General features: G+C 42.9%; 2 protein-coding genes across 7 annotated transcripts; one reads left to right on the forward strand and one right to left on the reverse strand.

The window, feature by feature from the left end:
• Nucleotides 1-41,862: 41,862 nt before the first annotated feature.
• Nucleotides 41,863-211,867, reverse strand: TTC7A (tetratricopeptide repeat domain 7A; the record flags this gene model as incomplete). Of its 4 annotated transcripts, none has more annotated exons than XM_080616900.1 (20): nt 41,863-42,084; nt 75,698-75,900; nt 87,203-87,337; nt 93,599-93,696; nt 98,100-98,216; nt 129,274-129,434; nt 136,065-136,137; nt 139,327-139,384; nt 145,833-145,950; nt 156,968-157,072; nt 168,969-169,052; nt 169,474-169,611; nt 179,627-179,690; nt 180,120-180,280; nt 183,428-183,506; nt 190,554-190,666; nt 192,304-192,434; nt 207,122-207,290; nt 209,013-209,176; nt 211,711-211,867. In XM_080616900.1, 20 exons carry the CDS (start codon nt 211,865-211,867, stop codon nt 41,863-41,865), a joined length of 2,550 nt encoding a protein of 849 aa, XP_080473026.1. The 4 variants fall into 4 exon arrangements, with proteins under 4 accessions (XP_080473026.1, XP_080473025.1, XP_080473027.1 ...); XM_080616899.1 differs by having other exon boundaries at nt 190,554-190,675; XM_080616901.1 differs by lacking the exon at nt 156,968-157,072 and having other exon boundaries at nt 190,554-190,675.
• A 557-nt stretch (nt 211,868-212,424) lies between these two features.
• Nucleotides 212,425-216,603, forward strand: MCFD2 (multiple coagulation factor deficiency 2, ER cargo receptor complex subunit). Of its 3 annotated transcripts, none has more exons than XM_080615844.1 (4): nt 212,425-212,509; nt 213,166-213,314; nt 214,036-214,195; nt 215,364-216,603. In XM_080615844.1, exons 2-4 carry the CDS (start codon nt 213,175-213,177, stop codon nt 215,493-215,495), a joined length of 432 nt encoding a protein of 143 aa, XP_080471970.1. In that variant the 5' UTR covers nt 212,425-212,509; nt 213,166-213,174; the 3' UTR covers nt 215,496-216,603. The 3 variants fall into 3 exon arrangements, with proteins under 3 accessions (XP_080471970.1, XP_080471972.1, XP_080471971.1); XM_080615846.1 differs by having other exon boundaries at nt 213,166-213,300; XM_080615845.1 differs by having other exon boundaries at nt 212,430-212,509; nt 213,140-213,314.
• The last annotated feature ends 71,755 nt before the right edge of the window (nt 216,604-288,358 follow it).

A 288,358-nucleotide genomic window follows, 5' to 3' on the forward strand; every position in this document is an offset into this window, starting at 1 on the left:
AATACTACTTCTCTAATCACCTGTAACTGTGGAATTTTGGTGGGGGAATATATCACTGCATGAGGAGTAGTAGCTGGGTGGCCCTTTTCAGGAACTGTTTGGTAACATCCTGGACAATAAGCAGCAAAATGACTGTGTTCTTATACTTATTTATATGACTTATTATATGACTATACTGTGTTTCTTGGACAGAAACAGTCCAGTTAAGAGAGAAACTGTGTTGAACTGTTTTACTGTTGTGTAGGTAAGGGAAGCTTCCATAGTTCAGGATTGTCATTGCTGGCCATTTCCAGTGGTGGTGGGTGAAAACACTAGGGAGACTTACAAAATTCTCCTTGATCCACTGAATTTAAAACCAGTTTTCCATTGAAGTCTTCATGTTGTAGTGGATACTCAAGAAAGTTTCATTCTAATTCAGAGCCAGTTTGTCAAGATATAGACTTTTCAGTTAAAAATACTTAGTTTAGCGAAGAACTTCTGTAAAAATGCATCTTGAAAAGCAATCTCCCCCTCCAAGTCCAGGTGAGAAAAGTAGGTATTTGAGATGACTGTGTATATAAATACACTGGGGTTTTCTGGTCCAAGTATAAAAATAGGTCATATTCAGCCAAAAGGGACAACACTGAAAAACTTGGCTATTGCATAACCAATCTATGCTTAACACAGCTTTGAAAAGGAGATAGATTCTTCATTCGGACAGAGGGAACTGATTTGGTAGCTTGTTAGAGTAAGTGTATTTTTATATCAGCATTTCCTCAGTCACTTTTTTCCCTACTTGCACCTACCTACACAGGCTTATCTGTTCTCACACTGCATCCACTCCAGTGTCTGGTTTTGCAAAATGTTCTTCCTCTCTAAGAACAGTCACAGTTCGTCAGGTATCTGTTTACTCTGGTTTTAAAGAATTGAGTCTGATATCTGTGTATTCATAGCTAAAAAAAATGGATTTTAGGGACTTGCACTATGTTTACAAAGAAAAGAGTAAATATTGGGGTGGGGATGGGGACCTTAATTTTCTGGTGTCCCTAAGAGCAAGTCTGATGCCAAGTGGCAGTTTTGATTTGAAATTCATGCCTAGCTGCTCCTTAGGAAAATACTTCCAATGGCTTTTTTTAATATGACATATGGAGAAGATGGCATTTATTTCAGTGTCTCTAAACTTGAGTCCTGAGATACTGTTTGAGAAATTGTGGACAGATTTAATCCAACTGGAGTACCTTAAGGTGAGGTTCATCAGAAGATGCAGAAGATATGGTAAAGGTCACTTAATGGGAACAGCCTAAAGATGGGGCATATTCACTGCAAAACTCTGGTTGGATGATACAATGCAGTAAGTCCTATACTTCTTAACACTATGCAAAGTTTCAGTAGGCCATGGAAGAATGGCTCTGCATTTTACTAGACGCTTTGTGTGTCAGAATCAGAGAATGGTTTGGATTGGAACGGACTTTAGGGATCATCCAGTTCCAACCCCCTAGGAAAGAAAAGGAACAGGAGAAAAGAGGATGAAAGAGTACAAAATCATGAGAATAATGTGGGAGGAAAAGATGAGTTTGATGTAAACATCTAATAATTGAAGCAAGACAAAGCCTGACAGTCCCTAGGGCTGGAGACCCTGCCTTGCTCCTGCAGGTTGGTCTCAAATGGTGGCTGAGTTTGCTGATACATTTCTAGTGCCCCTCCACACCTGGGATAGAGTATTTAGATTGTTCCAACTGCATAATTCTAATGTTGCAAACAAGACCTTTGGGCAGGCATGTACATGCTCAGAAGTTAAACTTCCTTATTGATAAACCATTAGTAGTAATGGACACCTTGACCAGCCAACAATAGTGGCTCGCCCTTAGCACCCCTCTTGTAGCCATTGAGACAGCCACCATCTTGTGCTGCTGGCTGGCTCCTTTCATGGCAAGGCAACCTGACACATATTCCTCTTCCTTCTGGGTCTGACAGGCCTCAAGTTCAGATCAGTTGCTGCCTGTATTGTTGCAGCAATATGTCCCTGGTCCTGGGGTATCTGCTTAAAAGGCACAGGCTTTCTGGCAGTCAGAAAAATGCCACTAAGGGTCCTTGAGGGAAGGAATTTCTTCTAGTTTTCTATATTGGCAGGATTGTAGAAAAGCTGTTTGTTCCTGGAGTGAGAGCCTTTGTATTTATTTTTTTCTTAAACTCAACTAAGTGAGTTCTTTCACATAGCTTTGATAACTGATACTGAAATAAAAAGCAAGAAAAGATTTGTATCTCTTGCCCTGCCCCTAATCTGTTATTTATTGTGAAGCATTAAATGATTAGTAACCCCAGACAGGCTTTGGGGTTTCTCAGTTCCCTCTCTTTCTGAAGTGTTCTAAAGCATCTGACTACTATAAGCATATTATTCTTCTAAATATCCACTGTTTTTCTAGTATTACCTAAACTTTGAAAGCCTTCGAAAGACCTCCGATGCTCCCTATGTCTAAAGTATAATTGCTCTTTCATTTCTGCCAAATCATTCACACAGAACAGGAAAATCATAATTCAAGGTCTACTCTAAAGGTCTGTGGTCAGTGTAGTCTTTGCATTGATTCAAAAGGCCTTGAATATGCTTAAAAGTAAAGCTGCTTAATGGATTAGAATGTGCAGAAACTTCCAATAATTTGGAGTTGATTCACAAAGCAGTGTAGTGTTAGATGATTTTTTTTCTTTTTTTTAAGTTGGTGGAATTAAGATGGACTTAATTGTGTTTTCAACTCTGAGAATAGTAGGCATTTTTCCATGCAATTAATATTGGCATTTATTTATACATGTTACATTTGAAAAGGCTGCCAAGACAGTACCAGGGGATTGTCTTCTATTGCCTTTCCCTATGAGGAAGCCATCCCACCAGGTAGGTTGACAGGCAAGTTTGCAAGATCACCTTAAAACAAGAGCAAATGAGCACTTTGAGCAATTCTTCCTGTTTTAATAATCTGTTATTCTACCAGTGGGACAAGATCTCTTCATTTTTTGCAATGGGCTGTGATGCCCAGGTTAAACAGGCAGGAAAGTTAAGCCTCCCTGCCAGTATTTCCATTTTCTTCCACCCTCATGTTGTAGCATCCTATCTGGATTTCAGCAGGCAGTGGCTTCCCTAAAACCTTTTAAAATCCTTGCGTGGTTCTTTACTGGGTTTTAGAAGAAATGCTACTGAAAAATCTCATTTACTTCTGGCAGCTTTTTCTTTCCCTTGAATTTGCCTGTGTTTTACCCTTCCCTAAGGAAGCATTAGCTAGGGAGATATATCTCTTACCCTGAAGAGATCTCCATGTGATCCAAGCTGGAGGGTCCCTTGCAGAATGGCCCAAACTGCTGTGCTATAGATTCATCATTTATCTGGCATAAATTGGATTTGAGGGTGGGTTTTATTGCCAAGGTTCTGATAAATTCTCTTTGGCTACTGAAAAGAGGTATAAAGTACTTGTTTTATTAGACAGAGTGAAGATTATTTCGTAGTCTTCACTACGAAAGCAATGAAATCAGAGGAAATTATATGGGGGCAGAAGGTTTCATATTCACAGTCCTTGCTTTCTTGGCTGCTTCTATCTAAAGTCTGCCTGCCAGGTTAGCAGTTAAAAAGAAAAAAGTCATTTGCTTGTGAAGCAGATTGGAAGCATCTACATCAATCCCAAAACCTTATTCCTCATCTGCATCTGAGAGAAAAGCACCTCCTTGCAATCTGTGAAGTGTAGGCACGCTGCTATTGAGGTAACTTGCTGAATAGTCTTAAGCAAACTGGTGGTTTTCAGAGAACATCTGATGCAATTACATTTTATATCAGAATCATGGGGAAAGTGCATCCAGTATTTAAATGTGTGTACGTGTTTGTTTCTTCAGCCCTCACCCAGCCTTCTCTTCCATACCTAGACAAAGTAGGGTGCTTTCACCAAAATGCTGATAGTTATATCCATTCAATGTTGGCACAGTAGGACGAAAGGAGTTGTATAAATGGTATCTGCCACTTCAGCTGCCCTTTGTTTCCTCAAAGGGGAGAGGCAGAGACCCTACCTTGCCAATCGTGCTGAAGGGCAAAATTTCAGTGCTAGTATACCTCTGGGGAATGCTCTCAAGCCTTTCCAGACAAGAGGCTTCTCTTAGCTTGTAAGCATATCTTTAGCTCTGGATGGTTTAGCTATTTCAGTAATTTTCATCAGAATCCCTTCTCCTATTTCTAGTAATTTCACTGGTGAAATACTGGTTTGTGCTTTCATCAGTCATTGACTTAACTTGTAATTAAAATAAGGACAAATTGAAATGAGAGTTTACATTTCCAATATGCCTGCAGAGAATAAACTGCACTAGGAACTCAACTTAAATGCTTAAGCAGCCAGTGCTAATACTAGGTAGTTAAGAAGTGTGAGATTTTCCTTGAGAAACCTGGCTCAGCTGAGTGAAGCCCACCCACAGTTTTAAAGGGGAAGGGAGAGCATCTATCTGAACCAAGAGTTAGCATCTTGCTACCAAGTGCTTCTATGTACTTTCTTCCTACTTTTATAGTTTTAATAGGAGAAACAACATACTTAAAGCACCATGAAGAAGTACCAGCACCTGATGTTTTAAAGACAGGGTAAGTGTTTCTTGAATACGTAGGAGAGAGAAACAATAGCTGCGACTTGCTTTCAGAATGTAAGTGGGTGAAGGCTCTAGGGATCGCTGTTCTGTAGGTAATACATGACCTGTATTGTCTGCTTCACCTGAGCTTTAAAATATGTTCCTCACAATATTTTGCTTCTGTGTTTTCACACTTTTCACGTACAAGAAGTATCTTTTTTTTATTCCTCTCAGGCAGAATTTGATTTGTGTAGTCAAAGATCCACATTTTTACATACTCGTCCCATTTCCTTAGTTCTTACCACCAGTCTCCCCTTTGCAGATGCAAGCAATCCCTATATAAACCTGCATATTCAACTTCTGAGTTTTTCTGTGAAAAGCATAGCTGCTGCTGCTGCTCCTTCCTCATCTTACTCTTATTTTGCTGTTCAAAACACAGAGGCTGTAGGTTTAATTGAACTCCAGCAATTCTGAACTGTTTGGGTCCACAGTCATCCTTGTGAGATAACTTCATCTTGCTAACAAACAGAGCTGCTCCGATCTGCTCAGAAGTTGTCTTCTCTGTATCCTGTTGGGCAGTACTTTTGTCCTGAATCTCTGGGCTTGAGATAGCATGGGAACAGGAGACTGTGTCTACTATGAAAGGTACCCAGCAACAAAGCTTTGCACCTCTTAAACAGAGTTTTTACCTCTTCAAGGAAGCTTAGAAGGTTGTTCAGGGCACCTGCAGAGAACCTTGCAATACAGCCCATGTAAACCTGTTGCCAGACAGAAAACAGCTCTAGTTTAGATGCTTAATACTGCTCATGGTACATGTGTATTATAATTCACTCACAGAGAGGGCCCACCTTCTCTGCCCCAAAAGCAGATCCTAGCCAGGAAGCCCTGTTCCAGACTTAGTTGCTCTTTGGCACGGGAATCGCAGTGATGTGGGGATGAAAAGTGGCACATGAACTTTTAAACCAGTCAAGCTACCCTGCAGAAATGAATATGACAGTCTCAAGCTCAACTTAAATTACCTTACTGAAGAAGTTTTTGGATTTTGCCACCTCTATCTTTTTTTTTTTTCCTTGAAAAAATGTATTTTTTTAATCCTATTTTTTCCCAACCATCCTCCATTATTCAGAGCATTTCTGTGAGATTATTCAATTACAACTAACACTGCGTAAAATGTCAGAGGCTCAGGTTTATGGGGAGCTGTGCTTAAACAAGATCAGAACCTTGAATGATACCTGTGCAAAACAATGTGCAGTACTTGTGAGTCAGGTTCTACCTTCAGTTCCACCATGTTGTTCTCTGTGGTGTGGGAGTCTGAGAAGAATCAGCAGCTTGAAGGTCCTCTCATCCTCTCGTCTGTACTGACTTTTCCTTCCAGGATATTAACACTACAGCAGAATGCTAAGTCCTCAGCTCTCTTTCGGCTCCCAGGTTTGCATGTAAGTAAATGAGATGAAAATTACATGATACATAAATCAGTTTTTCTATCCCAACATTGAGGCACACCTGTGACTACCATTTATATGCTTCAACCAAAGGCAACTGAAGTCTTCTATTAATTGCAGTGGTATCTGGATCAAGCCCTCTGTTGGTACCTTGACCATCTGTGGGGTAGGTCCCAATACAGCATATTTTTATGGATATGCTTAGTTCCATCCCCATTTAATAAAGCATTTAAGTGTGTGATTAACGTCAGTAAGATGTTGAAGCCTGTGCTGAAAGTCAAGCATGAACATAGCTGCATTTACACTAGGGGCTATCCCCATTCAGTATCTGGGAAGAAAAAAGGCTGTCTGCTGTCTGTCTGCTTATGCAGACACACAGTGCTGGTAGATATCATTGTGGTTATAGATCTTTCAGGCTAGAGCTGCCTAAAATCCAGCCAGTTTGAGGAAAAAATAAGCCACTCTGGCTTGTTTGTGCTCAGTCATGAAAGCAGGTCCTCCATTTTACAGTAAACTCAGTTATGCTGGCTGAGGGCATTCATAATGAAAACCAGCTATTTTTGAAGTAAAAACTGATAGAAACTATTGAAATAAAAACCCCAGCCCAGAAACAGTGCCCACAGTGCCTAAACTCACCATAACTTCTTCTGTCTCAATGTCCAAGCAGTTTGTTTTGTTCTGCTATCGGGAGGTCCTCAAAAATGTACTTCATTCCAGTAAGGACTATGCAAATGAGTATTTCCACTAATAAAATATGCATGGCCATCTGAAATGCAAAACATACATAAATTGCCGTGTGTTTTGAGGCACAGGAGCTGGATGTATGGCCTGAGCACATGTGGAGTACTTCAAATCAGCTTAGCCCTCTGGACACCAGCTCAGCTGGGGTGATGAGGGGCTGCCTTACCTGAGCAGACTCACACTGATAGACTAGCGACACTGAAAAATGGGATCCAGTGAATCCCTGTGCTGCCTTAAGGAGTACTTCCCCCAGCTATTGGCTGCTGGTATTGTCTTGGAGGTTCCTCCCTTTCATGGCAAAACCAGCAGAACAGAATGTGCGCTCGGCTCAGGTGCTTTATTGCTGCAGTCCTTATCTATTGCTTATTGCTCCTTACTTGAAACTGCAGGTGAAGCAAAATCAAAAATAAACCAATAGACTTTGCACTGAAGCTGTTGAGGCACTGACTATTTTATCTTCTTCTGTGAGTATTATAACTCTCTATTGCAGAAAGGTACAATATGCTCATCTATTACCACACTAACAATCAACAGTAACTTCATCTAAACCAGTGCCTGAAATCCTGTTACCCTCATGACCATTTATTCCTGTGCCCGTGGCCTGTGTACTCTGTAGCACACCAGCTTGTAAGCATTTTGTGAAGAACTATATTGCAGGAATTGTCTTTTTAATGGCAACGGGGCTGCTGCTGGAAGAAAGGTGACACATCTGGTCATGGTCACAGCATTTTGGCCAAGATGTCTTCAGAAGGCAACGGAACCACTTCAACTTTCTCTTTGTGGCTAGTCAATCTTGAAGGCCCTTTATGGTATGCATAGTGAAAAGCAATATATATTGCTGCTATTGCCAACCATCCTCTAAAAAATAGACAAGATAAAAAGCATTTATTTTAATTCCCTTGTAAGGGTTTAAAAGAACTAAAAGTATCTGCCAGATCTAGAAGGAGGTGTATTTTGGCTGTGTGGCTAAGACAGATTCAGATTGTAGATGAGCCAAAGTACGAATATTTCGGTAGCTGAAAGCAGGAGTGAATGGATTGGATGCATGCTATGTCTGTGTGGTAGAAAAATGATTTGTAAAATTCCTTTCTTGCTTAAATTACAATTCCGTAAAATTTAAAATGCTTTCAGCCCTTTCAGTATTGAGGCTGATCCCAGTCGCTTCAGTAGTAGCGTGATTTCTGTTAGCTTCTGTAGTACAATTCCTGATTTACTGCAAGAGAGCAAACTCAAGGCCACTGAGGCTCCATTTTACTGTCACTCAAAATATTCTGGATGTTGTTTATGAAAGCACCAGCTATTGCTGCACAGGCAATACCAACCCTTGTAACTCTGAGCGAGCTCTAGTCACACAGCAGAACAACAAAAAAGCCAGTTCAGTGTATTCTCACTGAGGACTGCTCAAGACTCAGCCACTGGACTATTACAGAAGGGGCAATCACTGAGTTGCTGAGATTAAAAAGCTGTTTTACCTGACTGAATTTGATGGAATTGGACATGGGAGTGTTACTGCAGTCTGGTTCTTCCAGCAGAACTAGATGATGGGCCATGCTGAGTAGCTGGGAAACAGTAAAGTCTCCAATCAGTACCTCACTTGACAAACTGAACATCTGTCATGGCCTGAGTATGGCACCTTAAGGGCATCCCTCCATGATCTTCTGTGGGAAAGCTTGGGTTTTCTCTGCCCCCATCCCAAGCAGGTGCAGGCTCCAGGCTGGAGAGAAGCCGAGCAGTCACGTTAGAGTGGCGATAAACATGAGTTAATGCTCCCAGCCTCCCAGCAGGATTACTGGATCAGGTTTGGCACTCTGCTGATGAGGACTACGCTCCTGGCTCCAAGTGGCTCATGTCCGGGAGACGTGGCTCAGCGGAACCAGCGTGCAACAGGTAGGATCTGTGGGACAGACAGCCAAAATATTGCCCGACCCAAGCGTTTCACCTCCCACACCCCAGCGTGCTGTGGACCGTAAATCTGATTCCCAAGTACTTAATTCCCCTCATTCACTTGGTAGGGTTGATAGGCACCTAACTCAGAGTTGTGGATGGCAGCGTTTGGTTTTACTTTGAGGTATGGCATTAGTAAGCGTTACAACATCCAACACGGACAAGGCTCTGAGTATATGTGTGTGTTATTTTGGATCTTCCCTAATGAGCATCATTTGATTTTTAAATCATATTTTATTAGGAAATGTGTTTAGGGGTCTATTAATCTAGCTGGCACCCAAGCCTATCTGTGCAGCAATTTGTTACACCACCAGTAAACCTGGTGCTTTAATTATGGAATGCCAGCTCTTGCTCCTCTCTTGTGAAGCGAACGCAGAGTCATTGCTGGTTTCTATTTTTGCATGAAAATGATTCACAATGTAGAATGTACTGTACTACAAAAGGGATGGAAGAAAATAGTTCCATGATATATGTTGAGAGACAGAAGCAATGGCTTGCTGCTGTGATTCACGCTTGTACTGCCCAGGCATTCCAAAAATGGCTTTCTTCACAATTAGCCACAAAATCTGTAAACCATAAAAGGAAAACCATTGGTCTAACAGCAAGTGATTCTGGCTGGCTGCTTGAAATGAAGGAAGGTGATAATTCACAGGGCAGGTGAAATGTCAAAGCGTACTGGACATCTTCTCCCGATTAACTTCATAACCAAGCAGCCCAAACTGGCAGTCTTTGCTCTTAAACTGAAAAGACTTACTGTGCTTCAAAGATCAATATGGTCTGACAAGAACCAATCACTGATGCTTATTAATAGCTTAATTATGGCATCTGTGCTCTGTGCACAGCCACTTGTTGAGGACAAGGGCACCTAAGGGATGGCTGAACTGCAGCCCTGCTCCTCCGGTGAGTTGAGGGGCTGCTGCCCACATATTCCCTATGGAACAGGCTTGGCAGAAAGAAGGCAGTGAGTAGGCTGAGCCCTGGCAGATTGCTCGTCCCCCAGCACAACTGAAAAGCGAAAACAACACTGCGGAGAGCACTCAGCTGGATGTCAGCTGAAAGAGGAAAATGTGGGTGTTGCTTCCCTCAACACGTCTGCGGTCTTGGGACCCCCTCGAGCTTGGCATAATCAGGTACATCTCAAGGACAACGTGCCCCTTCCAAGGCGTTTTATGAGATCTGAGGATCTGCTGTCTGTGACTGGAAGCTTGGAGGTGGGGTGAACTCCAGCTATAGCAGACAATGACCTTCTTATAATTTATAAGTAGAATATTTATTAACGCATGCCTCCAGAGAGCCTTTGACAGATACTTGGGAATGACTCCAGGAAAATACATATGCACAAATATAAGTACAGAAGCTCCTGCTGGAAAAGGCAATTTATTACAGCTGCTAATGTCCTTTTTTAAAACCAGAACCAGCAGTGATAATGCTTGTATACATTTTGCCCTCTGAGTGCTGGGAATTCACACCTAACTAAGCCATGGTCTTGCCTGTCTTTCTCACTATAGACAGGTCTTTTTCCCTTTTTGGGGCTGAATCTCTTTGCTGTTCTCAACGTACTGGTCATTTATAGACAGCTAATAGAAATGAGCAAAGTTGGGGTTTTTTTTATCCTGCAAAACAAATGATTTATGTTTATCTGCCACATTCAAAATTTCAGAAGGAAAGGGATCTTTAAGAAGTAAAATAAACATCAGTGCAGTTCCTCAGTGTTCATTGGAAAGTACAGCAAAAGACTATATTAATACAAATTGTCACGGGACAGACTTTGTCAGTTAAGTAAATAGTAACCTTTGATTTGAAAATCCTTTAGGATCTCATTAACTGTTCCATGCCAGGTGGCCTATTGTTGCAGAAGAGCCTTTCTAAGTAAACAGCAACTCTTAAATTACCTCCTGTTATTATACAATAGTTTGCAACAAATGATCTGCAACACCCTTTAGAACTGCACTTGCAGCCTTGGAATTTCAGCCTGAATCTGCTGTGCTTTACTGACAGACCAGCTCTGCTTGGCTGCTGGTATGGAGAACAGCTTTACATTTGCTGTTTATCTTGCTATGTAACTGTTCTGTGCCAGAAACGTTCTTGTTTGACCTCAAGCTAACTGCTAGTTGTAAATGGCATCCATGCTCAGGTTTTTGATCATAATGATCATAAGTAATCTCATAAGCAACTGCTCGCCTTCGAAATTTCATCATAATAATAATGATACAATCTGATGCACTCATGCAGCGCCGCTGTCAATGGGGACTACCTTTTCAATTTCATAAATGTGCATTAACATCCTGTGAATGGCTTAAAATAAAGTTACAGTCAGGAAAAGGGCTTTGTAAAACAATGTCTCTGTGCTTTATATTAATTCTAAATTATAAACATAGCAGAATATATACAAGTCCTACTTTTTGTATGTGTTTTTTACCCTGGTATTAACTGTCAGGAGAAAGCTCTATGCTGTTACACTCGTGTCTATTGCTAAGTGTCAGCTTCTCCACATATAAGAATTTCTTTTTGTCACTTTTGTATTTCCAACATTCATTGTGGTTTCAGCATTCAAAGTGGTTTTAATAGTGATGATCCTGGAGATCTGTGATTGTCAGGGTTAAAGGCTCCCGCTTTGTTGGTTTTTTTGGGGTTGTTTTGGTTTTGAGGTTTTCTTCCCTGGAGTCCTGACCATGAAGAAAATGCCTTTCTGATCGATCACCTTTTCTTAACTAATCATCTCTAAGTCAAGTTTGCTAAGCTTACAAATAAGGGCCCCATTTTTGTTAACTGTTGTTCAAGGAAGCCACAGCAGGAGATCAGGGGCCTCCAAAACCAGTCTGGTTGTGCTTTTCCCCTTCCCCACTGTCAATCACTGAAAGCCTAACCAGGTCTCTGAATCTGCCTTGTTTCAGGACAGCCTTGCAGTTGATGATGAGAGTCAGAACCAGCATGATCCCAGAGGTGCAGGCTGACACCATCCAGAAGGCTACTGGCTTCATCTTCTATCTTCAGCACCCTCTTCCCTTCTCCATAGTTATGACAGGTTATAGCTGTCATACTTGTGAGGTTTCTGCCTCAAGCACTTCTGCAAAGCTTTGAAGCTTGTCTTTGTAGTGCTCAGTCACTGCAGTGTTTGTTTCACCCCTTAAGTGGTACATTGGCTTGTCGTGGTTTATGTCTGTGACTGTCTTCCTTCAGTAGCTCTGCTGCTTACTTTCCCCAACACACCAGAAACTTGAGTTCAGCAGGAAACCTTCTTACACATTCCAAAAGCAGAAAGTAATTTGTTTCCCCCGTGGCCTTGCCTGACCAATTGGTCTTTTCTTTGCTGAAGGAGAAAACACAAATAATTTCAGAACCATTCCCACATGGCATAACAACATCCAGACAAATGGATTTGTTTATATTTCCCTCTGACCAGAATATTTGACTCTGCCAAATATATCTAGAAATGTCTCTTGCAGCATAGGAGCGCCGTAGCAAACCTTGCCACTTCTCTGGGCGGCTGCTGCAAACCTGTTTCCATCAGTGGCTATTGGGAGTGGTATTAAAGTGCTTGCACCTTCTTTCTTATATCTCTTTTACAGCATACTTCATAGTTATTATGAACTATCAGCAATTGAATCCTTGTCCTAGAATAATAACCCATCAATGGAGTGGTTGTAGAATGGGAACAGCAGTATTTGGAATGACAGGGTGCGGCATGTGCTGGCTAGCTTGTAGGCTGGCACATGCTTTACCTACTACCACCAGCCAGCTGAGGTCAAAATGCTTCAAGAGCCAAAAGAGATCTATTAATATCATTCCAAGCACTGTGGCTAACATCCAGGTAAGGAAAGCCTCAAGAAGGTATCTTTAAAAAAGCAAAATGGTTTATTTCCCATCTGTATTATGAAATCTAATAATCTGCTTTTATGGGTAGTCCTTTGAATGGTCACTGAGTCAGTATCAATGTGGTTTGTCTGCTGCACAAGTAATGGTAACTGTGCATGAGAGATCTGCCAAAGCTCTCGTCTGTTTTGGAGAGCTGACTTTTCAGAATGCTTTTCATTCATAAGCCTTCTTTTCTTTGTCATCTGCCACCTGCATCATGCTTTTCCCATATTGCTTTGTCTTTTATCCTCTTCTCTGTCTTGTCCATAGTGTTGTTCTTAGCTTGCTACTCATTTTTATTTCAAACATGCCAAATTTGGTCTATCTGATCTCTTATTCTAAATAATGGACATGAGAAAAATTATGACAAAAAGCTAGGGAAAATGCTGCTGAAGTTTAGGAAAGCAATCCAGTAAGCTTGCTTCTTGTAATTATTTATTATATTTTATATTTACTATTTGTCATAAAGTTGTTCTTTAGGATACGGGAGTCTGAGCTCTCCATCCTAAATGATAGTAGTATCTGATATCACGTTCAGATATTCAGACTAATGAAGGCCATCTCTTTGTTAGACTGCAAAGGAAAGACATCATGTAATTTTTTTACTGTGCAGCTCGTGGTGTACCAGATTTAAATGGATATTACATGGTTCATGAATTGGTCTTAAATCATCTACATGCTGTCAATGAGCATTTTCTTAACAGCTGATCTTTCCTTTAGTTAATTACTTATCAAATGCTAAAATGTGATGGCTGAGCGAAATGACCTGTTACCTGCATGAGCCCGAACTTCACAATCGTTGTCTGTAGACAAACAAAAAGAAGCACTACATGAAAAAACATGAGATGTTCTGACTGCACAAAAGCTTCGTTTTTATGCCTGACTAAACCTGACAGTCAAAAATAAGGGAGGGGAGCAGGGAGAATTAATCAAAATACATTACCCTACCTCATGGTTATGAACAGGCTTAGGCTGGACCATAGCTGTTAAAGACCAAGTTGTGGTGGGTTTTGTTTTGTTAGTCTTTCTTTTTCTGGAGACAAATTCGAAAGCCTTTTATGGAAGATTATAACTCAAAATTGGCTGGTGGAGGTTTCTGAGGGTTTTTTTTAGTTGGGTGTTCCAAAATCCACTTGGTTTGTACAGCAAAATGTATGTTTTCGTTCAAGATGGGAGTCATAACCTAAAACTTTCGGAGAAGCAGGCACAGCTGTTATAATTGATCCCTATAACCTACATCTGCTATGGCTATAAAGTCATTATTTGGTTTTGGTTTGGAACAGGATTGAGGATTGAATAATCTATTAAAAAATGTAGGCTCCAGCTCTCTTCCCAGTAAAAAAAAAAAAATTACATGGCTATTAGAAAGAAATATCTAAATACAAAGAAAATGCATTACAGAATATGCTAGGACTATTTTCAGTGTTATTTCTCCCCACAGAGTTGTGATATATTTTCTTAATGGCTGAGATCAACTTCCAAATATAACTAGGAATGCCTTTTCTGGACTGCTTTTGATTGCTTTTATTGCAGAAATGTCAAGTTTGGCCTTAAGTATTAGATGGGAATGGGTAGACAGAAGTTTGAGTTACGGAGTAGTTTACTGTCTGTGTCTACAAACAAGTGATAAGGATTGGACTTCAGTTTCGTGTCAGGAGGAACTCTCCTAAATACCACTCCTAGTTAGCTCTCCACCAACCCTGAAATGAGTTGCTCAGGGAAGCTGTGAATGCTCCATCCCTGGCAGTGCTCAAGGCCAGGTTGGACAGAGCCTTGGGTGACATGGTTCAGTGTGAGGTGTCCCTGTCCATGGCAGGGGGGTTGAAACTGGATGATCTTAAGGTCCTTTCCAACCCAAACTATTCTATGATTCTATATAACAGGAGATGCTGAAATTATGGGAGAGTTTTATACCAGCATCTACCAAGTCTAATCAGAAATAAATGTTTTAATGTGACCAAAAGAAAAAGTGAGACCTGAATCTGTTGTATATGCAAAAGTACTTTAGCTCAACAGGATGAGCCTACCTTTATTTTATACCTTGCATTTATTTCTGTGAATGAAGAGCAGGGATCAGAGTATCTCAAGAATGAAATACCTGTTTGTAGCTCTACTCTGGAAAACATAGATTTCATTTGTGCATTAAAACCCCACAGGTTAAACAATTCTATGGAAATGAGCAGAAGAACCTCGTTGAGCCCCGCGGCAGCTATGGCTGTTCAATGAACAAAGGCAGGAGGGCTGTGGTAAAGATGACAGGCAGCATTTTGCTCTGCGGATGGGAAGAGAATGTGCCAGCATTTCCTTGTTCTGGGACTGTGCTGACTCACAAAATGTGAGTATAACTCCCTGGAGGAGAGGGAGAAGCAAGAATGGTCTTTAAAGACCATAATAATGGTCTTTACCCCCACCAGTCATTCACAACACCAAGGCAAGGAAACTGAGGTAAAGGTTTATTGTCCGCAGTGCTGTGAGCAGTCATGTTTTCCTTTGATTCTATATAAAAACAAGAGTTTATTTATCAGTCTTTTAGGCCTTTTCCCTCAATCTAACTTCTTTACTTGCTGGAGGGAAGTATGGCCTGTCTTGGGAGTCCAGGGAAGATATTTTCTTTTCCAATGCCCCAAGCGAGTGTTTCAACTGGTAACAAAGGAAATATTCCTCCTTTTTGTTGCTAATTATACCTAAGAAAACAGTTACATTTACTGTTTATAAGTAGCAAGTTATTCTGTGCAATCTGAATGCAGTCTAAACAATGATGAAATATTTAGAAATTACTTGGTGGTGATGCACCAGCAGATAATGGAGTTCTTAGCTTCTTGTTTACATTACAGCATCCATATGTAATGCCTGATAATGTATTTGCTGTGACGTTGGCATGATTATCTGCATCAGTTAAAATGAGTGTTAATTTATAATCAACTGAGATTGGAATACTGTTCCACGGCATGGAATTATTTACAACAAGAAATGTTCCATTAATCAATCTAAGAGACTAAAGGACAGGTTTTAGGGGGGAAAAAAAAAAAAGAGTATTTAGGTACCTAGAGATGCTAATGATGTTCTTGGGCTCTTTTTTTTAAATCCTGGCATACAGTGAGCTACTCACTGCTGAAGTTTCTTCTAAATACCCTCTTATTCTGAAACCAGTACTCATAAGAAGTTTCTTCCTTGGGCATTGGTTTCTTTTAAAGTGCTTGCATCAGTAAAAAGCCATAAGTAGTATGGAGGGCTCAACAATTAAGATATTCTTTTAAAGAGCTAGTTGGGAATTAGAGACTTCTGAACTAAGAAATAACTACCTCCTTTTACTTCTGGAAATGATAATTTGGCATATACGCTGCAGAATCCTTTTCCTCACTTACATGCTCATTCTATGAGCTGCACTGAGGACGTGCTGGATGTGCGGCAGCACTCTGTAAAGCCAGGAAACTGAATGCATGAAGCAAAAACTCTACCAGCATCTGCGCTCATTCTTTACTGCTTGATTGGGGCCATCTTGTAGTTTCTCAGAGCTATTAGGCGCGCTCTTTATTTAAAAGGATGAGATGGCAACAAACAAACTTTCAGTGTGTTGAGATGATTCACATCACAGCTACTAGTGCTCAAAATAGTGAGCTACATATGTTAAAGAATACAATTGAAGGGCATTTACCTAACTCCAAATGGCTTTTGCTGTTGATGGGCAAGGTAAGGTCCGTGATTCACCCACCACACTTACTCACTGTGGCTAATTACTGGAGAAGAGGAGCTTCCCATGGAAACAGATGTGTAATGTTGACTTTAATAGATCCTTGCCCAAGCCTACCCTTTTCCATGACGTGAGGGCTATCTTGTAGTATCTCTGCCTCATGATAACCCCGATGGCTTCATTGTGAATGAAACATGGGATATTATGAAAGCCTGACTCCACCAAAGATAGTGGTGAAACACACATTGTGTGAGGTGAGGATATCACCTGCAAGCTCTCATTCTGCTCAGCTCCGGCAACTAAGAGATAAGGATCATGGCACCAGTGTCCTCTTCTGTCCTCACTCAGTGAACAGGACGAAATGCTTGCTAGCCAAGCTGATACCAGTCTTGAATGCAGAGGGTACTTCTTTATGTCTTTGAGTCTCAGGTGCTTTCTGTTGGCTTACACAACCTGTCTCTTCTATACCTCAGGCTGAATCCTGCTTTCAACCAGGTGTTTCCACCAAGTCAGTGGGAGCTCCAGTCCCTGCTTCCAATCCGGCAGGACAGGGTTATGAAAGCAAATCTTGCAACAACTGCAGTGAGACATGCAGAAGAAGTGCCAAGTTCTGCCTAGCTGACTTTCCACTGTATAGTAAGGGAGGCTGTGTATGCCCTTTGGGAGGGCTTACATTAATTTGGCAGAGCAAAACACCCGGTGCAGGATTCCTGCTGCAGCTCACTTGTAAGATGGGCTTTGCAGTACTGTGACTCAGCTGGTTTTATTTGTGGCAGAACTGTAAATATCTGGGCTACCAGGCAGGAGCTACATGAGAAGCTTTGAGCTCAGCAAGCTTAGGAACCTGAAGCTGCCACTGTGTTCAGGCACATAAGCCCCTGTGTAAATTTGACTCAGATTTTACTCCTAGCTGGGGTTGTTCATCCCCTCTGTGAATGAATCCACCTTATTTGGGTAGCCAGTATGGGTTTAGAGGACTAATAATAGACCCCCTATGTTAGGAAACTTTGACCTCAAGTTTTATTTAGGATGTAGGACTTTTATGCAAATTGCAGCAGAGTGTGTGTGTGTGGGAAATGCAACATCTGGTCTGTTTTTATAGCTTCTATTCTAATGCATGGTGGCAAATCCGTTTAACTAAGCTGCACAGAAACATCATCACTTCTGCTTAATTATAAATCTGTTGCATATCATTTTGGTTTTTGAAAATGGATATGGATAAACAGACTTATCTCTAATCTATATTGATCTCTATCAAGTGATGAACAGATGATGAACTTAAACCATCCAGTTCTGTGCTGTTCCCCATGCATTTCCCATCTGTACAGACATGGAAAGATGTTTACTGTAACTATGACCAAACACTTCAAGTAAGTGATTATTGTAGTAACTTTAAAGAATAATAAAGACAAAAAAAAAAAAGGTAAAGATCAAAATCACACGTGAGAAAATGTTGTTCCTACTGCCAAGGCAATTTGATGTCAGAATACAGAGGAAATATGCTTGTCACTTTGAATAATGAGTTGTGCTCTTCCTTTCAGCAAAATGCATGAAGGTGAGTGTACTGCTTAACATCTATGTGCTTGTTTCCTCACAAATGGGGACAATAGCTCTCTAAAATGGATCTGAGAACACTTTAGAGGCAACTGGTTTGGTTTTGTCCTGGTACTGTGTTAGTCAGAAGAAACAATCACTAATCTTCCCGGTCCAGCACTAAATTGGGAAAGACACAACCAGAGTGCTGGAGAAGTGATAAAATTGAAACATGCTGTTACAAGAGACAAAAAGGCAAATGACACCCATCATAAACTGCAAAGGCTAAACCTTAATTCCTCAGGGGAAGATCCTTGCTGGCTTAGGTTTAGGAATATCTTGAAATGGTACCTTGAAATTCCTGTCTCCAGGAAAGCGTTTAGGGGATGAAGAACCCCTCATTAGCATAGTGGAATTTCATTTCCAGAGCAGTATGTGACCCTCTTGGCACTTGTGATTCCTGTAATCCATAACTCACATCTGCCTAGATTCGGGGAAAAAAAAGATCTTTATTTCATCTTTCTACTCATCATCACTTTTCTGATGTAACTTCGACATAAAGTTATCAGAACAGCAAGCAACTTGATTAACACAATGACCATAGGGATATACATCCAGAGACGATAAAACTCAGTGACAATGGGCTTAGGACTACTTAGCCAGTTGTGAGAAGGAAATATGAACAAGGGCAAGACTGTTTTCAGTTTACCTAAGTGGAGGAACAATGAAGACTTCCTTATCAGCTATGCCTTAAATTCTCACAGGTGTCATGACATTCAGGCTAGCCCTGTGGCCAATTAGCATGTGCGGTACCCTGAACCTCTGAATGGCCCTTTGTTTGATGAATGTTATTTAGAAAACTACAAAATGCAACACAAAGATTCTCTCTCCAGGGACAAGAATCATCGCAGTACACTTATTTCTTCCTTGGAGAAGGAAATATATACACAGCTTTGCTTTCTTCTTGATTTCTGAAGCTGCAGGAGATCATTATCTTATTTCAATGTCCTATTCCAATTACATTCTGTTTTATAATCCTATAAAATTCAAGCTAACATGAAAAATCCTTATATACCTATATAGACCTAGGAGTGTTATATGTATAAGGCTTTGCACATTTAAAGCCAAACAGTTTAAAAAGAAATCCAATGTCGTTTATTTGTGCTTGCTTACTTGCATTACTTTTCAGCTTGGATAATAACAATTAGATGGTTTATGATTATTTCACATTGGATTTCGCTCCAGGCTCTCTGTGCACAGCTCTTCAGTGGATCAGTGGTTGCAAATCCTGCGGGGAGAAAGTTTATTTCTCTGTTGGAAGATAGAGTTTCTTTTGGAATTCTTTTAAATTCTTGCTGCCTGCTGATCAGTCCTGGGTTTTGTCACAGACTCATTAACATGTTGGCCCTGGCACTGTAATAGATGCCTTGACAAACCCTGGATCTAGCTTGGAAATCCTTGTGATGCCAAAGAATTAAATCCCGCACCCACTGAGTTCCAGGAGTGAGAAATGAGTAAAAGAACATAAGTTTAAAAATATAAGTAATTGAAGTAAGAGTTTGTGCTTCCTGAGTTATCCAAGAGCCCAGGAATCCCAAACTGATGCATTGTTCACATACAGAGTGACTTGCTGTGATCCCTTGGCACATAACGTGCCACAGTTCCGTCCCTAGTTCTGCCAAGGAGGTGCCAAACGGGTGCTCGCTTCTTAAAATTAGTACACTCTTATCCTGGATCTCAAACTTAGCCCTTGGTTTTGCTGAGATTGATGACTGCACTTGGGCAACACATGTCTTCCTTTGGTGTTTTGGTTTCCCTACCCATCTGGAGGGATAACAACACAAGTTCTCACCTGGGATAACCAAGGAGGTGGTTGGGAGTAACTGCAAACAAAGAGGGAGTTACAGGCCATGAGTTTCAGGACAAGAAAAAATATTCAGGTAACAGGAGAGGTGACTGAAAAATTCCTTTATAAAAACCGAGCATCCCTCCAGCAGGACAAGTAGAGATAAACCTCATGAGAAGAAACTGTGAAAGTTAACCAGAAAAGAAGGCTCCAAAGGTAAGGGGATGTTGTTGTTGATAGAAGAAGGTGCAAACACTAGAAGTTTTATTTTCTAGCCCGATTATAGGATTATTTTAGGTCAAAGTATAATTCAAAGTATTGACTTCAGTGGGAATACTTGTGCTCAGAGAGATGTGTGTGTTACATATCTGTTGAGGAAGGGGCTCTGGCAGGACTAGTGCACTCTGTGCTGGGCAACGTTGCTAAAGTGCTCCTTCTCCAGTGCTTACAACTGTTTACAGCTTCCTGAATCTTCATATTCCGAGCTGAACTCTTCCAGATGGTTTCCTTTTGAAACTGATTTCATGCATGTGGGCTCGAGGGGAAACCAGTTCAGCCATTTAAAATCAGGACTGGCCTTTCTTTCCGTGTGCTGGCTCTAGCTATTTCAGGAATGCTTTCTAAGCCAAGTTGTTTTCAGTTAGAGGTCAGCCTTGCAAGGTGTAAGGACCCTCTTTCCCAACACTTGTACGACTGAACACATCATAGCGATATAAAGTTCTCCTTTTTTAGTTACCTTTTGTTTTTTACATGTTTTCTTGAAGTAGCCCTGAAAATTTATAATGCATTTTTCATAAGATGATGCAGTGTGCTGCGTTCCCACTTAGGTGAAGTAATTAACTGGGCAAGTGAAATTAAGTGGGCCAAGCTTCCTAAACCAGGATATATAAGCTCCCAATGTATTTAAATCACCACTGTTGCTTTTGCTGAAATTTAAAAATGCTAAATCTATGGATTTCTTCTCTACGTGAGCCTGAGCAAAGCCTTGGAAAGCCTTGCATTAACAGAGGGATTGGAAGGACAGGATATGTCTTTGCTGATGGCAAGCAAAAGCAAGCAAGACCTTCCCAGAGGTGTTTTATTTATGTGGTTCCTGGTAATCATAGAATCATAGAATAGTTAGGGTTGGAAAAGGACCTTAAGATCATCTAGTTCCAACCCCCCTGCCATGGGCAGGGTCACCCCACACTAAACCATGTCACCCAAGGCTCTGTCCAACCTGGCCTTGAACACCGTCAGGGATGGAGCTTTCACAACTTCCTTGGGCAACCCATTCCAGTGCCTCACCACCCTCACAGTAAAGAATTTCTTCCTTATACCAAATCTAAACTTCCCCTGTTTAAGTTTTAACCCATTACCCCTTGTCCTGTCACTACAGTCCCTGATGAAGAGTCCATCCCCAGCATCCTTATCGGCCCCTTTCAGATACTGGAAGGCTGCTATGAGGTCTCCATGCAGCCTTCTCTGATCCTCAGGCAGGAAAAGCTTTTCACAAAGTGCTGTGGCTGAGGCTCACTGAGGAGATGCTGAACTGCTTTTGAGAGGCTGTGAAAAGTTCTGCTCTTCATTTGGTGGTCAAATCTATCTGGTGGCTCTGGTGTCCTGTGTATGACCGCCTCATCTGCTGACTGGTGCTAGTGGTGCCTGTGCCTGTACTGGTGTGCTGTGCCAGGAAATTGTCTGGCTGCTGAGGTAATATCCCTTCTTGCCTCAGCTGATGCTTTGCATCCTTCTCTTCTCTTAGCAGTGGTGAAAATGACCCGTATCAGGCTGGTACTCCAGTGAAATGGCAAGAAAAGAAACTTGGATGCTGCAGTGTGGCGTGTCCTTGGGCCGCCATCTGAAGGGTGGTGAGATGCCCTTGGGAGCAGAAAGGTGAGCGTGGCCAGGGGTTGCGCTGTGAGCAGCCGTGGCATCACAGAAACGCCTCTCCCTTATTCCACGTCTCTATCACAGCTTTCCTAAATCTTCTTACCCCTGAAGTTCCACTTGGCTGGTGTGGTGCTTTCCATCTATCCAGGAGTGGAGGTGGGTCCCCCGATACACCCAAGGGGAAAAGAATGTTGTTGTGTGTTGCTTCATTTCCTTATGGAAAGACATGGCAGGAGGAGGGTGGAGCAGATGGGTGTACCTGCCTCAAAGGAGAGTAAGGACAAATGGAGAAACATAGGGGTGGGAGAGTTTATGAACCCTTATCAGGCTTCATAAACCTCTCTTATTGAGATACATCAAAGCAGAAAGCTTTAATATCATCTGGTTTTTCTTGCTACAGGAAGACTTCAGAAGGGTTGGGGAATCCCTGAGCAGACTTGTCCCCAGTATCAGGTGGGACTGGTAAATGCTCCTGTCCCTGGGATGAACGATGTCTTTACAGCCTGTGGAATATCTGTAGTGGTGTTATTGGTCCTGGTAGTCAGTAACTAAGGATATGAGATAAAATAGCGTGGTTTACTGCACTCAAGCCCATGGGAGCCTTTTTAGACACTGAAAATAATGTGGTCTAGAGTATATCAACCAGTTCTGCCTTGTGTCCTGCTGGCCAGGTCTGCAGCACAAAGTGAGAGGGCAAGGGGAGACGCTTGCTGCTGGGTTCTGCACGCTTCTTGGCAGTTCTGTGTCAGTATTAAGGGAACACAACTTGTATTTCAGCCCCCATTCTCTGTTGGCAAGCTCAGGCATTATCTGCTTAGGTTGTAAACACTGGGAGAAAGGCTCCTGTGGCTTTACAGCTCCTAGCTCAGAGGGAGTCCGATCTTGGATCAGACTTTGGACTTTCTTGAAATCTGAATAGTTCTAAAGGTTGTCGCTGCTCCTGTGGAGGTTGGGAGCAACATGCACCCAGAGGAAGGGGAGAGCTTAGGCAGCCATCTGCTTCTGTGTTGTGAGCACTTGTAGCATGCAGATTGCCTGACACCACAGTTTATGTTAATCCCTGTAAGTAACAGAGTGCTCTGTGCTCCATCTGAATGCTTGGGACAATGTATATGTAGCACAGTCTGATTACACCCACATGGCCTTCTAGGCAGATAAATTATATGCCTTTCCTTAGCATCAGGAAGTGCAAAGGTTTCTTGATGTGCTTTTACTGCACCATGTCAGATCTGCCAACCAAGCTGCTGATAGGACAGGTCTGTCCAGGGAAACTTGCTCTCCTCGTGCTAGTCCAGGAAAGGGATGGAGTCCGAATGGTGCAGCCAACCTGATCCTTTCCTTGCTTGCAGCGGCGTTAGCTAGGTGAGGCCTCACTGTGGTCAGCACTGTGTTACCACTGCCAAGAGGGGAGAGGAGACCCAAGCATACACTCCCTGCTTGCTGCTTAGTGCAGCATCCAGCAGCCCACTGCTGTCCTTCTCCCAAATGTCCTTGTGCTTGACTTAGTTTTCTAGGAAAGGTCCTAAGTGAGATCCCAGTTCTCAAGCCCTCCAACCACCCTGCTTGCCCCAGTGTGGAGAAGTCAGTAGCTTAGATGCTCATGCCCTACCACTGACACTTCAGCTATTGTCCACCAAGGACAGCTCTTGACTTGTGTCAGGTTCAGGGCTAGCCTTTGCTCTCAGGTTACTGTGAAAGGGTCTGATTTAATGGGTCTCTGAGAAGCGGTTACGCTGTCCTCTCCTTTCTGAATGGAAGGAAAAGACTGATGAATAACTCAACCCTGCAACCTGATCTGGTTTTAGCCACCCATTGTGTTTCTACTGGTGTAACCCTGGGGTTCCCCTTTGAGTGGGTGACATGGTTCTGCTGTTTCCTTATCTCCCCTTTGAAAACAAGCCTTGTGGTCTGTGATACTGGAATTTCCACTGTGTAGTGGAAAAAACATCCTCTAATGGGTTTAAAATAAACAGGTATTTATATGAAACAGTAGTGCTCAGTAGAAATGGTGCCTGTGAACATGGTGCATTCAACCTCCTTGTGTTGCTGTTTGTCTGAACATGACTCCCATTGTACTGGCGCAGCTGCGTGGTAGGTAGCAGGGGACGCATGGCTGAGTTTTCTTTATAGATGCTTTCAAATATTTATCTGCAGGAGATAATGGCAGAGCTGTTTCCTCTTCTCATCAGAATTTCAGAAAGGGTTTTAATCCCTCTTGCTCCTTCTGCTTACACAGCCCTGAGAAAAATGGGTTGGTCCAGCTGGCACAGGACCCTTTCTTCCCCTCTGCCCCCAGCAGGGATGTACTCTGTTTTAGACTAGCAGCATACCAGAGAAGTATCTATGTTTTGGAAACTCAGTTGAATCTGCTTTTCTGGGCTACAGAGTACAATCAATGAGATCTAATAAGGGCTCCTGCTCTTTCTCCTCTTCTTTACTGTGTTCCTCTGTTCTCCCTTTTAACTGGTGAGAAAGTGAATGAAGCTGGAGGATGTGCAATTCTGACTCCAATGTGAGATGTAGGTGCCCAGCACGCATCAGAACTGAGCACTGATTTCACTCTTGCCAGCATTGCCATTGATGTGAGCACGTCTTAAGATAATAAGGACCAAACTGCAGCTTCTAAGTGCTTACAACTTAAAAAAGGTCTCAAAAGAATCATTTAAAACCTGGATTAAAACCTTAAAAGCTGCTGCAAGTCTGACATATTGCTCAGTTTTAAGTCAGTGCTGAGATGGCACTTAAAATAGGGATGTCCACAGGGACTGCCTTAACATGCTGCCTGCTTGTTGCTGTTTACTGCTTCATATTTCCTCCAGTCTGAAGGTCTTCCGTTCCTTTGCTGTAGCTCTGACCATGCATTAAGTGTTTTATTGTGTCTTAGGAAGTACCCAGCACTGCAGCAGCCAGAGCACCAGTGTGCCTGGCCTTTGAGATAATGATGGTGTGACAGGCTATGCGCTAACGAAGATAAGGATCGGGTAGGGTTGCCTTCTGCCTCCCCAAGCCCTCGGGGTGATGATGTAAGCTCTTATAACAGTGTAAGATATAGTTCAGCAATCATTGTGAAACTGGGAGAAAACCTCATGCTGAACAACCTGCCGCCCCGCTTCTCACTCTGCCCTTCTTGCAAGGTGCTGTGATGCTGGTACACAGGGGACAGGGTGTGCGCAGTGAAACACAGCAATGTGAGTACTGATGTGTTGTGATATGCCACACACGCACCCCTGTTTTCATAGAGCATTTGAGAGGAGGGGCTGCAGCTTCCTTACCTGCATGCCTGCACACCAAAGCTGGGTGTTTCACAGCTGCTGCCCACCTGTATTCAATGCACTTCACCCCTGCTCTAGGCAGCCTCACAGACTCATAGAGCAGTTTAGGTTGTAAGGCGCCTTCAAAGCCCATCCAGTCCAACTGCCTGCAATGGGCAGAGACACCTTCGACTAGACCAGGTTGCCCAGAACCATGTCCACCCTGGCCTTGAATATCTCCAGGGGTGGCTCATCCACCACCTCTCTGGGCAACCTGTGCCAGTGTTTTACCACCCTCACTGTAAAGAATTTCCTCCTCACATCCAGCCTGAATCTCCCCTCTTTCAGTTTAAAACCATCACCTCTCATACTATTGCAACAGGCTCTGCTGAAAAGTCTTTCCCTACCGTTAGGAAACTGATTTTTCTCCCCTGAGCCCAGACATGAAGTAAAATGAATCTCTTCCTCTTTTGTAACAGAAACTCTGCAAAGGAAAGGATCCTTTATCTGTAGAGAGCCACTGTGATCTCTCCACAGGACACAATAGCCATACAGATGAGTGTTACATTTGCATGGTGGCTTATAGTGGTAAAGTACTGACGACTGGAAGGGAAACAAGTCCTCTGTAATGTAACTGAGAGTGTAGCCTTGGACTGCCAGCTGCAATCCAGTTTGAGGTACAATGCTGCTGTTAAGCTTTGCCTTATTAACTGCTTGATAGAATAGGCGGGTTGGTAGATGTCAAGATGGTATCTAAAGTCATGTTTAAGATGGTGTGGGTTTTTTTTTTCCACAACTGGGCTCTTCATTAGTATGTGCACACATAGCAGTGTGTCAGGAGAACACCTAATGCTTGCTGGATCAACATGTACATTGCTCCTCTCCATGTGGGAGGAGCAGCCACAGAGCTGCATCACACTGAGTCCTGCTGGGTGCTCATCCCTCTGCAACCTACTTGGTATGCAAAGATACCTTTCTGCAGTGAAAAGGCTTTGATTCACCCAGGTCGAGATCACTTAATTAGCACTGCAAAAACGCTAACAGCCCATACAGCTGATTGATAACCTCCTGCTCAGTTTGATCATCTGCCACATATGTGATCCTGGCAGAGATAACGTGGAAAGGTGTGTTTATTGCTTTGCGCTTAGCAGATATGGATATGCCTGTCAGTTTCACAAACATGTCCTTGGTTAAAGGCTGTTGCTAAGCAATAGTTTAAGATAAGGAACACATACAAAGCCTCACATGCTCAGTTTTGGGTCTAGAGGCACTTGTAGGAGAGGGGTTTAGCAACATCCTGCTCTTGTCCAAAGCACCCAAAAGAAATGTTAATCTTTGTTAGACTGAGAACAGTATTAAATTGCAAGGCTCTGCAGTATGTTCCCCCTCCTGCAGCCAGAATAAGCAGGTCAGAGGAGTAACCAGCTGTATTCCCTGTCTGAGGTGACCAGGTACGGAGAAAGGACAACTTCTCCTACTTGTGCCTTTATTTATGGCACACTTTTGCACAGAGAGAGAGACAGAGCCTTTCACTTTTTATCCCTCTTTCTGCTTCTGTGCATGCCATTTCTGTGGTCCTGGTAGCTAGAAGACACCTCGGTAGCACATCTGTCACCCACATTGCCTTGTGCCCATCAGCCAGTGAGTCACATCACAAGCAGAGGGGAGCTCTCCAGTGGTGGTTCTCTGCTGCTCGTGTCTCGTGGGTCACATTGCAGGCTTGGCCTGATTTTTACCTAAAAGTGGACCTACTGCATTCTCCACCTGCCCTATAGCTTTAAGTCATGTGGTTTCCACTTGAGCCCCCTGGGCTGTTTTCTCTGCTTTCCAGCCTGCCTTTGGTGGATCCATGCAACGCTGCAAGGGCAGGAGGCGAGCCCCATCCCTGCATCTCAGCAGAAGCCTCATGGAAAGCCTTCTTGTTTTCTGCCCTCCCCGTTTTCCCGGTGCATGTGAGGGAGAAGCTAGTAGCTGCAGGAGCTTGGCAGCAGCGGTGGGCTCGAGCTGAACTGACACGCTGGGTGCAAATGGAGTCATGAAGTATATGTGGCAGTGTGATGCATATTAAAGTGATTTGCAGGGTAATGTTTCCCTGACTATATTCTTAGTAACAGAAAGCAGCGATCTTCCCACCTTAGCTGCAGGCACGTTGCAACACCCACCGAAGAGGCTGTCAGAAGCTGGATGCAGTGCTGGCTCCAGAAGACCTCAAAGCCTGGGTTTACAAAGGCTTTACATGGCCAGCCTGTGCCCTGCAACTTCGCTCTGTGCTGTAAACCCACAAGCAAGCACATGCTGTTTCCTGCTCCTGGCTTTCAGTGTCATGTATAAAAACATGCCCAAGAAATGACTGCGTTCCCTCAGGAATAAGGAAGGACCAGCCCAGCTAAAATGAGAGGAGAAAGTTTTATATCCATGTAGTTACTAACTCTTTATTTGGGAAAGCAGACTGCTTGCCTGGTGCTTCTTGGACCTTTGGCATAACGCTAAAATGACCTTCGCACAAACCTCCTCCAGCTTCTTCCCAGAGGAGAAGACAGAAGTTTTAGTTTAGAGTCATCGGCTCTTGCTTCAGAGCAGGGGCTTAAAAACTGGGCTGCAGCTGCCCTCTCTAGTGAGGCCACAAGTGAAGCAACTGCATATTGGCTGGGGACATGTTAACCCCTTAGTCTGCAGGGAGGGTCACTAAAACACCAGCTGGCAAGAGCTCTAGGAGCTTCCCAAATGTATGTCCTAAAGCAAGCAAGGGGTCTTCCTTCTCTCCTGTTCTTTCCAGTCCTGAGAGCTCTGAAGCTCTGACTGTGGGATTGCCTTCTCCTCTGTCCCAGGGTGCTAGCACAGGTGTGTGTTGGGGTGGGAGGAGCTGGGAAGAAGGAAAAGCAGCTCTTTTCTTTAGGTATATCTGCATGGTTTCCCCAAAGCGTGCTGCCAAACACTAGCAACATAACCTTCTGCCTGTGGCCTTGCTTTGTGAGCTTCCCTTTCACGGAATCACAGCGTGGTTGAGGTTTGAATGTGCATCTGGAAACCGCCCAGTCTAACCCTGCTCACCAGGCAGGGGGCAATCAGAGCAGGTTGCTCTCTGATGGGATTTTGTGTATTTCCATGGGTGACCATTCCTCAGCCTCTGTGGGGAATCCACTCCTGTGCTTGACCACCCTCACCAAAATAGGTTAGGTTTCATGGAATTTCAATGGAATTTCATGGAATTTTAATGGAATTTCTGGTCTTTCACTACTGCCATCAAATCCTCATCTGAGCCAGGCCAGGAGCTCCTGCTGTCAGGTATCTGCTCAGAGAAGGAAGCATTGTCTTCCTTCATGCGCTGTTTCTGGGATGCTGCATTTGTTCCCATGTCAACCAGCTACTCTCATCTCTTCCAAGCCTAAGGAAGTGGCAATATCTCCTCTTGGTTTCCGACAGATTTGAAAGTCTGCTGAGATGTTTCTTACAGGTGTATGAAGTCATAAGTGCAAAACCTAATTTGAAACACAAGCTCATTTGCTTAGTATGTACTTTACAGTCTCCAGTGATGGCATTCTGGACCACCTTTGTGCTTTGCTGCTGATGTGAATGAAAGCATCATGAGGCTGTGTCCTACCTTTTTTGTAAGTAACTTTTTAACCTGATAAGAATGCTGTTATCATACAGCCTCTGAAGCCCAAAACCACAAATACCTGGGCTGCTGTAGCAAACATAGCAAGAGCTTTCCTGTGTATTGTCCTCGGAGGGTTTGATCATGGAGGTTACTTTTGTTATACTAAATTTGACTAAATATATCTCCAATTTTCCTGTCTCTACATCAAATATTATACGTTCAGGAGCCTAGAATGACATCTGCTGCCAGTCATGTTAACTGAGAGGAGCACAAGACACTGGAGCGTCTAGTTTCTCATCACTTACGGGATGGATAAAAGTATCTGTTGTACTGACTAGTCCATCAAATATGAATGATGCGGATAGGGTGGCTGTTTACACGCAGCCATCTATTTTAGTTAAATTGAGGAACACGCACAGGGGAGTGTTTCAGCTTTGTGGATAGAAAACACTGGGGATGTTTTTTGTTGCGCCTTTTCTTTTCACCAGTGACAATAAGTGCTCAGGGCTGCCCAGGTTGTGGCTGGGAGAGGATGAGCTCTGCCTCTAGGATGAAGATCAGGATATTGTTAGTTAGCCAACCAAACCTCATGAAACCAAAGATGAGGTGCTTGTCTCCCTTTATCATTCTAGTTTTACCCGAATACCCATCTCTTTTGTACAGTGTTAACATAAGCATTTACAAAGCCTGTCCCTCTGGAGGATGACAGCAATTGTTTTGCTTAATGGTTAATGGCTTCCTCTCCCTCCAGACTCTGTGCCAGTGCATATTGTAATGAACAAGCTCTGGAAGAATATTATAGCCTCACTTCATCTATTAGGACACTTTACATAGAAATCTATTTTGCACTACCATGAATTATATAAACACACAAATTAAAGATACATACGCAATAACTGCTTGCAGAGAGCATTGTCTGCAGCAAACTCATTAGGCGAATGAATTACTCTGTAGAAAATCACTTAACCTTTGTGGATTTCCTGGTACTGTGTTTATTAATGCCCTTGCTTTGTTTTGAAGTAATTTCTCTGTGTTATCTGAAAACATGCTCCAGGTTTGAAAATTAATGTACGACAGTAAGGGTTCCTCTGGACATACTAATTATAGAGAAAGCAGAATGAGAGGTCTCATTCTGCTTTCCTGCATCCGTGTATACAAGAGTCCAGATGCGTCTCCCTGTGCAAAGACCTTGGAATCAGAACCAAATGATACAGGGCTAAACTCCTTCAGAGAAGGAAAAGAAAAAAGGGCTTTGGTTTCCATGGGCAAATGTTGATTACAATCAGAAAGCTTCTCTGAATAGCCTTTCTCAGGGGTTGTCCACAGGGCTCAGTGGCTAATGTTTTGCTTTGGAAAATATTTCTCCAACAGCAAATGGAGATGAGGGGAAAACAGCAGACTTTCTGGCAAAGGTCTACTTTGGTTGGAAAAACAACGCTCCACATGCACATGCTTCTGTCGGGAAGGCTGCTAGCAGGAATACGGCAACTCTAGTAATTCTGCAAGTAGTAAAAACAGGATGCATCAGGAATAGCACGCTTGGGACAGAGTAACCCGCACAGAAATACTGCCGCAGGAAGCAGCGTGTGTGCAGAGACCTGCACCGGTTAGATATTTTCAGTGGCGAAACATCGCTGAAGCTGTATATAGTATTTTTGCAATAACAAAAGATAGTGATTAGTCGCTGAAAACATGAAGTGACCTCAGTAACCCACGTTCTGACTCGCCCTGTGCCAAGACGGCCTGTTCTGTTTGTTGGAGAGCTGTGACTGGGGAACTCGGGAGAAGCTGTTGCAGATGCATGTCAGGGTGACTTACTCACCATCCTGCTGCCGACTGCATGGATGTGTGGGACTATGCAATGAAGGCAATGGAAAAACCTGGTTCAGTAGGTTTCAAGTCCTTAGCCTTATTTCAGGGACATAGTAATGGAAATGAAAGCAGGTGGCGACTCTGATGAGTACTGGAGCAGACAGACATTACTTAAATCTGTTGTATTTGGGATTTGTGGGGTTTGATTTCGCTGATGTGGCACAGAGTTGCGTCTACGTTTGCTGGAAAAGTACATATTGCTGTATGCATGCTATGTTATGCTTGTGTCTTCTATAGCTGTAATTATAGCCCTGCAGAGCAAGTCAGTAGAGAGCAAAGGTTATTGACTTCCACTGGTATGTTCCAGGTGACACTAATACAAATAGAATAAAACCTCGGCCTTGAGGGGAAAGCTTCAGTGAAAGGCTGCATGGAATAATTAAACCTATCATACAAGCCGTGTCATGCTGAAATGAATTGACAAGCAATATTAACCTGACTGAAACTACTTACAGATCTGAAGCCCTGGCACTGACTGAAAAGGCTGGCATGGGGTGGGATGGGGGAGAGTGGTTCTGAGGACAAACATGCTCTAGCTGGCAGCATACCCAAGTCTTGCAATTGCTTAACTATAGAGTAAGAAAAACAAAATCCAATTTTTGCTTTTTCTGCAGATCAGCATCATCTACTGCTTTCTCCCTTGCATGTTGTGAATTTGGTGTGGAACAGTTGTGGCAGGGAAAGGAGGGCTGGATATTGGGGGGTTTGCAGGTACTCCCTGTAAAGTAAGTAGAAGACCTAGAAGGGAGCAGGAGGAGGAATCACGGTGGTGGAGAGAGAAAGATCTGAATTCCTGCAGTCTTTGTGCTCTGGTATTTTACTTCCACCTTAGAAAAGGAACAGCTTGTAAGAAACTGCTAATTTAGATAGGTTATGGATCAACAGACTTCAGTCTCTTATGAAATAAGTGAACAGTCCTATTTATTGCTGGAGGTTATAAGTTAACCCTGCATCTTGGGATTGTAAGATTTCTCAAGAGCAAATCAAAGCATTTGACACATGGGCTGAGCAACTGAAGTGTCTGGTCTGTAAAAGCTCCTGATCCAAACACTGTAATTTGCAAAGACAGGTGAAGCAAGGTTACTTATTTCTGGTGGAGACTTACAAGAACATGACTTGTATTTGGATTTTCCTCCTAGGAGAGGCAAGGAAAAGATGATTCTAAAGTAGATTAGTGGTGTATTGTACTGTTTTGTAAGAACAGCCAATGAATTTTGGAACCGTTCTTTCTAGTGAAACCAAAACAGATCTGATTTCGAAACCAACTTCATTGCCCTGGAGCTATATTACAATGGCTTGTAAGTTGAAACTAGAAAATAACTTTGTATATCTGATCAGCATTATCTGATCACAAATGACTGTTTCCTAACTACAACTGTGGAATTCAACTCTTAAACAGAAAATGCTTCCTGAACACCTAACGTCTCTTTGTATTTTAGGTTTTGCGTCATGAGGTTACAGGACCCACTGTCTGTTCATGAACGTTTCTATTTTCATAGTAGATTGGTAACAATATCTTTCTCCCATGTGGGATGATTGGAAGCACAGCTGCTTAGTTAGCATTTTAGCTTTCCTGGTAATAGTTATCAGCATCAGTGAAAATGTACATACATGGATTCGAGTGAGTGGACAGACTCAAATCCATTGATCAAATGTTCAGAGATAAAAGCTGAAGATGTTTTTCAACACTGTAAGAAAGACAGCCATTAGTCTCTAACTTAATAGTGAATGGTGAGCCCACAGTGATGAATCCTCTAACTGCTCTTTTGCAAAACATGGATGCTCCTTGTTTTAACAGATGTTTCGGGGGGTTTTGTTTTCTCTGAAAGCTCTTCAACATGCACACATTCTCATCTCCCACTTCGCTCTTCTAAATGCAATCATCTCTGTGCATGATTGACCTAAGTGATCACTATGGTTTCCAATTCAATTCAGGTCCCCAAAGAGGTCTTTTAATTAAGAAGCTCTAATAGAATCTCAGAGAAAACTTCTAAGTCCCCAGTCTTCAGGCTGTGAGCTACAGATCCCAGGAGTGTCTATGGCCAACTAGCACGGGACCCTTTTCCTTTTGGAAAGGTCATATCCTATGCAGAAGTTCAGGTTAGTAAATCTTACAGATGTAGACATCCCATGGAAAATTCCTATGGATCACATAAGGCTGCAAAGTGCTGTAGTAGGCTCCTGTTGAGCAGCAAGTAGTCACTGAGGGAGGGTGAGTTGCAAGCAGGAGCATACAGACATGTCTCGGTGTGAAGCTCTATCTACAGTTTGTGTAAGGTACTTGCCTGGCTCCCACCACCGCAGCACAGGAGAGCTCTGCCCGTGCTGTAGTGCTGCGACTGCAGGGCTTTGCCGGTGCTTTGCTATTTGGTAGCAAGACCCAAAATGTTTAAGAACTAATTTTTACCTAGAGTGTGTCTGAGCCAGCCACAGACTTTAACCACCATCACCTGAACTACAGATGTGTACATGGGTGGGATTTCAGAAGTACTTGGGGTTCGTTTGTAATCATAGAATCATGGAATGGTTTCGGTTGAGACCTTAAAGCTCATCCAGTTCCAACCCCCTGCCATGGGCAGGGACACCTTCCAATAGACCAGGTTGCTCCAAGCCCCTGTGTCCAACCTGGCCTTGAACACTGCCAGGGATGGGGCAGCCACAGCTTCTCTGGGCACCCTGTGCCAGCGCCTCAGCATCCTCACAGTAAAGAATTCTTTCCCAATATCTAGTCTAAATCTACCTTCTTTCAGCCTAAACTCATTCCCCCTTGTCCTATCGCTACAAGCCCTTGTAAAAAGTCCCTCTCCAGATTTCCTGTAAGCCACTTTTAGGCGCTGGCAGCTGCTCTAAGGTCTCCCCTTAAGAAGCCTGCTCTTCTTCAGACTGAACCAGCCCAGCTCTCCCAGTGGGACAACCCCATCTGTGTGTGTACACGTGTGTGCAGAGCAGCGTGTGCTGGTGTTCACCCAACTCCAGGAAACATCCTGTTCATCTCCAGGAAACAACCTGCACTTGCTGGACTGCAGATGCAGTATTTGGTAGGTGTTGTGCAGAAGCACTTGAGAATGCTTTCACACTGGGAACTCCAGCATTAGCCGTGTGTGAGAATAAAAAGTGGGACTGGAAAACATTGCTAAACCTTTTCGAGTACGGTATTTGCTGGAAAGCAAGGTTCCAGAAAACTGGAGCTGCTTATAAACTTGAGATAACTTTGGTGAATAGTTCTTGGCTGGAAGACAAAAAGGAAAATTTAAGTGTTCTGTGTAGATTGTTTCAGGATTAAACATCTTGAATTTCTGTTTCAAAACGCTCTCCCTTCTGGCAATTCCCTCGGAACTTCTGGTCATATAAATCTGAGTTATTGAAGACACAACTTGAGGACTCCTGTCAGAACAATGTTTTGTTTAATTGGAAGTTTTTAAGCTCTTTATTTAGTAGAAAATTTCTGAAGTTTCCCTTTGGAACGTAGCTTAAAACAAATTTGGTTTTTTTTTTTTTTTTTCCAGGTTATTGTATAGCTGGCTGAACAGAAAGCACTTTGCAAGTAACCATGAGGAGAGGATGGGAAAACAGAGGAAATAAATAACTCAAAGATTTGGTTGTGGTAAGCCACCCCCTTGACACAGCAGCCCTCCGAGACCAGACCCGGACCACATGTGCAGAAGCACCTGTACCTTTCCGTACCTTGTAGTTGCACCAAGGCATGTCTAATGTGAGCCACTGTGGATTTATAGAAGTCATATGTACTGCATTAATTCATGAGTGGAAACTTCCCTTAGCTCCATGGAAGAAACCTGAAAAGGAGGGTTGAAGGAGGATCGCACCATGCTGTGACTACAGTGTGGTGGTCACTGGAGGGAGGCAGACGGTAGATAGGAGCAAAACCCAAGCCACAGTAATTTAACCAGTTCTGCACAGAAACCACTCCTCTCCTGGCTCCACTGCAGACTTGGTTTTCCGTCTGGTGAAAAATGGGGATGAGCTACCTCCCTTGCTACCCTCTGAGAAACACTTCAATACCCTCCAAGGAGAGGTAAGAGCAGCATCATTGTAAGTGGGAAATGAATTGCTCTCCTGCTGGATTTAACAGCTTCCTGTTTTGGGAATCTGAGATACCATCTCACATTTCTGTTTGTTGTCAGGCTAGAAGAAGAGACTCCAAGGCTGCAAAGCCTCTGGTGAGGCAGTGGTTCATTTGCTAATTGTCTCTGCCAGACAATGCCATTTACACTGAGCACAAAATCACCTCTAACCTCCACTGACCAGAAAATCATTATATCCTTGAACTCGCATCCTTCGGAAACAGGACCCTGCACTGCAAACAGGGGCTGCGTGTGTCAGCTCCTCTGACAGGTCAACAAAACACAGGAATGCTTATTGCTGATTAATGTACAACCACCCCCATTTCCAAACCTAATTACGGTATCGTAAGCAACTCCATTACGAAAAAGCTGTCTGATTTGTCATACATAATGTAATGAATCTTTTGCTGTCCTTTGGGAGGCGATGGGAGCTGGGTGCAGGATTGGCATCAGTGTAAGCACACTGCAGAAAGGTCTGGCCCCCCTGCTCTCAGGCTGGGTTGGGAGCTCTGATTGTGGCACAGGGCAGAGGCAGCATTAAGGTCCAGAGAGGGCTTTGCAGTCGGGAGGCTGGAGAGGGGCTGTTCTACGTTTGCTCTTACTGTCACAGATTGGGGTTTTTTATATGTTTCTGTCAAAAGCTGGGTTTTGCCTCTCTGAGAGCTTTTCAGTAGAGAAAATGTCTCCTATTTTAGAGCTTTCATTGCTCATTTGCTTTTTTAGGACATGTTACAATGCTTGCCATTATTGCTGTATAAATTTGAGATGCTCTGTCTGCCTGTATCTCTTCCTCCATCAGCCAGAGAATTACATCAGTTCTAAATGGGATCAGATGTGAAAATGGCATTCAGTTGGAATGACCTGTAAGGCTTCTGTCCTCCATAATTTAATACCTGCTTAACTTGGAGCACGGAGGAAACCTTTGGATCCTGCTCTTCAATTTGGGATGTTTTTGGCTGTGGTATGCTGCTCTTTGTTTTGGAGACAACGCAGCAGAGGACACTGGCTTGACAGCCACAGCTCAATTAAATGCCACAGTGACTGCTAATGGTACCAGAATAAGCCGGTGATACCTAGGTCTAATTTCCTAACACCAGTCTTTAAAGGCTACATGTGTATTCTTTCTTTGTTCCAAAGACCGGTTCAGGCACATCTGACTGGGATGTGACACCTCTGGAGGGATGCGGTTAAAGACAGACAACGTCAGCAATGCTGCTTTGGTGACTCCACAAAAGCCTGACAGCCAGAGCCTGTGATGGAAGTGAGCACCTGGGCAGAACCAATGCTTCTCAGCTCTTCCCTCACTGTTTATGGGGTCACTAAGTATCTGGGAACCACATGAGGCAGGAATATACTGTATCTATCTGAGTTAGTTTTACCCATTTTGCAGCACAAAGACAGAAGTGGAGGTATGAGTAAATTATTAAAAATTATATAAATATATATTATTAAAAATAATTAAATTATTCTTAATGGCCTTTCAAGAATATCATGATAGGATTACCACTGAAATATTACTTGGTTCTCTGCAAGGCAAGAAGTGATTCTGAATTGAGTGGAGTACCCTAATGATCTGGAGCTCCTCCCAGCAAAAAAGAGGGATAAAAGGGCTTATTTTCTTCCCGTTTAAATGGAAAGGGAATATTAAACCCCTGTGTGATGCAGAGAGGACAGCAGGCAGTGTACCATCAGGATGGAAGCAAAGATGAGTGGTCTCCCTCAGCGGGGACTCAGCAATGAAGTTCTCCAGTTTTCACTGGGATTCAGTGGTATTCCTCCACTTGGGCTCCTGCACAGAAGGGGCAGTGGCAGCCTTCTTCCTCCCTCCCTCCTCCCCTCCACCCACCCCACAGAAACCCCACACCACTGTTTCACTTCTCTGTATCATGGGAAAGGGGGGGAAAGCCAGAGCTAGTGTTTTGTTTGCTTTAATTTCCAGTTTTTAAGGCTTTGTCCTAACAGCCAAAGGACTTAATTCTGCTACTGCTGCAGTAGAACCTCGTTCTGCTTGAGTTATACCGAACACACTCGTACACTAGCCACAGTTAGGAAGACATTCTCTTCACAAGTCCTCTCCTTAATCTCATTTGAGTACAAAACTTAAGAGGCCGGCTTTTTAAGAAGGCCCTCTTGAAGCTTGCCCTAATGTGCAAGTGCAAAGAATGCTCTGGAAGCTCTTCCATGGAGACATTTTATTTCCAAATAACCACAGGAATACTGTTTGCAGCAAAAATGATGATTACTGGTGTTGTGGCCAAAAGAAGGTCAGTCCCTAAAGGTGATGGCATAGTATTTGCATATTACCTCAATGTTAGAGTTTCTCACACTACCTTTGTTTATTTTTACTGGAAGAAGCACAAGAAAAGCATGATGCTCGCTTCAATCTCCACAAATCCAAACATTTGAAGTTACATTACTCCTCTTTCCTGGCTCTGTTCCTCTCTGAAAGCACGCTGCTTGCATGCTCACTCTCCTTTTTCCCATGAACTACAGGGTGTAGGCCAAAATACCCTTTGCAACTGGTAACTTGCTAGGCACACTAGGTTCCAGTTAATACAACAAATGGTCATTTCATAATGCTTGAAGCATCTGCGGCATGAATGTATTAAAAGTCCTGAAATTGGCAGGAAATATGAACAGCATTTTTTGTTTTCCACAGGGTCAATTTTATTCGTCTGCTGGAAACTTCTTACAATGACAAAAAAAAAGTGAAGTTACACGGAAAACTGATTCCAACTGGATTAACAGTATTCAAGTGGCAGGTAGGAAACACTTGGATGTGCAACGCTGAGCACTTCTCTGTGTACCAGCTTGGGGAGGTTCGGGCTTGTATCATCACAGGCTGCATCACCATGGTGTCGTGTGATACTATCAGTGCCCTATCAGTGGTTTTAGCTCCAGACTGGCGTGCATTTCTGTAGGGAAATGAGCTGGACCTTTTGGCATCCAGTTCCTTGGGAACCTGCCTTGGTTTGCCGGAGCTGAAGGCGTGAGCCAGGTGATGAAAGGCAAAGTTGGAGGAACCATCATTGTGGCAGCTGCTGGGTCAGTTGTTCTTCCTCCTGCCAACATCACCAAACCAATGGGTGTTTCAGCTTCTCATTTCTAACAGAACAACTCTCTAGCTGACCGTGCACTGATACCCTGCAGCACTGAACCACAGCTTCCCAGCAGGGAGACCATCACCCGGAGCCAGGCCTAGGAACAGGCAGGTGCTGGTTAAGCCAGCTCGAGGGAGCCTTTGGGCATAAAGCAGCTCTCCTTAGCCACATATGGCAGAGGCGTCTCAGCTACACATGCTCCTTGCACAACTGTCACAGATGCCTGTAATACAATTCGGTCAGAGGCAGTTACCGCTGCAGTGCAATGGCTCTGGCAAGCCTTGCTCTCTCCTAGGCTGAACTGTAGCTATCAAATCTCTGTTGGTTTGGCTGAAAAAAGATCAAGGCAGTGATGTCTTTTCACGAAAAAGGGCCGTTTCCCACTCTAGTGTCATTAAAGTGAAATATAAACTAGCCAAAGTCTGTCTTCACCAAGACTCTCTGAAAATGGAACATTTTTTGGGATGAAATAACTGTAATTCTAACTGCAGCAGTCAGGGCTGTGCCTACTTTGGTACCCAGCCAGTGAATTTTAAAGTAAACACCCTCCAGGACTGTTCTCCATTTGGATTTATTAGTCATTACCAAGAAAAGATAATTAGCACTTCTGAAGCATTGTGATATTCAGTAGCATGAACTGTTTCCCATAGAAACGGACCGGGGTACTTGTGCAGTGCAGGAATATGGCAGCTCCATTGGACTCCCTGTACAGAGCGAGTACACTGGTGGGCAGATCCTCAGCTGGAGGAAATGCTCATACTACCAACAGCTCCAGTGGAGCTAATGACAGTTTATATGGGGTAACGCAGGGAGGGGAGTTGCTCCCTGGCCCCATAGGCTTCTCTTTCTGTACCTTGGAGGCAGAGCCATTTTGGGTACAATAGACAAACCTTCTTGATGGTCAAAGGCAACAGCAAACACTACTCCTCTACTGCACAACAGGAGAATAGAAAGTAATTACTTTTCTTTTGTGTGCACAAAAAAGAAAATAGCCTTGTGGTGGAACAAGAGGAACCTGGGTGTAAACCAGCATCCTTAAGGCAACGATGCCTTTTTTCTCTTCCTCTTTCTAAACTGAGAAAACTGTAGTCAGTGCTAAAACTTGCAGAACTGGTTTTTCACTTATGGTTCCCCTCACTTCCATTACTTACAATCATCTGGAATAATCGTATGAGGGCTAGGATGTCAGTCTTACATTCTTAGTCTCAAACCCTGAGCATTAAGCATGCCAGGCTCCCTGCTATACAAAGAAGTATTACCCACTGAGTTCAAGGAAGTAGGTCTTTAGATTTATTAGTGTTGCTGTTTAAACAAATACTGCAATGCATAGGCTTGTCCAAAGTAGTTGTCCTTGTTTTTCTCTAACTGGAAGTATGACCGAAATCCGTGCTGAATAACAGAGGTAGCAAGTAAGCTTGGGAAGGCCTCTGTTTTGGGGAGCACTAATAACAAACGTAGCTGGAGGATTTACCCTGAAATACTTGCAAGTCTGCAACAACCACTCTCTTGCACTGTACAGAGCGGTTTAGGCCAATGTAACACCTCTCCAGTCAACAGGTACTTTGTATCCTCTGGGAAGCACGCAGCAAATCTTGGGGTTGAGTACAGTATGGATCCAGAATATTTTGTCTGCAATTGATGCAGGGGCTGTGATGTGCTGTGCCGGTAAAAAGGTACCTTACCCATGTTATTCCTATTGATGCTGATGGCATTTACTCATGTGAGTCTTCTTGTCACACCTGAGGCAGAGGCTCTTAGGACTGCAATTCCAAAGCCAGTAACACTTGTTAATATGCACAAAAACCATGGGACCACCCTGCCAACATCCAACCAGCTGATGCACTCAAAGTACTTGTGCACGTCTGCACCTTTCCTAGCAGTATGACTGCTGTGGCAAGTCTGATTATTGCCAAGGTGAAGCTTGCCCGATGGCAACAAATGTGATGGGCTGCTGGTTGTTTACCAGGTACACTTGCAGAAGTAAATGGGTCTGTGAGTGTTTGCTTTTCAGCTGCTGCTGGGAAACAGGCACCCTCCTGCCAGGTCACAGGCCAGCTACGTTACAGACCTCACAACGCGGTTCCTTGGTTGCAGAGGTGGATGCATAGCTGGTACTCAAATAGCTCTCCGGATGCATAGCTTGTACTCAAATAGCTGTCCAGTACACAGAAGTTGCTATGGCAGTGCTTTACAGACATACGCTGCACAAGAAAGCGGTGATGTCAGACCACACTGACTCTCCCACCCTGGGAACCACAACAAATATCGGAATATAATATCTATATATTTATATATATCTATTTAAGTAATTGTCAGACTGCATCTCACTGTGAGCTGGGTTTAAAACACCTGGGTAACAATCTTCAATCTATGTCAACAACAACATCTCTTCTTCCCCCTTTCTCACCTGCAGTGCAGAGCAAGCTGACCTCACAGCATCCTTCACAGTAAAATGAGTCGCTGCTGCGTCCTTCTGTCTTCATGAAACTCATTTAATTCTGATACTTTAACACCTACTTCTTTCTCTGCTGCTGGTGCTACTGCAAAGGAGAAATGTGGCCAGTAACACTGTCTCCTTGGAAACCTGCCTCTGGCCTAAAAAGCCCGATTTGGTGCCTATGTGACACTGGAAAACCAGAGCCCCTGAAAGGGCTGAGCACCTTTCACAGCAGTGGTGCTTTCACTCCAGACCCCTCAGCAGACAGACAAATAAGCTGGGCTATTGCAATGCTAAAACTTGCAGAGGAAGTTTAGTTGGGAAAATTCAATGGGAAAAATGCAAGATATTGGCCAGGGAGTGCAAGAGGCTGCTGAGAGCAGCCTGAGGGCAGTGTGCTTCCCTTGGCTGGGGGCAGGAGCTCTGCCATGGTGTGGGCTGGGAGCAGCACACAGCACCCACCTCTCCATTAGCCCGTAGATTTCATGTAACTGTAAACAACGCTGACTTCAAGTCTGCTGCCAGAGCCTCGGGCTCTTTAAGAAATAACCCCATCTCATTTATTGCCTGAGGATATTCTTATCTCCGGAATGAACTAGTTGTGGATCACAATACTGGGCAGAACTGTAGTACAAAGTGTGTTCTAGTGCAAAGCTACTTATGAAGTGGTCACAAATCTTCTTTGGACAGAAATGGGCACAGAGCCCCAACCTTTTGTGTAGAAAAGTGCCTGCAGCTCCTTTTCTGCACCATCTTCATCTTGGGACTGGTCTGGCTCTCGTGTGCCATGGCACATAGAGCTCTACCTCAGTGCCAAGGCCCCGAGGAGGTGGGGCACAGCTAAGAAGCAGCTTAGCAGGGGGTATGCCAGCTGCGGCCCCAGCCATGCCAGCATGGGGAGGCTGCGTAGGTTAGGGTTACCCACTCCTACATCTGATACAACAGGCAAAGTAATGCTGCCCCGCTGCAGGCTCAACTCCTTACCTCCAATGTGAGATTTCTACAGACAATCCAAAGATTTGGTTTTAAGAAACAAGTAATTCATACGTACACACACTGCCTTCAGCATAATTTCCCTTAAAAGACTGCTGCCGTCTTTTGTATCATGAAAAGATGGATATGAAAATGTTTTGTGCCGGGAATGGTAATGCAGTAGAGCACAGAGTTCAGTAACAATATACTGGTAATCACTATATTCCTCACTCAAAGTGATGCAATAGGTGATTAATCAGCACAAAGCTCAGAATTCATAACTAGCTATTTCATGTAAGGCCTTTCAATAAATATGCAAGTGGAGATACATATAGGTTTTTAATATAGTTCAAGCATGAACTGATATGGTCTTTGGTCTTTCTGCTTTTGTGAATCATACTGCAATAGCAGCTTTTGAGAAAAAGAAGTATTTTTAATTTAAATTGGTCTAGGCAAGAGCCACACTAAATATAGTGAGCATATGCAGCATATAAAAGCAAGGCAGGAGAAAGGATTATCAAAATAACTGGAATAGTTTTGTAAGTGGCATATACTGTAAGTCTGTATGGTTTAATTGTCATTCCTATCCTTGTCAGAGCTGTGTGGAGGCAGCCACATGTTTAAGCACATCTTGGTCAAGTTAGTTGGTGCAGTTACTCCTGTTTAGATCTGGTCTGGGCTTTAATTAAAGCCTGGGGGGCATGGGGGGGCTTGGTATTTATAATGAAAATTGAAAGGTGCAAGTGCTTGAACAGCTGTACTCCAGCACGAGCTTTCTACAGTCACCTTGAACCAACACTCTGAAATAAGCCTCGCTATTAACTTGAACAGGAGATTAGCCAGGCACCTGTGAAGAACAAGGCAGTCTCTATTTCTTCCTGTTGCAAATTCTTCTGCAGTTAGGCTTGTCTCAGCTAAGCCAGAAGACCTGAGCCCCATCCTGGAATTGTTTTGCCCGGTTACAGGTTACAATGGCACTTTTCTGTTGGGCTTTTTCTTTGTTTGTTTGTTTGGTTTTGGTGTCTGTCCACGAATGAAGGTGCTCAGTTGCTGAGCAAAGCTTCAGAGCTCCCTGGGTATGACAGTGAAGGGGATAACAGGACTGCTGGATTCGAGGTCCAGAGCGGTGAGGAAGCATTCGATGGCTGCTTCGTTTTTCCCCTGAGCTTGCAAGACCTCTCCAAGGCTGTTCCAGGCCCTGTGACTGGTGGTCTGGATCCGGATGGCATCTCTGAGGACTTTCTGGGCCAGGTCCCTCCGCTCAAGTCTGCTCAGCACCAGGCCCTGTCAACAAACAAGTAATGAGCAATTAATGACACAAAACGGGAAAATGGAGCGCCCCAAGCCCCACCAAGCTGGGCTATGTATGAGTGCAGGCACAGAAGTCCTACGATGAGGGATCTCCACCTATTTCTGTAGAAGACGAGCAACCAGCTGTTAAGTTCTGAGTTTTTTTTTTTTTATTGCAATGTGTTATTTAAAAAGCAATTATGAATTAGTTCTTTTTTTTAAACACAGAGACTGATCCAGCTCAGAACTGCTCCTGCTGTGTGTTACTGTGACAGCATATACTGGTGCTATACAGAGAAAAGGCTACAGGCCCTTGAAGCATCCCTCTCTCCTTGAGTGACTTACACTGGATTCTAATCCCCAAGGAAAATATACACAGGTTCAGTTACACCCAGTATCTAAATTAACTCTTGCACATCTGGAACATCCAGCTGAGGTCAAGTCTCTCAGGTCCTACATCCTGACCATACAGACAGATCTTTCTCCTTAACAAATGGGGCTAGAGGGATGCAGCTCCCTTCCACGCTTCTAGGGGCAGGCTGTATGAAACAGCATGGGGCCCTCTGTCCTCCTGCACTCCAATGTAGATCCTAAAGCAGTGTGGGGGAGCAGAAGGATGGAGAAACCTTGTTTGAAAAGCTGTCCTTAGGGTAAGAAAAGACACGAGTGGGTGTAACCATCTGGAAGGAACAGGAGGAGGAGGATGAAAGAAGTGGTAGGAAGAACATGTTTTCCTATAGGGCTCGCATGGATGTGTCTGAATCCACAATGCATCTAATGAGCCAGGCTCCCTTTTAATTATACAGCAGTCAACCACACCGAGCCCAGATGGTCATGTGGGCTTCGCAGGCCACAATGCATCAGTGGCATTTTTCTGCTTCCTCCTGAAGGTGCGCGCACCGGGATGAACCTCCCACCGCTTCCATCCAGTGGGGCCTGTGGAAGAAGCAGCCAACGCGTTCATGCCGCCTGCCAAGAGCTGCATGGCCTCTGCCTGCACTCACCCATGGAAATGGTGGAAAGCGAGATGATTGCCTGGCTTCGTGCTTTTCCTGGCACTACGTGGTATGTGGATGCATATATATATATATAAAGAAAAGCTTCATCTTTAATGTGTCTACTTGCCCATAGTTGATATGAAAAGCCATAAGAAACTTGAAATCTCTCACAATGAGAACTCAAGTGAATTTCCGACCAAAGAACGGTGATGCTTTTGGAAGTGGTGAAGGTTTTTCCTTTGCTTTGTTTTGTTTGTTTTTCCAAAAGTGCCATTAGATGCAGGGTGCATCAGCATGACTAAGACCCTATCATGACATGACTAGCCAGTTATAGTACTCACACCTACAGAAACACATTACTTTGCCTGAGAGAAACAATGAGAAATGTCAATTTAATGAAGTATCAGCAGTACTGTGAAAAGTTTCGTTGCCTTTCGCTTGCCTGTAACCTTGACCTGAATAATCAACTCGGTATGAAATCTGATCATTTAGAGGTGCAGTGGGGATGTATTTCCTTTAGGTTTCTCTTTCCCGCTGGAGAATGGTGAGGCAATGGGGCCTGATCTTACTGTCCCCCTGTGAGCGGGCAGAGGTGGCACAGAGGCACTCCGATGGGACAGGCTGGTTCCTGTGGAGGTAGCTGCAGGCACATCACAACAAACTGTAAGGAATTTGCAATTACAACCTGAGTCACCCTCCTGACAGGGATAATGAGGCCCAGAAAGGGCAAGCAGTGTGGCCATAGCAGATCTGCTGCTGAGCCAAGAACAGACAGGAGCTATCTCAGCTCAAGTTAGTCCTCAACCACAAAACCACTCTTCCTGTTGCGCTGACCGGGCAGAGCCGATCGTGCTCTCTGGTGGCCGAGGACACACCGCTGTCCCCATCCTGACACTAAGCAGCATCAAGCCTCTTGATGCTCTGGAGGGCTGCTGGCTGGAGAGGCATAGGGCCCATGGAGCCTATGCAGCTGCTGCCTGTCATCCTGCTCCAGCAAGGACAGGAATTCCCTCCTCGGCTGACATCTCGCGCCTTCCAACAATGCTGCAGCGAAATCCACCTCATCGTAAACCGCTCGTGCAGCACAGCTCCCTTGTGTGCCCCAGCACCCTTGCTGGGCAAGTACCAGAGCCTGGCGTGGCTTCCCCACCATGGAACCACTCCATTTATTGTGCCTGTGCTTGAGGTCCTTTGCAGCCCTGTGAGGAGGCTGTATACAAACCCAGGTACTGTGTTCACCTGGGGAGATGCTGAAGCTTATGCCCACCAGGAAGGGCAGCACAAGTGAACACTCACTCCTTGGTATTCAGTGCTTCCAAGCATCCTGGTTTAGCTACAAAAAAAAAATCTCAGAAAGGGCGATCTGAGGATTCCCACAGCTTCCTGTTGATGCTGCAATATTCTGTACGAGTGAAAAACTACGTTTATGGAGAGAAGTACAGGAGGAGGTATTTGCTAAAGGAGGCAAAGGTTTCCTGCCTTCTCCTTGCTTACATGCACCACTGCTAGTGCCAAAGGCTGCCTGGGTCCATAGCCCTTCCCAGGGGTGCTCACCATTCTGCTTCCCTCTTCTGACCAGAAACAGCCCTGTGTCTCCTTGCCCACACACCTGGATTTCCATGTGCTGTGGGCAGAAGACCCTGGTCCTCAGGCCTCAGCCCAAGTGGAGGCTGGGGTATTGCCAATCTGCTCTCCAACCCAGACCCTGCCAACGCTCCCAAACCCCAGCACGGAGATCTACTCCTTTGCCCAGAGCGAGCGGTGACAGATGGTGTCAGCCTTCCCAGTGAGGCTTAACTGAACCGGCAGAAATACGCTGCTGTGTGTTTAAGGGACAGGTTGAACATCATTAGTTCTGCGTGCACGAAAGCTTCTTGCTTTGGGTTTCCTCTCCCCGCTCCTCCCCACCCTGCTCCTTGCAAACCACAAGCGTTTTCTGAGAGCTGGAGGCTGCACGGCCCCCAAGCCTCGCCAAGACGCAGCACTGAGCACTTCAGCTTTTTGCTTCCCTGAGGTATTTGCACTTGAGAGCTTCTCCTTGCTACTGAATTTCATATTTCCCCATGGAGTCTGGCTTGCTATAAACAATGCCTGCATGTTGTTGCTATGTAGGTCCAGCTGGAATCTGCCTACAGTGCAAAGGAAAAACATTATATATAAATTCAGAAAGCCACCCACTGACAGGCAATTTGCATTTTTATCTGGAAGACTTTTATTTTATCGTAAAGATTTTTTCTAATGAAAGTTCAGTTCCTGAGTTTCTATGGAAACTCATCTGCTTGGTGTGCATGCACCATTTCACGAAGTCAGATCTCAGGAAGATAAGCAATTAGTATAAATACAAGCAGGAATGTGATTAAGGGTTTCATCCTCTTATTCCTGAAGATGGAGGGTGGGGCTGGGTTTTGCTGCCTTTCCTTGGTTCCTATTTGTGTTTTTGCCAAACTAATGCAGAGACCCGTATACAAGGTAGCCTGGCTCCTCTGCCACCTCCTGGCTAGCACTGGCACTTCTGGTTTTGCCTGCTTATTTTCCTCCCAGAGATGATGAGTACCCCTCAGTAAGGTGTTTGTCAGTGTCGGTACTGACCCAGGCAAAGAGCAATGAAGGCAGGCTTCTTTTTAAACTCAAGCATATTATTAATAGTACAAACCCCAAACCAAACGAAAAGGTGTGTGGGAATCATTCTGCTTTTGAGCTCCTGTGGGCAGCACGCTGCTGGGGCTCACACTGGTGCTAGCCACACACAGGCACTTCATGTGCTGCATGTTATACTAGCATGCAAGTTATGGCAGCATTAAGTATAACTGCACTGTGCTTGGATGCTAACTCAACCACTCACTCACTGAAGTCCACGGGTAACTTGATTCATTTTCCTCTTTAGGTCTGAAGACATCAGATGTTGCAAACAGAGGCACAGAAGCGAAGCCAGGCTACGAACCAGACTGCAAAAGGCGGAGCTGAAACCACTGGACGAAACTCGTTTGAGGTGAGGGGCTGCTGCACAGTGAACTGGTACTGTCCAGTGGTGAATGAAGGCAGAGAGCAAATTTGGTTTGCTGGTTTAGGGTGCCTTATGCTGGCAGCTGGATTCCTGAATATGTTGGTTTTGATTTCAGGGACAGGGGAAGCTTTTCCAAAGGTATTTTTGACCTTGTCCATATGCAAAAGAAACAAAACCTAAACCACTTCTATAGTGACACTGGGTTGGACTCCCTTGCCTTAAGTGAAGTGGTACTTACTTAGTAATCGATACTTGAGTGAGGCCAGCTTTGGTTTAGGAGAGACATATTTCAATTACAGTTAGATGGGAAAAAAAGTGACTTGTTTTCCATTTCCACTAATAAAGAAAGTGGACATAAGCCCCACTTAAAGTCCCATTTCAGAAGGTCATGAAATTTCTGATCTGTGCCTTTACTTCCTTAGAGTTTGACAAAACCTCCTTAAAGGTTGTTAGCAAAAACAAAATTCCCAGCAAATAGTTCAGAAAAGTTATTATGGAAGCCTCAAGTACAAGCTGCAGTTTATTTTTAGTAATGGAAGTCAAAACTTCCTTTGCAAATGTTTAGTTGAAGCACCTGATGAGCTTCAGGGAGTTATCCTGAGTCTTGACACCCCAGTCTCCTTCCACTAAGGTGGCACAGATTTACTCTTCTTTCTTCTAGGGCTTGTATTGGAAAGAGATTTCCAGAAAAACATTCTATGTCATTCCTGGGAGACTGCTGTTTGTTTTGTTTGCACAGTCATCTCATTCTTTGAGAGTATGTATAGATAGAATAGACTCTGTCCTTCACAAATTGATTTTAAGAATTACTTTAAATGAGGTTTCTTTCTTTCTTTGCACTCTGATGTCTCTGATGTTTTTCTCAACTGCGCACAGCATTTTTGCCCATTATTGTCCAAATACCCTAAGAAATTTCCAGAAGAAATTAGACTTTGCAGACTTACTGTTGGGCTTCTGCTAGTGCATTATTTAATTCATTTCAAAGTAAATGGGGTACCCTTACTGCTACTCCAAGATGTAGTACGGACATGTCACTAGTGGTTAGTAGGAGGGCAGTCAGCAGCTGGCAATATCAGGGCATGCTGCAGAAGAGTACTCGTTCAGAACTGTGCTAATTCAGCAGAATGCTACAAAAAAGCCTTTCAAGATGCATTTGGCACTTGGTGATAACAGTCTCACATAACAGAAAAATCCGCACTGCTACAGGGCGACATACGCTTCTGTAACTATTTAGCAATCAGAGTAAGTTGTAAGCAAAATCTGCTGCATAAACCATGGAATGTATCAGAGTCTTTTTGGACAATGGCAAAGATTAACCCTGGAAATCCTAGGTCTCCTAGGATAAAGACAGACATGTAACCAGCTGATTTCTTTGTGTTTCTTCCCCCCTACATTCATGACCTTCGCATTTCTGAGGAGCCAGTACTTTTTTAAGCTGTTGTTGAGCAGTGCAGTGAGTTTTGGTTGCGCTGCCACTCAGCTAGCTAATCATCCATTTTGCTGATTCAGTCCAGGTTGTGGCGAACCTGAGCTATACATCTGAGCTCTGTCCTCTGAGAATGCACTGTAGGAATACGTGGAGCAGCCAGGGTCTGCGCGCCAAACACTCCGCATTAGAGACCCTATCCCAATTTCCTGCCCTAACAAAGGGTGTCTGGATCCATTTCTGGAGGAAAGCTTGCCTTTCAGTGTTTCTGCCGCCTCTTTTGTCGAGAGTAGCTTTTCCTTTTCTTCCTTCCCCCTTTCCATCTCCTCCACCGAAGCTGCTGCATCCCCTGTCAGTCAGTGACGCCTGAGTGCTGCATTTGATAGAGCAGAGGAGGGGAAGGAGAAGGGAGGAGAGGGAAGGCAGGCAGGGCCACTGCAAAACAGAGCATAAGGAAAAATGAAGGAACAGCACTGGGAGGGGGGGAATAGGCAAGTGCTGGGGAAAACAAAAACCTGAGTTTGCATCAGGATTTGTAGTGCTTGTGCACTGTCTGTGGGTTTCAACTCATAGATTCAACGCGGAGATTTCAGCTGTGGTACTGCAGGCTTCAAAGGCAGCCTAGCAGCAGAGTGCTGCTTAAACCTCACTGCAGCATCGTCGTGTGCTACAGATGAGTGTGAGGTAAGAGAAGAAATGAGACTGTAAGGAGGTATCAGGAGAGGCAGAGTAGCCAAGCATGAAGACAGAGGCGTCTTAAACCCTCCACAGAGCTAGGCATGCAGATATGCTTTACTAACCATAACCAAGGTAGTTTTGGCAAGGAGAAAAGAAAAAGCAAAAGAAAGCAAAGATTAGAAGGTGAAGTTCTGAACAGAAGGACATTCCCTTCCCTGGCTTGTCAATGTGTTTTCCAAGGCAGTGTGTAATTGTAAAGGCACCCTCATGCCCAGGCCCCATTGTGGGGCCAAGGCAAGCCCCCCTGCAGAAGGGAAGCACTGTGCCATATTGCACACTGCCCTCTGCCCATGCTTGCTGTCTCCTTTTGAGTTCATCAAATGTTAGCAGGGATGTTCGTACTGTGTTTGAACCTTAAGTGTGATAAAACATTTATTGACATAAAAAGCAAACCCTAAGGCAGCATTTCCAACCTGGAGGCTCTGATGTCTTCACAGGGAGGCTCACACAAGCCTGGAGAGAATGCCTTGTTGGAGTGTCGACACTTAAGCTTTATTCTAAGCAGACTTGTTTGCTGCATGCTCAATATTCTCTAGATAGATCTTTCTTTGCTGAGACCTACATGGAGGTGAAGCAGCAAGCAAGGAAATCGAACAGGATGCCTCAAACACGTTTGAGACTAAGTAAATGCAGTATTTGTTTCGCACTCTCTTTTCCTAGGGAAGGAAAGATTTCTCCCAGCCCTGATCTCAGCAGTTGTCATAGTAATGTTGCAGTAGAGCGCACAGTAGCTTCAACTAGGACTCAGGCTTGCAGTGTCATCTGTAAAAAACAGACACCAAGAGAAGGTCCCAAACGAACAATAAACAGTAAATTAGAATACATAATTTATAAGTTAAGGCCTCAATTCTGTTGTGCACTGTACCTGCTATCCTGACAGAAAGCCTGGTCGAAATTAGTGAGATTCAGCCTAGATATATGCAAGTATTTTACAGTACTCGCAGAACTGAGACTGATCAGCATCAGCAATGAGAGAAAAGACATACAAGATGCTGAAAACCAGCAGGTTTTCTGGCTAAAGCACGTGACCAGAAAGTGGTTACTGTGCTTCACTGGCTGCTAACGCTTTTCACATTGAATAATCTGCCACTGCTCAGGAACAATTTGGAGAGCAAGAACAGAGTCAAGGGACAAACTCCGGGAGTCAGAAGTCCTGGGTTTAAGTGTTCTCAGGCTAAAGAGGGTTGAGAACTTGCCTCTCATGTGCCCAGGGGGTGCATGCTTCTAATATGCTTCTAGTAACTTCTAGTTAATATTTGTAAGAAGTTAGGGCAGCAGTTAAGCATCTCCATCACCCCTGGGGCAGAAAACGCTCTTTCTTTGCCTCTACTTTGATAGTAAGCAGGTGCCTGTGTTCTGTTGCACATAACAAGATGATGCTGCATATAGCAGGGGAATGTCTAGGCTTAAGACTTGGACACCCAATTAATCTGAGTGCCCAGAGTGTGCTGTGGCTGATGAGCAAGGGATTTCTGACTGCTAGGTTTCCCACAGTGCCAATGCTGGATCTTTCCCCAGTTTTCAATGCACTGCTTTGCAGCAAAGGAGGGGCTGATGTGCACACTTCCCGTGTGTGTTATCTCCCCCCCTCTCTGAATGTGCAAGCCACGAACAGGTTCTCTGAGACAGCAGCTTGAGGATCTCCGTGAACTGCAGTCCTACAGAACTAATGGCCAGAGCAGGCACCGCATTTAGCACATCTCGGAGGAGGGGTGCAGTGAAGCCACGGCTGACAGAAGCACACAGAATGCCAATGGAGATTACAGCAGATGTCTTCTGAAAGGAGAGCCGAGATATGTAAAAAATCTTAATTTGCTTACTTTTCCACTCCTGGCAGCCTCTGGGATAGCATGTGATTAATGACATCCTCCGCACAGCTACAGCCGCAGCCTCCCAGTGCAGGATCACAGCTGGGGGCTACGCTAGCCGAGCTGCTGGGAAACACAGCACGAGCTGGGCAGGAATGCGCTGCTGCGGGTCCAGCCAGTGCCTCTGCTTCTGTTTCGGTGCCTCCCACCCTGCAAGGAGCATGTTTCCTTACTGCCTCTTAATGCAAAGTCTGCCATAAATCATGAACCTCTGCACACAAAGAGGTTTTGCTGGGTTACAGATAGCATTTTCTGTTACATGCTCAAAAGAGCGAATGAGGAAACTCATTGAGAAGATAAATAATTAAAGACTTTTGATAAATACTGCACATAACATTAGTGTAAATGGAAGCTCCACCAACACTGGAGAGCTGTGATGTTTACATGTTTCCCATTTATTTGGCAAGAAGGAACTTGTCCTTCCTTCTCTTGACTGTGGGCAGCTCACTGTATTGGGATAGCTTGTTGAAAACCTGGAAGTCTTGCTAGTTCCCACCCCTCTGTTAGTGCAGCTGTGTCTTATGTACCAGAAGGCAATGTATTCTGCTACTGTGCTGCACGCTATTTTTTATTACTATAGTCTATCACTCTGTCCTGTCTCTGGTACAATAACAGACAGCTTAAATAGCGCAGAATTTAAACTCATTATAACTGGTTTCCTTGTTTGTGAAAGCCTGTTTGAAGGTTGAAGTATAGAGAGGACAGTGATTCTACCCCTTCTTCCTTCTGCCAGGTCCCTGAGCGCTTTCTGAAGTGCCATTTGTGAGTTCAGCTGTAGACCAAACTGGCAACTACAATTTCTAGGCTTTAACTTATCTCAGAGCAAAGCACAGCATAGGGACAATACTGATTAGTAGAGCTGCTGTGGTATCTTGAATGTTGTGGATGGAAACCACAACTAAAGCTAGCCATCTTCTGGAAGATCAGGCTGGAGCTCAGTAGAGGGGCACCTGCTACAGGGAGAGATCAGGCCAAGGGCAATGTCTTGAGGCCTGGATGCAAGTTTTATTCTGCAGAGATGACTGAACCATCCCAGGAACTCGAGGGGTTTAAGAAATGTGTCAGGTTCTTCTCTTGGAAGGTGTTACACACACTCTAGAGCAGAGATCAGAGACGAGCTGGGGAGTTTTGTCTTTCAGGAATTTATTCTGGTTTCTAAAGTTACATAAACAGAGCCTGAATAATGTGGTAATGAGCACCTCAGGGACATGGAGAATAACTTACCACAACAGAGGAGCGCAAATGACTGGCACATACAAACAGGATATACAGATTCCCTGGAAACCGGGATAATCCACCTCTGAGAAGCAGAGCACCAGTCCTGCCGCTAATGGACTGAAATCTCTGCGCTTCACAGTGGATGAGATTTGCCTCTTCGAGTGACCCCAAACACCACAGCGGGTCCGGTCTCCTGCTTGTGAGGGAAATGGGCAGTTCCCCCAGGAGAGGAAACGGCCACTCACAGTGTCTAAGTGATGGCTTCAGTGTCGGAGAACCACTTACTACCTTGTCTGCGAGGGCTCCCCTGTCTCATCTGGATGGAGGAAGGAAGCCTGGCAACCGCAGAGGAAGACTGCAGGCAACAAACCTGCAGAACAGCCCTGTGGGCTCCTAACTGGTGCTCAGGAGCGGTGATCTGGATGCACAGTCAGGGATTTGCTCCATTGCTGGGCTACTCAAGCCACCAGCTAACTAGTGGATTTGCAGGGAAGATGGTTCTGCAGCAAACAGAAATGAGGAGAACAAAGTGCTTGCAATTCTTTGAACAGTGAATGAGCTGATACGCTAACTTATTAATGTGAGCATCCAAAATGCTCATTCCTCCTATGGGAGCCAGTGACTAGAGGCAAAGACAAGTTCTCTCCCTCAAGCTCAGCTGCTTCAACACAAAAAAATTGAGCCCAGAGGCTGCTCTAAGGATTGCTTTTCCCCAAGGAGAGCTTGGAGCAGTTATTTTGGGATATCTGAAGCGCAGGAACATTCTTGGGATTCTGCAGTGAGCCTCAGAGTTGGGAAAACAGAATCTGCTAACCAGCCATGGTTTGGAAAAAGGCCCCCAGTCATCTCCAAAAGCTAAACGTTGCTTTACCACTGTCATTTACCACTGTTACCTATCACTGGTGAAGCTGCAAGAGGTACACGCCAGAGAGGCGTAATAGCCTTTATAATAGAACTTCTCTTAGGGTCAGATAGAATTCGTTTTGATCACTCTCTCCTCCCAGCCCATAACCAATCAGGGACTTGCAGAGTACCACTGCCGTCCTGATGGGCAGAAAGCAGCTGCCCTGATTACAGTCAGCGCGACCGGGGATGCTTCCTGCAACTGCAGCCTCGTGCATGAGGAGTGTGTGATCACTTGACGGGGAATTCCAGTTTCGAGCACCGTCCCACAGAAGGCTGTGCCGATGGTCCACCAGCAAGTGCTGCGCTGCTGACGTGCCATTTCGGGGAGGAGGTGTAACTCGCTATGTCACCCTGCAGAGCAGGCTGAAAATAGGACTGCACTCACTGTGCCATGTGGCTCAGTGGTATGTCAGGACATGTATTTTTAGGAAATTCCTCCTTTGGGCAGAAAGGGTGAAGTGCTTGGCCTGGTTTGCAGTCTGCTGGCTTTGCCCACATCTTTCGTGCTAGAGTGTGGGAGCATGTTAGCCACCAGTCTGCAGACGCCCTTAGTGCCTGCGTACAGTGCAAATCCTAGTTACCTGTTCACTGGGGTGGTTGTGGAAGGGTAAAATACAGCTGGTCTGCTGCTGTGCTCTTCTTTCAGTGCATGCTTGCTGGTGCTTTTTAGAGAGGGAACTGACCTCCTACAGAGGAGGGATGGAGAAAATAAGTCAGGAAGATCAATGTCTTGGGAAGAATATGGTCTCTGGGGAGCAGCAATAAAAACGTACCTTGCAGAATGAATGTGAGGAGAATAGGGAACTCAGAGAAGATAGCTCATGCAGAGAAGAAAGAAAGAAGGAAAACCAGACAGTAAGTAGGGAATTTAAATAAGCTTCTGAAGAGGCAAAAAGGGGTCTGACTAGGTGAGGTACTTTTGTGGGTGCACCATAATGAAAAAATGCCATGCATCTCCAAGCCCGGCCAGTTACTGATGCATAGACAGTGCTGTGACTGGTCTGACCCCAGGAGAAGGACGAGGTGAGGCAGTGCTGGACTCAGAATCAAATTCTTCTCTGGCAGACACTTGCTGGCTTCCTCTTTCCCCCAGAACATCATTCCGATCAGGCAGCATGTGTTCAGCTCCAGCATCTGGGTTTTGATTTTCTGGCAGCTGCACAAAATCTCTGCTATTAAGTCCCACCTGCCAGTCTCATGTCTGCTCCCACAGACCTCTGCCTGTTAGCAAATGCTTCAAAATCCCGCTGCCAGGCACAGCACATCATTCTGCCATCCTGCCTCGGGCAAAACCCCTTGTGCAAGGACTCCTTTTAACTTCAGTGGGCTGCAGGAGGGAAGGCTAAAGGAGAGGCCTCTGGATAACAGGCAGAAATGTTAATTTAGGTCATGGCTTGCACTGCATTCTTTTCAGCACTAATGTAAACCAGCTATTTTTCCCCTGAATTATTTGAATAATACTATTTTGTCTGTGACATTTTAAGAAGCTTTCTTTTGAAACATGTTCCATGCTGTAGCTGTGCAGCAAAAGAGTTTGTGAACTTTGTTCATCAATTTGTGCTTATGTGAAGTCATTTTCCCCTTCTTTACAAATTCTTCCTTTCCCTTCTATTGCTTCTTAGAAGTCCCAGCTAAGCAATGCCACCAATATGACATGTGCACAGTGCATCTCGCTTTATTGTTGGAACAGCATTAGTAAACCAAATGCTGAAATACAGCTTGCTCATCTATCCTGGGTAAGAGATCTATCCATAGAAATAACTGCAATGTTTAATTATGCATGGGGAGAAAGGACTCAAACTTCCACATTAACCTAGGCAATAAGGCTGCCCTTTTGGTGCAAGGACAGTATCTCTTGGAGATGGTCTAAGCTACTTGATTATGGTGTCTCTAAAACTGCAAACAAAAGAGGCAATCAGTGCTTTTTTTGCTGTGGACATCTGTCAGCAGAGAAGCAACTGCTAATTGTCATGTAATAACTACAGCAGACGCTTCCATAGCAGTCATCTTTCTGGAAGTCAAGCATGACAAAAACTGTTACTTGTCCAAGCACCAAGATCTGGCTGAATTTCTGAAACTGTTTAAAAAGTGATATGATGCTCTTCTATAGATGGATACTTGAGATCAAAATGTTTTGCCAAAATATAGCAGTCACTGATCGTTTCTGTTGGCATGTGATTAAGGTATTTAGCTTTATACTCTAATACTTGGCATTTTAATTTTAGAACTGTATGTTTACACTGAGGAAAGGTGCTGATACTCTCATATAAATACAAGCACATGGGATTTGTAGAGAACTGGTCTGGTAGCAGGAATACCTTGTTGCATTTCACCATTCAGAGATGTCCTTGCTCCTACAGCAGCACCGTAGGAGCTGTCAGGTTGACAGGTACATGGCTCTACCTGAGCTCTGACCAATGTTAAAGCAGTACAGTGCTGCCTAAAGCCATGTGCGAGGAGGAACAGCTAATTCTCTTTTTATGAAAGGATTGAGGCTAGGCAAGCCGCCATCTACTGAAACCATACATGTGATTTCTTAAGGCATCTGCATACCTCCTTTGCAGTCACAGGCTAATCAGCCCATCACTTAATTGAAGGGAATGGAAAAATAGTTGCAACCTCTCCAGAGACAACACATAAAGAGATGACTTCTACTGACTAGGAACCCGACTCAGCTTTGAACCAACCAAAACCTTCTGTACTCTCTTGTTTAGATGGCACCAGAGCTGCCTGCACTACAGACCAGTTATTCTGCTGATTACATTGTTTGGCAGTAGTCTAATGATGGATACTGTATTTGGAGGAGGGAAAAACAAATTTTCTTGAGAACTGCCAGAGGAAAAATACCGGATCATCAGGAAAGAGGATAAAAACAGTCTCTGATGATTTCCAGTAAACAGTGAAAAACCCTCAACTGCCTCAATGTAATGAACTGGGTAACTGCTGCAGTCTCACAGAGACATACACATAAGACACAGTTCAGTGCTGCCCACAGACCTAGGCAAAAAAAACCAAGTTAAAATTAAGTCACAAACATTATGTCTTTTTAATCCATATGGAGTGAAGAGGATATTTACAGAGCAGTACAACCCCTAGCATTGCACCCATTGCCAAGTCTAGCAAAGCCCTTTCACATCAGTGAGGTTGGGCTGCCTTCGTGCTAGGAGGAACAGCCATGGGTATGGTTAAATGAACCAGCCTGCATATGTGAGATGCCAAGGAGGGCAGCAACGTGGAGAAGACCGACCGTGTAGCAGTAGGACATGAATCCTGTGTTCCTGTGTCTGGGGAGCAGTGGAGACAGCCAGGCAAGGAGATGCTCACCTCCAGCTGTACTTGTATGAAAGCCTCACCAAAACACAGGCTCCAGCAGCATTCCCTGATGGGGGTGATCTCCTTGTAAAACATTTACCCTTCCAGCAGGATGTTTCTAATTAAACTCAATTGGTTTGCACACCTGCTGGGAGTGACTGCCGTGCACCTCGTCTCCCCCTCCTCCTGGAGCACAAAGAAGATGTGACAGCCTATGCTACCACATAGCACTGTGTTCCTTTTGTGCACTGACACTAATGGAGGAAATGGATGGCAACAGCGTGCTCTGTGTTTGCTGCTGTTCTAGGAAGCGCTTCCTTTTCTTTTCTTTTTTGTTCCTTTCCCCGGAGCATGAGAGTGCTCAGGTTTTACAGCCCTTTTTTCAAGACTGGGGGACTGACAGGGCTTTGTGTAGCTTCCAGACTGTAGGGCATCACAATCGATGCTGATAATGAACCCTTCAGGACGGAGGAAAGTACCCGTACAGATCCTGAGTATGATGGATGGGGAAAGGATGGGAGTGAAGCATGTTATGGTTAGTAGTGCAAGGCAGAACAGCCAGCTGTCCCCTACTAAACGCTGCTTAGCCTGTCTTACAAGCATAGCCTGACTTGAATGTTTTAAGAAGGGGTTTTACTGATACTGTGTTATCTTGTCTGAGGTATTTATAGGTTTGCCCAGAAAGGTCTCAGACAACCAAACCTTCAGAGAAAGCTGCTGAATTGTGTGGATGGCCAGCATGACTTCTGGTTTGGGACTGCTGTCCTAGGCTCCCTTTCTGCATCTTTAGGGAGCCAGCACTTGTCAATGAGATGTAAGTCATGCCTTAAAAGAATGCTTGAATGTATTTGCCTTGTTGTAGCGTGGCATAGCCCTGCTGTGCAATGAGAAAAATGCATTCTCTGTGCTGTGGCAGCAGGTCAGCATCCCAAATGTTCTCCCCTCCAACGAGCTCACTGGGTCAGAATAATTCTGTTTTGGATTGTACAGGACAGTCTCCCGGGTAACACGCTTCACAGCAAATGCTCGGGGGGAACACGCCCTTGAATGCAAGGCAGTCAATGAGATTTATAATTACTGTGTTTTATAACCCTGCTCATTCAGGCAGGGGAGGATACTGCTGAGGAGATCTCAGACAAGAGGAACGATACATTTGCAGCTACATAAATAGTAGTCGTTAATATGATTTGAAACCTGGGCGGCAGAAAACACTCTTTTGTCCACTGTGCTGTCCAGTGTAACACAAACAATGCACGGACTGGGTTTAAACCAAGCAGGGCATAAAACCATGACTTCAGCTCCACTCTCCCGGAGAAGGGGATGTGAAATCCACTCTGTATCACCAAAATCTTCTGATTGCATTAAGCAATGTCCTGGCTGAAGGCCAGATCCCAGCTGTCCTTGTAGTGATAATGACTGCGCTCCCTCGGGGTGCTGAGCATGGGCAGAATCCAGCTGCATTCGCGCACGTGTAAATTGAGAGGACACGGCGGTGTTAATGCTTGTGGGATGACAACCCGAACCTATGGATGTCTCATCAACAGCCAGCTCCAAGCAGAGTGTGTTTGATTTGCAAAAGAGCCTGGAGGTAAAAAAAAAACCCCAACATCTCCCGGTACAGTTTATCTGATGCTTTGTTTTTGAGTGTCCTTGATGCATCACAGCATGCTATCATCTCTAAAGATTAAAAACAATCCCTTCCTATTGCTCTGCTGGGTATTTTCAAAGAAATTCATGCACGGATGAAAACAAATAAATACAGTGCCCAATGGCTCTGCAGAGATTCTTGGCCTCTAGTTTCAGGTAGTCTAGAGACAATTTTAAACAAACATGGACCTCTTAAATCCTTGGCTACAGCTCCAGTGAGGACATGTTGGAAAGACTTCAGTAGCTTTAATGGGGTGAGGCTGGTAGAGGATTTTCATCATCATCTCCATTCTGTGATTTTTAGGGTACAGATTAACTGAGATCTGGAGTTTACCACATGCAATACTGGATTTTTACTATTTTTTAAACTGGAGCTTCAAGTTAAATAACACCACCTTTGTTCAGGCTTGGTTTAAACAAAAATTCAAAGTACCTAGGTTGGTCTTCATGCTGTTAAGGTCTGGGGTGTTTGATGGACTAAAGCACAAGTGGAAAAAGCCACCCTCCAACCATCAGTGCAGGACTGGGGCCCAAAATGGCAGAATTAAATGCAGCATAATCTGAGAGAGCCTCAGGCACCCACGAAGGAACAGTTCAGCTCGCTTCACTTAACATGTCTTTTGCTTTTACCCACTTGGCTTCATTGTTCAGAGGATCTGGCCCAGTACAAGAATGAAATCCCTCCCCCAGCCCTAGTTCTGCTTCCAGCCTTTGCTGCTGGCTAGCTCTGATGGACAGCTGCAGGAGTTCCTTACAAAGACATCTATATGACACTGCTGCACTTAGAAGAAGTCTGAAAACAGGCTTTTTTCTTCACTCCTGCTTAGGCACTGGCTTTTGCTCAGGCTGAAAAACACTCTGCAAAGGTACTCCTAAGGGTCTGGTTTTTAAGGGCTGGGCAAACTCATTCACAACATCACTTGCGAGGGAAAATAACTCCAGAGAGAGCTAGCACAAGATGCAAATATTCATTTAGGGGTGCTGGTGGTATGGAGGATAACAGAGATAATGTCGAATACAAAACCATGCTCTGTGGCTGATAAACAGCCCCACAATGCAATGTATCGCAACCCATAGGAAGGGAAGGAAGCCACAGCAGGTCACGTTCAGACTGTACCTGCTGCACAGCTTCATCCTAGTTTTAAAAGATCTCTCTTTCATTTTAAAGTTAACTTTATACCTGCTATGCACTGCCCACTTGCTTTATTGTAGTGGAAGTTTGTTTGCTCTTCAGTCTGTATGCTGGCAGGATGTTGAAACTGCCCTCAAGGTTTTAGACAGCAATAGCCAAAAAAGTCCTCCCTCACCCTCTTTAAGGAATTAAACTTATTTTGGCTGCTTATTAAATACTTTGTCCTTGTTAACCTTGGCCTTCCCCTATCCTTTGTTGTGGGGCCAGCGCTGCTGACCACAACTACTATTAGTTAGTTACCTCTAGTATAAGAGCACTAGCAGCAGCCCTACAGTAGTGCAAGATATGCTGTCGTAGATACGTAGGCCATCATAATTCCTTTTAATTTGAAAGGTTTCACCTTTCACCATCAGCTCTGTGGTATCTGAGCAAGGAAAGTCTTTGCTAAAGGCACCTCTCTTCTAATAGGAGATGCAGAGAAGCAGTCCCTCTGGTTCTTCTCAAACTGTGACAACTGACCACTGAGATGGAAAAAGTTTGCAAGTCGTCTAGTTCAAAGTATGCAAAAATAGCAGGGCTGCACTTCCAACAGGGCTGCTTTTCTGCCCCTGTTTGATGCCAGCTTGCGAGGGTGGAATTGAGTAGTGCAAGAGTATCAAGATTTAATCCATTTACAGAACTTCAGTTGTATGAAGTTGATTTGAAAGGATTTGTGCTACATGGATATACCATGACTTGTCATAGCTGCCTGCATTGACTCTACATTAAGTGAGCATTCTTATTGCAGAGACTAGCTACATTGATAAAATCACTTAGTACAGCTGACCAAGGTAAAAATAGATTTACAAAAAGCAGGCTGCCTTTTGGCTCAAGGATCTCACATATAAGCCATTTTTAATTTGTGATGCTGCTATTTTCGATGCTGCTATGTTATATTTGCTGGTTTGGGAGAGCTGATATTAAACAATGTGTTACTTCCAAACCATTTCCTTTGATTGTTCTTCATCCACTATTCAAAGTAAGAGATTAGTTAAAAATGGTGTGTGCTTCCAGTCTGATCTGCTGTTGTCAGCCACCAAATAATAGAGAACTTCTCAGAGAACACAAAATCGATGAGCTGAGAAAGTCTTCTGCAGAAATGTGAAATGAACACTTACCTCAAATACTTGCACAATCATTTATCGTAAGTGAAAAGCAGTTCTGAGCTTTCAAGATTGCTTGTTTGACCTATTTGTGGTATTCTAGGAACAACAGCAAGGAATCCTAAAGTGAGGGTTTCTGCTCCTGAAGCTTGCAAATCTCAAGGGCCTGTAGGTTTTATTTACTTTTCTTGCTCTCAAGGCAAGACACTTTTCAGGCAAACAGGATAGCAAACGGTCCATGGACCTGGTGCTGAAGATACTGCAGGCAATTTTGCTCTTAATATGCATGAAATACGTGCAGAATCTCTTACTCTCAGTGCAGTCACAGGGAGAACTGTTATCTGCTGTACTGCAGAAGCCTGTCCTGAACTATCCTCACGTATATAATCTCAGTTCGGAAAAGACTTAAATGCTGTGGGGTCTGGCTGTATGCTAACAAGTCTATAAGCTCACCTACACCATCAAGCTTTGAGCCCACAAGGGGATCATACAGGACGTTAGAAATGCTTTATTGTGGTATTTGTTTAATTTTTCCTAGCTTCATTTGTCTGTATTAGTCACTCCTGTGCTCTGCTGAGCAAGTGACAGCCTCAGAGAGAAAACACCACTGCTTGCCAACCTGGCACAAAATTCACTACAAGTAGAAGTTCAGAAACTCTATAGACTTTTAGATGTGAGGGAATAATACTGCTCTCTTACTAAAACCCATACAATCCCATAAAAGTGCCAAACCTGCTTGCCATTAGCTGCTTTGGGAAACACTGCCCATGGGAATATTTACATAAGGATGAAGCTAAACTTTCTCCTTGTTTAAAAAAAAAAATAATCACAAGCTCAGAGCTGCTTAAGAATTTATTTTAAATGCAATTAATAGTTCATCCTTCACTACCAATTAGGTTGGCGGGGCTGGTATGTTATGTGTAAATGTGCTGAACAAGCGATGTAAGGAAGGAGAGGCAGTGGGGTAGCCCGGTATGTTAGGAAGTGTTTTGATTGCATAGAGCTTAATGATGGTGACAATAGGGTTGAGTGTTTATGGATAAGAATCAGGGGGAAGGCCAACAAGTCAGGTATCATGGTGTTAGACTGTTACAGACCACCCAGCCAGGGTGAAAAGGAAGATGAAATATTCTATAAGCAACTGAGAGAAGTCTGACAGTCATAGAATCATAGAATATGGGGTTGAAAGGGACCTCAAGGATCATCTGGTCCAACCTTTCTTGGCAAAACATGACCTAGAACAGATGTCCCAGCAGCCTGTCCATCAGAATCTTAAAAGTGTCCAGTGTTGGGGAGTCCATCTAGATTATCCCGATTGTTCTCATTGTGAAAAATCTTCCTCCAGTGTCCAACTAGAATCAACCCAGGAGTAACTTGCACTCATTACCCCTTGTCTTCTCCACTGCTAGCCCATGTTCTTGTGGGTGACTTCAGCTTACAGACACACAAGAGCCAAAGCATGGATGATGGATTCCCTATGAGTCTCTGCATTGTGTTTGCATGGTAAGGTTTTGGTAGCAGACGGGCTACACGGGCAGCCAACGTCAACCTACCACACTCTCCATTTTGAGTATCCAGCATCCTTCCCTACTCACTTCAGGATCACTAATTGCTTACAAACAAGGCCTCACTCTTTCAACAAATTAGACTCCTCCTGCCCCAGCCTGGTTAGTTCAGCAAGCAAAGTCCTCTCTAGAATATGGGTCTTTTATTTTCTTACTTCACCCTACCCTGGGGCACAGCTCACTTACCAGACAGTGCTGGGGACCTGTCCCATTTCCAAAGCACCAGACCCCAACCAGAAGAGATTGCTCAGCACGCACAGGGGATGCTCCTTCCATCTGGGGCTTCATAACTGAACTTGAGCCTGCTAAAACCAGCTGACACGATGCTTCTTGTAAATCTGAGTTACACAAATGCATGTGTACACACAGACACACACATTTACTTTCCTGCTGTAGGCCACAGAGAATGCCAGAGCCATTCCAGCAGCTTGGCTGTTTACAAACAAACACTGAAAGCATAAAATCACAGGTCACATCATGGTGCCTCCTACCAGGATGTCTTACTTCAACAGCTTCCCAATGACTACTGATGTCCCAACAGGCCTAACTTACTCACATTTCTCTGCTTTTGTTCGTGTTGTCTTGGACAATATCATTCCTTACTGTCTACAGTGTGGAAAAATAGCCCAGAACACTGGCTTTCTGCACAAAGGGCACTGTGGGTTACTGAAAAACTCGGGGTTGATACCAAAACGTCAGCATAACTCAGAGATGGCAGCGCTGTATTTAAGCACTGACCACACGATTTTTTACTTACTCTTGAGTGTAAAAGTCTTACTTGCTGTAACTGATCATTATGTGTGATTTACCTCTAGCCCTTAATGACTCAGGTCTTTCTTGCCATGTCAGTCTCCCCAGTCTCCCTGAAGCTTTAAGAGGAACTTCCTTTGCTAAACAGTGACATCCTTTACCTGGGATGGAATGACCCCACTCAACTGTACAGGCTGGATGCCAACTGGGAAGAAGCAGCTCAGCAGGGATCCTGTGCAGCACTGAAGATAAGCCTTCACGCTGCACTGCATTAGGTAATGCATCTCAACAGACTGAAAGTAATTATTTCCTGCTATTTGGCATAGAACTGGAGTGCTGCCACCAGTTTTGAGTTCTCCAGTGCCAGAAAGATGATGACAAACTGGAGAAAGGCATGTGGAGGGCCACTGACATGGCTGGAGGGACCACAATATGAGGAGCCTGAGATGAGCATTTATTCAGCCTTTCCCTTTCCAGGCTGAGAAGGTATCCAATTGCCACCTTCACCTACCTAACAGATAACTGGAAAAGATGGTATCGAACTTTTCTCAGAGGTGCTTGGTTGCAACAGATGAAGGCATAGTAAGGAAAATTCTGGTTGTTAGCTATCAAGAAAAAGGTCTTCACAAGGAGAGGTGAAGCATCAGAACTGAGGCACAGAGAGATGCTGGAATATTCATCCTTGGAAACGAATGTCCAGCTATGTCAAAGCTCAGCTGGACATAGTCCTGAGCAACCTGCTCTATATTTGAAACTGGCCCCTCTGTGAGCAGGAGGTGGGACCAGATGACCTCCAGAAGAAAGGTCGTTTCTCACCTACATTCTTCTGTGATTCTAATGTGCCTCATGACATGTGCGCTAAGATATTAAGCTCACTTAATATATCATCACTGGTGTCAGGTGTCATCAACACTCTCATCAGTGGGAACACTGCCGAGCTGACTCAAATACTGTACATCTTGTCTAAATGCAATTAAAAAGGCACATGGCAGTTTCTGTGTATCTCAATTAGCCTGGTACCATGCATGCTGACATTCAAAATTAGCTGACTTGGAGGCCTGTTCCCCACTCGGTTCAGGGATTATATTGAGCTTGCCTGGTCTGTTGTAAAACTTACTCAGGCTCACAAAGTAACACCCTCCTTCAGAGTCACATTAACTGCAATTTGTATTTTAGAGGAATCAAAGCAAAGCTCACACAGTACCAATCTAATGAATCAACCCCTAAAAGATCCTGAGTAAAGCGGCAAACCTCACATAGAGCTGCACAGGCCTGCCTCCCCTTTTATTGCTCTGCTTTTAGGATGTAAGAGGAGCAGTGACGTCTCTCCCGCACTGGCATCTATCATTGTAATGTTAAGTGCTAGCTCCTATCACCCCCGTAATCCTGTTTGGGAAGCTCTGCTACAGCATTTACGTTCTTATCTTTGTTTAGACAATGCTGGCAAATAAAAGCATAAGCAAATAATCTCCACTGTACAGCTTGGCACTGCTGAGATGCTGCCATTTGCGTTCCAGGTGATTTTTATTTGCAGTCTCTTATGCTAGTGACAATCTTGGAAAGCAGATGCAGCCCAGTAAGTGACACAACTGTAACACTGATGCCTTTATGAGCCTACTCTTTGTATTAAAATGAATGCTGAACAGGTGAACACAAGCAATAAGAGAATGTGGCTAAATATGAAAACATCAGAGCAGTAATTTCTCTGGAACAAGTCAGTGTAATTTCATCTCATCTCATTTCCTGCCTTAGGCCATGTACTAGGAGACACTCAGCTGCCTCATGTGATTAATTTAAAGAGGTATGAGACCTATACAAACATACGCACCCACTTTAATTGCACAGTCTCCCTATACCCCCAGGGGAAGAACAGAGGTAGACTCTCCACAGAGAGAGAAGAGCAGGAGCCTAAGAGAAGGAGCTCTGCACCAACCTTGGAGAAGCCCCTTCTCTGGGCAACACATGAAGACAGTGACCACCTCATCTACCTAAGCTAAAGGCCGAGAACTAGGCAACGTGAGTCTTCACCTATGACTTACAAGTACCTAAAATGGAATTGCCACCTCAGACTCTCAAAAGCAAATAGGAAGTCTAAAAGCCCATTGCTTTGTTCACTTCTTACAAAGCCGATGGCTATTAAGTAAGGCATGACAGAAAAATTGCTATCCACCCAACTTCCAAAAATACTAGTAACCAGGACAGATTTAGGCAAACAATTATATCCGACAAAGCCAGTGAACTGCATGACTCCAGAGAGCAAATGCAAGACAGAGATGCTCGAGCCTGTTTCTGATTAAGCAGCTCCCAGTTGGCATGCTGTGCCCAACGACTGTCTTCAGTCTGTGCCCTTCATGATGGAAGGAAGGCTCAGCTCACTACACTGGTCATAAATCTCCCCACTGAAAGGTGATTAGCTTGAAAATCCCCTGTTGTTCTGTCAGGGAGCCATACAGAAGAGGTGCAAATCCATTAAATTACAACTTGCAGATATGTATCTAAGGAGAATACATGGCATTTGGTGATATATGGAAACTACCGCATTATACCTTCAGACAGCTTAAACGAGTATCTGTCCCAAATTAACATTCTTGCCATCTGATTCTCATTAGACTCATTCAGCTGTTCCGTTAATCTTATATTTTTCCTCCCAAGGGATTAACAGTGATTTTTTTGTCTTGTGCACGCACAGGATGCTCATACTGTTTCCTACAGGGTGGATTCATTCAATAAGGAACTATGCTATTAAACCTGACTTGACATTATTGTCAGTAGAGCTGAGCTGTCACAATGCTGCTTATTTTTAAGAGAACTTCAATGCAACTCTCCTGTGAGTCCAGCTACATCCATCATTCCACTCCATGATACACACAAGTCACTTGACAACTCACTAAAAATATATATAGAAAGCTGGAGGTCAGGGCTGTGTTCCAGGGAAGCTTTAACAACATTCAAACTCCACCTCTAATTTAAAGAATAATAAAGCTAAAAATAATTACAGAATGCTCTGGGAATAGAAGTTTTTCAACAGAAAAAGCAAATAGGAAGGCAGGACAGCAGGTGGGCCTGTGAGACATTATTAGGGGGACACTCTGGTTTCAGGTCACAAGTAAGGACAGTATGAATTCAGTTACTGGTAGTCTGGGGAAGGCAGACCGAATGCCTGCACAGGCAGTCACTCTTGGGTTTGCTTAAACCCTACTTACAGGGACCTTTGGGGCTGCCCCCTTCCTCCCCAGTAAAGCTCCGGTATCATAGGGGTCAGATTGTTTCTCCCACATCTCATCCTGGAAGGCTGTTCCAGAACCTCTCTGCACCAATGGCCAGGAACCCTCTTCAATCTCCAGCACCAATTTACAGCAGATAAAGCTGCATCCTTTAGCTGATGCAGCTTTTCTCTCCCCATAGCATTCACTATTAGTTTCCAGACATACCTGCAGAGACCAAATGTATCCCTTCCCAGTCTTTGTTTCGCTGCCCTGACAAGTCAGGCTCTTTCCTGCCCGCCCCTGATCCAAACATAGGCAGTTTGGGTTTATTTCCTCTGCTCTGCTTCCACCTGGGAATTCTCTTTTGAGCACTTTTGGCAGCATTAGCAGTATTAAACAGCAGCTCATTGATAAGAGCGGAGCTTTACAGAAGCATGAGAAAGGACAAGAGGAAAGGAGCAAGAGGAGTGTTTTCAACATGTAAAAAATGCACAAGTTTAGATGTCACAAAGAACAAACAGGAAACCTATATTATGTTCTTGCCTCAGGAGTCGAATTTTCCAAAGGGCTGAGGAGTTCCTCCCGATTTCTTGGTCCTGGATTGATTGTTCTGTTGTTTTCAGACACTCCTTCAACACCACTGGAACAAGCTTCTGACCTAAGTGCACTTTCATATTCTTTGTAGTGAATTTTACCTTTCTTGGATAAAATAGCAAATAAATAGCATCGAAAGAGCCTTCTGGGGCAAATCAAGCTTAGGTTCATCTCCTGCAAAAATCTCTGCCAAAACGGCAGAGACGGATGGAAAAGGAAGAAACAACCTGCTGAACAGCTAATGGTAGAGAAAAGAAGTGATTTTAACTGTCACTGAGTCATCAGTGCTTTACCTTGATATTCTAAAGCAAGCAGCAGTCTTTGCTGTCTCTTGTATGTCCCTTCCAATTCTTTCCCCTTCCCTTCTCACTCATACTCTATATACCCATAGATCACCATTTGCCTGCACCGGGGAAATGCAGAGCACTGAATAGAAAAAAACCTGAGAAACATTGTGAGCAGTCTATAGGGATTTCCCCACATCAAGGTAAAACTTATGGGGTGGGCTGAGCCGTTTAAACATTCTGTAGTATCAGAGTAGTCCAAAAATATCCTGCTGGAGACTAGGGCTTAGCAAATCCATCCTTCCAGTGTTTTCTTGTACACTCCATATTAGGTAGACCTAAGAGAGCCCCAGAGTCTGTTGCTCTCCCGGCTGCATCACAGAAGACGTCACTGCTCTTCCTTTGGGTTGCTAGAATCTCCTGTTGACTGTCACTATTACTTAATTAAGAAAGAAGGGGGAAAAAAAAAGGCACTTTGTTCAAGGTTGCTCCATTTTTGGAAAGGCTTGCAATGACTGTCTACTCCAGTGCTTTTCCTACCTCGAGGTCTGTCATGTCTCTCTTAAAAATCCAACCCCCTCCTCACCAGGGGAAGCTGCAGAACTGCACTGGTACAAAGACGTTCTGCTCGCGCTGAATTTGCAGAGCAGAAGGATATGTTCACTGTCAGAGAAAGGAAGCTCCCCCCTTCCCTTCTTCCCCCCCCCCGCAAAAAGCTATTTTTTGCAGGCGTTGTCATATCTTATTCCCAGGAAGAGAAGAGGGCTGTGCTAGAAAGTCATCGGATTCACATTTGCTTCTGTTTTACTGTCCTTCACAGCACTGCTCTAACAATTTATCAATACAATGGACGGCAAGGCACAACACGCAGGCAAGGCAGACTCCTCTAATGAAAACAAATCTTTGCTAGAGAAGAAACAGTTCACAGATTTGCCTCCTAAATCCCACTCCCACTGCAATAATGTTTTCATCACTACCTACATTTAGGGACATAAGGGTACTCAGAGCTATAAAGCACATCATTTGTGCTGAACAGTCGCAGTACTTTGCCCAAAATAATTTGTGGTCCAAACGCCCAAATGAATAAAGCACCACAGGAATCAAGACATATAATTACAATAAATAAGATCTTGCGCTTACAGAGCGCCTGTCATCTCAAAGTACGTGCAGATATTAATTAAGCTCCACAAACCCCAGATGAAGTAGATTAGTAGCTCCATCCCTGTTTCACAGAGGTTTAGTGTAAAGTGTGACACATAATCACAGCTGAAAGTGCAGCGGAGCTGGCAGCGCTGGGGATGGCGGGAGCCAGGGCTCCACCTCCTCTCCAGCCCTCTTCAGTGAATTGCCTTCAATGGAAAATGACTGAGTTGCGGTTCTGTGCTCTCTGGAAGAGGAAGGACCCACCCTGTTGCACAACAGCAGCAAAGCCCTCGCCTGAAGTGTTCTGATAAATGCCATGAAACGGCGCTGGGTTTGGGAAGGGAAATCAGGAACTCGCTTGCTCCCTCCCGCATCTTGCCTTTGGGTGCTCAATCTCGCTCCTTCTAAAATGCCAAGAGATCACCTCTGTGTCAGCACCCCTTATAAACAGTCCCAATAACATGGCTCGTGGCTTCACAGGTTTGGAGGACATGGCATACATTACATCTTCAGTACTGTGATCTGTGATGTTGGCTTTTACCTTTCTATTTCTGTGCATCTTACTATGTTATAACTCAGAAGCCACACAGACCTAGGATCACGCAGACACAATGTAATTAAAAGCTATAGTAACTCTAAACCTTACAAATAACCCTCTCTTGAAGCAGGTTTCACATACGGAAATTCTGGATGATAAACAGAAATAATAAACAAATCTGTTACCATCCAAAAAGATTTAATATAACGAATGTAATGCGTATACGTACTTAAGAAAAACCTTAAAAATGGTGTTACTAGTAAAGCTTCAGTTGTTTTGTACGTTAAAGAACAGTTAAAAATTCATTTTGCTATCATTATCTACTGAAATTCAAGTTCTTATGACAGCAATTTCTCAGATTCCCTTTAAATGATAGCTGTGATTATGTAAAATATTTTCAGTATCACAACAGTAACTGTCCACTTCATCAAAATTACCCAGTCCCTAATTCTGCTTATCACCTTTGCCAAAACTAGAGCAAAGGGAGCATCAAATGCAGCTAGGAAGAAACATCTCCAACACACGTCGCTCATTGTGACTCTAGATACAATTATCCACCTAATTACACTCAGGACAAATACACAGTTGTCCTAAACTACTTAGGGATGCATTTTAATTGTGATGTTCAATTCTCTGTATACAAATACAAAAAACCTGAGCAAGAAATGTCACTAGAAAATGGAAACAGAGCACAACGTACTTATTTACAAAATAGCTAACAAATTGGGTAAACTATGGACATAAAGCAGCTCCTCAGATGATAAATAACTCTTAATGTGAAAACTACGCTCTTTTGTTCCCACATTTAAGCACAGAATGCATTCTAACTTCAGCTTTCAATGTAAAAATGCTTTTAATTAGGGTCCTAGCCACCTTACAAGACATACAGACGATGGAGTTATAATAATTTACCCATGCTGAGAATGTGCCCCATGATTTATATGATTGCTTCATGGCAGCGTGAAACAAATCCCCAAGGAAGTAATGCATGCCATCCTTGAAAATATTAAGCAATCAAGCTATGTTTTTATTATGTGAATGGATGCCTTCGAAAATAAGGATGCATGCACCATACTGTGAGGTAAAATGAGATAAATGAACAGAAATAATTCATTTCCATGTTCTATTCAGGGGAAACTGTAGTCTTCAAATTATCCTGATGCTACCAAATGAGAGTCTGGAGACAATAGGTTGACTCTTCTTCTAAAATGAACATGAAATTGCATCCTAAGTACACAATGAAGGCCAAATTAAGCAGTCCAGGACTCTTTGTAAAGGCCCTTTCTTTTTATTCAGCCCTTGCATCCAACTAAACAATTAAGAGCAGTAGATTTAAACAAATCATCATATAGTTTTTAAACACTCAAATCTAATCAAAAGGACAAAAGGAAGATCATAAAAACCCCTTCTCTCAATCAAGCTCTTCAGCTTCTAGCATTACCAGCAGAGAGAAATTTGTGTTCCTTAGCAAAAAGGATGTCTCTAGCAAGCAGAATGAAGAATATATATCAAAGACTAGAGCTGCAGGCTTCTTGTCTGTGTTGTATTCAGACTGGGACACTGACCTCTCTGCAAGGACCCAAGACAACACCGTTACACTGCTCCTTGATATTATGAATCACAATGCATTCAATCAGAGGTGCTGACCATTCAGAAAATAATATAGACCCTGCAGGCAAGAGAAGATGGAAACAGCTGTGATAATGAGATCAGGTTAACACAAAAGATTTCAAATAGAATGTTGTATTTGTATGAAAATGTATATAGGTAATAATTATATGAGTAGAAGACCATGGGACAGTGCGAGTTTTTTTAATAGTGAGACTACAACACTACCTTTGAAGCTAAGCTAGTTTATTCTAGGAGCATTATTTGCTCTGGTCTCCTTATCATAATAAGAACTGTTAGAAATTCAGAGAGAGGCAACAGCAATAATGAAGGGAATGGGACTGGTCTGGTGATAAATATCTATAAAACCCGTAATGGAAGGGGGATGATTAAGAATCAGTGATGTGTTACGTCTTCCAGAATAAGACCTAGGTGCACCAGTTTGGCTGAAGAAAAGCTGCATCCAGAGCATATAAAGTTTGGCAGCTCTTTGTACAACAGAAAGCAGACCTGTGGGTCTCCTTGCCGAAGGGTACTGTCAATGCTGAAAGACAACAGACTCAAGACAAGTTCATGAAGGAGAAATCCACTGTGAATTATTAAGCAAGTAGAACCTGCATCTACTTCAGGATGTCCCTGACCTAAGTCATAACCTCAGAAGTACCACATATGCCTGCCCTCACTTTGCGGGTATGATTGGATGGAAAGCAGCTTTGCAGAGAAGGCTCTGATGGACAACAAGCTGGCCATGAGCCAGCAATGTGCCCTTGCTGCAAAGGCAGCTAATGGCATCCTGGGCTGCACGAGGAGGAGTGTTGTCACAAGTCTGAGAGAGGCGATCCTTCCTCTTTACTCTGTACCGGTGAGGCCACACCTGGAGTGCTGTGTCTGGTTCTGGGCTCCTCAGTAGAAGAAGGAGAACATGGACTTACTGGAGAGAGTCCAGCAAAGGGCCACCAGGATCATTAAGGGGCTAGAGCATCTGTCATACAAGGAGAAGCTGAGATAGCTGGGACTGTTAATGTTGTAGAATAGAAGTCTCAGGTGGGATCTTACCAATATGGTTAAATATCTGATGGTAAGGTGTAAAGGAGATGGAACCAGACTGTCTTGTGACTGGATGTGCACAAACTGAAACAGAAAAAATTCCATTTAAACTTGAGGTTCAGCTTTGTTTATTGTAAGGGTGGTCAAACACTGGAGGAAGTTGCCCAGAGAGGCTGTGGAGTCTCCATCCTTGGAGACAGTGAAACTCCAACTGGGGACAGTCCTGTTACCCTGCTTTAGCTGAACCTGCTTGAGCAGTGGGCTGGATTACATGATCTCCCAAGATCCTTTACAACCTCCACATTCCATGACTCTGCTATGTGGCTGATACCTCCCAAACTGCATTTACCACAGGAGCTTTTTCAAAAAATAACCAGGCTTCCCAGGGAAAGGCCAAAATCTACAAATCTCAGAAAACAAGGGTCACAAAACAGCCTGCAGTCAATTTGCTGGCCCAGCTGAAATGACTTAAAGCCAGATGTGTAGGAAGCTGAGTTTTTCCTACTGTGGTTAGAGGTAGGACTGCACAGTACATGACTGTAAAGCCCTTCTGCATGGCTGCCAATCATGTTTTGTAGTACAGATGACTGTCTCACTAAGAAAAAACAACTCTCATGATTAGCACAACCGGTGTTACCTGTATATTCTATTCAACTCGATTACAGAACAAATCAAACTCATTTTCACTAGATTATATTTGCCACACATTTCTGTGGTCACAACGGAACACAGAATCACTTTATAAAGAATGCATTCCAATTTAACCTCCAGAAAAACCCACCAAACAAAGCCCAATATACATTTCATTTTGTTTTGCTATCAAGCATAGGGATGAGGCAGTGCAGACAGCTACACAGCACTTTGATAACAACCTTATCATCTTTGCCCCAGCCTTTGACAGAAGTGAAGAACCATTACAGTCTTCTTCTGCAATCAGTAAGACTTAAGAATGATTCAAGCAATCTGGTTTGATGATATTTTTTGTTTCCATTAAATCTGGCACACTGAAGGAGATCAGACTGCCCATTTTTTCCCTTTAAATACATGATTCTCTTTCTTCTTCCCTGAACTAAAACATGTTGAGAATTGTTCTAACTCGGCAAAGTCCTATGTGAGATGCATGCTGGGCAGGAGTCTTCTGAATATCTCAGCATGCTTCTAGTTTTTCTTGCAATATTATGTATGGAGCATTAGAACTCAAATCCAACATGCTGGCTTTGATTTTCTCCTCCTCTGAATCAAAGAGAGAATGATACTGAATGCACTGTGGCTGGGAACTAGCAAATCTCAATTTCTCTAGCGACATACAGGTAGGTGGATTTGTTTCTTGCTTTACAAGGAGGTGTCATCTGCTCTGGCTTATGTTGTATTTTCTGACTTGGTTGGGCACATGTCAGTTTTGTTACCACCATCCCAAAGCTGTGCATATCGTGATGTTATATAATCAAATTTGGAACCTACTGGAAGAAGTAAGCTGTAGTGATTTTGTTTAGAAATGTGCTGTCAGAGATCAGCATCTGGCATGGCTGACTAGTCACAGTGTAAGACAAGGGGATACAGGCTACGCTCTTGTTCCTGGACCAGTGAATATACCCACTCAGTGGAATCTCCATCAGCCCCCTTGGGAGAGAGAAGGGCTCTATAATCCTTGTGAGCAGGTCCCAGAAAGGGAAAGAAGAAAAGAACAGAACAGGGCTGTTCTAATAAAAGGAGCTAAGACAGAAACAGGTTAGACAGAATGAGGAGAAATGTGGAAAATAAACCTCTAGCAAGTTGTATTTCTTAAAGAGAGCTGTGGTCTTACAGCATGCACAGTTTCTAAGGGCTGAGACAAGCTAATTGTTTCTGACAGCAGAGTTGTTCAACCAAAGGAGTAGCTCCACACCTAAGAATGTTCCCAAGAGCCCACTAAACTGATTCTATTTTCCAAACGAAAACAGAACTCCTCAACAAATGTGCTTTCTTAGATTAGGTATTAGCCAGTAGTATTTACTTTGTAAAGGCCATTGGTGGATTCTTAATACAGGCTTAAGGATCCTGTGGCAACGCTTAAAAAGTGTAAGTGCTATGAAGAGGCAGCACAACTATGTGGTATTTTCTGTGTGCCTGTGGTTTCCTAACTACAGGATCGGACACCAAGTGCCAACAGCCCTTGCAATGAAGCAGTGTGTGGTACCCACCCCATCAGATGCATTCAGTACTGCAGTCCTGCTGTAGTGTTGCTCTTCCATGCAGCAGCATCCTTTATATGGAAAGCACACTGATTTGACAGCTATTGTAAACACCCGATAGTCACAGTAAAACACAGCATTTTCACCTACAGAGGGAAAGAGCTTGTGTTTATTATGGTAGTGACTCTACCCTGTGTAAAAGTGAAGCCATTGACACCCGATGGACTCGTTCATTGCTAAATTCATGTCCCTCATTTAAAGCCAGCAGTGCTCTTCAGGTTGGAATTTTCCAATTATAGCTTTGACAACCCAGTTCTGAGAGCCCAAGGGAAGAGACATGACTACTTTGCTAATTGAATGCTGATACACCAGAGAGAATCGGCACTGTCTACAGCAGAGTTTTCCCTTAAAGTGGACTAGGTCAGCTCTATGGCAGCTGCACTAAATCAAACAGCAATTCTCATAACCAGACCCTCTTTCCCTAAATTATTACACATCCATAACAGTATTGCTACAGTAGGAAAACTACGTACTCAAATGTTTGGGGAGACCAGCACTGAAACAGCATATTCATAGAATCATATTCTATGATTCTATGATTCTATGTGAACTGAATTTCAGGTGCCTGTGTGTCTTCCATAGTTTCAAGCCACTTAGAACTAGCTGATAATCCTATCTGGCCTTTTGCATAATCCAAGACATAGATGTCCCTCCGGAAGGAAACTGAACATACAGTGCTCAAAGAACTTGTATTTTTAATAACAGTACAGCTAGTACTTGCCTATTACATACATTTCAGAAAGGTATCAATTCTTCTGATGGCCTTGAGGAGATGCAGAATTTAACACTTGTTATATTATAACCTCAACTGCGTAAACCCAGTCTTAAGGTCTTCATGGGGACACTGTCTCATTCAGTGCACAGGACAAAATCACTTAGCCACTCAGTATTTTATTTTTGCCCTTTTTGTTTGCTGCATAGCCCTAAAAGCCTTGTTTACTGCACAGTATTCCAAGCTCTGTTCTGAAGGCAGAATGATTAATTTCTTTACACGCTTTTCTATAGTGCTCATCAGATGCTTATAACTTGTTATGTGCAATTTCCTAGCTTTTGGAAAAATATACAAAGGAATGCCATTATGTGGCATTCTAGAAGTACTGCCATGATTCACATCAGCAGGGATAGACCAAACCTTCGCTATCTTAGCTAACAGGTGTAAAACACAGGCTGCCAGCATGGCCGAGCTACAGGAGATGAGGCACATGCTTAAGCAAGTGATTTTCACTGGTATTTACTGGCACCAGGATGGGAAGATTCAGAATTCTAAGGAGACTGAAGGCTATGGAGTGACTAACTTACAGGTTCATGCTCCTTTGAATGTCTCATAAGATCGACCTCTTTAACTCATCCTTTCCAGCATGCCCGCCCCTCAGCTCATGTGTCTTGGCCTGTTTCCTTACTCCAATCCCATTCTTCTTATCTATCCAGTCTTATGCAGTATTACCTATCTGAATTCCTACTTATCCTTATTTCTCTTGTTTTGTTACCAAGTTTATCTTTCCTCTTCCTGACTTGCTCACAAACTGAGTCTCTGCCCCCAACCTCTGTCTTTAACCTCTCTTCAATTTTACTTCTACTCCTTGACTAAGAGATGATGTAGCTTACTGGGGTTTGAGGGGAATGAGCATTCACAGAGTCCTTAGAGATTTCAGAAATACCTATCTACTAAGCACATATAAGATGTGGTTTTTTAAAGGTTATACTTGGATAACCTAGGAAGGATTTTGTTAGGGATGGTAAAAAGCACATTAATACATGACAAAGATTACCTATTCCTGACAAAACCCAGAGGCACTAAAGCACAGTAAATAAGATGTCACAGAAGCATTTAAGGTCTCTTCTTCAGCTTCATTTTCAGAAACAGTTAAGCCATGTTGGGTGACATTTTCCAAAGTAAACTGGGCCAGAGCAGATGTGCATCTCAGAAATTTTCATTCCAAATGACTACAGGTTCAGAAAATTGAAATGAGAAGACACAGTACGTGGTTCTGCCCATAAAATGAGACAAAAACGAAAGCTATTAGTATCATGTTGGCATCTGACTTGATGGCTGCTCTGACACCAGCGACTTGTCTGAAATCATGACACTAACTGAACAAAGAATGCGTTCTATCTCGCCAAGTTTTTACTGCCTGATTTTCTAAAGGTTAGATTACAGCAACAAAGTAATATTATTGCCCCATATAAGCCTGATATATACATAACTATTTCATAACCTTCTCCTGACATATGCACCAGCTATTCATTTGCTAGTTTTGCACTGAACACTCAGGATTAAAAATATCTCATTCCTTGCCTGTAGCTTCTACTCTTTTCTCTCAATTATAACTTCTCTTTACATTTGTTCTGTTGTGCGCTGACACCCCTTCAGTTCTGGAGCTGCCTGCAAACCCCATCAGAACCAAATTTATGCCAGGAAATACAAACCTGCTAGCAAAGACACAAAGCAGTCACACGGGTTATAGAATGCCTGTGAAAATTACATTAGTCAAGAAAGACTTCTAAAACCCCAGAGAGGCGTAGTAAGGCTTGCAGTTAAGATGAGACATCATGATGAAGCATGATTAACTGTTCTGATTTTGTAAGATAAGTGGGTTTTAGTCTTCCCCAGAGCTCCCTGTATTATTATTATTATTAAGCTCTGTAAGTAAGTTTGTTTTGGGGATGGTGCAACAGCAACATACTTGCTGGGTAGGAGTGTTTCCAAAAAGACCCACAAATGTGGAGTCACAGTCCCTACACAAGGCTGGAGCTAAGCCACAGCTTAAGACAATAACAGATTAGTTTTACTGTAAACTCACAGTTTAGCTTGATTTGAGTAGACACAAGACTCAGACCCCATATATACACGGAGTAACATATATACATGGTATACATTTGTACCCGTGGGGTACAAACCCCGTATATATCTACATTCTATAGTTACTTAATCGAGACCTTTCAAACATCAGTGTACTGCTTATTTAAAATGTATAACAGTTAGTAGAAAAAGCAGCAAAGACAAACAGTGAGTTGACTTCCAAAACTATCAGTAAAATATTTACTTTTGACACAAGTCCTAATTAGTTAAAAGCATTTAATCCAGTCTTAAAATAGAGGTTCAAGCTACCCGGTTTATTCTTGGAACAGTCACTTGCTCTCAGGATTAGGAAGACAATGAAACACAGAGCAAGCATGAGCCCTCTTTCCTCTTATTACAGTTAATCAGGAACATAAATACTATAATGGAGCTGAGCCCCTGCAAACTCACCAGGCTGTGCATAATTTCCACTCCAGCTGGATTCACTGTGAGTGCTTCATCATACAATTGCCTCGCCTCCTCCAAATTGCCTTTCATCTCTGCAAGCTTCCCACGCATGTACAGTACAGCATGAGATGTGGGGAAAAGACTAGCTGCCTCCTGGATACAAAAGCCTGCTTCTTTGAGATGCTGCTGTTCCATGAAGAGTTCAGCTATAAAAAACCACAAACACAAAAACCAAAAAACACCCTACCATTAGTTGAAATAAGTCAGAGACCTTTCTTCACATTAACTACATATCATCTCCCTTAAGCATATTAAGACGTGAGGCCATGATGCTTCACAATGCTTACTACTACAGTTAGTGCTTACTATCACAAGCAGATTTACTGAATGGTTCTCTTTTTAACGCTAAGGGCTCTATACAGACATCCATGGAAACCTTCGGGTGGTGTCCTGGCCTTAAGGATTAGTCAATCAGGAATGTAAACAGTGCTGAACTGAGCCCTAAGGAAGCAGGGCTGGTAGCCACTTGGAGCCATCATATGTATTTCCAAATAATCTGAAGGAAAAAGAACAGAATAAGCCATCACTGTCTGCTGAGAACTTTAAACATGTCAAAGTAATGGGATACATCTGATGGAGCTGGACATCAGATAACTTATTTAAAAGCGTATTTCCACATTTTAAAAGATTATTAGACGTGTTTCTGCTTATTTGTCTAGTTTATGAGATAGCTGTCCCTTAAGTTTTCAGAGTCTATTAAAATCAAAAGGTTTTTATCACAGAGAATTACTTATATTGTGTATTCACATATTTACTTCCTCATACGTATGCTACCGAAAAAACGAGAACTCTTGGAAGAAACTGCTTAGTCATTTACTTTCTTCAACTATCAGCAACTATCTTAGTGGTTTTCTTAGGAAAAAAATAAGTAACAGGCATGCTGATGTGCTTGATTGCTTATTTTTACACAAAATAATTTCTCATGTTAAACAGATTTCATAACATATATCGTGGTTAAACATTAACACTTTTCAGAATTTGGAGTAGATCATCACTGGACGAGATGATTGCTCTAGGACCCTTCTAACTGAAATAGCGAATTCTAATTCTAGATTTATTATGCATCCTATTCTTGCAAAAAGCTTTAAAAGTGATACTCAATTTTCACTGCCACACATAACTAAATCGGGAAACTGTTTTCAGAAACACATATATGCATGTATAGAATCACGGAACGGTTTGGGTTGGAGGGAACCTTACAGCTCATCCAGGTCCAACCTCCTGCCATGGGCAGAGACGCCTTCCACTAGACCAGGTTGCTCCAAGCCCCTGTGTCCAACCTGGCCTTGAACACTGCCAGGGATGGGGCAGCCACAGCTTCTCTGGGCACCCTGTGCCAGTGCCTCATCACCCTCACAGGGAAGAATTTCTTCTAATAACTTCTTCCTATTGTATACATGTATATATAGATATACACAAACAATAATTTTCTCAATATAGCAGCCATTGCTCCTTGGTCTATAACCTGTTTGTGTTCTACATGGTACGACTGGAAAAGCTTAAAGTCTTTTTTCTTTTTTAGCTGATGTGGTAATGCAGTAAGTATTGACAGTTCAAGAGTCCAATTCGAAATGACTAATTCATGCTCCAGATTTAGATAAATAATTCTGAAATTAGACATAACCTTAAATGCCCCGACTTTTAAGGGCAGTGAATATTCTCAGGAAGTCCCTGTGAGGGGGGAAATCAGCCTGAAAATTCTTCTTAACAAGCTTTGAAACTCTGCCAGTTTCAAACTGCTGTGAGACCCAGATGACTGTGGGGACTTGGCTTGCTGACACGGAGCTTGCTGGGTAGAGGTGAGCAGGAGAGCATCTCGAAGGCAGTCCTGCCTGAACATGGAAAGGCTCCTCCTTGGCCTGTGTGACACGAGACTCGGACAGAAAACAGCACTTTTACTGGTGCGCTGAAAATGATCACGGACTGAAATGACAGCATGGCTGAACACCCTTCCTCTTCTGAAGTGGTCCTTCTAGAAGAAGAGTGAGACATCGTCCAGAAAACAATTGAATATTTTCTAGCCATCCCTAGGTTGTGCTACAGATAAATGTCATTCTCCAAGGCTGCCAACATAAGCAAAACATTAGTTCCTTGGTGAGAGCTATACTCTTTGAGTGACTCATCGACATTTCTTTCTGGTTAATCATTATGAAATCTCAGCATGCACTCCTTCCCTTGGCTCCAAGAGGCTGCAGCTATCTGTAATAACAGAAAGCAAGGCCATGTACCTTGCCAAGCTGAGTATGTGTGCAGCTTATTCAAAAGTTTGTGGGAGGACAGTATTTTACTTGCACTTCCCAAGGAACACAGCATTTTCCTGCCAAGTGCTGCGTAACAGCTGATGCTGTGCATGTGACAATAATGAGGATGGGGATGTGCAAAATAACGATTCACAGCCTGAAGATGGACACTTCATTTGCAAAGTTAGCACAAACTTAACAGTGAAGGGGTGAAATCCTGGTACTGTGCAAAGTCAGAGCAAGTTCTGGATACTGCCATGTTAGAAGCCCTATTAGCAACTAACAGCATATTGTGACTTGTTTCATTTCAGAAAAGAATCAGGAGCGGGAGGGTTTAGATGCGGAATCACGCAGAGCCAGTGTTTCAGTGCATGCAAAATGGAGAGTACTTATTTCAATGGTGCCTGTAAATCTTCTTCAATAATAACAATTATTTAGAGGAAGTGCAGCAACACAGAATCTAAATAAGATCTACAAATTGCATTTTATGATATGGTAATGTAGCATATTAAAGTTCAGTCCACTTCTTCGCAGGCTCAGGGTCAATAAAACACGATTTAATGGTGTGGGAGGCGTAATTTGCATGAAAACAGAACGAGAGAGGTGCCTTTGGGTTACCAAATGAAAGGACTGCACCCACCCGGCTAAAAATAGCCATTAAAGGAAATCATTTAGGCATGCATTAAAATGTGTTTTCTGTAAGCTCATTTTTCACTTCTATTACATACTTACTTTATTTACAGATTAACAAAATAACTCTTATGCAACACAGAATAAAAACACAGCTAGAGACACAAATCAAACCCCAAAACCAAGGACTCATTCAATTTATCATGGTAATACTACAGCCGCCTCAATGCTACTGAAAGTACTGAAACACCTGCCTTTGTGTTACCTGGGTTAGCAGCTTCCTGTCCACTGCATTATTCAGCACATCTCCTTATGTCGCCTAATTATGCTGTAAATAGACATCTAACCAAATTAGCAGCCCTCATGAGGAAGTTCTCTTATAGAGACATGGCATCCAATTCCACTCCAAAGCACAGGGTATCTCCTCAGGCTGACACAGATACAGAATATGTGTAATTCTTATCCCGTGGAAGATTCAATGCTTCAAGGAAAACACTTATAAACCTCCAGCTGCTGGACTACATCATTCTTGGTACTGACATACTTTGTATCTTAGAATCTCAAGGTCATGTTTGCAAGCTTCCTGCTCTTTCTCACTTATCACCATGTTCATAAAAACAAACAAATTTACATCTTTTTGAACTAAGTACCACCAAATGCTCTCCAAATGCTACTGAGCAAAGAGAGGTGATCATCCTAGATGTACCACCTCCTCTATCTGCTGACTCCAAAGTCTAGCCTAGCATGCTCCATTCCTTTCTCATATCCACCTTATGCTTCCCATCTGTGCTCTCTTGCAGAACTTTCCAGCCTACTCTGTTGTTCTTCCAACAGCTGTCAACTCCTCTTTTGGGTATAGCCTCCTTTGTCTTGACTTGCAACTAGACTTCCACTGATACACTGGTCTTAATGCTGGACCCAGTCTGTGAGAGCAACACACATCTCCACTCAGGGTATCATTAGCTCCTAATACGAGCTCCCAGTTCTTCCAGCTGCTTCTGCTAGCATTTAAGCTCATCTACTGTGAGGATCCTTAATCAAGTGAGATTTGCCAGATGCCTATCATCTACTTGCTCTCCAAAGACCAGAAACAAACCCACAGATTGAGAGCACTCCCCAGAACATTGACAAAATTGTGTCTCCTACAGTCAGGCTCCTTTTATTGTCTCCAAGATTGATTATCTGACATAGCTCTGTTAAGGAGTCCACCAGAGGAGTAACAACAGTGTAATCTAGTCACGTCTGCATCAAAGTGCTAGTCTCAGGAACAGGGTTGCTTGCCATCACCTTGAACACTGATTCTGTTCTCTGTTTCCTAGGTGTTTCAAAGCAGTGTCAAGAGTGATTGTGCTTGTCACCACAGAAGCTGCAACAACTGTAATTCTAGCAAAAAACCCAAATAAATCAAACTGATGTGAAATGTATTTCTGCAGTGTGAACAAGCCAAGAGTTAAAACCCCATTCCTCGTGAATCACGTCTGGTGTTACCCAAGACGCAGCACTTAACTCCCACAAGCAGACTGCTCCACATCACTTGGTTGTGTGTGCCCGCCAGATCTAAAGCACTTGTCTACTCTTATCCACCCCAAAAATGCTACTGCACAGTGACATGGCCAGCGCAATGCAGCCGGATGTCCAGCAGGATGGTACAGCGGGGAGCAGCACTTCACACTTTAGGAAGGTGACAGCACCTGTGAGGATGTGTAGGGAGGTGATTTCTGCTCCACATCATCTGCCTTCAGGATCCTAACTTGCTTGTAACTGCAGCAGCCCTTAGCCAGCTGGAAAGACCTGCTCCTCTGAGACAGCTCTGCCTTCAGCAGTGAGTACAGAGCTGTTACTGTCACAAAGGGTTCTCCCCCAACACTTTAGGTTTAGTCACTGTTCCATGTGATGGCACCACCCTGCATGCAGGAGCTTGACAATTTGTGAGTAGATTAGATGGAACATTCCTCAAGCTGTATCCTGACTGCAATAATTTCATTTGATGAAAACCTGTGATACAGAAATGAAGAACAGAAACTGCCACATGTTCCCGTCCACCTGAGCTCAGACACTCTTTTGAACGAGGCAACAGACTTACATCCTCAAAGGCTAACTTTGCAAGCAAACTGGTAGTTAACTGGAGTCCAGAGACCCACTTTGAGTGTCCAAGCTTCAGGTCTCACAGGGGCTGAAATGGCCACTATCTTCTTTATTTACTAATGCAGCATTAGAGTGAAAGTTTCTGGAAGCAACAAAGAACCACCACAAGCCACAGCCAATACTAAATGGCACGGTCAAAACATTATTTGAAATACTAAGAAAAAGCTAGTTCCTTTCTGTGAAGTAAGGCCTGCCCCACTGGTGAGGAAACAGCTGTTTCCCAGCTGGGAGAAGCAATAAGGCGAACACTGATAAGGGTGACATAAAAACGCTTCCATTAGAAGGGCACCTTTTGGGTTTTCCTGTGCCCTCTTTCAAAACATGTATTACTGGCTGTAGTCAAAGAAAGGACTCCTAACTCTTCATATTCCAACCCAGTTAAGTATAAATTCCTATTTTCTGTCTTTGGCATGAATAAATGTCCTGATTCCTTCTTAGTGACTGTCCACACTTTATCACTTGCCCAAAATTTACTGAGAAGCTGAGGAAATACGAGTATTTGGTACCCTCTGTTGTTCTCTGGGTACCACTGGCACTGCAACAGGTTTCTCTCCATCTCTTGGCAAAGGAGCCACAGACCGCTTAACAAAGAGCATTGCTAGCTGCTGCCCGTTTCCTTCTCAAGTGAGTGTTCAACACACACATACATGTTTGCATGTCCCAGATTTTGAGAAATGGCATGTGCTCTTTGAAGACCGCCCATGCCAATGGATTATCAGTCCACAGCATTTCATGGCCTGCTCCAGCAATGAGCAATATCCAGAAGCCTCAGGAATGGGGGAAGCAATCCAAAAATGCCCAATACTGATGTAGGGCCAAGACTCCTTTTGACCTTTTAAATTCACTGCTGATAGAAAATAAAATAAGCCAAGCTGGAGAATGTAGATCAAAACCTAGCATCTCCCCCTAAGGACATCCAGATGAAGAGATATAGGGAATTTGGTGGTCCTTAGCCAGCACCAGAAAAGCCTAGGACAGAGCTTGCTAAACCAGGAGGCTTCTTAACTTCACCAGCAACACTTCAAAGTGGACCAAACCTGCTCATTTTACCATTTCTATCTCTGGTGTTAAGTGTTGCTAATCCCTCCTAGTGAGCAAACACTGCAGGGCAGCCATTGTTGCAGTACAGCTTTATTACACAGCTATTGCTGAGGAGAATAAAGGACCCTCTCCTGCTTGCTCTCGCAGGCTTCAGCTTTTCATACTGCTTTGTGTCACTGTAGAGAGCCACAAAACCCAGCAGCGCTTACGGAGCTCAACAACTTAAAGCAGTGAATGGGGACGTTCTAAATTTGAAATTCTAAAATTTGAAAGCACTTAAAAAAAATCCCCAACCAACCAACCAAAAAAAAAAAACCCAAAAAAAAAACCCGCCAAATAAGAAAAAAGAAAAATATTAGAATTGCTCCAACAACCAATGCTGCATCACGGGACAGCATCTGACCCCAGCTATTCTGGCAATGTCAGTGAAGATGTTTCCCAGCTCTGATGAATGCCTTTAATATCAGCACTAATAACTTGAAGGGGCTTAGGATGGCTGAAAGAGAAGGAGGAGCATGTAAGCACCCACGTGAACACAAGCTAGGCACCTGCTGTGCAGTGCGGGGTTGAGATTGCAGCCCCACTGGCCCTTAGACACGTCCTTGTGCAGCACAGCCCATCTCCTCCAACACGGCTTTTTCCCAGGAACTGGCCCGTATGGAATAAAATAAATAAATCACAGGCATTTCGTGAAGGGAAAAAAGAAAGTTCCTGCTGTCCCTAGCTCAGGGGAGCAGATGTTTTTCCATTAGCTCACTGCTCTCTGCCTCACTGGCTCTCTTTGTGTTTCTCATCCATGGCATGTTCATTACAGTATTTTTTCCCTAGGGTAAACTCGAGACAGCAGGTAGCCCACTCCAGCCCCACTGTGAGCACATGGAATAGTTATCCTAACCATTTTCCTTTAAGCGCTCCTTTAAATTAGCCATAGGTCTACCTGGTGAGTTTTGCAGACTGTGCTTAGCAGGCATTTAGCCAAACTTAGATCAAATTACCAGACCTACTTTGCTGTGAGTGGCCATATTTGGTAAAGTATTGGGTTAGTCAAGAAGCTAAATTGTCAGATATAAAGTACTAGTGAAGACAGAGTGGACATTGTAGTTAAAAGTAAAGCTTACAATAATATAGCAACGGGAGCTGGGATATTAGAACTTTTATTAAAACTGGCTTGCAGCAGTCTAAAATGCTCCGTATAAATAGAGCATACTGTTATTACTGCCTGGAAATATAATCACACGTACTTCAGATAAGAAATCACTCTGGTTACCCAAAGAGCTTAAAACTATTAAAACTATTTCTTTTCAGTACTGACATGCTTTGCTCTCTGGGTCAAAAGTGATCTTATAAAAACGTTGAAAGAAGGTAAATTTTGGCCATAAATTTGAACTATTTCAAGTCCATTTCCCTTCGCCAAACAGCATGACTGTATTCTCTAAACAGAAAGGAAGAGTACTGGCATGATTTTAAAAAGGAAATAAGGGGTAGAAATAGTTCCTAGGTCAGACATTCCTCTTGGTAACACAAGCAGTATTATCACCAGTAATGTCTAGGATTCCCCTTGCAGCTCTTCCTGCAACAAGAGGTAGTAGTTAACAAGCTTTATCAACGCCACAAAGGTCCTTCTCTCAAAGTTGAATTCAAGCTCTCAGACATGAAAAGAAGAACAAAGAGGAGAAATGAGCATAAGGACTGCATAAAGACCACCTCTCCTGTGGAGCTGCACGACCACAGCATGTGCACTGCGGCACCCTTACTGAGTACTCCATGAAATGAGCTGTTTCTCAGATTTGTGGCCAAGAACAACATTTGGGCTTATTAATGTTAAAGCTTAATGAGATGGCTCTCTTTTAAGAAGCCACTGCATTTCAAGAGGACTGGAAGGGGGGTTATTGATAAAAGAGACCACACAAGCTGTGTTAACAATCTTTGCTGAAGAGCACTCGAAAAACAGAACATGCCTATCAGCATTCCAAGCATGCTTGCTGTCAGGAGTGGACAACCTCGCTAGTCTTTGGAGACAGCAGACCTTGTACTCTTCCAAAGTTAATTGTGACTACCTGCAGGGAAAACAGGAAGATACAGAAGCCTACCAAGAAATGTGCCAAGTTCCATGCTGCAGATGACTGTATTTGCAGGTGGTCCTACAAGAGAAGGCTGGACATAAGATTAACAGTGAGAATTTATTCTATTTGGATGTGAGAAAGAGAAGAGTGCTCTTTCTAGTAACCACAGATCCACCAAGTAGCTCTTTGGTCACTTACAGGAAGCTAAAAAAATACTTAACTTACCAAAATTCACCAGGCATTGCTGCAGAGGACAAGGTGCAGCATCCATTATAGTGCAGCACGTCTGGATTTAGCAGCTGAGCTTCCAAAGCTGCTGCTTTATTATCTTCCCTATATAACTGTGCTGGTCATAAACCCAGAAAAGTTACAGATAAAAACACTAAGTCTATGCCCTTGTATGCATAAGACAATCTCTTTTGTGTTGTGATAAAGATACTTAACTATTTGCACAGGGTTCACAGCCTTGTCTTCAGCCACGGTTAAAGAAACGCACATATTCTCAGGCATTAATTGTGAGACCCATTAGGAGCGCAGCGAGGACTCTCCAGCTCCAAGGGACTGAGGATGCTTCTGCAATAGGCAGGAACTCCAATTGCAGCTGCAGGTGGAGAATGACACTGCAAGGATTCCCCTGTGTAAGCACCATCTGAGAGCTACCACCCGCTAACAGGCCCTTTTGCAAGAGTATGTGCTGGCTCTGTGGCCTGGCCTGGCTGCTGAAGGGCTGCAAGAACAGCCTCACACAGCTGTGGGATAGCTGGCTTTGTATACCTCTTTCCAGTTTAACTGCTCCAACTCCATCAGTTGGTTGGTACCATTCATTTTCATGCCTTGGGATATGAAGAGGCACAGAAACTGTAATGGCTATAATGGAACCTAGACACGACTGCAGCCTGTGCTCTAAATTCATACCCACACACAGACACATAGCCAGCTGCGTCCTGTTAGTGTCTGAAAAGGACGGATGCTTTGTTATAAATTTGCTGTTAGTATGAGGTTAGGAAACTGTAATAATTTTATCTAAAGATTTATGATTCATATAAAAAGGATAAACTGTTAATGACAACCAAACCAACAATACACGAGTCATTTCCTAAAGGTAGATTAACATTTTTTCCCCTTTAGAGATAGGACACTGAGGTATGAAAAAGTTAGGCAACTTGCCTAGAGTCACAAGATTACTGATTGACTGAAAAAGAACAAGCCCAAGCTAAACCTGATAGAAATCTACAGTGTACTGCTGCAGCTCTTTCATGAATATGAAGGGACTCCAGATGCAGGTGTCAGACTGTTAAGCTAATCTCCTGTTGCTTTCCACAGCTGTTAATTTTGGGGTGAGCTGTAATGCAAAAGCATGTGACTTCCTCAACTGTTTTTGACCACACATCTCTGTTTAATTTGTTGTTTACAAAATACCTGTGTTTTGGAAGTTATTAACTTCTTATGGGAAAGACTCTAGTACAGAGGGTCAGTGATACCCTTTTGGACTATTCCACTCACTAAGCCTAGTGTTAGATCCAACCTACTTCAAAGAAGTCCTCTCATTATTCAGGTGCTGTGCCCTTGTCTGCAGAGAGTAAAGACTATCTCGAAACACCTGCATCTCTCCTCATCTCTCAGGATGCAGCGACTTCCACACTACTGCGAGAAGACAACGGGCAGTATCTCACCAAGAGCTCATTAAGCTGCATCCATAACAATAACTGACTCCACTAATGACATTACAAAGCAGTCGCAGTATGTATTTTCAGAATATCAATCCTGATTCAAGTACAGCTAGAAGCAAGCATGAAACAAACCAAAGACTTAAAAAATGACAGGACAGAAAAGTTACAGCTTCTAAGAATAAATTCTGTCTAAAAGAATTAATTAACACCTTTGAGAAAGGCACTGGATTTACACTGAAAAATAATCGTAGCAATTCACAGCTAAGGCACAGCAAGCACTAGGTCTTTATTGCTTTTGTCTTTTCACACAGCAGCAAAAATGTCCACTGCCTACAGCTATCTGTAGGATGATGGACAACAGACATCTGACTTATCACAATAAAATCAGGGTTTTTCCTCCACACCAGCCTCCTCTGCAGCCTTAAATCAGGAGCATAAACTGAATAAAGCAAAATATTGTGAGGAATTTCGAAGCCCGAAGCACATCATTGAAATTTACATACATGCAAGCCATGTAAATGCATGTGAACACTTGCGGTTAACTTAAAAGGATGATGCACTTCATAAGGTAGCTTCTTCTGTTCTTTAATAGTTAAGTCAAATTATAACAAAAAAGAAAGTCAGGTATTTTGTACCAGAACTGAAGCCTAATTGGTAAGAAACGGTCCACAAAAACAGCTATAAAAATCTTTGCTGAGAAGTAGGGTGAGACTGCCAGGTTTTATGTGAGAATTGCCAATTGCACAGATTAGTGAAATGAGACTTTGAAAGGTTCTCCTGCATACAGAATAGCAAATTATCAGCAAGGTTCCAGTGGGCTCTGCTTTTTTTTGTTGTTGTAGAGACACCTCAGAAGCAATCACAGCACTCAAATGTAATTTCAGGTGCACAGCTATAGGCCCAGCTCGGGGAGAAAAGCTGCATCTCTTGAGAGCAAAACTGCAGGGTCAGAACATTTCCTATCAGTCCTGAAATGTTGGAATGCAAATGGCAGAATGTGCTGGGCAGCTTTGATCCTCACCAACTGTCCTACATAAAACCCTTTCATGAGTCTGGAGATCGCCTCTGGGTAGAGTTCATTCTCACTGCTCCCTTTATGTGCTCTGCTATAGCATCTCTGCATGAGTGTCTCAAACTGACATGCAACCTACAAGTCCTTGGGAGAATCAAACAGTCTAGGATAAATGAGTGGAGGACTTGCTCTTTCTAAAGCTTCTCACTTAAAACTCTGCAAGGTTGGAAAGTTCCCAGTCTAAATAACATTTAATACGTGCTTTGCGCAGTGTTATTACAGGGAAGCACACAGGAAAAGGAGAACGAAAATGAATGTCCCTACCAACTACCATCCCTTAATGAAGAACTATCTACCCTCTTCTTTGAAAAATGTATTTCACTGATGACTCAAGTTTTCTGTGTATTATGGAAAAATAGATGTGAGCTGAAAAAAAATCACATTACTCCTTGTATTTTTTTTGGGGGGAGGGGTTATTATACTGAATCAAGTAAATGGTATTTCCAAAACCAGCCAGGATAGATAAGCAGATTTTCTGCTGGAATAAGTGAATTTCAACCGCTGTTTCCAACTATTTCATTAATACTTGTATCACCTCATTCATCCCATCACAAGGACAAAGGAACTCCAGGTGGTCCAGGACTTACCAGCTTGTAGCCAGATTTGTTCAAGAGCTGTCCACAGCTGCATAGGTCCTTGCTTCATTGAGCTACTCTGCATAGTTATTTCAGACATGGCCTGTTCCAGTCTTGATGCAGCAAGGGAAGAGGCTCGCTGTGATCCTACGGACCAAACAAACAAGAACAATAATGCATTTTATACTTCTATGGGATACTTTTTTGACTCATTAAGGCTGCAGGTCTGGTTCTCCACTCACTGCATCAGTTTGATGCAGTAAGAATGCCACTGAATTCTGCTGTGACCAACTGGGGAGACATGTTTTATAAAAGGTTAATTTACTGAAAAAACCCCACTAAATTACCCAAGGGCTGCAGCTCAAACAAGCGAATTAAGAGACAGACAGTAATGTTATAAAGGTCTGCTTAGCATTTATCACGGAAGCAACTGTATTTTGCTCATGTGGAAAACAGAACTCTACCATCAAATATTTCCTCTGAATACTTCTTAGTAACCAGTGTTGTTAGCACACTGTCACCATACAATCACAAAGCATGTCCCACTAATGTAAAATCTTAGTACAGCATTACACAGCTGCTTGGCACCATTCACACAGCACACACATTTCAAGTGACATCAATATTGTTCTACTGGTTTAGAGGCAGTGAGGTTTTTCATTTAACCTTGGGGAGCAGAGAGCTCAGTGCTTTGACTGTATTAACCTTTAGTGCGCACTCTAACATTTACGCAAGAATCAAGTACTTGGCGCTTGCACGTCTGGGACAAAACATCACATCAAAGCTACTCCCAGGAAGAATGCATGGGCAGAAACCACCTTCTCCAGTACAGCACGTGGGTTTATACTGGTGAGCCAATCTCTCAGGGGGGTACCAAGAGGATGGTAATAAAACAAGAAGCTACAAAATGAGATTTCAGAGTTGGCTTCATAAAGCTTTGGGAAATAAGTATTTAAATATGCATAGGTTTAATGTGACTTTAAGGTTGATAAGCTCTTTCTCTGGAGAGCTGCTGTGACTGAAGCACTTGTGCTGATTAGCATTGCTCTTCAATCTATCCTTACAGGCTCACCTCACAGACCACAAGATCCCATAGTCAAAATCCCACTTTTATTGCAGTCATACTAAGGGAGCAGCAGAGCCTAGGAAGAGGTACACAGAGCAGCTCAGATGGCTTTGGGCAAGGGAACAACAGAAGGGCAAAAAGCCTGTCATGGGACATATGCACATACATTAACGGATGGCTTCTCTGGATGCTGAGCAGGGACCCAGCCTTCTGCCAGGCACAAGAGGAAGCACGTTTCCAGCCCATGCTCCTTCACAAAGACATCTGTGTGGTGCAGGGCAGGATACAGGCTACAGCTTTTGCCTAACCTGAGGCAGCACTGCCTGCCCCAAGAGGGTCATGGCTAGGGAGAGGCCACAAGCGCAACTGGAAGCCTAAAACTGCTATGGTAAACATGTGTCCCATTATCTCATTGCTAACTAATGCCATTCATTTTAAGCAGAAGAACTTCCGAAGAGCCCTGCAGTGCAGGCACCTCCCACAGCTCCCCTGGAAAACGCAAATGTGCTCTTCCTAGATGCATTTCTTAAATTCCTACGTATTTTCAAAGACATTCCTGATCTCACGTTCCAAGAGATGACAGTGCAGTCATGTAGCAATCACGGCTTTAATGGTACAGCAAAAGCCATTCTGCTCCGTGCAGAGGATTTATCATATTTAACAGATCCATCTCCAGCCTGTTTCACTGCATGGGATTCCTCTTCCTGCCCACTCACACTCCTCTCCCCGATCCCTACCTCTGGGAGAAACCCCACAGAAACTCCCAGGTGTTCAAGTCAGACAATGGATGTTGAATAGAGGGAAAACAGCCACTCAAAACACAGCTTCCCTGCAGTGCAGAGGCAATAATAAAATGGCCATGTGAGCAGGTAGCGATGTTATCAGGAGCACTCTGAAGTTAGGGGCAGACCCCTTGCCTTCTACATGGCAAACTTGGATAAAAATGACATGGGATTTGGGGATTTCGCAGTCAGCCTAACCAGATCCTTACATCAGCACTCCTGATCATGTTAGCAGGCTTTGAAAGCAACTTCCAGCATTGCATTTCTCTGCCAAGACTGCCCTCTTTCAGAGAGTCTTTCTGGAACTGTGTCTTGTAAGCACCCATGTGTAATGCTGGTGTGACTGTATTAGGTGGGCAGAAAGGCTGGTGTTTTATTCACATCCCCACAGAGCTCAGTGAAATCCTCTTTTCCTTGCAAGTCAATCCAAGGACACTTTGACACTGTAAGGCACCTTAGTGCATTTCGGAGAGGTTCATGCACTGCTGTGAGGCTGAACAGCCACTTAGGATCTACTAAAGCATCCTCCCCTTGCAAAGCAGGTTTTATAGGGATACTACTATGAGATAGTTGCACTCTGATGAACATGAGTTAGCCCCTTCTCCTCTCCATTAGCCGGGTAGTTGCCGAGGGAGAGCCTGGCATTTGAGGCTGATCTCACCCAGTGGTGTGGGCTTCAATCTGCACAGCCATAAGAAAGGAGCCCAAGTTACTGAGCAATTTACAGTGGAGGCTCTTTGCGTTTAACAGCCTTTGGCATTCCAGTCCTTTGATGTTTATTTTCTTTTCCATTTCAGCTTACACAAGGAATCAAACCATCCTACTAGGCAGAGACCATCCAATCCCTTCCCATCCCTGCTCGGCCTCAGGACAGATGTGTTCCTTGACACACACATGCCAGCTGAAAAGGCTGTCTCTACCCAGCCCATACCTGCATGCTTGCTGCTGCTGTTCTTATCCATCTCTGCTGGACCGCTCACAGAACACTCCTTAAACCTTGTCTGCTCAAATAAACTCTGGAAGAGAAGGTCTTTCCCAAACTGGTCCTTCTGGACTGAAAGGGGCTCAGCCACAGCTCTGAACCCTGCATGAGCAATATGGGGTGGGCGGTAGGCTGCTGGAGCCAGAAAAGAGTATACCTGTAGCACACTGCCTCCCGAGAGAGGAGGCAGGCACATACTGCACAGGTATCACTGACCTCAGGGTGGAAAACTGCAAGCAACATTAAAAGAAATGTCTCATTATAAAAGATACCCTCCTAAGGAAATGTAGGTCTTTATATGCTAAAAAACCATCACAAAAGCTGTCTCGCAGAGCTTTAATGTCATGCCTCAAAATACATAAAAATGTTGGCATAAGAAGATATCACATCAATTTGTTATTTTAGTGTCGTCTCTTCCTCTTTTTAACAGCTCCACTCGACAGAATATAAACTTCCCTTTTTACAATAAAGCCCTCCAAACATGTTGGAAATACATCATAAATATAACAGAATCGATTCTGTCGCGATGAGCTCTGTGTATAAGCCATACAAAATACATCTGAATAATTTCAAAGCACTGTTCTAGGTTTGTTATAAGCCCAAGAAGGACCAAGTTTAATATTTTGCATCTATGAAAAAACTGCTATCAAAATAGAAATGTACCTCAGTAGATTTACCAGGCTTATAAGAAACAAGGAATTCCCCAGCCTAAATCACTTCAGGCAAGAGCATTATAAGATAAGACTAAATCAGAAAAAGAATGAAATTGCAAGGCAGCTGACCGATATCAGTGAATTTAGTTAGGAACATTGCTTCAGTTAGGAGAAGATGAAGAAAATAAAGAGGAATTAATCTTCCTGGCAGCAAACCTAGAATTCTGGCACAGCAAATAATCTCATTGTGGTCTAAATGAGGGGGAGGCCAGTGTCAAACCCAGCCGCAATAATCCCCCCTCTTCAGTGACAAGTCAAGATCACAGAGTGCCTGTGCACTGCAGTGATACTGCCGCACGCTCCCAGGGGATTTCAGGATGGAAACCGGAGCCTGCTCCAGAATGGTGCAAAAAAATCAGACCTCCCCTCTCTTTCGGAGCAGCCAGCCACAGCCGCAGCTCTGGGGAGGCACAAGGGCAAGGGGCATAGAGAGGTACTCTCCAATCTCACCTCCCACCGCCTTCAAAGGGGCTCCCAACCCGGACAACAGACCCAGCTGCCTCCCTTCTGCAGATGGAGAACAGCAGCACCTACAGCCTGTGGACCAGCGAGCACAGACCCTTGCTGAAATCAGTCCTGCGCTAAGGCGGGTGGTAGAGTTTTAGTACCAGCCCCATCCTTACATGCATTGTGGGTGCAGCCACGTTAGCATGGAAACCTAGATTCTTGAAGTGGAGGAGGAATAAATTTCTTGGCTAAAACCAAGCTGCATTCAGTGCAAATCACTTTATGTGTGTGAAAAGCTGGTTTACAGCTTGCACTTTACATGAATTTGCTTTCTGGCAGGCAGTACCATGGCATACAGTGCTTTCTGCAGAATCACAGCTGCTCCATTGCATGTTGGCTGCTAAAACCAGGCGAAGAGCATGCTGAAGCAGGTACCCAACCCAGGTGCTTTTCGAGGAGGGCACTACACAAAGAGCTTAACCTGAGCTTTGAGGAGTGAGCAGGAGGCAGGAGCGAGCTCTTAGCAGGGTGGCATACCAACACATCAAACTGTTACAGGCTCTGCTAGTGACAGTTTGGTCTCAAGACTTTGTTGTGAAGTGGGTGTAGCCCAAACCTGGTCACCCTCCTTTCTTCAGACAACTACAAAGCAAGGCAAGGGATGTCCAGAAGAGTGAGAATGCTTTTATAATGCATTAAGCACCAGCTAGACATGAAGGGGCAGGGATCAGTCCACGCTCAGCCCCACGTTCTAGGTACCATAAGCTACTTCCCGCTTCAGCAGAAGAGTGGGAATTGGATGGATAACAAAAGTAGTGTGGCAAATAATGTTTTGAGGGTTTTACTGCTTTTCTAGTAATGCCCAATGGCTGATGGATTCTGCAAACTACCTACAGTGTTTTCCAAATCATTTTCATATATTCACTTAAAGTCCATTTCACTGCCCAGCATTAGGGACAATAATACACATTCCACAAATCTTCAGCATTATCTTCAATGAATGACTATCCTAAACGATTTTGTATCACCAGGAATTGTTCATGTCATATCCATTCCCTTTTCCAGATCATTTTTAATATGCCAAGCAGCACATATTTAGTGTATCTTCTTCATCTATTTGTGCTGAACTTGGCCTGTTCTCTTTAATTAAGCTGAAGACTACAGAACACTGTCTTATAAACAATGAGAAAAAGGATCTATACAAAATACACAGTCATCAGCAAAGAGTAATAAAAGGGAAATGGATTAAACAGATTAAAAGTTACACAGATACGTGTCTACAGAATAAGGAAGATTATTATGTCATAAATATAGACCCTAAGGGTTTAACACTACAAACGAAAGAGCAGACACACTGAATAGTGTTTTGATATTTGAACGTTTGCATGCTCAAGACATAACCTTGTAATGCTTTTTAAACATCGGTGGGTGTAAATGGGGGTTAAACACTCATAATTTAATGCAAGTCATGTACTTAACACAGAAGAACTTGTCTTCCATCTTAGTTGTACATGCTGAGCATGTGATCAGTTTTACTAGTTCCTAATGATCATGATTAAAACTCGGACAAACCCTAATTCCCTTACCCCAAAGCATGAGACTTAAGTGTTACGGTTGTTAAAACGAAGCTTTTATCATCTTCTTGCCCAATTTCTGAGTCTGTGAGGATCATTTTTTACCACTGCTCCTTCTACATCCACAAGGATAGAAAGTTGCTTCCCTAAAAAACTCCCCAAGTTACAAGGCAAGTTTCTCACATAATCATCTGATTTTGAGAGGGGGTTTTAAAGGAAGCACCAAATGTCACGAGACTTATGATAAAAATCACAAGTCAGCAGCACTCTCTGAAAGCTTCCTTTCCCCTTCCTGCCAAGATTAGCTTTGATGTCTCAGTTATTTCCATCTGATTATATCTGCTACTGTAAATGTGTATTTACCATACAATAAAGCATCACAAGGTTCATGTACAAGTCCTAAAGCAAATCATCTTCTAATAAGAACTGACACTCATTCAGCTTTCCAAAACCACAAGAATAAAAGGCTTGATCAGGACAACTAAAAAGGATTAAATCCAGGGGGGAGGGAGGTAAAAGGAGGAGGAGGGGAAAAAAGCACTGAATTACACAGTTCTTGCAGAAGTACAGTGAACTCCCATCTAATACCTTTCATGCTCATCTCAGAGAGCTTTGTAAAAGGAAGCAGGAATTAATCACTGTTTTCTGCATGGGAAAGCCAGGTACAGCCAAACCACAGTGTCACATTGTGCAGCAGAGATGGCCCTGGAGACAGATCTGGAACTTCTGACCACCAGCCCAGCAACATGCATGCACACAGCCTCCCACCCCTGCCAAAGAAAACAAAACATTCCTCTCTCACAAAAGCATTTAGGATGGGAAAGAACAAATCTTGTTTCCTCACCAGAATCGGTATCGTGAGCATCCGGGAGCGTGAGATGCAGTCCATTATGCTTTTTGATCACTGGGGTTTCGGTGACACTACTTCCTTTCTCAGAGCCACTGTAAAGAAACAGAACCATGTTACCTGGCCACTCTTCAGCAGAGAGACAACACTGCCCTTGAAGCTGGCAATACTCTCATCTAGCTGCCACTGGACCTGAAAACTGAAGCTCTCCACTTACAGGCAATCAGCCTCCCGAATGTGTTGTTTTAACACCACCAGCTTGCCTATGGAAGGAAGCTCAGAGACATGATGCCCACCAAGGGCTCCAGGGCACATGCCAGTATCACTTTATTTGGCTGTTGGAACTCTTTGCAAACTACTGAATGAGGAACATATTGGCAGCTAGGAGCCAGACCAGAGGAGGCCAACCAGCAGCCCTATGCCCAGGAAGAACCACCATCCATTGGGATTGTCTGCAGAAGGATTTGTTCACAGCCCTGCTGTGCTGATCCGTTTGAAACAGACCAATTACCACCTTCCACCCAGGTGCTAATTCCTTCATTTCAAAGGGATTATTTTCTCCTCTCCCACCTGCATTCTGTTCAAACAGAGGAGGAGGATAAAAGCTACCACATAGCACGCTTTATGAAAGGAGGACTACGCGGTCTGCTCTTCTGTCCTCACTGTAGAGGTCTTACAGAGAGAAACTCACAAAAAACAACCACCAAAAAACCCCTCATGAAAAATCACTTAACACATGTCTCCTGAGCCTTCCTGTCACCACATAGCCTGCCATCCCCCCAGGATCAGATGGTGATGATATCTCCTCTCATCATCCATTAAGGGACAAAATATCAAAAGGAAAAGCGACTGCCCTGGCTACTTTTTCTGGCACACTCCCAAGCCTGCGGCTCAGGCTTTGGACAATATTCCTCCCAAGAAACAAGCTGTCATGATTGCTGTGGATGCCCCATCTTCCAATCTGATCAGTCCTTTGGTAGGGATTGCACAGGATTCCCTTGAATTTAGCAGCCTGGGATGGGTATTTGGTTTTAAACGTGATTAATCTGTTACACAGAAAACAATAGCAAAAGATAAACAATGTCTTGTCCTTCTCAGCTAAAAATCTAATACTGAAAGCCACTCACTGTTGTTCATCATAGTGGTAATTACATTTACAATAGCTAATTAACATTTTACTTGGGCTTTGGGATCAAACATTTTTGTTTGTGCTAATGGACGCCGTATTCTTGAGTATTCGACTGCACAAATGCACTGATACCCCATTTCCAACTATCATGTGGTGACAGATAAAAAGGAAAAGTAAATCCTCTATCCTATACCTAGCCAGGATTAACCCAAGTGTAAGCGCTCTGGCTGGGGGCTACTGGTGGAACCAAAGGGGCATTTCTGTCTTACTGGTGCATTGCACATACAGGAAAACAGCAGCTGCACTTCAAAACATCACTTCCATGAGGCAAGCACTGCTTTGATGCAGCAGCCATCACCACCAAGGCACGTGGCTGAACACTGGTTTTTATGCTATTGTCCTGGTTTCAGCTGGGTTAATTTTCTTCCAGGGGCTGGTACAGTGCTATGGTTTTTAATTTAACCTGACAATAATGCTGACAACACACCAACGGTTTAGTTATTAAGTTGTGGTTTCCCTAATCAAGGACTTTTCAGTCTCATGCTCTGCCAGTGAGGAGGGGCACAAGAAGTTGGGAGGGAGCACAGACAGGACACTTGACCCAAACTACCCAAAGGGGTATTCCATACCACAGCACATCATGCCCAGTATAGAAATGGGCAGGAGTTACCCGGAAGGGGCTGACTGATGCTTGGGGATGTGCTGGGCACTGGTCAGTCGGTGGTGAGCATTGTATTATGCATCACTTGTCTTTTATTTGGAGGCCGGGAGGGAAGAGTGTTCTTTCTCTCTCTCTCTCTCTTTGTTGTCTCCCTTTTCATTATAATTATTAACATATTTTATTCTCATTATTAAACTATTCTTATCTCAGATCACAGACTTTACCTTCTTTTTTGATTCTCCTCCCCATCCCACTGTGGGTAGGTGATGCGCAAGTGGATGTGTGGTGCTTAGTTGCTGGCTGAGGTTAAACCATGGCAGCTACACTTCTACCCAAAGGAGATGGCATAAGTGTGGACACAGTAAAACTGACCACAGGAGAGCAGCATTCAGAGGTGGTTTGATGGGAGGACCTCAGTTAACAGAACGTACCTCAGTACAGTCCACAGCAAGGCCTTTTAACCGGGAAAACAAAGTGAAATCCCAGCCTGAAAACCAAGTGGAGTGCATTGTGCAAAAACCCTGCTCCCAATGGCTTTATTTGCTATTCTGGAGAAGGGCTGGAAATGAACTACTTCTTCAAAGCTGCAGCACGAGGCCTTCAGCCAAGAAAGCTTTTCCAAGCATCACAGAAGGGACAGTAGCCAGATGATTTGCCTTCCGCATACGGCACTGGGAAGGCTGACAGCGGGACACACTGCCACTCCACTGCCCATGTTATTAAAACGTAGCTGAGACGGTGGATAAAATGCTGACAAAAACTGCTGAAGGAAACACTTGGTTGTGAGATAATGCAGAGGCACCAGAGAAGACAAGAGGGGACTTCAGTGTGGCCGATAAATATCTTCCTGGGGAGAAAATACTGGGCCCTGAAAGACTCTTTAGCAGAGCCATAGTAAGATTGCAGAGCTGGGAAACTTAGGCCAGACAAATGCAACCCAATGTAACTAAAGTGCAATTTAATTGTGTAGGCGATTAGCTGCTGATTGAGCTAGTACAGAATACTGGGTCCAACAGATGTCAACTTCATGTTAAGAAATACAGGCTTCTCTTTTCCCAGAAGCCCTAGAAAATGCCTGTGTCCAAGTCTCACTAGACAGAATTCCCCTTAAGCTCCTCTGCAAGGCCAATCCATAATATTTGACATATTTGTTAGCTGATACTGCTGCAATCTGCTTAATACAAGGGGCTTCCTGGGTCACTGAACCCAGCCTAAAACTGCAGGTACCAAGTTCATTCTTGTTACCTTTCAAGCAGTACTTCCCAGGAGAAAATGCTTTATGACCTATTTTTTGAGAAAGCCACAAAGTCCCACTGGGAATAGAAGTAGCATACACATTAGAGTTCCTAAAAGCAAAAGCAAAGCAACTTGTTTTGTTTAGGCTTCTGTGGCCAAAGCTTATCAAAAGCCTCTAAAGCTATCCCATCTTGGTTTTTTAACAGCCAAGCACAGCTTGGGATCCAAATGCGGTCCAAATGACTGAACTATTTGTCTTTTGCAATGTACTCTCTGTAGTCTCAGGCTTGCAGTCCCCCCTTGCAATCTCAGTCATAATTGTTCACTGTGGATTCGATCAGCTTCATGAGGACTACTCATGGATATAAAGATTACTCATGTGAGAGGTACACGATTGAATCCTTAGCTAAAGAGACTAAGGCCTAAGGAAATCAATGATTCCAGCCTGTACGAGACCATTACTCTGCTGCTATGTAAAGATCTTGATTTTTGTGTTTGGCCTGCTGCTCATTAGCTAAACCAACAAGGAATTACTAATAATCCCTCAAGGACAACTTGTATGTAGACATGCATCATTCTTTACATACACTTCTGGTGTTTATAAAGCTTATGGAAATGCATACAGAAGCTGGGAACAATACAGGCTTCATCAGTCTGCTGTCATGACTGTTGCCATCAGGCATGCTGTCCTCAAACACAACCTCTACAGACATCACAGGTAAGTAATAAGACAGTAGTTGCACAGTGGTATCATGACTAGGACAATATTCAAAGAGTGTGGGAAGGAAGAAAACCCAACCTGGTAACTTTCATACTTTCTAAGCTTCTCCTTTTGGAAGGGAAGCAGATGAGAGAAGGACCAAACAGGGAACCCAGCACTATTTAAATGCAGATTTACTAAGACAAGGGAAGGGAGAAAGAATACATCCTTCACTCCTTTCCTTGCCCAGTTAGCATCAGGCTGTGCAACCAGCATGCAACCACAGCCCATGACAGTCTTGGCTATGTGCTTTTCCTTGGCTTACTCAGTTCAGGGCTGTATCACCCCCACACATTCCTGGGTGGTGCCAACTACTGCAGACTGTGAACAATAGTTGATGGATGCTCAGCAAAATCTGCCCTCCATTCTGGACATCTGAATATGGATAGAGTTGTTTAGACATCCGGATTAGAAACTCTTTGTTCAAACTGCTGCTTCAAGCTTAAAATCTTGAGGTTTTCTTTCGTTGCTGGGGTTTCTGTTTGTCTGTTTTGTTGGGTTTTTTGACTTTTGATTACTTTTTAAATCTTGGATATTAAAATCTTTTGGGTTTTTTTTGTTTTGGTTTTAATCACAGCTAGAAATACTGCATGTGTGCCTGTTTAAAATGTACTGTTTTATTATCCCTTCTGCAAAATAGCTATCTAGACAACTAAAGAAGATAGCTGCATCACCATTATGAAATCTCAACTTGCTAGTGGAGAAAGCCTACCTGTGCTGTAAAACATTATATACCATCTGCCACATCTGCAACATACGTCTGCACGTCACCAGAGCCTCTTCGGGTCCTTTATGTATCCATTCCAGTTTTACTTTGGTGAAGAGTAAGCTGCAAGGTAAAAAATAATAACTTGTGTTTTATTGGCACCTCATAAACGTGGAGAATCACCATTGCCCTGGCGAGATCCTGGCAGCCAGCGTTTTTACTTGCTTTGTATGAGCAGCAATAAAAGCAAACGCCGTAGCACAAAACACTGCAATTGGCTCAACCCTGATTCCCCACAAGGAGATGAGAGGATTAACAATATTCCTCAGCTGCAGTCAAATCTGCGTCACAAAGCTGGCAGGACAGTGTTAAAAGCAATGCACTGCCAAGCTAACAAGGTGAAGCATACAGTGATTCTCATTTTAAGTTGTGCAGCGTTAAAAACAGAACGAGGAAAGAATTGCCATAGTACATATGCCAGACTGTTTTCTTAGTCTGGCATCTCCTCATAGCACTGGCTTATATAATAAATATCAGACAAAAGCCCCAACACACTTAACATAGGCAGATAATTATGTAATGCCCCACAGGAAGGAAATGCTTTTTCTTAACCCTCCAGCCGGCGATCATCTTATGCCTCTAGGCAAGACAGCTGATAGCCCTTGGACATTCTTGCTCTAGGCAGAGTAGCTGCTGCTACTATTCTTACACCTAGAGAACACATACTTGCACAGACCACTGGAATTCAGGAGAATTAGGTCAAGCAGAGGTTAGAAGACAGATTTGGCAGCGACACAACCTACTTGCTGCTAGCATGGCTTCTAACACCATCCTTCACAACGCCCATTTTATTGCTTTTTCCAGTTGTCAAGATGATCGAATGCATTTATTTACTATCGTAAATTTAGTTCTTTGCTTTAAATGTTTTAACGAAGTCCAAGATCTACACATTTTGAATTACACATTTATGTGCATAGAATCATAGAATCACAGAATAGTTACGGTTGGAAAGGACCTTAAGATCATCTAGTTCCAACCCCCCTGCCACTAAACCATGTCACCCAAGGCTTTGTTCAACCTGGCCTTGAACAGCGCCAGGGATGGAGCATTCACAACTTCCCTGGGCAACCCATTCCAGTGCCTCACCACCCTCTCAGTAAAGAATTTCTTCCTTATATCCAATCTAAACTTCCCCTGTTTAAGTTTTAACCCGTTACCCCTTGTCCTATCACTACAGTCCCTAATGAAGAGTCCATCCCCAGCATCCTTGTAGGCCCCCTTCAGATACTGGAAGCTGCTATGAGGTCTCCACGCAGCCTTCTCTTCTCCAGGCTGAACAGTCCCAACTTTCTCCGCCTGTCTTCATACAGGAGGTGCTCATGAACAGCTGACTGTTAAAAATCCTAAAACCATTTTTGTCAATGTGACCTGCAGGCTTCTGAGGAATCCAAACAACTTCAGAAAGAGACAACAGAAACTGCACAGATGATGTTAGAAAAGACTCTGCAACTGAGTAAGAGATCCTTTGCTTGCAGTAATTAGAAATCTGCAGTCAATGCTGTGGTATCTACAGTAACGTGCAAACTGGCAGTGCCATTCTGCACTAACCAACATTTTAGTGGGGTTTTTCTGGGGGGTGAAGTTGCCAAAACGTAGCTCAACTGAGTGAACTGCTATAGGGAAGTCTTCTCATGGCTGCTGCTACAGTTTGACCTCACAGGACAAGTATTCAACTAAATTCCCCATGTACAAACTTAGGCTCTTTAGAGATGCTGACCCCCCCTAACTGAAAGGAAGTGCTCTTACTATGATTCAGGTAGCTATTTTGGGGCTAGATCCATGAACTGATACAAAATTTTGCTGGGACAAAGAACAGTGGACACACACTTACTAAAAACAAGTCTGAATTCAGATGAGTGGTTAGCAAAGCAAGCTGGCCAGTGATGCATGCTGCTCTCTATCCTTTAGTTAAATGGGCTCATAAGAGTGATGCTTGTTTTAATACAACACAATCCAGAATCAATCACTTAAGAGCAAGGAATATATATCACACTATAAAGATGGGAGGTTATACCCTGGAGTACAAAGGTATTATAAAAGATTACAAATGTGAAGTTCCTGAACAACAATGCAGTTAAGAGGTCAAGCAACCCTTAGCATCCATATACGGAAGCACAATCAAGAGGGAGCTGGAAGATGTGGTTATTCCTGTTTACAGCATCAGCAAGACATTACAATCCTGTTTCTAGCTCTTGCTCTTTAATTACAAAAGATGACTAAAAATGGGATGAGGTTCAGAAAAAGGTTATGCAAGTGATCAGAGGGTTAGAAAAGCCTATTTTATCAGCAGCTTAAGAAGTTCAGTTTATTTGGTTTAACTGAGAAGCAGCAAAGAAATAATTTTGCTCCAGTCTGCAGGAACCTACATGGAGAATTATCTAATTGTGAGTCTTTGATCTAAAGGAAAAAAAAGGCATCAGAAACTCCAAGTATTTGCTGGAAGCTGAAAGTAGTCAAACAGAGATTAGTAAGTAAATGCAGACACATAACTATCAAAGAAAATAATCTTTGAAGCAACCTCCTTGTATGCACAGTAAATTCTGTAGCCTTTAAATGCCTTTCAGCAAGACAGGATAACATCTGGAAAGCACTGGTAATGCACAAATGGAAGATATGGGTTTAACGCGCAGGCTCTCAAGCAAGCTTCTTTGGACTGCGCTGTGCAGAGTCCTGCATCATCACCATCCTCCTGGCAAGTACTCTGTTAAAAATATTCTACTGGTCCAAGAAACAACCACACTGAACAATTTATCCTGGTTTTAGTATACAGAGTACTACACAAACTTCCAGAATTAAAGACCTTCTAAAGCACTCTAGGACCCTCCTTGCAGCAGAAGAGGTGGTGGTCAAGGAGCCCCAGGCTTAGAGAACAGTCATAGTAACATCCCTCAACAACTCCACACTTTTGAATGCTGTGAGATATCATTCAATATTAATGAAAATAGAAGGACATAGGAAAGAAGAACCTATTAACAGTCAAACTGCTAGCTACAGGAGGGATATATTAAAGGTACTTTCTCCCTTTCACACTACTAGGGATATATATGGCTTAGTTATCAAAGGCAATTACAATCACTACATTGCAGTTAAACATAAAAAAGACAGATATCAAATTCTTCTCTCCATTACTCTGCTGTTTACTGCTTACAGAGAGAGTACGTCAATGTCTTTGGATGAAGGTGCAACGTTCTATTTCAGGACAAAACAACTGTGAAACATAGGGAAAAATTAAATCTCACAAAACCATAACGTATGTCTCAGCACAATATTATTACCAGTCATAAGGCACAGGCACACAAAGGTTAACATAATTAAACCACGCAACTGTAGCAACTGTCTCTGCAGTGCAACTCTACCAGATCTCGAAGATACTACATACTGTTAGCTGTTGTATAATTTACCTCTGGAATAGTGTAATAATAAAAGACATAAATAAAAACAAAATAATGTAATAATAAAATTAACCAAACGAAAAGGAAAATATAAGGGAATATAAGTGGCAAAAGGAATCAAAACCATACTGAGAGCAGAAGTAAACAAAGCAATTAAATATGATAATTAAAAGGTGGAAATACAATCAGGACATCAGGCTGTATGTGCTGTTTGCTCTATGTATCTCTCAGCTTCTAACAGGTTTTCTAACAGAAAACCCAGATAAATAAAAATATAGGGAAAACACTGAAGTAGCTGCACTTATCTTGATCTTACAATTTTATTACTGAGACAGCACTCTTGCTACAAATAAATCTAATGAGTATGGTGTCACTGTCTGCAAGCAACTCTTAGGGGCATACGTAAAAATTACGTATGCTCATATCTCACCTTATTTTATTTTCTTAATATCATTTTACTGTACTTTTTTATGCCTGAGGTATTCAGCACAGCAGACTCTTAAAGTGATTCAACATACAAAAATAGCCCCAAGATCATCAATATAGTCGTTGGTAATTCTGTTACCAACTCTGAAAATGAAAACAGATTTGGGCTAAAGCAAACATATAAATTGCTACTTCATAAGCATAAAAGAGCAAAAAATTTGCAAATCATTCCTGTAACAATGGGCAAGGGACAGTAACAACAGAAAATAACCAGTGCTTACTCTGGATACCAGACTCTAAGCTCCCTCTCAGAAGAGGTTTTCTTTTACCTTGTATGTGGACAGTATGCAAAGCCTTCTATTCCCTAATGTAACATCAGGTTATTGCCACAAACACACACAGTAACGTTAACTCTGGCAAATTAACATCGGTATACAGTTGACTTTGCTGAGATACGAAGCTCTGAAAATTCAAAGTTAGGTTGCCAAGTATCGTGAGGAGTACAAATAACTTAAATACCACCATAATATGCCATGCATTGACAAAAAAGGATGGTCTAGAATACTGGAAAGCCTAGGAAGATTTTTCAGCAGCAAGCAGGCTAATTTGATTGCTTTAAGGAGGAATTCAACATCTGTCTTCATTAAGACCAATTTCAGTTGCTGATACTTGGCATGTCTCAAGGCTGGCCAAACCCATCTACCAAGCCCTCCTGAAAGTCTTCTAATCCTACATGGCTAAATGCTCAGCCTTTCAGTTCTGTAATATTAATAATGAGGAAAAAAGGTAGTTCTTTTCTATCATTGACAATCTACTGAGGTTTAATAGTTAATACTTATTATCAGAAGGCTTCCCATGTGCATATGGTATACCATAAATGTTTATGAACACATCTGTGGAAGAAGTTGTAAGTTGCTATGTTTAATAACTATTAAATAACTATTGACTACTTTATGGATGCTGTACAACTCTATAAAGATTTATTGATCAGTTAATTATTGGGACTTTTTCAAGCTGCTTTAAAAAGCTGCTCTAAAAAGTTTTTAGTATCAAACGTAGCCCTTTAACTACACATTTATACAGCAACACAATGGGATCTCTGTGCCCTGTCATCTGACAAGCAATAAATAATGCTAGTACTATAACAAACAATAACACATTCCACTCATTTCAAGGTTGAGAGACTAAATTAGGAAGAAGGAGCACTATGTAGTCATTTATCTCTATGTTTTGCCATATACTGGCTGCTTATAACCCCTCCGGTTTTTCAGAGCTTGTCAGCAGCTGCTCAGAGATCTTCAAGCTTTACCAAATTGGGGCCATCATGCCCCAGCGTCTTTCATTATTTACCCAGATTTGCCTGTCTACACACATAGCCACTGGATTATTTTGGATTTTGAATACAAAAGGAAACAAAACACCAAAATCAGCAGCAATGTGTCTCAATTCAGAGAGACAATCTGCATGTAGCGTGAAGATACTGAACCTCTAGAACTAATGTGCACTTTGTTTCTTCATTTTATTAAATAAGAGGATGCATGTGTCTCTCTGTGTGTTTTTACAAACATTTGCCTGGAGAGAGAAACCAGAATCCAGTCACAGCTCCAAGGACACCAAATGCACTTTATCCAATGACTGACTGATGGCATGCTGAAGCAGCATGCAAGTGCCACTGGACACAGTGCTCACTCTCCTACCTCTCTGAATCCCAGATAAATATTGTGCAGCAGCTCCAATGAAAAGCAGGGGAATGCCACAGCTTGGATGGGTAGATGGCCAAGGATGGGAGGCATGGATTAAAACCCCCAACATTTTGATCACTGAACTCTTGAATTAGTTCCTGCCTTTTTAAGGTAATAGATGCAAAAGGAGAACATAGCTGGGTACAGGACATAAACTGGTCTAACAGAGCTGGAAAGAAGATGGAGGAGATAAGAATGATAGAAGTTTTGGAACACTCTTGATATATGGAGATAATAAACAAGCTTGTCAGCCTGGAAAAGAGGCTGAGACAAGAGATGACAGATTTATGAAATCATTAATTGCATGAAGAAGATCTGGAAATCAAAGCAGTCTGTGTTGTTTCAATGAAAGAAGAAATATCCAATAAAGCAATCAAGAAATGGATTTAAATGCTTCTTCATACAACACAAGTGCAAGCCCCATTGCTACAGGATGTTCTGAGGAGACATAAATAGGCCCAGAAAGGGATTAAATTCATGGATGGCAGGCCCACCAAGGCATTAAACACAACCTAGTGCAACCTCTGGCTCCAAAAGCCTCCGAACTCCTCAGCTGACAGCAGCAGAGATGACATACAAGGGGTAGGATCATCCTACTGCCATGTTTCTACATGCTTTTCCCTGTGCGTTCACCAGATGCCCTGCTGAAGCCCTTAGTTTGATCAGGAATGGCCACTCTTACATTTTGATGCAGTAGAGACATGACTGCAGCCCATGTTCTTTTTATAACTCAAGACTGTCTAGTCTTGTTTTCTCTGCCAATATGAGAGGACGGTGTATCTGGAACTGTAGTATCTTCACAGCAAATTAGCTGCTCAGTTTATCAGTTGCTGAGTTTAGTTTCAGCCCTGAGTCACCCATACAAGCCAATTAGTTAATGTATAGTCTTTCACCATAACCATTACGGTTTCATTAACCTTCCCAGAGCACCTGCTAAATCCCTGAGTCACGTTATCGATAAGAAACAAAGTTGGCAAAATTGGAGAGCTATTCTTAATCTCCTGCATTTTGATAACATCAACATCAAAGTTGCTGTCTTCTCAAATAACTCAGTGCTTCTTGCAGTCTCCTGACATTTAAGGGCACATTCTCCAGTTAAAGTAATGCCAGCAACGCTGACCGCAACCTCCTTTTATAACTTCATGCTGTGCCATGTTATCTATCACTTTCCCTACAAAAATAAATTGATCATATACTTTTACAGACACAGAGTCCTCTTTTTTTAAGGCTCCCTGCTCATTTACCCCCCAGTATGAACAAAAAATAAACCCAAGAAGCCTGGTATTATGTCCAAAGAACTGTTGGCTTCATCCTCCCAGCCCAGGAAAATTAGCACCTGGTATCTCCCTTAGAAAAATGTCTTGCTTGGAGCCCCAGTCTTGCATGGCACCAGCAATTTAACTAATGTTGCGCCATGATCTATGAATGCAACAGCACAGCACAGGGTGAGAACAGCTTCCAGAGAGGTAGTTTCTAAGCTATGCAAAAGCTCACATGAAAAGGCATTTGCTAGGCTTAGCCTCATGACACAAAGCACCTACAAGGCTCTTGCTCATCCAGTAGGAGGGAAATGGAAAAAGATGTGATCAGAAAAGCTAGGACTGCAGCCCAATCTGTCAGAGGCTACACAGCAAAACTGGCTCACAAACATATTCCAGCATTCAGGTCCATCAGATTCACTTATAATACAGAGATCATCTATGAGTCGATAATGATGTGGCCCATCCAAAAAATGCCGCATACACTGGACGGAGGTCTTGAAACGAACACCCTTTATTTGCTAAACCCAGATAAGTCACTAGAAGGAAAAAAATAACCCCAACTAATAATGTGCTGAATGAAAAAGTGCACTGATTTGCTGGAGGAAAAAACCCCAATGCACTGAAAGGCTGTCTTGTCTTAACCCTTCTTCAGCATCAAGCCATATCTAGTCATACCCAAGAAAAGAAGGCACCAGAAAAGAGTGATCAGAATTACTGCCTTTTTTCAGCTAGATCATTCACTTTGAAACCCAGGCTTGTGGTATTTCGCTTTTTGTTAAGAACGTAGAAATCAAGCAAATTGTTAACAGAGCTAATAAAAACCCTTCTCTCACCCTGTGTTACATATGATCATTTGGGTGATTCACCTGAAAAGAGTTTTTATCTTTCTCCAACCCTGATAACTAGCAACAAAATGATTTTGTGCCATCACAAATCATACATATTTCAGTCTTTATCTGCCCTGAGTAAAGACAAAAATAATCTTCACAATTACAAGTTTTGCTATGCACAATGTTTACATCAACTTTTTATATGCTATTTGCCTCTGTAAGAACAGTGTATGAGACTTTCCTTTGCAACTCACCCAAAGATGTTAAACTGAGGTTTAATTTGCAAGCGTCCCCCCCCCATTGTTTTGTGATTTGTTTTTTCTCTGACAGGCACCAACTACGCTGAGTAGTCCCCATTGCACAGGACACTGCACGAGCACATCTGAAAACCAGGGCCAGGTCTCAAGCATCCAAGGCTAGGAGCTTAGAGATCTACCTCCCATTTAATGTCAATTATGAATTCAGTGGGAGCTCAATGCAAAGCTTCTCCAGCAGATCTGAGCCTTGGCACTGAAACTCAGGTGACTGTGGTGCAGCATCTTGTTTGTGCTTAGGAACAGTCACTTACATTGCAATGCAGAAACATCAGTGCAATCTCAGAGATGGACTGGAAACCATGTCTCACTGTATTTTGACTGTAGCGGCAGTGTGGTCAGTATCTTATAGCTAGGGCTGGGGACATGGAAGAGTCATGCTTCATTTCCTGCTCTCTGATGGCTTCTTGGCCTGTTTTGGTCAAGTCATTTCAGCTCCCTGTGCTTCAATTCTAACTGCAAAGCAGCTAACAGGAATGATCTTTGCAAAGCATTCAGAGAGCTACGTTCTCCAACACTGCCTTCCTACATAGCCTTTACATTTAATCTCTTGATACTGGTGTCAACTTCAGAGTTATCTGTGGACAGGAAGGAAAGCAGGTTGAGTTCCTCTCTAACTAACATCACTTCTAAACCATTTTTTCATCTGTTGGGCCTCATTCTTCAGAATTTCATCAGCTGTGCCCCCAGGTAAATCCAGCCCTGACGAAATAAGAATTCATTTGGAAGGGCAGAGCTGAGAACTATTATGCTGTCACAACCACCGTAATAACTTTTGATTTACAGAAATGGAAAAGGAAACCAGGCCTAGGGTCTCTAATTGCTGAGCTGAGGTCCTGCCAGACTCGAAAAGAGCATTAACAGGACTAAGCTGAAGTACTTAATATGCTGCCAATACTTCCTGTCCCCAAAGACTGCAGAACTGGATGCTTCACTTACCCTTCTAACTGCTGTATTTTTCAGAAAAGCTTCCCGGATGTTCTAGGATTAGGCAACTTTTAGAGGAAAGGATTCCAGAATTCTGGCTAAAAAAGTGCCATTGACAGCAACTTCCAAGAACAAACCTTCTGTCTGGAAATTTATGTCAGAATCCTGATTCACATATTTAAATACCTCCTAATTAACCTAGTGTCAAGGTCATAAAAAGCGATAGCAGCATACTCATAGTGGCATGAATCATGCAACAAAATATGGTAAAGCAGAACCCCCCAACAGGATTAATAAAACACTTCTGCCCAACTTGACATATTTATGAAATCTTGTATGCTGCTGCTCCTTGGAGCCAACAGCCTGAAACTGCATCGCACCTCCACTCTACTAGTAAAGTAAAACCACAAAAATCTGGCTTTGCTATAAAACAATAGGCTCAGGGTAAAGTAAGGTTCTCTCTTTCAAATTGCATTATGCAATGTTGTTAAACAGATCTCACTCTTGCTATCATTTCATTTTGGGGCAATATAATTTCTGCCATTTTGGCACTAATCCAGCAAAGCACCTAGAAAAGGTCTTCACCTTTAAGCATATCAGGAGTCTTGCTGAAGTCAACAAGAAGTCAATTCTTCCTCTCCTTCAAACTAAGCATGTGCTTAGGAACCTTAGTAGGTTCAGCTCTTCATGAGGAGGATTAGGAACCTCTTTTTAACTGCTTAACTTTGCAAAGGACAAAGTACAAACATGAGTAACACACAAAGGGCCAGAGTCTGCTGATACATAGCATCCACTGTCTGCATGTCTCAATGGAGGTGAAAAAGATGGAAATCCATCTGCCAAAACCACTGAATTTCACTACAGGATACTTGTTCCAGGGTGTATGTGGGCATGTTTCAACCTTTGTTCTGGCTAAGACAACCCACCGTATACTTATGACAGTTCAGAGGCACTGCTTTTTATAAGGTGAGCTTGCTCAGTAAGATCCGGAGGACCAAGTTTCTATACCAGCCTAAAAAAGGATGGTGAAAGACATGCTTAAAGGTGAAAGCAGTGACAGAAGTGAAGACAGACAAAAGCTCCTTCATTCCAGAAAGAAAAAAACCCACTTAATCTAGAACAATCCTGTGTTGTGATGAACAGAAAACTGCTGGCTTCACCAAGGAAAATCCTAGAGAAAGAAACAGGTATATTGCTACTAGCAGGAACTGTATTTGTCTAAGTCTGCAAAGCAAAACTATGATGTAATTGCAGTCTGTGTCAGCACCAGCGCCAGCTGAACACAGCACAGTTAGCAGCAGGAAGACACAGGAGCACGACCTTTAATGCAGAGCTAAAAATCAGCATACATACCCAAGGTCTCTGCTTCAAGAGGCAGATGTGCTGAATATTGTGCTACAGTAATTTCACTCAATCCTTCCCTGGCACGATTAAGTTAACCTAACAAAACCTGTGCTTACCATTTGGCTCGACAGAGCACACTGCCTTGCAGAAATCAGACAGACAAAATGATGTTCACGTTTCTGGAGATGCACTGTATTTCCTTATACAGTTCCTTTATAGCTCCATTTCATGCTGTACAAAGCTGATGGCAGGGTTAGGACTTGCAGCCCTTAACCCCTGCCAGGTTTGAGACCATGCAGCCTGGCTGTGGCAATGACAGCACTGTTTGTCATGTTGTTACCCTCACACATGGTATGGGTTCCCCATAGATCTCAAGCTAGCCAGAAGAATTGATACCGTGATAGCTCTCCTTAACCATTACACTGAGACAAAATCAAACTCAGGGTATAACAGTGAACAGCTCTGTATGTTTACAGTCATATTGAAAGGGATCACCGTGATTTCAACACACACTGGAAGCACAGTCCAACTGACTCTATTTTGTAATAAATCCAGCTTCTTCAATATACGTAGAAACACTCTATGTGCATTATCACTTATGTATTTCACTTTAAATTAAATATTGTTTTCTCAGCACAAATATAATTAAACATACATCAATTTTCTGTATTTTCTTCCTAAAATATATAACAACTATACACACCAACTGTCCACTTATAGAACCCAGCTCCACAGCTTGCATCCTTGACTACTACTTCAGGACAAGGTTTTCCTAGCAGAGAGCTGTGCCCAGTTCAGCTGAGCACTGTTGTAGTAGTCCAGGATCTTTCAGGCTGTATTTCAAATGTGAAGCTTCATTTCTTAGCCTTGCTGGAAATTGTAACCTTACTATTGCATGTATGACTCCAGCAAACACACCTTACACTGTACAAAAGAGCTGAGTCACTGCTTATGAGTAACAAAGAAAAAGCAGCAGTCTCTCAACCTGTCAGAAATACCCAGTACATTTCAATTAGAAGTGCCAACAAAAACTAAAAGCCTCAAGAGAAATACATGAATGGTTAAAAAAAATCAAACAGGAATAAAGAGAGAATCCATGGCAGATTGAGCCTAAAATCAGATTAATGGATTATTCTTCCGCAGTTATCTATTACACCCCAATGTGACAGATCTTCCAGATGTGCTGAGAAAAGATGACACAATGCTACAGCTCCCAAGCACTGCACATATGATTAAAGAAAATCCTCTGGGAAAACATGCGATTAGTACATTTTAAATGTTGAAAAAGAGCAGTATTTGGCCTTTCAGTAATAGCCTGAAAACACACCTCAGTGAAAAACTGCGAACACAATTGAGAAGCTGGACAGAATGAAACAGGCCTGACTGTTGAAAACCAGGTCTAATTTATGCAGTACAGTGCAGGTGATGGGATCAGCGTTTCTGGCTTTACTTTTGGGCTCTTCACCCACAGATTACTGGAAAGCTTTTTCTTTTTGAGAAACAGCCCAGCCCTTAGCAACCACCGACCTTTACGTGTTTTTAATGTCACAGTGCTTTTAAAAACTGAAAGCTGCTCCACAACTTCAAGCTAATAGCCGCAATGAAACAGGTAAAAGGAACTAAACATTCAGGGCCAGACAGCGAGCTGAAGGGAACTGGCTCTGTTCAACTGAAATGAATGGACTTCCATCTTTTTAAATGAGCTGGGGATCTGGCACTTAAGATTCGAGTCAGAAAAGCTCAGGCAGGCTGTCTTCAGCTCCCTAAAAATCAGCATGCATCAGATAAACACAGAAATGAAGCACAGGGTCAGTGTCGTTTGATCAGCTTGTACCCGTTGGCTTCCTACTTTATCCCTTCAAATAAACTATTCATTTGCAGAATTCTAGACTGAAAATTAGAAAGAAAAAAAGGAAAAAAAGAGAAAAAAAATGAAAAAAAGAAAAGAAAAAAAGTGGTGTTTTTGACACTCCCAGTGACTCACAAAAAACCCCCAAAACAACCCACAAACCTGTTCAGCTCTTCCACAAGCATCCTGCAACTGAAAAGAAGTGAACAGAAGTGATGATGAATAGCAAGCCCCAGCTTTTCATAGAGAACAGATTTATACTGTCTCTTCTTCTGAGTGAAGGAGAGAAACCCCATGGGGAAGCGCCTGGCCTCTGCAGGGCTGCTGGCACCAACCGGCACAACAGCCCTGCAGCAGAGCTCCAAGGTGCTCCAGGTCAGATCCGCATCTCCACATCTCCTAAGGGGGACAGGAGGAGGCTGGACTGAACCGCGTACCCATCCCTGCTGACAGAACACAATGAAATCCCTGTGTTTATTCTGTTTCACGTACCCTGTTAATTCAGCGCAGAGCTCTCTGCAGAGTAAGAGATCAGAGCACACCAGGATAAATCAGAATTGTATATTTATAATCTCTGCCTTCTCATAAGTTAGCAGCATGTACCAGCTTTTCCTTGAAATAAGTCTGAAGGGGAGGAACAGATGTCAGCCTGAAAGCATGAAAGCGTAACTGTCCTGGGTTTTACCATTAGGCATAAACAACACTTTGCATTCATGTTTGCCTCTACTTTCCCTCTTAAAAGGCCATTGTGCAAGCAAGCTGTAATTCAGAGAGCATGATCTCAGTTTTATTTCCTTTTCTTTCTAAGCCAATATATATGAAACACAGGTAGAGTGTTCCTTTCCATCCCCATCACACTGAAGGAGTTATATCTGCATTACTATGTCCACGCCTTTCCTGAAGTAACTTATTGAAAGGATACCAAAGTCACTGTGCAGAACTTACTCCAAGGCAATTGAAAGCACTCTGGCTCTCTGGTGACCTGATGGGTAGTTTTGCCTCCGGAAGGCTTAACAGAGCCTGTCATTATGTATGTGATATATCCTACCATAATTAATTCCCTCAGGGAACGACATCCAGAGGAAGCACAGTTCAAATACACAGCGTGCGCCTGAAATTTGACATTTTGCATCAGATTCCCAACACCAAGATGCAGCCATGGAAGATCTGATATTTTTATTTTCTTTGACTGTAGATACATGGCATAAACTAAATCCTGTCATAGAGACTGGCTTAAAAACTGTTGAAAGACACAGATAAAAATCACTGCTCTTTGTTCGTGAACAGATTTAATACATTCGAAATCCAAGTGTTTACAATTACCATGTGCCATTTAATATAAGATGAAGTAATGGCCTCCTTCAGCCTTAGTGGGAAAGACTCAGAGCTGTAATCCTTTGTCAAATCATTACCCTGTTCATCAGGCTTCAGTGCAAGATGATTCCAAGCCGCAGCGAAACAGACAGACCAGCTATGAAAGCCTCAGTATATACACATACTAAGCTGTATGGTGATGAGAGTCCTTTGCAGGCATTTGTCACATCACAGGCCTGAATTACACTAAAATTAGAACTGCAAGAGAAGGGCGAGAGCATATGAAAGTATCTAATCCATCTACCATATTAAAGGGTCCTTGGAGGAAAAACCCCAGGGAGGGTGGGTATGGATGCTGACTGGGTGAGACAGCTCCTCAAAGCTAGAGCAGTGAATTCAGGCTTTCACACACACGACCTGTGGTTTTGACTCAGCCATGAGCTGCTCTACGTGGCTCAGGAAATGAGCCCAGGGAAATGAGCTTATAGAAAAGGGAAAGTTTAGTGACTGACATAAAGAGCTGGCCCAGCTTACCATTACCTCGCTTCAGGAGGCACGGATGAGCATTTCATTTGTGCAATTCCAGGACAGTGCGACTGCACCCTCACTCAAGGTAACTACAGTGTTTGCTACCCAGAGCTCAAGGAAATCCTGCATCAGCTTGCATGAATGGTTCTCTCCGACAGAAATGGCAAAACAAAATCCAAGATGCTGACTAAATAGCACTGCAAATTCCATCCTTGAGGTCAATTTCTGCACAGAGTATTCAGGACAACAGTCAGTAAAATTCTTGGGCATCTTTTTCCTGAATGCCTTAGAGAAGTTAGTAAAAGCACAGACACGTGAGCTGCAATGCACTTTTTAGCATGAATGAGACAGAGAATTAATTAATTCGGAGAAACACCAGCTCTGCTGGAAGCTGACAGATTCCTCAATGCATCAGATTTGTGATTGCTTATGGCATGACTGACTTTTCCCCCCCTCGTGTGTTTTTCTTCCACTTTGTTCCTGATTTCAAAAGGTTCTACAGCAGCCAGATCTGGCAGATTTAATATAGATACGGTTCTTTCCATTCAATTTTCCCCAATCCCCTTCTCCTTCCACTCTATGCCAAGATCACAGCTCTGTCAGGTCTCTCCAGGTATAAACTTATTTTTTGGGTAATACCTGCCATCAGTCAGCCTCAATGCAGAATTTTTAGTGTGATTCCAGTTACCCAAACAGCTTCATTTCTCCACTGAAAACTGTAAATAATAATGTACTGTGCTTGATTCACTCGAATCTGGTGAAGCCTGCTTCAGTAAACCCTGCAGATTTATGTATTCCAGATTGCTCAGAAGAGATGACAGCTTGACGTTTCCAATGGATACAAATGCCAGTATTTATATTCAGGATACAACGAATGGACAACTGAAGCCTCAAGTACAAAAATATCACTTTTTCAAAGCCACTACATGATAACAACCATAGCACATAAATTTCCCAAGTCATCATCCCCAAGCTATCATCTAGACGACTACTTAAGTCGTAGAACACATCATCTACTTGGTTTGCTCCGTAACATAGCCCTGTAGGAGTTAATCCAGCAAAGACTACCCCAGAAAACGGATTAAGCCAGTGACACATTTCACCTCTCCGTGTAAGCTGTGTGTTCCCTCTTGTGAAACCAGCTAATCGCACTGACGGGGTAGCCTGGCGTGGCTTGGTACAGCTCTGCACCACTGTGAACCGCTCCATCCCCACTCAAGATACCTCGCTTCGCTGAAGGAGGCACATGCAGCAGCAGACAGGAGAGGCTCTGTTCACATATACCAGCCCTCCCTGCCTAAACTGTGTAGCTGTGAAAATCCCTATGTAACCAAGAAAACACAGCCAGGGTGCTGGACTCATCCGGCCCTCTCCTCTCCCATGGGCTGTGCGTGGGAACACATCCATGTGACACATTTTTCTTCCGCAGCCATAAATAAAAGTTAAACTGCAACTCACCTTGTCAAATGAGTCATTCCATGGTTTATTATTGCTGCTCAGGAAGCAGGCCTAAATTACAAGAGTGAAAGAAATAGTGCAACTGTTGTGGCTCCACTTGGGTCCTCAGCCAGTTTTCCTTTAGTTTTAGAGTGCAGACCAGTCCCCAGAGCATCTGTGACTACTTTTTATGAGCACTGTGGACTAGTGGAAGAAGGAAAGAACAACCTCAGTAGCGATTACACCTGAGTCTCAGGTCCCTTTATCCATGGGACTGAGCTATGCAATCTGCTTTGAACACTGCCACCATCCTGCAGGGAACTGTGATGTACAGTCTTGGGAATTTTGCTCAAGAGAATCCAAAGGATGAACCTGTCTAATCCACGAGCATCAGCTTGCGGACCACAAATCAAGAGCACAGTTATGCAGAAGACACCGTAAAGAAACTGCTGTGCTCTTATTAGAGTTGTTACACAATACCGCAAAGCTAAATGCTCTTGGGAAAACAACACAAACTGACATTATGTGGAATGAAGTCTGAAACTTACTGCATCCATTAACTTATCCTATTCTGTGATTTAATAAAACAGAGAGAAGGACAAAAGTTGAGTTTTTCATTAATAACCCTAACCAGAGCTGTGCAGCAAAGACAGAAAAAACAGCCAGTTCTACTAATTTTAGAACATTTCTATTATGGGATTTAGTGCTGTAGCTGATTTGGGGGAGTAAAAAAATATCTTTCCAACCACCACGTGAAAGAGATGCATTTAGTTATATCTGGCCAGCTTCCCTTAACACTTTGAATTAGCTTTTATTTGAGTCTTTTAGGATTACATTTGCCCCTTAAGATGGATTGTTTTTAATACCCATCCCATAAATGAAGTTTAAATCCCAAGTTTTAATTAACTGAAGATAGGAAGGAGCCTAAGTCACATTTTTACAGGAACACAGGTGTTAGGTCATTATAGTATAGTAAAACCCCAACTCTGGTCTCTATACACCCTGCCTCTCTACAACCATCTCCCCAACTTGAACTGGCAGATTATTCTTCCAGACTTCCCAGCCTAACCTGACACATGCTATTGTTATTGCCTGTTAAAGACCTGTTCTGCTCTTCAATCACAGCTGCAATTCAGCACTGTACAAACTGATTACGACACGTTTGATCCTTCACAGGGCCACTGGGAGGTTCAAACAGAGTTTCACTGCAAGGAGTCTGTGGCTGAAATGGTTTACTACAGTTACTCACCATCTAGGAAACGTGCTTTTGCAAGAGAACAGCTTTTTTGTTTCCTGCCTGCTGGTGGACAGACAAGCATCTGACTATGCAGAAAAGGTAAATCACTAGATTTTCTGATTGGCAGGAACGACCCCATAAAACTGAGTAAGAGCTTGAAACGAATTTTCTACCTTTCCTCAAGTCCAAAGACCAAATTTTGGCTTTCTCTCACTGTTTTCCCTTCTATTTTCCACACCTCCACTTCCTTGCCTGACGTTCCAAATACTCCACCACCAAATGGCTAGAAGCCAGAAGCTGTTGCTTAAAAGAGGAAATACATGGAATGGGAGTGTCCACTCCAGGGCAGCAATGCATTTTAGTTTTACTGGAGGCTCTTAATGTGAATTTATGTGTCATCCATTTGAGTGGAAAGTTACTGAACTTTAGAAAAGACAATTATTCACAGACAGTAGAAGAGAAGGTCAGGGATCTCTCTAAAAACTAGCGCTTTCTTAATTTATGAAGCCAGGATAAGGAAGCTCGCACACACAGTGTCCAAACACCATCACAGGTTTGGGGCCAATAACTGGGTTTTCAGCTTGCTTCAGCAAATGCCATGCTTCCCTTAAAAATGTCTTCCTGCTCCTCATAAAACTTGGGTTTGGCAACAGAAAAGCTCCCCACTGAAGTTTTATGAGACCTTTTTATTAATGGAATAATAATTCTTTTGGCCGTTATTTAACCAGGCTGCCGCCTTTAGGTTAGGATTCCTGTGAAAACCTAACAGAGGTGCGATTCCCTGGTTTCCAAGGGAGGCTGATCCCTGCAGGTCATGCTGAGCCCCCAGCCTTCTACTGCACCTCCAACGTGTGCAAGTTTGGTTTTGGTTAAGCTGTACCGACTACCACTTGCAGCATCCCTTGTTACCTTCCTTACTCATTCTGCGATCACTTGTTACACATGAAAATGAGCATAAGACACAGAAACAGCAGGTATTTATATACTCTTCACTGAAGTGCAACAAGCTGTCCCTTCCCAAGCGGTATGAAACTCCATCCCGCTGGGACTGCCAACCCCAGCACAGCATGGCTCAGCTCTGCCTGCCCCCTCCGGCCTCGACCCAACCAGCTCTTCTTAGGAAACCTGCAGAAACTTCATTATCACACTGCAAAACTTGTGTTAAACCAGCCAATAGTTCCAAAAGTGCTCAGATTATAAAAAGCCCAACTGCAAAACTGTCATTTCTTTAGGAAGTTTTAAAAGCAGGAATATAATTAGACCATTTCCATTTGAAAGCAAAAGGAACAAATCCCTCCACAGGTTTTAGGTATACAAATAAAAAATGAAACAAACAAAAAAAAACCAACCCACCCCAAAAGCAAACAAATGGAAATGTCTAAATAGTTTTGAAAATAGAGTAGCAGCTATTAAAATAGCATTGCACACAAAACTGATAAATAAGCATATTTCAGGGGCTGGGTCAGACACCGATGTCCTGCTCATTGGAAATATTCCTTCGCTAGCTAGAAACTTTGTTTTGTTACTATAGCTACTCTCATTACAAGTGGCCCTGACTAAGGCATGAGGCATTTGTTATATAAAACCTCGACACAACTGCAGCCTTAAACTTCACAAAGCACCGGCTCCGCGCACAGTCCCGCTTGCAAATTCTATTCCAAGCCCAGCTCAGAATGCCTCACGCTGATTAGGGCGCACAGTTTAATGGCACTGTTTAAGTGCTGAACTCATAATCAACATTGTTCATGATATCGGCTAAAACTGTGAAGGAATGTAGATGGACTGAGCAAGACAAGCAGTGACTTCCTCCCTGGACAATTACGCTGTAGCAGCGGCTGTCGTGTACAGGAGAAATTGGCAATTGAGTTTAATAACGTTTGCTGAGAGGCCATTGAATTTGATGGGAGAAAAATGCCTGTAGCCAGCTCGAAAAGCACTGGGTAGAAAACACACATCCTGCAGAACTGCGAGGTTTTGTTTTGTTAAGTTTCATCAAACGAAGCTGATAAAAATGTAACATCAAGTAAGAAAATAAAAGAAATACCCTCCCTTCCTTGGCCTTTTATGTATTCTGATTTCACAGGATTCTTTTCTTGTTCTTCTGGGGGATATTTTCAGCCAGACAAACTGCTATTATGCATAATCTTGGAAAAGTGGTTTATGAGATCCCCAGTGAAAACAGGGAGATGACAGGGCCTCACTTTTTAAGGCAGTCATCTGATGCTGATACTCCAGTACCATGCGCCAGTCCGACTCAGGCCATCTGCACTGTTCTCAGCTCTACTTTTTCCCCTACTTGGGTAGGGTAAAACAGTGTGGCTTTCCTTCCCTTCAGCTTGACATCCAGGCACTAAGCTTTCTCTTAAAAGGCCAGCAGCCCAAACAGAACCTGCTCAGAAGCGATGATAAGCGCTTACAAGTACCGAGGTCAGAAAATCCATGTTTGTACGCTTGTTTTCCTGCAGTAAGCATCACTTAGGTTGGGGCCAAGCCAATGACTAGGGGTTTCTCTGACACAGGGCTATATAGTTCATCTCTGAAATGGAAGATGTAGCCATTTAGGCTACATAGTTTAAGCTTTAAGCAATCTGAATGCTGGAGAAGACTCTTTCCCTTCCTCCCTCGGTGCTGACACCCTGTACTATTCTTAGCGTGCAGAAATCAGTGGTGTTAATTTCGGCGTTCACACATCAGAGGAAGCATTTAGAATTTATTCATTCATTTGTGAGAACCTGTATGTGGCTTTGTCCTTAATGGTAGAGCAACTTTCTTTTTTAGCTGTGACATTATTAGCAACCAGTCTTATAGCTTATTAACAGCCTCATAAATGCTGAAGAGCCAATCTCCCCTATCCTGTAAGAAACATGATTTCCTTAAGGTGCAGTTTGGATATAGAATTGCTTCATTGGTTCTTCCCTGTACTCACAGAGACACCTAAAACCATAATTTCTCTCTCTCCCACGACTTGGCAACTAATCCCACACTAATGGCCTAGTCTATGTAGGCACATAATGAGTACCTGCTGGAATACATAATTTGTGAGTGCTGCTTCTAGCTTTTTGTGGCATGGCAACTTTACACTGTACTGTCGCTTACTCTGTATTGGGAACAGAATAAGTTATTTTTCAGCTAGGATATTGTTTACATCCAGAATTCAAGGCACGTACTGCTATAACTTGCAAAATGAGACAGACACTGGCTCTGCCATGTGCAGGGGCCCCTTATATGAGATCAGAAGTGGATATTGCCTTGTCTAAAATACATTTTTTGCAATAGAAGCTTGCAGGAGAACTAGGTGGAGAAATGAGCAAAGTCTAAACTAATACCTGATGCACATCCAATGACAAAAGTGTATTGCAAAGATTAGGAATGTTCTGAGCCGGTGAGGCATCTGAAAAAGATACGTCATTCTTGTAAGATCAGTTTTACCTCTAGAACATCACAAATCTGCACTAGAATCCTCTACATGCCTTCCAATGTAGCTATCACAGCTAATGAGCCTCATACAGTATCTCTTCCTGCAGCTTATTTCAATACGGTCCTTCACAATATCATCATAGGGCTTAAATAACAAAACTAACATGGCAGAAGTTTAACGTGTTTGCTTTTACACCCCCTGAGAAACACAAAAACACCCACTTGGACATCACCACCCTACCGCATCTCCCTTCCTCTTCTGCACAGGACTATGCCCTTGCTATGCAAACCCTTGACAGGGAAGCAGCAGGCAGTTGCTGGTTGTCACTGAGAAGGAAGCAATATAATCCCAGAGCTGTTGGTAGAGCAGGTTTTAACACCTTTTGTGTTGGAAAATCACCCGGTGTAAAGGCTCCAAAGAGTGCATCTATTACATTTTGTTCTTTTTTTAAAGTGAACTTGAAAAATCAAACCTTTTTCCAACTGGCATTTCCAAACTGACAATGTGCAGCCTCATGATTAAGGGGGGGACATAGTTTGCACCCCTGGCAACAAAAGATTCTCCAAGCATTTCCATCTGCTTCAACGCTAGAGCAATAAACAAGAAAATGTACCATCCAGTTTAGAAGAGAATGTTTTGGATTGAAAGATAATTTAGTATATGTACCCTGACTCCTACATGCAATTGTCTAAGAAAAAGCATTAATTCACACAAGCACTTTGGATGCAAACCCCCCCCCCCAAATGATTAACTCTCAGTACCACGGTGCACAACTCTAAACAAGTCTTTCTATACCACAGCACTACCGTGGAGCCTCAGAAAGACAGAGGAAGTCTCTGTGCTCTCCCTCTCAAGGAGTCACTCCTTCCAGAGGCATAGGAACGGCACAGATTAAAGCAATCCCAGGTAGGTTAAGGATTCCCTGGGGTGAGATCAGCACAGCTGGCTGGCAGTGGCATGAACTACCCAAAATGAACACTGGCCCCATGCCACTAACTAGCAGCTTCCTGAGGTGCACATTACTGGAGCTTTGTTTTAACACAGTACATGGGACATGTAAGCCTTGGGGACTGCCGTGCGCATTAGCACGTGCTTGGATAGTGCTGGCCAGGGAAATCTTTGACCCTTGTGCTCTCAGAGTCCCAGTCCGCTATCTAGTGCTAGTTATCACCACTGCTTTGCCTGCCTCGCTGGCAGACGCTGCAGTTTGATATGTTCAGGCTAGTCAATGCCCAGCTGAAGAGCTGCTGCAGAGTGCAAGGCAGCCCAAGAGTGTGAGCCCAAGCAGCACAGATCCACATCTCTATGGAGACTGCCAGCAGCAGCCCAAGGGGCTGGGATGAATCCAGCCCAGTCATATCCCCACGAGGAGCAGCCCCAGCAGGATGGATATACCCTCTGCAACTGGTGCACCAGCTGTTTTTCACTCCCACTGAGGATGGTCCAGCAGCCAGCATCTATCGTTCTGCATCCTTAAGTGTCAGGGAGCACCCTGCTCCTAGTGGGGCCATGGATGCTGGCATGGGCACCTGGGGCTGGGCAGGTGCCACGCATTCCTCACCTCAAGTGCCATTTTTGCAGTACAGCCTCTTCAAACACTTCCACTGCAATAGTCTGGGAAGGGCTGGAAAAGACTCCAAAGATGATCCTCATGCCTGTACTGTATCCCTTTGTTTCATGTCGAGTTATGTCATTCTTACTTTGTTATGCTGCACACTTACGTATTACCACAATTTATTAAGCCAAGCAAAAGATTTTTTTTCCTTTTCTACCCAACACAGCAAATACCTACTTTCTGAAGAACCAAACAAAATGACTGGTTACTGAAACTCACCGAGTGGGAGGCACAGCTTCTTCTTTCACTCAGTAGCACAGCCCCTTGCAGCTCCCTTTGCCCACTGGCCATCTCTCCTGTTCATTACACTGACTGCAGTGGCACGCTATAGTCTCAGCTGGGTTCAGGGAACCACTGCGCTACATACTCTACCAACGACAGAAGGACATTGACCTTGTCCTGAGAAAATGAAAAGAAAAGCTATAGAATAATCTCAAGTCATTTCATGTGCTCAGATGGTAGATACAAATGGCCAGATTCCAAGAGAAAAAGGGAAAAAAAAGATGTTCAGGAGTCTCTTCACTCTGAATTCCAGCACAACCGCTTACAGGTACGATCTTCATTTCAGGTGCTAGTTATCAACCTTCTTGCCACTTGTCCAGCTGATAGAGGCATATGGAGTAGAGGTCACTGCACTCATTTCCTAACCTGCAGGATCTCCAGCGGTTCACATTTCCAGCCACAGCGCTCAGAAACACAATTCTACATTTACTCATGTAGTTCTGGGCTGAATTTTCTGTTGGTGTATGTAGGGAGAATTCTGTTACTGACTGCGACACTTGATTAGACCATTTAGCTCTCAGTCTTTGTGTTCACCCTTCCTCCTGAAATAGCCTTAAGACAGACTTATTACTGAGCTACATGCAGAACAGAAAGCTTCAAGCCAAGGTGAAGATAAACAAAGGAAAGACAAAAATTATTCATATCATCTGCTTTGTGTTGCAAAAATGTTAGCATATTGTGAAATGTATATTTTAAAAGACATGTTGGTAATGCAGAACTTCTACATCACAGTCTCTTCTTCAATTGTACATCTCCATTCATCATTCTTTTTCCTTTACTAACAAAGACTAAAACATTCAGTAACATGAGCACTGACTAATATCAAATACGACTATGCCTGCTTACATACTCAGTTCTGCAGACATTTGTGTCAATAGTACACTTCCTCAATGAGAAGTACACTTACCATCTAAGATGTAATTATTGCCAGTGTTTCTGGGACAGTGAAGAGTAAGGGCTTTCCTTATTTTCAGAAGTGAAAAACCACATTCGTGCCTGAAAAATTACTATATTCAGCTTCTGTTCCCTGGTGAGTTCTTCAGCAAGTCTGAACATATCCCCCCTCCCTCCTCTTTTTGAAGAGGAAAATAATAAAACCCAAAACATTTTGTACTCATCAGACAAATAAATACTCCTAGGACCTTAGAGCAGAAGTCACTTGAGTCTGAAATTTCCAGCTGGAGATGAAGAAAAGCCAACCCTTTCACTGAGTGATCAGAGATTTACACTCATCTGAGACACAACATGGCTTGACCGTACTGTGATTTCTTGGAAAGTAATTTACTGCGCTGAAAAACAATTTGCTAAGCGTAACATCCGTGCCTCTCCCTATTTCAGGACCTGTGTTTTCCAGAAATTATTATCATCAGCAATTCTCAGTAAATGCTAATAAAGCTGACATTCTGCATGCTGAAGAATGAATTCCCAATCAAGAAATGACTCTTGATCACCCTTGCATTTGAGGGGTTTTAAAGGTCTCAGGAAATCCAGGAATGCCTAAGAAAAAATGATCCAAGCAAACCCCAAACCCATCTTCCTCCATTCCTCTGGCACCTTTGAGTGCCTCAGGAAACAATTTCAGATTATCAGATCTGTATGTTTGACAGCAGACTTCCCACAGCCTTCATCTTCACTAGATGTACAGGCATGAAAAACAGCCAAACAGGGTGTTTTGCTTTCTCCTTTATCCATATAATGAAAAAGCCCTAAAGGAGTTCAGGTCAAGAAGGTTCTAACCATGTTTTCCAGCAGAACTAACGTCTGAAGCTGCTAATAAATGGTGGTACCCTATGCAGCCCCTCTGTATCCATGTGTAGCCCAATAGCAGGAAGAGAAGGTTTAGAGCCGGGCTTCCAACACCAACACCATGTTTTCCCCTTGGTTCCCTCTTTGATTTCCAGGCAGGAAACATGCCTCAGGTCCTCCTTCTGGTCTCAGTGTTTGGAGTTCACAAAACTGCCTGGTGGGAACACTGATCCCAATCACCAAGTCCCTCCTCACACTGGGTAACCCCTACAATGCATGAACTATAGCTGAACTCCAGCCCACAGAGTTCCTACTGCCATATTGACTCTGCTGCCCAGACAATATACACGTTGTTTTTCAATGTATCACAGCATTCAACATCAACAGTCAGGGCTCCTGAACACTTCCTTTGAACATAAAGCAGAACACCCAGCAGCTGTTTCAAAGACAATGGCATTTAGCAGGGAGAAACGTGCGTGTTTGGGGACTAACTCACTGATATGGCAGGTATCTACAGTGCACTGAAGTGAGCCAGCAGGAAACAAAAAGCATCTTCTCTCCATCCAGGCGAGAAAGTACTGGCAAGAAGTTAATTGCATAAGATAAATGCAAGTAGAAGAATATAAAACTGACATTCTGCTCTTTCAAAAAGCAGCAGTGCTGAAGGATCAGACTTTATTTCATTAAGGCCTGACTCATCAAAGACACAAAAATTTTAAAGATCAACAAATAACTTAGCCAGTTATTACTGCCACAAAGTGGTTTGCAGGTTTCATTTTCCTCTGGCTTATCAGTAGTCATTAAGCCTTAAATGTCACGTCAAAGCAAGCCAGCAGCCCCAACAAATGCACAGCAGGGATCTACATCAGAACATGCAAAATCTGAGCTTAAAATCCCAAACACAAATTTACTGATGTTCCCTTATGGAACTTCTCGCTTTTACACAAATAAATCTGATTAGCAACTATCTCATCTCAAATCAGCCATATTCATCAGCCAATTCCTGCATTTTGGAATTTATTCTTAAATTTCTGAAGTGAAGCCTATGCATTTGCAGTACTTGTGTTACCTCTCAATGCCAAAACTAGCATCTGGAAGCACTGCTGCTCGCTGTAAAGGTCTTAAATGAATGGAGGCAGTAGCCATTTACTCAGGTGGCAGGAAAAAAGTTATTATGAAGTAAAATTGATCTTTCATCTGGAGGAAAGACTCGAACTATTGCCACTAAGGTTGTAAAACTGCAGAGCTGTTCCTTCTTTTCATTTCATACTAAGAAAATAAGTCTGCAATAGGTTTCCTGTCTAAGCTCTGGTTTATTCCTTTTATTCATATCCTGAACCCTATGCTACGAGGGAATGGAATCCTCCCCAGGTACCACTGAATCCACACATATAATTTTAAGATTGATACATACGCTAGCACAAATCTGTTCCTGGCACAAACAGACATGAGCCAGCTAGGGACATATTTCTTCCCACTGCATTAAGATGGTGGACAGGAAGCTTATCATGCTCATCTACTCAATTTTTGTCTTAGATCAGACTGTGACCCTTAGAAAGGGGTGCTTATATCTGTTCCAACTTGCCAAAATAAGAATCCAATCTTGGATATGTGTTATGATTAATAGAAGCCAGAAGACTAACTTAAAGCTCTCCCTTAGTATATCAGTATCATTACCTGTTCCACAGAATATAGACCCGATTATTGCAATGTATCACCAAGGGGTTTTTTTGTTAATTTTACAAAACCAACAAGGAATCATAACATGCCAACAAAAGAAAACATTCATGGTTGCTATAGCAAAAAGCCCAATCTCAATCTTTCTAAATCTACATAATACATCTCCTTTTGTTTAAGTGAAGCATGTATTCTGAAAACAGAATACATGTTTTGTACTCCTGTAGCACAGTACTGTCATATCACCTAAGTACATACTTCCATCTTTTATTATTCTTGTCTTGGGCATCAGCACAGAGACAAACACCTTTGTGGGTCACTCTCACCAGCCAGTGTGTGGACGCACCACTACAAGAAGTCAATTTATAAGAGGTCCACCCTTAAGAGTTCTGAATATGCTATTTATATAACTCGTCTAATATGATGAAATGCTACAGCCAAAATATTAATTTATCCTTGGTTTAGACCCTCAGATCTTGCATCCTTGAGGAATTCAAGCAAAACAATATCCTGAGAACTTTAACAAGTTCGTTTTATCACCATGTCCGCTGACAAGATGCACCAGACTTCTTAGCTTCTTGCCTAATGATGAACTGCAATCATACAGGCAGGCTGAGCTGACTCTCTAAAGCCATATTTCTAAAGACAGGTGAGGTCACCACCACTTCTGTGGTAGAACCATTCTCCAGCACACACAATCACATTACCTGGGGGTGAGGTGGGAGGTACAACTATCCTGGCAAATATTGTAGTAGAGCCTAGGCCTAAGACAAAGGTTTGCAAACCATCCACTGAGAGGCAAGTGACTCCTTCTTACTGATGATTAGAGGAAAGATGACAGTTCTACTTTATGGCTGTCAATAATATTATAGTTCTCCACTAATTCCCATAAAGATATTGCTCAAAGAAGACAAGAGATGTTTATTTTCAACATACAAGAAATAGCTTGACAAGTAATGGAAAAACATAAATCAAACTGGAGATGCCAGATTAATCATGAGTTTTGAGATTCTGATTTCGCACTGGGGATTTTCCATAGCGAATGGAAGCACCTGGTAAATGGCATCGCTTATATACCACAGAATGGCTCTCCCCACAGTAAGCCTGCATCAGACTATGACAAATAAATCTTACCAGATGATTACTGCACATATCCTTAATGAAATTAACATAGTAGTGATGAAGTCAAGGACATTTGCTATCTGTAAACCACTTCTAGAAGAGGACTTTGTATTTTGAGGGCTGGCTGTAGGAAAAACACCACAAACCTTTCTGCTAAAATAACACACAATTCCCCATGCAAAATTTACTTCCTTTATTTTATTGAGGGTCTCCAAGACGTACATTTAATATTTCTTTGCCTTCTGAGCTTTCTTTGCACTACATTTACAATAATTACTTTCATGATAGCAAATATCTGGGTAGAACAAAAGCATATGCATTTGACAGCTACGCTGCTCTAAAACACCAGCCCACCTGCTTCTTTTTGAGTCTTTAGTTGTAGAATAGCAGCCCTTTCTAAAAGTTTTCAGGTATTTCTCTTAAAAACTAGTTTTGAGACTCAAAGCAACAAAATAGTGACTTACACTTTAGGAAGGAAGAGGCTATTCACTTAAGAGTTATGAGTCCTGTACCACATGCAGAACTGCTACAGATACAAAGACATGATCATTTAATGTAACATTCACCACCACATTCAGCAGCAATTAGAAGCTGTTGTGCTTATGCCAGAAGAATGTACTGTTGTACCTTAAAGGGGAGCTGTCCAGGAGACAAAAAACAAACTAGCAAACAACAAAACAGGTTTTGATAAGCAGTCTGAGAGCAATTACAAAGCAATGGAGTATCCATAATATTGATATCCTATTTCCAACCTTAGGGTAGGTACAGACCTTAATCCTTCAATGCAGGGAGCTAACCAATTAGAGATAAAAGATGACCAGAGAGCAAAACAGTCCCTGGTAGAGTGGGCAAGTCCGGGGGACAGTCAATCGCACACAAGCAAAACAGGAAGGAGGAAATATTACTACCTGAAGATAAAGGATCATATCAGACAGTCTCTGTGGTGAGTTCTGAAGGCTGCCAGACCTATGGGACTTCTGCACGGAACACTGTGAGGTGTGAATACAGGCTTTAACAGGGGAAATTCTTTCTTTCTAGAAAAACAATGCACTATTTTAAAAAGATCACCTGGAGGGCAAGAGGGGTAGCTCACTAATATCATTTCTTCCAGGTAAAAAGATCTATCCCTGAACCGAGCCTGGGGAGGTAATGAGAGCCAGTCCCAGGTAGAACACTGCCCAAAATGATGGCCTTTGAGTTTGAAAAAAATTGAAGGAATCCATCTTAAGAAAGGCTTGTAATCAGCATAACTGACCTAGAGGGGAGATAGCTGATGCTATTACGAGTCTTCTCTCCTAAATTAATCTTAAGATAGTCCTTTGAAATATATACCAAAACTAACTCCTGATACTGCATTCACTAACTTCTTTTAAAAGCATACCAACATTGACAGGATGTACAAGCATGAAGTTTTATCACGGGCAGCCTGCCTCCACAGAAGCCAGTGCTTTTTCAGGTGAAAACCCTGAAAAATACAGATGATACCTCCCATGTAAAGGTTGCTATTATTTCTATCTTTTATACTCATGGCAAGGCAGTGTATTTCTACTGGTTCATCCCATCTTGCAATATGCCTAACATAGCTAGCTCTCATTCTTCCTCTCTTCAGTCTTCCTCCATCATCGCTTGACAGCGCATCTCAGTGCTCAAATTCAGCCATTCATTGATTAATGTCATGTATTTGTTACTATATGCTGCCTTGCAATCAGAAGTGATCTTCCTAAGTTCCTTTTATTTTTCTGAACAATTTGTGCTTTTGGATATCCAGCTGTTCTTCAACATTCTTCACCAACAGCTTGATCCAAAACACTCCAGTTCATCTTTCACTGTACTCAATGTCTAGCTTTTGTAACCCTCCTCCCTATGCATTAAACCAACCACTGAAATGTGAAGTATGTGTTTAAGTTTAAACAACACTCCAACAAGCAGCACTTATAGACACATTTGGGGCAGTGCTATGTGGCTCATGCCAAAGGATGCTATGTGTTAGCTGAACAATGCAGCGTATTTTTTCCAGTTGCTTCAACCACTAACCAACTACGTGACATTGTGAACGATTACTTCTTTAAAATGTACAATGGAAGAATTTAATATGAAAATAAAAAGCAGGAACAAACTCACCTTAATTACATACAGAGAGCAACAAAACAGTATGAGATGTCCATAGTTTGGTCAGCTAAGACCTTAATTTTTTATGTATTATTCTTTCTTTTGTTTAGGATATACACCCAGTTAATGCTTTAATTTTTTGTCGTCTACAGAGCCGTAAAGTCCCTTAATGCAGCTTTCACCTTCTTTTCTCAATACATGCCATCAAACTTTGCTTCTAAAAAGAGCTGTCATTAGGAAGCCCTCAGGCACCACATTACACAGTTGCCTGGTTCATATCAATGTGAATTGGGAAAAATAATCAACCTCTTCTAAACACAGCTTTAAACTCATGCAGTTGAACTTGCCTACACTATTTACATGAAATATCCTGTAGTCATTCCACATAGCAGTAAAAATTCCTACAGTTTTTCTATAAGGCAATAACAACTGGAGATACACAATAGCATCAGCTTTTTCTCCCTTCACAGAGGTTTTACAAAGCACTAAAGCCCTCCTAGCATAAACTGTACTTTAGACCTCTAGAGAGTCTGAAGCAGTTGCAGACTGATGCAAACTACAGATGTAGTCTGTAGTCTCCTTGCTCCTGCCCCTCTCCCACTGGATTCCTGATCTTCTCTTTCTTCAGAAATGCTTGTTAAAATTTTCATTTCATTTTTCTTTCCTATCACACTCTTTCTCCATTCCCTCACTCATCACTTATTTGTTCTCTGGTTTACAGAAAGACACACACAGACAGGCTGGTGATAGCAGCAGGCAAGAAGCCAGCCACTACTCTTGCACTCATGTGTACCTGTGAACAAGTCTCACTGCTGACTGTGTTACATATCACAGTGCACGCAGGGAGCTAAGAGGGGTTCTTCCAAGAGCACACACTCTAGAAAGTCTGTGTCTAGGAATAAGCATGAACCTGTGGCTTTCACTACCAATATTAATCATTTCTATCAGAAACAACCTGTTCTGCTACTCCTTCCTTTCAAGGTCCTTCCACACATGAAGAATGGTACTGATAGAAGCATAGGATATAATATTGTTTCCCACTTTGGGGCAATCAGATTATCAGACAGCACAAGGGAATCCATCCAGCAGCCCTCCAAGCTGCTTTGCACACAATGCGTTTTGTCCTCCCCCAAAACATAAATTATCCATAAGTGCTAGAGGAAAGGTCCAGGACTTGATGGACCAGTTGGTTGATCTGACATGGCAAATACTCTGCTCTTCACATAAATAACCATTTTCTTCTTCCTCTTCCTCTGTCTTATCTATCTTTGAGTGTTTGAGGTCCTCAATGAACATCTGACCTTTGACTGTAAGACATGAGGTTTTTTACCATGCCTATTACTTTCAAACCACAAAACACAATTTAGCAGCCACTGGAGTGTTTCCTGTTTCAATCATACCCATGTTCACGCTCTGAAGAGACATTGGCATCATTTTGAAAGCTTCTCCATTACTAATTTTCATTTAATTCTCAAAGATGTGCACAGACAGTCTTAGCTCCTCACATACGCAAAGTAACTAACCTCAAAAACACAGGCAGCAGAGCTATTTTAAATGGCAACATGCAGCTTACAATCAAACGCAGTATATGCTGATATAGCACCATAGTTCTAAGAGATCCTAAAGCATTCAAGCTCGCATTTAGATAGGCTTAGTCTCACTTGGGACATCCTAGTGCTCTGGTTTAGACAATGTCCCAGTCAGCCGCTGGACAACACGTGTGGAGGATGCTCCCTCTCTCCAGAGAAAGCAGGCTGTCTAAAGGCGATGCTGCATGGGTTTAAAACATCAGTTAAAAAGTTGGTCTTGAGCATTGCAACAGGATTTTCTGCAGGTTGGCTGCAAAACTCGGCCAGTATGCAATGACCAGAGAGTATCGCAGCAGCTTGATTTTTTTGCACAGAACAAACAAATTCATTGTTCTGAAAGGTCATGACAGTAAATTGCAAGGAACTCAATTTATCTCCCTTGGATGGATGAAGGACTGAGTCAAACACAGAACAGTGGAAACCTCTGGCTCCAAGAAGTCTGTGGCGGTTCAAACCTGCTCTTAGGCAGCCAAACCATCCTTTCAGCTACACATTATTACAACTTGTGACTTTCAACTGGTATTTTTCCTTGCGATGTTGCAGCAAATTGTGTCGTACATGAGCATCAAAAGAATGGCCAATAAAATGAAGAATTTGTTTGTCTTTAACCATGGAGTTTACCACATACAAAATGATTTGTGATATAGACAGACATCATCATAGATGCCTCACACTCATTTTTCCATGTGTAAAGTGACATATGAAGAAGTAAAGGGAGATACATGGGAGAAAACGCCATCAGCACAATACATAAAGACAAATATTGGAAAAGCAAACAAGCACAAAGATTAATTTTGAAAGTCTATGAAGACAGAAAATCAAAAGAATACCCTGAGCTTCATATGTTTTAGCTTCACAGTACACCCAAGAGAGTGGCACACCAGTAGCCCACCTGATTTAACAGAGCTAGAGAGCAGATCATTCCTATCTGGACGTACCACATCATGCTGTAACTCTTACCTAAAGCTTTCTGGGTACTCAACCACAGCCATGTTGATAACATCCAGTGCATGCTGATAGTGCTTCTGAGCTGAAAAGAGGAGGGCCAGTAGATGAAGTGAATTCATGTCATCTTTACACAGTTGCAGTGCTTCCTGAAGATGTTCTATAGCATCAGAAATCTGGGAAGAGATGGGGGTAGAAATAAAGAGAACACATTTCTCCTTCAGACATATGTTATATCTCAAAGGTAAGAAAAAAATACAGCCATTAGAAATTACAAAGAAATCCTACTTAGGCACCTATGAGAAAGAGTTCTACCATCTGAATAGATTGCCAAGATTAACAGACTGTGCTGCTTGAAGAAAAACCACACATTCTAGAGAAAGGAATCTGCAGCGTTACTATATCACTGCTTATAAACAGGAGCAGCAGACCTGATCCAATCAACCCCCTCTTACTTTGACATGGTGCTTCTGTGCTGTGAACATCTCCACTACAACGGCCCTATTCTCAACTCCATTTCTAGGATGAGTGGTTGCTCTTCACCTGAGGGAGAGCATTACACATCTCTGCTGCATTTTCTCTCTTGAGATGGCTGTACAAGGTCTTTCATGACTCGGATAAAGAACACAAAAACTGGAACGTTCAAGGGTAAAAGGGTCAATATAGAAGAGTCAAATAAATAAAAGAGTCAAATGCTGTCAGAAAAAGAAATATCTTTGCTAGCAGCTATGTAAAGAGCAGTCTTGACACTCACAGCAGCAGCAAGTCATCAGAATAAAGTCTCACTTGGCAGAAAACTTAACATCAATAATGAATGCAAGTATATCACAAGCTCTTTGTGATCTAATACCCTATTTTAGGCTATCTGTTCAGAAGGGAACTTCCTTAGTAGATTTTCTTTCCTTTGGCTACCGATAAGTTTTATATGGAGGATTTTTTATAAGATTCTCTAGTATCTGAAATCCCTGTTACTTAGGTTATCCCAGATCCGTGTTTGGCCCTGGATGCCTGCAGAAAGCAAGACAGAAAATGAATACGTTTCTTTTCCTCATATATATTTCCCCTCCCCTTCCCTTAAGGGATGGAGAATGTATTTCCTTCTTTCCTACTAAGAGAACTTTCTACCTAGCAAAGCTCTGCAGACATTGGCATACCACCGGTGTCAATTTTCCACCACCTCCACAGGTCACTCAGAAGAACAGGTAGCACGTAACTAAGGAAAGCACAATGACACTGCCTGCTGTTACAACAGAGGTTGCTGGTTTTCTAGATGCCAGGTGTCCCTCAGGGAGCATGGTACATATGATGTTCATGGGACAACTTAATCCTAATGTGCAAATGACATTTCTCTCTTACTGAGCATACGCAAGCCAAGTTACTCAACTATTCTATTACTGGTGACTACACGCAAGTCTGGAGATCGGTGCAACTGCTCCAAAGATATAACTCCAAACTGGCCTTTGGCCCAAAGCTTCAAAACTGCTCAATGTCCTGGCTTACATTCAGGTTGGGATATACAACTGAGTGCTCAGCTTTAGTGAATTACTGCTTGTCAGTGGAGCTACTTGAACCACGTGTGTTATAGCCCACAGCAAAGCTAAACACACTGGCTTAAATCACTAATGTTCCTATAGCAGCTCCCTAGGACACATTTTCTTACAATGTAAAACCACTAACCATGAAAGGACAACTTGGAACAAGGACAACAGGCACGAGACTGTGGTGGGCCCAGATCTCCCCATCCATGGAGTTCTTCAGTAGGTATGCTAAAGGTATACAAATTTGATCTGCTAAAACAAAGCCGCTATCCTCAGGGTATCTATCCTGATAGATCTATCTAGCTGCTACCCTAAGGCTCTCTTCAGGACTAAACCATCCTATTTTTAGTATTCTTTTGTTTCAGACCTGCACAAATACTCATAAAGAAATTCCAAGTTTGGGGAAAAGTAAGTTCATTAGAAGAAAAAGAAAACCTACAAACCAAACACCTGGAGGGAGCTTTGAGCAACCTGCCCCAGCTGACCCTGCTTTGAGTAGGGACTGGACTGGGTGATCTCCAGAGGTGCCTGCCAAACTCCACTGTTCTATGATTTGATTCAAAGACTTGGGAAGGTGATCCTAACTTGCTAGTATGAATCAGAGAAAGAATAATACTTCCAAGTAGTGTCTTTACTGAGGGGCTCTGAAACTGTAAAGATACTTGACCTTACTTGCACATCCACATACAAACTAAGTCACTGAGACTGCTTTATATGTGTAGCTGCCTGATGATCAGACAGCTGCAAGCTCAAACCCTGACAGAGGTTAGCTATCAAAGAAGCTCCCCAATTCTGTTGCAACATACGTGAAATAAAGCATCACAAAAGTCAGTTGTGGTCAGCCCTGCAAACATGTGCCTGCTGAATAGGCAGTCACATACTATTGTAATAGATGCAACCTAAATTAATTTCCCCCTGTTCTGTAGAATAAGGCTTGCAATGGTAACATCTCATTGCAGTGCTTCACTCTAGTGCCATCAGAGTCAAAGGCAGTGGCTGTTTTTGAAAGTTAATCATGCGTCCCTGACACCTAATTGTTTAACTTGAGCTCAAATAGATTCCTTAGTGCTGTAACGCCATTAGTAGCCTACACAGTATTGCTGCTTAATTAGAAGCAGCAGACAACACAGAGATAAGAAAAAATAACCTTTAATAATATGATGAGACTCTGTTCTTTATGGAAGACATTCTACAAAATAACAACCTGCAGCAGACCAGACGCAACAAAACACAAACTAAATTTCTAGAACAATAAGAGCAAGATATTTGGCAGAAGTCAACATAAACTTCTTTTGAAGAGCAGAGATCATCAATCTATTGGCAGATGCCACAGCCTGCTTATTTAAGTAACTCTGTAATATGAGAAAGATGGAAGCTGGCAGCCCAGATGGCACCGTGAAACTTCAGGGCTGTATCAGAGGTAAGCTGCCAGTTTAAATTCCCTACAAGTGCTGTGCTCAGAAGTAATCTTATTTCAGCTAGGCTGCAAGTCTGAGTGGGGCCTGCAATTAGGAGATGCTACCCTTCTCTGATTCATCTTTCTGTTAATAAATATACCACACGTCTTCTGCATGGCACACAGGTATATTCAGATCACACTGATTAGGAAGCAAAGATACTGCAGTAAGCCAGAAATAGCATCTTGCAGCATTACCAAAATAATGCCACAATATGGATTGCTTAGGCTGCCTCTTATATAACAGGATTTATATCAATAATGCTATATGCTTCCTTAAAAACAATGCTGGGATGTTACAACTGTAGGTATAAAAAGGAAAGCGGCATGAGGGTTAAAAATAATTCCCAGCAGTAGAATTCACTTGCATATTTAGGATGGTAAACGAAACAGGATCTCGTAAGAGGGGTTTTCAGGCCTTATAATTTCGCATCAGTTGAGTTACAGTTAATTAACCATTAAACCTATCCCCATCTCCATCTCTTTTTATAGCATGGAGATTGCAGAAAACAGACAGTTTTATTGAGTGGGAAGAGTTTACACTGAAAACAGACTTGCTACAGTCCACCAGGGCTTCAGGAAAGCAGGGGTGAACATATCTGTGACTTAAATTATTACTTGATTCTTACCTCAACTTGGTTTTGATTATAAGTAAAATCTAGGCCAGGACGTCGACAGAAAAGCAGCATGTTGTTCAGCAGGGGAGGAACACAGAGAAACACATACCGGAACTACCCACATCCAGCTGAAACAAGCACCTCTCAATACCTGCTAAACCAGAGCTCCCCTCCTGGGACAAAGGCAAGACAGCAGACTCGCCTTCTTGAAACCAGACTAAAAACTGTGGAGAAAACAGATGAAGTATTTTCTCTGGTATCTTCACCGATGTTTATCTTATTTTTACATCCAGACACTCTGGAAGGCGGTAAGTGTTTTTTGGATATTGCCACTTGAAACTTCAGGTCTGCTGGCAGCCCACAGATGAAATTGATAAGTGAGACCTCTAATTCTCAGCTGCTGGCCCCTGGCTGTGTTTCCCTTCCTATTTTCATGCAAAGAAAGGTCAAATCAAATCAAGTATTAAAATGGTACTAAACACCCATATGTTGTTTTTATGTACCCAATACTGATTTACATGGCATTCAAGGTCAAAAACAACACCACCACCCAAAGCGAGAAGAAGAGCAGCATTTAAAATTAACAAGAGCGCTGACTCTCTACAGTCATTTCCATAGAAACCGGCCTGCTAAAAAACAAGGCAAGGCATTAAAATCAGTGAGCTTTAAAACGTTCATTCTACCTTGTTTTTGCTGATCCAAATGCCGTTACCACAGAAACAGGGGAAGCAGCCGAACCAGCCACCGGGAGCTGGGAGTTACAAGTCTCATTTGTCGCTGGGCTCCGCCAGCTGCCAGCCAGGCGCTGCAGGTGGGAGAGAACCACTGCAGCAAACACTGACCCCGGCCTCGCAGCACTACAGCTTTGGGGGAAAGAGAGTCAGAGCCTCCTTACACATAGGGTATTCTACCTGCCTGTTGGTGGAAATCCACCCTCAAGTGCTGTGGGGCTGACCTAGACCCCCTGAGTCACTGCAGTCCTGCCTGCGACTCCAGTGGTCTTTAAAACACAGATCCATGCACACGGACACAAGCATGAACCACATCATCATCATCTTTCGTTTTGGTTGCTGGTGGTTTGCAATTGCGAGCCCTGCGAAAACCTTTTATAACCATTTATCATCTTTTCACGTCCTCATCGCATGTCAGAGGGAAGCTGATGCTTTTCCATTTCCACTTTCCCTTGCCCTGTGCTGACAGAGACAAGTGCTGTTGGAAATATTCTAGAGTCTTCCAAGGAAGATGAATTGCTCCAACTTCGCTTGGCACTCTACTGGTCAGCTGCCTCTCTTGCTTTGTTCCATGAAAATGCTGTTATCTATGCAAACTGATACCTAGATTTTTCAGTGCTGGGTAAGGTTACTGCATTTATTGACCTTGACCGTGGAAACAAAAAGGCCTGTTTGTTGAGATTAACATTCAGGTATTATATTATAACCTACATTTGTTGGTAGTGTAGCATTGCCTGATGCAAGCCCTACCTGACATTCAATAGTTAATGCAATCTATCAAAAAAAGGTATCATTTATCTTTCAATTAATCAGAAAGAATATATTAGATACTTTAAATAATTAAGGAAATTAAAAATGCATTACCAAATTATCATTAAGTAAACTGGCAAAAGGAGAGCAGGATATTTTACAGCAGTCTAAAAATAAAGATGTCTCAGGTATCTCCTCTCTCTCCAAGTATGTGTTAAAGATTTATATCTCACTAGATGGAGAAGAGCAGGAGCAGCATCACAGGGGTCAGGCTGACACTACATAATGCACTAAGATCTATCATAGCAGGGGCAACTGACAGAACATCAAGGATGAAAAGACATAGGTGAGGTAGACAAAAAGAGAAAGTGAACTTGAGGACAAGAGACTGAATGGAAAGAACAGGAGGTAAGGGAAATGATGAAATGAGACATATGAAACAACACTGTAAAGACGGGCTTCAACGGGAGAAAAAGAAAGGATAATGAGTTAAAATGTAGTGGACCGGTAAGAGCGAAAACAACAAAGAACCAGTGACCACAAAAATCCTGACTTTATTTTTAAGGACAGCAGCTGAAAAGCTGTAATGCTTTTACATGGCAAGAAGCACAAGAGGCAGCAGATCAGACAACCTCCCTAAGAGGCAAAAGCTGTGAGAGAAAGAAGGGTAGCTGGATATTTTTTAATGAAAGACCCTGAGCAAACTGCACCACAAAGCAGCCAGTAGACAGATGAGAATATTAAATAAGCCATTTTAATAATCCTTTCTTATCGCAGGCTTCCTCACACCACACCGCTCTCATTATGAAAGGGTTACAAAAGTGACATTATCAAGAGTGTGCTCTCCTGGAACAATGAGTTTAACCTAATGAACACACAGCTCCCCTAATTAGCTCAGGAAAGTAAGAAGTATCCAACTGTTTGATTCTGTAGTGTAGACTAAGGAGAGGAAACTGCAGCAAGCAGAAAGCCTGCCAAAGAAGGAAACTGTGATGATGAAATTTGAAATCTAGCTAGAGAAGCATTTAAAAAATAGGGGCTGCTCCAATAAAGACTTTGGCTTTTAAACAGAATAGAGAAATAGAACACATCCCAATTACATAAAAAGAAGGGACAGAAAAATAAAGTCTGGCCCAAATGTTTTTCCTGAAAGGCAGTGCAGTGTATTTTCTGATCAGCTTAATTTTTATGAGTTAACACCTGCAGCAGCATTCAAATGCCAGCTAATCCCACTCGCTGCAGAGCTCCAGCACCCGTCAAAGCCTAACACCAAACGTGCCCAAGTATGGAATAAACCAATCCCCAGCACAGAGAGCATGCGATCTGTGTGATACAGAACCGGGCAGTAACGGGAGAGCCTCCGGAGCGGCAGGACACAGTGTGAGTCCCAGGGAACAGGAATAAACACACCTCGCTCGCCCCGCACAAAGTTGCTCCAAGTGGGAACAGCGCTGCTCAGGGGTGAAGAGCTGAACGCGTGCCCTAGGGAAGGTCATTCCATGTGCTACAGGATTACTATTTTTAAAATAATAATAAAAATTAACAAAAATAACAATAAAATAAAAAACATCTTACATAAACATAGTCTGACTGCTTGCTATCGATTACAACAAAGGAAGGAAGGGATCCTGCTGAGCAAGTCTGGGTCTTGTTCAACTGGACCACCCTTTGCCCACCCTCTCATGGCTCAGTGGTTGCCAATTATTGCACATACCTGTCTGACAAGAGCCAGTTGCAGTGATAGGTAGAGGATGATTTGGTGATCTTCCGGGGCCAACTCACGTGCTCTTTAAGGACAACCACGCAATACAAAAAGAAAAGTGACTGTTAGATTGTACTCTGCAGAACTCCTTTGCCATGAGTCACACATGCAAGCACAGAACAAAACCCAGTCCTCTCCTACAGAAAACCAGTCCAGTTATGGGGGAGCACACAAAACACTAGACAAAAAGCAGATTAATGCTGGCCTGATTAAGCCAGGCTCAAAGGAACAAGTATAAGAAACACAACTCACAGGATATTATACAACTTACATGCTCCTTCATTAAATGCCACTTAATGTTTTGGAACTTGGGTAACTGATATGGGTAAAGCAGCTCTTAGCTCATAACCAAACGATTAAAGCATTATTTTAAGTAATTTAAGTGAGGGAGATAGTTGTCCAACTTGTTTCTTCATTGCCACTTTGCAGACAATAGGAGAGGGTTAGGTTAACACTGAAAAAGTAATAATTGTTACTCCTATTAGTGTGACTATGAACATGTAGAGGACTAAAGATCAGGAGCCCAAGACGTGAGCTCGTGCTCAAACACACATCCTTCACCCTGCAGCTTCTAGTCTAACTGCTGACAGTAGACTCCTCATTCGGGAAGGGAAGACACTGAGGGAAAAATAGGATTTGATGGCAGGAGCTGAGACTGGACCAAAACCAAGGCCTTCACCTCCCAAGCTTAGACCTGTTAGATGCTACCTTCTAGTCCACAGCAGGCAACAGTGCTCACTGCAGTGATGGTTCAGCTAGTGAAGGCTGCAATGTCTCCAGAACCAGACGTGGAGGCCCTTGGCAAAGGCTTGTGCAAGGCAGGGAAAAGGGATGGACAACCAGGAAAGAACTGTCCCTCTGCAACTATACCAAGAATGAAACTGCAGCCTGAGCTTTACAGCTTGTGGAGAAGCCCTTAACCAAGGAAAACATGAAGATACGTGTTTTGGGAACCTTAACTTAGGAGCAACATGGGGGCACTGGCTCATGCCACACTGGCAGCCTAGCCCAGGCACCAATGGATTATTCCCCTTGCTGACCTACAGAGTTCACTCTAAGCTCTGCAGCACAGGGAATTCATTTCACATGGGAGAGACAGGGAAGAGGAAAGTCGCTTGTAGTCAACTGACATTCCTGACCTCTTTCTGGGCTGCATTCCAGGACACCAGGGAAGCCTGCACCTGCATTGCCCTGCCCAGAGCGAGCACGATTAACATCTTTATGAGGGAGAGACAACTGGCTGACAAGGCTGGTGGTTAAAAACCCTGCCAAAACTATTCCTTTGCTAGTAATAAACAAACAAAAATGAAATCACACACCATTTTAATGGCAGCAACCTCTCAAATGCCATCCTGGCCTGTGAGCAAGAAGCTGTTGGGAGCTGACTTTTATAACTAATGGCTGTAGAATGAATTAATTTAATACGGACTGAATGTGTCCTGTAACTCTGCAAATGAAGGTAGCATCTGAAACAATGGCAAAGACATCAAGATGCAATTACTACAGGCAAGTCACTAATTTCTCCATCCACTTGGGAAAAACAGAAACAACAACAAAACCAACAAAACCCAAAACAAACAAAACAAAAACCACCAAAAACCCCCAAACCCATGCCAAAAACCAAACAAAACCAAGCAAGCAAGCAAAAACCCCAAACCAAACAAGTCTCCACAAGGTAGAACCCAACTTTGCCCTAAAAGCTGTTGGAGCAGCCATTGAAGCAGGTCGCTTTTGCAACCAGCTTGTACGAAACCTTCAGTAGCCTCCCCAATATCAGGTAACAGGGGAAAAGTCTACATGGGTGAATGGGACAAGAGACTAATGGAAACAAGGGGTTATTACTTTACTGCTTGGTTTCCTCAAAAGGTATTAGAAAAATATTTGATCTGATCTTCCAGCTGAAAAGGCCACTTACAAAGATGGCTACAGGGCAAACCACAGCCTGAGAGACCATACATGTACTTTAAGACCAGGTGAAAAACAAGGAAAAATAAAAGAAGAAAGAAACCGAACTCAGGCATTTAAGATGACACTGGTAACCTGGGCAGTAGCAGAAGTATTACATTCCAGGAGCTTACAGTCCAGGAGCTAGTGTGACTGAAAGTGCATTCCTCATCTAAAAAGTGATTGAATAAATGGCTTTTCCAAATTTATCTTTCAGATCTCCATAGAATACATATCCAGAACTACACCTATGGTTTCAGCTTACTACATGCTCTTGCAACCACTGCGAAATCAGTGCAAGACAAACGCGCTGGACTCCTCCTTGCTCGGCATCAAAAAACCAGCTAAGATCCAATAACATGCTCAACCTGCTATATTTGTACTTAGAGATACCAGAGACCTCAAATTTTCTTCACTTTTGTAATGTATTTATGACCACATCAAACCCAGAATTAGGTATTTCAGCCCAAAACACAGATGATACAAGCTTCCATTTAGTTGTCACCTGAAGTCTGTAGGCATCTACATTTACAATGTTAACTGCCCAAACACTACCTGGTGTATTTTGGGTGGTGTAACTTAGTCATAACAGGGTCAGGAAGCTCACACCTCACCTCTCTCCCACAACAGTGCTGGCAAAAGGGTTTTTAACCCAAGCAGTTTTATCTGAGGTAACCGTAGCTGCAGAGTTTAATCCACAGGTACTTTCAGGCCAAAGCCATTGGATCAGAATCCCCCACAAAATACAGTGGTGAAGAACAGGGGAGTAGTGACCGCTTTGTACCACTAGCTCTAAAGTCCCCTTTTCACACAACAGTTCATGTAAACACTCAGGACAGCAATCATCCTCTCTCTGTTAAGTGCACTGATGCCAGGTCATCTCATAGCAGCCTACACCCTGATGGTGAAGGTACTTTACCACCATGAGGGAAACAGGAGTTTAAGCCAGCTTTACACAGGAATGGAGCTTTCCACATTTGCCTGCTGGCATCATGTGAGGAAGCTGCATCTCCCAGCACTTTTTATCTCATTGCGGCTGAGGCTATTTCTGTTTAGTGTCAGAACAGGTACTCTTACCTTGGATATTCAACCAAATACTGGATTTAGCCATTACAGCAAATGGGTTTGGCAGACTATTGCTGAAATCTACTGAACTGTTTTTAAGCTTTCAGGCAAGGAAGCCTTACACAGAAGAAAACGAAAACCAGCAATTATTCTGAATTCATTCAAAGGAATGCACAATGCAAATATCTGCAAGATTCCTACTCACCTCTCTAAAGTCTGAAGTGCTTTCTTGTTTAATTCATCCTGAGAGCCCTTCACAGTAGCTGTAGGAGAAGATACAATGCCATTTGAGAGTTGAATTCAATGTTTCAGATTGAATAAATAGTTAGACATGCACAGAGTATTTCAAACTGAGAGCATAAAAACTGCGGACATCTGGTGGTATGAGTGTTCATGGCTGGAAAAGGTGCCATTTTGTTTCTAAGCAGCACAAAACCAGCATTTTCACCTGAATTCTCTGTTTCATCTATATTAAAGACTCCTCCAAGTCTTTACTTGGAAGTCTCTACTGAAATGTCAAGGCATTTTTTATTTACATAAGCCAGCGAAAGGGCCTGGGAGGAGAAGGGTCCATAGCATAACTAGATACACTAAGAGCAAAACAAGCCTTCTGCCAGGTTGGTGTATATGCTGAAAAGCAGTAACTAGCAGCATGTTCTGACTCAGATACAGCCCGTCCGCACCACCATCTTCACGTAGGAGGGTGTTGCAGGTTGAACTGGGAACACCAAGAGCCAAATTGACAGCCTTATGACAAAACCATTGACAACACATCATCTCCCTTGAGACCACAACAGTCTTTCAGGCTACTTTTATGCACCCTTCACATGTGGCATTAGCCACTAATGCCCTCCTTGCAGTCTCTAATTGCTTGACTAAAGGATCCTGCCCATTAGGCTCACTTCTCAAATGTGTGAATTAATCCCTAACCAAAACCATAAAAGGAGAAGAAGAATCAAGTTCTTGTTATGCAGCATGTCATCAGATACCATGATGAAGAGCAAGGGGAAGGAAGGAATTGCCTAGAGAAGCATGACTCCTCAGATCCAAAATACCTGGAAAGCTAGCAGTACTTTTCAGAAGTACATTGGCTGTCTTGTTCTGGTTCTTAGTTTTTAGGATTTCCATAGCAGTTGTTTCTTGTTCTGCCTACCCTGAATCTGAAAGCTACAGAGAGACAGTACAAAGAACTGATGAGTAGTTAATCCATCAGCAAACATCCACCTATGAATATATTTGACTTCATATATCAAGTCAGTATAAGTTTCAGAAGAGAAAGTAAGCAGTATGTAATTAAGCAACAAACCCAGATAAAATTCAAGTAGTCTTAAAAGCTTAGAGGAGAGAATTGTGCTCTACAAGATGCACAAAGATTCACTCACTGCAATACGCCAGTGAGTGAAGCTTTGGAAGCAATTTATTTTGCCAAAGTAGCTATAGTGATCAGACCTTTTTTTTATTCCTAGATATTCCAAGTTCTTCAAAACACCAGGTTCATTTTGGGGAAACAGCAATCTTCAGGATTTCCCACATCATAAAGATCAAAAATTGCTTATGCCACAAGATCTACTCTAAGTCGTAAAAAATGAACAAAAATCTTGCAGTTTGAAGAGTAAACTTGAAGATACGGAGTTTCATGCAAAATGCAGCATTTATTAGAATACACTCTACATAACCTTAAATTGAGGATTCAGGCCCATTGCCAAATACTGGGAAAAGGTAACAGAGGAGGAAAGTTTAGAAGAAAATTAAAAGTATCAAGCCTGATTTAAACATAAAAATGCTTGAGGAGACACTGGGAAGGATTTCATCATAGCTATAAACAGTCATCCACAAAAATATGTCAGATTCTGTTTCTCATGGAAACTACAAGACTCCTTCTGTAAGTTACAAAGCAGTTCTGGAGATGCCATACAATGAGGAAGACTGAAAGGAATCTTACTATTTGCCCCCCACTAAATAAACATCAGATAGAAAAGCTAGGACGTTTAGGTTCCACCTGGTAAGACATTCGACTGATGCTCAGCTTGTAGTCAGAAAGAGCACAAAATATGTGATGGAAATGCAGTTATTACAGCTCGTCAGCTTTGCTCCTGCACTCCTGGGAAACAGCACGCGAGTCCCACCTCCCACAATATGAACTGCATCTTCAGCTACAGATAAGTTGGAAATCTGGTTGTTCATCTCTAGATTTGTGTCTGGTTTGAACAAACACATTGAAATTCGTGTTTCACAATACTGAGGGCCGATGCTGCAAGTGAACCATGCTATTTAAAGGGACTTCAGAGCTAAATTAGAAAAAGGGAGGGATACACAAGAAGCAGCTTGGTCAGCAGGTTGAGGGAGGTAATTCTCCCCCTCTACTTTGCTGCAGTCCTGCATTCAGCTCTGCAGCCCCAACACAAAAGGGACTTGGACCTGTAAGAGCAAGTCCAGAGGAGATCACAAAGATGCTCAGAAGGCTGGGGCACCTCTCCTATGGAGACAGGCTGAGAACTGGGCTTGTTCACCCTGGAGAAGAGAAGGCTCTGTGGAGACCTTAGAGCAGCCTTTCAATACTCCAAGGGGACTTATAAGAAAGATGAAGAGATGGATTTTTTTTACCAGGACCTGTAGTGATAGGACAAAAAGTAATGGTTTTAAACTAAAAGAGGGAAGATTTAGGTTAGATATAAGGAAGAAATTATTTCCTGAGGGTGGCAAGATATTGAAACTGGTTGCCCAGAGATACTGGCAGAAATGCTCTACCTCTGGGATTGTTCAAGAGGTCATCACTGCAACCTACTTGTATTGCTGAAAAGCTCTCACATCAAAGAAAAGTTTGCACCAAGGAGACAGAATCAGGTGGGTCTGGCTAAACTGCTGAAAGTCATGCTCCACTTTCTGAGGTTGACAGTATTAATGCATCCTTCAGCCTTCACCCAACTTTACCCACCAGGAGCACGGCTGTTGCAGTTCTACCACCTCAAATGCAGTGTGACTTATCACCTGGATTAAAACAAACTGCAAAGCAGTCTGACCACAGTGAGGCAGAAAGCACAGGGGAGTTTAAGGTTCTGAAACTTCAGCAGTTAGTTATTCCTGTAAGACATGCTACTTTTGCAAATGCCACCTTAGGAGCCCAAGATTTATTGTCTAAAGCACTCCAGGCTTTTAAAGGAGCTTAAGCCTTACCAAAAGTCAACAGGATCCTCCACAACATTTTGGTACCTAAATACAAAACCCCTAAAGTCATGTTCGAAAACAGAGGAGGGCGAGTTCTGTGTTAGTGAGCAGATGTAGCACAATAAGTGTGAATGCATGGAGTGAAACTCTTCATGCTGAGGATCCTTACAACAACCCTACAAACATGGAGACAGGGGTCTACTTCTAGTCTTGTCCCACAGACTGAACACCCATTTGCAGCTGCAGCATAATCAGGTCTATTTATGTAGTGCATTAGTTTTAGGGGAAAGAAGTCAGTTTGTGTTGTGCAAAACTGCTCCATTATGAAACTCACAACATAAGTGGGGATGATGGAGAGACTGGCTTCAAAACCACATTTCTAATCAAAACTAAAGACACCAATGGGTATGCACCCTTTTGCATATATCACTGGGTTTCAAACAAACATTCATTTGTGCTAAGACACCTAACATGGCTAGGTGTACAGTTTTAGCATCCAGAATTATAATTAAAGATTGCTTCTGGAGATAACAGTCAACACATGCAAAAATGATGGATTTGTCCACTAATAAGAAATGTCTAATATTGTTTTTTAACCAGTGCTGTCAGTATACTGAGTATTTATAAAATCCATGAAGACCAACAGAAAATTTCCAGTTCAGCCCCTGATCTGTGGTCTTATGCTCAATATAAGTATTACACCAAAATTCTAAATGAAGATACAGCACATTCATCTCTGAAAGGATGAGGGTCTGTTAAATCTACAGGGATTTCACAAGATGCGAGGTGGTGCTGTTAAATCAGAAGTGCACTTGTATTTCATAATGCATTCTCAAACTGTTCTTTCCTCTTTAGCCTCTGTTAAATTCATCTCACCTTCCTCTGTCTTCAATGGATTCTTCACCAGACCTAAGAGAGGCAAAGGTGACAATACAGCTGATGTCAAAACTGGAATTACAAGAGGAAGAGAAAGGTTTGCTGTTGACATTGACCTATTGGGAACAGGTCTGTAGAAAAGTTGGATAGGAACAGACAGACATGGTGAACAAACAAAGAGATTTGCACTTCTAAGAGTGAGGCAAAAGTGTCAATGACTTCCTCTGAGGACACACCTCTCTGACAGTTCAATGAAACTTATTCCAAGAAACATGTAATTAGATATTAAGAACAAGGAAGCCACACACACTGCTACCTAGCATAAGTTACAGGAAGTCTTATTTTATCCAGGAGTAAATGTAATCATTGCGAAGTGACTTTTTATCAAAGGCTCCCACAAGTTCTTTGAAGAGTCATTCAGTAGGGTTCTTTCTCTTCTGACTCTATAGGAAGTGCTTTTTGCAGGTCACAAAGGAAAGGCTTTAATACAGCTCCTCAGTGACTTTGTCACACAGGAAGAGAAATATTTACTGAAAGGATGTGCTAAATAAGAAAGCTTAACCTTGGATGGAAGGCATCTTGATATATTGCTGTAAGCTTTATAAGGCAATTGGTCAAATGTCCCTAAAGCACTTAGCTGCCATTGAAAATGCTGACTCACCAAAAGTCAACTCAAGTGGAAAGTTATGGAAATCATATATATACACAGATGTGTGACTGTGTGCCTGCATATGTCACTATGAACTGGTATAAACACAACGATGAACAAGATTGACAGAATGAGGCAGGATTACATAGGGGAGTTGCTATCTTCCTTTCAGCATGTTCTACTCTTTCTTCGTCACTGTGATAAGGATGCTAATGAAAAACGTCTCATTAGTGCAAATTTGACATTTTCCAGTAAAATGCTATCCCATATTCATGATCATCGCAAGTATCATCGAAGGACTTAATCCATTTTATTAAAATATAACCTGAAACATGGAAATACACTCCTCAAATTTCCCTCAGAAAGCCCTAATGACTCAAATGCTAGAGATATGAGGAGAAGGCAGATATTTCACCGTTTGACAACATGAATCAGATGCTAACCTGGAAAAAAGATCAAAGAGAGTTGCTGTGAAGACTGCTTCTTTTACACTAAAAAGGACACTTATTACAACATCTGAACTAATTGAAAACTCAAAAATTTCTCTTCCAGAAGCAGAGAATTTCCAACTCACATTTTGCTGCACCGAAGTATTTTTAGAGCCAGAGTACAGTACATGCCTCTACAACTCCATTCTTTAGAAACCATTTTCTTTCCATACAGAGGATAAACAAATAGATCATAATGGGCTAACACATAAAACCTCTATCTCTGAAAATAGTCTCTGGGATCTTGTATAGCTTTAGGGATGGTTTAAACAAAATCTAGGCAAAATGCCCTAAAAAGCCAGGCTGTTATGCGGAATTCAATGCTGAATGAACTTTATACATATATATATGTGTGTGTGTGTGTATGAGAAAGTTCAGGCTAAAAAGGACATGTTTTTTGACATGAACTTTCTAGGGGAAGCTATTCTGAAACAGAGAAATGAAGAAATGAGGAGAGCTACCGTGCCTTTAGCCTCCATTCTGGAAAGCAGTTCTCAGAACTGCTGGCTGAAAAAACACACTGACATGTACTAGAGAAGAGCACAAGCCCCTTCCACATACACATACATGCCTTGCAGAATTCTGGTGTAACCTGCAAGGCCAGCATGCTTCCATGATACCATACAGTCAGCTTTATCTCAGGTTCATTTGCTGGAAGAAGTAGGTTTATTTCTAAGAGATCCATCTGGCAGAGATCCCATTGCTTGCATGTGGTCAGGACTGCTCAAATGAACATGAAACACACCAGTTCAGCCGTTATTCAAAGAAACTATGTTAGAAGGCCTTCTACCTATGTTAGAAGTTGTAAAAGAAACAAAAACTATTCTCACCTGTAAGATGAATGTCAGAGCTAGAACCTACAACTCTCCCAAAGACTAGGACTTCAAGCCCTTGTGGCTACCCAAAACCAAATCTGCAGGAGCCCATTGTCCAGTCATTCGAAACCCAAGCAAGCAGCATTAAAATGAAATACTTCTTACATTCAGTGCCTGTATCTAGTCAACATCCACACGTACCAGTGAGGTAGATATTTTTATCTTGTTTACTTCTTAAGCAGAGAAAGAAATGACATGACAGAGAGGTTCAATCTCTGTGGGGAATCAGTATCATGCCAGGAGCTAAAGTCAGGCATTTCTGACTCCAGTTCTTGGATTGTATTTCTTTATGTGATTTATGAGTGGGTGACAAAGATACGAAAATAGATGGAAAGTCTGACTTTTTGTTGCGTAAATAAGTGAAATAAATGTATTAGAAACATTCATGTAAAACACACCAAGCATTATCGACTACAGTCAGATTATCACCTCCTAAGTAATGATTTGCCTTTCTTCCTTTACTTAAAAACTTCACTTTCATTACCACAGAAGACAGTTCCCTGAGCAACTGAACAGTCCCCATTTGTCTTGCAATATGATTATTTTTTATGTCCAGTCAGCACTAAAAGCAGATTTTCTAATAGATTTCCACTGCTTGCACTGAAGACTTTCAACAGACGCTCTCCATACAACATACTTGACCAACAGGACAACTCACCATCAGTAGCTTGAAGACTGTATGTCAGGCCCAGAGCCAGGTAACCCTTTGCTAGGGACTCTCCAGCATCCTCACCCAAGTCTATCACCATTTTAGCAAAGTATTCTCCTTCTTCCAGCTGCAAAAGAGGTAGGTTGAGACTTGTAGGCATTTCCTCTGTACTTGCTTTGATAAAATTATCCTATTAAACTTACCTGTAAGCGATGTCAGAATCATTCATACAAGGGTTTTCAGTGATCACAGTAAACACTCATAGAAAGGAGGATGCAGAAAGTCAGATTAGCAGACCTTGGTGAACAAGCTCAGTTTTGAGAAAAGTTTTGGTTTTGTTTTAAACCCCAAAATGTTGCCATATGTTTAAGGTTAATAATGGACACTATCTTATTTTTAATTGCCCTTCAGGCACACTTCAATCATGCAACCTTAAATACAGATGTCAGACCAACCGACTACTTATATACTATATACTACTTATATACTATCCTGGCAGTACATTCAAAGGTCTAACAAGTTTCCTCCTTCAAAGGAAGACCACGTAGCTTTGCTGTACAATGTTTTTAAACCTAAGCAAATTTTACTTCCTTTTAAAAAGTTACAAGAGTAAAACAAAGTAAAACTCCATTGCGAGGAAGTTCAGCTGCTGCTCACAGTTCTGCTGCCACAGGGAGGAGGCAGCAAATTCAGGACACACATTTTGAGCTGAAATACCACACTACTTTAGTAGATCATGCTGCAGCAGCCCCATTTTTCACCTTTTGCAAAGAGAAAATTTCCTTGAAAATGCATTTTATATTACAGATTGTGATGGGAAGAGAAAGCAGTCACAACCTCTCAGCCTCTGAAATGGTGAAATAAGCTGGTTTCTACTGACTGCTCCCCCAACCTTCCTTTCCAGCTGATCACACTGATTGAGTCTAATGAAAATATGAAGCTTTAGTGTCTTTAAAATCCAAGTTAATGATAATTTTAAACAAAAAATAATTTGAATATTTTATTACACAATAGAGTGTTCCTCATTTCTAACCTTAAACTCTCATTAACATCACCCATTATAAGTAGAAAAGACTAAGACCTTTATAGTTTACACATGTGGAAAGATGTAGGCTGGAGAGGTACAGGCAAAAGCTCTAAGTAATGCTTGAAAGACACTGAACCTACAGGGATATCTCTTGTCTAGTAGTGACAGTCTGCACATCCTGTCAACCATAACCAGAATCATCCCTAATCAAGAACCAGGCATTATTACACTACCCAAAAAATACTCCTTTCAGAAACTTTCATTACAGAACAGCTGACTTTCTGGGATGGGGTTGTTTCATCTTGAAGAAATACATTTTTGTTTGAAATCCATCTGGTTTAGACACAAGAACTGCAGATGCAACTGAAATGCTCCCTTAATACTCAACTTTGTCAGACTTCAGCACCTCATAGTTCATTAATAGCTATATGGAGTCAGCAGTAATGAGCTGATATCAAAACATACCAGCAGATAAGTGATCTGCAGTGATCTGTTAATATGCTGTCTCTGAACAGAATCTACTTGAACTGATATACTACCCTGTCAATGGGCCTCCTAGTTGTATCACTTGAAGACATTCAAGTGACAACATTTACTAACAGCTCCATAAACAAAGCAGCTGGTATTTATTAGATTATATCAAACATAATAAAAATAATACTGTTAATGTAAGCAAGAAGAAAGGCTGAAGAGTGCAAGCTAAGCAGCAATCTCCATGGCTTGGGTCTTCTCACTTGTACAGTCCATTAAGGTCAGTACCATTCAAACTAGATGCAGGCCAATAGTTCCCAAATGTCTGAAACCAGTGATGAGTATGTATTCTATCACCAACCTTTTCCCTGAAAGCACTATGAAAGCATTACAGTCTTGCTGATTGCCTAATCAACTGTCAATCTGGAGATCACTAATTGAAACAGGCATACCTCTTGGGGCATACTTAGGGCTACAAATAAATTGCAAGGACTGTCATTAACAGCATAATCCAACGTCTACTGAACACACTAGAAATAGCCCTACTGACTTCAGCGATGCTCAGATGAGACCCTTCGAACTCTGACCCCATCAAGAAGACTCAGTTGCTCTAAGAGACTTCTTAATTCTGTCAGTAGCCTTACTTCCAGCCAGACTTCCCTGCCACATACTGGAGCGTGTTCTGGAAAAGAGCCCAGGACAATGGAAGTAAATAATGTCCCGTGACTTGCCACACAAAAAAACCCCAACAAAACCAAACAACAAGAAAAAAGAACCCCTTCCCATGAAACAATAACTGAATTCTTCGGCTCTCAGGAACTTTTATGTAAGACACGAAATCTCTGCAGCCAGAAAATTAAGCATGCACCTCTTTTGCCACCATAAACAGCCATTTTCCCACTCTCTTCATTGTTTCTCCTCCCCACTCATGCTTTCATCTAAGAAGTCTCCATTAGATGAAGAAAAGACCTATACAAGGAACTCTAATGACTACTGACAAGGGTAGGGGTGGGTAGAGTGTCTGAAAAAAGAGATTAAATGAAAGGTTTGGAGTTAAAATAGAGACATTTAAAATTGGTGAGATTTTGCTCCATTGTTTCTCTGAATGGTCACCTGATGGTTTTCCCAGTCTCTGACTGATGGCCTATGCTGCATAAATCAGCAGCACACTATTCAACTTTCTCACATGCCAGCTACCCAGGGCCACCTGTGAGTGTCAGATTATTGTATAAATAATTAAAACCAAAACTCCTCAGAATGGCCGAAATAGCACTCCTAGCACAAACATTCTTATAAACATTTATTCAAACTAAACACTAATGGCACTCTGACCAGCCACAAAGATTCTCATGAATGCAAACTTGGGTCAGTGGAAGGCTGCTTTGAAAATAAGTGGCCTTGCAGACTCCAGCACAGCTGGTTCTGTTTATGAGAGCATTTACTTTTCCTTCTCACAGCACTCAAGCACTTCCCCTGCCAGCCCTGCTGCGGCTGCCATCTGCCCCCTCTTCTCCTGTTCTCCTACTCTTCAATCAGTATGGGCAAGTGTGAAGAGCCAAACCTTTCCCTCACATCGCCCACTGTGAGGTTTCAACTCTCCAGTGCATCAGCCTTGCTGACTGCCTAGGCAACTGTGAATCTGAAGCTACTAACTGAAACAGGAATACTCCCTTAGGGCATACTTGGGGCTACCAACTAAACTGCTAGGACTACCAGATTGGAAGTCTTGATGAAAACTCCCTCTCTGTACACCTTAGGGATGGACTACTAGTGAACTTGAGCTGGGATCTGCCAGTAAAGCTACGTCCGTGGGAGTCTGTAAGCATGTGAGATGTCTCCACTCTATGCTGTAGTGATGGGAGCAGGGGAAGGCCTCCAAATGAGGCATTGAGCCCTCTGGAGTCCCACCAGATACAGCCATTCCCAGCTCCTGCATGCTGCTGCATGACCTGAAGCAGCAGGAGCTGCTTCCCCTTCCTCCTCTCCCCATGTGCTGCCGGGGATAGGAAGTCCTCACCCTGTGAGACTCCTACAAGTTGTGAGCTCAAGGTTCGCAGAAGTGAGCTGAAAGCAGAAAGCCTATCAGGAGAATCAAGACGTTTCTACTCCTACTGCACAGCCAGAGGCCAGCCTGAGTATGGAGGGAACCTAAACAGTTCCTTCACTTCAGAGAACTCCAACCTTAGACTCATAGAACAGTTCGGGCTGGAAGGGACCTTCAAAGCTCATCTAGTCAAACCCCCCTGCAATGAACAGGGACATCTGCAACTAGATCAGGTTGTCCAGAACCACATCCAGCCTGGCCTTGAATATCTCCAGGGATGGGGCATCCACCACCTCTCTGGGCAGCCTGTGCCAGTGTTTTACCACCCTCAGCGTGAAGAATTTCTTCTTCATATCCAGCCTGAATCTCTCCTCTTTGAGTTTAAAAACATCACCCCTCATCCTATCCCAACAAAGCCTGCTACAGTGTCTTTCTCCACCTTTCTTATAGGCCCCTTTTACTGAAAGGTCACAATAAGGTCTTCCCAGAGCTCTCTTCTCCAGGCTGAACCCCAGCTCTCTCAGCCTTTCCTCATAGGAAAGCTGCTCCATTCCAGATAACTTTTGTGGCCCTTCTCTGGACCCTCTCCAATATGTCCCTATTTTTCCTGTACTGAGGGCTCTGGAGATGTCATCCTTAAAGTGACACAACACTGCATTGGAAGGGCAAGGAACACGGATTAAAACTTCATGTTGCAACCTACAGACCCTTGCTAGTAAGCTTTAAGCCACAGGATGCTACATGTCCTTGCCCAGAGCAGGCATGGCATGGCCATCACTTAGTGATTTGGGAATGCACAGTGTATTGCTGTTACCTGGTTGCTAGCAGCCGTCACAGCATCTCCCAACACTACAGAAAACATATTTATTTCATCTTTCTTTTGGGCATCAAGTGTGCTGATAGCAGCTTGAATTCAGTTTCCTTAGAATCGCTACATGTTTTTTCTTGCTTCTCAGAGAGTAACAAGTCTCAAAGACACACAGATACAGCTCTGATTTAGCCCTTAGTGTCCTCATGTTCTTGTGCATGCTTTGCACTGAAGAGCTGCTGGAGAGAACGGCAGCACCACAGGTTGCAAGAGAGGTTCCCTGCCTCCAAGACCAGCATGGAAGAAAGCTCAGAAAGCAGGCATGGGGGAAAACAACCTAAAAGGAATACAGAAGTGTTTTGAACTCAAGCTGTATAAACTGCAAGGAGGCACCTGGAAGCAGGAGCTAAACAACCTCTCCAGCACACCAGAAACAGCACAGACCTGGAGAGAGACAGGCTGCCAAACTGTGAGCTGACACCAATAACACTGTAATATGGTGGAGCTGCTCCTCCCCATCACCTTTGATGCTAAAAGAACAGTTGTTAGCTCTGTAACCCTGTTGCAGCCATCCTTGTTATCTGACCACAGCTTTTGGTGTGCGCTTGAGCCAAGCCTGGGGCACACTGACAAGGGGTGGTGAGCAGCAGATGCTGTCCCCTGGCCTGTTGCCACCAAGCTTGTGTTCAGAGAAGCTCAAGCCCTGCTCCGCTGCATCAACACCCTCCAGGGCTGTAAGTGGGAGCTGCAATTCTCATCAGCGTGGATTTAGAGCAACTGAGGACAAGAAAATCCATGGTGTGCTGCAGCGTGGAAACGGCACCTTACTGTGGCGAAAGGGAGGAGACAGGAAACACACCAAGTGACACAGGACCTAAGAGAGCAGACAAAGTTAGTGGAGCAGGAGTGTCTGGACACCAGGGAGATTGAGTGATACCCAAGCACGTAGAGTCCCAAAATCCTACAGAAAGGGCATCTATGCAGAATTATGCATGGTATTAACTAGTTGAATTGACCTCTTCTTATAATTTTAATTACACTGTGTATAGAGACTGGTATAAATAACAGAAAAAAAAATTGGGAAAAGAGAATGAGAAGAAGAAAAGTGCATAGGAAGAAAGTGGTCAACAAGGCATAGCGTAATAGAAAGGTTTTGTCCCACAGCTGTTTATAGCATACAAAGCAAACTGTAGTAATGGTTAGGGTTGGAAAGGACCTTAAGATCATCCCAAATCCTGTGCTTTCTATTGCTGATCTAGTCAGCATTTTCTCTAAGTGTCACCAATGCTAAGCCCACCAACTTAGTTTGCATGTAAGCTCAGGCCCTAGCATTTAGGAGTCATTTAGGGCCTTTCCTCCATTGTAGCAAGATTGATTTGTCCACAAGGAAGACGTACAGAAAGCAAAATTCTTGGTCATTTTAGATGTCTGAAACCCTCAGAACTGCCCCAATAAGAGTAGCTGTGAAGTAAGCAAGAATGTCTTTTAAAAGACAGAAGAAATCTCTATTAGCCCCTTACCATTCACTGCTTTCTTGGTAGCCTCTTGCCCTAGTCATATTGGTCCTCTAGAGCGTCCACGCAGCAGGCAGAGTAACTCCAATAATGGGACTAGATTTCATCTTTCAATGTTATTCATAGTGCAGTAAGACCTAAGCGTTTCCATGAGACTCCAGGGCTCCTAGGTGACTGGGTAGCACATGCACTGCATTTATTATCTATAGTGACAGGGTCAACAACGGACAGAGAGAGAAGCACCCTCGGATTAAGCGGTCTGTGAACGCAATGAATGATAAGCTGTCAGCTCGGAAGCATGCAGCTCTGAACGTACATCCTCCCAACCTCCCCACATCACACACACCATGACGTGTTCACCTCATGGTATGCCTTACTCACTTTTTATGACTCCAGCCATGGTCTGGCCTGGCCTGACCCCACTCTCTCCTCCTTTTCGCTGACTGATGGCATGATCTCTGCCTTCCCTGCAAAGGGCTGAAGCAGAGCACTTCACTGTGCACGCTGGGATCGGCGAGTTACAAGAAATGAGGAAAATGTCCCATCTTGTGCTGCAGTTTTTGCCATGGAGTAAAGTCCATGTTAGCTGATAATACTGGTACCAAATGATAATATTAGTACCAAATGATTGGTACTACACAAGCTTAGCACAACAACACTATCTCTGTTCTATCAACTGGGGGGCAATGAAAATAGTAAGAACATGCCTCATGTTCTCCTACCCTATCAGACTAAAGTCCTTTTGTCTCTATTTATAAAGTTTTCAACGTGCCTCCACTGAAATCAATGGAGTAAAAGGCTCAAGAAAACATCACAGTAACCCTAAATGCCTTCAAATAATACTTTCTAAAATGGAGAAATTCAGTATTTAACACTTGCCTGTAGAGGCAGAATTTCTGGTTCTAGTATTTTCACACCTGCCACAACAGGGTCCTGGAGAAGTATTGAAATGAACAGCACTGTACTATTGAAATGTTAAAAACAACTACTCATGCTGCAGCTCAAAGTCACTGCCAAAACAGGCAAGTGAGCACTCACAGCTGAGGCTGTGCCAGGGGAGGCTGAGTGAATGAAGAAATCACAGCAAGCCTTTTAGTTAAGTGGAACTCTGGATTTATAGTGGACCAAGGCAGGAAAACCTCAGTATGGACATATTCCACTGCAAGATACATCACCTTTGCTATGAAAACTTAAAATAATGCTCTGAACTTTAATAGTCAAAAACTTCATAGCACATTCTGGAAAGCTAAAAGACAGACAGCTAAACACAAATGGGCTCTGGGTTCACTTGCTAGAATCATTCACATGCGAGTTCAGCAAACCTATGTGCCGAAACCCCAGCAAAATAGAAGGCTAGGCAGCATGATGTCTCAAAAGTAATTCTGAGCCCAATAAAAAGGCATTAAGACACCTGCGCTATGGGCTAGGTACAGTATAAAAGTTCCAGCTTTGCTGAAAACCTTTCGTATCTCATGAGCTTCATTCAGTATGGGTCCAACCGCATCCTGAGCGGATAAGTGTGGTCCATATAGGTACACTAGTGTTACAGATTTTCACTGTTGGGTTTTGGTTGGTTGGTTGTTGTGTTTGGCTTGCTTTGGTCGGCTGGGGTTTTTTGTTTGAATGATGTATTGGTTTTTAACATGTAAAAGCCTGTACTTCTGAAAAAGGTAACCAAAACATTGCTTATATCATGCTGTTGTTTACTGCAGGCCCCGGGCAGACAGCTAGTGGTTGACAGGGCAAATCATCTGCTTATGTAAGCCAGCATAGTGCCAGTAATATGCCAGTGGAGTAGTGCCAACTTATACCAGCTAATAATCTGGTCACAATGCCACAAGAGAAGCTGAGGGTGTTAGCTCTTTTCCACATCAGGCTGTTAGATATTGATTTGCATGGCACAGCATGAATGTATGCATGTTTTTATACCTCAATTTCTTCTGAATATTTCATAGATGGGATCTGAGCATCCTCAATGTTGTAAATCACTATATTTCAATTCATAGTTTGTCTTCCCTGGTCTTAAAAGTATGTTGAGACATCATGTACAAAGCCAGCAAAACAGGTAAAATGACCACTAGATTAGTCTGTGCTCCTCATGACATTCTGCAATTATCCAATTGTGGAAATGTTCTGGTTTTGTTTTTTTATTGCTAGTAACTGAAATAAGACTGAAGTACTGCTTGTCCATGGGCCATAAACAAACTGAGTACAATACTGCACCGAAAGCACACAACAGACAGATGCAGGACATGTAAATTTGCTGTTTCATTTGGGTAAATGGTGATCTATTTTCACCCTTTGCCTGCCTAGCCAGCAGTCAAGTACATAGATACATTTCCTATTTGAGGAATTAATCGTATTTGATATGTTCTGAAAAGTAAAATGTATCTGAGTATTCGTAACTGTTAATATTTGCCCATTAGACCGTTCCTGTGCCATGTCTATCCTCCTTTCTATTTATACTGGCATTGATCAGCTTGTTCACTTCCAGTTTAAATGATTCAATTCCGACTTGATTGCCATGTAATTTAAATGCAAATAATTACTGTAAGGATGACATTTAGAAAAACAGCTCTGCTAAGCAGGAAGGTCTTTATTAGGCACCAGAGTTTGCCAGTAATGTCAGAAGCTTCCCTTTGACTGCAAGATGTGGGAACCTATCATTTCAGTTCTTTTAAAAGATGCTCTGATTTCCATCTGACTCCCCTTAACTAAAACTCTTCTATACCATCATCAAGTTTGGTATCAGGTTAGAGCCACAGAGTGAAATTAACAGAGGAGAGGAATATTTTTAACTGGGTTTTAGTTCATAAGGTTGTGCTCTAGATAACTCCAGTAAGATTATCCTCTTGTGAAATCATGTTTGCATTTTGTACTACACCCCAGTTCTGACTCAGAGTCTCATGGAATAACACTGAAAAGCGTTTCACACAATGAAAAAGCAGTAGATAGAGGGGGGAAAAAAACAACCTCTAAGTATGCAACACTCAAAATCAGCTCATTTTTCCTTTACTTGTTCCATATTTTAGGGTGAGATTGTTGCTTTATCATCTCTGCCATATATAAGAGGTCTGGAGATACTGGATTGTTCAGTAACAGTCAGAACTGAACTCAGTCTCACTGTCTTTTCTAAGTGTCTCTATAACAAGGTGGGTTTTCTATATGCTAGCTATGCTAGGGATCCAAAGAGATTTTGGGGAGAAGCACCAATAAGAAGGACAAATCCTGACTCTGCCCATTTCCTGGCATAGCATCATCTTCAATTTGGGTTTATAATTTAACATTCACCTCCTTATCCATCACAGTCAGCAGACTTTAATGGCATCATATGAAATTTAGTCCTCAACACTGAGAGCTGTACAAACACCAGGATAACACACAAAAGAAAAGGGATCCTATGCCAGGCATCCTGATTTTAGCCTGGAGTCTCACAAGACACATTCACTGTATTTCAATTTTGTCCAAACACTAGTTATGGCAGAGATTACATGTTCAGCAAGTAGCAAGAGACCACAGCCTTCCTGAAGTCACTATCTGTGTTTAGAAGTGGACAAAGTCAGTCAAAGCATGAGTGAATGGACCATTCCACTATGTGCCTTGTTGCCTTCTCCTAGGATCCTGAACTTTACCACCTCACGATCACTGTAGTCAAGGCTGCCTCACGCTTCACATTCCCAACCACTTCTTCCTTGTTTGTAAGTATCACATCCAACACAGCATCCTCCCTCATTGGGTTCAAAGCTCCAATGCCACCCCCTGTTCACAGAGCACAAAGGCAGAAGAGTAAAAGATTCACTTGCAATATGGAGATCCCAAGTTTGTCTCTTATACTAAAATTCAGACTCCTAAGTAAAAACTAGCTTGATCTCAGAGAAAGATCTTCTTCATGTTTAATGTGACTGTTCTGCTGGGTTGGGATTTTTTGAGGTTTTTTTGCCTGGTGGCAGAATTGCCAGGGGAAGCTGTCAGGGGCTTGCAGTACCCTGCTATGGCTCCAAGTGAATGCAGGAATTTAGCCCATGAAGTTCATCCAGATTCAGAGCATACAGAGTAAAAACTATCAATATACTTGCTGATGGTTTAGACTGATGACAAGTTAATCTTGCTTTTATTAGAATCTCTGAAGAAGTTTTCAGAGTGTTCCAACAGCTGTAATGCCTATGTTTCACATTGTTTTAATATCTTCGAGAATTAGGAAAAAAAACCCAACTTATTTACTTTACTAAAAAAGTAACTTCCACTGTGAATGTTATTTTATACCAGTGAAAAGCTTTCAGCCCTCCAAATTTAGACACTGAGCTAAGGGTACAAGAGAGTTAAAATTGCTCTATATAGAGAACAGAGGTAGGTTGGGTAGTTCAGCAACAACTCCCTCAAGGCCCCAGACCTGATTTTTCCTAGAAGAAGGTACTTCCCAGTTTTTGCTGACTCACATGTAAGTTTGAGCAGCATAATTCATTCAAAAACATCTATAACCAGATCTCCTTGCTGACAATAGCATAAACCAATACATCTCAATTAAGTGTAGCTGAATACCAACTGTCACCCACTAGGGATATAGAGGATGGAGAGGCAGGGGGTAGGGTGACAACAGCAGCAAATCCAGCCCTTACAATTCTTCACCAAAATCAGGGCAGATCCTTCTGGTATTTTCTTTCATGCTTTCTCGTATCTTTGTTTTACTTACATTAGCAATTATAACCCTTCAGTGACTGCAGGGACACCTCGTGGTGAGGACAGGTGAAAACAGCGGGCTGCCATTCAATTAATTAAATCAAGCAGCAAAAGACTGACAGATGTTTCTGCTCTTTGGGATAATCAGAATTTCACAGGCACAGACTTCCACTCCCACTCTGCTTCTGGGGCGTACATTAACACATCCAGAACAGAAAGCACTGATACAGCACCTTCAAGAACAAAGGACTGAGTCGTCCAGCAGACCTGAACTGTTTAACGGTCTCCTTGTTATTAGTAACTTCAATGTTCCAGGGGCTACACTAGTGGCCAATTCAACTTGACACTCAGCTGAAGAAGCAGTTCCCAAAATGGCTGTTAATGGCTTTCCCCCCCTCTTCCTTTGTTTAATGTGCCAGCAAAACGTATTCCAGTGACTCACTGCAAAACGTGTTGCTGGGATTTTTTTCATCTTTTATTTAAGGGCACACATGTGTGTATGATTTCTTACAGGGATTCCCTTTCTCCCCACTGTAACTGCACTGTGGCAAGTGTCACTGCCGAACCTGCTCTATTAGGTAAGAACTGCATCAGCTTGCTTACCCAGTGCAGCGACCCAATGCAGACCTTGGCAGCGAGAAGAGGAACGGTGGGATCCGTAGGTCGCAGTTTAGCACACTCTTTAAGCACTGACACAGCATATGCCGACTGGAGGAGGAGGGGGAGAGAGGAGCAGGAAATAAAAAAGGCTAATTAGACAATGTTGTTACAGAGTCCACACAAGGTATTTTAGTGATGTACAAAGTGCTATGAAGGAAAAAAATCACGTCAGCAGCAAGTTAGCAACTTTATTCCCACCTCCACACACACAGACACATGTGCGCGCACATGCGCAGGCGAGCACACGCTCTTCCTACACCCAGAGGAAACGTGCCAAAGAACCAGCCCTGGCTGTGCACTTCACAAAGAACGGTTTTCCTCAGCTATTAATGCACTGGTTATTTTAACCCTGCCCCTCCAATTCACAAGCATTCTGCTGTAGTTTTCCCTGCACACAACCACCTTCCAGTAAGCCAGAAAAGATCATAAATAGCTTAACCTCCAGTACGTTAACATTTTATGCCAACTCTATTCAGAGAGAGGTTTGTGCAGCTACAGTAATCTGCTCTGTAGATTGTTTTGAGTCTTCTCCAGTTCCAGAACATACGAGAATACAACTGGGATCCCACCATTCAAAGGGTGGAGCAAGCAATTGCAGAGCAATACCCTGTTCAGTGAGTGGTCTGACTAGCATGTGTTAAGAGTGAAAGCCCATGAAACTATTGCTTGTCTTTCTGGCGTTAAGTTAACCATGCATGATGTTTATTAAGATCAGCAGTTAACATAGCCCTTGTGCTCTACAAACATTGTTGTTTTTTATAGCACATATTCATGGCTGAAGGTTTAAAGGAGAATGAGGAAAGCGCTGGTCTGACATGCTAGTGAGAAGGTCTGGTCAAGACAATGAGGAGGTGACAGCAGTTGCCCTGCCCAGCCCACCCCACTTGGACCACAGCTGCTTTCCTGTTTCCACTCTACTCACTACTGACCCCTGATCCCCCTAAGTTCTCTTATCCTTGAGCTCAAGGGGAAGTTTTCTTCTCCTTGAATTTCTCCTTGCATGCCCCATTCCCCACAAACCCTTCCCAACACACACTGGCCTCTCTTGCTGTGTTTCCTCTCATAGGCACATTAGATAGTCATAGCCTTTTCATATTCCAGGAGAGCAGCAACAGGAGGTTGCAGAGTCAAACCAGCCACTATTTTTATCAGGTCCTGAGCATCTTCTCCTGACCCTAAGCCCCAGGGCCTGCCCCCAGAACTCTGACCAGCACAGGCAGCTCCGAGCCCCGCAGCCCCACATTGCAGCTTCGTGCTCCATCAGGACTATCCCTCCTCACACACCAAAGCAACCTGTGCCTGCTACCTCCTTTCTCCACAGAACTGAAGGTCCACTTCTTGCTATGGGATTCAAAAGCCTGGTTAGGAATTTGCTTGGGAGGGAGGCTGGGAAAAGGGAAAAACAAATATACAGCAGCCCTGCCCATGCTAAGACAAAGATGGGTTTCATAACCAGAGGCGAGCTCTGCAGCAGCAGAGAGCAAACCCTTCTGCTTGAGAAGTTTTGGGTACCTGCTGCATAGTCTGAAGAGCCACAGCGTACCCTGCATTCTCCAGGCTGCTCCCACCTACCTAAAGCATCTGGTATCGTCAATGAAAGTAAGGAAATAACTGGTATTTTACAGCTCCAAATGCACCATTTGCCTAAAGCCAGAAGGAAGCCTGTCTCAGAGCAACGATGGGAATCAATAAACTTTGTCCTGGAGCTTAACCTGTTACCTTACCTCTCTCAGAAACAAAAAGACTTGGGTAATTCAACCCCGAGGTACAGGAAGAAACACATCACTGCACTGTGCTATCCTGAGGTGACCAGCATCCCTCAGAATGAACCTCCATGACACCTATTTGTTCAGAACAAGTAGTGTCTCAAGTTTTAATGGCATCTTATTCCTCTCTCTCACAGAACAGTACCTGCACTGCAGGCACCTAACATTCCCAGTAGCACTGCTGAACACGTTGGAAACGACAGCACAGCCCCACAGGGGTCCCAGCCTGGCACATCATCTTCCTGCCTCCTGCCTATATTCCAGCTCCACGGGTGTTTCCAGACAAGAGAAACCCAAAGAGCAGAGCAGGACAACAGGTACTTTGCTGGCTGGTGTATCTGCAGCTGAACAGCCCCAAACCCTTGTCATCTCACCATGCAAATGACTGAAAAGGCCAGATGTGTAACTGACCGTACACTGCCCAGTGCCAGGGCTTTCAGAAGGGGATACAACCTGACCCCAGGGGTGGTTTCTCAGCTCGCCATCGGCATCATGACTGGAGGAAAGGCAGGAGGCACCTGGGAGCTGTAAAAGCTGCCCCACAGGCCAGCACAGCCAGCACTAGCACAGACCAGAGCTGAGAAAGGCCTGTCCTAATTTGGGCCACAGCTGAGGGACCTTCCAGGGTCTACACCAGGAGGAAAGTGATACAACCTGACTCCTTGCCAGTTCCTCTCGAGCTCTGCTCCCTCCCTGTCTGCAGTCTGCTCATTGAGTAAGGCTGGTCACTGGGACAAGCCAACCCTGCAGTCTCCAATAGCCTCAAACCACAGAGCAATTCTCATGTCTGTCCTGAGCCTGTTCAGGGGCAACTGCAAAACAGCGACTACCAACTGCTGCAAAGCAAAGTCCCACCCTGTGCCTATAGCCAAACACCTCACGCGTGGAGTCACTTCACCGCATGCACTCTTGAGCTCCTAAACATGTATTTACAGAGCGAGACCACAGTTTCAGCGCTGCTTTTAAACCGTTTACAAAGTTATATCACTCTAACAGGAGTTATACAATTCCCAAGTAAACAGCTGGAGCAGAACTGGCTTTAGAAACAGGGTGACACAAAGCCTTTCTCCACCGCTGCCTTTTAAAAACTCAAGAGATCTCTATAATTTCACCTTGATAACTTTACTCAGCAGAAATTATCTACAGATGATAAAAACATTATCCAAGGAATGACAGGAGAAAGAATATCCCATCCCACAGCGACCTTACCCCAGGGAGGCTGGCGTGACATACAATACCCAGGTGTCCTAAAGATACTCATTGCAGACATTAATAGGCAGGGAACAGCCATCATGCACTCAGTATTGAATGCAGATGTCACTGGTTCATAACAATATTTAATAGGAAGCAGCGTTTGTGTAACATTGAAGTAATCTGATAATTAAAATGTACATATTCTTTCACTTAGCGTGGGTGGACCAGGCAGCCAAGCGCATTGTTTGTGACATTCACTGCAAAGCAATAATAATTAGATTTATTGGTGATGCATGTTTTGAGAAGAGCAGAGCTTGAACTCCAAATGAGTGCATGCTTCCTACTCGTAATTCTGAGCTCCACAAGGGCTCACAGCAAAAATCAAGCCAGGGTTTAAGTTCTCTCTGTTCAGCTTGCTAATTGCTAGGTTATAATGACTGCACTGGAACCGGTTCCCAAGGACTTCAGAAAGCTAGGGATTTGCCTCTGGGTCTCATCTGGCCTCTCTCTGGCAGAACTACTTTTAAGTCCTCCCAAACACACACAGACCCATTAAACGGACATGGTTTAAACGAATGGCAAGCTTGCCAACAGCTGCCTCGTGGGGGTTTCTGCTTTGTTTATGGGAGGTCTGATGTAGGAGTTCTCAGCCTTGCGACCCTCATCAGGTTTAAGGAGATGCATGACCATCCTCCCTTTGTTCTGACCAACAAAGCACAGAACTCAAATCTGGCTGTGGAGTGAAAACACTGCATTAATTGGTATGTTAAGCCATCAAAAATGAAAACAAAACACAAACCAACAACTTTATGGGTTTTTTGCAGTGGATAAAGGGAAGGATAAGGCACCGCTGTTCCACATTTCAATCACAGAATGGCTTGGGTTGGAAAGAACCTTAAAATCATCCAGTTCCAACCCCGATGCCACGGGCAGGGACACCTCTCACTAGACCAGGTTGCTTCAAGCCCTGCCCAACCTGGCCTTGAACACTGCCAGGAGGAGCAATCACAACTTCCTTGGGCAACCTGTTTCAGTGCCTCATCACCCTCACAATAAAGAACTTCTTCCTTATAGCCAACCTAAATCCAGAAGTAGCTATAGGAAGCTGGTTTTCTTTGTCATTTTTTTCTTCACCTAATCTACTTACATACAGTATTTTTCTTCTACAGACATCACAAACAACTATTTATGAGAAGAAAATTAGGAAAGGCAGTTTCCAGGAAGCAGCAATTAATACTGGCAAATGGCTGCTTTCAGTACAGATTACTGAAGGAGCTCTATGTACCACATCCAACATGTGGGGGGCAATTCTCAGTATGCAGCAAGAAACCACAAAGAAACTATGGGGAAGGAGAAGACTAGAGAGTACACTTCCCCCTAAGTAATTACAGCAGCGACACCTTTGAATCCTATAAGGGAGTAAAATGTAAAGAAAAACTTCTATCCAAATACAAAACAACTCCCATTGCCCATTTACTAATTATAGAACAAAGCATGCAAGCATACTCCTCAAACATGCTTGCGCATGAACAGTACAGAAAGAATAACAGGCTACAGTTAGTTCTCTTCCTTATTTTTCCAAAAGGCTCAAGGGATCTTGCCATCAATTATGGTAAATGCATAGATGCTGCCCAAATGCTGGTTTTTGCAGCTCAATTTTCATTCTTTCCCCTCCTCTTTTCTCTCACCATACTAAAGCAACAAAAGGATGTCAGAGATTAGTTTCATATTTAGAAGATAAAGAAACCACAAATGTAGGTAAAAGGAAGAAGAATTTCCAGACAGTAAATCATGCCAGGCAGACTTGACACACCATAAACAGTTGCTCATCTCTTGCAAAGGTTCCAAAAACCCTTCCTGCTTTTTTGCTTCTTTGGCAATACTTGTCAGCCAGAGGGAAAAATGTTCCTCAAGGTGGCAGTTCTGGTAGACAACCTCATCCCCAATTCACCTGGCACTTCAGTGCATAAATGAATCTCTACAAAGAGCACTGTTTTATTTCTGGCATCATCCCGTCTGATTGTTAAAGCGGCACTATTTCAAAGGGATTGTGGGGAAGGGGAGGGGAATCTTTCATTATTATGCAAGAATAAACATTCCCTGTACTCTGGGATTCACAGCAATCTAGCTATAAATGACCTTGAACCAACAGAGAAGATGAGCCACAGTTGAGAACTCTGGAATTAGTTGTTTTGGTGTTAGTTTTCAACTGCATTTCCAGATTTCCATGAATCCCTCAGCATGAACATTACGTCCCCAAGGCATTTACTTCTACCAACGCAGCCAGCAATCCTCCCCCTTTTCTTTTACCTTTCGTTGAGCAGATTAGAGCATTGGAGTGAAGCAGCTTTAAATATTCACTTTTTAAAGTGCCTCTTAAATTCTAAGCCCTATGCGCGCAAATTTGTCCTTGCTAATGTGGCAAATCTGTCACTTCACACCTTCTGTCAAGAAAAGAGAGTAGAGCCTGAAGGCAATTACAAAGCCCACCCAGGTATTCTGTTCCACAGTTAGGCACCTTTGGAAGTTTCCATTTTTTGCCCTATCTACAGCACCAGGCACACCCCCTTCTAATCTTTCCTTTGCACCAAAGGAAACCAAACTATTGAATATCCCCTGGGTAGCTGACCTTTGTAACAGGATCTTTCACCAATGAATGTTCAATATTTTAACTTTCACTCCCCAGCAATGCTATTTAAGGAGCCATCCGAGGCCTCTGCTGCTCCCAAGGTTCCTGCCTGCAATGCAATGAGAAATGTATGCTTTTTTTATGTCAGTTGCCTAGCAACCTGCCTAAGCTTTTGCAAGGAAACCAAGAGGAGGAACAGCCTAAATCATAAAATTCGTCTGCTGTTGCTGCAGAATTATGTATTAAATATATTTATAACTTTCCTCCTAACCTTCTGGAAAGCTGTATGTTTGGCAGTACAGGCATGGCTGAGTCAAACTTGAAAGCTCCTCAAAGCTGCTACAGACATCTGATTTTGCTGCACTGTTTAAGTATGGGGAAGTATTCTTTTTTCTGGCTGCAACACAGATATGAGCAGCTCGGGCATTAGTTTGTCATTATTCGGCTATTACCAGTATGTATCAGCAACTTGCAAAGGGCTCCAAAAATCAGAGTTCATGTCTGTGTAAGACTGGTTTCAAAACCTCAAATATGCTGCCAGCACAAGCCCTGAGCAGGGCTGCAGTATCTTGAGCCTCTGAGCAGCCAAGGAGAGCACAGTGACACTGCAAGATTGGCTCTGGTAATAGCTGTAGCCTACTCCCCCCTAAAAACAGCTCAATGACAGATGCCAAGAAGGATGCGATTATTTCCCTTTGTATAACACCAGACACCTCCTGAAGCAGTATGTTATTAAGAAATCCATTCAGGTAGACAAGTATGACTCTTTCTTTCTCTTTGCCTTAAAGATGAACTTAAGGGGTGAGTGCAGAGAAGACCATTTTGTGTAGCTGAAAACAGCTTTAACTGCCTCGGTTTGCGAGGTACCACGCTTGGAGCTTAAATGCCCCTACTGCCAACCCTAATGATACTGGTAATGTTGATACTGCTAATGTTGACCACTATCCCTGTGGTGTCCTCAGTATGGGCTAGCAGGGGGAGGAGGATCAGCAACAATGCAGTTGTTCCTAAAATGAAGCAATTAATGTCCTAAGGGGAAGCACTGGACTGATGGTGTTCTGTCAACACGGGCTGGGAGGGGCTGGACATCTGCATTCCAGGCACCTCAGAACACTTAACCACCATCAGCAATCCCAGCACAAGGCCTGCTGAGCACAGCCCTTGACTCCGGCCCCTTGACTTGCCCCTGAGCTCTTCCTTCATGCACTTTTTGCTGCACTTCATCCCCTAAATGAGTACACAGGGTGAGGGGTAACAGCACATTATCCTCTCCTAGCAGATGCTCCAGACTTCCCTCAGTCTGGAGTGATCTCCCTTTTACTGTATCTCTCCCTCTCCTTCCTCTCAAGAAGTATACATCCTAAAGCTTTTAATTCACTGACCAAGTTGTGTTGTGGGTTTCTAGGGGGTGAACAGAAACACTAAATATGAGCATGAAAATGGGTTTATGCACTGCATAGACTAACAATAAACATCCACTGGACATGATGGATCAGTATAAGACTGCTGCAAGTTGAATGGCTCAATTAAGGTATCCAGCACTTCCAGACTAAGTAGACTCAGTGTTCACAGAATAATTTCTCAGATATCCTTGGAGAATTTCTCCCTCATCACCTTTACAAAAATGGCACATTACTGTCACTAAGTACAGGTCTTGTCTCCTTGGTTGGTAGGTAGGTAGAGAGGCATCAATGTTGCCTCATGTTCAAGGCACATACTGTCTCACTTTCCCCTTGAGCAGTATGATTGGTAAAAAAAGACACACTGTAGTTCTAGAAGACTTTCTCAAGTACTGTCAGTTTAAGCTAGAGCCTGATCTCATAATGCACTTCTAAGCCTCTGCTCCAAGAGGGCTCCAGTGACACTTTGGGACACCCAGGCTGGGTCCCGTGTCAGGCTGTTAGGTGGAGAAAGGGACAGAAATTTGAACAAGGGAACATGTTAACTGATCCAACTGGTCTGAGGCCAGCGAAATGCTTGCAAGTGCACAGGGACCCTATTTCACACCCCTTGTGCTTGTAATACATCATCTAGACACTATGACAGTTTTGCCTCCAACTTCAGACACATCAGTATTGCTAGCCTAGTCTGCAGAATCCTGGCAACCTCCACAACCCCCAGTGACAGCTCTGTAGCTAAAGCAGCAGAAGAGAACAAGTCTGCCCCGAAACAACCATGTCTGTCTTCACCACTGCCAGGACTACAAAGTCTTCTCTACTCTGTCAGTAAGGGTTTGTGCCTCCCTTTCCCCGTTCTGCTGAATACAGGTCACTTTTTCAAACTCTTGAGACAAGCAGATGCAGCCTCCTGCACTGGTTTTACTGCGGCAGCACGACGGTGGCTCATCTCACTGCCCGAGGACTCTGCCAGATGGCATCCGGCTATCACACCACTCGCCATTCATTCCAGCTTGTCTATGCATGGCAGCAGAGCCAGGGAGCTGCTATGCCCACTCAGCCTCTGGCTGTTGTACTAACACATCGCAAAGGTTATTACCAGCAGAAGCAATTTAAAGCAGCTGTGAAGAGTTCAGCATTCAGTTTTGCAGCACCAGTTCAGAATAGGGGTGCTGTGTTAGGCCGATTTAAACCTTTCTCTTGAGTATCCAGAACTGCATTTGGTGACACAAGGCATCTCTCATTATGTCCTTGCCATTGTCTAGGCTTTCCCACCATTTCACTTAAAATTTTCTGCAAAAGCCCTTTGAATTTTATGGTGGATTTTAACCATTAATATAAACATGCTTCTTCTGTTCATGAAATACACAGCTCACTATAAATGCATCCTCAGGAATCGGTTAAAGAACAACCGGACTACACCACCTTTTTCATTATGCAACCTGTTCAGAAGCACAGCAAAGTGAAGTTGCTGTCACACCATTATTTCCACTGCTTAAGTGGATAGAAGACAGAGAGGAACGTTATGCTTCTCTGAGCTTTTTCATTCACTGTTTTATGAAGCCCTAAGGCCTCACTTGCTCTGTAAGAACCTACTGAAGTGATGTCCCTGGTTTTGTTAGCACACATGTCTTTTAGAATAGCACGTAAACTCAAGCCTGTAGACAGTAATGAGCCTAGGTGGCTGGGTTGACATTCAGATTGACCACTTGTGAAACGTGGCAGTCACCATTAGGCAACTTTCTGGCTGGCAGAAGAAGAAAACAATTTGAAATGCAACTTGATTGACTTAACCTGAAGAAGATGAACACACAAAATAAAAGTAACACTAGTCAAACACAGTGTAGAATAGAAAGCAAGGATTTTACAGCGCTTGTAAGGTCAGAGCCTGCAAACCCAAAAATGTGTTAAAAAATAGACCAGAGTTTCCAGCATTTGCAGGTTGATAAAACTGTTCCTGTCATACACAAGATTTACAAGCATGATTTGCTGTACTGCAGAACAAGTAACGCTGCAGGATGTGAGATTTCATTACCAAGAAATGAGATCAGGAATTGGCTGTGACCAAGACAGGTGAAAACAGATCTTTTACCTATAAAACCTCAAGTGTACTCTGCATTCTGCAGCTGAGACAAACCACACTGTTTTCTCATCAGTTCCTTCTGCTACACTGGAACATTTACTTTTAAATGAACTCTGTCCTGCCATCAAGCTGTGAAGCAGTATAAAAATGTATGCCACATCTCCCATTAGCAAGATGACGCATTGCAGAGTATACGACAGGAATCCTAAGGGAATACTTTGGGATTAGAAGTGAAATACTGCACAGATGGGCTTGTTGGGTAAGGGAATTCCCTCTGCCCCATATAGGGCTCAGAACATTTAGAGCTTTTGCATCAGTAGGCAAGATCAGGCCATTTTACCTTGTAAATATTTATAATACAGGCAGAAAGACATGGCATACGTGAAAATCTGAAAGGATAGGACAGTTAGAGAGATACAGATACTTGTGTTGCTGTTATTTTATCCTCTCTTAAGCATCAAATATTCAGTAACTTCTCAGGAAGGTGAACAAGTCTGCAAACATGTGAGGACAGCTCTCATGCAAATTGTTATATGCTGGATAACAGGCCTTATTTCTCTCCTCCATACTAACCTAAGATCAAACCACAATTACTCTCTGGATACACACACTCTCTCAACCATCAGCAGTTGAAATCCAGATTTGCTCTCCAGCAGATCAGTAGAGCTACCACATTGAATACTGTTGGGAAGCAGGTTACACAACCTGTAAAACCAATAAAGCTCCCAGACAAATCCTGTGTTTATGGGAAGATACTGCACCTTTCCATCATAGCCTATCTATCCAGTCATTGTTGTTCTCAGTATTAAAGAGATCAGGTATCTGGAGGATTTGCAAAGGAACAGAGGGCACACATGTGTTAACTCCAGCTGAATGCCAAGGGGAGCTGGCTTGTAAACCCTGCACCTGACATAGGCCAGCACACAGTATTAACACCATGGGACCAAGATCATTGTTTAAGTATTCCATCCGCAGCTTCAGGTTTCTCTATACATGATTGAGTCTAGCCATCATTTTCACACTTGGAATTGGATTCTGAAATGCTTGTACTGAACTCCTATAGGAATTTGTGAACCTCCTTCTCATTAAACATTTCCCTTCAGCTCCCTGCTGATCTAATATGCTTTGTTGAAGTTTTGATGTCTCCTTTTCATTATAACATGTCCAGATACCATTATGCTTATTTTTTTTGCCTCTTAATAGAGAAACATGAACTTGCATTGCTGTAACTGGAAGCTGTACATCTTCTTCTACCTACCATAAGACAAGATTAAGCCCTGACTCAAAGAGTTATTGAAGACTTGTTTCTCTCTTGGACTTTTTTCTCGTTTTTAAGACAAAAAAAAGTCAATTCTATCACTCTTTCCACAGTCCTGCTTACTATACTTTTAGTTGTCTTTAATGCTCTTTATCAGACTTTCTCTTGTTGTTCTACCGTTTTATTGAAGTATAATGCATAACAGTCTTCCAAGATAAGGCTTCGTCTATTCTCACAGAAGTGAAGGAATCCCTTCAGACATCTTCTGGGCTTTGCTGTAACTCATATCTCACAATATGACAACTTCTTTGCAAAAGCATGACACAGTAGATTAATTTCCCATTTCCACACCAAACCCATTCTTTCCAGCTCAGCTTATAGCCATAAAAAGCCAGTAGTAGTTATCATTCGGCATATGACTGCTAGTTGCTGTTCTCTGCCCAGGCCCAGATAGATTCCACTTCACTCCATGGGCATGGGATATAGGACTGTATTAAGTGGTCCGCTACCACACAGCGTTAATTTGCTTACACCTCCTACAAGTGAAGATGGAGATCCCCAGAATGAAAGGCTAAATTTTGTACCATCCATGTTTCCTACAGCAAGTCCACTCTTTTAAGACTAATAATAAAGGGGAGTTCCTGCTGCTTCTGCCTAATGTCCTCAACCAGACTTCAGCCATCTCAGTGCTTAACTGATAACTTTGACAAATATACACTTATGTAAAACAAAACAAAAAAACCAACAAAAAACCCCCACAACGCCAAACTTGCACTAAAACAATGTCCATGAAAACATTCAGACAGTATCTGAAGGGGGCCTATAAGGATGCTGGGGATGGACTCTTCATTAGGGACTGTAGTGATAGGACAAGGGGTAACGGGTTAAAACTTGAACAGGGGAAGTTTAAATTGGATATAAGGAAGAAATTCTTTACTGTTAGGGTGGTGAGGCACTGGAATGGGTTGCCCAAGGAAGTTGTGAATGCTCTGTCCCTGGTGGTGATCAAGGACAGGTTGGATGAGGCCTTTGGTGACATGGTTTAGTGTGAGGTGTCTCTGCCCATGGCCCATGCGTTTGGAACTAGATGATCTTAAGGTCCTTTCCAACCCTAACTATTCTATGATTCTAAGATCATTTCTTTCTCTACAGTGTTTTTTGCACCCAGTACTTCAAAAACATTAATCCTTGCAAGTTCTCTATGAGAAAGTGTTAGCATTTCCTCGATCAGATTGAGAAACCACAGCTTAAAAAGAGGTTAAGTCAGCTGCCCAAAGACACAGTGAGCTGATGACAGTTTTAGTCATGAGTATCTTTGTTATACTAAGCACATCTATGTTGAACCTGCAGAAAATTGACAGCAGCATAATGCTTTTCAATCCACAGCTATACACAAAATCAGTTTTCTCCTTGATAATGCGAAGCAAACCCTACATGAAAAGAACAGTACTCAATCCCCTCAATGCATACACCTGATCACAAAGTGCAACTGGAGTCTAAAAGGAGAAAACTGTCCTTCCATGTAGCTGACAGCACCCACTCCCACATTCAAACAAATAAGCTAGATACAAACTGCCACAAGAAAACATGCTCTAAGTCCTCTGGGTTGAACCTTACCTTTCCACAAGCCACCATGGACAGGGCAAGCTGGTACCAGAGGTGAAATTCATCAAATGCAAATTTCATGGCTCTCTCCAAGCACTAGGAAATGAATGTTGGGAGAAATATCAGACTTTTTTAAAAAAACAATACATATATATGTGTGTATATCTATATATATATCTTTTGTCAAAACTGCTGCTTGGCTCACTATCTAAGTCGAGGGAAACAACCTGTTGTGGCCCATGTGTGTTTTATTTATTCTTACGACATTTTCCTCTTCTCAGTGAAGGGGGCTAGCTAATATACACCAGCACTTCGTTCAAGAGCCTACATATAAGTTATTTTAATGCTTCAAACAGATCTGTGTACATTTCTGGCCTGTGCTGCCATAGATCTGTAGCTATTTCTACTAATTGCCAATTAGTGAGCTTCATTTTCACCTTCCCCGACAAGTTACTGTGAAGAGGGGTTTTGCTTGCACATTCCAAAAGGAAGTTCAGCACAAGCCAGGAGAAAGTACCTCGGAAAGCATGACATACTGCCCTCTTCTGCCCAGTGTGATGCTGAGGAGGTCGTAGACTGCAGAAGCATCCTGGAGGCTGACAGCACGGTCATCCTTCTGGTCTGGGGCTCGGCTGATGACCGCATCCCGGTTTGCCTGGGCACAGACACAAATGAAGCATCAGACCCGAAAAGAGCAAGAGAGAACTGACTCCTCCATTGAAGTTCCACCCACTATCCATAGCATTTTGTTTAAAACCCTCTTGAGACTTATGGCTTTTTTTAACTCATCCCAATGTAAGGAAGATGTTTCCATAACACTACTTTTCATCCATGTGAAGCAGACTCAAAAAGATAGCTGTACCTAGAGAGAGGAACTGCTAGGAAAACTTCATCTGTATTTGTTTCACAGAATTGAAGCACTAAGAAACAGAACTACCAGATCCCATTTCCTCAATAATTGGAAATTCAAGGCCATACTTAAACCATATTCCTTATTACTTCAATTGCCTGCAACTGTGATAACTGCTTCCATAGTTGACATCTTACCTTCCGCGTCTGCACTTGATTTCTTCTCATCACCACATATTTTTCTTCTTTTTTGCTACTCACATTTTGGTTTTTAATTTGACCAGGTTGCCTTAGTAATCAGATTTGCCTGTCATCAGTATAACGTAATTAGAGGTCTGGGCAACACAATACCAAATAATTAAAACCTAATAATCTTATAAGTGTTAATTTTGCATAATCTATCAGTGCATTGCTCAGCCTAGATCAAAAAGAAACATTACTTTTGACAGTCTAGCACAGATGTCCCAAAATAACACAGACCCAGGTTTGCCTCAAGATCCCAGCCTCTGTTTCCTGACCACAAAGAGGCAGATCTCAGTTCCAGAGTAAATGGAAAAGTCCCTCTGATTTCCCAGTGAAGGCGACTTCACCCCAACAGCCTAACATCTGAGGGAGGCAGACACGGATGCCAATGAGCACTGGCATGAACTGACAGCACAGCCACACTACCCTGGGCTCCCCAGCTGAAAGGGGTGCCAATGTCAGACATTCAGGTCTAGACATCTAAAAGATCAGAAAAATTAAAGCAGATTGCCAGCAGTTTCACCTGGGGCAAAGACAAACAAAACGTTCCTCCCTGAAAGAGGAAGGTTATGAGATTTCTTTTATAGCATTTATTACTGTAATCTTGCATCGATTTCTTCCTAATTGCAGGGAGATTTTTTCCCTAAAAAGGTTAAACATGGGAATTAAGCGTAATAAAAATTTCCAGAATATGGAGCCCTTACAGCCCACACATATTTCATTATGATTAAGCTGCAGCTGTTTCATCATGATATTATCTGTGTAATGCCCCAGTTCCAAGCACTCTTCATCACAGCCTCCAGCCGAGACAGCAAACACAATTACTGACAACTAACATAATCACAACCAAGAGCTAAACGGGGACTGCAGTTAAAGGCAAACTGATAGGTCAGACTCAGCTTAGTGCTTGCACAAATAAACTTACACCAACTCTTATAGCCACGAAAGTATTTTTCTTCTTCATGTTACTGCAAAAGACCTAATTTGTGACTTTTAAAAACAGCTCAGAACAACAGGTTGCATGAGAGGATGAAACAAACTTGACAGAGCAAATCGTGGAACCAGAATACAGAAGGATAGCTTGTCTACCTTTCCTAGCGGAATAAATAAGAATAAAATAATTAAATAGATATTTAAGCTCTGTTTGGATTTAACCTAAAACTGCTACTTTAAAAAGAGAAAAAAAACCAAACAGGCATTACAGGCATATCCAGAATGGTTCTGAGATTGCTACTTCGGAGACTTAAAGCAACACATATATAGAACGATTCTTACTGCGAGTGAATCCTCCTACGGATACACAACAGCATTAGCAGTATTTTCTGCACCGGTTACATTGTTATGACAATTGTTTGTAGAAAATAGCTACTGAGATAGCACCCGCATGCTCTGTAATCTCACCATCAACCTCCCATTAGAGTTAGCTATAGCCTGATGCTTTCTTGGGTATCCATCTATTACCAAGCTATGATTTCTAAATCGGTGCAATAGCACAGATAGAAAACTAAGCAGAACTGGTGAGTTCTGGCCCATTAATGTCTGCCAACAGAGAGTGGTACTAGAGGGAAGGACATGCCCAGATTCTACAATAAGCAGGAATGAGACATATTGCAAGGATGCAACATTCTAAAATTGCAGTCATATTGAACATATTGTACATATTGTACTTTACCCAAGCAGACAGCAGTTAAAAACAACATATGCATAGGTATGAGTAATATTCTTTCCAAGAAGGCCATAAACCTGCTTATTTTGTTCAAGCTTTCAAATCTGAAAGCCACAGAAGGTCTCCTGCAATCTATCACTCTCTATACTTGCATGCATAAAAGTCACCACTGAACAAACTCATCATCACTTCTACCCCAACAATTTTAATGCTGAACCCATTTCCAACTGCTAATTCCAGCTGCTCTCGATAAAATAATTCAGGAAGTTCCCACCTAATCACAGATACATATATGACATAAATAAAAACAAACCAGCAAACCACAAAACAAAACCAAAACCAACCAGCAAAACCAAAAGGTCATAACAAACTGACTGAACAACAGCAAGAACGTGGAGTGCGCCTAACACAATAACATGAGTCATCATCCCAAGGCTACTGCAGTTACAGACAGGAGGGCAGGGAAGGGAATGTGAATCACTTTTTCTTGAAACCCACTTACGGAAACCGGCATGTTTCTGTAGCCTGCCTCTCCCAGAAGGAAGGGACCCAGATCACCATTAGGCAACTTGTTTGTCTTTGCCTTAGTTTATGTTCTTGTAAACTTCAGTTTGGCAGTGAGAAATCCTGACAGTCATGAGTAAGTACCAGTGTAAAGTAGCTGAGTTCCTGAAATATGGTATACACCAATTCTGTTGGATGGCAAAATTTTACTCACTGAAACTTGGAGAGAGATACTTCATGTTGCATTTGAGACCGTATAAATTCTAAGCCATTTACACCAACATTTTTTCAATACCTGTGTTTCTGTTGTTTCAGACCACTAATCTTCCTGAACACATACGGAAAAAGGGTTATTTGTAGAACACTGATTTCCAAACAGCATATCAATAAATAAGCAGCAATTCCAAACTATTCTACCACATCACCTCCTCTTTCTCTGCTGTAAGCAGCAGTAAAACATAGCTGCAAACACATTTTCAACATCCCCTTTAAACTTCTTCCCTTTAAGCTGTTCCCATTGTCACACAGACATGCCTCACAGCACACAAGCAACATGGAGAGAGATGGTGAGTCACACCATGAAGAGAACCCGTTCAAGGCTGTTGCGCGGCCACTAATGCTACCAACCAGAGTTAGCATAACTTGCATTATACAGCGCAAAATCATACAGTCAGCGCCCTTTTACTTAAGGTACTCCTAGATAATGGAGCAACCCACAGATGTATTATCATATTTTGTGATGCATTAGTCACAATTAGCTATGTATGCAAGGGGCTCAGACATGACCAATCCTATCTGGGGAGGGAAAACGCATCCTGCAGTCAGCCCTGACTGAGCAGCACACAGCAAGCGTCTTCAGCCCTCCCTTTCCACAGCCCAGGGACACAGCCCGACTGCAGGCCACATGCACCCAAAAGGCTCCAGCACAGGCTGGTACCCCCAAGCTGACCCAGCACTCATCTACTGTAATGTTTCTGCATCATGCCTAAAGCTCAATGCAGACGTTCAGCCTGAGCGGACTCAGAACAGCTGGGGTTCAGCAGGGCTTTTTAGGTCTGGCTCCAAATCACAGCAATACAACAGTGCGGGACTTTCAAACCCATGCTGGCTATGACAGCAGGGAAGAGATCTGCCTTTCTGGAGATGTGCAATTTAACTAACCGCCCTGCTGAGCTACAGACAGCTTGTGCCTTCCTATCCGCATATACAACACACTTACCTGCAAACTAGATAAGCCATCTATCCATGGAGGATTTGCTCTACATCAATGACTCTGGTAACTGCAGCTTATTTATGACATGTTTATTTCATGTAGAAAGAAGAAGAGCCACAACAAATCCCAACAGCCATTACTTCAGCAGTTATTACACATGCAGTTACACTGCAGAAAATTGAATCTTACCACTGTACAAAGATGTGCTTCTTAATAAAACGTCAAGCAATCGTATGAATTACAATAAAGCATATTCCATGTAGCAGTCCCCTTCTCTCAGCAATTAGCTATGAAGTATCCTTTAATTGCTCACTTTGAAACATGTCTCCCCCTGCTTTTTTCCCAAAGAAGAAAAAGAAAGCAATTAAAATCTTTAACGAGTGCCTGCTGCCTGCCCCCTAATTCATGGGTATTCTAATGTTCAACTTGTGTCTTTTCATAATAGACATAATTGCCAGATCCACTGCAACCCATCTATACAGAACGGCAGCATGTTTTACACAGTGTACTGTAATAATGTAATTGGTGTGATTCAATACTAGCATTAACAGAGAAAAACAAATGCCACGTGTGATAGATTGACAACAAGCCTTTGAAACCATGCAATTGATGCCTATACTGCTAAGAGCTGGGAAATATTTAGCCTCTATCCTTTGGGTCTCTATTTTGGTTGGTTTGCCTCTACTGCCAACAAAATGAATGAATTCTTTGTAATGGCAAGGACCCATTCACATTGAAGAGGCTACAGACTTAGCACCTAAGTTATTGATGGTCTCTACACAGCACTTGAAGGTTCCCCTCCCTAACATATTCAGGGTTGACTGCAAAGCTGGTGTGAAAATGGGAAGCAGGTGGAACAAAGAGGAAATACCATACTCCAGCCACTCACAAAACCCCTCTTACAGAGATACTACAACTTGCTTTCTCAGGACCAGAACCACAGCTAATGAAGACTTACTGCCTTGTGAACTGTGTGGCATCCTTCTCATTTACAGTAAGGAAGAGATCACAAGTTACTGGTACCCCATTCAGATGTCTCAGCAAACTTGCCCATTGTCACTGATTATCAAATATGACGGTACAGATATATCTTATCTCTCACCAGGTATATTTTAACATCTTGTACTGTAGCTGAACTAATTCTGGAAACATCACTGAAAGAAAGACATACTCCTCCACCCCAGCTAAAAGAGCCCAACAACCCTACACAAAAGGAAGACAGAGACAGAAAGTTAAGACGTTCATTTGTTGATACTCTCTGGGGTAACGAAGTCATATGTTTGCTGCCAGCAATCTGCATTTAGAGAGCTATCTTCCAAGAATTTGCATCCTCCTTGCAAGTTTGAAACAAGACGTGCTACTGCGAAGCCGTACTGCAAAAGCTCTCTCTACCCTGTCTCCAGCAACTCACATTAGAATTATATAGTCAAGAGACAATTAACAGAGGTGATGCATTTCCCGCTAGAAACATCCTGCCATCCATTTCTGCAGATCCCAAACACATAGCTTTGCCTTGCAGGCCAGTTAAAGAGACAGGCGAACTTGCTACCGTAAGTGCATGACTGTGATTTGGCAGAAACCAACAGACCAGGCAATCCTATCCCCAGGTGCCATGGTCTAAGAGACTTCAAGGAAATACTCATGATGATTGTCCAGCTGCTGTATCATCACTGGGCTTGGTGTCGTTAAGAAAAAAACCCTAAATAAGAAATAAAAGGTTCTTCCCCTTTGCCAACCTATTTGTTCGACAGCATTATTTTATACATAGGAAGTGTAGAGCTATGAGGTTATAATTATGTCTGTGCTTAAAAACACATGGGTTTAACCTTACTCTGTTGAAGGCATGCTTGCAGCCATGAGTTTGCTCTCACCAGTAAAAAGAACAGGACAAGTCCCAGTATCTTTCTTCCCCTCTCACCATCTGTTCTGTGCTCTCAGGCTCTCCAAGGTCAAATCGCCTTTAGGGATTCAAATCAGAGATAAGATGGGGATGACATTTCTAAGCTTTTTTTTTTTTTTTCTACACAGGCACAGAATTTATTAGTTTTGGATACAAGGAGCTTCATTTTCAGTATGACTGAAGTGAACACAGAGCCAAAAAAACAATAATTATATATATATATGTATATATATACACACACACCTGTTACCTGGTTTGTTTGCTGCGACACATCAGCCAGAGCCCCTAGTTGTAAGGACCAGGGCTGAACAAAGGGACTTTAGATTGGACACTGGACCTCAGACTCCAGAAGGGAAGATGTTTAAAGAAGAACTTCTTTTAAAAAAAACAAATAAGAAAAAACAAAACCCAAAACACACACAAAAACAACCCCCAACAAACCTCAAAAGTAAACAGAAAAAGTAATAGAAATTCTCAGTTCCACCCCTGGCTCTGAGAGACTTCTGTCCAGCTTTAAGGGGCAGTGCAGTTGACTCAGAATACTCCTGAGCATGGTTATTAAAAACAAAACTGCAGCTAAGGGTTAGCCCTGCCAAACCTCCCCTGCCTACACCCTGCACCACAAAGCAGCAGAATCCCTGATGGTGGAACCAGCGCCGTTCCCACAGGCAACATGATGCAGAGAAATCACACTGCAGCAAGTCACTGTATGCCCTCAGTTCTCCACGCACACAGTGCCACTGGTTTGGATGGGTTAAATGCAGTAAGAGGACCAGTGGTTTAAAAATAGGTCAGTCCATTTTTCCATCATGTGATAAGAATGCATCATTCTACTACAGCCTGAGCTTGTAAAGGCTGTCACTAGCTGGCCTTCTCCTTGGTCTGAAGGAGAGCATCTTCGCCCTCTCACAAACACAGCCCATCCATACCGTAACTCAGGCTATGCATAAGGAATGAGAATTTAGCCAAGAGGCCACAAACAGCCCTGAGTGTGGTAATCTTTAGGCTGCCTGATTTGTTTCACTAGATTCCTTCTTGAAAACTCCACAGCCAACCACCGTGACTAAGTAGCAGCTGGCACAGAGGAGAGGCACTTGCCAAACTCAACAACTGGGATGCTTCTCATTGCTTACTGAGATGCCTTCGTTTATGAAAATAGGTTCCCATTTTCAATGGCACAGAAGGAATACAGGAGGCAACACTCAAGAATGCCAGGAGGAAACAGGCCCCAAGCTTTCACTATAAGTGTTAATATACCCACTGAAGTACCTTCAAATCTATGAAAGAGGCAATCATGTTATTTGGCCACCTGAAAAAATTTACATACTTTGGGTCAGAGGCAGAGCAAGGGAACCACTGAAGGAAACCTTAATGACGCACTTAGAAGATAGTCTCACTTCATCCCACCAGAACACACAAAGAGGCTCCCTTCCAAAGCACGGTAAAGGGATAAGAAGAAAGCTGGGACAGCATCACAAGCCAGAAGACAGCACCACTAAGGGCCAGAGAAGGGTTTTGGAATGCAGGGCCTGGCTCACAACACTGCCTTAAAGCTGATTTCTTTTCTCCATTTTCCCCTTACAGGAACAGTTCTTGTAACCCCCGTAACATCTTCTGGGGAGTTGCACAGATGTTCGCTTCACCTTAGGAAGGCAAAACAAGCAGAAAAACAGAGTGAATTTCAGCTGCAATCTACCTAGCATTGATCTCCTCCCTCCCTGTCTGACTCAGGAGTGGGACAAAAACCCAGGTGTTCCACACGTATAGATGTATACTTCTTGAAAAAGCTACCATGTCTCCTTTTCATCAACATTTAGCACATATTTACTTTGAGGTTCTCTGATGATTTATGCTCCTCCCCAGTACGTCTTTGCTCTGTGTCCCCTCCATGTGCTGATGATTCTTCTGTCCTTCCTCCTCCCCAGTTTTGCCCCCCCTTGAGGCCACTTTGGAATGGCAAAAGTCAGGAACAGGCATGTGGAGCAGCTGTGTGGCTTTAGCATCCTGCAAAAAGTTATAATGGCACAGTTGCTCTTTTGTTTGCTTAAAAACCCAACAGGAAAAGTACCTTTCCAGTGAGTTTTACTCTGAGAGAGCAATTAAAGTGTCAGAGAAGCTGGAGAGCTCCCAGCAAGCCAACTGAATTTATACTTGTTTCATTTTAAGGAGTTCATAACTGTAAATACTGAAAGAATGCCTAATCCAGCCAAAATCCAGGAACACCAACTATGTTGCTTATTGGCCTACAACAACATATCATTACTGTTTGCCCCTAACACTCTCTCCGGGAAGGAAAATATGTTTTATTCAGTCATTAACATTACATCATTAGGGAGACCTCAACTGGAAATCTGCTGCTTGCTAACTCATTTTCCATAAGCTTCAGCAAGTTCTGAAAAACAAAACAAAACACTTCAAACAAGCAACAAACTTGTACATGAGAAAACTCATTAGCTTACAACAAAGCTGTTATGGAAAAGATGTCTTGTCATAAGTTAAAGACATTTTCCCTTTCTTAGTACCATAACAGTTAAACTAGGGGGAAAATATTTATGGATTACAGATTGTTCCTTCTGTTCCTTCACTTAGGAAGGATGTTACTGTGGTTCCTAAGTGTATTTCTATATACAGATGTATTCTTATGCACTTGTATTTATCGCTCAGATGTTCCATTTCCCAAAAATCAGACAGACAGCTATGGTTCCCGCAGCGTTCTACTACAGGATTTTTTATTATTAGGTGTTTTATATGCAGCAGATCAAAATACTCTGCATCTACCTCCGGATATAAAGACAACAGCACTTAAGCAAACACAAGCTTACTTATTTAACCATGAAGTCAGCACAGCCGTCCAGCTCCTATCAACAGCATTTTTACGCTGCTTCACCCATAACTTAGTGACAGGACCAGTTCATCATTTCACACGCTACTGCATAAAACTTTCATTCCCCTCAGCAGAACAAGATTATGGAGTCCAAGGTCCCACAAGGCCTTTCTGACTGCAAGCCCATTCCCAGAATAGGCTGGAATGGCCGTTACTGTCACTGCTCCAGACCCCTGATCCTCCTCCACTTGGATCAGCCCTGACAAGCCAAGCCGACACGAGTTCTGATTTTAATAGAACTGCATGTGGTGTTCTACAAGCCTTTGCTCCTGGAATCTTCACTTCCAACTACAAAAAGCCCTTTTAACTGCAGAAAAACCCTTGAAAACACAAAGCAGATGTAATGTAGAGGCTTAATCTAGAAAGCAATAAAACCCACAAAGTATAATAACACTCAGATGTACTTGACTTTAAAGCCAACTTAATATATTCCGGAGTGGTTCTCCCTCTTCAATTTTTCCTCAAGTTCTGAAAGCGAACGCTATCAGATTTCATGTTCTGAAGAAGTCTGCAGGAATGTGAAAGGACTTGAGCCAGAAGAACCAAAGAAAGCAAATTAAGAAACCAAAACAAAGTTTCCACAGTATCTCTTTTCAACTTGTCTGAAAGCTGTTTCACAGCTCCAAAGACAGCCATTGATGCTCCAAGGTTTTCAAATCTCACTTTGAGCTACAAGTGATCACCCAGTATTTAAAGCAAAGTAACTTTCCTGATACATTTTCAGAGAACATTCCTTACACATTTTCTATATGTTTGCATCTCTTCAGAAGAAGAAAATGATTGGTTACCATGCAGTTTTAAATGCAGTTGCTTTTCCTCCACCTTTTTCCCTTTCTCTTGAAGGAATTTTTAATAGGGGTTATAAATAGAAGAAATCTAATTATTTCACTGTAGTTCATTACGGATGTTTCCACATGGAACAAAACTTCCTGTATCATCAACTTCAGAAACAGCCAAAGATCACACAGGACTGAAACAGCTAAAATACTGTCCCTGCAGACTAAGGAATGCAAACAGGATATTGTATCCTGCAAATGCCGAACAGCAGGTCCCACCATCACTCCTGGCTTCAGGCAAGGCTCCCTTCCTCTCATGCTTGATCCATAAATCCACATGGATGTTTTGAATGGAAACACTTGGCTACTGACAATGTATCTGGATGTCAGAACCTGCATGCAGCTATGGTAAATCCAGTTACTTCTCTATAATTCCCCAAAACCCTTCTCCAATGTCCCATTTAATAAAAGTGATGCCACTAAAGGAATAAATAGCATTTCCTGTTCAACAGCCAAATCCTTGCTTCTTGTTTATCTAGGGAAGATTCTGTAAACAAAACCAACCAGAAGCCTTGACACGGAAACGCTAAATAGTCCTTTGCGCTTTTGGTATTACAAACTCATTTTTGGCTTACCATGGATTCACTGATTAAGAGGAGAAGAAGAGCCTCTTCTACGTTGTCTTGAGGGCAGTACGCACTGAAAGACAGAACACATTTTTCTGAGGAAGGTCAAGAGTTATCCTGTCAGCCTCCTTTCTCATTTCACAAGAGCAGCAGTAACTTGACACATTTCATGCATAATTCATTTGCTAGGCAATACCTTCTTTTGCAGGTTCGCACAATTAAAAGCTCTGCAATATATCCTAGATGAGCTATACCAACCCATAAATAGGTTATTTCATTTTCTTAGCAAAGACAGCTGTTAGGTTAGACTTTCCTCCTTCTTGTGAAAAAAATCGAGTACTCGAGGCTTAATGTTTTATTTTTCCGGCAGGCCTTTTGATGGGAGGTTAAAAAGAACACACAAAACTACTACATGAATCAGTGACATAATTAGCAGCACCAAAGAGTGTCCAAACACCCTTCCTCCTCCTGCCAATAAACAGAAACAAAACAGAATGCTTACTTCTCTTCCATGTACAGCTCGGGCCTCCGACAAAGAAGATTGCTAACGTAAGACTGATCTTCCTTGTTCATGAACTCAGGAAGAGGATCAGATAAAGGGCTCCAGTAACAGTCTTCACTGAGCGAATGGAGAAGTATTTGGGCTAGCTGTTTGGCTGCAGTCTAGAGAGCAGTGAACAGTAGAGAAAAAGACACGTCAATGAAGTCTTCAACACAGACGTTTCATCACTCCCCATGTTATACCTTGGGAAGGAGATGTACCAATAACGTAACATTACCACTTTTCAGAAAGCCAGAGTAGCTAAAAATGCTGCTAAAACGTCTACAGCAGTGGCAGTTTCTTCTCTCCTACGGAAGGGCCAGCCTTCTGCATCTACATGGTCTTGTTGCAATGCTGTAGGGAAAAAATACCCAACAGGCCAGACAGCAAGAAACCCTTCGGTAAATGAAGACAACTGATTGCCACAAATACTAGTATATTACAGTATGATGGCACTCAGCCTCAGATTTTATACGCAAGTCTCAGCCAAGAGGCTACTTTTGCATTAGGTTTAAAATAACAACACTTTATCTGTCCATATCGCTCTTCCTGCAGCCTTCTATAGCTTCATCTTGGTACCGCTTCTCGCTTTTGTTTGCGATAACAAAGGGAGGAGAGAAGAGGGTTAGGAGCTGTATGTCAAGACAGCAACATCACATACACGTTTCTGACCATTAAGTGGCCAAGGATCCTTAAACACTTGCCTTCTGGTTCAGAGCTGGGAAGCTGGGCCCAAAAGCTGGCAAAACTATCTTTGGATTTTGTCCTTGTCCCCACCCAACAAGTCTCTAATTCTTTTGCACTGTAAGTAGATGAACAAGCAAACAAGCACAGAGACATCAAAATGGATGCTATCCTGTGTGAATTCTAAGCAGCACAGCACTCTAAGTTGTAAGGTAAATACTGCACAGAACAGAGGCAGGCTGAAGTATCTGTCCTGGTACTTGTAAATACTATTTTGGAACTTCTCTGTCTACTGCATATGTGTTTTATATGCAATTTACATTTAGAGATACGTTATGAGGCCACCAAGAGTAATTTTTCTTTTAAATACCAGGATAGGTACAACTGATAAACTGAATCATTACTCCACTTGAGGTATGGCATCTATAGGACCAAATAAATCACACTGAGGTTAAAATTCCTCTTATTAGATTCAGAAAAATAACTTAGTTTGATGAAAGGCTCTTTACTTTCATCTAACTCACCATACATTCACTGAACTAGCCTAAACTGCAACCACAGTAGCACGTGCTGTTTCTTAAAACACCAGAAAACGAGTTTCATAGAGGTACCTAGCAAATAGCAAAGTGATCTGTATGTACGATGGTGCCTCAAAGAAACACTGCCACACACAGGTCCCTGGAAACCCCAAGACCTCCCATGCACTCCTACTAGCAAGTTCGAGGAAGCCGCCTGTTTCTAATGAGGCTTTTCTATGCTTTTTATAGCAAGTAACCATGAGCAAAATGGCCTAGGGCCTTACAACATTAGCCAGTACCATTTTATCATCTCAGTGTGTAATTATTTAGTCAGTTTTACCCTGAGGAGCCAACTCTTCTATATTTTTTCCTACAGTCTTAAAGGGAAGGGAAAAATTATATGCCAGCAACAGGAAGATCTCTACTGGTTCACACAGAAGTAGGAGTACAGTTTGTGATGAACCTTTCAAAAGGCAAGCACTAAATACTTTTAGTGTCTTTGATTTTAACACACAGTACAGTAGCTGTGTAAATTAGCTTCACTCTTGTTTTGAATAAAACCAAACAAACCAGAACAGGCCAAGACTCTGATTTATGTTATTACTGCCTTTGGCTAAAAAAAACCATCATTATGCTTGAAGAACACTGTGATCCCACAAATTAGATTAAAAAAAAAAACCAAAACCATGTGTTTCATGCTTGGAAAACTTGTTTAATTAAGCACATTCCTCTCTTTGCCCTCTTGACAGCTCTTTAAAAACAAGTAAGAAAATGAAAATGCTACTTCCAGTAAAATGGAAATCCCAGCAAAACCTATTGGGTGAGCACCTTCAGATATTCCCTTAGGAATAAATCCCCTGTGAGTGTTGCAAAGCTCTTCCCAGTTGCACAGGGAGAGGAGTATTTGAGTGTCACGTTCTGCCATAGTATAGGAAGAGCAGATGGTTAGACTCATTCCAGCAGAATGATAAAACAGGCGAGCAAGAAAAACCCCCTGAACCTGATCTCAATCTGGAAAAGGATGCAACCATTGGAGTGTTACTATTTAAGTCATCTCTTCCCTGCGTAAACTTCCACACACATCTGTAGTCTGAATTAGGCATATAACGTTGTCCCAAGGCAACAAGTTTCATTTCCAGAACAGAAATTCCAAAACACACAGGTCTGAGGAACCCAGGATATCCTTTCTGCTTACACCTTCAGTTTAGCTCTGCACTTACACGCAAGTTAGGCACACAGTCAGTGCATCCACTGGAACATGGCAATCTCCAAAATGCTATGCAAACCCATGCCCACCTCCCTTGCCAAACTTCCCAGGAATGACACAAAACAAAGCTGAACCAAGCACAAAACAAGTTTAGTTGAATCAATATCAGTGCTTTTAGGGCTGAAAAATTTTCATTCATGTTCTCAAGACTCCTATTCTCCATGCTGTTGACCTCATCACCTCCTGAGTAACTTCAGCACAAGATCTCTTAAAGGGGAAACAAGGAAGAACCAGTTAAATGTCTGGCAAGTCAAACAGGCACATAAATAGCTTTTCCCATTATTTCTTTACCAAAGGCACTCAGGATAACAGAATGCAGAATGCCAACATCAACAAAACATTAAAATCACTTTGTACTGTATTGAAGGGAGTTTTACGGAAAGAACACCAAAGCACTTGAGTCTTAACACTGCTTCTCGCAAGAGTCAGAAGTACTTCATGCTTCTACAAGCACATAGAGAAAGGTATGCATGCACACACTGAAAAGGAAGAAAGAAAACAAGACACGATCACCTGAAGACAGCACTGTCAAACTAAATACATCCCTATTTCTACCAGGGCTAGAAAACACACTGAAAAAAAATCCCAAACCTAAAAGTAACCAACATGCCCAAGTCTGAAGGCTCAGAGGTTCCAATTGGGCAGGTCCAGGTCACTTCCAAAAAACCCAAAACAAAAGGCAGCAATCAATCGAGCGAGGACAAATCCATTTTACATTTTTGTTCTACTGCACTGCCCAATAAACAAAGAGAACCCTTACACAGCGGATTATCCCACCCTCCCAGCTCCCATCCCCTTACCATTTTGAAGGTCTGTGTAGCTTTTGTTTCCACCGTCCGCAGTATTTCTCGCAGAATCCTCATTCCTTTCACAATATTTCTATGGGGAAGACAGAAAAAAGAATTGTAAAAAAAAAAAAAAAAAAAAAATCCCCAAAACACACCTTGGCACACTGGAAACAAAATATTTCTATGATTTGCCAAAGCCTGACAACAAACTTGACATTCAAACAAACCCATGAAACAATCGCTGAGTGTGCATAGCGAGACAAGTCACTCTGAGGCACAGATAGGACAATGGCACTGAGTGAGGCAGCGACTGTAGCATGCCTACTCCAGATGGCTTCCTAAGAGAAGATCACATTCACATTTGACGAACAGAGGGGACATTTGGAAGCCTTTCATAGCTCATATTTATAAAGCAGATGCTTCTTCTTAAAAGCATCCACATTTCCTCTTCATACACACAGATTGCACTTGTTTGAATTACACTGAGCTTACGTGATGCTTTTAAATGACGATTCCTTTGAGGTGGTGCTTAAATGCCTTGTGTCTGATGGTCCAGACACATGATGAAATTACAGTGGTTTAAACAGTTTATTATCAGACAGCTAAGCTGCTGTAACTGTCTTCAAGCACAGGCTGATCTGCAATAAAAGAGGGTTAGCATACCAGTTGCCAAATGGTATCTCACTCATACGACTGAGCACCAAGAGAGATTCGGAGAGGATAGACTAGTTAGATACTTGCAGTCTGTAAGTTCTTTGAGGCTAAGGATATGGCCCTACCATCACAGTAACTACAAAAAGGTTCAGCTCGCTTTCATTGCAGGGTGGAAGCTACCCAAAGGAAATACAAGCTATCAAGAAAAGGAGCAATGGTGTACTGAAATAAAGACAACCAGATAAGCACTTGTACCGGTACATTGGTTGCCACTTCAGTTTATTCCAGGAGAATTTTCTGTGCAGACAAAACCTAGTTCTCATAAAATAGTAACAAAGAGAAGCCATACACCATAACAACCTCTTCAGTCAATCTGATTAAATTTTGAAGATAAGACAGACAGACTGCGCTTGTGCCCAAGTACATGCAAACCTTCTTGTACTCCAGATGTGAGCATGCACACCATGAATACTGGCTACATAAGATGCCACCCTCAAGCTTATGGTCACTAAGTCACAGAATGCAAATGCATGTGGCCTTACTTCCAGTCAATATTCGCCTCCAAATTTCAAGCTCTGAGGCAATCTGAAGATTACCTAATTGTGGCCAATCCACAGATAAGCAACAAAGTAAGGTAAGAGCAGGAACACTGGAGACTTGCCCCTGTAGAGGAAGTCAGATGCTGTCTTTTCCCTTCCACTTTCTTCTAAGTAAAAGATGTGCTTTGAATTTATCAAGTGAAAAAAACTCAAGGAAGTTTTTGAAAGTTGGACTTCAATGTTTTATCAAGCTCTCCAACTACAGGGCTGAGACATGAGGTGCTTTTCCATGGGTCTAGGAAAGAATATAGCCACAATGATGCAGTTCTGGACCTTAAACTGAGGAAAGCCACAAAGCACATGGCAATACTTACGCACATGCCTAGTCACACCAAATTCAACAGAGTTGTTCACATGCTATTTATTATCAGAGAGTCAAAATCAACAAATTCCCCCATCTAAACAAAATGCATCTGCCCAACTGCTCTCTCAGTTCCTGAAAACTACTGGCATTTCCTGTGCTTCCTTGGGCTCCTTAAGAGGCTGGACAGAAGAGATAGAGTGTATAACAGTTCTACATTTTCAAAAATGCATACATTTTGATTTCTTGTTAGGATAATGGTATTTGTCTTAATAAGGTGTCAATGAACTCCATTAACTAGCATCAGAAAGACTAGTGATCACTTGCAAAGCCAATTAATTCCACATTTGGCACATACTTCAAAGATGAAAAACCAAGGAAACGTGCTTAAAAGGGACAGCTTTGTTCCTAGAGAACTGAAGCACCATTTCAGTTCCACTTTGTAGACAAGGCCATAAACCAAGTTATGCTCCATGGCAGAAACACCTTGCTCTGGGGGGAAGGGGAAAGGAAGAGAAAGGAATATTGACACACTGAAGTGAATGAAAGAATAAATGGCAAATTGCCACCCATCTGCAAGTAGTCAGGGTTGAAACCATGAACCACATGACAGGTGCCTAGAACACCTTCAACAGGAGGTAGCATTTCAAAATGGGCCAGACTCGTCACCTCCCAGACAGCAATTGTGTGGTCAGGTTGTCTCGGACAGCACCTGCTTTACGCACTGAGCTCTCCACTTAAACATGCAAAGCATCCATCAACAATACCTGTTCTACAGGACCCAGGATTTGGTTTGGCACCTTTTCTATTGTGAACTCCATAGAACATTACTGGGCTGTGACAGGAGACATATCACACCTGCCAGCAGTGTGCAAACTAAGGGAGTTTGTCTTTCCAGTCTACTGTTCCAAGTCAGAAGGCCATCTGAGCACACATTTCATATTAAGCACATGAATTGCTCTACCCATAATGACAAGGAACTTACTGTTCCATTAACAGAAGTCCTTCATATACTAAAAGTGCACTTGAGGAGACTTTTTAAGATTAGGACCTGAAGGAGTCAAAAAAATAAAAGTATTTGAACAGAAATATGTGTACATAGATTAGTGGATGAGGATCCAAACCTAAACCCTCTGGAAATCCACTGTGAGTCCATTTGATTTTGTCTAGATCAGAAACTAAGTAATCTTGAGCTCTGCAGGACTTGGATAGAAGACTGTCTGGAAATCTCAGGTAATGCTGCCTCAAGCCATGGCATCGTAAGTGATCACCAAATCATGGAAATTAAATGAGCTGAAAGAGTCCATAGGCCTCTACTGCACTGCTAAGATGCCAAAAAAAGAAATAAGGAAGAACAGGATGTGAAAAGCATATGGGCATTAAACTGCCTTGGTTTTAGCCACAAAAGTAATAAGAGAGGCATTAAAAAAAGAGAAAGAAATGTGGTTTAGGATTCAATTACAGCTAATCTAATAAAGAGGAACACAGCAAATTGTGGGCACAAACTGTGACAAAGAGTCCTGTCGGTCTGGCTTGGCATAAAAATGTGCTTTGTTTGTACAAGCACCCTGTTAATATAGGGTAATTAATTACCAGTCCACGAATCAAAGCAGTCATACCACATTTATGTCATGTTGTTTAGTTAACTACAAAAAAATTTAAGATATGAGCAAATAAACACACTGTTTTCTATACAAATTGATGGGGAAAAATATTAATAGTGAACCAGAGTGGACCATGGTGACGGAGGTGTGCAAAGACAGTCCCCCAACAACATGGGCACTACAGCATCATGTTCCTCTCCTTATTCATTAACAGTTAGCCACCAACAGATGGAAGAGACCATTGTGATATGACTACATGGCAGTCTGCAGAGCCACCTCTCCAGAAGAAAGCAGTACCTGAAGCACACAAACAGCAGCAGCATCACTGCCTCTGACCAGCTCCTTTTGCCCAGGTTTCTAAAAAATTCACATTTTCTCCTTAAAAAGCTGTTCATGCATTGGCACAAAACACACCTGGAGAAGTAAGCCTCAGATTCTCAGACTCCTATGAATGAAGACACAAGACATTAACTATAAGGCCTATTAGGGTTTCCTAATGGCAGCTTAACAGAAGTAGGGTAATCAAAATAAAACCCCAACAAATCCAATACAAAACAGAGGCATGACACTTATCTAGATCCATCCAGCAGGCAGTGAGACTCACTCCTCCCAAATTACCAGCCGCAATGTCCTGGGATAAGGTCCTAGATTGTGAGACTGAAAGGAGAAATTACAAGAAAGCCCACACATTCCTCAGAAGAGATGAACAGGCTGGCAGAGGCCGTCCTGTCTGCGTCTGTACATTAGATTCTACTGTAAAAGAACATACGTATGAAGTTACTCTTCCAAAAAGTGCCCTTGCAACAAAAGCCTACAAAATTTGAAAGAGGGACCTGAGCACTTTAGAAAACTGATAGGAGAAGAGAAGAGAAAGAATTCTGTAAGCTTTCCCTACTAGGCGTTTTCATCAGGGTTTTCCAACATAATTTAGGTCCTCACTTGAGGGATCAGAAGGAAATCCAATTTCTAGTAAGAGCTTAAATATTTTTTTTTTCAGAAATTCATCCTCTTTAAAAGTGTCCCATCCCGAGCTTCCAAACCCAACCACAGCATCTAGAAAGCTCCAAGTTTGTTTGGCCTGTGGAGCCTCACACGTACTTCAAGTGCCATTAAGAAGAACAGCATGAATAAAACCATTACTTCACATAGCTGAAGCCTGTTTGCCCTAAGAAAACACCAAGAGCATCTTGCCCAAAGCCCCCATAATAGTATAAAGTAATAATACCTGTTCAATACTCTGAAAGGAAAGGCAGTAAGAAATAAGCCTAACCTTCACACATTCACACCAGAGAAAATAAAAAGACCACGGGTTGCCTCCTACAGTATGACAACATCTGCCTGCCTATATTTTGCTATTCTGCATCCACAGCATCAGCATCACTCACTGGAGAAATAAAACACCTCTTCTTTGGGATGCAGTAAGGCAAATAACTGCAGGAAATATGTCTTCAGTCACACAGTATTTTTAAGTAAACATCTTATTAAAAGCATTTGGGACTTCCACAGCTGCAGGGATTGCTGGTCCTTACAGCTGGCAGCTCAACATTTGAAAGGGAGACCAGACCTTTGTTTTGTACTGCCTTCCTTCCACTGCACACTGCAAGAGAAAAGAGCATCCCTGACTGTGATCTGAGAAGAGCATGCCTGTTCCTCAGCAGGAACAACAGCATGACAATACCACTCACGTCCCTCAGCTTTTCTACCTGGTAAGAGAAGAATAAAGCAATCATTATTTCTTCTGTACACATGTGCTGCTGGGGAAGGACATCCCACCTGATAGGACTTACCACTGTCAGCTTGAGCATTCATCATCCAAACCTTATTTCCTACTTGAATATGCTGGAAGCCATAAGAACAAAAGTGTTTCTTTGAGCTGTTTAATATCAGGTGGAGAAATTTATTATACTCAGGAAGCATCCTAAAAAGCTTCTTCCCTCTTCCCTGCGCTTTCCTTAATATATCCCAATGCTACTTATGCCCTCTCGTGGCAGAAATCACACATTAATACCAGCTGGGGGGAGGCAGAGACAAGCTGCAGAGTCCCACCAGCCTCCTTTCCCCCACACTGAACCTTTCATTTCCCTGGCTGGTGTTTCTCACTTACACTGGAGGAGGTGAGGAGCGTGGGGGGCTCCATTCCCATTCCTGCCACGGGAGCTCCATCACATCAACTGGGATGCTCTTTCATCAGAGACAGCTACAGGGAACATTTTACTGCTATCGCAGCAATTCAGCTTATAATCAAAGCGCTGCTTAATTCACACATGTATTCTGATTCCAAAATGTTTTCCTGTATGAGTTGTTTTGTTGGGGTTTTTTAAGTCTGTCATTAAAATAACATACGAAGGGAGCAAGCAGGGCCCACAGTAATAGCTAAAACAATACACTGGATATATTGAACAGATGAAGACCGCATTTTAAATGTTGCTGAATAAAATGAACATGAGTTTGATATTCAAAAGGTGCCTAGGACATGAGTGCCATATGTTCTAGATGAGATTTTGTTACACAGCTAATGAGTTTACAGGAAAGACCTGAGCTTTCTGTTAACCATGAGAATGGCAGAAGACTAGGAAAGTACACGCTGTGCCACAGCTGGTCAACGACCAGCTCACCTGGAAAAACCACATACCCAGCCCCTACTGCTGAGATGATACTGCAACTACACCTTACAAGTCCATTTCTTTACACATAAGCTTGTAGTCACCTGGGTCATGTCATGCCATTTGGGCTTGGTGTGTTTGTAAACCTTTGGGTTAAACAAGGCCCACTTGAAGGCACCTCTCACAGATATGCTTATGCGTACAGCTTTACTGTACATGCAGGCTTTTAATGAAAGCATGGGGAACAGAGGCTGTTGCCAGCTGCATTTAAAGTTATTGTTGGAGGATTAAAAAACTTAGCAAAAAAGCCCTAAAAAAAAAAAAGAGTGAAAAAAGATGGATCTATTTTTTTATAGAAGAATTTAAACTTATTTTTGCTGGGATTTTCCCTCCCTGCCCCATAGTTTTCTTCCTTTCAACCTCCCCTCACTTACTGCTTTCTTCTCTAGTTTACACAGCAGGAAGAGAAAAAGTTATGAAAATGAGATAATATTTTTGACTGGGGGTGAAGGTAAAATACCCAGCCAAAATGAAATGCTTTCAAATATGGCTTGCTTATAGTTTATAAAGTTTTGACCAACAATATATCACCTAGAACCATGCGAAATTCAGTATCAGATTCCTTGAGAACAAATGTGATAATATGGTACAAGAACAGAACTAGAGAAGGATGGATTCTTACGAGTACTGTTTACATATATTGAAGAGACAATCTCTCCATCAGCTAAATACAGTTGATTATGCTTTGAAGACACCTCCTGCTTTAGGCAAGTGTGCCCTCACTGACGTTTTCCTGTTGTTCTCGAGGTTTTCCTCAGCTGAAATACAGCGTAAGCTTGCAGATGCCAACTCCTCCTCCCCTACCAAGGTTCACTGGGAGCTGTATTTCAGAGGCATAATACATACCCTGGAGCAGCATTGTTCCCACACGTATTCTCTCTAGTGAAACCACACAGATTTGGGGTATTGATTAGGATATTTAAGACCTTAAAAAAGCAAACAAAAGAAACTACCCTTAAGACTTCATTGAGCATTAAACCTGGCCCTGTGGCTGAACATTTTAAAAGCATGCAGCAGTGTAAATCTCGCTCTTTACAGTCAAACTCCCCCCATCTCCACAGGGAACAGAGCTGAGTCAAGACAAAAACATTGCTCTGCTCCACCCTACAGTGGATCTGGAAAAACAAGGTTTAGCACTCTTAAGAGAGGCAGAGAAGGACAAATGGAGTAGCAGAGAGGGAAGGACACTGAAGGGATGAGAGGTGAGCCAGCTGCAAAAACATCACAACAGAACACATACAAAGAAATAAGCCTTCATCTGTGCTGAGACAGAACATGCAACATGGTCTATTTTTCTTAACATCTGCATCCACCTACCCCTTCTTTAAATGAGTCACGTAGGCACTCTGTAGAGCTGCTTCCAGGAAGTAGGAGAGTTCAAACTCAGAGTAAGTCACATTGCTGCCCTTGATACTCCTTGAGTGTGTGTTGTTTAAGGTCTGTGAGGGGAGGAAAGAAATACCCAGGATTACAGACAGGTGTTTAAACTAGTCAGTTCCTCATGAGCCAGAGACATCTTCAACAGTAAAATGTGAGCTTCTGCCATCAGATTCCTCCTCAGACTACTCGAAAACTTACCTTCACCAGCTAGCCAAAACCCTTTCAAAGTCAACAGTGACTTCCATTAAATATCCTGCATGCAATATGACATTTGAAACATCACTTTCCAACCTTTAATAAAATAGAAAGCTACACATTAATGCCAAGGGCTTCGGAAGTACTACTCTAACCACACAGATCCAGCATCCTGCACAGTTTGAGTAGGTATGGCTGTCTTAACAGAGCTTAAATACTTATTATGAGTTAGTAAGCTACCAGCAGTCCTGACGGAAGAATCTCAGCCTTTCTTCCATCTGTGCTTTCAAACGTTTCCTGATTTTGCTTCCTTACTGGTAACAGCTTTCAGCCCTGTGTGCACTCTCCAAAGAAGGGTTTTTTACATCCAGGACTGGAGGATGCCTATGGACTTTTTTAACGGACATCTCCCCATATTGCTGCATCCTTGTCTCTGTGTCCAAAAGATGAATGAATTACAGTTCAAAATCCTTCCCTTCTTTGCAGACACACGCTGTTGATAAAAACATTGACAGTGTCCAATGCTGGCAGGAGCTCATCCTTCCAAAAGGGAAGGAGAGTACTTAATTCTAAATAAAAAAGCAATCCAACTTTTCCTGACAAAGAAACACACTGGACTATTTGTTAGCTGCCTTTCTTAATGAATTTATATAAGCACCAAGCTCTTTTTATTTGTTTTTTCTTAAATTAAAACAATTAAAACCTGCAACAGATACCTTCACACCTTTGCTGCCGAGAACAGCATAAATATTCTCATCAGAAGGTCAAAGGCCATTAAGCTACAGAAGAACAAGTAACATGCATTGCCATCAGTGCTGCTGGTGTCCAGCATAACATGTGGCAAAGGAATGGCATGGAAGTGTATGGTGTGCTCTGTTAAACTCGGTTAGGTGGAGTTTCAGAGACAGAGACCACTAAGCATGTACCAGCAAATCAGGGGCGTGTATTACAGTTCCATGGAGGGTTCACAGTACACATCTTACTCAGCATCCTAGCCAGCCACTGACTATAAGCAGTTAATTGCTACCAATGATCTAGGTTCCTCCAGTTTCACTTGGAGAAGGTGAAGTACTAGCAATTGAAGTGCTATGGCTGACCCAAAAAGGTTACTTGCAGCCTATTAGGGATCTCAATACTGTGTGTCATTTATATGGCAGGTATGATCTTGAGTTCCTTCATGCTGGCACTTGCTATGCAAAGTTGTAGTGCCTAAGAGCTAAACTGGAGATACAACCTGTGCATTTCTGAAATATTTAGTGCTTTACCACAGGCAAAACTAGTTTCCAGACCTCATTCTCAAGGAAAACAGGCAGAGACCAGATAAACTGCTGTTTTGCAACTGCTTATACTGAGACACCTCGCCCTTTCCAACTTGTTCCCATATTCCTTGTTGTCTATGATCACTTTGCATTTCCCCATCATTTTTGCTGTCACAGCCCCGAAATTCCACCCAGACCACCAATTAACACCCTTCTTACACATTTCTTCTTACCTTTTCAAGCTCCTGTAAGTACACCTGGGCAATGACACACGCTGTCTCAAAGCAAGCCATGACTTCCTCCTCCCTTTCACACAGTCGAGCACGCGAGGCAATCGAGTTGGTTGAGCGCTCCAGTGACAGACCTGCAAAATGGCAACACCTTCTTTAACCAGAGCCCACCAACAGCAGTATGGCCGTGCTATTCTTTCATTTACTAGCTGACAGGAAAGCTTTTCCATAGGTGGGTTTCCCCCCTGTTTTAGTGACCTTCAGGAAAAGATGCCCGGGGAAATACTATTCCTACACATGCAAGGCAATTTTATCATGCTCCTCTAACACACAGTGCTTCTGCACGCTTCTACAGTGCCAGCTGCTTTATGTAGAAAGGATCTACAATCTACAATCTCTGGTAGGGATGAGCAAGCAGGGAAATGAAGGCCTATATTTCTAAAGACACCTATAGGCTTTGGGTGCTGAAACAGCCCTTGTGTTGAAGAAATACCCTGGCACTAGATTTGATAATTTCTAAGCATCCATTATCCCAAGTGAAGCTTTCAATAAGCAGCAGTTTTGAGGGGAGAAAAGAAAAAATCCCAAAGCAAAAAACTGGAAAATTCCCAAAACAAAGTTGGAGAATCTGAGGCCCCACTTGGAAAATCTGAGCACATGCACATTGCACATGGACACACAGCAAGCTCTTGGCAAGGCACAAGAGAGTCTTAACACAAGATCACCCCTTTTTCCAAAGAAATTAAAAAACCCTGTGTTTTTTACTACTGCAACTCTTTCTGGCATCATCATCCAATCCAACTTATGAACAGAAACAATGTCAATTGAAGACCCCCAACTGTCGCACATGAAAATCCTTTAAAAGATTACCAGATCCTTGTCTGGCACCACACTATGGCATTCTTTATACCTCTGAATCTATGTGGAGAGGCTACAGATCCACATACCCATTTCACTTTGATCCATGTAGATTCATATGCTGCGCTGGATCTCTACAATACATGACTGCTTGGCAACTCAGGTCTTCTACGCCTGCGCTGATGCCCAAGTAGCCCAACACAGGTTGTAAGAAGTTCAGCACATGCTTCCCAGTGACAACATTCCCTAATACCCATGGAAAACGTGCACGATGTAACACAGAATCCGAGTGCTCCTGACAGATCCACAGAGGTAACAAAAGATGAGTTCAGCTGCCAGGACAGCCCTTCCAAGGAAGTGATTGAGACTGCTGCAGCATACGGCAAAGGATTCTGCTCCACGTGAGGAGCCAAGGCATGTACCAGGAGCCACGCTTTCCTGGCCCCGTAACCCTGGGGGGGGCACAACACCTCAGCACAGGTCATTTCAGGAGCCTGACAACAAGCTGCTGTGAGGCAGCAATGGGGAGCCAGGTTTCCTCGTGATGAATGATGCTGGATAAGCACTGATGCTGGAGGAGCCTGTGGTTCCTAGGCAGTCTTAGCTTTGTTTACTTCTCATGTTCAATGTTTCTGTTTTGTCCCCTTGGTTACTCTGCTAGGACAGTTCCCCTATCTCACATCTTATATTTTAGCCAGACATGAGCAGTCAGTTCAGTGGCCTGAGAAGACGCCACACTGGTGTGAGCTCAGAAGGTGGCTCCCCACTTCTCTCTCAAGTCAAAGTGCTCAGCACGTTCCCTCAAGGACTTAAATCTTGAAGGAACACACATTAGTACCTTTCACCTTTGAAAATCCTGGCCAGAACAGAGCAAGAGGAATGCATCTACTCCAAATTGACAGTGTGGGGGGAACAGACACGACGACCATTTCACTGTTTTTAACCAGCACCCATTCTGTGTTCTCTCCTTTCTACTCACATACACCTTGTACAGCATCCAACATATAAAATATTTTTGTCTTCTAGACCATCTATTAAGTCTCTGGCTTTACATCATGGGTTGCTTTGCTATTATCTCAATGTAATGAAGGAGAAAAGCATACATTGACTGTACAGCAACAGAAACCACCTGGTGCTGAAGCTAGAACAATCAGCCTACAGGTATTCTTCTTAGAGTATCTGTCTCAGTTTTATCTAACTCTTGAATTTCTAGTCATTGCCCTTAATTTAGAATAAAGTTTAGCAAGTGGTGGCATTGCAGAGTCACCATTCCCTTAAATGCAAAGTGGTGCTGAGGGCCCCGAAAGAAATCCAGTAGAATCCACTGACATTCATACACATGCAGCGTTTAATCAAGCTGCAAGAGCCATCCCAGCACAGTCTGTATGGGGGTGGTTATCGTGGGAGATGTCACACACAGAGAACGGGCTGATAAAAAGCCATTTACATACACGCCACAGCCCACTGCAAGAAGCTACTATCTCTAAGCTCTGATGTGGGGGAAGAAGGCAAGCAGCCTTTGCCAACACCAAGTACTGACAACAAACGTTCCCATCCATGCAGTCGGGAAAACAGAGCTGGGGTTGATCACAGACAGGGGAACGAACGTCTCCAAAAAGGGTTCTTGCCACTGTAAGTACAGAGCAATATATGGTGTATTAAATCAGATTGGCTGCTACGCTGCACACTTCTTTCTACTTGTAAAGGGCACATGATGTGACATTAGTCATGGTTCTTCCTGCTACTGCTGTATGCACTGACCTGATGTCATCAGATTACAAGATCTTCCACAGAATCCAAACACATCTATTCTTCCCTACCACAGAAATGCAACGAAAATTAAAGTTAGAGCGAGCAGACTCCAACCCCAGCAGACAAAGTGAAAAGCAGAAGAATAACAACAGAAGTTCTCTACTCTTGCAAGCACCAGTTCAGTTCTCACAGTGCAAAGCCCCAACAATTACAGATCTGCTTAAGGTGCAGCTGGACAACACCGTTTACAAGCCCTTCACTCCTGAGATCACAAATCCCACTAACTCCTCTCCATCCCCAAGTTATCAGCACAGAAAAAACTTTGCACAACATACGTTTTAAATTCAGCTCTACTCCCCAAAATGTCAAAAGCCATGAAAGTGCATGTTACATTCCACATTGGACTTAGCAAGAAAAGAGTTGCTCTTGCTAAGACAGAATTAGCTTCCGAGTAAAGCATAAAGCCATATGTTTTCTTGGTAACTTGTTAAGGTAAAGGGACTTGGTTATTTTTCACAACCAGTTATTGTGAGATAATACCAACTTACAGCTATGCTAAGATTTTCCTCATATGAATTGGGTGCCCAAGTTTAAATATATACATACATACTATAAGAACATTTTATGTAGTGAAGATGCAGATTTCTGTCAGAGTATGGCCCAAGCTCAAGATTTAGAGAGACATGCTTCCAGATCATCCTTTTAAAAGAACACACTCTTTCCACTCACTTCAGAGGCAGTAACTTTCTATGTATAGAACCACTGCTTTTCTTTCCCGCATAAAGAAAGAGCTTCCATTCACTTCTTCCGGTTCTCCCAAAGATTAACCTCTGGCTCTTGATTCCTCCATAATCTTTGTCCCTTCTTCTCACCTTCTAAAGCTAATCTGCATTTATGCTTACAAAACCCATAAGGTTTGTAAGAAGAGTCACTGAACTTCGTCTTCCTAGAGCTGAAATGCACTGCTCGCTCTTATGGAAACCTGAAAGAAGAGGTTTCATGAAGGCTTATTTCCACTTTCATCTCACTCAGTCCTTGGAAAGGGAAGACATCATATCATGTAGCTCCAATGCTCTGAGGTGATGTTATTACCAGAACTGGAACACACATGTGCACACGGACACGCAGTATCAGGTTCTCAGCAAGATAAATGAGACAAAAATTCATGCTGGAAGGGATCCTAGGAGGTCCATGGTCCACCCTTCTGCTTAAAGCAGGTCCAGCTCAGTGCATTACCCAGCCTAGTCTTGAAAGCCTCAGCATATAAATGGAAATTGCATAACTGCCAGGGAGAAAACAAGGCTAAGGTGGCCACCTTCTTTTCCTCAGTTAATAAACTAGTTCACCAAATAGCAGCATTCCTCCTTCCAAGCAGGAGGAATGTACTGATCCACTCACAGGTTCTCTTCATTCTCCTTTTTACACAGACATCAGGTCTCCTGTATTTGCACAAATTTGCACAACTGGGGAATGGTGGGTTCATAGCTGCAACAATTCAGGGTCAACAGCAGCACACTACTTTCACCAACAAGTGATAGCCTGCAGCTGCTAAAGCCCTATAAGCCAGGCGCATCAGAGCTAGCTGGCAATCTAAGGAAGGAATCAAAGAAACACAAAACCACACAGAATGTGAAGCCTACTTCTTGTGTTGTGTCCTGGTGCTACACTCACATTGAACACAGCTATGGCAACTTGAAGCAAAAGACAGCTTAAGGTGGAGCTGGCAGTCCTATCAAAAGCATCAGCCCCAGTCCGCACAGCAAGGTTACAGCACCTATGCTCTTGTGCCATGCAGACAGCCCACCCTGGCCAGAAGCCAGTGTGCTGCGAAGCTAAGTGCATGCAATCGTTCTACTCTAGGTATAGGAAGACAAGTAATTTGTCTTGAGATAAGCCAGGTGTGAACATATTGCATGGCAACTGCTGCAAGGAAACTGGTTGTGTGCACACTCTCACTCCATGGCAAACGACAGGTCATTCCGGGTAGGTGTCCCCAAGGGAAGGGTGCACTTCATCTCTAGCACGTGGCCTTACGCCTAGTTCGGGAGCGTGGCTCTAAAAAGAATCTATTCGCATTGAAACAAGACCATTTTTCAGACTAGCTCTTCAAACATACACACACACACACACACTGACTAATCAAAATTCAGCAGAATACTAACCATTTTTCAAAGGTAATATTCAAAAGCACAACCAAGCTATTTTAGAGATGACATTACGACCAGCCTGGCCCATCAGTGAAAGCTTGAACTTAAGAGCACAGCCCTCAATCAAACTATCATATTACAATGTCTTAGAAAGCAACAAGCCAAAGCAGCAGTCAGGATTAGGTTGATGAAGGCAAGACCCAGCACTACACGTTATTTCTGCCACAATTCACAGCAGTTTAAATAATTTACATCACGGGTCTTGACACCCATCTCTGCAGCAATTAAGCTATGATTTTGCAGCAGCATTTATGAGGAATGCAAACAGGAGAAGAGGGAGAAGAAAGGCCTACAAGCCCTTGTTTCTGCACATACTCATTCATACTGCACCACATGAATGGCAAAGAGGAAAAATTCAGGTTTTGCAAGAAAGTTGAAGAAACATCTTTCACCACTGCTTCTTATTGTACAGGATTACCATATGCTGACAGCAATCTGTCATAATTTGGAGGTATTTTTCATATAAGAGTCTCAAAGGTAGAAAGGTAGAAAATTCCAGTAACCCTAAATAAAATTACCTGAAGACCTTTTTGTCCCTAAACTGGGAACAGAGCCTGAAAATTCAAGTAACTTGTGCAAGGCTCCTTTGAAGTTGCATCAAAGCAGAACTCAAGACCCCTACTCCCAGCCTTCCCCTAGATGCAATAAACCAATGCTAACCATGTTACTCCAATTACTTTTAAGTTCAGAACTCTACCTGATTGATTAGACTTGTAATTACAGCTAAAGCTGACTGTTAAAGGGGCAGCTTTTTGACCTGAGTGGCTGTGAATCAGATGGTAGCAAGCACTCCCTGAGATGCAACCTCAGTCCACTAACCCTGGTCAATGCTGTGTGGGCTCTGCATCACGCTGCGTGTCTTACTGCATAGCAGAAATCAGCACCCTTAATCCAAAGATGCTCATTTTCCTGAGCATATCAAGATCTGCTGCCTATCAACTGGCTGCTCTTAAGCTTAATAGCAAACCTTCGAGCCTCAGGTTTAACCTTAATACGGTGGTCTCCAAACGTTTTGAACACATACTCCTATGAGTAAAAACAAAACAAATACAGGACCATGCACAACCATCATATGCATACAATTACATGCACACTGCTTTACAGTATGTTTACTATATATTTATGTGTTTATTTTTTTCAGAGATACCTTCTAGGTAGCATGCTACTGACAGCCATCTGTCACCACAGAAAGGCCTGCAAATACAGAACACTTGACGCTTTGTAAAAGCAAAGAGGAGCAATTCATCTTTGACAACTCCTCTAAGCATTTTGCCACGAGACAACCAGTGATCTTTGGCGTGATACGGAGCTTTTCCATGGTCACTTGCCATCTCATTACAAAGTATTGCAAAGATGACATTTACAAGTCTTGTGTTTATAACGCTAACCCCATTAACGACATCCTACAGCCCTATGTGCACTTCTGGGTCCCACTTTGTTGCTAAGTAATTCTTGGTGTATTTCCTTATTGAACCACAATCTAGCAAACCCTTTAAGCTATGTTAAAAGCATTTGTACTTTCAAGGAACTGTAGAGCAAACCTCCTATACGCTCTGCATGTGTGCAACCAGCACCTGCAATTGTGTGTGGAGAAAGGAGTGGAAGACTAACAACACTTTACTATCACAGAAAGCAAACCACATTAACAAAAAGAACACTAAGTTATTCTCTTCTTCCACTTTCCAAACTCCAGTTATTTACATTCAGTGGCCTGCAGCTAACCCTCCTCAGAAATCTAAAGTCGCTTCCATGCCGCCTGTGTGCATAGCAGGTTGGGCTAAACAGGCTATTTCCAAAATGCACACAGAAAACAAGTGAACTGTCTGATCCAACAGCAGAGAAGAGCTCATGGAGTGCACCAGCAAAGCCTAAATGCACCAAGAAGGCCAAGGCTGGGCTGGACAACCCTTTCACATTGAAGCCAGAAAGCACTGGCAACAAAGCACCCAATTCACCAGCATGCAAGTTTCTAAGTCATCACTGTTATAACATAAGAGCTACTCCAAACTCTTCAGTTTCTGTTGTGAAAACCCAGATAAGATGCACTAACACTAGGCCCTTTTATCAAGACATCAGCTCCTACAAACTGAGGCTTTCGCCTACCAGACAGCTACTGCGATGCCAACATGAATCAACAGCATGCTTCCTGTCCACCTGTCAGAACTGTGAAAACCAGCACTTTGAAGTGCATTCCGGGTATAGAACAAAGTGTCTTTCTCATGTGGATTAACACTTAACAGATGCAGCTTTTAGCAAGCGAAAGTGAAAACAAGTTCTACCAACAAAATGCTTCACCCTCAGTTAGTTTTAACGTTGTATTGCATCATATATCCTTGTGGCTGGGACTCAATTCTTCCAATAGCCAGGCAAGAAAACTAGTTTGACTATTTAGGCTCTGTTTAAAGGAACCCATTTCCCCACAGATCTCCATGCTCAGAAAGATGAATCTGACCCCTTTTTAGTCATCAGAGAAGGATTCCAACAAAAGAATTTGTGCCCTGCCCCTGACAGACCCTTAGAAAAAAGCAAACACATTTCTTCTTCCATTACAGTTCTACTTAAGACACAGCAGCAGCTGGGAATTTGAAAGTAGCCTCACTGAGTGGCTGCCAGTAGAAGAAACACACGATAAGGAAGAGGAAGCTACTGCAAGACAGTGTATCATCTCAAAAACAACATATAGGTTAACACAGCTATAAGGCTAACACAGTGTCAGTTATCCTCGTGAAGCCCATTATCACCCAACAGCGATATAGTTGCATGAAAAAAGTGAAAGCAAAGGTTTAGGTAATTTTCCCTCTCAATTTTCACCCAAACCTATGTTTTTCTCTTCTTAGCTTTGTGTCCTGCATAATTGTGGCTCTTCACAATCAAGAAACTTTCCTAAAGACTATAAGAATGCTGGTGTTGTCTTTAGAAAAGACTTAGCTATCCTCCTAATATTACAAGATGTTTAAGCACCTCAGCCACCTTTATTTCTTCCAAGGTGGGCAGGTTCCAGACAGGGGTGAACCGAGATCTCAGGGAATTCAGCACCCTTTAAAATAACAATCCTCCTGGTAAAAACAGGGTGATTAGGACAGAAAAGATTTAGACTCTTGAGTAAAAGCCTACACTAAGCATGCCATGATGTCAGCTGTGCCTAAACAACGTCATAATTGACGTGGAAACTAATGGGGAGAGATACAGAGAGTTCAGGCTCTTAAGGGTTTTTTTCTCTGTCCCTTATAACCTACTGCCTATTTCTGCTAAATGGGTACAGGATTGCATGTTGCCCCCAAGTCAGTCAGTAGTAGCAATGTAGGCACAATGAAAACTCAGCTTTTGAGAGGAAGGCTCTGATGTGCTGGAAGGAAAGGAGGAAGAGCTGGGTTCCCCCTTTTTTTTACTACTAGCAGATCTGGATATTCTCCTTGTAGTCGTGTAGTTGTTTTCCATGTAATCAAGTCAGAATTATTATTCTGAACAATAATACAGAAATAGACCATCTTTATCTTGACATACGGAACTACAACATGCTTTTACTTCTCCCCGTCCCCCCGCCATTAGTGCCCAGAGGATAAGTAAAGAAAATTACTTATGTGAACATGGAAAAAAACACCATCAACCTTCCATTAATCCATTTCCTACAGTTGCCTAAGTTGACAAGACAAGGTATATCCTTACACAGTAAGATCCCCTCACACTATCTCTTTCTTGGTATTACAGCGCAGTTTTTCTTAGAGAACTTCAAGAAGCCTTAAAAATCAGCCCGCAGAAAAGATCCCAAGCCCAAAAGTATGCATAACCACAGGGAGGGGTTTTTGGCATCCAAGCGGCAGGAGGTATTCCAAACACACATCTGGAAAAAGGATAACGCACCTTGCAAAATATAATGCTCCCTGCAGAAAGTGCACATACGGCCTGTTAACAGGTTTATAAAACATGACCTGAACTAAAAATGCTTCCTGCAAAAAGAAGTTAAAAGTTTCACTTTCAAAAGAAAATAAAATGAAATCAATTATGACCCTGCAAAGCTACATAATGCTTCCAAACTCAGTTTATCTGTACTTGAAGCTGTTCAAGCTGCAGATGATTCCACACAGTATGCATTCCAGTCCACTCAATAGCCTTGCTACTGTCATCTCACTTATCATAAACCACATGGACAAAAATCTCATCCCAGAGAAGCTAACTGGAAACTCGGCTTTCAGGATTCTATTTCAAAGTAAGGCTGCTTAAGTTAAGCCCATAACACACAATAAGCCATTATCATTATTTGACGGGAATATACCTTTGCACTATGGGATCAGTAGCATTTAGTTAAAGTAACTACCTTAGGATCCGAAATACAAGTTTGATGAAGCACTTAAATGAGTCTTTAAAACAGAGACACTCTCTTTCAGGGAGGACAAAACCAAACCCCCCCCACCTTTCAAGTTCTCTCCCTTCCTCCCTTTCAGTTCTCTCCACTAATTTAGTTCAATGATTAGCTTTTCAAAGGCGACGAACCAACAAAGCTTTGATTAAATAAAACCAATCACGAAAGCTTATTTATCCCATTTTATTCTATACATTTAAAAAAACACACACATGACAAGAAACTTGCCAGTTTTAACACTTATCGGAAACACTGAGCAAGTGAAACTGATTTAACTGAAAAGATTTTCTAATCAAATTCTTTAAAGAAGAGGAAAAAGTGGATTTATCAGAACTTAGTTTTGCAACAAAGCTATCTTTAACTGCGGATTTTATTCTCTATTCTCATTTCCAAAGAAATGCAGCTGAATACAAATCTCACCTAGGAAATCAACCATCACATAGAGAACCATATTAGAAAAATCACACACAAGCACATACCAAAATGAAAGACTCCGATGAATTGTACTAACAAGTAGGTGACACATGCTTTGATTAGCTAGTATGAACAACTTTAATACCAAACATATGTTTACCGAATGCAAACCTACATGTTTTTAACAGTTCTGCAAACCAGCAAAATCAGAATTAATGAAGTGGCACAAGCACAAAGGAAGATCCAAGTAGATTAATCAAATTTTAAGGCTTCAGTTGGTCAACTTAAAATCATGACTAAAACCAAGCAGGTAGTGCTCAAACCAGCTGAGTAAAAGGTCAGTCAGGTTTTCTGTTTATTATCTCTGTGTGATATCACCATTTTCCTTTCAGTACACCAGCAGAACCTCCAAACAACCACTTCCAGCATTACAAGCCCAAGACAAAGATTTCACATGGGGAGAAAGCAGAACAATTTACTTCCAAGCAATAGTGACCTCCTTATCATTAAAGTTTTGAAAGATACAATCACAAAAGAAACAGGAAAACACGTGAGCTCAGCAATCTGTCCTAAAAATGAACCCAAACCCCCCTAAAAAACCATAACAAGCTGGACTGAACCCAGAACCCTGGGTGCAGGCTCCAGGCTGTTTATCAAGCTCAGGAAAAACCTTCACATGGTGGATTCAGGGTTTTGCTTTCACCAATAGCATCCACAGCTCTTAGGAGGGCTCTATAGACTAGGGTCTCAATCCAGCAGAGTTTGCCTCATGATCTTACAGGCAAGTGTCACACTACAGATCTTAAATATCTTTAAATGACTTTAACGGGTTTAAGAACAAAATAAAGATTGCTCTGAGCCACTGAAGTAACAAAGTCTCGTTTCCTTGTACTTGTGTGACTTGTTTGTTAGAACAAAACGCAGACAATGATCAAAGCTTCTTACAGACACACCATCGCCTTGCTCTTTTCCACATGGACTTTGATCTAAAAAGGCTGAGCTCACACTGCAGTCCTTTGATATAACGGTTCTCTTTTCTAAAGCTCTGAAGGAAAACAAAACCAACAAAACCAAACTAAAAACAAACAAACCAAAAACACCACCAAACAAAAACCAACCAAACACACTCCCAGCAACAAATTTACAAGGGACTCATCTCACCAATCTTTAGACACCCACAAGTTAGTCTGCAGCCTCCTCTCGCAGTCATGAGAGGCTGTATTGTACAATACCATTATACTTTATCCATGCCAGATACCATTTGAAGAGGTGATGAATCACCCTGGAATGGCCAGCTTCTGACTGTACAGAGAGTTCAAACTAGAGCTGCACAAATTAAAACCACCCTGAGCTGAAAAAGGCCAATAACAACACAAACATTACTGCAGGTAATGAAAAGGACAAACACACAAAGGACCTCGACACGCTTGTGAGGTGGGCTGATGCCACCCTTATTAAGTTTAACCAGGCCAACTGCAAGGTCCTACACCTGAGTCGGAGGAATCCCAGGCACAGCTACAGGCTGGGCAAAGAGATTCAGAGCAGCCCTGTGGAGAAGGACTTGGGGGTGTTGGTTGATGAAAAAATGAGCATGAGCCGGCTTCAGTGTGCGCTCGCAGCCCAGAAAGCAACCGTATCCTGGGCTGCATCAAAAGGAGCGTGACCAGCAGGTCGAAGGAGGTGATCCTGCCCCTCTACTCTGCTCTCGTGAGACCTCACTTGGAGCATTGTGTGCAGTTCTGGTGTCCTCAACATAAAAAGGACATGGAACTGTTGGAACAAGTCCAGAGGGGGGCCACGAGGATGATCAGGGGACTGGAGCACCTCCCGTATGAAGACAGGCTGAGAAAGTTGGGGCTGTTCAGCCTGGAGAAGAGAAGGCTGCGTGGAGACCTCATAGCAGCCTTCCAGTATCTGAAGGGGGCCTACAAGGATGCTGGGGAGGACAAGGGGTAACGGGTTAAAACTGTAACAGGGGAAGTTTACACTAGATATAGGTAAGAAGTTTTTTTACTGTGAGGGTGCTGAGGCACTGGAATGGGTTGCCCAAGGAAGTCGTGAATGCTCCATTCCTGGCAGTGTTCAAGGCCTGGCTGGACAGAGCCTTGGGTGCCATGGTTTACTGTGAGATGTCCCTGCCCATGGCAGGGGGATTGGAACTGGATGATCTTAAGGTCCTTTCCAACCCTAACTATTCTATGATTCTATGACAAAAAGAGGCAGTGGGAGTATTAAAGCTTTAACTCACTAGAAAACCAGATAGATACCATTTGCAACCCTGTCATCACTGCACAGATTTAGATAGCTGTGTACCTCCAGGCTACCCCACTCCAGATGGAGGAAGTCTAGTGCCTGGCCCAGCAGATGATATGGTGGACACAGGGAGCTCCTCCACGCCAGAGTCACTGTTTTATGCAACAGACAGAACTGCTTGCATCAGAGATTGTCCGAGTACTGTGAATTGAGCAGAGGTTTTAAGGAATTAACTTCACAGATGATGAGGAAGGAGACAAGTACAGACCAACCACCTATTGACTAACTACAGAGGTTAAGATTAGTCATAATGACAAATCAAACTCTCCTCAGAGCTCTATTCACAGCACTCACAGAACTTCTCTCTTCTCAATGCAGGGATTTAGAAACAAGCAGAAGCAGTCGAGAAACTGGAAGAGTCTTGCCCTCTGACATTTCTCCTGTGACTTGTTAACTGCTCAAATTCCTCCATTTGTAAAGAACCTCAACATTTACTGCTTGCTACTCACCATGGGTGGAAGTCTGCTGAGCAAGACAAGCAAGAAACTTTTTCCCTATCCAACTTCCGCAGTCCAATTACAAGGGTGCAAACGCACATTGCTTCTTACCATAACATGAACCTATTACATGCTATAGACCTTCAGAGGAAGACCCCAGAGATTTAGCTCAATATCCAACCTTCAGTACTGTGGAGCTAAAAGGTGCTCTAAAAAAAAGCAAGCTCAGTTTTGCTGGTCCACATTTCATTTCTATCACTGACTTCCTCTGTGCAGAGAGCTCTTCTTCACAGTAAAAAGTGTTAGTACCTCTGGTTTCACTTTTCTTTCTTCCATAACCTCTCCAGCATAACCCCAATTGTTTGAGAACCTACTGTCATTCTGCATGTAGGCACAACCAAGCAGTACCAGCTACACAAAACCAAGGTGGTTTCAGGTTCATACTATGAAGTGATACAAAGTTCTGGATGAACACGAATATTGTATTAAACCAACTGCTTTTTTCCATTACTGAAAATGTGAATAAGAAATTAAGTGGGGAACCTAAGTTCTGCCTTGAAATAAAGCCTGGACTGTAGCTTTCCTGGATTGTTGCCTAAACAATCCCTGCAAAAATTTTACTAACAGTGATGCTCAAGAGCATCTTTAAAGAAGGTTTCAGCTTGTGTAAGCAACCAGTAGTTCAACCAAAGGCAGTCATATTGTATGGATCAATAAGAATAACCTTCAGCATAAACGAATTTTAAATGATTCAACTGTGTGCTGTTACTTGCCCTGCAAGATGTAGCCTGGACAGACATGTTTTGAAATTACAATTTAAATCCACACTTCTATTACCATAGTTACCTGCACAAATTTCTAACATCTAAGGGCTTATTTCTCTAAGACTGTAAGGCTGAGCACATGGCATGGGGGAACAGTGATCCTAGCAGTGAGCACCCTCTCCAAACTCAGCTGGACAAGCTCTACTCTGCCAGACTTTCCTCTGTCAGAAACTTTGACACCATACTGAGTGACTTACTATACCTTTGATATCTTGACTAACCTGAAAATAATCCTCATGGAGAATAAAAACTGTGGAACAGTAATAGCACAAAGGTTGCTCTGCAACGGCAGGGGCTCCTTATGGTTTATACACGAACACAGAGACAACACAATAGTTATATTCCATGCTAAAACACACAGGAGAAAAAATTACAGCCTGACCTCTGAGGCAAACACCTCCACCCCCAGGATCTTCATATACAAATGAGGCAGTCAATAGCATAGAAGAAACCTCACAGAACAGTGTTATTCCATCAGTGTTCATGCATACCTTATAATTGTATTCACACCTCACCAAGGGCCTTCTGCAGTTCCCAGTGAGGACAGTGCATCTCCTTCAGACTCTGGAGTGCACCAATAGTTACTCTAAAATACACTGCTATGAGTGCACTAGCAGTTACTTGCTCCTCTGCTCCATGCAAGTGTTAGTGTGAGCTACAAGTAAATTAGTCTTGCTCCACAGAAGCTCATTAATAAAGCAGATTCAACCAGTGCCACAGAAAACAAAATCAAAGCAAGCAAAGCAGCACTAACAGGTTTTTAAAAGAGCTGAATGACTGTGTGAGATCATGAAACACCCAAATTATTATCAGCAAAACTAGCAGCTTAGTCAAACAGTATTTTGGGTTGATTTGGTTTCACTCTTTTACATACCAGTTGAAGGTATCTGATCATCAGAGCTCTCATTCACCTAAATAGCTGGTGGACATGCTGAAAAGAGTAGAAAGCAGTAGATAGGTAGCAGTACTTGAGCAACATTTATAAAGGAACTGAAAGCAAATGAAGGAGAAGATTACTAATCTTTTTTTCCCCCCAAGACAAAAAAATTACTATGGTCTTCCTTCCCCCTGCTCGAAATGGAAATGCAATTTCACTACCCATAGAGGCAGCTTTTATTAGGATCTCTCAAACACTGCAATGTCCGTAGAATTACAAGGGGGAGAAGAGATTCTTGTTTGCACATAAGGTCTGATACTGTGTGACATGCACTGCAAAAATATACTACCTGCTTTGAAAGCACATATTCTGTTAGCCCAGAGTTTAAAACTTGGAAACATCATTCTTGCTTTATTCACAGAAATCATAAAGATTTTCAAATAGATAAACTCTTTCAAAGAGAAAGGAGAGGCTCCAATTCTGATGGGTTCTTGATTTAGATTTTTCCAAATCGGATACACAAGCTCAAGGGTGCTGCTGACTTACAGTCAACAGTTACCACAAGATTTCCAGTTTCAAGGTTGTCTTTACAAGCCAGCCAGTTTAAAAACCATGGACTAAGACTCCACAATGCCTTTAAGTTTAAACTACAAACCACACACAGTAGGATTTTCTAAAGCATACAACATTGCCCTACTTCTGCTCCAATCAAATTAGAAACCACCTTCAACTTCAATCTAAACACAGCACATTTCCAATACACACACGTGGTCTTTTACCTTTAATAACGAATGCCTCTGTTACCAAACGCAGCATGTACAGAGGTTCATCTTTTGTTGAGAGGTCATCAATTCCTGCTCTTGCATACATGCTGACGGCATCTCTGTAGGATCCCTCCACATAATGAAGCTTTCCTATGATCAGCATAGCTTCTGTCATATACTTAGGCTGAAACAGAGCCAGAAAAGAAAAAAGAGTGTTTACATGGTAAAATACCAGACAGCAAGAATGAGGCACTTCAGAACAAATTAAGCAGATTTGCAATGCTTTCCTCTCAACACTGCTAGAGTAGGCCAGAGCAGGAAGGATTTAAGTGGAGATCTTAGGGCTACGCTCATGAGAACAGCAAGCAACAAAGGTCAGGCAACTACTCTGAAGCTCACTTTGGAAACACACAGCTTGCAAGCCACCTCTCTGGTTTCATATGACCTACTCTATTGATTCACCAGCCACGGATAGCACATAAAAGCCTGGCATTGTCAGAACTAGCTACATACACATCAAGAAATTCCCCTGCTTTTAAGCTAGGCAGAAGGCATCACTTTTTAGTCAAGTGCTCCCCTTTCCACTCTGCATTTAATTTGTATAGCAAGAAAGCACTCAAATTTCCTTAAGTTATCAAAAGAATTTTCAGGCAAAGGTAGAAAAACAGAAGACATGCCTGCTATTCCTAAAATCTATTCAATTTCTTAAGGAATGAAAACATGAGTGCACATCTGTGTAACAAAAAGTATTTCACTAACATACATCTCTTCAGACCCTTTTTATGATTCAGAAAGACTTCGTACTCGTACTTTTTTTTTTTTCAATGGATGCAGTCAACACAGGGTCAATGCTGCATGAGTAGCCCAGTCACCACTAACAAAGAAATAGTAATGGCAATTCATGCAGCCAAACTTAACAGTAAAACCTGGAAGAACTCAGTCATTCTGTCTTGCTGAGGCTAAACTATAAAGACAGAGGGTTGGATGGACTCCTCTTCCTCTCCCCTCTCCTTTTTACTTCTGAAATACATTGACTTTCAAGAAGTAAAGAACAAGCAACTCTCCCAGAAGAAGCTGCTGCACACTTGCTTCCTGGAAATTAACATGGTGAAAGTATAGCATACACATCCAAGCTAACTAGCCTGTAAGTTTCAGGACAGAAAATAACACAGGTCTAAAACAGACTGTTGTAATTCATGATCATTTTAAAACCAGTTATGCAACTGTGTGTCCAAGAACACCAACACAGCAGGAGGCAAAGTCTTAAAACACTCCCTGGAGATCCGCAACCGAGCTGCACCCAGGCCACAAAATAAAAGCACAACTTTGCATAACATCTCTGGCATAGACTGAAAGCAGCGCAAGGCTGCAGCTCTGAACTCACACCACAACCTGAAGTGCTTGACAGCAGCTTGCTGTATGTTTTACCTCTGATGTGGAGCTGACACAATTCCTTCAGACCAGGAGCAGCAGTAGATCATTGAACTGTGCTAGCCTGACAGCACCGTTATGTGGCCATGCCCTACCACCCCAGGGAAGTCCTCAATATTTATCCTGCTTCTTTCTAACAAAACAAATAAACTGGATAGGTAACAAAGCAAATAAACTGAATACACAACAAAACAAATAAACTAGATACATAATAAACAAATAAACCGGATCCATGACAAAACAAATAAACTGGATACATACTTGCAGCAGATAATTTGTTTGCATATGAAAAAAAGCCAGCATCACAGCAGAAGGCACTGCAAAGAGGCACTGAATTACCAATCCATTAGTAATACCTACAATACAGCACTGTACATAGAGGGACATGAACAGGCAACACCAACACTTTGTATCAGACTAATAATCATATGAAAGAAGCATCCAGGTGGCAGGAATTACAACAGAGCCTGCTTACTCTTAGTTTTCCTCTGCTTAAGATATTGGTCAGATGCTGTTTAGCTTCACTCAGTTTTGGCTCATTCTTCTCTGTCAGTGGAATGGAGTCCTTCAGTTTGGCAAAGTTTTCCTTCAGACATTCTTCCAGCAGAGCCTCTGCAAGTAGCATATTCCCATAGTCCTCTGAAAGCACATTACCAACAGGCAAGAAACATTGCTTAGTGTCATACTGCTGATAAATAGCATTACAAAAACCAAACAACACACAAATAGTAACTCAAATGAGAGGATAAAGAAGAACTCACAGAAAGAAAAAAGTTCCATTAACTTCTAGCTATTGGAAACAGTACCTTTCCTGTGAAAAAATGAAATGGCATTTCCTTTTAACTTGAAAATTTTCCCTAACGAATCCTTTGACAGCACATTTAATTTTTGTTATAACAGTTAAGAATTTTCATCACAAAACTCACTTTCGAAACTGTAAGACCACTCTTTGCAAACATCTAAGTGCACGCTCTAGATTTATAAATATACAGGTATGAAACACATGCTTCGGACTACAGATAAGCCATGGATTTCACTGCAGAACAGTAACTACACCAGAAACTTTTAATATTTTCCTGGAAGTTCACAGAAAGTATAAAAATAGAGAATTTCGACACATTTTACATATCCATTACTAAAGACACACAAAGCTTGACCCAGTGACATAACTAACCCACCACATAAAATATTTTCTATGCTAAAATCCCTTCCTGTTTACTGTTCCAGTGTGAAGAGAAACTCAGACCTAGGAAGTAGTACTGGGCACAAGACAAAGCATCATGCAATGCTGCAATCATATGCTGGAAAAAGAAGTTTCATCTGCCAGTGCACTGGGAGTTCCTCTATGATGAGTCCAGTTATGCAGTTCTTTTATTCATAAAAGTAGTACCTCAATCAGCTGACTAATGAGTCAACAAGGGCAAGCAAATCTTCATAAATCAAAGAGCCAAGCCCTACATTTCATGTATGCTTCACATTTCAAAGTCTAAAACTGTAGAACGCAGGAAACATGACAGTGTATCTATTTCTATATTATCAGTCCATGGGACAACTTATCCCCACTTACTACCTATACGTTACCATTTGGCATTAAGAATCACCTTGGACGTGCTTTAGACTTCCTTGTTGAAGCATGTTTAGTTGCGTATCAAATTAGAACCACAGCTCTTCCTGCCCCATTGCAGGTCTACGACTAACTTGTACAAAGTATAGGTACTTGAAATGGGAACTGTAAATATCCAAGCATATTTCTCCTCCAACCTCACACACAATCATTTCTATACAACACTGAAGAGCTTTCAGGCAATCACAAACTTAAGGACTTACATGAGACTATGTGCAATTAAGAAATAAATATACAGTCTCTCAAAGCAAATACTACTATTAAGAAAACCCATCCAGACACACTGCTGTGTTTCTAGAAACACAAAACTGCTGCTAGTCCCTTGCTGGAAGAAAAATTCTGTAGGAACAGCAAAGCATTACTCTTTCATAACTAGCATGTTATGATGACATAGCAGCAATTTAACAAACTATGTTTCTACAGCAATCAGAAAGCTGTTGTGCAGGTTAATTACAAGTGACCAACTAATATGAACTCTGCAACTGTTAATGCCCCCAAACCGCATAATGATCTCTGCACCTGGGAAGCGCTGATGAAACCTGACTAAAGTTCAGTTTAGCTGTGTTGTTCTCAACGCAGGGTTTGATCTGTGGCACGTATACACTTGGAAAGCCTCATAAATAACTGTGCTTTAAGCTAGCAACATCTCCCCTCTTCCCAAGCTTCTATTAATGCTAGGGCCACACGCTAGAAACAATCCTCTGAAGTGGGTTATTCATAGAAATAGGTCCTCCAGCTTCAGCGGCAGAGACTCTTGTATGAGGATCAGGTCCTTTCACAACTTACCTGCTGTTGACTACACAGAGTTTTATACTTCTATTAGTTAGAAAGTTAGGCTGCCTCACCTCTTACAACTGATTTCATTTAAAAGGAAGCAAAGTAGTGTGCTGGAACAGGAGAAAAAGATAATAATACTTTCATTTATGAAATCTTGTTTTACATGTGGAAGGATGCTCGGATGAGCCCAAGCCTTTACATAAATCAGTTCTCTTCAGAAATGGAGGGATATAAGGCAAAGGCACCCAGAACAGGGTGGGGAAGGGAGCAAGAGGGACTCGGCATCACACACATCGAGATGGTGAAGAGGAACAAACAGGAAGGATTTCGGTGGGTAGCCTGCCTGCAGCGCAGCCGAGGATGCTAAACCCAAGGCAGTCACCGAGCGCAGCGGCACGGCACCGAGAAAAACCTGCCTCCCTTTTCTCCTGCCGACACCCCCAAGCACCGCGCTTCCCCTCGCAGCCCTGCGGACTCGGCAGCACTGACACGAGGAAACAGCGTTATCTTCCTGACCGCGGCTTCCTGGGCTCCCACCGCGGGGCCAGGGAGCCTTCGTGGGGACACCGGGCAACACCCCGCAACCCGCGCCAGCACCTCCTTGCCCTCTCCCGCAACCCTGGGACGCGGGGCAGCCGCAGCTCCCGCCCGCATCAGGCTGCCGAGCCCCGGGCGGCGGCACAGAGCCACCAACCACCCCACGCCCGGTGGGTTGCGGTAACAGCGGCCGCTCTGCTCTGCCCCGCTCCGCCCGCCCCCCGCAGCCGCTTACCGGCGTCCTGCGCGCCCCCCGCCGCCTTGCGCGGAGGCCGAGCCGGCGGCAGCAGCTGCTGGGCCAGGTGCCGGAGCTGCGCCCACTGCCCCTCCGCCCGGCACCGCTCGATCTCCCCCTCCAGCTTCACGTGCGAGTGCAACCCCCTGGCCGCCATCTTACTGCCGGGCCCGCCCCGCCCCGCCAGGCGGTGGCACCGGGGAGGTGAGTGCGGCGGGGCGGGACCGCGGGGCCAGGTGTCCGGCGGCTCCTCCACACTTGGGCTGCCCGGGCACCGCGACCCGCCACAGGTGCGGCCCCTCAGGCCTGCGGGGCCCCGCCGGTGAAGCCCCGGGGCTCCGTACGGGAAGGACTTGGGGCGCTGCTCCCCGGGTAAGGCTCTCGGAAGCCGGCTGAACGCCAGACCCCCGTCAGTAGCGACTTTGAGCCCCGTGACGTGTGGTGAGAGGGGAAAGCCAACAGAACAGTCTGCGAAGCACGGACGGTAACAGCGAAGGGGCGCACAGGGCTCGGCCTCTCCTTCGGGAGGGACCGGGCTTGGCAGGGCAGGGACCGGGGACCGGTGCCCGGTGCTGGGCGGGGCGATCCCCCGGTGGCTCCGCGAGGGCTCCACGTGGAGCTCCGGGAGCGGTGAGGCCGGCCCCGCCCGGCGGCGGGGCGCAACCAATGGGCGGGCGGGGCGGGAGCGCGCGCGTGCGTGCGTGCGCCGGGTCAGGGGTGACGCCGGGCATGGTGGCCTGGCTCCGCCGCGCTCCGCTCCGCAGCACCGGCACAGGGGGCACCGGCCCCGCGAACCACGGTGCGTACCCTGCCGGCGGCACCGGCACCACAACCGAGGCCCGGGCGGTGTGCGCTGCGGCATGGGAGGGCGGGAGGTCAGCGCGGCAGTGGCGGCTGTCAGGGCCTCCGGCACCGGGCGGTGATTGCTGCAGCGGGTGTGCTGGAGGTGGGAAACGGGACAGAGAAGCCTGGCCAGCAATCGCTGCTTTGCTCGCCCCGCTGAAGTGCTTTAACGAGTCGCTTGCCTGGGGAGCGAGCGCTGCAATTCCCTTGCTAAAGTTGTGTGTTATTTAGTGCAAGCTTAATAGATCCACTAATTTGATGCAGCCACTTTGATGCCGCAAGCGGCCTGTGCTGCCATAGCTGTGGGGCTGGCGTGGTTGGTTGTCTGGAAGCTATATGGAGACGCAGGCATGGCTAAAGAGTGCACGTTTGCTGCATGGAAAAGAAAGTCTTTCTCTGAAAATTCCTGTGTAGTTCTTTGAAATAGGGACACCCGGAGATTCTTATTGGAGCTCTTCGGTTTTCTGCTTGCTATGAAGTGCTTGAAATGAAGGAAGTTCTTCTCTAGAACTCAGTGGGGTTATTTCTAAGCACTCGGTAAATCTGCTGAAAATAGATTGCATTTTTCACCTGTTTTCTTTTGGAGGGGGGTTAATGTTTCCCTTTTTGTAGGAGATCATAATGGCCCAAAGGATTTTTAGAATACGTTTGCTGTTCTCCATTCTGGCTGCATTCGTCATCTCTGCCCTAGCTGAGGAACACGTAGGAGAGAGTCAACATGGAAATATTCGCCTGGATAAGAACTTGGTACAAGATAAAGAGTATGTGTTCTGAAAATGTAAACTTTGCTTCTTAATGATTTGCTTATCTCTTAAGGCTTGTTATGCGAATTGGACATAAGCCTAGGGCACCCTTTTTCCCAGGATCTTGTGTGACTGGCTAGAGTCAAATATGAGACACACTTGTTTGGTAAGTTTGTAGAGATACCAGACTTAGAAAGGTCTCTCTGGACCTTTTAGCCTTAATCATACTATAGAGATTTTTTTACAGGAATCGTGCTTACCTAGATCAACATAATTTAGAGAAAAATCACATTCTGAACAGGTAGAGTAAGAAGGTTTCTTTCTCATTTACTTCTTCATACAGACAAAACAGTGGCAGCAGCAAATAAAAATCCCTAAATACTGTGTGTTTGGCTGGGAAAGATCTTCCTCCAGTTCCTGCTCTTTGGAAGGCAGCTAGAGGAGATTCTGGGTGCTGCCTCAGTTGTTTTGGTAACCTGCTGAGTAGGCCAGAAGAAATAGAAATAGCTATTTCAGGCATTAGAGGCTGCTACAGCACCTGTAACAACCAACCTTTGTACCCCCTTCATCATAGTATAAACCAGCAACTTACGGTTGTCCTGATTGTCCAGGGTGCTTTTAGAGATATGATGTTTCCTGTATACATGACTGTCTGATCAAAGACTAAATTTGATGTAAACAAAGCATTTAAATATTAACTGATGGCTATGTTATGAAGTTTGTTTGGGTTTTTTCTTAGCCACATCATGGAACATTTGGAAGGTGTTATTGAGAAGCCAGAATCTGAGATGTCTCCACAAGAACTGCAGCTTCATTACTTCAAAATGCATGATTATGATGGCAATAATTTGTTGGATGGGTTAGAGCTTGCTACTGCTATATCACATGTCCACAAAGAGGTAGGTGAAATTTTGTATTGGCATGTGTATTTGGGAACAGTTCTGACTCTCTAAAAGCGGTTTACAGTAGGACAGTTATAACACATCTTCAGTGCAGTTACAGTTTTCCTGAAAGGTTATTTTCCCCCCAATAATTTGGTTTGATTTATGAGTGTGCTAGCTTTATCACAGCTTTTCATGGCACATGGCAGTTTTCCAGAAGTCTCCATTGTAGTTTAAACTTTGGACTGAGGAAGGACTGTAAAGTGAACATGATTTGTCAGAGGGGATACTTTGGTATGCAGGGATGGGGAGAAAGAAAAAATAATCCAAAATGGGATAATGCTCACAAGGGCTTATAGACATATCATGTGATAATAATGCTGTTTGAGGTTCTAAGGCTGCTCTTCTCAACTCCAAACTGTTGCTGCTGAGGTTACACAAACCATAAGCGACCTCTTGCAAAAAAATTACCATTAGAAAAACCGAACATGGTCAGCCTTTGTTTTAAACTGAATTCTCTTTCCAGCCAGGAACATCTAAGGACAAGGTAGGAAGATACAATCATTAGGAAGACAGGACTAAGACACCATCTCATACTGACTTTTTGGAAGTTACAATTCAGGCTAGCATAGCTTCCTGTTTACACCTGTGGCAAAAACCGAGAACCCAATAATGACTTGCTGTTCCATGTGTAAAGGTACATCTTTGTCTTCCCTTTGCTTGCAAGGGATGTTACTAAGAATTTTACTGACTTCGAGCTAGTTTGGGATTTTTTCACTACTCTGTTACTGTCCAGCTCTGCATTTTGCAAGTTCTGGCACACAGGAAGGTATTTCTGTGCTGTATAGAATCTATAGTGTATATACTACCCCAAGATCCAAATTAAGAATACATCTCTTAGGTTACTACCCATCATTATACTCTCTGCTATTCAGCTTTTAGAACTTTGGCTGAGAATATTAACTAGATACAGAGTGCTTGTTCTGAAGCCCAGAGAACTTGGACTTCATAGGCTTGCACCTGGTAAAAGTTGCTTATCCTGGTATAAATGATTACATAAAACTTGGTGCCGAATTAGACACCAAACATGAATAGCTAAACAAAAAGGTAGTTGTCAGTAACCTGTCACATGTGCACTAGACGGTAAACACTGCTAAACTGTTCAATGTGGTTTTGGTTTTTGTAGGAAGGTGGTGAGCATACCCAGGCAATGAAAGAAGAGGAGCTGATTAGTCTAATAGATGATGTCTTAAGAGATGATGACAAGAACAACGATGGATACATTGACTATGCAGAATTTGCAAAATCACTGGAATGAGGTTTTGCAGGTGGCTTGTTTCTCCTTCTAACTACATAGAAATGGGAACCAGTCTAATGTGATTCATTACTGTCTTGTATCAACCTCTGTGCTGTGAGAAGGAGAGCTGGACCAGTTCCAGATGAATTTATTTGAAAGTTGTATGTGTTAAGAGACTGGCTAACTCTGAGCAAGAGCCCTGTTTGACTTTGAATATTGATGCATCAACAGTACTCGCATAGGGTACCACTGGCAAATTCTTAAGTAGCTGTGTATGAATACTAAGGAGATCACGTACAATCTTAAGTTTATATTTGTGTGTCATTGGGTTATATAGTACTTTCTTGCTTACATCTTCCATTTAAACTTACTGAATGCCCAGTAAGCAAGAGAAGGTTATTGCATATAGTTGTATTTCAAGGACAAATGTTTTTATGTTCCCACTAATTACAAAGGAGATTTGCACATAAGTACAGGTGCTTGAAACAGCAATTTTAGGGGAAAAGTGAATGTCATTTCTGTTTGAGGTCCACATGATACCTATGGACTTCTAACACAGTCTTTGAAGAAAGCCAGTATTTTGAAATGTACGTACTTCCTAGCATACCCTTGTATTTCACATATAAATATATATACACATTTTTCAATTTTTTCTCATCCTTCACAGATTTACTTTTTGTATCTTAATTTACTGATTTTTTTTCCCTCTACCTTCCCTGGTGTTTTCTTAAGAAAATGGAAGTATTTTTATTACGTTTATATGTTGTATTAATGCTGTATAGCATTTACTAGAGTAGCTTCTGCTATCTCGTTTTGAAGGTCACAATAACAGTAAACCAGTTTAATACAAGAGTTTCTGTTCAATTCGGTTTTTACAGTATTAGCCAGCAGGATAATCTAGGTGAGAAAGTAATGCTGCCTTGTTAAGGTTTAAGTTCATATTCCTTGACACTTAAATTATGGTATTAGTTTCAGGAGGTATTTCATAACTAAGAGTTTCAAGGTACTTGAGTGTTTGCGAATTAACATGGTTCTAGGAATGTTTTCGCTGTCTTGAGTCAATCAAGCAGTGTAAAGATATTGGGGAAGTGATGTATTGCTGTGCTATTGGCATTTGGTGACTCTAAAACATAACCAAAGTCTTAAATTGCATTCAATCATTATCCATTAATAGAAAATCTAAATGTTAGTGTATTTCTGTAATATGTATAAAGAGCTATTTTGTGTACAAAATTATTCTTATACAAGAGAAACACATTTGTAAAAGAAATTATTTCCCCTGTTTAAATGTTTGTGCAATGACTCTTAAGTGTCAGACTTTTTTCTTGTACTAATTATTTATTTTGATGCCTTTTGGGGGCCGAGTTACACAGATTGTACAAGCAGGGTTCATGCACTGTGGACCTAGACACACAAGGCTGGAAGTCCTAGTGAGGAATGTACTTGATTTTATGATCTGTTTTTAAGTCAGTCTCTGTTACTAGCAGTCATCTTAAAAACAAAAGTTGTTTCAGTTAAATTTTGTTTTAAATATCTTTTTTCAGGGTAATTGATCTGGAGTGAATGTTGTATCAGAAGAAAGTATAGAAAATGGTTGTGGGTAGGAAGGAAAATGCTAAGCTCCTTGGTTTTGAGCACTTAAAGCAGGTTGCCTGTAGACCTGCTGCGTCTTACATGCTTATTGTGTAAGCCTCTGAGGTTTGGATTATTTGGGATGAGAGAGCAAGACCAAGAAACTGACTTTTATGCACTTCTAAAAGTCATGGTTGTCTTATCAAATGCAGTCTGTAAACTTAGTCCAGCATCCACCTGTGGGGCGCTTTCACATACATATGCTGTATTTATATACATATTTATTAACTGGTATCCTGTGTGGCAAGACATGCACCATAGAAGTTTTATATCAGAAATAATTATGATAAAGGTAGGTAATGTTTACCTACTATTTTAAACTTGGATTTAAGGGTTCAGAAAACCCCTTTTGTATAAATAGAAGAATTATTTACCAAGAATGGAGAGCAGAATTGTCACCTTGGATTTCATGATGCACGAAGAAAGACCAAAACAAAATTTCTTCTTTCCTGGAAAGAACAGTCCAAGAAATATCACCCAAGCTGAAACCTGCGTCATCACATCTTTACTCAGCCTCCTAAACCAAATACATGTACTTAATTAAGTGCACTTAAAGATAAATGGTTTAACAGCTGTCCAGGGAGCTTTCTCAGTTACTAAGTGGCACAGTGCAAAATTGCTGAGAGCAATGGTGAGTCAGGCTTATTATTTTTTAATGTAACTAATCGTGTGCTAGTTGCACCCTAAATATACTGGTACAGGTCATATATATATATATAGTATTTCTATTGCATATATATAATATAGGAAATACATCTTTACGGCTAAAGTACTCATCAACTACAAAGCTGTTTTAGCTTCCACAGAACAGTACTATCTCAATTTCACAGATAAATAACATAGCAGAAGGCCATATAATTTACTGAAGGTCAATTACATCCCTGGCAGAAACAGAAAACAGGGAGAATGCTCTTGTGCAGGATCTTCACCTCTTCCTAGACTGTGATCTCAAGGGAGGAATTAGTTTTCTCCACTAGAGAAGAACACACCTGGCCCTTCATTGCTGTGTACTATGTGCCCAGTTTGAGTTATCCAGATTATCTGCTTTTATCTCGCAAAATATTGCATAATCTAGCAGCTAAAGAAAATACTTAAACTGGTTCTTGATGCACTCCTAAATTGAGCAGGTTTTTATTAGGTAATCTAGATCATAGTCTGTATGTGAGGGAGAAAAATCAACTGCTTGCCCAGTGCCTGTCAGAATGCTGTTAATGACAAGAATGACTGCCCAGCAACAGTTTTATTGGCATATCCACGCAGACTTAGCTACCTTTCTTTTGTTATTACATGAATCACCTATAACCTCAAGGTGTCTTAGATTCATTAAGGAATGGTTAAACACTTACAAATCCTCATTTTGTCTAAAGTACTTATTAATACTACAATTCACAAGCAGAACAGGAATGCGGGAAAAATGTCATAATCGGTACAGCCACTAGATAGCGTACTGGCACTGCACATTCGTTCCGTGTGGTACCTAACCAACCTGGGAGTACATGGCTAACCTGCCTGATTACAGGCAAGGCTTGCTCCTTTGTCTTCCAACACCACATTGCCAATACGATGCCCACATTTTCATTTACACCTGTCATAAAAATTGACCATGCCTGAGGACTCGTTACTGGTAATTTTCATTGCTTAGGGAATCCAAATTGACTTGAAGTGATCATAAACATAAAGAAACTGGCACTGTAATATTGTGAGTAAAAATAATTGTGCAACAAGGCTTTCTAATAGAAGCACTAGGCTTGGCTTGACTTTCTTGACCATCTCTGGTTGACTTATGAGAGGGTCCACGAGGTATCTGCAGTGGTCTCAAATAATATTATGTTGGACAGAGCCTTAGGCAACATGGTCTAGTTTGAGGCATCCCTGCCCATGGCAAAGGGGTTGGAACTAGATGATCTTAAGGTCCTTTCCAACCCAAACCATTATATGAATACTAAAGAATATTAGAGGGGTTTAGGAGGACCTGAAGCCTAACAGGTTTTGCATTAGATGTCAGTGAGAGCTCCTGTTGCTCTTCTTACAAGGCATAGGTCCAGCGTGGTCTGATCAGCCATTTTTACTTAAGGTGAAGCTTATTGCTTTTTTCTTCCTCTCCCCCATTACTGTCTCACTGTGCCCATTGTGCCATGAAACAGCTGCATAATGTTCTAAGGTTTTAGTAAAAGTAATAGGGCAAGGATCATTGCATACCTTAGTCTGGATTATTTATTATTGGAAGGTATTTGTGTTCTAGACGTTTCATCTGCACAGATCCACGTTGCGTGAGATCCATTATAATGGCAGTTATTGTTGACTTACAGATGGGTTCTCTGAAGTTACCACTTTTCTTCCCGTTCTTCATGCTAAATTCAGAACAGCAGCCTAAGTCTTAAAGGCTAAGACATACTGTTATTGTCAGTGCCTTCCTCAGCTGAGCAGCACCTACAAGTAGGTAGAGGGCAGTGTAACATACGACTCGAAGTCTGCTGCCAGATACGACATTTTACAAGGAACCAGTACTGCACTGAACGTAGTGTCAGCTTCTGCCACTTGATCTGAGTGACTGACAGCACAAGATTTCAAGAAAGCAGATGTCAAGAAACTCGGAGAATGGGTAGGGAAGCTCTCATAAGAGGCTAATTAAGTGAAAAACAAATTATGGACAGCTGTCAGTTCCTTGAAGAAATGCTAATAAGACACTGAGTACAACCTCTGCCATTATAGAGGAAAGTAAGGAAATTCAGCAGAAGTCAGCTAATTCATAACCATTTAATGGACCACAAGCATAAGAGAGAGAGAAATCTGTAAAGCAGAGACTAGGTCAGCTGGCTGAGAACCCAGCACAATAATCCGTGAACTAGGGGGGATGCTGCACGCAGTTGGTGAAGATAAATTGCACAAGATGCAACCTGCAAAACTTAACAGAAGTAAAAGAAATTTTACAGCTAAGGTGGCAAGAGGAAAACAAAGGGAAATTTGGACCACTACGCAAGGATCAGAGGGTACCAGCAGCAGAGGACATTAAGGAAGCCAAAGAGCTTAATATCCCTTTTTTCCCCCTCCCTTTTTCATCAATCTTTACTAAAAAGGTCAACATGAAGCAATTATTATCAGGAAAAAGGAATAACATTTCAGCCTAAAGTCTGCAAACCCTGCTTAGAGAGGGACCAGTCTAGTTAGATGTTTTCTAGTTGCCAAAGTCTGATCATTTTCACTCTAGGAGTCTTAAAAGAGGGTGGAATCATGGCTGCAGATGTCACATAGCTGGGATTTATTTATTTAATTGAATTTTTTGCAAGGCCTTTAGCAGTATTTCCTATAATATCCTCATGAACAGGCTAGTGAGCTGTGATCTAAACGAAACTGCTGTGGGAAGGGGCAGGAGGTCAAGTCTAGTTGGATAGTTGTATCCACGGGGTAATTCCATCATAATCTCTCAAAATACACATGTTTTGCAAAGAATTCTGTGGGCCTTGGTCCCATATCAAGTTTTATTTGATGTTCTTTCATTGAAGGCATAGAAGATGAAATATGAAGTATGATTATTAAAGGAAGGACTGCAGATTTTATAGATGTTGAAAGATCAGAATTTAAAATGATCTTGATACATTTAGAGAAGTCACCTAAAACTGATGGAATGCAATAGTGCAAAATACCATGTTTACACAGAAATAGTAACCTGGTTTTGCCTGTCTAGGTAGCAGTCACAAGACAGAAATCCAGGGACTACAGTGGAACAAGCTGAATATGAATGGCAAAGCCCTTACATTGGGATGTTGAAAGGGTCTTAAAGATGACTGAAAGAGTCCATGTGGGCTGATCCCCACTGTTAAATGTTCATCTGGAAGACCATGTCCTGTTTAGTGCACTGCACTTAAGTCCACTCCAGAAGAGATCAGCAAAAGCGATAAAGGTCCAGAAAACATAAGGGAAGATTGAAAGAAATGCAGGGATTTTGCGGAAGAAGTAACTGAGAAGAAGGAAGGTTAATAGTCTTCAGCTAAAAAGCTATTGTAAAGAATAAGAAACTAGTATGTTCTTGGTGGAAAGATCAGGAAGAATAAAACAGAGAAGCATAAACCAAACCGCTTAGGAGACTTAGATTAAACATTGGCCAAAACTTCAATATTAACAATAAGGTACTGTGGCTTGGGGTGACATGATTGTAACTTGATCTTGGGGTAGAAAGGTAAAGCCAATGACTTCCCTAGATCCCCTCCTTGAAAGCCTGTATCTCAGTGACTACGACTGTCAGTATCTTTGTGGACTTGTATGGGGAGGAGAAGTATCTTACAATGGGTTCCACAGCTGAAGGAAGACTGTGCTCAGCCCCAGGTCTCAGAGAAGTCTTCTCCAAGATCACAAACCATCCTCTTCTCTCCCTGCTGTAAGCCTTTCCTCTTCTCCTTATCACCTTTGTAGACTCTTACTGAGCCAGCTGTATTCCAGTTTTCTCCTAACCCATACAGATGTCAGTTTTACATCTCCTTACCATCATAATCCATTTTCCCTTTTGAAAGCCCCTGAAAACTTGTTGTTCACTTCTGCCTTCCAGTCAGGCAGTTCTTCAGTCCCAGAACACAGTGGCTTTTTGGACAGTCCTGTTGCACTCAGTTCCCGTGCTGCATGGCAGAGCAGTCTGCAAAGAGCGATGTCCTGCACAGTCCTGTCAGGGTATGTTCAAGTCAACAGCATCCAAGTGCAAAACCTTACCAAGTTCCTACTGAGCATGTTTCAAAGTGTGATTGTCAGCAGCCAGAAGTGAACACTTTGAACAAGAATGAGGGGAAAAAGAGCGTATCTCTGACTCCAAGGTAATGGTTTGCTTAGGATGCAAGTCCTAGCTCCAGAGCACAGGGACACCAAAGCTGCTTCACAAAAAAGAACAGTAAAAACATTGTTAAGAGTCCTTAAAATGACAAAGTGAGTTCCTAGCCCTGTTTTCAGCAAGTAGTCAACTATTTTTGTTGACACTGAGAGCGTAGTGTAAGAGCATCCACACTGAGTCAAAGGCTCACCTAGCCCAAGAGCTTGCTTCAAATGATGGCCAAGAACAGATGGTGATGGAATAATAAACAGAGAAAGCATGGTGTCATACTCCTCCCAGATACGCAGGCTGCAGCAATTTGACTGCAGCAACAACAAAAACAACTGAAGTCAGGAGCTCAGAAAGATCAAGGCTTAAATGTTAAAGGTTTTCAACATTATTAACTAAAAACAAGGTCTCATGGGACATGGGCAATGTCCCCTGGTCAATGGCACATGCTGGGTAGACTTTACTGTTGACGTTGCTATGCTATAACCCTCAATACAAGCTAAGGGAATGATGCAGTGAGCAAGTAATGATCCCAGGAGACCACATTAATGTAATGGTATAGCACAACTCTACTGCTTCCAGATGTCACATTCTTCTTAAAGTGAGAGACTCTGCAAATTGTCTAATGAATAGTCATTTGTAATTTACTAATTACAAATATTTGTTGTATTACAAATATTAATTGCAAATTATAGCAATTTGCCTCTGGTTTTGGTCCCACTTCAAGAGTCAACTTTAAAAATGACCCAATTATGAGAAAGCCCTAAGCACGTATTTTGAAATAAATCCTCTTTAAGAAGAGAACCTTATACCTCGGAACTTATTTTGTCATAAAACCCGAAATAAGCCACAAAACATATCTGCTGAAAAATAATATTGACTTAAGTCTCGTCATGTGTGGCCCACAGCCGTCAGAGACTGACATATTGGCACAAGTCATGACAGGTATGATTTCTTTTTTTGACCCAGGAAACAGCACTGGAATGATTAAAATGGTATTTGAACTCTGTTCCCTTTGGGAGAGGCCTCCAGGGACTGTGCAAAAGGGACTGTAAAGGCATATTGTTAACCTCAGCACAGATTGCATGTGAATCAGGAAACACCCAGCTGAGGATTTCAGACAGCAGAAAATGCAGATAGGAAAAGTCTCAGGGAAGGAATATGTCTGTTTAGCATACATGAAGGGTTGTATAGAAACCTTACGTATGCCACCATAAATCTATGAGCACATTGGCACTGACTAGTTAAGATCTCCAAAGATCACATAACCCATATACGTACACACCCTGAGGCAGGAACCACTTTCAGTAACCACATAATTCTGTCACCAGACAGCCTAAAACTATTCAAAGGCACCATTTCTAGCCAAGACCAACAGATTTGAAATACTCCCTGAATCTCGAGGCAAATGAATTTTCAGGATATGACAAGCCAGAAAGTCTTTAGGAAAATCTCCAAGCAGATGATCTCATTTTTTTAGCCATCATCTCTCTTAAACACCTTGACCAGTTTCCTTCAACTCTTCCAAAATAAAATGTATCCCAGAATAAGATTAAGCCTGTGAAGTTGTAGGTGTATAGGGCTAATTTTGGCAAAGTGAGGAATAGGAATAAAATCAAGTTTATAATGGAAACTTAAGGCCATCTGCAGTTTACTGAATACTGTGTGATTCAGTGTGATCTGTATAATGCATGATCTTTCCATTGTAGCAAAAATATAAAGTGTTTTTATTACCACCAAGGGGAAAGACCACTTCCTCCATATGAAGTCCTACCTATGAGACAAAAAGACCTGGCAGGTCATGCAAGCATTTTTGCTTCCTGCCACTAAAATGTTCATAAGATCCAGATTCATTTCCTAAGGTCTGGCTGGAGGATTTGTGCAGATTATTACACCGTGTTGGCAGTGCAGAATGATGGCAATTTCTGACTGCAGATGTGCCTCTACCACAGGCCTTATTAAAATTGCAGCGTGGATTGACATACACAACTAGCTTTAAATTAGGCAGCTAAGGTACTGCTGGCACCATGGCAATGCCATTGCAGAATACAGCACAACTGCAAAACTATAAAAGCAGAGCACAGTAAATGGTCAGATATTTTTTGCAGGCCATCCTGAACACTGTCTTCCTGAGATAATGACACTAAATGGACCTAAGCTGTCTAGTTTAATGGGATAGGTTTGTCAGAGCTCTAAAACATCTGAAAGCCCAGTAGTGTGGGTAGTTGAAAATATTCTGGGCGATTATAAAGTCTGCCTCTAGATAATTCCTAGCCAATAGCTCCTACAATTCACATTGGTGCCCAGTTTGGGAACGCATAACACACACAGAGAGAGTTTTTACTGAGATTTGGAAATCTTCTGAGTTGCACAATGGTTAAGGAAAATCTCCCCAAGGGACCTTACACAAGCCCTGTCAGATTCCTGTGGCAGTTAGAGGTTCTTTCCAGGGGCTTGTAAAGCTCACTCTGATAAAAGTGTCTGTAGGGAAAGGGAAAGGGTTATACAGGCTGCAGATCAGAGAGCACATTTCCACCCAATGTGCAATCCAGCTGTCATCCATGGATACTATTCCCAGAAACAGCGTGTTACTTTAATCCTGCTAAACCTCATCTCACCCCTGACCTGCACCCATGCCGCTTAGTTCTGGTTGTCAAACGGCCTTCCAACACAACCATCTCACCGGGGACAACTCAGTTCGGCCTGAAAGTGATTCCCTATTGACTTCTCCAGTACTGTTTTGAAATGTGAAGGAAAAAGAACCCTGATTCAGTGGGCCAAATTAAAGTCGTCTAAAAGCCACCAAACTAACTAATCTCCAGGAACGAGCAGCTGGAGCCTGGTGTTCAGACCAGCAAGGACATCTGAAAAACTGCTCCTGAGGATCAGGATGTGACAGGGAATGCCGGTGAGAAATCCAACTGGACAGCAGTGGAGAAGGTAAAGGGTGAGAAAAGCAGAGCTATAAAGCCACCATACACATCCAAACCTGAGATGTGCTCAAACTTAAGCCATTAGTGCGATCTTCCCTAATTGTGCTCCCTAGTAGCATCATCTTAGTCTGCTTAAAACAACTTCTGTCAAGAACATGGGTTACAGTATGGAACTAAATGTATCAGTGGACCAACGTATAGCCTCAAAAGACATCAGCCATCATGGAAAAGGTTAAAGCTGTCAAGAACGTCTACCAAGTTGAGAGCATTGGACGTGGAACCTCATACACTCGACTGTTTATCTGCAGGTCCAGCTTCAGCCTGAGCACCAACCACTGGGGAGCAGCTAACTCCAGATGTTTTTCCTGCCCCCTCAAGAAATCAGAAATGTAGTTTCTGTGTCAAAATCTGTGTGGAAGTGGCTTTTCAGTGATACACGCGAATGGAAACGCCATGACTATTCATTTAGGCATGAATACCACACACTTCAGTTGCTGGTGACACATGGCATGGGAAATTGCAGCTCAAGCAGCTGAAGCCTGGCAAAATTATAAACAATCATCAGAGACAAGGCCTTCTAATGGAAACTGTTGGACAGCATTAGCTATTGGGCCACTGTCATCTTCACTGCCAGAAAGTGATTTAATCTGTCAGTTATGTGAGCACTAGCAGTGATGAATAGGTCTTTGTATTCAGTCACAGCAAATATGCACCCAAGATGACATATGATGTGGGGTATTTTGTTCATAGTCCACTGGATCGCTGGAGAGCCATGAGTCCAGAAAGAGGGACTCCCAGGTTGCTGACTAGTGTCCTTCCTCCCCAGCTTGACTTGTCCATTGTTATCTACATGACTTAAAAGCCCCATGTCAATAAATTTGCCCAGTTTTTCCCTCAGTTTTAGCCGTCCCTGATGGCCACATTTATAATCTAGGTGCCACAGGGGCACAAATGCATCTTGTCCTTGGCTGCCAGCACAAAGTAGTGCAGCCACAGGGCTCCTCTGCAGAGCCATGCTACTTAGACCTGGGCAGGGCCACAGTAGCAGCTCAGAGTTGTAGGGTGCCCACACTCCAAGAGGCACTCAGCTGTGCTGGCAGCACAGGGAGCAGAGCACAGGGCTGACCAAGCCAAATGACTCCTTTGCAGAACGACTTCATGCATTATTAGTGAGTGCACTTTTCTGACTCCTTTTGTGCTACAGCAGCACAAAAAGGACGAGAACAAGGCCAGCAATTAATATCATGTTTTTACCTGCTGTAACTGAAAGCAGAGTATGCTCTATCAACTGTTAAAATAAATAAATGGAGCTTTACATAAAGCCAGTTACAGCTCTGCCAAGCTCTGACAGACACAGTGGTCCACTCTTCCCTGGCAGCTGTCTGGGCTGGAAACTGGATGGAAAGAGCCACAGGGGGACAAGAGTGAGGTTTAGCATCTCATCAAGGTCATTTATTAGCTTGGCTTTTCTAATCCTCGGGAAGCCAGTGGCAACTAGTCCTAAGCCAAACTCCTTCATTGCCATAGGTAAAATGCTCAACAATTCGAGTGAAATGAGGTGACTGTAAAGCTTCCAAGGATATTTCCAAATGCCAGCCAAAAACTCTCTGAAAAGTCTCAGTTTAAGATCGGTTACTACCTACTACCTCTATAACCCCTCCTCCCAGGTACAGCTTTTGAACTAGTCTCTGTTGTAACTGGTGTGAAAAACTGGAGTCTATCACTGGCCACACTTCAGCACATTCCATTTCATTTTGGCACCACCCCCAAAGATTATTTCTGCTGTTCAGATGAATAGGGTCTATTTATTTTTAATCTTGATCTTGTGATCAGTTATTTCTTAGCACTTAATCCCGTTGTGGACAAGGTGCTCAGACTTCATTATCTCAAGCAGACCTTAAACAACATGAATGATGTTTTTCCTCTCTCTTTTGACTTACTGAGCTACCCTTAAACATACATACTCTTGACTCTTAAAGGTGAGCTCACACCCTTAAGGAGTGAGGCGCAGCAGAGAAGAGATCAGTGTGAATGGCTGGGGATGGTGCTATAGGATTTGGAAAGGATGGGGCACAGCTGCCTCCACCAGATCTTGTGCTGGGGAACTGACATATTATAGCCACAGCGCAAAGGCTTGATTCCCTGCTGTGCTGCTGGGATGTCTTGTCCCAGCAGAGCGTGATGCTACCAGTGGGCCACAAACAGGGAAAGTGGGGGAATCTTTCCTGTCCCCATTTTCCTGCAGGTCAGACCTAGGTTTCTGGAGAGCACTGCATCCTCAGTGAGCAGCTGGACCAAGGGGCCCATCAATCTCTACTTTGGCGTACCATGAAGGTTTGAATGGTGTCCATCACTAGCAGAAAGCAAGCCATGCTCCTAGGAGCGAGACTGTCAGGGCTGCTTCCTAACTTTTATCTTGTCTTGCCATTACAAAAGAACCTGTTGAAGTGCTGGAAAGCTGTGAACTCTGACTAGGCACTTAAATCCATCCGTGTTCAATGAAATGACAGGAATGAAGTGCTTAGAGCTAAGTGTGTGCTTAAGTGCTTCACTGAAAGGCATAAACCTGAAACTGAGGCAGTTGTCAGAGGACGGGAGATAAGGGAAGAAGGGTACGCTCACCTACAGCCATTATTTCTGAAGGCACAAGAAGGGGTCAGTGTGCAACGTGAGTGAAGCCAGCTGCATTTGGGAACCATCAGACCAGAGCTGAAGTTAGACTGGGACACTACGCAGGGATACCTTTTGCCATTTAAACATGACAGAGAAAGACTGTGCAGTACCATACCTGTAAAAATGCACGTCACTTCAGGTGGTTCATAGGTTCATTGAACAACCATCAACCCAGACAATTAGAAAGAAGGTACCATCTTCTCAGTGTGTTCTCTCCTTTTGATCAATGGCTCCCAGAAGCCATGCATGATATTCATACGGTGAGATAATAAACTGTCAGTCATAGGAAGCCTAAGAGTGAACCACAGAGAAAATCAACACGGTCTGAAAACAAGAAACATGTCAAACTGTAAAAACAGATTCCTTCTTTAAAAATAAAATGAGGGAGTGATTTGAACAAGCAAGCTTTGGTTTACAAGTAATCCTGTAGCCATCAACAAAATAGGAAGAAATTATCTATTTGTGTGCTCCCTGAGTGATTTGATAGGAAACATCTGAATTACTTCTTGCTGTGAATTTGCCCAGTGTTCTCCCTTGCTTTCCAGGCTGCATGACTTCTTCCCTGTAGACATCAAGTTAGAGAGAACAAGAAGGAGAAAGGGAGATTGCAGGAGAGTGAAGTGGGAGAAAATCACAGAGGAACAGTACATAATAGTTCTGTATGATATGTCCCATATATCATATATGTGTTTTGACTCTCAATGAATAGATTTACATATTTACTTACATAAGTGACAGGGAAGACTTAGATGGTCATTTAGGTACTGGAATGTTGTTCCCTGCCACTGGGGCTCCAGGTGATTCACATCCTAGCTACCTCCAGCAGTTTTGGAGTCAATCCAGCACTGCTGGTAAAGAGAGAATGTAAATTCCATTATCCAGATCCACATGGTGGAGTTGCTCGAAGCCATGAAAAGCCCCAGCACCTCCATTCATAGCAATGGGGAAGGACAGGTTTTTCATGGCCGAGAGCCTCAGCAGAAGAGAGGACCAACTTGAGTGAAGCACTGTCATCCTCCCCTGCTCCTCTGCTCTTATCCCACTCTGTGACTGCCCATGACAGCACTTCCCAAGGTGGGAGAGGAGGAAACCTGAGGCCATTGCTGCCTTCTCAACACAGTATTTGCCTTGAGAAGGCCGAGCCATCTGGGTTCACTCAGGTGGAATACTCTGGATGAGGCCTCCATTGACTCCATTCTTTTTCCTTTCCAGCAGAGTCAAAAAGTTGTCAGCAAGCAGCAGTTTGGGTTGCTGGGCTTCAGTGGGGTTTATTTTTCTCCCTTTGGCGGTTTGTGCCAACTGTTACTTCATGCATATGAAACACACAACTTCCAGCCTTTCCTCACTGGTGTGGAGTAAGCGTTTGGCACATGTTGAAAACAACAAGCAGAAGTTAACTTGCTCTCTCCTATCTTCAGTGTCAATACCCGTCAGTAATTGCTTGGAGAATTAGACACGTAGTCGTCTTGCCGTCACCTTAATTCTCCACATTAAGAAAGGATTATATAACAAATTAGCCTGATTTAGTCTGTCTTCCAGGGACTTACCCAGTGGTTCGCTCTTCTTTATTAAATTAGCAAAGAAGCTTTTGGCTTTCAGATATGTTACCAAATCCTTCCCAAGCTCAGACCACCGGTGCTAGGGATTACTGAAGCACTCACTGCTCTGGAACCACCTCCTTGGTATTTGCAGAGCCTGAACTCCAGCTGACCCATCACACAGTGAAAACCTGTGGGTAGACACATGTAAACTGACCTTCTGACATTCACCTTCCAGCTCAGAGAAACTGATGCCCCAAATCAACAGGGTCATAGAGCCTGAAGACTCTTCCCTGTGCCCGTTTAAATGTAACCCAAAGTTCAGATATGGGGTATGTGCCAATGGAGTCTCTGCTAATTTCCTCTCTGGTGATGCCTTAGTGGGAAGCAGCAGTTGCAAAGCCCAGCTAGATGTCTTTTCACCAGTTGTGCAAGAGCATCTCCATTGCCTTCAGTGACAGGGATGTCTGCTGACCAGAAGGGTAAGTCACAAAGACACAGAGCGTCTTATTCCTCCTCAGCTGACTGTACATTGGAGAACTAATGCTTCTTTCATACAGAATTACACAGAAGGGAGTCTTCTGATTGCTAGTCATCTGAAAGCCTGATGCAATGCCCACTGAAGCCAAAGGCTGTTTTTTATAGGCTTTGGACCATTGCCTTACCCAAAACACTAAACCTTTGAGCATTTCAAGCTTTAGGGTCAAACCCCCTTACTTTCTGCATTCTCTGCTTTTAGCTGTAACATGTCTATGTCACCACCACAGTCCTAGATTGGATGGTAAACAGATCTGTGAATCAGTACAGAAACAATCATATCATCCTTTTTTTTCCCTTTCCTTTCTTCAACTTCTCCCTTGAGGGTATAAACCAAATGGCTCCAGATAGGCCTTTCTCATACTCCTTGGAATTGCAACACCATGTTTTACTGTGCTAGAATGAGATAAATATATTAACAGGGCCAACAGATAACTTCTGCTAAGACTTACAAATATTAGATACTACTGCTTGATTTTAAGCAATAATTCCTAGGCTTCTTTAAACACCAAACCAAAACAAAGTTTCTTACCTATCTCAAAGAAAAACGCCCGATGAAAACAAAATACACAATAAAGAAAACTATATTGTGATTTTTCCAAGACTAGACAGCAAGTCTGACCTCCTGTACACATCTTCTTATTAGTCGGTGTTCCATGCCTTTGCAATTGATCCTGAATTGCTTGTGAAAGGTGCTGGCCTGAAACGTGCGGTAAACTGAGCTCACCCGTCTATCTGCATTACCTTTAAAGCACAGGCAGAGAAAGGGTGCCTGTCCTCACTGCTCTTGAAGGAGATGCCTGAAGAAGTCCTAAGGGGCTGGCTGCTGATGACAGCTCTGAGTGCTGCCCATCATTGGGGTTTTCACATTGCAGACATGCACTCATGGGTATCTCATGCAGGACTTTAGAGGGTGGTTAGGTGACCTCAGCTTTTTGCCACCACCGTTAGAGGCCACGGGTGAACCAGAGGTGGAGGAGCCTGTGGTCCACTAATGATGCATTCCCCATTCAGTAGACAAAACAGAATCTGAAGAAAATATAATCCCCTGTTTTCAGAGTCACTGATACTTACAGCTATTGGTTGTGACAAGTACGTGTTCTGGTTAAACCTGACCTATACTGCAGCATGCAGTTCTTGACTGGCAAGGTTTGATGTGACTACAGTGGGTCTAAAAAACCCATCCCTCTTAGTTTTGATTCCTGTCATTCTCTGCTATATCTTTTTTGCCCATGCAGTCACTTCATGACCTGTTAACCCACATTGTTTTGAGAAAGCTCAGTTTAGGAAAATTCAATATAAAGCCACATTTTCTTCCAGTACTCTCATGCTTGCCTACCACAGTTGTAAGAGAATGGTGTTTATCCAGCCGCAGGAATTATCAGTGATGTTCAACTGAAGTTTCTCTTTAAAAAGTCTTTATGAAGAGTGCTTTTTTTCTTTTTTTTTGAATGAAAATCCGATTCTGTCAGATGCTTTCTTTTATTCCCAACAGCCTCTGACTTAAGAACTGCTAAACATCGCCATGGAGGAACACATTGCACGACTCCTCAATATTCATCGAAGTAATTAAGGTCACCCAAAGAGGAAGGTTCTAAAACTAAACTATGGAACAATAAGGTAATATTTCATATGAAGTTGGTCACAGTAAGCAAAAACTATGTGCAAACATGCAATCTGTGATCAAAACTCCATGTACTTGTTAAGGAGTGATGGCTTACAGCAGAGAGGCTGGGTAAATAAAAAACCCCAACCCTCAAGTGACAAACCACGTGGGTAGCAATAGCAGTTCCTGCTGCCTTTGGGGATCTTTACATCCAGAAATGGAAGACTTTGCAGTAATTGTCCTTCCAACCATGCTATTATGTACAGTGTGAAAATAACTTCTTTCAAAACCCCTCCCATCAAAACTAAAAGCTTCCCACTCTGAGTGGATATATAAGATAAAGAGGATGCCTTACAGAAATGGACAAGGATAAAAAAAAACCCTATTTCTATCAAAAGCATTTCTACATATATGAAAGTAACAACTCACTATTTTGATAATGGATTTTTTCCTTATTTTTACAACTTTTCAGAATTTTATAATGCTGATTTAAACATCTCCAATTCTGCAGCCTGTGTGATCTACATGTAACATGTCCCACCAGTGTTGTGAACCACACACTCCCCCTTGCCAACACACACAGCTTTAGTTCAAAGTGCAGCAGCCTGAACTTTTCCATCTAAGTACTTCTGCTTCGGTCCCCAGTGTCAGGCAGTATTGTAATAATTCAATGTAATATTGAAAACATGACATTAAAAATGCCTCCCGTTCTACACACCGTGCTGGTCCTGTACAAGTGAGACCCTGATAACACGAGGCAAAACAATCAGATGTTGGCAATTTCTATAGAGTATTTGTGACCTTAATTATGAGGGCAGCAGGACTGAAATGGACAGGGTGGAATTGCATTGGCAAGCCCACACACTTGTCAAATAATGTCAGAACTCCCCCCCACCTCATGTAGTTACATGAGATTCAAAATACCACAAACAGCTTCTGACCTCTCTGAGCAGTGATCACTCCCAATCATGGCATTCTGCACAGTGGAAAAACAAACAAACAAACAAACAAACAAGCAATAATAATAATAATAATAATAATAATAATAATAATATAAAATAACAAGGAAAACCAAAGAAAACTATTTTATACAAAACTCCACACTATTTTTCAAAGGAAGAGCCAAGTGGCTATGCATTAGATATCTGCCTCAGAGAGACTTGCCACCCCACTCAAAAACAACCCCAAGCAAAATTATCCACTTTAATGTTTTTTCTGTGATGTTTTGCTTTTAAAGATTAAAGGTGAGGAGTCTGAGTTGAAGATTGCAAAAAAGGAAGAGGAAATCCTATTCTGAAGTGTTGAGGGACGTACTGCTTAGTGAGGGATGTATTTGGAGAGGTTTCATGGAAGTTCGTCTCAGGAAGCCTGTTGACAGCTTGCAAAACTACCATCTTGTTGCAGGGCTTCTGGGCTTAGTTCTGCAGGATTGTCACAAAACCCCAGAGCAATGCCTGTAGAAACAATAATAAAACAACTTGAGTGTACTTAGGAGTGAACCTAAAGAGAACGACAGGCAGGTTTTAAAAGCAATACACCAGGAAGAAGACAGGAGCAGTGAAAAAATGGAAGTAGGAAACCCCTTCAAAAGCATGAAGTGCTAAAAGATTCGTTCAGAAGTGTCTTCTCCAAAAGAAAATATTCCTGCTGCCTCACTTCACTGACAGCCCCATTTCCACAGGGTCTGGAATTTGATCTGGCACATCTAATTCACAGAAGCTTATAGAATTTACCTCCTATAACAGCGCACAAACAATGATGTACTATGGATTTTACATGAGTATTTTACTTTTCCACAGAAGCCAATAAAGTCATGCCAGCAAAAAACTTGGCTTTACATTCCCATAAAATATTTCATCCCAAAGAACGATAGAAACTCTAATCAGACTGCATCAGACTTAATATTGTTACAAACTTCAATTAATCTATTCAGACTGAAAAGCCATACTAGCTTTTGACTGAAAGGCATGTCATTAAATTTCTGAGCTGTTTACATGTAATGCAACATGACAGGAATTTGTGCGGAGATGGAAGAAAATGAGCTATTTGAAATTAGCTGTTTGGAATCCTGTCTATGGCTGTTTACAGTCTACAGTGGATTGGCAGGGCTGATTACATGGATTCGTGTGGGATTTGTAGGAAAATTCTTCATATTGAGTTGTTCTTTAAGGAACTCTCGGTGAAAACTAACTATTGCCTTTGGGTGTTTAGGTCTAGGAAGCATGGAAGTCTGCATTAAAATCTTTGGTTTCTAGCAAGAGTGAATAATAAATCTAAAAATAAGAAATATGTGAATTGTATTAAGTAGGACAGGTAAAATGTAGTGTGGTTCATACCTCATATGTGAAGCATAGAAGTCACCACCCCCAGTCCTTTCATCATGGGATGCTGAGACAGATGATGAAGCCCTGCACAACAACTGGGCAAAAAAGCAGCAGCTGGGTACCACAGGGTTCCACACGTGATCACAGGAGATGCTGGGCAGAAAGACAGGGAGGAGAAGACTTGCACTAGGTAAGTACAGAAGAAGATCAGAGTGGATGCCTGTACTAGCTGGTGTTAGCTTGGATGTAGAGAGTCAAGGTGAGAACAGGGTCGGCTCTGTGCTCAGGCCTGGACTGTAGGCAGATATATCCTATTTAGGAATGTTCCTTTATTGTGCAATACTTTTTAACTCCTTAGCCCAGGCAGTCAGTTACTTAGGAAGCAAGGCAGGAAGGAAATCTTCTCTCTTCAAAAGCCAGAAAGAATTAGATTGAAAACATGCACCATGAGAGTTCAGAAAACAGGAAGCAATTAAAAAAGATCCAAGTATTTGTTTGTTTGTTTGTTTGTTTTAAGCTTCATGCTTTGCAGCTCTCCATCAACCACTGGATCTGGGGCAGAAGTTCAGGAATGAGATTTTTAATGTCAGAGATTTTGGGCCAAAAATGTGTGATGATCTTGTATGCCAATTTAGAATACCTCAAATAAATAACCTCGGGAATCAGGGGGGAAGGTACCTGGCATTTGCTGTCACTTTGCACTGTTTCAAAGTTAGTACTTGAAATATTAAGAACCCTAAAACACCAGGCACCTTTTAAATCTTCATTTACAACCTTTTCCATGTCAGAGAAGAATATTTTTCCTCCAGAGAACCAGCTCCCCATCATCTGGGAAAGTGTGTTTGGTGATGGGAAGAGGAGGAGGAAAACTCATTAGACTAATCAAGAAGGCAACTGGAAAAACTGAATTCATTCTCAAAAACTTAATATGCTCACGGAAAACCAGCTGAATATTAGGGCTCCAAATGAGTCCATTTTGGAAGAGGAAGCAATTACATTGGTGGTGTTAAAAAGACAAGTCTTGAGACAGATGTCATCATTTCTTCCACTGGCAAAGAAGTGCTGCTGAGCCGTGATGAGAGCAGTCACCCTTGGTGGGTCCTGCTGCCCTGGCAAGCGTTGTAACTGCTGTCTGGCACAGAAGGATGCTGCAGTGCCTCTGCCTACCCCTGCAGCCCAGCTACCTTTCCTGCAGGTGCCTTGCTGGTCTCCAAGCTGCTGGTGGCCTGTGCCCCGTCACTTCACTGTGACACTGGACCAGCCATCGGCATGCTCAGGGATTTGCTCAAGACACAAACATTACTTGCCTTCACCCAAGAACCCTCATGGTGCATGGGCTGAAGGGTGACATGCTTTGCCTTATTTACTTCCGTTAGTTGCTTTTAGAGAACTGGGTTAGCTACTGGATCTTCTCAAGGATTTGCTATTATTTACAACTACTGACACAGAGCAGCAATTCCTCATCATCCTCAGCAAAAGCCCTCCAAAGCACGCAAGCATCTTTCACTGGAGATGGTTCCCACATACAGAAAAGATACAGAAGTCTGGGAGGGAACCACAGAGAGAAACAAACCACAGAACGAGCAAAAGTTCTGTTCATCTCTAGACTAGTTGTGCCTCAATTAAGCAATTAGATAGGTAAGAGACTGGAAATGCCTCTACAAAAATAGCGAGATAACCCTTCACCATGTCTCAGACACTGAAGGAAGACAGGTTCAAGTAAAGCCAGTGGAAAATTATGAAGAAGTGCTTTATGTGCTGCTCTTGTTTCTCCCTCTAGCTCATTCTTGCTGTGTGCCTGATCTGAGTTACAACAACCAGATTTGTAAGTACAAATATTGCATTTCTAGCTTCATGCTTACTTCGAAGCTTGAGTCCAGAAGTGAAGACCAGTGAATTCATAAAGCATATTCGAGCTAGTCCATAGAGACAAGTTTATGAGAGTCTGAACCTCTGGCAAGCATCTGCATCTGTTCTATTTACTCAGATAACACAAGAGAGGCCACACTACTAATACGCAGCATAAATGAGTTACTAAATTAGGTCATTCAGCCCCAGCATTAAGACTGGTAGTAATTACATATTGGTTTATTTTATTAATGTAGGCAGTTACCTCTCTAATGGGACTCAGATGAGGATGTTCCTGCTAGTAACGGGAAAAATAATAATCTCTTTTAGTACTTACGGCCTCCTCCCGTCTCACTACGTATCTGAAATGGCTGAAATCCAATGGCTTCTGAAAATGTAGCCTCTAAAATTGTGCTTTCTTAAAAACAAATAAAAGTGAATAAAACAAAGAAAATATTCCCCTGACCAACTAAAAAAGAAAACAAAACTTGGACCATACACAATACTGTGAAAAGCCTTCTCTCCAAACAGTTCCTCTGATGAATATAATGATGGATTGAAACAGTACATTGAACGAAATCTATCCCATGTTAATTACATTGCTTTTTTTCCCCTTAGGAGAGAGTGTTGGCTGTAATGGCAGAACACAAACTGGTGGAAATTAAAATGTGCTCCAGAACTGGAGTCTTGTTAGTCTCTGCTTAATGTTTAGCCTTTCACTCACAAGCTGGGATGAGATGGCAGCTCGTGTAGGAAACACCAGGTCTCTGCCAGGCTGTGCATGACAGGAGTGATCAAACAGTCTGCACGCAGTGCACACACATGCACTTGTTCATGCCAAGGCAAGAAAATGTTTTTGGGGCACAACCATAGAAGCAGCTGCTGCAGCAATCTGAGGCATTGTTGTCAGTGCCTCCAACCTCCTTTTTATGCTATGGAAATGCAAGAGAAACTACTTCTCCATGAAATTCTGCATTTTTAGTATAACTGAAATAGGGATTTTTGTCCAAACTGAACTGCTCCTTAGTTAGTGGCACTTGTCTGGCCAAATAATGAGAAGTCCACTTACTCTTCAGTTATAAAAAGCTGTTATAGGTACATCATATGGTTAACACATCTACAGCTGAGCTTAATAAATGAAATTGTCACTCTTGGTTTTGAAATGCTGTGTGACACACAAGAGTCCCAGCCATACCACAGTATGAATTATGGGCATCAGTGACCATGTTTCCACATAAAGCAGATAAAATACCAGAGCAGTTCCTTGATTTTTGCTTTCCAGCAGAGAATATTGATGTAAACAGCAATCCATCAACTCATCCACTGCAACCTAGTGCATTGCTGTTGCAATGAAGAACCAACAGACAGCTTTGTCCCCAGAGCATCCCAAGAAGTAGGGTGTAACTCAGGGCATTCACTTTGATCCATCCAGCTACCATTTGCTTGAAGCTTTTTCTCTGCAGACCAAGTTTCAGCTGGGGAACTGGAGGCTTTGAAAGTTTGGGTCAGGGCATGAATGGAAAAGGCATTTTCAAGGGAAATAATCTCCTGCCCCGGTCCAAAGCATCATGAAAAGTTCAAAGGGACCATCTGCCAGTGCTGGACAGGATAAATACCAGCATTTGTTAGCAGTATGAGTCAGTAAGTAATTTCTTGCCTTGCAGCGTCAAAAAAGTTTGTAGCTGTCAGGCTCCCCATAAAATCTGACACACAGTCATGAAATACACTGGATTCATCAGTGACTCCAGCCTAGTCGTGAGGCAGACTCGCACTGTACCATCCTCAAGCATGATAGCCAAGGTCCTTCTGTTGCCAGCTGTAAGATCTGAATCAGAATCACAGATTAATTCAGGCTGGAAGGGACCTCTGCAGGTTATTTGGAACAACCACTTGCCCGAAGTAGGGCCTGCTCAGGTCATGTTTGTTCAGGGTCTCATCCAGACAAGATTTGGGTAGCTCCAAAGCTGTAAATCTGGATATCCATTCCAGAGCTGCACCACCATTCCAGTAAGGAAAAAAACAGTCATCCTAATAATGAATGAGAATATCCCACATTGCAACCTGTCGCTGCATTCCCCTCAGAAGAATCTAGATTCAGCTTCATACACGGGTTAGTTTCTCTTGCTGCCTCAAAGTCTCCTCACATTCTCCATCCTCAGACAAACTGCTTTCTGTCTAAAACACTCAGTGAAGATGACCAGGGTCTTCCTTGCTATCATCCTCATTCATGATTTGCAGTCTTCCTTCATCCCTCGTTGGAGCCACACTCACTTCATTACCTTGACCAGCGAATGAGTTCAATGCTAAAACAGAGCCTTTGCCTTGTTTATTAAAGAAGCCAGGCAATCAGCATGCTTTTCTGAAACAAGTGCACAGGACCAGTCATTTGGGTAGCAGGATCCAAAGTTCCTCAAGCCAGAAGGCTCAGGCCAAACTTGATTAAGCCTTCAGCAGAAGAGGTCGTGCTCCTTTCTTGACACTTTTCCCTGCAGGCATTTAAAATTCACTCCTTGCTCTCTTGTTCTCTCTGTACACTTTTCCTCAACCTGTGTTTCCTAGGCAGCTCATGCCAGTGGGAATAATTTCTGTAATGCCAATGTTCCTTTGTTGACTCTGCCTCAGCTTAAGGCTGAAGAATATGGCCCTATTCAAGACTGAAAGGCTATTCTGCACCACATTAGATTGAAAAGCACGAATATTCTTGTATCTTCCTGTCTTTCAGCATAATGAGACTCTTGCCTATTTCCTCCCCTTCTAAAAAGTACATTTAAATGTGGGAAAAGAAAAACATGCCAGCAGTATGAAAGGATTACAAAACATACTCTCATTCTGCTTACTGACACTCCAGTCACGATCAGATTTTGATGTACACAATAGCGAATGCATATGTGTCATGAAGATTTATCAGCAGCGAAGTTAGTAGGATGGAGTTTGCATGTCCTGAGGTAAAAAGCTACTGCAGTAATCTACCCTGAGACTGAAGTGTCATGTCTCACAAGGTGAGGCCTAGTGAAGACATCAATATACTGTGAGATAAGCAGTATCTACACAAAGCACTGCTACTACTCACTGTATCGCAGGCTTGTTCTGTATCTCTGAGCCACTAAGATTACGTTCACTTACTCTATTAAATTTTACACAGTGACTTCTTGTTTTAAAAGTAACTTTTCAGGATCTGAAAGTAGAATTTTCCTCTCTAGTTTTCAGGTCTAACCCAGCCCATATTTTGGTCCCAGAATGGCAGGGCTTATTTATTTTCTATCTTGTCATTACAAAATTAAAATGTTTTTCTTTGTCATTTCCAGCAGCTGGGACTTGATGGCATTGATCAATCAGATCATGATTATTGGAAGTAACAATTCTGACTGCAAGCCAAAGCCTGTATTACAGCCTTGAGGACGCTTTCGTGCAGGAAAAGCTCTGGAAAACATTTGGGTGGCTTACGAGATTTCCACATGACTCCAGGGAATAGACATTAAGGAAACTCTGCAACCTTTTGAAAGAACATTGCTCATTCCTCCTTCTTTCTCCTCTCAGTTCCAGCCTGTGAGGTTTCATGATCAAAGCCTCAGCTCACCCCAAACCATAAGGGAATCACCCACCACTCTACGCTGACATCAAGATCCCATTCCCCACAGAGTTTTTGGCTGGTGGCTGGATGGAGGCACAGGGGTAAAGCAACGCTCATTCAGCCCTGCAGAACCCTAGTCTGTCGTTCTTCACACTTCAGCAAAGCCTAAGGCCATTTATATGCTTTGTTGACCACTCTTGAGTTCGGAGTCTTTAGACTGGAAAGAACATGGAAATCAGCAGGACCCAAAACATCCACTCACCATAGCTAACCATCGCAAAGCTCACAAAGGATCAGTGGTCGCAGGCTCCATTTATGCACTATCTGCTAGGATGCTCCTAAAGGTCTTTTGAAGTTGAAGATCTCCAGCATCTGATAGCCAGATTTTCTCAGCCTCAGCTTGGGCTGACTATAAATTCATGCGTTGACCAGGACATGTCAGGGCCCTTTCGGAAGGCCCAAGTTCCTTGCAAGGTAGGATCCGGGCAATTAATGCTTTCTGCCAGGGATTGTCACTGCAAGACCAGGAAGGACAGCAGGAAATTGCACTAAGGAAGTGCCATGTCCTCATCAGCCTTCATGTAGCAAACTGGTGAGTCCAGACTATAGGAAGTACAGCACCCAGAAAGATTTGAGATTGTCTGCTCCAGCTCCACTTTAAAAGCAGGCAGCTTTATTCCTCTCATTTCTCTTGCTGGCTTTAGATTGTCACTGTTTTGATAATTAGAAACTTTCTAATTGCTGTTGTGAATGTATTCCATTTGTTTGCATGCCTTTTGCTTAAATGGGCATTTTTTCCCCCCATAGTTTATGTCTCTAATGTTCTCTTAGAGAGATCTGACCTTGACTTGGGCAGCTAATCCCAATCTTCTCACCGTGCTGGATGTAGACTAGAAATACCCATTTTCCTGTGGTTTCCTTGATCCCAAATATTGATTCTGGATCCAATTGCTTCCCTCCCTAGTGGAGACATTCCTCCAGGAAAAAGATTCAAGGGAGGGGGGTACACAGTAGTAGCAAAGGCCAAGGTCTTCCTGTTTCCCAACCCCATTAGGCTGATATACTCACAGCAGTGCAATGAAGATGAGCTAGCGACACTTCTCCCCCTTCCTGGGGAGCACTGTTCCTGCTTGGATTCTTCCTTCTTGTCTAAATAGAAGACACATCTCACCAAGTGTTGTTACTTATTCAGGGAAAAATGCTATTATCCTTTTTATATGAAACAGATCAATATACCACAGACTTGGAGCAACTTGGATTAGAAATTAATAGGAAAAAAATCGAGAAGATGAAGAGCAAAAAATCCCCAAATCACAAATTAAAAAAACCCTGCCCCCAATCTTACATGTAAGCCAGCAAATATATTAAAACTTGCTTTTAACTTGTAAGTATTGGCAAGCAAAGTCAATCCTAGAGCAATCACAGACCAATAAAATAGCAGCCATAAAAACCAGATTGGATACTGTGACAGAAACTCCTGCACATCAACTTAATTAATAACTGCCAGAATAATTGCAATTCATTTAGGAGTTGGAATCAAATCATAAATCAGTCTTCAACCGTGTGTTAAACAACAAATACCAATTCTAATATAGAATTGCTGAGTGCAGCTTTAGTAGTTGTAAGGAGTGTTTAAATACAGATGCTTATCCCTAAGGGTTGCTTACAGTATTACATACACATTTTGCACTAACATTTTCTCCCCAGTGCTGTCACATACCATGGTATTTATTCCCAGGGTAGCATATTACTACTTGCTTATTTCCGTGCACCTACTCAGCCTATTGCTCAATGGACTTCTGCCATATCATTCACCCGGCAATCATGTACGCAGCTAGCAGCCCTTTCTTTTTGAGTCTTACCAGAAAGAGAGGGTTTTCCAGGCTGCAGCAGTGAGTTTCTGTGACAATAGAGCAGCTCTTGAGTACTACTGATTATTGTTATGACAAACTAAAACACACGCACGATGTCTGTTTGTAAACTTGTAGGGCCTTAATACGCATAGCTGTAAGGCTCAACCCCCATTAAAGGTTTTACTTACACTGCAAAACCCTGTGCTCACATCTTGTGCCAGAAGAGAGGGAACGTGCTGATCTGTGACAGATATGCAGTTTGCTTGCTTGCTTCTTCTGAGCAGCTGTGATGAGGATGAGGCAAGGGGTCATGCTCATCTCCCTCTGTTCTTTCTCTGCTTGCTTACGGCAGGTATGGCATGCTGCCTTCCTACCTTCATCTCTTGCAACTCAATGTAGTGAGTCTTAATGACTTTTCTGTCCCCCTGGATAAGACTTGGGAATGATCAGGAAATTAACTTCATGATCATATTCACCTCGAGAGTAAAACCAGCTGCTTCCTCCCTCTTATTGCTATAACCCTCCTGCAGAACAAGACTGAGGTTTAGTGGAATTCTTGTGTCTCTGGATCTGAGCTAATTGTTCTTCAAAAAATAGAAAGTCCCATAACATATGCAATATTCACACACCATGGGGGATTTCTTCTGCTTCACTGAGCTTTGGATCAAGCTTCGTATCACTTGAAGCTTCCCACGGTCTCAGACCTCATCGTTATTGGCCTCTTCTACAAGCCTGCAAGGGACCTAGGTGCTCCCCCACTATCCTCCCAACAGGATATCAATTACCTTATCTCCATCTTAATTCACCAGCTGATTTAATGATGTTTTGAGTGAGGCCTGTTCCGTATTTCCTCATCAATACTGCATCTCACACCTCAGCCCTAGAGATTTCTATATTTATCTTGCCTGACATTACAGGGAGGACAGAAGGAAACTGTAAATAGTTTGCAGCATTCTTCTTGACTTATCAAGGGCTTCTGATCTGGAATAGAGTGATGGCTGTTTTGAAACCAGTTTGCAAAACAAGCTTACTTACAGACAGCCATACCAAGTGTCAATACAATACAATATATGATATCATAGAATAGTTAGGGTTGGAAAGGACTATCATATAATTAATATAATATAAAATAGGTGGAAAACGTTTTGCTTACGTTTGTTTGCATGTTATCTAATTGTAAGATTACTGTCCAGGGAAAAGCAAGACATATATTTCTATATCATTTTCCTGATGAAAGTACGTAGGTACATCTTCTAGTACACATCTACTATGAGTAACACTTCATGCATGCCATACAATCATCCGTATTTCAGGTAAAATCTACAGGGCACAACTGAGAGCTTGGAACATTTATTTCACCCCTTTCTTTCTTTGGGATTGTTCTGGATGATGCTATTTTGTTATTTTGCCTTTATATGATACAATTTTAAAGCATTTACTTGGACAGCTATCAAGCCTCCTTTAAGACTCCCACAGATGGAGAAACAGATGCACTGCAACCATCTGGGGCCAGAACTATGATTAACTTTCATGTCAATGTGCCTGTAAGAAGGGACTGCATGTTAGAAATGTTTCTTCCACTTCAAACAGAAAAAGACAAAACAAGGTTTAAAAGTGGCCTCCGGATTTGGGTGTCCAGCATGAGAAATGTTTCCTGTTAGGCATATGAAAGCCAGGGATAGTTCCAAAACTGTGGAAGCTGGTGGTCTCCTGTCCCTAAACCAACAAGGACCCTTCCTCCCTGCTACAGTGGTGACCGAATTGCATTCACAACTCTTACAGAAACGCCCCTTGGTTGCCACACAGGAATTGTGTCAAATATCACAATAGCCTTTTGTAATGTTATGACCTACCTTTCCCGCAGGAATGACTATTTTTAGTATCATTAACCTGCAGGTTTTGATTTCATTGATTTTTTCTGCTGCTTCAATTTACAAAGGAATGAAACCAACAGGTACCTGAGCCAGTTGGAGAGATCAGGATGGGTAATTGCTCTTCAACTGCCCAGGAACTTCCCTATCTATTTCTGCCGTTCTGTGTGAATATCCGGAGACTCCCAAGATTATGACCTATATTTGCAAGCTTTCCTGATCCCACAAGCCGACAGCTCCATGATTCCATGAAAACAGATTTTCTTCATTGCTGGACAGAGAGCATCTCCTACAGTAGCAGCCTGCATGCTTGTACCCCTGAACACCCCACCTGCTCCCACCTCACACACATCCCTCTAGGCCTACCAGTACACCGGTTACTCTCACCATCACCAACCATATCCTTTTGAGTTTTCAGCAAAGCACCAAAGGAATCTCCTTCCCTACCTCCCCCTGCCCAATTATCACATTTGATTACCTTTTAGTATTCAGGTTCATTCAGAGGAACACAAGGTCCATAGATGAGTGGTGAGGAGTCCATGAACGCAAATAGGTTGGGTGAAGTCCAAGTAATGACTATGCAGCCACAGGTGAACTGGCCCAAAGAAGACCCTTCCTAAGTGACTTTATCTACAGCTTGTGCTTAGGTTGGGAATACTGGCAGTGCTTTGAGAAATGTGAGAAATCTTGTTTCTAACATATCCCTTTTTAGCCCTCTGAACTTTTCTCTTTTTCCCGCAAATCCAATTTCAGTCGGAGATTACTCGTGTGCTAGCTTGGATTGGGTGCAATAGAAGGGACCATATGGAAACGACGTAAGCTCCACAAATGTTAGTTGTGTGGTTAACAGATGAACCAAGCACTGGGCAGCACAGGTGAGGTGTGGGTCTACAGATGTTCCCTGGCTCCTAGAACCTTCGTGGGAATGGTGGGACTGAAGACAGGGTTCTGTTGTCTCAGGTTGTGTCAAAGGACAAATAGATGTGAGGGCATCTTATACCTTTGTCTCAAGAGCCCTTGCCAACATTTGGCAGGAATTTGGCTCATCACTCTCAGAGCCCACATGCTATGGAAATGGTAGCAGGTGTCTTCGGCGTTGAAAATAAACTGGCATTTTGCAGCTGCCTACTCTTGTATGCCCAAAGTGTCAATGGGAAGCAAATCTTCTGTGGGGAGGAAAGGACCCTCTTTAGCCAGATTGGCATAATGCAGGCAGTGGGGGAGCAGGGCAGTGGAGTGGCTGTGTGACTGCAGCTCCCTCACTGGCACGACAGCCTTAGCAAGCCTGAGAGCCAGTCATCTAGTGATGCTACTTGTGGGCAGGAAGAGCACAGCATCCTAAGGCAAACTTCCCAAAACTGTGAAGATGCCTAGACTGAGGGAGAAGGAAAGAGTGGGTCTTTGGGCTGTCTCTGGCTTCAATTGGGATGAAGAACTTCAGTTAACACAAAACATAGCAGCTTGTACGTGCATAGCTTCTCTTACAGAGATTCCTGCTAAAGCATCAGAGGGTGTAAAGTATCATTATCGTTATACTTAGAGATAGAATTTTCAGCCAGGAATGTCCGAGTGCTTTGTAATCTTTAGCTAATTGATCTGAATTATTTCTGGGAAATAGAAAGGTCACATAGACATGGATCACTTCACCCCAGCCTTGAAGCGTAGTCACCACTGGAGCAGGGAATGTCAGCTGCATACACGCAATGGTATCTTCTCCAGTTTAAAAGGAAGTGAAGACAATCACCTCTAATTCAATTCCATGAGGAGTGTGGGAGGCCAGGAAGTTGTGTGCAAACACTCAAGCTGGACCTGGCGAATAAGACTTGCTTTGCAAAGCAGCCATCTCTGTCAAAACAGCATTGCTCAAGACTGATGGTGATCAGGGCAGCAAGGCACATCAGGGTCCATGCATTGCAAGAGCTTTGGCTTCTCTGTCAACAGCTGGATCAGCCTGGAAATAAACCTTAAGGAAATGAACCTTAAGGAAAATCCTCATCACCCTGCCAGGCTGCTCACGCGTTGGACCAAGCACTGCTTGTTTGCACTGGGCTCCTTCCCTGCTAGCGCACCTACGCTCACTCTGATGGTAGGAGAAATCTCTGGTCAGCTGTTCCCTATTTAGGGCAATATTTAAGCATGTACTTACCTGAAAGCCAGTTACAATGCTAATTCCAATGCTTCCCATCTTGGCTCAGTAATTTCTGTAACGCAACAGATGAAGACTCACAAAGAGATTAATGAAATCAGCACTCCCTCACATGACTGACAGTGATTCCTGTTCAGCCAGTGAAGAAACCCAGCAGAAAAAATCTTCTGCACCTAAGGATCCAGGATATGACAACTCCTACCTTAACAAGCGAGCACATGCATTGAATCCATTCACCTCAGTGACGGGGAAGGCAGAATGGAAAGTGTTAATTATTCTTTGTGGGATGAATGAAATGCACTGTACAATTAGCACCTTCTGTGCTCCTGCCTAATGACAGGCTTAACTTCAGAGAATTCTCTGCGCTGTCCTACGTATCTCCTTTCCTCTGACATTATCTTCCTTTTCTTGGCTCTCTACACAGAATTTTAATGAGATCTTAATTGTTTTTCCATCAGCTGCAAGGATTTCAAACCCAAGTCATATGTTGGTTGTCATTCTGCAGAAGGTGGTATGAGGAGCTGTAGAGATGTTCTCTTGCTAAAAAGGAGCAGAAGGCAGCCCCCACACCTCCCACTGCATCCCAGGGAAGGGCTGTCTCTGTATTTCCATGCAGGCCTGGAGGCTCCAGCTCGGTATTTCTGCAGTTATACCTTGGGGACTGGAAAAATCAGTCATGCAATTGACCATCACCACCTCCCTGCAGCTCCACTGGTTGCAAGGAGGTTTGTGGTGCTGGTTTCTGCTCCTGCCTCACTAGTGCTCACTTGGTGAGCAGCACAGCCCAGCCCTCAACACAACTGGAGGACCTGAAGGTGCTCAGTGAGCTGTACATCAGCCTCCTATTTTTTGCCCTTTGCCATCTACTAGTCACCTGCACACTCTTACCTTTTGCTTCATCATTCAAGTCATTTTCAGTAATGCAACCCATTTAAAGCATAGATTTACTTACTTCCCTTGAACCTTTCCAAAGGTGCTTCCCAAGACATCATAGAATCCCTGAAGCATTACAGGGAAAACAGGACATTGCTAGAGCAGCTCACCATATGTACTGACCACTGGGAGCATGAAAGGTTCCTCAGATACAGGCACCCATGGTGCTGTGCTGTCATGGAAAGAGATGCTACATGTCAGGATTACTCTTTATGGTCATCAGACTGTGTGAAGATTAACTTATGACAGAGCGGCTGCCCTAGGGCTTGTTACAGAGCCATTTCCTCAGGTGATACTGCCTGCAGGAGCCTGGCACGAGGTGTGAGTGTGCAGGCAGGAGCGCTTGCCTGGGAGCAGCGGGGTGACAGCCAGGGTGGCACTGCAGGCAGGCAAGCCCTGAGCACCATCATGATTAATTAATATCTCAGGCTTCCATAGCTGTTCACTCCAGGGTCCTAACATAACTTGTAATCAATATATGAGAATAGTCTGGGGATTATGTTAGCAAACCCCAGCATTTTAGAGATGAAGAAACTGAGGCACACGCTGCTGGTCTAGAGTATGAAATCAGGGGAAAATGCGAAATGCTGAGGTTTTAGAGAAAACTGATTTCAGGGACAGGAGGAAAACCTCATCTTCCACCTCTTAATCCTGTCTTCCTCAGCTGGACAATGCTGCACCGGCTAGCCAGCTATGTTTAATTAACGCTTATGTATTTTAGTTATTCAACAATGAACTTAATATTTATTAGAGTATTCCTAACTCCATTTCAATGCATGAAGTAAGGCAATGACGGTTTCCATGTAGCTGTCTCCTGTAATCACATCTTCTGCCCTCCCAAAATATCCCTCTGCCTTATGGGAAACAGTATGGAAGCAATACCACCTTTTATATCATAGCTGCTGTGTGACAACTATGTGGTTTCCATCCACACCTTACATTCATTATAGACATTCACTTTTTGACAGCTGGATTCTTCCCTTTTGGGCTTTGGTGTCAATCCAAATCTCAGTAAAGTATGAGAAAACAAATTAATTAGCAGTCATTGGAGAGTCTGAATGTTGCTCTATGGGAATGTGAACTAAATACGACAAGTCTGTAATGCTTATTACGTGATTGAAGCCAGTCTTTATTGCAACAGCAGAGCTCCTGCATCAGGAAGCACTGGGCAGTTCCGCAGCTGGAAGCATGGCCAGAGCTCTGCCCTGCATCTTTCTGCACACTGGGTATCACTGGGTATGTCTCCCACTCCACTTAAGGATGACAACAGGAAAGTGCCTCAGCACAGAATCAGGGCATATATATGTAGGCACTATACATTTGATCAATTGCTATAAGCAAGATAGGCCAGACTCCCACATTAACATCCAAGGCTGCTAGATAACTGCATGAAGCAAAATTCCCTTAGCGAAGGACTGCTACCCACTTTGCCATCCATAGAACCTCATGGCCATTCATACAGAGCTGTATTTTTACCACAAATAGGAAGAAGACACAAGCAAGCTGGTGGGACCTGGGAAACTTGCGTTGCTCCCTCTTACTCAGGCTATCTTTCATTAACCATGACAAGCATCTGAATTAAAGCAAACACTGCAGATATGAGGGAATTTTTAATTCACTGACAAGAAATGCTGCCTTGAGGACCTCTTTCATTTCCATTATAAATAGAAAGCCATAGCACTGCAAGACTAAAATCAGTGCTGACAGTCCAGCTCTTGCCTTCGTTAAAGAAGTTGCCAAAATGTGCAAAAATTTAAACATTCAGAGAGATAACACCCTGCTTCCTCAGTGCACCTCATCTGTAATTTACAGATTGTTATTGCTGGCATCGCTCAAACACTCCAGACTTGCTTAAAAATATGTGTCCCTTGCCTAAAGCTTTAGACAAATCATTTGATTTCCTAACGAGTCAGTAACACTCCATCGAGTGCTGCTGCTGGAGCAGAGCAAAGTACGTTCCTGTTGTATCATGAAAGGGGGACTGCTGAGTCCAGAAGTGGAATGTAAAGATGCGGCAGGAGCTAATGCATTCATCATTCCTTACATTTCTGGGTGAACTCCTCTTTCAAAGCATAGACTCCTGAACATGGGACATACGTGACAGCATCAGCTCTGGCCCACACCACCAGACACTTTCATCCCTCCTTCCACTAGGAAAAAAGTGATACTTTATGTAAAAAGCAAAATCCAAACAATTTCAGTTCCTCTGAGTGTCTTATGACAACCGTGGTTTAGCTCATGCTCCCCATTCTCCTTTGCACACCTTACTCCCTCTCCCAGTTACGTTTCCTGGTGCCATGTACCTTTGAACCAGAAGGAAGGATGTTCAGCTTCTTCTACATCAAAAAGCTCTCAGCAACCTCCTGAAAGCAGACACCGCTCACAACCAACCCCAAATTAAACTGGAAAATAGTCCCACTTAAAAAGCAAGCGAGCAAACAAAAACCCATGAAAGTCTCTGAACAAGCCCTATCTTGAGAGCAAATGACCCAGCACCAGATTGAGGGCGTGATTAAGCAGTGATAACCCCAGGGGCTGGAAAGCTTCCCAAGGGATTAAAAGCTCTTCAAACATCATTCCCTCTGCAACTGAAACCAAAATTTGAACTTAGTTCTTTGGAAGTGAAACTTTATTCTGCTCACCCCAGCGACCTCATGTTAAGGCACCATGTGAAGTGCCTGCCTTTTCAGGCTAAGGCTTTCTAGTCTGTGGATGGAGAGCTGCAACACGGATGGAGCCCGTATGAGGAGCTGGGAGGCCTCTGAAGGAGGCAATTAGCAGCGAGCTGATGCCTGCTGATACCTGCACGCTGTGTGAGGGTGAAAATGCAGGTAACATGAATGGAGTGGGAGCCCACGCACACAGGAGGGGCTGTGGGCTAATGAGGCACAGGCAGCTATGGAAATGCCCTCCGGCACTGCCTGCATGCAGGGCCATGCAGCAAGGATACCCACCCTGGGCACTCCTCACAGCTCATCCACCAGGATCCATTCCTAGGAAATGCGTAGATAGTTGGGGTGTGTTTGATCACACGCAGAAGTATATCTAGCTGTACGCATGTGTGTGGAGTCCCCTGACTGGGGAGGAAGATGATGTGCATGGATCTCATCATCAAATGGGGTATATAAACGCACATGTGGTTCCCATGTGCTTTCCTCCACATGACACACAGAGCTCGTGGTCTCTGTATGTGCCTTACCTGGCTTTATGAGAAGCTGCTTAGATCAGTTTGGGAAAGTGCTTGGAATCCTCAGCTTCGAATGAAGGAAGGGAGAAGGATTTCCAACAGATCTGGGGTTTTGGATAGCTGCTAGACCCGCTTAAAGTAAAACACAGAAAACACACCACAAAACAGTGAATATGGCACTTTTCTTCCATAATTTCTGAAAAGGGCAAGTAATGTCTTTGCCTGCGCTGCAGAAAACCCTGAGACAAATCTATCCTTCAGGTCACAGGAAGCAGTGACACAGAGGCAAACAAAAACCAGCTTTCCATTCAGTTCACATCTGTGTGGCTCCCACCGCTAGAGCCAAGAATGTATTTTTCCCCTTTAATTTTAATCATGCATGCAGAAAATGAGAACTATGTAGCACACTCTTTCTAAGGCAGAGTGACAGACACCCTGTCTCCTCTTCCCAATGGCCTTCTGGGGCCACACCATTCCTGACCGCTCAAAGAGCACAGCTTTGCTGACACCGTACACAACTTGACAAGTAACAAGTACAAGATGGTGAAGGAATTTTCTTCTCTCTACCCCCCCTCTTCTTTTTTCTTCCCCTTTTAGTTGCACTGGATCTATATAAACAAATTATATCACTGACTTTGCCAGCAGATGAGTTTTTCCATCTGGGAATATTTCATTTAAAATAAGGAATTGGAAGCCCTTTGCAAGAGATGGGTAAAACTAGCATGGACACATCATTCTAAAATAAACTGTAAAAAAGCCAAACCAAAACAAAACACAAGATAGAGAGTGAGAGAGAGGGACACTGACTAAGGGACCTACAAGGGCTTTACCATTTCTAGCTGCTCTGGGCTTTCTTAGAGAGAAACCAGTTGCCGTCCCCCAGAAGTGATGGAAACCCTGGCTTTGCCCTGGTGTAGCTTGATGCTGGGAGAAACTGGATGGGTGAAATAACTTACAATCACTTACTGATCCCTCTCCCCCCTTATTTCAAGTAAGATGCTCCTCGCAGGACCCCTCTGTGGATCCCCAGCAGCCAGGGCCAGGTGGAGATAGCAGTTAGGGGAGGGGAGCAGTGATTGACTCTCCCCAGGGGTTCCTCCATGGATGCACCAGCTGCTGGGGAGAAGTAGAGCTGCACATTATCCCCCTCATGTCTCTTGCAAGGAGCGGAGTGAGCAAATCAGCAGTCTCTGCCCTACTCAAGGGAGGAAAGCCCCCTTACTCCAGTGTGGCAGGGGTCAGTGCTTCTCCCTGCACTGCAGGAGGACAGGGAGGGTAGGTGTACCCCCAACCCTCTCTCATAAAGCAAATGCTTTTCTTAATCATTTCAGTATAATGAAACTTCCCACTCAGGCAGAACACACAAGAGCTTTCAGATGGTCTCAGAACTTCTTCCTCAGGCTGGTTGCTGCAGAATGACACCATAAACTTACACATAAACTCGCGGGTTCTTCTGTGGTGCTGGGGAAGCCCTTACCTCAGAGCATCCCCACCAGAGCTTTACAGACCCTGTGAAAATCACTCTCTGTTGTTTTTCCTAATGATGACATGAAACTAGGGTATAACACAACAGCAACTACCAGTACCTATTAAGCTTCAAAAGGTAACAGCTTGTATGACTTCTTACAAGTTCCTATAGTTCTTTTACTAATGCTTAAACCCACTGCAGAGTCCTCATGCATCCATGTAGGTGCAGTAGTCCCTGGGGGGATTTCATGGGGTACTGCTAGATCCCCAGGACAGACATGGGCTACCTTGGGCTGACCACAGAGAGGGGAGTACAGAAGAAGGTTACAAGGTCATTTACAAGCCAATAGCCATTGTTCTATGTTTTCCAGCATCCACTGACTAAATAATCTCAGCTCATCAGAGTTACCTTGATACAAACATTTTACAAAGCTTTCTGTCAGGTAAACTACTAGAAAAGTTCAGCAAAAAATTGCATGTGAATTGAGGCAATGCCCTGGAGGACAGGGGAAAGGGGCAGTCATTTTTTCCTACCGATACTTTGCATGAATTCAGAGAAACAGCTGCACTTTACTTTCAGTCAATATACAAGTTCTTTGTATGTTTTTGTCTGGGGGGAGCCTGAAATTGCCTAATTTTACTGATTCATTCCATCTTCTGCCAGTCAACAAGAGCCTAGACAAAGACTAAAATAAAGCATACCAAATAAAACCCATGGACATATAATTGTCATTTCCCAAAATGCTTCTTTCAGTCCCAGCTTCTCAGAAAACTACCCAAGCATTAAAGCTGCTGCTTCTCAGGGAAACTAATTATAACTCACCAAAAATAAGTGGAAAAAAAAGAAAGGAAAAAAAGGCAACCCACACGTCTAACTGAATACATAAAGGATAATTATGTCATTAAAACTAACAACGTTTCAGATGGCGAAAGAATCACAAGGCAAGAATGGCTGCGTTGGACACCATCAGGCTCCCATCAGATTGTTCACTATGAAAACGCAGCCGTCACCAGAAGAATCTAATCCTTGTGTGTTTCCAGTGATAGGGCTCAGATGTGAGCTCTGGTATTTCTGAGCCCTAGCAGAGCTGAAAGTGTCAGCAGTTCATTGTTTGCTGTCTGGACTGAATTGATTCTTCAAGCTCCTTAATGATACACAGGCGGCCAATGCTTCATCTACCAAGGCATGTTGATTGCCATCCAAGTAAGTATAAGCTTTCACATAGCTGTAAAGAAGCATCCTCCTCACACAGGCCAAGGAACTGCTCACAAAGGCTCTATTTAATCAGTGCAGCTCCATCTTAGTGGCATGGGCACAGCAAAACAATCATCCTTTTAAGAAAAACTGAGTCCTGGAATCAAAGAAACCCAGTGGGTGCTGTGAGGAACGCAGGCAGCAAAGCGTAGGTATGCTTTTTGGCCTCAATTTATCATGAGAAAGAGTTGCTATCTCTATCAGCACAACTGCACAACCCCAAAGAAATCATAAGAGCATGTTTTCTGAATAGCTTCAGTCATTCCCTAGCCTAACACTGCCGACAAACAGCTTGATAAAATAAGTTCTTCTTTGAGCAGCTGAGCTAATGAAACTCAGTTTCATATGGATTTCCATTATGTACCCCCCCAGTACGACCAAAATTAGCCATGACAGCCCAGTTACACCTTTGGGTTCACTCTGCACACCTCAGCCCTCCTTCCTGCCACAATATTCTCAGGTTTTCTTATATTTGCTTCGAAAATAGTCATGTCCTTGAAAGACTGACAGTGTGTGATACTTCCTAGGCATCTCTCCCTTGATGCCATCACCTATCCAACCTTTCCAACCATAACTATTCTATGATTCTATAAAACTTAAACAGGGGAAGTTTAGATTGGATATAAGGAAGAAATTCTTTACTGTGAGAGTGGTGAGGCACTGGAATGGGTTGCCCAGGGAAGCTGCGAATGCTCCATCTCTGCCAGTGTTCAAGACCAGGTTGAACAGAGCCTTGGGTGGCATGGTTTAGTGTGAGGTGTCCCTGCCCATGGCAGGGGGGTTGGAACTGGATGATCTTAAGTTCTTTTCCAACCCTAACTGTTCTATGATTCTATGATTCTATTCACCACAGTGGCCTCACTTATTTCTGTTTCCCATCTGACACCCTGCAGTTCCCCTCTAAGTCGAGTCTCCAGTGCCATCTCTGGCTCCTACAAAACCTTTACTTTTCCATTGCTTTGGGGTGAGCAAGAAACAGCCCCTGCTGTGGCTGGTTTAAAGCAGATGGGGTTTGTACATTGTTTGCATGATGAGGCAAACAGAAAGGGCAATGGCTGAATGATCACAGCTTTACCTTGAGGGGACACTAATCAAACCTTTGGAAAACTTCCACCAGTCTTTGTGGAATTCCTAAAAATGGTAACGTCTTTGGGAGGCTTCCCTTTCCTTCCAGATTGGATGAAATTTGCTGACAGTTTGAAAGTTGCAGGGAGAGCCAACAGATGGACAGACAGCCACCACGACTGCATAAGCCCCATTTCCTTAGAAAACCAGACTAAAAATAGCAGAAAATACACTGGCTGAGAGATTTAATTAACATAAACATAGAAGGGGTTTAGTCCATTAACCTACTTACTGGTCTAACAATTGCATGAGGGGTTCAGTTGCCTTTTCTGACAGAAAATAACTCGGCCCTGTGACTTTCTGGCTGAAAAGGGTTCCTCAGACTCTGAATTCCTGAGCAAAAGACACCCTTTCCCGCTGCTTCTTGGCATTAGTCAAGAGCCGTCTCTAACAGACACAGAGAAATCTCTTCAACTTGTCATGTGGGTTTTTTCCCTTCTCTCTGTTTATTCGTATTTAACTTGGAAGAGCTGCAGACTGGATAAGGATATTAAGACTCACATTTGAAACAATGCGTTATGTATTAAGGGTATAAATCAAAGCAATGATGTCAGTGGAAAGACTCTCATCAAATTCAATCAGTTTGGAGTGTCAGTTAATAGAGCTTCAAAACCGTTGGCGAGAAAGTGTCAGAGCATCTTATGTGACTGAGGTCCTCCAGGCAGCTCAGCTGGGCCACCCTTTCTCTGCTGGAGCCAGATCCACACAGCACAATGCAGTGACTTGCAGGAATACTAATCTGAAGAAAGCCCTCCAGTAATACAGCTGATAGGGATGCTCCTAGCATTAGTGCAGACTGTGGTACCTCTGCTTTCAAAGGATACAGTCTGCAAAAGGTGTATGCCCTGATAACATGAAAATTAACAAAAATCTTCCTTTGATCAAGCTGTGCTTTTGGGATTCATGTTCCTGGGTTTATCCATTCAGGCTAGGTGATAGCTGGGATGTCTGTCTGAATGCTGCCTTGGCTTTTTAACACCTTGACCACAGACCAGATACATCTTTCTTCAGTAATTCCACTCAACCTTTAAGACACTCCCTTGTCTATTAAATGACTAAAATTAGAGGAACCTGTCCAAGTGAAACAGAATTTACCCAATGGAAAAAGCCAGTACGAGTCCCATTTAAAATTCATCTAAAAATGTCTTTGATAAAGTGGTGAGCAGGCCCCCTTTGGGCAGGGGTATGAAACTCATTCCATCTAAATATCAGAGGTGCTCGTTCTATGAAATAGTGACATATCACACGTACACAGATTTAGCAATTTTTGGTTGAACTGTTAGTAACCTTTTTAGCTCTGTGATGGCAGTAGGGCTACTGAGAGACTGCACTGATAATTGCAGCAATATGCAAGGACAGCAGAAACTAAAATCGCTCTAATTCATTTAAAAGTGCCTAATCTTCTGCCCAAGGAAATTAATGTCATAGAAGAAGATTATCTGAGATAGGATACTGCTGGGAGAGCTCAAATCTTTTTTGATCTGCTGCCCTGCTCCAGGCAGGCTGTTTTTTTAGCCTATGTAGTGCAATCACACAGAGGAGCTTTTGAACTTTTCATGACCCTAAAATTTGTCCCATTATTTGGTTTTCCAGATGCAGTCATCTTACAAGGACCCTGGCCTTCCCCAGGGGTCTGTGCAGACACCACAGCCCTACAGAGACTCATGGTCACCCTTGCAGCCTCACCAGTTTGGGTTAGCGCCCTGACAAACACTCTAAAAGCAAACAGTCACCTCCTCCTCTTGTGCACCAGCACCTCCATCCATTCCCAATGTGCCAGGGTGCCAGCTCGCAGTCCTCAGAGCAGTGTTCTTCAAAGCTTCCTCTTTGCTGATCCTCCTGCAAAGCATTGCCTATGGGGAATGAATGGAGAGATGTCAAGGTCAGCCCATGACTGACAGTCAACAGCTTTGATTCCTCCTCCCCGCTCACTCTTGCTCTGTTATGGTCAGTTTAGCCTTTCCACAGAAGTTATTATTATGTTCCACAATGTTCCACAGAACACTGACTGTTCTACCTTGACATACATTTGGACTGTGAAATTTTGAAGGCAGGCCTGTCTTCTTGGCTATTTGCAGATCTTCAATGCACATAGACACTACAACAACATAAATACAGGTCAGCAGCCAAGTCAGTGACATGGGACTGCTAGGGAACGGAGTTCACATGAGATATGTGAGAAATTCAATATCTTGCAGAGATTTTTGTGATGATGAATAAATTCAACCCCATCAAAGCCACCTTCTGCTGTAAGAATTTCGATGTCACAGTCACTTCAGAAAAATCATTTTGTTTTTCCCTGATCTTTGGATGTTTTTCCCACAAATATGATGTAAAAACTCGCACTTTATTTCTACAGACTTCTTGATGCAGGTAGGAAGAAAACACAAACAGCTTAAGTACTTGTGAGATCTGCCTGGGGGATGAGATGAAGGAAAATCAAGAGCTAAACTTAGCTATGGAAAAGGAAACAGGCCATCAGGTGCAGAGGAACCTCTTGGGAGTTGCAAAGGCTTGGTCTCTCCAAAAGAAGTGTAATGAATTAGAAGAATAGCCATAACAGTATTTATGTTTAAGGAAATGGATGAATCCTCGATTTTCTAGGTTTCAGAAACCTGGAATAAGACAGCTGTATGTTTCCAGAGCTTGTGTTTGGGTAGTTATGCACCAGAGAAAGTCACTTTTTTAGTGACACTGTGAGGATACCAGAAACACTCATTTTCCACAGGCATCAATCACAACTATCTTCCACCTTCCTCTTTCTCAGCACATTCTCTGGGCTGTAAATAGTGAGGGAAACTATTCAGGAGAAGCATGGAGATGGCAGAGAAGTTTCTGTTACAGCAAGTTGGTGTGGTTCTGGTTGTTCAGAAGGAACCTAAATCTACCTAGAAGACACCCAGATGCTGGAAATGAAAGCAAGAGGTGTCAGTGGGCTAGAGGGAGGCCTGGTGCTCCCAGAGGTGTGCATCCCAAAAGCACCCTGACAAAGCTCCCTAACTATTCAGCAGCCAGAAGATGCTAAAGTTAACTGAAAAGCTGAGGGAGAAGGTGGTGCAGGAGAAGAGACATTTGCACCTTTTACAAGTGGGCACTGGATGGACATTTCACCAGAAACCTCACCAAGTTTCCCCTTGATGAATGCTCAGACCAGCTCCACGGGCAATGCTGTAAGGTGAGGCAGCCTCTAACTTTAAATGACTTTTACATCAAAATCCCAGGTAATGCCAGCAGAGCTACAAAGCCCCTTTGAGAGCCCTCACTGAGGCAGAAACTTTCATCTCAGAGCAGAGCCAGGAGCAGGAGTTCCTGCAATAACTGCCAAAAGCAGTTTCCTCATAAACAGCAGTAATATCAGAGAGTCTCCTGGACCTCAAAGAGAAATCAGTGGGCCAAGGACCTGGTCGCTGGGCTGCCCCGGTCCAGGGGATGCTGCTCAGGATATGAATCATGGAAGCAGGACAGTCACATCCTGTTATGAGAACGCTGTTTATTTTCCCTGCTCCTTCAGCCCTGGACCTCTCTCTGCTGTGCCTGCCACCAAGGCTGCCAGCTGCGGAGGTTGTAAGGTGGACGCCTGTCAACAGGAACTGAGCTGTAATCACTGATTCATTTCACAGCGGCTCCTGAAGCAACCATCAGCTGGCAGCCATGCTCGGAGAGCAGCCAGGAACCTGCAGGTCAAAAGCTTTTCCTGATACTGAGTGCTTATTTGCTGTCAATGGGAGTACAAAGCATGGGAAGGTTCTATTCAGGTTTGGTAACCTCTCCATAGCCACTAGCCTTACCTAGAGGTAAATGGTTGGCCAAAACCATCAGCTGGAACAGGCTCCCTCCCTGATACACGCCAGCTCTGACCTAGTTTTGGTATGTAAAAATCAGTTGGTTGAGAAGACCAGCTCTGCCTCCCTATCAGTCCTTAACATTCTGTGATCGACTGTGGAGCAGCACACATCAACTTTACAAACATTGATTTGTAGGTGATTTTCTGGTCAAAGACAACAGGACAGTGACAAGCACAGTAGTTAAACTGTGACACAAGGAAGAACTGCAGCCCCCACTTGTGCTGCTCATCTCATGCTCCTCAGCCAAAGACTAAATGAGGAAGCCCTGGCTTATTTAAGCACAGTAGGAACGTTACCAGTGCCTTCCATAGGAGCAGAGTTTCATTGCACAGCTATACTATATACCTGCAATTAAACATATAATACTTGAACTCCCAAGACTGTGTCCTCATTGCTGCAGGATGCTGGGACTGCAGGTATTTAAGGGACTCATCTTCCTTTGTCAAGATCTTCTTAAAAAGATGGGATTAATGTTTAAAAAGCTTCCCCCTTGTGTAAAATTAGCCATTTAGAGCAGAAAGGCTGTGGGACTTGTACAAGCAAGCATTTTCTGTCAAAAGCAAACCTTAGATTAATTGGCACACACAGTAGAGCACTGAATAAGGCCAAGGGAATAATTGTACAAGATACATCCTCTAAAACATATTAAGATCCAGTCTTCCTGCCATGGACATAATTCCCCCTGACCTCAGCAGGACTGAGCTCAGTGCACACCTTGCAGAGCCCTTCTGCTCCCCTGGCTGTAGAAAGCAGGATCAGCCCCAGGCCCAGACATTCAGGGGCTTCCTGTGATGCCTGTGGCTTCCCATTGGACCCAAGAAGCCACCAGGCAGAGAAGTGGCATAGTAAAATACTACATTTGTATTAAGCCAGACTCACCCCCATCAGACAATTTCACAGCCATTTTATAGACTTTTTGTCACTCTTGCTGTTAAGTCATCACTATTTGAAGCCTGGTTCAGCATAAACCACACAAGGCAGTCTTTACATGAAAATGAGCACCTGAAGATCTTTCCAAGCAGGAGAGGCTATGAGACCGGGCAGCATGCCACCATCACTTGCCCAAAATTCTCCTTCCGGAGGTACAGATACCCCAGTCCTCTGGGGACACTCTGTCCTTGCTGGGGGGAGACCACAACACAAGCACAGCTGGTAAAACAGTGAAATGAAGCAGTGAAAACGATGTTTATTTTACACACTCTGGAGAAGGCTCTTGACCACAAGCAGTAGTTCCTAGAAGTGAGGCACTGCCTGCGTCAGGAGCATCACCTTCCCTTACGCCCTCTGCTTTCTCAGGCCAGTGAATGTTTGTAGCTCTCTGAGCAGAGGAGCAGAAGTTTTCTAGCCCTGTCTGTATCACAGTGAGAAGCCCCAATGACTTGTGCCAGGTCATCTTCAAGTCACTGGAAGCGCTGGCTCAGGATGGCAAGAGACACTTCCATTGCCCAGGCACTGAGCTGTTCCCAAAGTGAGGGCCATGACTCCATGTAAATACTCCATAAAGAGTATTTACAAGGCTGATTTAAGTTCAGTCCCATACAATGCTAGTGCTACAGACCCCGTCATCCACACCCACAGGGAAACAACTGCTTCCCATTCCACCGGAGGCAGGGTTCCCTCTTCTTATAACCTACCTGTTCATTTTTAAGTAAGGTGAAGAAGCAGGCACAGTCATATTGCATTTCTAGCATCAACTCCTCAAAATTTGTGTTACTATAAAAAAGATCCCAAGTTACTCCAGATTCGCACCAGTATTTCCTTTATCAGCAAGTGCTTTATCTAAGATCGTGAATAGGAGAAAATTTGGTTCCCTTCATGCTGTTAATACAGTTGAATGATTTGGCAGGTGAAAAAAAATAGTACCTCTATAAGTGGCTTTACAGGTAGAGCAACCTCCCTCAAAGAAATTACAAGGAGCATAGATGTTATTAGAAGCAAATAAATACCATTTCCCTACCAAGCAGCTGTAGAACTCCTCTCTGAAGCAACTGTCTGGAGCCATATGATAGCAATGTACTTACCAGCAAAATGCTCAGGTGGGGAGCAGGTAAAACAAACATTAGATGAAGGATCAGCATCTCCCTGCAGGAATTTACACATGAAATTCCGTATGTGCCAGGCCTGTTGGGAACGCACTCTTTTTTATAAACATTCCCTGATAACAGCTTAACACTAAATAATCCCGAAGCCTGTAGAGCTGCCTTTCACTGTCTGGTCTTCCTTGGTGAAGTGTCATTACTCAGTTTGCACAATGGAGATGGATGGTACAGAGAAATGAGGAAATAGGAAGAAAATAGGAAAAACCTGAGATGAGAAAAGTGTTTATGGCAGCTGCCTTCATCCCCTAGGAATAAGGAAGCAGTAGCGCTACAGGTGCAGCAATAACAAGACCCCAAATCCTTTTTGCTTTTGTAGTGTGCTTCAAAAAGTTGTCATTGTCTTTAACAAACAGAGCTCCAGAATGTCCAAATAAAATCCTCCCCAAAATTATTCATCCACTTTTCTATGTCAGCTATATACTACAACTATGCTACAGTTAGTTCTTTTCACATGAGCATCTCCTTGGAAGACAGGCAGGCGTGATTACACTCATTTATGGATCCCTGAGACCACCACAATGTTTCCATGTGACCCCGCTTAAAAGAATTCTTCCATGCTCCTTGGAGGGGAAGCAATCAGGGATCCTCAGTGCAGCACAAGGCTTTGTCTTTGTGAAGGGATTTGTCCATGAAATTCACACAGACATATGGAGACCACGCTGACACTACAGCCAAGAGTCCTCATTCGTCACTTTCTTCTCTAATTTGAAATAATTCTCAGCAAATTATACATCCTAGACAGTTCCCCCTGTGCTTGTCACTTTAAATCAGTTCAAGCCTGTAAATAACTGACACAGATTCAGAAAACTGCTGAACACTACTGGGAAAGAAAGACTTACGCTACTCAAACAGGCAAGAACTACCCTCATCAGTACCAGCGGTAAGTGACAAAGATTCAGTGCCTCATCTGCTACAAACACAGATCCAACAGAAGTTTAGGAAGAGTGCATGGGGCTCAGCACAAGGTCAGGCAGAACTCTAATGTCCTTCTAGGTTTTAAAACTCATTCATAGAGGGTGAGACAGAAGCAGGGCTGCAACCTCTTCTAGGTGATGCAGGACAAGGCACTCTGGAATTATCCTGGAGACAGGCTGCTGCACACCATGCCAAAGCAGGCAAGAGCCTGATGGTACTAACTGATCCAAAAAGGGAAATATAGAAGATACAAATCAAAGATAAGTGACAGCTTTGGAAATCAGCTAGTCCATTGCATCCTGCCAGCCCCAAAAAATGTGTATCTCCTCAAACCCAGAGGAACTGTCAAAGTCATTATTCAATAACTATGGAGAACAAAATATTGACTTCGAGTCCTTTGTGCTCATAAATCACAGGTTTCATTTTCCAAGCAGCAACAGTTTCCTTGCTTATTTGAAAGCAATACCTTCAGGAAGACTTTCCCCACCAGTCTGATCATGCTCATTGTCATTCTGATGGCCATACAAAGTACCCCTGTTGTACAACTTTCCTTTAGCAAAAAACCACCCATTTTTTCATGATTATTGTGTCCATTCTTAAAAAATATAAAAATAAAAGTCAACTAAAACAATTATCTCCCAATTCATTTTGTTTCATTCTGGTTTCCACACTCATTTCCAGCACAAACATACAAAATGAAGAAGCTGCTTAAAATCTAGGGTCACACGAACACTGGTGCAAATCTTGGGCCCAAAGGCTGAAATATTGCTCCAGCAAAAAACCTCCTGGGCTTCTATTGCTAGTTTGAGCCACCATCTGCAGCATGAAGGTAAAAGCATTAGGAGTGAAGACTGGAACAAAATTTATCTGTGAGGAAGCACAGATGTAATCCCGCTAATGCAAACAGGTCTTCTTGTATTGATGGTAAATTTAATCCACAATACTGATTTCATTCCTCTTGGGGGTCCAGATAACCATCTGGTATAAATCAGTTTGGTTCTTTTGACTTCAGCAGGATTATAATGCTCAAAGCCAGTGAAAGATCTCACCCAATGACTAAGGAATATTTACTCATTTTCACTTAAAGCTGGCAAATAGTGTTAGTTTCAGTTTCCAGCCAAAGGCAGAGGGGAGCTGAACAAAAAATACTTCTAAACAATGCAAAAAGCAAAACCAGACATTATTTCAGGTCAGCCTGAAACATTTCGCTCAAATTTAAATGAAAAGGCTTAGAATTACAGATGCAAAACAAAACTTAGACACTTTTTGTCAAAAAAATAAAACCAAAACCCAGCAAACAGGAGGGGGATGGTGGCACACGAATCTGAATGTTTAACAGTACTGTGTCAAAATAGGCAAAGTTTTGGTTCAAAACCACTGAAATTAATAATTTAATTTAGGAAATTAATATCCTTTTTTTTAAGAACAACAGGGCCAGTTCTACTCTTTGTCATGTGTAATTCTTCCAAACCTCACTGTTTTCAGGCTCAGGATGACCTGCCCAGGAAGGTACAAATGCTTCCTCTCAAGCAGTAGCTAGTTTGTATTTTTTGTGGTAATAGCAGCAAGGGATCCTCACAATCTCTTTCATCTCAGCTGCTCTGCTTTCAGAGTCTGTCCATTGCCTTTGATCCCTTTGTACCATGAAATAATCTTGCAGCAACCTAACATTAGCAAATCTTGGACCAAGGAGAGTCCCGGTTTGCTATAGCTGAGATGTATTTGATAAAAACATGAGAGACAGACCTGTTCACATGTAATTGCATAGGAAGTTGTGTGCTTAGCTGTTGCATTCACCTCCTACATCACCAGTTGTGTCACCAGGTACTTGCATATACCACTCTGAATGCAACCACAGGACGCAGCAGCCTTGGCACAGCAGTGCACAGCTGGCAATAAGAGCATAGCTCTGCTTCCAGACTAGGTCACCTGGGGATGCAGGTTCAACCAGCACCAAAACACAGACCCCTTACAGTTCAGCAGCATCAGGAATAGATCTTTATATCTGCTGTGAGCTAAAGGCTATCCAAAACCTTTTATTATCTGTGAGGGACCCGAATGCCTGGCTCTTTCATTAGCTTCTGACACCTGACAAAAAGAGATAAAGTGCTGCTTCTGAGTGAGGACACCTTTGAAAAGTATAGCTGTTAAAATCACATTCCCAATCCAGCCTACCCGTGGTGTGCCCTGCTCTCAGCTTCTGCTCCCTCCCCTGTTCACAGCCAATGTGGTTCACTGTACCCATCTCCCCTCCCTCCTTACGCACCTCCTCGGGTCACAACCAGGTATTTCTGCTGGAAAACCAGCTCCTTCTTGCTCCCCATTACCTGCCTTCCCTGCTTCTCGCCTCTTTACTAACATCAAAAGGATAGGATGTCCCTGTACATCATGGTAAACACAGATTGTCAACAGAAAAACGTAACACAAACATAAAAACTCCCTAACATAAAAAAATGAACAACTGCAATTATTTAAAATGAGATGATATTTGAATAAAACAGTCTCTCACCTTCTAGAGTCTGCCATGGATTCTCTTGAAGCGCTGTGGGCTCTTGCCTCCAGGGAAAACAGACCCAGTGCCCAAATGAGTTTTGGCTCCTCCTTGGTATTGCTTGACAAATGTTTCACTCCTACCAAAATAACACTTCTTTTGGTTCTTGCTGCACAGTGTGATGGTGATCAGAAGGAGGATATCCTAGACCCTGGATGTGTGCGGCCCTTAAAACCAGCTGAATTCAGCAGACACATAACCCTCAAGTGCAGCAATAGCAACTTGGCACTGCCTGTTTTCTTTTCAAAAGCAGAGGTTATTACCTCCTCACAGCTGGTGCCTGGGTGGTATCAGCCTTCTGGAATTTGATCTTCTTTCTAGGAACGTTGTTTTACCAGCCACAGTTTCATTTGCTCTTCAGAGTCAGAAAGTGAAAACCAAGAGTGAAGTCCGCTCCAGGATCCTCCAATTGGTGCTTCCCATTCGACTGCTATCCTCTCTGATTTTGTTGCCCGGAGTTTAACTTCGTAATGGATGGGTTTGATATTGCCCTTCTGGAGCTGTTTTCTGTCAAGGAATTTTAATTAGAGGTGATTTGTGCAGAATTCCAGTGGGATTGATCCTGAGAAGTGCTCAATAGGGGCAGAACTGACTCTCCCAGAAGAAAAAGACCATCATTTTCCATATGTGAGGTGAGCACAGACAGAAGCACCAGCTTTGGGCCCTACAAGATTCTGATTTTTAGTAGAAAACAAGTAAAACTTGGCATCAGCTTTGAGACATAAAAGTAGTATCTACTTATTCATTAAACACATTCCATGTTAAACTAAATGGGAATCACCCTATTCAAGGACAACAGATTTGTGTTAGCTGGACAGTCAGAGCAGACCTAAAGGTACCTTCCTTTTTTGGGAGGTAGGAGTGATTGGATGTTTTTGTTTCACCAACAAGCTTTAGAGAATGGCTCAGCCATGGCCCAAGCCATTTTATGATTATTTTCCAATATAAAGAGACATTCCAAGTCCCAGAAGTGGGGACTGAAAGGGAAAGGGAAACTGAGAGGACCAGACCAAAGAAACAAGAGGGTTACCACCCACCAAAGCTTTTAGATAGATAAACGAGCTTTAAAAGCAACATAAATCCAGTGTCTGTCCTAGTTCCATAAAATACACCTGGGTTGGGACCACTGGTTTTACCACCCAGCTTTCAGACATGGGTGGTTATTCCAGCAGAGGGCAAAGGTAACCTGGCAAACATCTGTCTGCTTGGGGAACAATGTCACCCAACATGTCTGAACTCTGGCTGCATCGCACACTGTAAGACTGCAGAATCAGTCTTTATCCAAAGCGCTGACCCACTTAAACTCACTGTTGAGTTGTCTTTTTCTCTACGAATCCAACACATTTGGAACAAAACGGGCTCCTCTGTTTCCGATCAAACCTTATTGCTGTCAATGACTTTATGTGGAATAAAATCATCCTCACACTACTCTTAATGTGGTTTTTCTTCATCTTTTAGGTTTGAAGCCCTTGTATTTTGACAGGAGAAAACTGTGGTCCACAACACAGTTCCCTAGGCTTCAGTGGCAAATCTCGACTACAATGTTGGTGAGTAGTACCTAAATGGCAAAAACTAAACCAAATTTACCACTTTCCCAAGAGCAGGATTTAGGATCCCATGTGACTTCAGCTACCCTTTGAAAGGTGATCAAATAAAATAACCTGCCTTGGCTTTTCATAATTATATAGTAAAACACAATGCAGTGCTTTTGTCCAGTGGGAAAACAAAGTGAACACTTAAAGATGTGCTCGTTAGTGACTGGCAATTAAATTATATGTGGTGAAGTGCAATTTATCTCTCACGAGGCTCTGATGTTTGCGTTTGTACTTACTTTGCTCAGTAGACAGCAGTATAACTCTGTGCAAGCTTTTGTGTGTGGCAGCTGCCAATGAGCTTCACGTTTATTTGGAGGGAAAAGTCTCTGGGATTAGGCAGAGAACTCAAGCCCCACATTTAGCTTGAACCTCAACCCTGCAGCTGGCTCCTACACCTCTGAGATGTCCATCTACCAGATCATATCCACCTCTTCCCAGATAAGAAGCTGTCCCAAAGTAGCTAATCACTGTCACGTTTGCTTTCAGCCAAGAGCCAGTCAGGGATTACACACATCTAACGCGTTTAGACAATGGTATCAAGTATTTCTGTTGATGGATGGACACCAAATACTTAGCTCTAAACAAGAAGATGCTTCAGGCAGAAATACTCACAGTGAGGCCACAATTTTGGAGAGACTTTAAGCCAGGATGTACAAGTGGTTCCCTCCCCAGCCCAGCAGCCACCTCTCATTCCTGCCTCTCACCTACCTTTTGCTAGTGTTGCCCCAAGCATTCCTGCAGCCTCACAGTCCACAGGGTGAAAGAAGCGATCCAGTGAAAGATAACCTGACAACAGCAAAGGTAAGTCTCAGAATGGATAGGTGGTCTGACCCCCACCACTGCACAACCCCAACAGCACATCCAGGGCCACCACGGGGAGGTGACATGGCAGGACTCTGTGGGTAGGAGTAGGATTGCTTCTTGTAGTGACAGCTAATGCCAGAGGAAACTGCTGGAGACCTGTGGTCACAGCTGGGGAACCAGGCAAAGCCCCTGGTGAGGGGTGAGACAGGAGAGCAGCAGCTAGGCAGCACATCGAGATGAATTCTCAAAGGTCCAAACATGTGTATGGCTTTTTTCCATTGAAGTCTCACATGAATATCTGTGACAGTTTTTCCTACTGTAAATAAGTACTTCTGCTTGTGTTTTACCTTAGTCTTACTAAAATAACAGGGATTTCATCACAGAATGCAGGCATTTCTTGTCCAAAGGATGTAGTGAAGTGTAGTGAATCCGCACGCTCTAGATCACATTCAGAATTCCCCAAGCCCTGCACTGTGCTTTCCAAGGGGTACAGGAATGTGCCCCAAAGAAGTTGCATGAGATGCTTTGAGAGATGGCATTGTGGGTCAGAAGAAGGAATCTGGGCAGTGCCTGTCAGCACCCTGAGCATCTCAGAGAGTTTGACATGTCAACAGTGTCTTAGACTGAGGCAAGCTGCAGCAGGAGGGATTTCAGCCTCTCAGCGTAGACACGTCCAGTTAAACTGAAAGCAGAAAGAACACACCAAATATTTACTTTGAAAACTGAAATCTGATCTGCCCACAGCCAGTTTTGCACTTGCTTTTCTGTTGACACAAGAGAGTCAGTATTTGCTACTCCCTGACTCCTATGGGCTTGCCACAAATACATATTTGCATGAAGCTCAGCACTACCAAGGTTTTTGACAGTAAGCCAGAAAATGTACCCAAAGGTTTCATAAATGAGTGCGAAACCTCTCTCCAAACTCCTAATTCTCATGGACAATTGTTTAGAGGTATTTGCCTCATTAAGTACTCTGTCAGTACAACTTTGAAGGAAAAAATGTCATATTTTAGCTCTAGATCAGCCTGAGCCACACCATAGCTTGTGTTGAAATGAACTTCTGAAGAGAACCCCATGACAACAATTTTGTCAAGCCAGGATCAGCTGAAGAAATGTGGATTACATCTGCCCCATCGAACCCTGTTATTATCATTATTACTTCACAGCTCATTTTTCCTTCCCAGCGCAAGGCTCTCCAAGCACAGGAATTCGCGGAGCTCCTGGTAAGTTGCCACGCACGCTAACAAAGCTGGCATTTACCACGGCTCGGCATTGCAGCCGCTGTGTTCCAGGTCCCTGCTTCTGTCTGGAAAACATAAAGGCAGGCATGGAGGAGGCACACACTCAATACTCCCTTATTGCCACGTTTCCCCCTTCCCCAAAACCCATCCCTGCACCTTGCCTCTTTTCCCTTGCCGACATGCTTTGGGCATGCCTCCTTAAGATAACCCTCCCACTGCACAGTACTCTGCTCTCCCTCCTGCTGCCCATTTCCCACCCACAAGCTCTGTTTCCCTGGCTGGTCTTTGCCACCCATTCCTGCACCCTGTGGTGGCAAATATGAGGGCTGTGACTGGACCCACTGCTGACAGTTGGTGCTCACACCAACCGCAATGTAGTACTGTAAGAAACAACTTTGACAAGCACCAGAAGGATCTATTCATCATGTCCTACAGCGGGCATCCCCCACAGCTACCAGCTTTTGGGCAGGTTTATATAAAAAGGAAGATTTGGAGCCCCTGTCAGCTCTGCCTCCCGGCTCAGCTGGCAAAGTCTGTGACATGTTAATGTATAAGTGAGCAGTCCAGCTTCTTGAAAGCTTCAGCAGCAGCTTCTTTAGTTCATTTTTCCATTAATGAAACATAAGGTTTTTAAAGGTCATATTATCACAGGCTCTTGGTGCTTGGAGCACATCTAATTCCACAGAGGTGGCATTGGGTTTGGCTGTGGCTGCCCATCACAGAGTCTGCTAATTCTTTTCTTTTCTCCTGGCAGTATTAATGAGCTGATTGCTCACCTCCATATTTCTTGTGCTTTGCATTAGCACACTTTGGAAAGAACTACATAGCTCCTAGAAGTGTTACAGAAACCTAAGCCAGTCATGAAAAGAACTTACATGCTCAGAAATCAACTTTTTCTTTGCCTCCTTAACAGTTTCTTTGATGACCCCTGAAGACAAGGCAATTCCTCCCGCTAACTAGCAACATGTTGAGTTTCTTTTTTAGGCATCCAGTAATGGGGAACAAACACCCAAAAATGCCATGTCCTGTTGCCCAGGCTTCACTCTTCTACTGAGAGGAAGAGTGAAGTGTGGAGAAAGATGATAATTATTAGTATAGCCAATTTTATGCAAGGACTAAGGTCTACTATCAAGTAAAGCCTGACTCCAAAGAGTGACTATTGCCAACTTTTCCTTTGCATACATTAAATGAGGAATAAGAAAAACAGATGGAGGAGGGAAAGGGGTCTTGTCTCTTTCCTTCATCATGCCCCTCACTGAAGCAGAATTGTTGAAATTGCTTGAAGACATTCTTATCCTCTTTAAGTCTTTCTTTCCCACAGCTGCAATAGCTGGTGTGACAGTATTGGTGTGACAGGGGAGAGACCAGCCCAAAAACCCCATGAACAAATATCTTGAGTTTCCTCCCGTTGGCAACTCTGTGGACTTCTTCATTTTATTTTTTTTTTCAGTTTATTTTATGTATTTACGTTAAAAATCTTGGATATACAAAATACACCGGACAGCTCTTTTCTTCACCTCCATCTAGCGTTCAAGGCCGCAGTGTTCAAGGCCAGGTTGGATGGGTCTTGGGTGACATGGTTTAGCGTGTGCTGTCCCTGCCCATGGCAGGGGGTTGGAACTGGATGATCTTAAGGTCCTTTCCAATCCTAACTATTCTATGATTCTGTGATATAGCCCTGTGCCAGGCAGTATTTTTTCCACCTTCTCTATCTTTAACAATGCTTAAGTCTTTAATGGATACTTTTCATCTTGCTGTTTTCCTTTCAGTTGGGGCATGCTAAAGCTCACATGTCTTTGTAGGCCAAGATTAGAGGGTCCCACCACCCACCCTATCAGCCAGAGGAAGGACATTACCCTAATGTGAGCTATCCTGTACGTCAGCTCTGCATTCTCCTTTGCGTGCAGCTCCTGTGGGCAATGCAAACTTCACAAAGATTCGGGAGGAGTGGGAGACTGTTGGTGTCCAAAAGTACACCAAAAAGATGACTAATGGGATCTTCAAGTATTCTTAACAGGCCCATTTCCAAAAACAGATTCCTTCAGAAAATTGCACTGCTGTCACCTGCACTACTTGGCTTCTTTAAAAGCTTTAAACTTAGGAGCTCAAGCTTGGTGCAAAGAAGCTGTGATTTTTCCCTTTTTTGCCAGTCCTGTGACTGGGTCTCACATGCTGCTGAAACAAGAAGTGAGTTTTCCAGCCCCTTTCCTTGGCATGCAGCTTACCCTGTGCTTTAAATGACATGTTATTTATTCATTTCAACTCGCTCTGCCTACATCCTTAGAGCTTACCCAAACCATGCCAAGTATTCACTAGCATCCCAAAGCATGGTAAGCACCTTATCCCTGTACAGGCTGCGTCTGTATGAATAACCTCACTGCATGGTGCGGTTTGTATTAGCACAGGTAGGGTAAAGGCAAACCCTCACAAACAAGGAAGAGCTGAGGTCCTACAGGGACATTTTCCATGGCTCCAGACAAGCCTGAAAAAGCTCTGCCTCTTGCTCAGACAAGCTCCATCACCACCACTGGGTACAATGCTCTTATTGCAAAGGTCAGGGGTACTTCCTGCCCTGGGGCAACTAGGAGCACCCTGGAGGCAGTGCCAAGCTGAGAGTGATGGTGTGATCCACTGCCTTGCAAGTGTGGCTGCCCATTGCCACCCTTCACCAACTTATTTGTGGCACCTCTGTCAGCTCTTCTTTTAGAGATGCTCCTGACAAAAAGGTCTGCACACCCTTTCCATGCTCCCATCATCAATGGCTGCTGCCACTCTGCAGCTCCAAGATCAGCCAGAGGGAAACTATCATGAACACAATGACGAATGGGCTGGTTTTACCCTGATAGGCATAGACAGAGCACCCAACAGCAAAACATACCTTTGGGATAGAAGAGGATAGGCTGTGCAGTCTGGCTGGAGTTACACACACTGCAATTCGGAACACTAGGTAGCCCTCGCTGCCACAACAGATACCATGCTTCTAGACAAATCTAACTGCATGCATCCTCACTGGAGCCTAAGATGTCCAGAACAACATTTTTTGCCTTTTTTGAGCAAAAGAGGATCTAATGTTAATTAAGGTGTATCTCCAACCCTAAGCAAATCCACTTCAATAACATATCCCCTTTCAGCAAGAAGAACACTCATTCTAAGGACTAGAAATTGCTTTTAGACCTTAATCCTTCATAGACTACCGTCTTTCTAGGTTTCTCTCCGCCATGAATTTAATTTCCTTATTAGTTCCTTGCATTTTCTAAGTGTCTGTTGGAGAAACTGGATAAAGTAAGGTTGCTGACTACATGCATGCAATAATCCACACCTAGCAAGCCTATGATATATAAAAAAAGCCCAGTAACGTTAACAGGGACGTACATTCTTGGGGGGATTGCCCACACTCTGTGAACTTAGAGAAGCGACATGGTAGTAGGTTAAACAATTTCAGGCTGAGGAATTCTAAGAAAGCTTACATTCATCCTGACATACTTATGAAATGCTTAACTTACAAGCTTACAATTAACTTCAGATACACGTTGCATGTCTTGGGAATGACCAACTGTCCATTTCTCACATCCACCCCAGCCTTTGCCCATTTTATAACCTGTGACCAGAAAAGATGCAGTTATAACGAACCATCTGCTGGAAAGGCAAAAGGCTAAATTGGACTTAGGGGGTGGAATTTAACACAATACTCTCACAGCTCTGACAGTCCTTTTTGCAACACCAAAGCTGGAAAACAGTGTTCTCGGCTCTCTGATGTTCAGTTTTATCCCTCTGTAAAAAGGGATTAATAGTACTTACCTAGCCCACAGACATGTTGAGACAATTTGTCTACACAATTTGAAGTCCGCATCTGAGAGATGCTTTGGAAGAGTAGACTATTATTAAAAGCTCAGTCCTTTTGGAAAAGCAGTTAAAAATAATAAGTTGCATTTTCAAGTCTGTTCTGTAGTCTTGTTTGTTTCACTGCTGGTCTTCATAGAATATTTCTTGTACATTTTAGGAATTACATGGCTGCAAAACAAATGACAGCTGCCTGTCATTTGACAATCTGACAATACCAAAAAGTTGGGCAGATGAAGCAGGAAGAGGTCTTTGCCATTGCCTGGGTCTTTCCTTTTTCAGCAGGTACAAACCTAGAAGGCAATAAAATGGAGCACCATAAATCACAGATTTGCATGGTGTTGTCTCACTTGATGCTTACTGCAGAGAACACACATTTTTAGTTACTAAGGATCTCTATTGGGGGCAAATTAATGTATGTGGATTCATTAAATATGTTTTCCTTTGAATATGTGATTGTTTCACTTCTCTCTCCTCAGAATACAAACGCTGCTGTGCATCACCACAGTGTGAATCAGGACGGTACTTCCAATCTTACAGGCACATCCAGAAAACCAAAAATGGCACTGATTATTTTCTGTTGTTTTTTTCCACAAGTTAAAAACATCTCAAAACACATTTCTGTATCACACAGGGCCAGATTCTGATCTTAGGAAGAGCGTGAAGTAACAGCAGTTCTACAGAATAGAAGGAAATTATTCTGTACATCCCCTCGCAGGACTGAGGATTTTGGTCCTCTGAAGATATTAAGTATGCATGAGCCTTCCTCAGCATCCATCTCTTCCCTGCATTGTCCCATCACCAGCTCAGGCCTCACTTTCTCCCACCTGATGCTCTTCCAAACCAATAGCTGCCTTTCAGCTACCACCTCTTCTCTGGAGTCTTTTCACCTCGTTTTCCCTGGCCAGACACATGAGTCAATTAGAGAGATCTTTATTTGATGTTAGATAACTACAGGACCTCTCTCCTCCAAAGACAAGCTAGAAAACATAGTGGGTACATTTGCTCCTGCCACCAGATTTCATGACTTCCGAATCATCTTATGGTACAAACTAAAGAAACGCCTCCCAGGCAATTGTGAGTTACTGTGTGTCTGGTGTGGATTTTACTTTAAAGTAGAAAGACAAACCACGACAATGGGCTGATAATGCAGAATCAAGCACAGCTCTGAATTTTCTGGCTGAGCTGTTGCTACCTTGTGTCACAAACCCAGTACCTATACAAAACCCCAAAACAAACCAAAACAACCCAACCAACCAAAACAAAATCAAAAATCAAACCAAACCAATCAACCCAAAATGCCCCAAACCCTCTTTCATCACATTTTCTATAAATCTCACAGTACTTACCTTGAAGATCAGAACAGTTCCTTGGGTAAGTTTGTAATTAGAAGACAAGGGCAACCCCACCAGAGCCCTTCTGGTTTGTCAACTGCTTGAATCCCTGCAATTAGACTTTTTCTTTTTACTAGACAAGTCACGTTAGGAATCCACTGGAAAAGAGCAGCCTCAGCCCTAGTCAATGTATTCATTTGATGCTTATGTAGCATGCCATTAATATTTTGAAATCATTGGATCTCAGATCTCTTTATGAACAAAAGACAAATGACATCTCCCCATCAGCACCAACACGAGACATCAGGCTTTTTAAATACTGTTATTCCCCCGTCCTCCGTTCCTTAGAATATCTTAACGGTGACTATATTGATGCATTTAAAATTACTAAGGAAAATGATTTCTTGGCTGTCACTTTGCCAAGTTTCACTGTGAAATGTGTTTTTAGAATTCCATTATGAAACTCTAGAAGTTGGGAGCAAAGAGCGAACCTAAATTGGGAGGGCTACTGAGCTGCAGTCACAGTCCAGCAAAGCAGTTCACTATGGTTATAGTTCATCTGATCCTGCTCATTTGGGGTCCAGATAGATGTATTAAGTGAAAGACCAGGCAAAAGAATGAAGGAAGCTTTCTTGGAGACCAGTGCATCTGTGTGGGACCGCCTGTGCTTCACAGAGGCTGCAAGCTGGGGTGAGGATTCTGAAAAGCAGCGATTGCAATATTGTGATAGTGCTCTATGGCACAGCCACCTTCTTTCACCTTAAATTCAGCCTGAGGTAAGACACTGAGGAGTCAAAAACTGTGATACCAAGTGTCCTACACGTGGTTAAGAATGTCACTGTCGCTTGTGTTTTCAGGAAGGCTTCTACACCTAAGCAAAAAGCAAACTGTTTCGCTGCAAAAAACATCTAAGCCACTGCTTGCCTAAACCCCACTTTTCTTAACTTTAATCTCCAAAACCACTTTGTTGTCTTAGAACGGGATTGACACAATACAATGAGATGCACAAGCAATTATGACAAATTTACTGTTTCTTGCTACATATCAGTGCTTCATTATTTCTCACTGTTGAACTTGGACCAACTTGGTGGAGTGAACAGATTTTCCAACAGGTAATTGACTTCAAGAGAAGGCCTGGAATAATTCTAGCTGGCTATTACACTGGGAATGAGTCTCCTTCCATTAATTAATCACTTTGGGGGGAATTTTTCTTTCTGAATAAACTCATTATTTTTAAACATATGACATTTAGCTGTATAAATAAGCTCTACAACTGTGATTTAAAATGTGTGCTAACTGCAGGCACAGCATGCCATGGATAGCAGAGCCTCCTCTGCATTTTCTGGAGTGACTATATCTTCTGATTACAAAGAAATGGGTGCAGGGAAATGAACTAACTTGTGATTTCACCCACTTATTACCACAATTTTGTTTACTTGCGTGACTGTTGCATTTGAAGACATATGCAAGGAGACATCAGCTGTGTACCCAGAGAGGAACAAAGTGTACCCAAAGGAAAAAGAAGTATGTTCAAAAAGGACAACCCCCAGCTAAATCTGAGAAAAAGATCTAATAAATCAGTCTTTCTAACACAGAGATGCTCCCTCTAGTTCAGAGGTTCTTTCATTTTAAAGCTGGTTTTCACAGTACAAAGCTTGGGCAGATGTTTGTTGGTGACATGGACAGTGGGATTGAGCGCGCCCTCAGCAAGTTTGCCGATGACACCAAGCTGTGTGGTTCGGTTGATACGCTGGAGGGAAGGGATGCCATCCAGAGGGACCTCGACACGCTTGTGAGGTGGGCTGATGCCACCCTTATTAAGTTTAACCATGTCAAGTGCAAGGTCCTACACCTGGGTCAGAGCAATCCCAGGCACAGCTACAGGTTGGGCAGAGAAGAGATTCAGAGCAGCCCTGCAGAGAAGGACTTGGGGGTGTTGGTCGATGAGAAAATGAGCATGAGCCAGCTTCAGTGTGCGCTCACAGCCCATAAAGCCAATCGCATCCTGGGCTGCATCAGAAAGAGCGTGACCAGCAGGTCGAAGGAGGTGATCCTGCCCCTCTACTCTGCTCTCGTGAGACCTCACTTGGAGTATTGTGTGCAGTTCTGGTGTCCTCAACATAAAAAGGACATGGAACGGTTGGAACAAGTCCAGAGGAGGCCACGAGGATGATCAGGGGAGTGGAGCACCTCCCGTATGAGGACAGGCTGAGAAAGTTGGGGCTGTTCAGCCTGGAGAAGAGAAGGCTGCGTGGAGACCTCATAGCAGCTTCCAGTATCTGAAGGGGGCCTATAAGGATGCTGGGGATGGACTCTTCATCAGGGACTGTAGTGACAGGACAAGGGGTAACGGGTTAAAACTGAAACAGGGGAAGTTTAGATTGGATATAAGGAAGAAATTCTTTACTGAGAGGGTGGTGAGGCACTGGAATGGGTTGCCCAGGGAGGTTGTGAATGCTCCATCCTTGGCGGTGTTCAAGGCCAGGTTTGATGAGGTCCTGGGTGGCATGGTTTAGTGTGGGGTGTCCCTGCCCATGGCAGGGGGGTTGGAACTGGATGATCTCAAGGTCCTTTCCAACCCTAACTATTCTCTGATTCTATGATTCTATGTTCTCTTCTGAATCTGCTTTTAACATCTGAGGATACTACTACCCACGTTTCTAACAAGAGGTTACAATCTCACAGCTAATTTTATCTCAAGTGGACTGAGATTTCTTATTAGCAGAGCCAAGTGGAAGTCTGCCTCCAATGAAGAAGCTGATTTGAAAGAATAAATCCTCCTATTAAAGCAAACACCGAGCATCTGGTAACACTTTCTGACCACAAGCCTAGAGAAAAGCCAAGGAAGATTTTTCATACAATCAGCTATTAAAATGTGGAATTTATTCCTGTATCTAAGGGAATGGGATTAGTCCTAGTGCTCATTGCCACAAAAGGTTGTGGTGCAAGAGTTTTGCCCTGAGTTCCAGAGGTGAAATACATTGATAGACAGTAGATCTATTGTTTGCTGGGAGGTTAGAGCCTTTGACTGCTGAAAGGATATACATTGGTGCACCTTCTTTAAGCATTCACTACCAGCCACAGCCACCTGTAGGGCATTAGCCTGGCCCAGTAGAGACATTCTTATCCTGCCAGAGTTGCTTTGCATTAGTTATTCTGCATTAGTTATTCAGCAGCACCAGTAAGTGAATACTGTCTTCAGACTCAGTCTAGACCACTTGGCTTTTGTCTTTTCTCTCCCTTTCTCCACTTTTTCCTAGTCTTCTTATAAAGGAATACTTTATTTCCTGACAGTCCCCCACACCTATCCAGGCTGAATTCAACTCAGAGCAACACTGCTCAAAAAAAACCAGTCTCTGCCACTTCTACCAAAGAAATACCATCAGTCACGGCACTATTAGTACTTCATTAGAAGTCACACAAGTACTTTCCATGCCTGGTACGTTAGCCCATGGCAGACAGTGCACATGGCTGGCAATGCATCCAGACCCTTTATTGACTAGCAGACAGTCAAAGCACTTGACCCATTGGCTGCAAGTAGGCATAAAGCCATTAAAAATAAAACCTCACTGCTTCCTCAGGTACATGAGATACACCAGAGTGTACAATTAGAACAAACATTAACATAATTGTGCTTTTTTAGGGGTCCCATTTTAAAGCAGCATTTTTCTAGTAACACCTCTTCAATGTCTCTCCGACATCCAACTACACACGAGGTATTAAACTGGGCCCAAGCCAGTAACAACAGCGGAGCCGTCCTGCCTGGCATTCCCAGCAGTCTGCTCCATCAGTTCCCACAAGCCTATTGAGCAACACATATAGGAAGAGAGCTGCAGCTGTAGCTCTGGCTGCACTTCACTCAGAAGGTATGCATTCACCATTCCAAAACATCCAGCGCTATATTAAATCACTAGCTAAAAAACAGGGGGGAAAAGAGAAAAAAACCCAAATTCATTAAATTCATTTAAACTTTTTCCAGTCACTGGGGAAGCTCCAGTCTGCACAATGACTACAAAGGCAACGCATCTAACAGCCTTGCCAAGCAATTTGAATGTGTCTGTACAAGACAAAAATTCGAATCTTTCCTACCGGAGCTATCAATCAGAGTGAAGCTAAAATTACAGCTTAACAAGCAGGTATACATGTTTTAGTTAGCAAATGAGGCAAGCAGGGCACATTATTTATAGTTGCAGTGAGGAGGAAAAGAGTGAAAAATAGACGGAGGAAGGAAGGAAAAATTGTGTGTCTCAGTTTGGCTCAGGCTTCTGAAGTTTTAGCTAACATTGGCAGCATTTGGGAACGATACATCTCCAAATGGCATTCAAGGGGTCTCTCAGATTGAACTGTTGCTGTGTGTGTAATTATATTGTAATTTGGGTTTTTTGAAAAATGAGCTAGAAAAGAGCCCCTTTGACTGAACTTGCCTCAAACTTGCAAATTAATTGCGGACTGTTTTATTAGGTGAGCTCTATGGGGCCAGGATGATCACAAAGCACTGCTTTCTGAAGCAGATGCTCACCAAAATCCAATGTACATCAACGTGCATTTTCTCCTTGACTCCAAATGCCTTTCAGCTGAACCCACAGGGAACTTTCAAATTACTTATGACAAAATCTGGATCAACAATGAGCTGATTTTCTCTCTCTCACATTATGGAAACAGTCTGCCCAAACACAGCCATCATTCATCTTCCCTAATACCATACAAAAATATGCCAGTTGCAGGATCGCTCATCGGACTCTTTAGTCTGGGCTCTTGGACCCAAAGTTAGCCAAGTTTCCATTCTCTGCATAGTATCAGCAAAACAGCTTCCCATAACACTGGATGATGGAGGAAGACATCTAATTTATCTGGCAGGTACACCCACTGAACTCATTGTTGAACACATTAACAAAAGTCACAGATAATCCTTACCTTAACTTCAGCAGGCTTATGTTTGCTGTTTATGGCTTTCCTAAAGGCATAAAGGTGAGCAAAAGTGCTCACCCATACAGCTTTAACTCTGCCCCTGTCACACGTACAGCACCACAAACACAATCACAATTGCATTAGGAATAAACAAGTTCCTCCCAGCACTTCTTGAAATGTAGATGACTACGACTGTGGATGCCAGAACTCTGTCCTGACCTCATCTTTTTACACATTTTGCTCCAAAATCCTAATCCTTCAACCTGGCTAAGGCATATCCACCTATGACAGCACTGAATTCAGGTCACAGGAGCTGGACATTTTTGCTAGGTTTTGATTTAAACTAGACTTGTCCTGGTAAACTGCTTATCATAAATAATGCAAGGCTGCCTCCTCAACAAGATGTGGCAAAAACCTTTCTGCCAAAGACAAAAGGTCACCTGTGAAATGTAAGCTGTTTATCATAGTAAAACAATTCCTTCTTTTGCTAATGTGCAGTGGGAATGGAAGAAAAAGACTCAAGGGTGCTGCTCAGTCCATTTTCAGGAGAATCCGCCAAACGAAACTGGAAGCAAAGGCTGTCTCATGATATCAGAATTTTCTGAATGCTGTTCTCATTGGTTTGATGGGGGAAGGAAGGGGGGAATATTTTTTCTTTTCACAATTCATTCCCCAAAGGAATTATTTAATCATAAATCGCAGCCAGTACCTCACTGAAAAGTGAAAAGAAACCAGTCGGTAGTGAAGAAGAACCAACTTTCCGGCCCCAGCAGGGAACTGACACAAGAAGCTTTTTTCTATTACAATTTAGCCCATCCTGGGATGTGACTCATTAGTGCCTTCATGCCTCATTGGGATGTTTTGGTCAGTCCTTTAGGAACAGTCTGATCCAGTTTTCTGTTGCTTTCATGGCACAGGCTGCATTTTCTTGTTGCTTCGAGCGCTCTCTTAAACGCCGCAGGTGCTTCAGGTTCAAGACCGCACTTGGGGTCAGAAAAAAGGGTCGCTGAGCCAAAATGAACAGCGTTGGTGAACAACTAAACCCAGAAATGAACCCAAAACTGTTGTTAAAGCAGACGTTTGAATGTCTGAGCAGCTGCCACCCCATGGGTGCCAGCGGATTCAGCAGGGCAGGAGGGTCCTGCTGGAGAGGGTCTGGAGTACGCGTGAGCAGAGAAAAAGGCCCCAGGTTGCGTTTGCAGAACAGAACCATGGGCAGGCTGGATCGCTGCTCTGACAAGGGGCAGTTTCACTGAAGTGCAATGTGTGCAGAACAGTCTGCGGATGGGATAAAGCCATTGTGTGTAACGACTTCGAAGCGGTTTTGATGGGGTTTTGACTCAGGGATTGAGAGATTTCAGCCATAACTGGCAAGTCTCCCAGAAAAACCAAACTTGTCCAGTGGGTGTTATTGTAAACAGGTCCTCTCCCCAGTCAGAGCAACCCAGCAAGCAAACAGAATGGGCAAAATAGGAAAGTTTGGGAATGAACTCAGAGGTAGGAGTTGCTGGGGAATGGAAAAGTGACAGCTGAGAGCCAAGTAAACTGCCTGAAATAGTCAAAGGCTTCCATTATGTGACTCCTCACCCCCTATCTACCCAAGCATCATGTTTAAAGTGTTTCATTATCTTCTGAAACCTGGTGAGTTCACAGCCTGGATGACAACTTTGACAGTGATTCTCACAGCTTCATGGGCCTTTTGTCCTGTGTTGCCTTTCTCTGTGTGGGAACAAAGCAAGTGTAAGCAGCGCCTGGGTAGAGAGAAGGACAAAGAGGGGAAAGTGAGGGGTAGATTTTCAATGGAATCATATCACCATAGAATCACAGAATGCTTTGGCTTGGAAGGGACCTTAAAGCTCATCCACCTTCCACCAAAGCAGGTTGCTTCAAGCCCCGTCCAACCTGGCCTTGAACACTGCCAGGGACAGGGCAGCCACAGCTTCTCTGAGCAACCTGGGCCAGTGTCCAGATAGAACCACAGAATGGTTAGGGTTGTAAAGGACCTTCAGGTCATCTAGTTCCAACCCCCCCTGCCATGGTATTGAAGAGCTTGAGGAGAAGCAAGAAATGTGATAGTCAGAGAAGAGAAGGGTTTGATATGGAAGACAAAAGAGAAGGCAGAAGAAGGGCAGGCTGAAAGACACAACAAGAGTACCTCAAGACGTGCCCTTGCAAGATTCAGAGATGCTGACTGGGGGCCTCACAGCTGGCAGCCATGCTGCTGATCAGGCATTTGAAAGTGGATCAACCCAGGAGACATCAGTGTTTGAGAGGAGCATTCCCCTGAGCAGGCCTGTGCTGACTCAAAGACCAATGCAGATGCTGCTTTGGGATTTTCCGGTCCAGTTGAATCCTCATGGTTGCAGGGAATTCTGCTGCTAAGCTGCTCCAGCCACAAACCTTAACAGTAGTTATTGCACACATCTCCTCTACCACATTTATCAGCCTGGAAAATCGAGACGTGGGAAACAAGCAGGGCCATCCTATGCTCCACTGGGTCTTCTCCCTTAATATGGAGCATCACCAATGACAGCTGCAACGAACACAGGAAAGAAAATTTGCTATTTCCACTGCAACCAAGCTCATTTGTGCCCACTAAAAATATCACCTCTGGTATCACAAAAGCAGTTTACTTGAACTCATCATGGCTGGAAATAGATCTGTCCCTCAGGAAACAAAACTACTGCAAAAGAGCGGGGGTTTTGCCTCCGTGCCCCAGCTGCATTCCTACTGTTGGATGTTTTCAGGCACTCCAGAATAAGCACTGTTGCAAACGATTTCTTCTATATCATAGAGCCTGGTCCTCACTGCTTCCTGCTCCCATTCCTTTTACCAGGCTGCAACCACTTGATTTGAATTGACCACAAACACGTCTCCATCCAGCCTGATTTTTAATATATTTTTATATGTATTTTCAGCAAAATAGTTGTCCTGTTTCCAAAGCAGAAGACATTGTTTGCAGTTTTTTGCTTGTAAGATCCTTGCACAAGCATAACCACATGTTCTGGAGCAAAGACCTGATGTTTATCACTGGCAGAACATTTGCACCTAAATATCAAAAACCCATGTAAAAAATTACCCTAATTATGAGTCTTTGGAGAGGGAAGAAAAAGAAACTGTAAACCCAAACCCCTCATTTAATAGTTGACATGTGCTCTATAGAAGTTTCTAGAACAAATTCATGTCCCAAAACTTCACCCATGCTTGGCATGTTCCTGTTCTTTCTGATGCTATGAAATACACAGAGGACCCTGGGGGCTCTGTATCCAACAAACAGATAGATAGAAAAGAAGTTAAGAGAGAGGAAGAGATTTTGCTTATCAGAAGATCACACTGCGCTACAAGCACACACTGTGGAAATGCACTAGGTGTGTATTCACTGGCCTTTACAAACACGTGTAAAATCAGTACTATGACTACAATATGAAGCAATTAACAGTGTTTCATTCTCCCTGGTTCTACGACGTATTTCCAGCATCACAGGAGTTAAACAGGCAGCGACTGAGCTGAAGACAAAGATCAGTTGTTCAGATGTAAGACAATAAGCTACAGAGGGAGATGTGTGTGCCCCGTGATGTAGACTTGGAGAGAGTAGCAGGAAGAAAACAAAAGAAATAATAACAAATTGTGGTACTTCAGGCTTTTCAAACATGGTGCAAACATTAACTGACGATATTCACTTGAAGGCAAATTTCAGATGATGACAATGTAGGTAAAGAAATGAGATCAGAAGAACATTTAGCTAGCAACTGGAGAAAGGAATTTGCTCTGGAGAAAGGCTCTGTTGGCCATAAAGGGTCAACCCATCCTGGTGCATGCCTTCAGACAGCTGCTTCTGGGAATCTGCTGAGAAGCTGAGCACAGCAGTGGGAGGTTACAGGGGCCACAGGTCAGGCTCCTTTGCCAGCCACTGGAACAAGCAGGTTTCACATTTTGCTTTTAGAATAAGCAAAAGCCCCTGGATAAGGAGGTTGAAGAACCTTTGAACTGCCACTAGTACAGATAAATGACCCATTTGGTCTGCTATCCTGGGAACATCTCTCCCTGAACTCATAACACTGTGTTAAGGGAATTTGCCATCATTAATCCTGAATTAGCATTTTTTCCCCCCCACAGCTGCAGAAGGAAAGTTCTGACCTTAGTGTGCTGATGGAGTGGAAAACATCAGCACCATTGACTTCCCATCACCAGTGGGCTCCTGTATAACACTGATGTTCCTTCCCATAGTAAATCCCTCTTTCTCCTCCCCTTTCCCTAACCTAACGGCCTATCTATTAGGTTAACAGTACTTCAGTGGAGTGTGCAAACTGATTAGTTTGAACACTACATTGTCAAGAGAGGCACGTGAAGTCAGAAGAATGGAAGAACAGTATTGATGGGCTGATAATCTCAACACAAACAGGAAACAAGGAAAGATTCATCTGTAAAAATACAGTATGCTTGGAGCCGAACTCAGTGAGAATTTCTACTTTGGTTCACTCACTTCTATAGTTTCACAGATGAAAGTCGGCTTCTTTTGCAGAAACATCTGCAAAAAGGTGTTGATACCCTGCCTATTTTATGGGGGTTATGAAAGAAGGTGGAGTGAAGGTTATGGAGAAGGTGGAATCTGATAGGAACTATAGATTTATATGGAGCATAATAGATAGAGCTATGTAATAACTGATTTGTCAGCTTGATAAGTGTTCTGGGAAAACAGAGTTGGGGAAAGATTTATGTCAGATTGACCTAAACTTATTTTCAGTTTTTCCTCCCTACCAAAATAAAAACATTAAAAATTCTGAAAACCAGGAGAATTTCAGTCCAGAATAGAAGCCTGAAGCTGACTTCCAAGCTGCTGAGCAGAGCTGCCGCACTGCCTGGTTTTGGCTTCTTGCCTAATGGACACAAGAAAGAATTCATATGGAAACCCATGCAAGTCATATTTTAAATATTTGATCAGCAATTAAAATTTGACTTCTCAAGATCTGACAACTAGTTCACACTCTGCCCCAACAAACTCGGTATTATTGAAAACACTCTAGGCTAACAATGCCAATAATGTCACCAGCATGGTTTCTGTCGTGCCAAGAGTTAGATTAAAAAGAAACCCATACATAACTGGGAACAAGAAGCATATGTAGGTCATTTGGACACACACAACTGGGGGAGGTTTAGTTTGTTTTGTGATGTCTTCAATTACAAATCCACGGGAGATCAGGGCAAATATCAGAATCATCATGATGAAATATATAACTTCAGAGCTGGTTCGGCGATGATCATGACAACAAGATGCTGCCATATCCAATCTCTGTGAAGAAACCAAACAGTCATTGCACTGCTTGTCAGGCTGCAGCCTTCTTCTCTGAAACCAAATATCAGCAGAGACAAGTGAGAATGACGTGGCTGTTATGATTGTGTTTATAAGAGAACTGAACATTAAAATGAAATATGATTTTGTTTTACTAATTGCAGTCACTTGTCCTTCTACTGAGCTTTCCACTTGAAGATCAAAACCTTATTAAAAGCATTGCTAAATGAAGTCCCAGAGCACTCTAATGTGAAAGCATAAAATCCTTTTCCTCACTTCTGAAGTCAGGAAGCTCAAAGAAGACAGGCAAGTTCTAAAATTAATTTGTTTCAACTTACGTGGCACATGGGTTAATTCCAACAAAGGATAAGCCCATTGTGTCATTGTGGATTATTTTGGCCCAATTGATCCCTCCATGGCCTTAGAGATGACAACACAATGTGCAGTTTGGAGCTGGAAAATGAAAGCATCTGCCTTCACATTGAATGATCTCCTCTTATGAGGAGTTTTGTTTGCCTCTCCCAAGTCCTGCCAAGGGCAGAGCCCTGAACAAGGGAATGCTGATAACCTGCATATTCCCTTCCATCCCTATATCTTCACCTACTCATGTCTACCTACCTGCCTTGTACTGTGAACAATTATCCAGGCTGATATCGAAACCAGACTATAGGACTGCAAATGGCCATGCAACAGGATGAAAGTCTGCATTTGTATCTGGTACTATAAAATCCCAAATGAAGCAAGCAGAGTCTTAAGGAATTAAGCACCTTTAGGAATGTGAGTTACTGAGTAAAGCTGTGATTATACCAACCAATGCTTCTAAGCACTTCCTACTAATAAAAATTACCTATATTAATTCTGAAGTGTGACCTGCCTTTTAAAGGATGCTCTGCACCACATGAGCAGTGGATGGCATGCATGTACACCCACCTGTTTGTAGCCATGGATGTCCTCAATATGCTTTCGTGGAAATGAATGATGGTGAGACAGGAACAACCTGATGACAGTGTACAAAACCAGTGTCATGCCAACAGGGTGACAGCTTCACTCTGACAAGGGGCTATGTACGAATAGTCATGGTTGTACACATGCACAAAGAGGCTTTTCTGCTTTGGTAACAAAGCCTGGTTTTGGTGCTCCTCATTCTGTCAAGCCTATGGGGCAACAATGCTGAGGAGCTGCGCCCAGGCTCAGCTCCCAGAGCCCCAACCAAACCACAGCCAGCCATTAAAAAGTCCAACAGCTTTTCCACTTGCACACAGAATCATCATAAAACATTTCAAGAGACAAATCAGGGAGGGCCCAGGGTGCTCTGCTTGAAAGTCTCTCCAAAATTGCCTGGTAAAGATCTGCTTTCACTCCCTCTTCTGAGCAGAGAGCATGTTTCTGTAAGCTTTAGTAAATGCAGCATCCCTGAGCAGACACCGGTACCATTGGTGTCACTTGCAACTGGCACAGACCCCCCAGGCTGGATTACCCCCTATTCAGTACCAAGGAGAAGAAGAATGCATAGATAGGATGCGTAGGAGGGATAGAAGGATGCATAGGATGCTCACCCAGGATGCTTAGAGCACTGGCTTGGTCCTGCCTAGTGCTGCACATCCTTGGCTGTCACTAACCTCAGAGAGAACTGGAGGCACACTGTTGGGCCATTTTAGTCTGAACATGTGCTTTACATGTTCAGCCTTTGGCCTTGTTCTACTGCCACTGAACTTTTCTTTACTGTAGGACTGGCAGCTTTAGGAGTCTCCTGTTCTGTGGGAGAGCACTTGGACATCCTTTACTGCCTTTACGACCTCCACCTCTGTACCATGGGCTTTCCCCATCTCCCCATACAAACCCAGTGCTTCTCTTTCATTGTTTCAATGTAATGAGGGGTTTCTTCTTCTCCTCTTACCTTGGTCTTTACACAGAAGATTCCTCATGAGGAAAAGCAGAGTAGAGAGTGTAGCAGTGCAGGTTGGTACAATAAGAGCCCGAAGTACCAGTAACCATGAGCACTGGGGAACTTCATGGGCTGCTTTTCACAAAAAACTTTTGTGGACATCGACACTTACCTTTATTTTGATTTCTTTAGGTCCTTTTTAAGTCTGAGCTGACTTGGTCACTCCAAATCCATCTATTGGTCAATCAAGCAAGAGCAGGAGAGTAAACCATGCTCCTCCTCTGCAAAAAGAGAAAGTGCATTCCCAGTTTGTGAAAGCAACAGAGGCAGTGGGATTCAGAGCAGGAGTATGTTGCTAACATCAAGTACCCAACTGGGGAGGAGATGATTTTATGATTTCCAGCGTTCACTTAAATACAGAGCATGCAGACTTCTCAATAAACAGCGATGTTCTTTCCTGTCTAACACAGGCTCACCTAGAGTCAAAAATATCTTTCTCATGCACATCTCAATGTCTGTTCTCCTTTTGCACCTCACAAGATTTAAAGATACGTGCAGTTCACTGTGCACACTGTATAACAGGTGTTTGTGAGGAAAGCCAAAATGACCTCATATGTGCTAGTCTTTCCAATGAGCCCTTACACTGTGTCAGCTTGAGGTGCTGTTGAGTTATATGTTCTGCCAAATCACAGATGGACAGAGCACACCTGCAGTCTTTAATGGGCTTGCTTCTTGAATATCTTAGGACAGCTTTGATTTACCCATAGAACCATAGAATCACAGAATAGTTAGGGTTGGAAAGGACCTTAAGATCATCCAGTTCCAACCCCCAGGGACACAAAAAGGGACACAAAAAAACCCCCCAAAAAAACAGAAAAAGAAAAGAAAAAAGAAAAAGAAAAGAAAAAAAAGAATTAATTAAAATCAATTAATTTTTGAGAAAGAAAAGAAACGTCTGGTGCTTACATCTAGGATAACCTCAGGATCTTCATCTAATGCCTATCGAAACATCTCTTCAGGTAGCTGCTGATGAGTGCCAATGTACAGCAGCTCATGAGACACTATACCTTAAAGATTCACATATTCACTCCAGACTTGTTATCATAGAATCATAGAATAGTTAGGGTTGGAAAGGACCTTAAGATCATCCAGTTCCAACCCGCCTGCCATGGGCAGGGACACCCCACACTAAACCATGTCACCCAAGGCTCTGTCCAACCTGGCCTTGAACACCGCCAAGGATGGAGCATTCACAACTTCCTTGGGCAACCCATTCCAGTGCCTCACCACCCTCTCAGTAAAGAATTTCTTCCTTATATCCAATCTAAACTTCCCCTGTTTAAGTTATATTTTATTGAAGTAGTCCTTAGGGTCGTGTACAATCTTCCTGCATGACAGACCTGAAAGACCAAGGTAAAAAATTGATATTCAGAATCCTAATGAGTTAACTTCCCCCATTTGTACATTAATAGCAAGTTTGGAAAGGTCAAGGCAAGTCTCTGGGCTGTTGTGTTTCATTTGTGTAAAATAACTAGGCCAAAAGCTACATTTTTACCTGATCTTCCCATCAACACTTCTATCTGATTATCTTCCAATCAGCTGCTACGTGTGATGTATAATTTACACACACTTTGTTCCAACACACATTCTTCCGTCATTGTGAGACCATTTCTAAGTCATGTTTACTGATGTTTCAATCTGAAGTCTGTAAAACAATGTCCCAATTGATTTATGGGAAAAGACCCAATTCTCATTCTTTTTGCTGATGCTGTGCCCATTTTGGGTCCTGACAGGATGTCTATTACTTTAAGTCTTCAGATACTCAGTATTTGCACTAGTATTTTGACTGGATACTGTGATACGCAGTTCACTGCACAGTACATTGCATTGATTTTGTCAGCAGTTACTTCTAACGCCAGGCAAAACCCTGACTGCAACATCTAAGCTCCATTTCATTGAATCTTGTAGCCCCTTTTTACTCTTGGGTTTGAATGGATTAACTCCAGCTCTGGTGCAGCCTGGCATGTCTTCGGGCATCCCCAGACCAAGTCTTTCAGTTCTGTACTAAAAATGATGCAGCCTACTTTTCTTCTCAGGACTCATCCCCACTGAACAGAATAATTTACTTTGATGATGTTATTATAGGAAATTCCCAGCCAGTAAAAAGTAAGACCACAGAAGCAAGGCAATGAAAGTATAACTACATTCATCTTTAGCTCAATAACCTCTAGACACAAAATATTAAAGAATGCCCAGTCAATGATCCCCTAGTACTGCAAAAAGGATGTCAATAAAAGAGGGCCATTAAGAGGATCAATAACAACCTATAGGGAAGAACAGTGTTAGTCATCACTTTGTTGAAATGTTTTTATGATTCTCTCTAAGGTTTCTAAGAAACACCTATTTTGCTGGCACTGAATACCATGCAGAAGGCATCTGCATTATGAAAGATTTGATGGTAAGAAACCTGTAAAGAATCTCAGCTCATCACTTATCACAGGCAGGAAACATCATAACTCCAGTAAAATCCATAGGGCAGAAGCATTTGTGTAGTTCACCACATCCATCAGCTGTATATTGCTTTAGTCAGAGAAGCCTGTCCTTGCCTCTGACCCTGTCACTATGTACAATGTATCCTGCATGGGGTCCCTTTAGCCCGTTTTCCTTCGTTTTCATGACCTTTCCTTACTTGATGAAACTAAAGCAAAGTGACAGGTACATAGACACTAAACAGCACGACTGGGCTGGATCTCCAAAGGACATTCTGATAACTCTCTTTTCACTGAGTCAGCTTGTTTGAAGATGCAGCCACCTGGGAAGAAGCCCCTGCATTCCACCATGTGTGTCCTTGGGGATGGCACAGCCTTTGCTTTCATATAGACCTAAGCAGGAGCCCACAGAGTGATGCTACAGGAAATGGTGTTTGTGACTTGGCTTCCCCACAGTATCCACAACACCTCACTGCTTGGGTGGCCCCCACTGTCTGTGCCACTTGGCTTTTGGACCAGGGACAGTGCTGCCTGGCGAGGACCTCTCTGGGTGACCAGAGGCCAGGCACAATGCCGGGTGGCTAATAGGAGCCCATGTCTCATTCCAGACTAGGGGGTTCTCCCACCTCAGACCCTGAAAGGTCCAGGGGTTGGAATTAAAAGCCTTGCTGCTCTTTGTATGTACCCTATAGAAAGTTTTTAGGAGAGTTTTTGGCCAAAATCCAGCAAATGAATCCTATAATGGCACCAGCTGCTTGAGGTAGGAAAGAAACATCCCTGTGGTTACACAGCTTCCTAAACTCCCCCAGGCTGTGGCTGGGAGGAACTGTGCAGGCATTCATTTGTCCCTAACAGTTATCTCCTCACCTGCAATTATAAGCCAATTTTAGAAGCTTCTATACAAAGGCAAATGAAGAACTGAAAGAATTAAAAATCACCCCACTTACCTGTGCTGTTTAGAGCTTCCCTAAACCTGTTCACCCCTGTGGGGAAGGTAAGCCACGAGTGAGCTTGGCACACTCTTTGGAGATTTCATAAGATGTGAATGTGGAGAAGAAGAAATGCCGTTTCTCGAGTAGATCCAAACAAGAGCAGACACTTTCCTGCTGCAGATTGAGGTAGAGCTATTGATTTCAGTCGGCAGCCAAAAAAGCATGGGGTGAATGTTGTCACTGGTGCCCAGTCCCTGACTCCTCTGCCATTATTCCTCAGGCCTGCACTGAGCTGAAAACAGATATAACAACATGGAGAAGGCAACATGAGAAAAGAGGCAGAAAAATGTGACACACAATCCTTTCCATTATATTACACATTCTCATGCTGACTTCAGGGTCAATTAGTGAAGCTTTGTCTGGGTGTCTGACCCCAGCACTGGCCCTCCTACAGTATTAAGCACACTGCAGACTCCATTACCCCACAGACTCCCACATATGTATACAATTGTCCTAAGTTGAGCAACAGACATTAAAAGGCCATTGGTAATTAAAGTGCGTATGATGCTCCAGAGCCCACCACCTCCCAGTCATGCACTGCCTGTCCTGCCAACCATAACCTTAGCTCCCAGCCCTTGCTTATAAGTCCCATGCTTCTACATTTTTCAGCATACTGCTCACATTAATTTCACAAGATCTCTGCATAGATCTGAAAGTTGGTCTAAGTTGAATCACTTACAGGGCCAACAGCACATGCAGCTCAATTCTTTTACAGCTCAAAAGTGTGTTTCTGTGTTTGCCCTCTTACCCTCCTCATTTCTTTATTTGCTACAATTAAATTAATGAGCGAGACCTCCTGAATCCCAGCTCTACAATTTTGACTGCAAGCCTGGGTTACACACAGGCTTCACTGGCTTGCTCTATTGTCTGGCCATGAAGATCTGCTGATCTGCTCAGTGATCCAGTCTGCAACCTTCATACATTGCTGCTTACCACTTCTATCATCTATAAAATCCCAAATGGGAATGGAAGGGAAAAAATAAAGGAAGAAGCTGGTTTGAGACCCTTGAAGTGGCTGAAATAACATCTCACAAGCAGTTTCTGCAGGACAAAAACCCAAGAGACTTCAACAGACACTGGGCAGCCTCTGCCAAGTAACCAGGCACTGGCAAAGTATGAACAAAGAATACCCATCTAAGCTGAATTTCACTTCTTGGTGAGTGGGGGAAGAGGGAACATGAGAAAGAGTTAAGAATTTCCTTGTCTGACTGCTGCTGACCTTCTATTAGTCACTGAAAACAGCAGGGCTTGTAATGGGATCTTGCGGCTTCTATGGCTCTAGGAAAGCCATTTTTACGAGGCTGCAGCTTGACGGCTCCGATGAGTCACACTTCATGAAAGAATAAACGCAGATTGGAGAGCAGCCTGTGCACGGCCCCCGAGGGCATCCTTCACAGAGGAGCACTGCCAGGGGCTGGGAGCAGGTCCATCCTGGGCTCAGAAGACCAGACCAGAGCTGCTGGAGGTGCTGCTGGTTCACGTGCACCTGGTGGCAGGGAGCACAAGTGGAGCCATGTTCGTATGAGAGGCTCTTGGACTTGGACTCACTTGCAAGCAACCAGCTCAGGCAGCACAGCTGCCATTGTAAAGTCGTGTTTTTCTCTCCCTTACTATGGTTTACTGTGGCATCCACACTAAATTACCCTAACACCCAGAAGAAAATAACAAATACAACCACCCTGCTGCTCTCACCATCAAAACCATCTCAGAACCTCATGCTACTTAAAGGTTTTGGATAAGCGGTACAATCTACATTGAATTTATTGTAAACTTCAAATCATGCGATAACTTTT

This window comes from Psittacula echo (genome assembly GCF_963264785.1).
Source record: "Psittacula echo genome assembly, chromosome: 4".
Classification (NCBI taxonomy): Eukaryota; Metazoa; Chordata; class Aves; order Psittaciformes; family Psittacidae; genus Psittacula; species Psittacula echo.

Excerpts from the sequence above, each read along its gene's own strand:
- MCFD2 (XM_080615844.1), top strand. The coding sequence starts at position 213,175 with ATGGCCCAAAGGATTTTTAGAATACGTTTGCTGTTCTCCATTCTGGCT. Across the intron at positions 213,315-214,035 it reads AACTTGGTACAAGATAAAGA|CCACATCATGGAACATTTGG; the intron begins GTATGTGTTCTG and ends GTTTTTTCTTAG. Across the intron at positions 214,196-215,363 it reads TATCACATGTCCACAAAGAG|GAAGGTGGTGAGCATACCCA; the intron begins GTAGGTGAAATT and ends TGGTTTTTGTAG.